General features: G+C 40.8%; 5 protein-coding genes, 1 long non-coding RNA gene and 1 pseudogene across 16 annotated transcripts; 2 read left to right on the top strand and 5 right to left on the bottom strand.

Annotated features, from left to right (window-relative positions):
* Window positions 1-29,044: 29,044 nt before the first annotated feature.
* Window positions 29,045-63,558, bottom strand: LOC101387105 (cytochrome P450 3A12-like; annotated as a pseudogene).
* A 42,693-nt stretch (window positions 63,559-106,251) lies between these two features.
* Window positions 106,252-116,624, bottom strand: LOC106803951 (cytochrome P450 3A12-like; the record flags this gene model as incomplete). Its single annotated transcript, XM_087449239.1, has 4 exons — window positions 106,252-106,787; window positions 111,150-111,314; window positions 113,604-113,828; window positions 116,409-116,624. Coding segments are annotated over 4 exons (702 nt in total), but the record flags the coding sequence as incomplete, so codon positions are not given.
* On the bottom strand, window positions 111,174-215,191 carry ZSCAN25 (zinc finger and SCAN domain containing 25). 5 transcript variants are annotated; one of them, XR_015548617.1, is made up of 10 exons: window positions 214,438-215,191; window positions 214,202-214,321; window positions 213,599-214,015; window positions 211,957-212,158; window positions 211,263-211,354; window positions 209,878-210,004; window positions 204,534-205,973; window positions 193,425-194,532; window positions 192,754-192,979; window positions 111,195-111,312 (listed from the first exon to the last, which is right to left on the bottom strand). XR_015548617.1 is itself a non-coding variant. In XM_087417594.1 (7 exons), exons 3-7 carry the CDS (start codon window positions 213,983-213,985, stop codon window positions 205,141-205,143), a joined length of 1,641 nt encoding a protein of 546 aa, XP_087273720.1. In that variant the 5' UTR covers window positions 213,986-214,015; window positions 214,202-214,321; window positions 214,438-215,191; the 3' UTR covers window positions 203,043-205,140. The 5 variants fall into 5 exon arrangements, 2 of the variants coding, with proteins under 2 accessions (XP_087273720.1, XP_014652576.2); XR_015548616.1 differs by lacking the exon at window positions 192,754-192,979 and having other exon boundaries at window positions 111,174-111,312; XR_015548618.1 differs by lacking the exons at window positions 192,754-192,979; window positions 193,425-194,532 and having other exon boundaries at window positions 111,268-111,312.
* Window positions 190,305-191,249, top strand: LOC106803950 (putative olfactory receptor 1F12P). Its single transcript, XM_014797072.1, has one exon. The coding sequence runs from the start codon at window positions 190,305-190,307 to the stop codon at window positions 191,247-191,249; it is 945 nt and encodes a 314-aa protein (XP_014652558.1).
* Window positions 215,192-222,870: 7,679 nt separating the features above from the next.
* Window positions 222,871-235,379, bottom strand: TMEM225B (transmembrane protein 225B). The gene is given in 6 exon segments (XM_087417614.1): window positions 222,871-223,043; window positions 232,511-232,576; window positions 232,579-232,647; window positions 233,436-233,570; window positions 235,173-235,313; window positions 235,316-235,379. Coding segments are annotated over 6 exon segments (648 nt in total).
* A 4,066-nt stretch (window positions 235,380-239,445) lies between these two features.
* Window positions 239,446-266,747, top strand: LOC147913663 (uncharacterized). The gene is made up of 3 exons (XR_015548621.1): window positions 239,446-239,693; window positions 251,026-251,209; window positions 266,646-266,747. It is a non-coding gene; the product is annotated as an uncharacterized LOC147913663 (long non-coding RNA).
* A 114-nt stretch (window positions 266,748-266,861) lies between these two features.
* On the bottom strand, window positions 266,862-280,559 carry ZNF655 (zinc finger protein 655). 7 transcript variants are annotated; one of them, XM_087417589.1, is made up of 6 exons: window positions 280,469-280,559; window positions 279,331-279,493; window positions 278,052-278,137; window positions 277,528-277,654; window positions 271,423-271,527; window positions 266,862-270,903 (listed from the first exon to the last, which is right to left on the bottom strand). In XM_087417589.1, exons 2-6 carry the CDS (start codon window positions 279,464-279,466, stop codon window positions 269,507-269,509), a joined length of 1,851 nt encoding a protein of 616 aa, XP_087273715.1. In that variant the 5' UTR covers window positions 279,467-279,493; window positions 280,469-280,559; the 3' UTR covers window positions 266,862-269,506. The 7 variants fall into 7 exon arrangements, with proteins under 7 accessions (XP_087273715.1, XP_087273717.1, XP_087273716.1 ...); XM_087417591.1 differs by having other exon boundaries at window positions 279,331-279,473; window positions 280,469-280,525; XM_087417590.1 differs by lacking the exon at window positions 280,469-280,559 and adding an exon at window positions 280,250-280,382.
* Window positions 280,560-288,358: the final 7,799 nt, after the last annotated feature.

Here is a 288,358-nt window from a genome sequence, read left to right as displayed (position 1 = left end):
AAAATAGACTTTAAAACAAAAACTGTAAAACGAGACAAAGAAGGGCATTACATAATGATCAAGGGAACAATCCAACAAGAGGATATAACACTTGTAAATATCTACGCACTCCAATGTAGGTGCACCTAAATATATAAAGCAATTATTAACAGACATAAAAACAGAAATAGACAGTAACACAATAATAGTAGGGGACTTTAACACTCCACTTACACCAACGGATAGATCATCCAAACAGAAGATCAATAAGGAAACATTGGCCTTAAACGACACACTAGAACAGATGGACCTAGTAGATATATACAGAGCATTCCATCCAAAAACCGAAGAATACACGTTCTTTTCAAATGCACATGGAACATTCTCCAGGATTGATCACATATTAGGCCACAAAACAAGTCTCCATAAATTTAAGAAGATTGAAATAATACCAAGCATCTTTTCTGACCACAATGGTATGAAACTAGAAATCAACTATAGGAAGAAAATCAGAAAAGCCACAAATACATGGAGATTAAACAAAATGCTACTGAACAACGACTGGGTTGACGAAGAAATCAAAGAAGAAATCAAAAAATACCTGGAGACAAATGAAAATGAAAATACGACATGCCAGAATTTATGGGATACAGCAAAAGCGGTTCTAAGAGGGAAGTTTATAGCAATACAGGCCTATCTCAACAAACAAGAAAAATCTCAAATAAACAATCTAACAATGCACCTAAAGGAACTGGAAAAAGGCGAACAAACAAAGCCCAAAATCAGTAGAAGAAGGGAAATAATAAAAATCAGAGCAGAAATTAATGAAATAGAGACCAAAAAAACAATAGAAAAAATTAATAAAACCAAGAGCTGGTTCTTTGAAAAGATCAACAAAATAGACAAACCTTTAGCTAGACTCACCAAGAAAAAAAGAGAGAAGGCACAAATAAGTAAAATCAGAAATGAAAGAGGAGAGGTTACAACAGACACCTCAGAAATACAAAAGATTATAAGAGAATACTATGAAAAGCTATATGCCAACCAATGCGACAATCTGGAAGAAAAGGATAAATTCTTAGAATCATACAACCTTCCAAAACTGGATCAAGAAGAAGTAGAGAATTTGAATAGACCAATCACCAGTAAGGAGATCGAAACAGTAATCAAAAACCTCCCCAAAAATAAAAGTCCAGGACCAGACGGCTTCCCTGGTGAATTCTACCAAACATTCAAAGAAGACTTAATACCTATCCTTCTCAAACTCTTCCAAAAAATTGAGGAGAGGGGGAAGCTCCCTAACTCATTCTACGAAGCTGACATTACCCTGATACCAAAACCAGAAAAGGACAACACAAAAAAAGAAAATTACAGGCCAATATCACTGATGAACATCGATGCGAAAATCCTCAACAAAATACTAGCAAATCACATACAACAATACGTTAAAAAGATTATACACCATGATCAAGTGGGATTTATTCCAGGTATGCAGGGATGGTTTAACATTTGCAAATCAATCAACGTAATACACCACATTAATAAAACGAAGAACAAAAATCACATGATCATCTCAATAGATGCAGAGAAAGCATTTGACAAGATACAGCATCCATTTATGATAAAAACTCTGAATAAAATGGGTATAGAAGGAAAGTACCTCAACATAATAAAGACCATATATGAGAAACCCACAGCTAATATCATCCTTAATGGTGAAAAACTGAAAGCTATCCCTCTAAGAACAGGAACCAGACAAGGATGACCACTGTCACCACTCCTATTTAACATAGTATTGGAAGTCCTAGCCAGAGCAATCAGGCAAGAGAAAGAAATAAAAGGGATCCAAATTGGAAAGGAAGAAGTGAAACTGTCACTATTTGCAGATGACATGATTTTATATATAGAAAACCCTAAAGAATCCACCAGAAAACTTTTAGAAGTAATAAATGAATATGGTAAAGTTGCGGGATACAAAATCAACATACAAAAATCAGTTGCATTTCTGTACACTAACAATGAAGTAGCAGAAAGAGAAATTAAGAATACCATCCCATTTACAATTGCAACAAAAAGAATAAAATACCTAGGAATAAACTTAACCAAAGAGGTGAAAGATCTGTACACTGAAAACTATAAAACATTTCTGAAAGAAATTGAAGAAGACACAAAGAAATGGAAAGATATTCCGTGCTCTTGGATTGGAAGAATTAACACAGTTAAGATGTCCATACTTCCTAAAGCCATCTATAGATTCAATGCAATCCCTATCAAAGTTCCAACAACACTTTTCACAGAAATAGAACAAAGAATCCTAAAATTCATATGGAACAACAAAAGACCCCAAATAGCTAAAGGAATCCTGAGAAGAAAGAACAAAGCTGGAGGTATCACACTCCCTGATTTCAAAATATACTACAAAGCTATAGTAACCAAAACAGCATGGTACTGGCACAAAAACAGACACACAGATCAATGGAATAGAATCAAAAGCCCAGAAATAAACCCACACATCTATGGACAGCTAATCTTTGACAAAGGAGCCAAGAACATACAATGGGGAAAAGAAAGTCTCTTCAACAAATGGTGTTGGGAAAACTGGATAGCCATATGCAAAAAAATGAAAGTAGATCCTTACCTTACACCATACACAAAAATTAACTCCAAATGGATTAAAGACTTGAATGTAAGACCTGAAACTATGAAACTTCTAGAAGAAAACATAGGCAGTACGCTCTTCGACATCGGTCTTAGCAACATCTTTTCAAACACCACATCTGACCAGGCAAGAGAAACAATAGAAAAAATAAACAAATGGGACTACATCAAACTAAAAAGCTTCTGCACAGCAAAGGAAACCATCAACAAAACGAAAAGACAACCTAACAATTGGGAGAAGATATTTGCAAACCATACATCTGATAAGGGCTTAATCTCCAAAATATATAAAGAACTCATGCATCTCAACAACAAAAAAACTAACAACCCAATTAAAAAATGGGCAAACGACCTGAACAGACATTTCTCCAAAGAAGATATACAGGTGGCCAACAGACACATGAAAAGATGTTCAAAATCACTAACTATCAGGGAAATGCAAATCAAAACTACAATGAGATATCACCTCACGCCCGTTAGAATGGCTGTAATTAACAAGACAGGAAACAACATGTGTTGGAGAGGATGTGGAGAGAAGGGAACTCTCATACACTGCTGGTGGGAGTGCAAACTGGTGCAGCCGCTATGGAAAACAGTATGGAGATTCCTCAAAAAATCAAGGATAGAACTACCATATGATCCAGCTATTCCACTGTTGGGTATTTATCCAAAGAACTTGAAAACACCAATTTGCAAAGGTACATGCACCCCTGTGTTCATTGCAGCGTTATTCACAATAGCCAAGACTTGGAAGCAACCTAAGTGCCCATCAAGGGACGAATGGATAAAGAAGCTGTGGTATATATACACAATGGAATACTACTCAGCCATAAGAAACAACGAAATCCAGCCATTTGTGACAACATGGATGGACATTGAGGGTATAATGCAAAGTGAAATAAGTCAGAGGGAGAAGGTCAAATACCGTATGATTTCCTTCATTAAGTAGTAGATAATAACAACAATAAACAAACACATAGGGACAGAGATTGGATTGGTGGTTACCAGAGGGGAAGGGGGGAGGGAGGAGGGTGAAAGGGATAATTCGGTACATGTGTGTGGTGATGGGTTGTAATTAGTATTTGGGTGGTGAACATGAGAACATGATGTAATCTATGCAGAAATAGAAGTACAATGATGTACACCTGAAATTTTTACAATGTTATAAACCAATGTTACTGCAATAAACAAAAAATTAAAAAAAAAATAACATAAAATAATTAGATAAGAAACCTGCCAGATTGGATGGTATCAGCTGCACCAGTGACCACGCCTCCAAAACAAAACAAAATCCGCTGCTCCTCTCCTCTCTCACTGAGCTCCCCTACTTCAAGTCCCTCCAAATTCCTGATCTAAAATTAAGCGAGTGAAGATGAGTAAACTTTTGAGATAATTTAAAATGCTAATGGCCATTCAAGGAAACCTCTGTTTCAGATAAGTCCACTTAAGGGTCACTCTTAAAAGAGAGGATTCAAAACCTATCACAAACAATGGAATGCATTCTTTGATTAATCTGCAGAAGTTTATAAAAGAGAAAATGACTTCAAAACAGCTCTAAAAAGGATCCTTACAGCACAAACAAAAGACATTTTAGTAGAAGTCTTTGGCTATCTGGCAGGTCCATGTGCCAGGGAAAAATTTGGATCCAACTATTCTTTTGAGTTTTGTGCCTGAGACATGGCTAAAATTTTAAATATCTCTATATGTGTCTATCTGTATGTATATGTTTATGTCAGCCTCTCTCTACATATATATACCTATATTTCTCTGCCTACGGATGGTAAAATTTCTAAAGGAGCTCTATTTAATTGGCTTGAAGTAAGTGCTTATATAAATTATTTCTAAATGTAATAGAAACTAGCCAAGATGTCTTTCAAATTCACGTGATATAAAAATGATCTTTGGTAAATAAAAGCTTATTTAAGTTTGCTGGTTTAATTTTAAAAAGCATGTCTTCAGAGTTATCAATATTGAATATAATGCAACATACAACTTCTTCTACCTGGGTTTATTGGTCAGATGGGCTCCTGCTGTTTCTATTGTGGAATCTGTCAGCAGGGAAAATAACTTGGGATGATGGTTAACTATTTAATGTCTAATCCAAACATAATTGTTAACAACAAGTGTTTAAATAGATCCAAATAAGATAAAAGCTTATACTAAGTTGAACTAAATAACGGATATTCATTAAATATCTAAATCATTTCTGGATAGGATGGTATACTGAGACATTGATTACTAAACATAATTTTGCCTAGTTTTGGCTTTCTAATATTGTTTTACAAACTGTATTTCAGTCTATCAATATACATGTTTTGTGCCACATTGAAAAGTTTTCTATGAAGAGAAATATGCTTCTGAAAATTATGAAATGTGTTTGTGGCTTTGCTAACCTACTACATGATGCTAATATATGATAGAGAGGTCATAATTGCCTGCTTCCTAGTTTTCACTGGAAAGCAAAGATTACACATAATTTTTTTAAAAGTTGGAACAAGAGCTGAAAATACAAAAGGGATCAAAGAGAAAATTTCAGAACACTTAGAGTAATAAATGTAAATTAACTCTATGCAAACTGGATGCATTGATGCTGAGAGAGTGTAGACAAAGAGGCACAAGCCCCTTTGAAAGATAAGAAACAGTGGAACTCTCATGGAAGCTTTCTCCTACTATGGAAGGATTTACTGTAACTTCTTAGTTTTGAAACTATGGTCACAGACCATTGATAAAGTATGAGTAACATATATTTCAATACAAAGTGTACATGGCAGCTACATTTATCAATATAGATAAATGGATAATATATATCTTCTATTTTATCTACAATGTATAGATAAATTTATTATAAAATTTATATATTTAAATAAAAGAAAATAATTTCATAAAATGCAAAATAGAACACACGTATGACATACACTGAAAATAGGAAACAAATGTCAGTTTATTAAATTTTTATTTCAATTACATGATTTTACATAGACAGCTATATGCTGGACGATAATATACACTATATTTCTTGCTATGGAGTAATCCATCATGTTGGAAAGCCACTGCTCTTATACTCCAGTAAACTGAACAACAGAAGGGTCTCTGTGGCCAGATGGGAAGACTAACAAAGGACGACCACCATTTCTGTCCTGCACACACAATGACGGCTCGTCAAGGCCAGGCTGTAATCACTCTCTCACAGGCTCAAACTCTTTCGCCTTGTCTTTTCAGATTTACAGCCAAGAAACAATCTTTGTTTAAGAGAACTTCCCCCATTTCTCATATCTACTTGCAGAGCTAAACTTGCTGGTGGTGGCTTCCCAGATATTTATAGCTCTGCCATCAGTTTAGAAGTTGTTGTTCCATCTTTCAAATCTTTATTCTGCTTACTCAACTCAGAGCAACCTTCTTTAACAATAACGTGGGGATATAGTTGCCTCTGCATGTTCTAGCATTCCTGGTTTCACAGAGCAATGTTAGGATGAACCTACAGACACAAGTGAATCTCACACTGTAATTTCCAAAAAGCATATAATTTATTTTAACTATGTCAGGTAGAAGGAGTTTATATTCATTTAATGTAATGCAAAGGCACTTATGCTATCCTCTAAGAGTAAAATCTGTAGTTATTCTCTAAAAACTGCATTACATCCTTTCTTTTCTAGACAAACCTTGTAAGTTTTAAAATTCAGAAAATGTCTGTATATGAAAAGTAGACAATAGTATATGTGTTTTCAGTAAGAAAGTATAAAGAATAAAAATATTTTTCTTGTTTCATTAAGAAAGATCAATTTGTCCTCAAGCACTAGAAAAAAAAAGAAAAGAAGGCATGGGACAAATTCTGAATGTAAGAAACAAGTGAAAAAAGATTTGTGGAAATGAAACCCTGAGGAAAGAGTTTTGTGCATGGTCAAGCTGGCTAAGATTAAAATGAATTTATTTAAAAATAAATTTTAATAGCAAAAGAACACGGGTACAAAATTAAAATTTGGTTTTTCTCTCCATTAAAGGACAAAGTCTTCTCAGATTATTGGTCTGCTCTTAGTAAGAAATTGTAAAGAAAGTTTCTTCACCTTTAATGTAATCTGCCTAGGAAACAAAGATTCTGTGTTTTGTCTTTATCAAGTCTTGGATGAATTAAAAAAGCTAACTTTTGCTCGGAACTATGTAACTTACTGTGTTTCCCTTTAAAATCTCCTTGTCACTTTGGTTAAGTGCATAATTAAGTATTGTTTCATAAAACCCTGTAATGCTTTTTGATCAAATGAATTAAAACCATTTTGATAATTTAACAAACTACTCCCCGTGTTTAAATCCTGGGTAAAATCTTTCTTTTGACTTAAAAACAAATTTTGAGAGTTTCTAATGGGCCCTGGGACTTCTCAAAGAATTTGTTCTCTCTATAAAGAGAGAGAGATTAAACTAATTAAACTTATTTGGTATGTTAAATTACGTTATGTTATGTCTTTATATGTTATAAAGGTTCTAGAAATTATGTAAAATTCCTAAAAATCTAATATGTTCCAGTATAAAATGTTGTCCGTCATCTAAATTGAGGCTCACACTGAATGTCAGGAAAGTGCCCTTAGCTGACTTTCATGCAAAGGCAACAACAAAAAAATCTATAAAGGAAATGACATATGTGGATGAAGTCCATTCTACTTCACTTGCAAAAAAAATAAATAAATAAATTGACCCCTCATTGCCAGATTTTGCCATCCTGTTGTCCTTGTAACACAGCAACAGTCTGCTCCTGAATCAGAGAAATTAATATGGGTGAACAGTGGCTGTAAATTAAACAAACAGTTGGGGCTGTGGGAACTTAATCAAACAGTCAGGGCTATGGAAAACCCAAGACAGCTGCTTGGTTATTCCTGGCTCCCTGGCAAACCCCATTTTTTGTTTTTACATTGTTTCAGCCACCATGGTACTTTAAGAAAAACTCTTTCTGTCCCCAGAGGCCTCAGAACTCCTCCCTCTGGGTCCTTTGAACACCTAAAGCTGGATGTCATGCAAATGCTACTTAGTATGGGTTTTCATTATGTTCCTGTAATTGTATGTATGTTTTCCAGATGGGTTAAAGCCCTCCCTTGTCACAAAGCCGATATAATCTCACAATGTCAAAGAAATTATTAGAAAACATATTTCCCACTTGAAGTATACCTTCCACAGTCTCCAGTGATTGAGGCACCCATACCACTGGGCAAATCATATGAACCTTAATGAAAATCTTTTAAACTTCTGCTACTTCTAAACTTCTTGGTTCCTATCATCCACAATCATCAGGCAAAGTTAAGAAAACTAATGGAAAAAATGGATTCAAGCAAAAAAATATTAAATTACATGGGATTACATGAACTGAGGAGGATGCTCTAATGTTTTGTTTTTCCAGATTTACAGAAATCTTTTCTCTTCAGCCAACTATGACTTATAGCAATTTGTAAGCAAAACTGTGGCATTTATCTTTTTCTCCCTACCTGATCTCTCCAAAATTTGGAAACTCTTGATAAGTGAGTAGTCTTATTTTCATGGCCATATAGGTATTTGCATAAGTTCAATAAAAATCTGTTCTCTTTTCAGCAGGACACAGTTGGAAACACTGATTACATTACCAAGGCTTTGACTAGAATGTCATATGTGAGAAAAACATACACAGACTCAGATACGACCAAACAGCTTTGAGGAACAAGTATTGACTTTATGAAGTAAATAAAACCATTTAAAAATATTGGCCTGGTATCTTTCTTACAGGGTTCCCCCAACAAGCCTACCAGATGAGTAAAGAAGATTACCTCCCCAGCGGTTGCAAGAACCTCAGGATATTGTTGGAACCTCGAAAAGAGAGGAATTCACCCAAATCTGTAGGTATTGCAGGCAGAGTCTGATGACAAGTCCTTGGCTTGGCTTTCCTGGCCTTGAGAGGCTCTTGAAGGCCAATCTAAGATTTCTTACAAAAAGTTCCAGCAAGCATATTTAAAAGAGCCCATATAATCAATTGCTATTCTTGTACAGCTATCAATTGCTGATAAGTACAGCTATCAATTGCTGTACTTATGTAAATAAGTGGACCAAGTTTATTAAAACTAGACTTATTTTACAAACCAATGAGTCTTAATTTGACTATCTTTGGTAAAAATGAGGGTGATTTCAGAGAAAAAAATTATGTTTCACTAAAAACTATAATATACATTTGTGGATATAAGATTCTAGTTCTGTTAATTGTCTTTGAGGTTTTATTTCCCATCTGTAAACTGGACTTGATCCTGAATTCTTCTAGTCTCCTCAAATATCTGGTACAGATATCTGATATCTGGTGTCTCTAAACTAATGTTTCCAATTTTTTCCAACCTTTTCATTTCCTTTCATTCATTCAGGCAATCTTCATGCCTGTTGCTGTATAAGCCATTCAAAAAGTTTACCTGAATACCCAATGACATTATCAAAGACATTTTGAACTACAAAAGATGCTTCAATCCTGACATCTAGAAATCTTCTTGATTGTCCATTACCTGGGCTCAAAAATTAATTTATAATTTGCTTCAAACCACTAACATTGCTTTTCTTTTTATTTCATCAGATTTCACTTGAGGCTCCTACCCCTAACACTGATTGTTTTACAGGTCTCTTCTCCTGGATTCCCCAGGGATAGAGGTCCATTATGGCAGGGATTCTAAAATTTGGGCTGTCTATTTTGCTAACATATGTGGTCATCTATGTAATTATGAAATATGGACTTAAGTGTTGTTCCAAAGTCACTGATCAGGGTACCAAAATATTAGTCATACAAAGCATTCCTCACTCTCCCCACCTGGTACCCAAAACATTTTAAAATAAAGGTAGAACAATTTCATTCCTCTCGCCCTGATCTTCACCCTTTCACAGCAGGAAGTAGCTAGAGCAGTCTTCGTCCCCATTTTCCAAGATTGAGAAATGATCATAAGACAACAGGATTTAAACCAATAATGAAGCAATTAAAATTTTCCCTGGATTAGGGTAAAACTGTGCCTCATACTCAGAAAGTTGACATAGGAAACAAAGTAACCAAAGTTTCTGAACTTGTTTTGCAAAACAATGAGAAGACCGCTGATAAGAGAGCAGCTTGCTGACAGTGCCTGCCGCCCTGACTAAACAGTGCGCAGCATTGTCTCAACGCCACCCCAACCCACGTGAAGCTGGGTCAAGCCTCCATGTATGTTCAGCCCAAGCTGTCCTCTGATGCCTCCTGTGTGGGGCTGGATGGAATCCCAACAGCCGAGGAGGCACTTGGGCATCGAGAGACCTAAATACTCCCCAAACTAATCAAAGGTTTCAACCTGCTGAACCTACAATCAAGAGGGGGAAACAATAAAAGAAAGAGATAAGAATGAGGCCAGAGTCAACGTCACGGTTACTATGACCACCTCAAGGGAGAACTATGGGCAGAAATAGAAAATTACATTTAACCTTGGCTATCACGCAATGGCCAGAGAACAATGCAGTAGTTTCTCCCTGCAGTTAGGACATTTAGAAAGCCCCAGAGACAAGATATAGTGTAGCTGAGAAGGGGAACCAATCAGAACTGGACTCAGCCTGATCCTTGCAAACCCTCCACTTTTTACCGTTGAAAACTAGCCACCCAAAGACTGAGGGGGGTTCACCTACCTAATTGTGGGTTGAGGTGTACTGCGCCTGCTTGCAAAAATTTTAATAAAGCTTCTCCTTTCTTTTAAATTTATCTTTGCCCTGTAAAGCTGCTCCTCTTAGTTAACAGGCCATATCACAATTTCTATACCCATTCGTCCAATGATTTGCGTTGTTTCCACCTTTTGACTATTGCAATCTGTGTTGCCATGAACATGAAGATACATGTATTTGTTTGTGAAACTGTTTTCACTTCTCTTAGGTATATTCCCAGGAGTGTAACTGCTGGGTCATATGGTAATTCTATGATTAACTTTTTGGGGAACTGTCAATGATTTTCCACAGTGGATGTCCCATTTTACATTCCTACAAGCAATCTCTAAGCATTCCAATTTCTCCACATTCTCACCAACACTTGCTATTTTCTTCTTCTTCTCCTTTTTAATAACCATCTTAGTGGTTGTGGATTAGTATAATGTCTGAGATTTTGACTTTGTGCAACCACAATGGGTAAGAATCTGTAAGAACATGCCAGAGATAGAGAGAGACAAGGAAAGGGTGTGGCTGGGAACCTGGCCCAGGGGACCCCTGAGCTCTCTATGGACTCCAGGGACATCTGTGCTCTCTGTTGTATAGACAGCAGGCAGGTACAGATCCATAGAATGTGACTAATATGCAGGCCCTGTGTGAGTTTTATAAACAGTCTCAGCCTCAGTTGCTTAATCCATAAAATGAACATTATAAATTACGTCTTTCCTTGTCAAAGGAGCCTAGGTCAGACCAGACCCTGGAACATGATCTTCAGAGGCTTGGGGCCTAGAGCTCCAAGTCTGGCTCCTGGTGGCTTTGACTGAAGAGAACATGTGATGTTGCGCAGCCAGATAACTGACCCTCAGTAGGCCCTCCAAAAATGTTCGCCCAATATGAACTCATGAACTGTTCAACTAGTGGCTGAGAGAGAACATGAGTTATAGAGTAACCACAAATTGTGTAATGTTTTTTTAGCAAGAAGAGGAGATGTGAGTTTAAGATTTAGTTGAATAAGTAACTAAAAGGCTGGAACTTTGCTGTGTGGACTGTTTACCTTTCTCTTTCTTACTGATTGTGTTTAAATGGCTCTTTTTACCACCTACTTTGTAGGAGCCACTGAGGTCACAAATATTTAGAGACTTAATTTCCTGGATTCTAATTGGGGCTGGTGGCACATGTTCACCTGTGTGAGCATGAGGCCCAGAGTAAGACCACCATGCCCTCCTTTACCCAACCCTGTAGGATCTCAAAGACCCCCTTGGTTGAAATCCCTCCTACTCTCCTCCTCATAGACTGGGGCAGAATCTGTTTCTACACAGTTCCCAAAGTTAAGTGAGTGCAGGCAGAGAAAAGGCAAATGTCAAAGAAACCATAAAAAGGAATAGAGAGAACTCATTCCCACCTTACACAACAGTGTGTTTATAAAATTTGGCCAGAACCTCCAGACAGGGCCAGGACTAGAGCAATCAGAGTGAGACTTTCCACTTGAGTGTGAAGTTGCCAAAAATCTCAGTAATCATGATAAATTATACTCTAACCAATAGTTTTAAAAATCAATATTAATGCAAAACAATCAGGAGGAACAACATATCAAAATTTTAAATAAATACAGGATCAGTAGGTTATTTTCACTTACACACTAGGATTCACCCAGCTAATGACACACATGCTGCAATGTTTAGGAGCAAAGTGTTATCATTCTGCAACATACACCAAAATCCGTCAAAAGTAAAATGGGTCAATGGATGGATAGATGGGTGCATAGATAGGTGATAAAGCATAAAGCAAAATACTAATTGTCCAATGTAGGTGGTGGGTACACGGTTGTAACTAAACAATTTCTTCCACCTTTTTGTTCAAATTTTCTGTATTCAAAAAATTGTCGTTATAAAAAATTTTGGAAGCAATAACTAGCAATATCTTTTAAGAGCTTAAACATCTTTCAAACTTTCCCCTTCTTTTCACTCCCCCTTCACCCTGCCCTAGTCAGACGCTCATCATCTCTGACCTCAACAATAACCACAGCCTCCTGGCTGATCTCCTTTCCGAGGGCCACCTTTGCACATCTGATCGGGGTGCTCCAGAATTTGAACCCTCCCTCAGTCCCATACTGTCTGTGACTCCTACAGGAGAGAGGCGACCACACCCAGCAGGGTTCCCAGCGCCCCTCTTCAACCTCATACTGCATCAGACTGGAGTCCATGCAGGGCCCTGCACACCCTGTGCTCTGCACCTTTGCTCAGACTGCTCTGCTTGTCTTAATCTCCCCTGAACCCCTACTCAACTTTAAGATTCCTTCAGAAACCTAAACATGGTGGATTCAACACATGCATTTACCTCTGAAGCCACCAGAAGACACAGTAAAATACACTAAAAGGCTTTCTTTAAACTCCTAAATCCACCGGGACAAAACCAACCAGAGAGGAGACAAGAGCAACCAAATGCTTAAACCTAGGAAGTAGATGGAGCCAAGAGTCATCACAAGGTCTTCATGACAGACTTCTGTCTAGACATTTTCCTTACTCCTCAGAATAACCGTATGCAGTAGGTGCTCTTATTATCACCCCATTTTGCAAATGAGCAAACTGAGGCAGAGAGAGGTTAAGTCACTTAGACAAGTCCACATGGTCACAGAGCCAGGATGTCAATGCAGACTTTGGCACAAAGTCTATGCCACCGATCACTTTATCTCTGCCATGAAAGCTCACTCACTTGGCAGAGCAGAGAGAGCTGAAGCTGAAGCCTGCAGCACTGCAGAGACCAGAAGCAAGAAGAAACAGGTGGCAAAGGCCCAGAAAGACTCAGGAACTTAATCAACCACGTATGTCTGAAATCAGAAGGCGTTAAGTGAGGCTGAAAAGAGAGGATTGTTCAAAGCCTGGATAAGAAAGAGTTAGACTTGCAGATTCTCTCCTGCGCTGCATTGAATAGTGTTCCCTCCAAAATTCAAGTCCACCAGCAATCTCAGAATGTGGTCCTACTTGGAAATAGGGACTTTGCAGATGTAATTTGTTAAGACGTGGTCACACTGGAGTGTGGGCCCTAATTCAATGACTGGTGTCCTTATAAGAAGAGACACAGAGACACACAGAGGGAAGGCAACTGTGTAAAGATAGAGGCAGAGACTGGACTGATGCTGCCATAAGCCAAGGAACACCAAGGACTGCTGGTAACCACCAGAAGCTTGGAAGAGGCATGGAGCAGATTCTCCCCAGAAACTCCAATAGGAACCAACTCTGCCAACACCTTCATCTCTATCTTCTGGCCTCCAGAACAGTGAGGCAATAAATTTCTGTGGTTTTAAGACACTCTGTCTGTGGTACTTTATTATGTTATGGCCACATCATCTACCCAGCAGAAGGCTGGGGGACAATTCTCTGCACTTGTGGAACTGGACATACTCTGGACTTGAGGACCCCTGGGAGAGAGGAGGACTGGATGTTGGACTGAAAGCAGAAGAAACCATGAGATGTCCATCAACCTCCACCTTCTGGGCAGAAAACCAGAGAATTCCTCCTTGGGAAGCTGAGTAGTCCAAATGATTTGCAGATCATGATATTTAGGGGGACTCCAGCCAGGTGGCTCTATGCTGAAGCCCACCATTGACAAATCCAACACACTCTCAAGTATAAGCAGAATGCAAGGACTAGCCTGCATTCAAGGGAAAGATCAAAACAAACAGAGATAGGAGGTCAAAGGAACAGTAGCAATGTGGGAGGAGGAAGGGAGCTTCAAAAACAGTCACAGCATCCTGAGAGCTGTGCTCACATGAAAACAGAGCAGAGAGCAGAAAGGAACTCTCAGAAATAAAATTATATATATATATACGTATATATATATATATATATATATACGTATATATATATATATCACAGAAGATGTAATATCCTATAAAAAGGTAGGAAGATGATGTTAAGTAATCCATGCCAAAAGAAAAATTAAGAAACCGAAAATGGGAAAGGAAAAATAAGAAAATTAGACAATCATTCCAGGAGTTCCATCATCTGACCAATAGGGATTTCAGAACAGAGAACAGAAGACAATGACAGAAGTAATTCAAGAAAATTTCCGACAACCAAACTTCAATACACTGCATCGTCCAATATGGCAGTACCCTAGCTACATGATACTAGTTAAATTTAAATATAAATTAATTAAAATTAGATAACATCAGAAATGCAATTCTTTAGCCAAATCAGCCACATTTCTGAAAGCTACAAGAAGATGCCTCTCCCAAAACCAGGAGAAAACCAAAAAGGAAAAACCCACAGGATTCGGAAAATGTAATTCAGTGATGCAGGGAAGCAAGAGGAATGCCAGGGAGGAAAGACCTGCAGATGCCACCAGAGCAAGCGGCCTGGACTGAAGCAAAGAACATGCCGGGGAGGGCTTGAACTTCCAGAGAGCAGAGTCACCCTTCTGGTGGAAAATGGATGATTGGGAATAGAAAACTCCTTAAATTACAAAGTGCATTACAGACTCCAAAAGAAATGAGAAGTTGTCAACAACAAAAGCACAAGTGTACAAGTGTGCATGGCTCAACTGTGAATAATAAGTACTTAAGTCATGTTGATGCAGATGTTGAATAGGAATCTAATTCCTATCCCTGTTTTGTGAAGGCGGGAAGTGGTTGTGAGGCAAGGAGGAGAATCAGAAACATAAACTGTCCTCTCCCAGAGCAATCAAGAAACAATAGTATAAGCATGTCATTAATGACACATCAATGAACACCAGAAGAAACTACTAAGCAGGTTGAAAGTGGATTCTGGAGGAAAAAATCAGAGTGGGAAACAGGTTAGGCAAGGCGCTCCTAATTTTGTTATTAACCTTCTAGGACTATTCGATGTTATAAAGCACATACATCTATAAATTTCATTTTTTTAAATAAGTTTTTTAAAACCCCAGACAGGTTCACCTCCTCCCAACCCACTTTGGGGACAAGTGCTCCGTCTCTGTGCTCCCACAGCACTGAGGCTGACCTCCTGCCATACTGAATCGGTCTATTCATGGGTCTGACTTTTCCCCAGAAAACTGGATGTCTCATGCCTGACCCAGACTGGGGTCCAGGAAATGTCTTTGGATTAAAATGGAATACCAGACAAGAACCTTCATGCTGACCTCCCAGGGGTACTTCGGGTTTGGAGGAACCTCGTGATAGCAGGTATAGGGAAATCCCCACATGACAGAAAGACGAGTGGTTCCAGTGGGAGTCCACATGGTGTTTCCAATACAGGTTTCACAAACCGCCATGAGATATTTGTACTGAAGGCCTACTATGTGCTCAGCAGCATGTCCCTTTGGGCCTTAACCACCTATCACTTCCTGTCTGTCCCTCAGTGAGCCAAGCACATGCCAGTGGGCACAGAGCATTCCCAGTCCCTGAAGCACAGGAAGCCTTCAGCATGGAAACTCTGCAGGCATATGTGAGGGCACCAAAGTATCTACTCCAATACATGCAAAACTGAATGTTAGTTTTCCTTCCCCTTTCTCCTTTTGGCCTGAAGCATATATCCCCAAAGCTCTCAGGAGAATGAAATTCATAGATAAGAGGTTGAAAAACTTGATACAAGTAAAATTGTTTTCATTTCTCCACCGGCACATGCCTGCCAAGAGAGCTTAGGAAGACTTGCTTGTCCAACTGGATGAGACTAAGGGTCTTTCTCTGCTCAGCCTTACCTCTTGACCTGCCGACTGCTGATATTGTGCTCACCTCCTGTTCCAGAGCCTTCTACAAGCCACTGCCGAGGGCCTGCAGCTCTCTCCACTAAGCCCAGCACAGTCCTGTAAGGCAAAGTCCATGCAGGGAGACGACACACAGAATTGCTGGGTTGGAACAGAGGACATGTCTAGAGGGATGAAAGATGGAACAAGTAGGAACGGTGCAGCAGCTGGAGTGAGCAGTTCAAGGTCAGCCAGAAGGTCAAGTCAGACCTTCTGGATCAGCTCTTTTCAAGCAGGAACCACCTCTGGAGGTGGAAATAGATGTCAGAAGATGATGCTACCAAGTGGACAAGCCCAGGACTCCCACCAGCTTCACCCAGAACAGCTTTGTAAATTAAGGCTAAGCATTGCTTCTATGAATATGGTCAAGGGGCACAGAGGGTCTCTGAGTCACAGAGTGACCTATGGACGGGGGTATTGGAGAAGGCAGGGAGTGGAAAGCAGGAAACAGCCAGATCAGACCAGACATGAGATTATGGAGGAAACGAAGGGACAACTGGAACAGTCTTGTTGGGAGGATGTCATCACGGGAGTTTTAACCCCAGTGTCCTGCTCCAATCTGTCATTCACTCACTTGACCATGGGCAAGACCCTTCCACTCTCAGCTCTCCGTCTGTCACAGGGGAGGTTGTACTCTAGTGCCCAGGTACTAGGATTCCATGAGCTAAGTTCAAAATGTCCAAAGTTGCAGAAATAGAGAGAGGAGAAGGCAGAGGTGGTGGCTGAGATCAGTAGCCAGATGGAATATGTTGCAACTCAAATCAAGTCACCAACAATGACACATATCTCATGTTTTCCTGCAGCGCTCCCTCGCTGGCATAATCCTTGTTGAATATTAAACAATGGCCTCAACTAGGCACATGAACTTTAGGAAGTTCACCTATAATCAGACTAGTTCAGGCAGGTTGAGAATATGAACTCAGCTCACCCCAGGAACACACTAGTATGGGACAACTCTAGTGCCTGCCTCTAAAAGTCAAGATTTCTTTGACAGTTTCAATACTCACAGAATGTAGCCATTGAAGCAGAACTGAAAAGGCAGTTACTTGCCTGCCCAGGCATTATGACCACCAAAGAAAAGGCTGTAGGTAAGCTGACTGAAACATAACAGGTTCATACCCATTAAATTATCTGAGGCAATTTGTCAATAAAATCCAATGCTGGGAAAATTACTTTAGCAATGACAGAAGCCAGAATATTTCAAATACCTCTCAGAAAGGAGGCAAGGACTGTGTACCATTCCCTTAGGGCTCTGATAGCCTCGTTGAAATGGATTATCCTTTTATTCTTTTTTTGTTTATGCTACTGAATAACTCAAAACCACATAAAAATATTTAGTTCTCTGGAAAGGTAAATATATAGACAAATACAAAAACCTGTATTATCGTAATTTTAGTTTGTAACTCCACTTTTTATTCTGTTATAGGTTTTAAAAGAGAAAAGCATAGGGGCCAGCCGGGTGGTGCAAGCGGTTAAGTGCGCATGCTCCTCCGCTGCGGCAGCCTGGAGTTCGCCGGTTCGAATCCCGGCGCGCACCAATGCACCACTTGTCAAGCCATGCTGTGGCGACGTCCCATATAAAGTGGGGGAAGATGGGCATGGATGTTAGCCCTGGGCCAGTCTTCCTCAGCAAAAAGAGGAGGATTGGCAGATGTTAGCTCAGGGCTGATCTTCCTCACCAAAAAAATAAAATAAAATAAAATACAAAATCATAAAAACAACTATAAATCTCTATTAGTGGGTACACACTATAGGAAGATGTTATTTATGACATCAATAACATAAAGTGGGGGGTGTGGAGCTGTAAAAAACTAGAGTTCTTTTATGCAACAAAAGTTAGCTTGAACTAGATTGTTATAACTTTAGGACGTTTGATGCAATTGCCATGGTAACCACAAAGAGAATCTCTATAGAATATGGACAATGGTAAGTGGGAAGGGAATCAAAACATGTCACTACAAAACACCCACAAAAGACAAAGGTAGGCAATAAGGGAGGAACTGAGGGGCAAACCACTGTAAGACATAGAGAAGACATAAAAATGGTAATAGCAAGTCCTTCTTTACCTCTAACTACTTTAAATATAAACATAAATGGATTAAATGACCCAATCAAAAGACATAGATTGTGAGATTGGGTAAAACAAATAGAATGCAACTATGTTGTGTCTACGGGAGATTTGCTTCAGATCTAATGACATGCTGGTTGAAAGTGAAAGGATGGAAAAAGTTACCCATGCAAATGAAAACCAATAGGGAGCAGGGGTAGCAAAACTAATATCAGACAAAATAGACTTTAGTTCACTCCCCACTGCCACTGCCCTAGTCAGACCCTCACCATCTCTGACCTCGGCAGTAACCACAGCCTTTTTGCTAATCACCTATCAGAAGGCCACCTTTGCACATCTAATCAGCGGCCTCCCAGGTGAGACCCCTCCCATGGTCAGGCTCTGCCTGTGCCTTATCCGGGGAGAGGTGACCACCCCAGCTGAGTTCCCAGCCTCCATCCTCAACCTCATGCTGCCTCAGACTGGACTCTTTACGGGTCCCTGCACACACTGTTCTAGCTCACACCTCCACACCTTTGCCCAGGGTGCTCTGCCTGCCTTATTCTCTCCTGGATGCCCCCTCCACTTTAACATTCCTTCAGAGACTTAAACAAGGTGAGTGAACATGCGCATTTGCTTCGAAAGCCTCCTGAACTCCCAGTAAGAATGCAGTAAAGGGCTTTCTTAAAAGGCCTTTTAAAAAATCCCCAAGGACAAAGACAACCAGAGAATGGACAAGAGCCACCAAACGTTTGAACCCAGCAAGTAGATGTAGCCAAGAGTCACCACAAGCTCTTCATGCCAGACACATTTCTAAGCACTGTCCTTAGTCTTCGGAATAACTGTATGCAGGAAGTTCTCTTATCATCACCCTCTTTTTACAGGAACAGGGAGGTTAAGTCACATGGACAAGGTCACAGGGCCACAGAGCCGGGAGGTAAACCCAGACTCTGGCCCCAGAGTCTATACCTGTGACCACTGCATTTCTGCCATGAAAGGGCACTCACCTGGAAAAGCAGAGCAAACTGAAGCTGAAGCTTGAGCACTGAGGAGACCAGAAACAACCAGAACCAGGCTGCTAAAAGCCAATGAGACTCAGGAACTGAACTGACCATGTTCATTTGAAATCGGAAGTTGTAAGTGAGGCTGAAAACAGAATATTGTTTAAAGTCTGTATAAGAAAGAGTTAGACTTCCAGATTCCCTCCTGTGCTGGGTTTAATAGTGTTCCTTCCAAAATTTATCTGCACCAGTGACCTCCAAACTCTATTTGGAAATAGAGTTTTTGAAGATGTAATTTGTTAAGATGAAGTCATACTGGAGTCGAGGACCCCTAAATCAATGGCTGGTGTCCTTATAGGAAGAGACACAGAGACACACAGAGGGAAGGCAGCTGGCTGAAGATGGAGGCAGAGATTGAAGTGACACTGCCACAAGCCAAGGGACACCAAGGATTGCTGGTAACCACCAGAAGCTTGGGAGAGGCATGGAGAACATTCTCCTCAGAAACCCTAGTAGGAGACCACCCTGCTGACAACAATCATCTTCGACTTCTGGCCTCCAGAAAAATGAGAGAATAAATTTCTGTTGTTTTAAGCCACCCAGTTTGTGGTACCGTGTTATAAATACTTCTCCAACCCTGCAGAAAACTGGGGGACTATTTTATGCACGTGTTAGACTGGACAGACTTGTGCTTGGGGAGCCCTGGCAGAGAGGAGAACAAGATGCTGGACTGAAAGCAGGAAAAAGGATGAGATTTCCACCACCCTCTGCTACCTGGTCAGCAGGCCAGACTTTCACTTCCTGGGCAGAAAACCAGAGAATTCCTCCTTGGGAAGCTGCTCAGTCCAAAGGATCTACAATCCTACTATTTAAGAGATCTCTGGCCTGAAGGTGGTTCTGCACTGAAGCCCACCATTGACAAATGCCACACACTCTCAGATACAAGCAGATGGGCAAGGACCAGCTGGCACTCAAAGGAAAGACCAAACAGACTAAGGAGCTCAGAGAAAGAGAAGGAATGTGGGAGGAGAAAGGGAGCTTTGAAAACATCACAACAGCCTGAGAGCTGTGCTCACGTGAATTCAGAGCAGAGAGCAACAACGAACTCTTGGGAGTAAAATAATATAACAGAAGGTATAACATTCTGTAGAAAGGTAGGAAGGTGATGTTAAGTAATTCACTCCAAAAGAAAAATAAGAGATGGAAAATGGGAGAGAACTAATAACAGAATTAGAGAATCATTCCAGGAGTTCCATCATCTGACCAAGAGGGGTTTCAGAACAGAGAACAGAAAAATGACAGAAATAATTCAGGATAATTTCCCAGAACCAAAGGCCAATGCACTGCATTGTCCAATATGGTAGCCCCTAGACAAAAGTGGCTAGTTAAATTTGTGTATAAATTTATTAAATCAGATAAAATAAGAACTGCAATGTCCCGGTCACACCAGCCATGATTCAAGTGCTCAACAGCCTCATGTGGTGGTGGCCACCATACTGGACAACGCAGACATAGAGCATTTGCATCCTCGAAGAAAGGTTGATTGGACAACTCTGACCTAGAATAATGGATGAACGCAGATCAACCAAGACACATGGTCATGAAATTTCAGAACACAAGGGACAAAAGACCCCAAAAGCTTCCAGAAAGGTTGGGGGGAGCAAGAAACAGATCACATACAAAGGATTAAAATCAGAAGGGCATTAAACTTCTGAAGAATACTAAAATCAAGAGTCTATGTCTTCAAATTCAGAAAAAAAACTCTATCCCGCCTAGAATTCTACGTCCAAACTATCAATCAAGTCTAGGATAGAACAGAGAATTATTCAGACATGTAAGTTGTTAAAAAAAAAAATTTACTCCTGCACATCAATCCTCAGAAAGGTACCACAAGATTCCCTCTACGAAAATGAGAGAGAAAACTAAGAGACAGCTACAGGATTGGGGAACAGGCAATTCAGTGCAGCAGAGATGCAAGGGGAATGCCAGAATCTATGGCTCTGCAGAAGCCACAGGAGCAAGCAGCTTGGCCTGAAGCAAGGAGAGAGCCTCACAAGGGCTTCAACTTGGAGAGCAGAGTTACCTTTCTTCCAGAAAATGGATGCTAGGGACAGAGAAAACTCATCAAATCATAAAAAGGAACTATTGATTCCAAGGAAAATGAAAACTGTCAAGAACAGAAATGAAAACATAAAAGTGGGTGTGGCTCACCTGTGAATAATAGGCACTTAAGTCATAATGAAGCAGACACCAAATAGGAGTCCCATTCTCATCCCTGTTTTGGTAAGGCAGGAAATGAGTGTAAGCCAAGGGGCATATCAGGAACCTAAACTCTCAACTTCCAGAGTAATCAAGAAACAGTAGTGAATAACGCTGCAATGAACACAGGCGTGCGTGTATCTTTACGCATTGGTGTTTTCAAGTTCTTTGGATAAATACCCAGCAGTGGAATAGCTGAATCATATGGTAGTTCTATCATTAATTTTTTTAAGAATGTCCATACTGTTTTCCATAGTGGCTGCACCAGTTTGCACTCCCCCCAGCAGTGTGTGAGAGTTCCCTTCTCTCCACATCCTCTCCAACACAATAGCCAAGACTTGGAAGCAACCTAAGTGCCCATCAAGGGACGAATTGATAAAGAAGATGTGGTATATATACACAATGGAATACTACTAAGCCATAAGAAACGATGAAATCCAGCCATTTGTGACAACATGGATGGACATTGAGGGTATCATGCAAAGTGAAATAAGTCAGAGGGAGAAGGTCAAATACCGTATGATTTCCCTCATTAAGTAGTAGATAATAACAACAACAAACAAACACATAGAGACAGAGATTGGATTGGTGGTTACCAGAGGGGAAGGGGGGAGGGAGGAGAGCGAAAGGGATAATTCGGCACAAGTGTGTGGTGATGGGTTGTAGTTAGTATTTGGGTGGTGAACATGATGTAATCTATGCAGAAATAGAAGTATAATGATGTACACCTGAAATTTTTACCATGTTATAAACTAATGTTACTGCAATAAACAAAAAATTTAAAAAATAAATAAATAAACAACAACAAAAAAAGAAACAGTAGTATAGAGGCCGGCCCAGTGGCACAAGTGGTTAAGTGCGCGCGCTCCGCTGCAGCGGCCCGGGGTTCGCAGGTTCGGATCCCAGGTGCGCACCGACACACCACTTGTCAAGCCATGCTGTGGCGGCGTCCCGTATAAAATAGAGGAAGATGGGCATGGATGTTAGCTCAGGGCCAGTGTTCCTCAGAAAAAATAAGAGGAGGATTGGCATCAGATGTTAGCTCAGGGCTGATCTTCCTCATAAAAAAAAAGAAAAAAGAAACAGTAGTATAAGCATGTCATTTACCGACAAAGCAATAAACACCAGAGGAAACTACTAAACAGGTGGAAAGTAGATTCTGGAGGGAAAAATCAGAGTGGAGACCAGGTAGAGGAAGGTGCCCCTAGTTTTCTTATAAACCTCATAGGACTGTTCAACTTAATAAAGCACGTACATCTATAAATTTGACTATTTAAAATAAATTTTTAAAGCCCCAGATCAGGTGTCACCTCCTCCCAACCCCTCTGGGGACAAGTACTTCTCTGTGTCCCAAAGCACCAGAGATGACCTCCAGCCACAGCGAATCGGTCTGTTCATGGGTCTGATGTTTTCCCACCAAACTGTGTGCATCTCGCGCCCACCCAGAGCGGTGCTCAGGAAATGTCTGTGGGTAGAACCAAGAGACTGGACAAGGACCTCCCTGCTGACCTCCCCGGGGTGTTTGAGGTTCAGATAAACCTCCTGATAGCAGGTGTTGGGAAATACCCAAGTGCCATAGGACGAGCGGTGCCAGTGGAGTCCAATGGTGTTTCCAATACATGTTTAACAAACAGCCATGAGATAATTTACTGAAGTCCTATTACATGCATGGTAGTGTTCTAGGCCCTGAGAGGACACCAGTGGGGCCAACATTAGCCTCAAGGCCACCCCTGCCCTTTGGGGGCCTCCTGGGCTCCATCCCAGCAGCGGGACTAAGGAGGTTGTTTGGAAATAGCACCACATAATGGTTAAGGCCACAGGTCTGGAGGCCTCCACCTTTTCCAGCTCCCCACCTTGGGCAAGACACTAACCGTAAGACACTAAGACCTAGATATTCCATCACTGCCATTTCTCTGCCAGAGACAGAGTCATAACCCCACAAAAATAGAGAATACAGTAAAGTGGGTTTGAGAGAAAGCCCACCAATGCACCAATGTGCCCATAGAATGGGAGCAGCAGGGTGAGCCCAAGAAAGGGACAATGCAGGGGGTGGGGCAGATGTCAGGGCAGGACACAAGTCCAGAATAAAAATAGCAAAGCGTGTTTACAGGAAAACCCATTCTTTCACTTCACAGTGCAGCATCACAAGTCGAGGGTGGGGGAAGAACTGAAACCTCACTCAGTATCCTCAGGAATCCAGTGACTGAGTCATTCAGCAAATTGACTCTCCAGCAAATTGATCTGTGACAAATAGAGCTGCTTCCATCACTTCTGCAGCTCAGGGTATGAATCTTAATAACAACAGCCAGCACTCTTTCTGGTTCACTATGTGCCTGGAATCATTCTCAGAGTCTCAACTGTATTAACTTTCTTAAGCCTCCCAGTCACCCCAGAACTAGGTGCTGTTATCATCACTGCTTCAAAGAAGAGGAAACTGAGGCTCACCAAAGTTAAATAAGTAGGTCCTCCTGCTTGTAAATGGCAGAGCTGGTTAATGAATCCAGGGAAAGACTGCCTTCTCAACCACAATGCTCTATTGGCAGCAGTAATCTTTACCCTTCCATCAGGACAATGGCTGGGACCCTACCCCTTCATGTGTGTGTACACACCCTTGTAAACAAACACACACACATTGCCACTAACTCCCTCCCTTGCCCAGAAAGTTCAGCTGACAGTAACGTCCCTGGACAGTCTTCAGAGTTCTCTGCTGCAGCCACCCAAGATGAGTCGCAGCTCCTCTGACTCTGTATTAGTTACTGTTTGCTCTGTAACGAATTACCCTAAATCTTAGCAACTTAAAACAACACTTTTATTAGCTCAGATTCTGTGGATGAGGAATTCAGAAGTGACTTCGCTGAGTGGTTCCAGCTCAAAGTCTCTCATGAGGTTGCAGCCATGCTGTTGGCAGGGACTGCCATCATTTGAAAGCTGGACTGGGCTAAGTAATCTATTTCAAATGTAGCTCAGTCATGGGCCTGGAACATCAGGACTATTTGTTGTAGGAGGTCTCAGTTCCCTGTCATGTGGCCACTTTACTGTCCTCACAACATGGCAGCTGGCTTCCCCAGAGTGAGGGATCCCAGAGGGAACAAGGTGGAAGCATTTATGTCTCTTATGACTCAGCCTCAGAAGTCACACTCCATCACGTCCACAATATCCTAGTGGATCACAGGTCAGCCAAATTCGTGTGGGAGGAGAGCACACAAGGTTGTGAATGCCAGGAGAAAAGAATCAATGGGGGTGCTTTTGACAGCCTACAGCCACAATGTTGCCCTGCTGAAAGGTATGGTGGGAACACAAAGGCTTGGTGTCAAGCAGACCCAGCACATGATAAGTGCTCCATAAAGTCAGTACCCTGCCTTTCCCTTTTGTCCATGTGACTCCTAATGTAACCTGCTTAGACCTTGGCACTCTTTCCTCTGAGCTGACCCACTAACCCACTGCTGCTTCCAGTGATTCACAGTAACTTAAAGGTTCATTGCTTCCTCCAATCCCTCCATTCTCGTCGCTCTTCTTGGTCCTATACATATTACTCTACCTGAAGTAAAGGAAGGACATTCGAATTATCTGTTGTGGTATAACAGACAACCCAAAAAGAGTGAACAATAATGATCCTTTATTTTGTGCATGAATCTGGGGTTGACTGGACTCAATTGGGCAGCTCTTGCTTGGGGTCTCTCATGTGGTTGCAGACAGCCTGGATCTGGGTCATTACACAAGTTATCCTCACATGTCTGGGTTGGAAAGACTCAAACAGCTGGGGGCTGGAAGGTCTGGGTCTCCCTCAGTGATTTCTGTCTTTCTGGATAGAAACAAAGATGATTATGATGATAGTAGATAGCTAGGTAGGTAGATAGAGAGAGAGAGAGCGATAATAGATCGATACATACATATATAGAGAGAGAGATCAATATAGATAAATGGTAGGTAAATAGGAAAATATAGATACACAATTGAGAGCTATAGACAGATATACAGATAGATGATAGACAGAATGATATATACAGACTTACACTATGACACTTATAAGGACGTTTTGCATTTTCAAACCATATTCCATGAAGAGGACAATTCTTGGCCTAAAGATTGAAGGTGGAATTTCAGACATGCAAATGAAGGCCTACTAGATCCACAGCTCATCACCCACTCGGCAGAAGTTCTCAGCCAGTCTGTCCGAGGGGAGGAAGTGAATCCCTGAATAAACCAACATTTACTCTACAGTTCCCTGGTCCTGCATATCTTTGAGCCCTGAAGGGATAAACCTTTCTCATTCTATCTTTCCACATATCCTGGACACTTCACAGCCTGAACATGACCAGAGAGACTTGTCAGAACTCTGGGACCAGAAAAGCAACTCTAAGGGAGGGCAAGAGAGGACCCACATGAATGCAGTGGGGTGTTTTCCTTGAGTCACTTCAACGCATCTTCCACAAAGTTGCCTACAGTTAGTTGTTATGACAGACACTCCTAAAATGGGGATGTTTATATTATTCTTAAGGAAGTTATTGAACAGCATCAGCTGCGACACCAATGATTTCATACTTAAACCTTCATGTAAGATGGATGCAATCATTTTCTAAAATGGTAGATGAAGCTGGAGTTGATAACACTGGAACCCAGCCTTCAAAATCAATATTGGTTCCCTGAGGATTGAGGATAATATATCTATGAAAATAATAGCTGAAATTTATTAAGTGCTCACTTCCTGCCCCGTGGTCTGTGCCCTAAATAATTCACATACATCATCTGATTCCATCATCACTTGAGATAGGTGCTGTGTTATTCCCCTATTTTGGAGATAGGGACTCTAAGGCACTAAGTATAAGGCATGAAGGTATTAAGTAATTTGTTCAAGGTCATACTTGTAAGTGTATGTAGTGTAGGAGGGTACCAGATCCCTTCACTGGGTTGCACACCCATCCCTGGTTGCTGGGAGTATTGGCTGTTACTAGCTCACAACTGCCACATTCTCTGGAGAATCATCCTTGGCCAAACTAAGGCCACTTCACCTGGGAGTTTAAGCCCAAAGCCACTGATTGGTCTAGATTCAGCCCTGGACTGAGCTGGGATTCAACCCGAGAGCTCCAGCTTCAGAGCCCTCCACCTCTCAATCACTGTGTGGTGCTGCCTCCTGATATTAAAATAATACAAGTAAGACTAAGGTGAGAGAGTGGGAGAGCTGGACAAGCCAAAAGGTGACTTTATGGCTCTTCCCGTGCAAACATTCACAAACATACAGAAGAGTCTATTCAAACAACTGTTTTCCTGAACCACCTCAGAGTAAATTGCCAACCTGATACTGCATAACCCCTGGATGTCCTATGAAAAAGATGTTCTCCTACATTACCTCAATACGACCAAGTCAGGAAGTTTACACTGCTACATTACTGCTATCTAACTCTCACACCCCATTGAATCTCCCCATTTGTCCCAACAATGTCCTTTATAGCAGAAGAACCTAGCCTACGTGTTATGTTTAGATGACACGTCTCTTTAGTCTCTTTCGGTCTGGAACACTTCCTCGGTCTTTGACTTTCATGACCTTGACTCTTGAAGATTACAAACCAGTCAAGATGATGAGGGATAGAGTAATCCTCAGTTTGGGTTTTTCTGACTGTTGCAGGATTTCTTTCAGGTTTCCCTCCTTGGCAGGACTATCTCAGAGGTCACACTGAGTTCTTCTCACTGCGTCCTATCAGGTGACGCCCAATAAATTCACCGTTCCTGGTGATGCTGTCTCTCATCATTTGATTAAGGGAGTATCTGCCAGGTTTATCCACTGTGAAGCTACCCTTTGCCATTATATTTAATGGGTATTTTGAGCAGCATCACTTTGAAACTGTGTAAATATCTTCATCAAATAGCAATTTATCCATTTATATATATATATTTGTATGTACTCAGGTTTTCCCTTTATACAGTGGGTCATAATCTCTTACCACCCGTCTTTAATATGATGCTCAAATTGTCTCCTATTTGGTCAGTGGAAGCCCCTCAGGCTGGCTTCTGTGTCCTGTTGACAGGTAACCATCACTTTTATTCTCTTCCGTTCTAGCACAACAAGATGTTTCAGGCTCATCTTGTACTTTCCCAGTCCCAGCCCTGAAATCAGCCATTTCTCTAAGGAGCCCTGGTCCCTTTTAGCAAAAGATAGTACCTATAAGCCAAGAGCTGGGCATAAGGTGTGTCATTGCTATTAGGGTGTCACTGTTTCTAAGCATTATCAGTGGAGAGAAGAAGGGGCGATATATTTTTACATCTACACAAACGCACACACACACATCTATCTATAAATCATCGGCTATATGGAAAGCATGAATTTACACTGATACATTAAGTTCGAATCTCTGACTCCGCAGGGTTCATTCCAGTCCTATCCCTTTCTGAATCAGTGACTCCTTTCTCCAACAATGGGAAACCTGGCTTCCATCATCCTTAATACATTAACTTATCAAATCTCTCCCCCTTTATGTGGCCAATCCCCACTCCATCCCTTTCCACTCACGGATGTCCTCACCTGCTTGTATTCTGAACACTCTATTTACCCTCTGGCTGCTTTCCCAGGCTGCCCCTCTGCGGAGACCCCCGTCTCACCCTGCTTGTCTCCCACACCAATTCCAGGCTGCCCCTCCCTGTACATACTGTCCCCATCCTACTCTGCTCTGACTTGGAGCCACAGTGACTCCCATCTCTGTCCTTGACCCCCAATGCATGGCTGCCCACCTTGCTGTGCCCTACCTACTGGCTTTAGGACTAAATTATCCAGGGAGAAAAAAGGAGAGAAAGGGAGAGGAGGGGCAGAAAAGGAAAAGGAAGAACGTGTGCAGTTTCTGATACCAGCTGACACTGATGAAAGATAGCAGCCTTTCTGCTCAATCAATAGATCAACCAATCATTTTTTATTTGATCTTCATTGTGTTAAGACAGTTGGGAGTTGAGGATGAGTACAAAGAGGTATAAGAAAACGTTTCCTGCCTTTCAGAAATGTCAGGGGAGATGAGATGAAAAGATTAAATCAAAACTAATAATGTAATAATAAGTGCCTCAGTTGAGTGTTACAAAAAATATGTGCTCCAAAACAGGGATAATTAAGCTACGAATATACTTTCTAAGCAATGGGCAAAGTCACAGTGTGTCGACTCTCATCTATATTAATGTATCAGATGAGAGTTCTCAAAAAGGCCCACCCAACCAGTGATTGTGATGGTCAAATACATTTACTCACTGGCTCTCACTGATTCAAGTCACTAGAGTCCCCCTAATGTGCATGAAGGCATCAGATAATACTTTTGTAAAGAGATGTTTATTGACTTGCTCAGTATAATACTTCATAGAAGATTCAAAAAGAACATGTGATAGAAATGTCACTACTACAATCAGCTTGATAATTCTTGTTTTCATTAAAGTTTGTTGATACAATTGTTGAGAAACTTTTATTCTTGATCAGTGCTCAGGAAGAGCAGATGGTACTATCCGGGGTGGATGGAGTTTGTCCTGTGAGACCCAGATAAGCTGAGTCCACATATCCAGCACTTACTAGGCCCTTCCTTTATATTGAACCACATATAATACTCTACACAGACACTGAGATAGTATAATGAATGTAAGAATCCCTGGGCATCCATCAAGCGCAGGAGGTTAAGCCCATATTCATTCTGGGTTTTATTCACAAAGTAAATTGAGGGCTCCGGTGTTCTGGGATACAGCTTCCTTGAACAACAAATCGGAAGTCCTTAGAGAGTCAGGATTGATTCACGGTGCCATCTCTGGACTCAACCTTTAGAACAATGGGTTTTTGTGGTTGAAGAACTCCTTGCTGGCCTAGTTTCAGGGGGATCTGCAACAGTTAAACAAGCAAATAAGAACTGACTGATAAGCTCCCCCAACAACAGAAGCAAAGTAGATGAGATACATTAAGAGCAATAATACTTTTAAAACATATAAACTACTTTTAACATCGTATATCTTTGATTCCATATACTTAGTCTATAAGCTGTGTCAGACTAGACAATAAAGCTTTCATCCATCCATTCATTCAAAAAAATATCTATGCAGCCTCATTTTGGACAAGGCCAGAGACAAAATCATGTTGGCTTGTGTTACTTTTTGACTTCAATTTTAGGTAAAAAGAATGAACTATTAAAATTTAAACCAAATTCTTAGGTATTAATTTTGTGACATGAGCGTGCAGAAACCAATAACAGAGAAGAAGAGAGAATGGGCTCTGGACTAGATGGGGAAGGTTCCATGGAGGGGCTTGGGGATAGAACCTGGACTTGAAGGATGAGAACAGAACACGGAGGAGAGCAGGAAGAATATTCATAAACTCATTACTAGGATGGAAAAGGAGCCCAGTTTGACTGGCGCATGGCTCTTGGAATGTGAGATCAAATAGCCAGGATGTCCCTAGACTGTGGGAGTTCTTCACATTGGGCTTAAATCAGTGATTCTTAACTTTGGCTACACATGAGATACAACAGTGGTGCTTTTAAGCTCAACTCCTGTGAATTACTTTAGAATTTCTGAGATGACCTAGTCATCAGGATTTTTAAAGCTCCCCATTGATTTCATTATACAGAGGGTGGTTGAGAACTGCTGTCACAAAGCTTCTGTAAGTTCTGGTGAAGAAGAGCATCCTTCAAAGGTCAGGATGTGGTAATCTCAGCGTTCAAGGCTGTGCGCAATACTTCCCCTTCCTTCCCATGGACTTGAAATCGAATTTACAACTTCGCTTAAGTTCAAAGGACTCTTTATATTCATGTCATCCTGATTCAGTTGACTCTAGATGATCTTTATAATTGGGTCTATATAAGGCCACAGACTTAACAGTACAGAGCTGAAGGGCCCTAAGGTCAACAGATGGCTCCAAATAGGTTCTTTATTTGTAAATTATTCTTTGAATAGAACACATTCTTTCATATATAGAGAGAGAGACCGCCCAGTTAAAAAAGCTCCCAATAAGACATTATTTATGCACAACATTAACTGTCTGACCTGTGTTTCCTTACAAGGTTTGAAGGAGAAGTTCTGCAGCATTCTGATGACAGCAAATTTCATGTTCACGATAGCGAACCTCATGCCAATGCAGTTGCGAGGTCCAGTTCCAAAGGGCAGGTATAGATAAGGATTTATGCTGTCCTTGTTCTTCTCACTGAACCGGGTTCCACAATAGTAAATGAAAATGAGTTAATGAAACATAAAAACCACAAGAGCTAGGAGAGTGACGTCAGCATCATGGTGGAGTGAGCTGTTCCCTTTATCTCTCCCCTCAAAGTTACAACCAATCAGACATCCATTGATGAACAGAGGACTCCCTCCAAAGCACAACAGGGTGCATAAGAGGTCCACACATTTGTACATCTGAAGGTGGCAGACTGGAACCCCCAGAGGCATTGGAACTAGGGGAGCAGCCCCCTGCACCTCCCCCAGCAGCAGCAATCCAGGATGTGGATTCGCACACAGGTGCACGCAAATGCAGTCACTGCGAGTGGAGAAGAAACAGCAAGTGTCGTGGCTTGCATGACTGCGAGCAGAGCAGAAACAGCAGGCACAGTGGGAGCAGAGGAAGTGAGCACCGTGCCTGACACCACTGCAAGCAGATGTGACAGGAGCAAAACTAATAAGCATCCCTTCCTCTCTCCCAGGGGATCCAGCGTGCATGTCCCCATAACTCTTCTGGCAGTGGCCAGGTCTTTCCAACATTAGGCATACTATACATAACTCGGATTTTCCTGGCTGGAGTGGGGTACCTTGACCTGAGTTTTCAAAACACACCAGCTAGCACCAGAGAACAGAGGCTGCCTGAGTGAACAGCCAAAACAACCTCTCCCGGCTTAGCCCCTGATCCCCACACATGGTGGCAGGGCGGATCTGTGACCAGAAGTATCAGGAACCACAGCAGAACCCATGAAACAGCCCCCACTGGTGGCACCCCCAACACCAGCTCCACCAGCTGCAGGAGCTGCATACAAGTCCTCTGGACACCAGACCCGCAGCAGCAACAGCAATATCTGTGAACCCGACACCCCTGGCACCGATGCCACCAGCACCACCAGACAACCCAGGAGCAGCAGTGCAAGTGGCACACAGGACAGCAGCATCCGAGCATATAGAGAACCCATGGAGAGCCAGTGAAGGAACATGGGATCCAGGTGACCCTGGAAGTAACAGAAGTGCTTGCAGCCTGGTGACATGGGTGGTGACACCTAAGACAGCAGTGACATCCAAAGCAGCAAGGCACCAGCAACCTCAGAGGCAGAAGCGGCACAAGCAGGGCACTGACAACACCTCTAGCAGAGGCAGTGGAAGGAGGAAAGTGCAGGTTTTCAAATACAACCAGAAGCAGCTCAGAACCATAGTAACGAAAGCTGTATCCAAATAAGAAATGATATTACTACCACAAATGCACTGGCAGATGATCAATTCATCAAACACCATGAAGAACTACAGTAATATGGCACATCAGAAAGAGAATGACAACTCTCCAGAAACCAATCTTGAAGTCACAGAAGATTACCATATAGCTGACAGAGAATTCAAAAGAGCTGTCCTAAAGAAACTGAGTTACAAGAAAACTCAGAAAAACAGGTCAACAAGTTCAGAAATAAAATTAACCAACAGAAGGAGTACTTCACCAAAGAGATGGAAACTAAAAAAACAAACAGAACTTCTGGAGATAAAACACACAACTAATGAAATGCAAAGTAAAGAGAAATCACTAAAAATAGAGAAGACGATATGGAGGAGTGAATTAGTGAGCTCTAACATAGAAATCAGGAAATGATTTGGGTGGAAAAGGAGAGAGAACAAAGATTAATTTTTGGTGAGGAAGATCAGCCCTGAGCTAACATTTGTCGCCAATCCTCTTTTTGCTGAGGAAGACTGGCCCTGGGCTAACATCTGTGCCCATCTTCCTCCACTTAAATGGGATGCCAGCACAGTGTGGCTTGACAAGCAGTGCATCAAAGTATGCTCGGGATCCAATCCCCGGGCCACCACAGCAGAGCGCACGCACTTAACTGCTATGCCACCAGGCCAGCACCGTGAAGATTTTTTTTAAAAATGAATAAATTCTTCAAGAAATATCTGACTCACTTAGGAACAGTAACGTAAAGATAATAGGCACCACAAAGGAGAGGGAGAAAGGAGAAGAGAGCTTATTCAAAGAAATAATAACAGAAATTCCCAAACCTGGGAAAGGAATTGGACATGCAAGTACATAAAGCTAATAGAATTCTTAATTACATCAATCCAAAAAGACCTTCTCCAAGGCATATAATACTAAAACTGTCAAAAGACAATGACAAAAAAAAAATATTAAGAGCAGCAAGAGAGAAGAAACTAACCCACAAAGGAACTCCCATTAGATTTTCAGTGCATTTCTCAGCAGAAACCCTACAAGCTAGGAGAGAGTGGAATGATATATTCAACATACTGACAGACAAAATCTATCATCCAAGAATACTATATGCAGTGAAATTATCCTTCAGATATGATGAAGAAATAAAAGTTTTCCCAGACAAACAAAAGCTGAGGGAGTATATCTCCACTAGACCTGCCTTACAAGAAATGTTGAAAAGAGCCCTCCTACCTGAAACAAAAAAGCAAAAGGTTACAAAGCTTTGAGCAAGGTGATAAATAGACAGAATCAGAAAATTGCAACTCTACATCAGAGTACATTAGATAAACACTTAATTATAACATAAGGATAAAGGGAAAGAAAGCATCAAAAATAATTATAATCACTTCAATTTGGTCACAAACTCACAACACAAAAGAGAATAATTTGTGACAACAATAACCTAGATGGGAAAGAGGAAAAGGACAGAACTGGCATGGGCTAATGGAGATAAGAGGCTATCAGAAAAAAGACTACCCGATCTATGAGATCTTTTATACAAACCTCATGATAAACACAAAACAAAAAATCAGAGCACAGTGACAAATCATATGAAGAAAAAACTGAGAAAAACATCACAGAAAAACACCAAACTGAAATGGCAGACAGAAATAAAAAGAAACAATGGAAATATAGAACAAGCAGAAAACAAAAGATAAAATGGCAATATGAAGCCCTCATACATCAATAATCACTCTAAATGTAAATGGATTGAATTCACCAATCAAAAGACACAGAGTGGCTGGATAGATTAACAACCAAGACCCAACAATATGCTTCTTCCAGGAAACACATCTCAGCTCTAAAGACAAACATAGGCTCAGAGTGAAGGGATGGAAGATGATACTCCAAGCAAATGACCATCAAAAAAAGTGGGTGTAGCCATACTTACATCAGACAAAATAGACTTTAAGCCAAAAAAGATAACAAGAGACAAAGATGGGCATTATATAATGATAAATGGAACAAACCATCAAAAAGATATAACATTTCTTAAAATATATACACTTAAGATAGGAACACCGAAGTATATAAAGCAATTTTTAACAGACCTAATGGGAGAAATTGACAGCAACACAATATTAGTAGGGAACTTTGATACCCCACTTACATCAATGGATAGTTCATCCAAAGTCAAGAAGCAAATAGTGGCCTAAAATGAAACAATAGACCAGATGGACTTAATAGATATATAAAGAACATTCCATCCAAAAACAGTGGAAGACATATTCTTCTCATGCACACATGGAACATTCTCAAATTTAGACCATATGTGGGAAACAAAGCAAGCCTTAATAATTTAAGAAGACTAAAATCATATCCTGCATCTTTACGAACCACACTGCTATGAAACTGGAAATCAACTGTAAGAAAAAAGCTGAGGGGCTGGCCTGGTTGCGTAGCAGTTAACTGCATGCGCTCCACTACAGCGGCCCAGGGTTCGGATCCCGAGCGCGCACCAACGCACCACTTGTCAAGCCATGCTGTGGTGGTATCCCATATAAAGTGCAGGAAGATGGGCATGGATGTTAGCCCAGGGCCAGTCTTCCTCAGTAAAAAGAGGAGGATTGGTGACAGATGTTAGCTCAGGGCTGATCTTCCTCACAAAAAAAGAAAAAGAAAACAGCTGGGAAAGCCACAAGCATATGGAGAATAAACAACATGCTACTGAACAACTATTGGATCTATGAAGAAATCAAAGGAGAAATCAAGAAATCCCTAGAGAAAAATGAAAATGAAAACACAACATACCAAAAATTATAGGATGCAGTAAAAACAGTACAAAGAGGGAAGTTCATAGCAATACAGTCCTACCGGAAGAAACAAGAAAATTCTCAAATAAACAAGATTACACTATACCTAAAAGAACTAGAAAAAGAACAAACAAAACCAAAAGTCAGTAGAAGGAAGGACATAATAAAAATCAGAGCAGAAATAAATTAAATAGAGATTAAAAGCAACAGGAAAGTTCAATGAAACTAAGAACTGGTTCTTTGAAAAGATAAACAAAATTGACAAAACCTTAGCCAGACTCACTAAGAAAAAAAGAGAGAAGAGGCAAATAAATAAAATCAGAAGTGAAAAAGAGGAAATTACAACAAGGTCGGCCCCTTGGCATAGCGGTTAAGTGCGCACACTCCACTGCTGGCGGCCCTGGTTCAGATCCTGGGCCCACACTGACATACCGCTTGTCAGGCCATGCTGTGGCAGCATCCCACATAAATTGGAGGAAGATAGGCACAGATGTTAGCTCAGGGCCAGTCTTCCTCAGCAAAAAGAGAAGGATTGGCATAGATGTTAGCTCAGGGCTGATCTTCTTCACAAAAAAAAAAAAATTCACCAAAAAAAAAAAGAAATTACAACGGACACCACAGAAATACAAAGGATTATAGAGGACACTATGAAAAGCTATACGCCTGTAAATCGGATAACCTAGAAGAAATGGATAAATTCTTAGCATCACACAACCTTCCAAAACTGAATCAAGAATAAATAGAGAATCTGAATAGACCAATCACAAGTAAAGAGCTTGACACAGTAATCAAAAACCTCCCAAAAAACAAAACTCCAGGACCAGACGGCTTCTCTGAAGAATTCTACCAACACTCAAGGAACATTTAATACCTATCCTCTCAAACTCTTCCAAAAAAATTGAAGAGGACAGGATGCTTCCTAACTCATTTCACAAGGCCCCTGATATCAAAACCAGACAAGGACAACACAAAAAACAAAAATTACAGGCCAATATCACTGATGAACATAGATGCAAGGATCCTCAACAAAATATTAGCAAATTGAATACAATACATTAAAAGGATCATGAACCATGATCAAGTGGGATTTGTCCAAGGATGCAGGGATAGTTCAACATCCACAAATCAATCGATGTGATACACCACATTAACAAAATGGAGAATAAAAGTCACATGATCATCTCAATAGATGCAGAGAAAGCATTTGACAAGGTCCAACATCCATTTATGGTTAAAAAAAAAACTCTCAATAAAATGGGTATAGAAGGAAAATACCTCAACATAATAAAGACCGTACATGACAAACCTACAGCCAACTTCGTACTCAATGGTGAAAACCTGAAGGCTATTCCTCAGAGAATAGGAAAAAGACAAGGATACCTGCTCTCATCACACTTATTCAACATAGTACTGGATGTTTCAGCCAGACCAATTAGGCAAGAAAAATAAATAAAAGGGATCCAAATAAGAAAGGAAGAAGTAAAACTCTCACTATTTGCAGATCACATGATTCTACATATAGAAAACCCTAAAGAATCCACCCAAAGCTAATAGGAATAATCAATGAATACAGAAAAGTTGCAGAGTACAAAATCAACATACAAAAATCAGTTGTGTTTCTACACATTAATAACAAACTAGCAGAAAGAGAAATCAAGAACACATTCCCATATATAATTGCACAAAAAGAATAAAATGTCTAGGAATAAATTTAACCAAGGAGGTGAAATACTTATACACCGAAAACTATAAGACATTATTGAGAAAGGCCTCCCATTATTTAAATTGTTATTTTCCCTTCTCTTCCCTTCCTCTCCCCACCCTTCTCTCTCCCTCTCTGCCTCCTTCCCTCTCTCCCTCTCCCAATCCTTCTCCCTCTCCCTCTCCCTCTCTTCCTACCCTCCCCGACACACATAAAATAGCTTACATTAGATGATTCACAAGAGCATATGATGCTACTCTACTATAGTATAATCACTGATTTCTTTCTCTTTATGTTCCATCAGCTATAAATCCTTGAAGGTTAGAGCTATGCTTTATTTCATTTTATTCCTCAATATGTGATTACATGAAGAAAAATTGTGGATTTGGGGAAAGCGATAATGGCATTGTGGCTATGTACTTTTAAAGAGTCCTTATATTTTGGAGAACATTCTGGAATAATTTATACATGATATGCCATAAAATAACATGGGAATCAGGAGAAGGGTAGCAGAGGTGTGAGGATGATGCAGCTGACATGGGCTGATGGTTATTGGACAGGTGGTGGACCCATATAGATACATTAAAACTATTCCATAGACTTGTGTCTACAGGATATGCTTGTATATATGTCAAAACACATATACTTGTGAATATATCAAAAATTCTTCATAAGAGGCATTTTTTTAACATTTGGATTTCTAATTGCCTGGCCCAGTCCCTGACACACAGTAGGCACTTACTCTCTGTTTGATGACTGAATAAATCAAAGAAAAGTACAGTGAGCGCTCTCTGGTTTTATGCTTATGAAACTACAGGAGGGGAACTGCTGAGCTTGGAGGAACCACAGAGGTCCTCTGGTCCAGAAAACAGAGCACTCGGTCCACTCTTACTTATTCTTTCAACAAGTACTATGTGTAGACACTATGCCAGCATTAATGATGCTATGCCAACAAGACAAGTTCCTTGCCATCAGGGAGCTTACAGTCAGGAGCTAATAAAAGTCTAGATCTCAGCTAGTACCCTAGAAAGATCATTCCAAATTGTGCTCACCAATACAATAAATGCAAAAGCATCAACTCTTTACAGAGTTCAAGCTGTGCCCAAAGTCAGACCTTGGCTCTGAGTTCCCAGAAGAGCATGCTCAAGATCCCTCCCAGGAGGATGTCTCAGAGTCTAGACAGCAGAGGAATTCCCTTTGGAAGGGTCACCCAATACTGAGAGTGGAAGGGAGTTGGCACAGGACTGCAGCCACAGACAGCACTGGGGACCTGTGCTCACGTCTGTCCTCAATGAGGCTGCTCAAACCATCAGGATGAGAACCTCTCAGGTCATCACCTCACTCTCACAGTAACGCTAGAGGAAACAGCAGAAATGTTTTAAAACATGGAATTTGGGAATGTTGGTGGTAATTTAAAGATCTGAAGAGAATAGCATAGAAAAACATAAAGGAAAAATGAGCCTATATTCCCAAAATCAGATAGTGGTTCAGTAAATTATGACAAATACATGCAATTACACGCAAATATATATATTATTTACATATACATATAACACACACACGTATATATATAACATACATATATACATAGTAACATAGGATGTTGTTTATAGTTTACTGGTGAGAAAAGTAAGCACTTCAAAACCAAAGAAAATATAATACCATTCTAATTATTTTTGTTGTTTGTTTGCTGAGGAAGATTAGCCCTGAGCTATCATCTGAGCCAGTCTTCCTCCACTGTATACGTGGGTCGCCACCACAGCATGGCTGGTGAGTGGTGTAGGTTCACACCCAGGATGTGAACCTGCGAATCCAGGCCACTGAAGCACAGCACACTGAATTTAACCACTACACCATGGGGCCGGCCCACCATTCTAACTTTTTAAAATCTAAATATGCATAGAAAAATCTGCATAAAGATATGTATCACATTGTTAATGAGGCCTATCTTAAGGTGTTGACAATGTGGACAGCTATAATTTTCTTTTTTCTAGTCTACAGTTTGTAAAATTTTGACAACAACAATGACCACTCCTGTAATAAGAAAAAAAACTGCTGAAAATCAAAAGATGTATAAATAAATGATTGTATAATCACACATTTGTCATCTATACTGAGACGTCAAAATCTGCTCTAACCTGCCTTTATCAGGTTGGGTTTCCTTTCCCAGGGGCCCTGTACCTTTCAGGATGGAACTCCTCAGGCTCTGGCCAGAACTCTGAGGCTCGGTGAAGAGTAAATGTTGGCACGATCACCGCTGTTCCTTTGGGAATAAACACCCCATTGATTTCCACATCTTCTTACAGACTCTCCAAAGTCTAGTAGCAATAGGGAATAATCTGAGAGATTCATTCAACACCATGTCAAGATACTCCATCTGTACCAGAGCGTCGTAGGTGGGAAGTGCCTGGGAAGAAAGAAACAGGTTTTGATAAACTACGATTTGGGATCAACTTTTCACTCAGTCTCTGCAGTACTATTGAAATGTTAGGAGTATGAAAGAATAATTCATATTGATAAAGGACCTTAGCATTTATAGACATTTTAATATCTACCATGTTCTTTGACCTGCTCAATGGCCCATTGAGATGCACGGAGTAGCATGGACTCCCAGGACTATAGGAGACTGTTCGGACAATCCCCTAAATAGGGTCTGAAATCCCTCACACTACCATGTAGTGGATTTTCTTTCTCATGTGAACAAATGTGACTAATTGACTATGACTCCTATTCTTAAGTGAAATATGCCAAAGTCACTGCTTCCTCTCAAAAGAGAGGCCACACACCAGTAAAAAGGAAAGAGAATATAGAAAAGAACAAATCCCCTACTCAAAATAAAGTTTTTTAGTTGAAAAATCCTACTTGATAACTCTTTAGTTTATATATGTGTAATCTGGAGGGTAACCAAGTATTATAAAAAAAATCTCTATAGATAACTTGGGGATAAACTGGATCTTTTCTAAACCAAATATGACAAAAGAAAGGTAAGATTAGATGCTACCTCAGCACTGTCAATTTCATTTCTAGGGAGAGTTATAAAGAGGATACAAACCCCACTCTCAGCCCCACTCTCTTTTGCTGGAGGTCTCCTAGTTGCTGCTGCAGCATTTGACTGTAAGCTCTAAAGATCTAAACAAGCCACTCCAGCCATAGAGGCCTGGTCACTTCTCATCACAAAGAAATCCTGTTTTGCGAGAGATCCGAAAACTGTGTGGACAATACGTGGCTATCACCTGGCATTATATTAAAGAGGCAATATTGTAGAGGTTAAGAGTTTGGCTCTGGAGCCAGACACCCTGGATCATAGCTTGGCTTCTTCACCACTAGTTACATGACTAGTGTATGAAAGTATTTTCTCTCTCTGCAGCTCAGTTTTCTGATATGTTCCATGGACATAATTAGAGTTGACACTTCGTAAGACTGTTTGACAGAGACAGTCACTGCTTACCCAACATCCGTGAAGTCTCACACATTTCCCAGCCCAATGAACTTAGGGGAAATCAGCTTTGGCAATGATCTGTGAGCTGAAGTGATGTATGTCACTTCAAGGACAAAACATTTGAAAAGCCAGTGAGCAACACTCTAGTTCTTTACTCCCCAGCCCACAGGAAGGCCCTTGTTCCAGATAATAAGCTACAAGAAGGTGGAGCCTCATAGCCTGTATCCCTAGTAACTATGTGGAGCAGAGACTCCCACTCTCATCCTCCACTACCTCTACTTGGACATGTAAATGTCAGTTAGAAGTAAACTTTTGCTATGGAAAGCCACTGAAATTTGAGGGATAATCTGTTACTGAAGGTAAACCTAGTCTATCCTGACTAATATACAATTTTATGAAGATTAATTCATTTATAAATAGAAAGCATTTAGAAGAGACACATTTAGTAATAAGCAAATGTTAGCTACTCATGTTGCTATTGTCCTTGTAATTATTATTATAAAAAAGGGAGAACACAATGTTTAGCTAGTCTCTGTCTCTAAGTGACCTTTTCATTATATTGCAAACAAAAGAATCCCAATAGGAGCTTTACCAGAGAAAAAAGATAATCTCTAATGTGTGTAGGCCTTAAAATGTTTTCTTGCCTTATATCTGAAGGACCTAAGACTCAGAAAGGTCATAAGACTTGCCCAAATCACAGTCAAGACTCAGAGTCATGTCTTCCATTTCCTGTCTTATGCTCTTCCCTGTACACCAGCCTCTCCCAGTCTGCCAAGTTTACCGTGGGTAGTAGACTGCACTAGTGGTCCCAATTCCTCACCCCTTCCAATGTCCTTGCCCTTTGCCATCTAACTTTGTAGGGTCCTTCCATTCTACTCTGGGTTTGGCCATGTGGCTTGCTTTGGCCCAATGGAATGTTGGGTAAGTGTGATGTAAGTACAGTTTTGAAAGGCACCAGTATAACCGGGCTTCTTGCTCTTGCCCTCTGCCGTTGCCCTGAGAAGGGCACACCTAGGATGGTTTTCTGGAGCATGAGAGACGTGTGGAGCTGAGTCAGAGCAGCCAGCTTAGCCAAGGCCAGCCTAGATCAGTGAATAGCCAGACCAAAGCAAGTCTAGGCAATATCAACAGGGATAACTACCCGGACACTTGAGCAATGAAGGCTTATTGCTAGATGCCACTGAGGTTTTGTGATTTTTACCAGGCAATACTTGATAAAAAATAACAGATACGTCAGGGCCAGCACTTTTTTCCAAGATCTCATATTTACGGGTATAGCATACATTGCCTAGGTTTCTCCCTTTGTTTTTGTCTCCTTCCATTCATCTTAAATACAGTAGGCAAAAGAATTGATGTTTATGCATTTTGAAAAATCCTCCTAGGAAGTGATTAGGAGACATTCTTGCTCAGACTTCACGTGCTCCCTCTCACTCCAGGTATCATCCACTCACCTTATTTGGGAAAGTCGCATCAATCTCCTCCTGCAGCTTCTGCTGGACATCAGGGTGAGTGGCCAAAAGATACATAAGGAAGGAAAGAGAAGTGCTTGTGGTCTCATAGCCAGCAAAAATAAAGATAGTAGATTGGGCCACAAGCTCCAGATCAGACAGAGCTAAGAGAAAAGGAAAGACATTTTAGGTAAAGCATGTCAATATAAAACATCACAGTTTAGATGATGAGAAACCTAAATGAAACTCCAAAATCCCTAGGGAAAAAATAGAGAAGCAGTTCACAGTCAAACTGAGAGTGGTTTGCCCTCTGATGTCTATTTGAGAGAAGAGAAAAAGGCAAAAATTGTCTTAATTCAGTTTTTCCCGAGGTCTATACTATTCTTGGACATCTCCTCCTGGTTATGCCACCGACCTCACCAAGAGAGCTGGGTAATTTAAGAGATAGAATTTCTGTCTAACATGTACAGTGTTCAATATGTCCCATGGAGAATCACAAAAGTACTTTAGCTACAAGTAATGTGGAATAGCATACCGCCAGGAAAATCTTAAATTACTCTAGCTAAAATATAGATTGAAAATTTTTGAAAGTGTACAATACTAAGGCTTAATTGTAGAAAAACTTAAAGGATCTTTCCCCTAATATATTTAAGAGAATAATATTCGGCTACAGATAAACTCTCGCTACTCAAAATGTGGTCCATGGACCAGCAGCATCAGCAGCATCTAGGACTTCATTTGAAACGCAAATCTCAACCCCCACCCTAGAACTATCAAATCAGAATATGAACTTGCACAAGATGTAGTGGTTGGTGTACATGACCAAGCTTCAGAAGCCTGGATTGTGCCTTGAGTGGCATTAGATAATGGAAGACCTGAGGCACAAGTCTTCAAATGGAAGATCCCAGATATGTAAGGAAACTACAGAGACAGACAAAATGCTACAAGAGTGGTGATTGACCCTAGTCTAATCAGTGGCATTAAATAGCAGAAGAAAGAAAGGCATTGGCCAGCATCAAATGTAGAAAAATAGGGTCCAGTGAGAGTAACAGCAATGCTTATTCAATCGTGGCCTGAATGTCATCTTCCTTAGCATATGTGACCTTTCTTTGTCCTGCTTTAAGGCCAGCAAATAGCCATTGTGTTTCTAAGTTGGCCTCCATTTTTAATTTCTCCTGGAAGAAACTAAGCATAGTCACACTCTAATCTATTTGCTTGGGACTAGATGGGGACCTTTAGATATTTACAGCACTGAAATAACCGTGGTTGGTACCTGCCCCAACCATGTAATTCACAACTAAAACACTACAAAACGAGTGTAAGAAAGGTCTACAGAGTTCCCACTTCCCAATGATGACATCTGTGATGCTGTCATGGGTGAATTCAACTATCAAATGCTCCCCCTCAGTTAGCATGAATCTCATGATACTCAAAGTTTAGAGCTGTGATGTACAATATGGTAGACACATGAGGCTATTTAAGTTTAAATTTATATTACTTAAATTTAAATCCAATATAAGATTCAGGTTTTCAGTGGCACTGCCGACATGTCAAGTATTCAATAGCCACATGTGTCTAGTGCTTACTGTATTGAACAGGGCAGATAGAGAATATTTCCTTCATCACAGAGAGTTGTACTGGACCATACAGTTAGATAGATTAGATAGATAGATAGATAGATAGATAGATAGATAGATAGATAGATAGATAGATAGACAGATAGACAGATAGATAGATACATAGATAGATAGATAGATAGATACATAGATAGATAGATAATAGATACATAGATGATAGTTGGATAGATAGAAGTAGCCATAGATATAGATATAATTACAGTGGTGTGCTACATTCAGATCATCTCTACTCTCTAGGACCAATTGTCAAATATTTGGGAATTCTGTGAGATGGTTGTCAAACTATTGGTAGCTTGAAATTAACCATATGGAAGTATTCATGTCATGGAATTAAACTATGTATCAGAGCCTTTTTTAGAGAGAGATACAGAGCATGTTTACAACACTGGCTATGGGTAGATATAGAAATATTTATGTTTATCAGTTCTGTGTAAATATGTTTGATGTTCTTAGCTTTGTCCTCTGAGAGGATCTAGAAGCAAAGAAACGCTACTAGAAATGAGCAATCCTACATCCCAGTGTTGGGTTTCTAAATACCATTTCTCACTAAAAGGAACCAGAGCTCCTTGGAGAAATGGTGGACTCCAGGGCTCGTGGAGGGAAATAGAATAGAAACCTGGAATGTCTTCCATCAGAAAGCAAGGAAGTGCTCAGAAAATAATATGTGAACAGATACAGTGTAATCTGCATACTACAATGGTGGATATATATCATTATACATTTGTCAAAACCCATGGAAAATAGAACAGCAGGATTGAACACTAAAGTAAACTATGGACTTTGGGTGATAATGTGTCAAGGTAGGCTCACTGTTTGTGACAAATGTACCACTCTGGTAGGGATTTCTATAGTGGGAGAGTCTGTGTATAGTTGGGGGAAATGAGTATAAAGGAAATCTCTGCACCTTGCACTCAATATTGCTGTGAATCTAAAACTGCTCTAAATAAGTTTCAGGACAAAATAAAATTTAAAAAGGAAGAAGAGGGCTGGCCCCGTGGCTTCTCGGTTAAGTGAGTGCGCTCCGCTACTGGCGGCCCTGGTTCGGATCCCGGGCACGCACCAACGCACCACTTCTCCGGCCATGCTGAGGCCACGTCCCACATACAGCAACTAGAAGGATGTGCAGCTATGACACACAACTATCTACTGGGGCTTTGGGGGAAAAAAATAAATAAATAAAGTTATTAAAAAAAAAAAAGGAAGAAGAAAAATCAAAGGAGACAGGAGTCCATTTGAAAGGGCTTCCAGTGGACAAGCCTGAGAGAATTTGAGCATCAAAATAAAGAATGATATAAGAGAGGAAATTAGTAATATATGAGATCATATTGATATAAATATGTAAACAAATAAATAAATGAAAGAGAATGGAAAGCTCTCCTTACAATGGAACATCAACTCATAAATGTAGAAGAAATGACAGAATTGGAAAGTCATCATTTTGCAACTATCATAGGAATAATGGCTTCAATCTAAAATCACCAACGGATGATAAAACTAGTAGATGAAATTTGAAGAGGTACAGAATGTTTACCCAGTCTCGAAGGCTTTCCTCAGAAGTTACATATTAACACAAATGGAAAAAGAAAACTTGACACTAGATTAAGCTAGTAAACACAACTTTAAACAATTCTACAAGTTAAGGTCACAACACTGGGGCAATGTGCCTTCTGTGATGAAGCCTTGATGCAAATATCCAGGTGAAGGTTCTAATTCACTGGGTCTGGATGAGGGCTGAGAATTGACATGGAAACAAGCTACCCAGAGGTTCTGATGTAGGTGATCCACAGACCACTGACTGACTTTGGGGCATGAAATATTCATTCGTGGTTGCTCTTCAAGATTTGGGGAAAAAAATAAAATGTGCCTGTACCTTTCTAGAAAGTGCCTCTGGCTACCATTTACATATGAACATGTATCTTTCTTCAATTTGGCTTCAATTCCCATCTATCTGGAAAAACTTTTTGCAGGTTTTCAGAAGCATCCTCTTCCTCTGAGCTTCCCCACACTGGCCCTCTGACACACTCTTGGGTTACCTTTATGGGTGTCCAGTTCTTTGGAATTCTGGGAGTTAATCATCAGCTGAAGAAAATCCACGCGGTGCTGGAAGGAGATAGACACATTTCAATTAGACACTTACTTGTGAAGTCAGAAATAAACCAGGAGCACAGTACTTAACCTCTTTCCTGAGAATATGGCCCCTTTAAGTCCAGAAGTCTGACTACTGTTGCCTGAGTCATCAGTGAACAGAAACATCCAGCTACAAATCTTGAAGAGCAAGCTATTTCTCTAAGAGAAATCTAGCCATCATGTCCAACTGTTTTTTGGTCCACATTCTCTCTGATCTTTGGCTTCTCTAGCTTTTGAACACAGTTTCTAGATCAAAGAGCTGCCTGTTCCCTCTCCTGTCATGCCTGCTTGCTCAGGAAGAAGTCCCTGACTTCAATCTCTTTTTTTCTTCAGCCTTAATTGTTAATGAATGGTCACATAAATTAATCCTCTGATGTTTGCAGAGTTCATCAGCAGCTTTTCTCTGAACATCTTCAAATGCCCCACACTCCCAGAACTCTACACAATCTTCAGTAACCTACTGGTAGTACCCAGGCCTGTCTCCCTGACTGCAGACATCCTTGTGCTGGTGTCCAGACCTCATGAAGGCAAATCTTGGTTAGCTAGCTGCAGCCTCAATGCCAGAGAGGACTCCTGTCAACTACAGACTATGAGAGGGCACCAATTTAACACAGACTATACTCTACAGGTAGCCTAATGGGGGCTTCCATTGGGGAATGTGTAAAATAAGAGGCTTGGAATTGAAATGTTTCTTTGCCAATCTAAGATCTGGGGAAATTATAATGCCAGTAAAATAATTTTTAAATAGAACTGTTTATCCTTTGACAATTGATTGAAAGGAAGTAGTAAAGTTTTGGCTCAAGAATATTCATGCAGTGACATAGTAATTGTCACCCCTATTATTAAAATTTAAATATGGCTCTCTGACTCATTCTTATCTCCCTCCCCAACTTCCACCTTCTTTATTTCCCCAAAATGATAGAAGTCTCCTGCTCTAAATCCTAGTGATCTCTGTCACCCGAAAAAAATTACAATGAAGTGCACATATCATATGTACACAGCTCCATAAATTATGAAAGGTGAACACCCACATGTAACCACCACCAGATTTTACCTTTTCCTTATCTTTGAGGTGATTTTCTTTCATCCTTTTTACAGATTTTGTAAAAAAATCAGTAACACTTTTTGGAAATAGAGAGATATTTAACAGTTCAAAAACTGGGTGAAGAAATGGAAAGAGTGCTGTAGGGGAAGAAAAAAAAAAGAAAGCACAACAAAAATGTATAATTTACCTGGAGCAATTATAATTTCCTTTACCAATCAGAAGAATAAAAGACAACAGCCTTCTCAGCCAGGAGCCATTCCCTCTATCACCTTTGCTCAGACTTCCAAGCCAATGGCTGAGCAACAGTAAGTCCCCACATAGGGGCCATCGCTACAGCCGTGAGGTCAATGGCCCTCTGCATCTTTGGAGTGACCAAAAGAAAGGATTGCATTTCTTGACCTCTTAGCCTTTTACCCATTGGACCTGAGTCTCTTTGGATAAACCAGACCATAGTCTGCTGCTTAAATTAATTGTGCAGTTCAAGAAATACAACTCCAGATAGAAATAATACATGATGTCTTTTAACCCCAAGGAAATGAAATCAGAAATCAATAACAGAGGTGCATGTACCTTTGCAAATTGGTGTTTTCAAGTTCTTTGGATAAATACCCATTGCAGCCTTATTCACGATAGCCAAGACTTGGAAGCAACCTAAGTGCCCATCAAGGGACGAATGGATAAAAAAGCTGTGGTATATATACACAATGGAATACTACTCAGCCATAAGAAACGATGAAATCCAGCCATTTGTGACAACATGGACGGACATTGAGGGCATGATGCAAAGTGAAATAAGTCAGAGGGAGAAGGTCAAATACCGTATGATTTCCTTCATTAAGTAGTAGATAATAACAACAATAAACAAACACATAGGGACAGAGATTGGATTGGTGGTTGCCGGGGGGGAAGGGGGGAGGGAGGAGGGTGAAAGGGATAATTCGGTACATGTGTGTGGTGATGGGTTGTAATTAGTATTTTGGTGGTGAACATGATGTAATCTATGCAGAAATAGAAGTACAATGATGTACACCTGAAATTTTTACAATGTTATAAACCAATGTTACTGCAATAAACAAAAAATTTATAAAAAAAAAAAAAAGAAATCAATAACAGAAAGAAAATTGGGAAATTCACAAATATGTGGCAATGAAACAATACACTCCTAAACAACCAATGGGTCAAAGAAGACATTAAAGGTGCAATAGATATTACTCGGACATAAATGAAAATGAAGACACGATATACCAAATCTTACAGGATGTAGCAAAAGCAGTGCTCAGAGAAATTTATGGCTACAAATTTCCACATTTAAAAAGAACAAAGATCTCAAACCAATAACCTAACTTTCCACCTTAACATACTGAAAAAAGAAGAGCAAATAAAACCTAGAGCAAGCAGAAGGAAATAATAAAGACAAGAGCAGAAACTAATGAAATAGAGAATAAAAAACAATAGAGAAAATCAATGAAACCAAAAGCTGATTCTTTGAAAAGACCTTTAGCTAAACTGACCAACAAAAAAAAGAGAGAAGATTCAACTTACGAGCATCAGAAATAAAATAGAGGACATAACTACTGACATTAAAAAAATAAAAAGAGGGGGCTCGCCCCATGGCATGGTGGTTAAGTCCAGCATGATCTGCTTCAGTGGCCTGGGTTCGTGGGTTCAGATCCCGGGTGCACACCTGCACCACTCATCAGCCACACTGTGTTGTCAAATAACATATAAAGTGGAGGAAGGTTAGCACAGATGTTAGCTCAGGACTAATCTTCCTCAGCAAAAAATGGACTTTTGGTGGTGAGAACAATGCAGTCTATACAGAAGTTGAAATATAAGGATTTACACCTGAAATTTAAATAATTTTATAAACCAATGTGACCTCAAGTAAAGAAAAGACAATCTGAATAAACCTATAACAAGTAAAAAGGTTGAGTTAGTAATCAAGATCCTATCCACAAAGAAAAGTTCAGATCCAAATGGTTAATGGGAAATTCTACCAAATATTTAAAAAAGAATTAACACCAATTTTTCACAAACTCGTCCATAAAATAGAAGAGGAGGGAACACTTCCAAACTCATTCTACAAGGACAGTATCTCCCTGATACTAAACCCAGACAAAGACATCACAGGAAAAAAAAAAATTACAGACCAACATGTTTTATGAACATGATTACATAAATGCTCAAAAAATACTAGCAAACTGAATCCAGCAACATATAAAAAGAAGTAGACACCATAAACAATGGAGTTTATTCCAGGAATGCAAGGTTACATAATACACCATATCAATAGAATAAACAACAAAAACCACATGATCATCTCAATAGAGGGAGAAAAAGCATTTCACAAAACCCAACATCCTTTTGTGTTAAAAACTTTCAGCCAACTAAGAGTAGAAGGGAATTTCCTCAACCTGATATAGGGCATCTAAAATAAACCATAGCTAACATCACACTTAATAGTGAAAGACTGGATGCTCTCCTCTACTATTAAGAGCGAGACAAGGATGCCTCTCTCACCACTTCTATTCAGTACTAGAAGTTCTAGCCAGGGGAATTAGGCAAGAAAAAGAAATAAAAGGCATCCATATAGGAGATGAAGAAGTAAAACTATCTCTATTACCAGATAACATGATCTTGTATATAGAAAATCCTGAAGAACTATTCAACCATAAAAAGAAATGAAGCACTGATACATGCTACAACATGGATGAACCTTGAAAATATTACACCAAATAAAGAAAGCCAGCCACAAAAGACCACATATTGTATGATTCCATCTCTATGAAGTGTCCAAGCTAGGTAAATCTATAGAGACAAAAAGTAAATTAGTGGTTCCTTAGGACTAAGGGGAGGGGCGGGGTTGGTTAAAAGGTACAGGGTATCTGTGTTGACAAAAATGTTCTAACAATTGACTGTAGTGATCATTGAACATATATTTGAATGTAATAAAAATCTTTTTTTTTCAGTTTAAGTGAATTATAATTGACATACAGTACTGTACAAGTTTAAGAAGTACAGGATAATGACTTGATGTGCAGCACAAGTTTCATTAACATCCATCACCTCTTATAGTCACAAAAAAAAAAAATTCCCTTGTGATGGAACTATTAGGATCCACTCTCTAGTGACTTACAAATATACCGTACAGCAGTGTTAGCTACAGACAATATGTTGTACATTACATTCTCAGTACTTATTTATCTTATAATCAAAAATTTCTACCTTTTAACCACCTTCCTCCAATTCCCCCACTTCAACCCATGCCTCTGGTAACTATAAATCTGATTTATTTTCTCTAAGAGTTTGGTTCTTTGAATTTTTTTTTTAGTCCACATATAAGTGAGATCATCCAGTATTTGTCTTTCTCCGTCTAACTTATTTCACTTAGCATAATGCCCTCAAGGTCCATGCATATTGAGGCAATGGCAGGATTTCCATCATTTTTATGGGTGAATAGTATTCCATTGTACACTTATAACACATTTTCTTTCTCCATTCATCTGTAGATGGATACTTAGGATGTAAAAACCATTGAATTGTACATTGTAAATAGGTTAAATGTATGGTATTGGAATTATAAATCAATAAAGATGTTACAGAAAGAAAGAAGGAAAGAAGAAAAAAAAGAGGAAAGGAGGGTGGGAGAAGGAAAGAAGGAAGGAAGGAAGGAAGGAAAAGAAAAACAGTAGTCCACGTACTTATTGAGAGAATGAATGGATTGAGGAAATCAAATCTAAAGAGCTTCTTGGCATTTTCCACAAAGGGATCTTGTGGGTTGTTGAGGAAATCGATGTTCACTCCAAATGATATGCTGGTAATCACATCCATGCTGTAGGCCCCAAAGATGCTGAGTAGGAAAAAAAAAAGACATAGAAAATTAAAATCAGCACCTCTTTACTCTCCTTATCCAACACATGCAACAAGAAATGCATGTAATTCATATGCCCAGGCAACACATGTAAAGAGCCAACACCATCAGAACCTTCTGCTGGATCATCTGAAGAGTCTATGCTACCATCACACTCACTCATGAGGTGTTCATCAGGTTCCAATGATGCACTTGGCCTTGCGTTAGAGGTGATGGGGACACTAAGGCATGTTAGACCCTCTTCTGACCTGAAGGAGCTGAGTCATAGAGGGATAGAGACCCATAATCAGAAAAATGACAATAGTGTGCTTTGAGTATGGGCAAAAGTACCTATACGAGCACTGTGTTTCAGCAGGACAGAGGGTGGAATAACTAAATCACTCTAGTGGAGTCAATAAAGGTGACATTGATCTGGGTCTTGCCTCACCGCAGTATCTATGCTCAGAGCTGATTCCTCTTTAGCACATTACAGAACAGCAGCACCCCGTTCTGAGTTGCCAGGAATGTCATCCCTCCTTCTCTACACCCCTGCTAAGGCTCCTGAAAGACCCACTCTTCCTCAACTCCAGTGATCTCAGGTTGCCCTGAGGGCTGACTCATTTCTGTAAATATAAAAACTAAGAATGTTCCTAGTTAGAAAATAATAATAGAGCACTCCAACACCGATTTAGGTGATCCCATAGCTAAGTGATCATATGTACCCAGCGTTCCCAGGACAATCCAAGTTTACACTTGTTGTTCCTGCATAATTAAAAATATCCCACTTTAGACAACAGATGATATAGTTACCCTACCCATAGCCTGTACAGGGCCTTCTCTCTTAGAGACTGAAAGGAGAAGTGGTGGTAAGATTTAATATTTAGCATTTTGTTGATATCCTCAGCAAAATCATGAAGGGGTTTAAGTTGTTCCAAGTTCCACAGTGTAACTTTCCTGCCCCACCCGCTGCCTACCAATACGTACCAATGCCTTCCCCTCTACACGGAAAACTTTAGTACGATCATGTTTCTTCTTTCTAAGCTACGTATTCTTGAGTTCCACAATATCCAAGGGTAAAATTACGCAGATAAATGAATCCTGGCTCATGTACACAGGTGAAAAGACCCTTTCTCTCCTGACTGCCCTGCCTTTTTGGGTAAGCCACCTCTTCTTGGGTGGGCCATTGGAGTTGTAACACCACACGCCTACTTCTGTTTGGTCACTGGAGTAACTCAATAGTGGAAATTTTGGCTCCATGTCAGGCAGCTGGTGGGTCTCGTGGCAGAGCTCAGAATCCCAGCAGGCGCAGCCCTACATACTCTTTCAAGGTGATGGGCTTGCCTTTCTCTGCTGCCTTCCTCAGGTTACTCACCAACATGTCTGCATACTGGCCAATGATGGGGAACATCTAGACCCAAAACACAACACCACCCACAGTGAAATGCAGAGACCCGAGTCTTAGAAGGACCTGGCTTTAGCAAGCACGGAACAGTACGTGACATTTTATAATGAATCTTATAATGTCTCTTCTAGGACATAAAGAGAAAACATCATTTTCAAGAAGCTCATATTCAGCAAACTACTCCTTGAAAAGAGACTAGGATCTTATTTTCTACCTGGCCCCAGGTGCTATCCTTACGTTTCTAATTAAAAGTCCTGTTAATATCCTACCTCCTTGAGCTTTCCACTCGTGAAGGTTGGAGACAGCAACATTCGTATTCTCTTCCATTTTTCATCCTCAGACAGAGAGACGGCAGTTTTCATAAATCCCAGTGGACCAAAAGGCTAGACCCAAAGAAAAAGACATTCTGCCCTACATGAATTTTGGGAGTTTCAACAATTGTGGAAAATTCGTTAAATTGGCATCAAATATTCAACAAATATTTAAGGACTGTCTACTTAGTAGCAGACCTTATGATAGATGCTCAATAAACATTTAATCCAAATGCCTGGGTTCCTTTGAGGGTGGAGGAGACATCCAGCCAACTGATGTGGTTTCCAGCCTTTATATTCCAATCACAGGTTAAATGCAAATGACCCATGTGGTAGAGAAACTGTTCTTCCAGGGGAATAGATAGGAATAAGACCTAGTACGTCCTCCAGGGCTGTGCAGAGTAGAAAGGGATTGGTGACAGACAGCCAGACAGCCTTGGAAAATTGTATGTTGCCTCAGGCCCACTCTGTCTACATGTATCTACGGCAAAAGCAACTTGAAAAAGGGATGTCCTGATATGGTGACTTTTAAATAAATAGTAGTTAATACTTAAAAGACTAGTAATCTATTTGTTATTCTGAAGAAATTATACAATCACATGGGAATCCTTTTGCATTACATTTTTCCTCCAGGGATAGAAAGGAAAGAAAGAGATAATTCTATTTCTCAGCTTGAGACTGGCCTACCAATCCAACCTCCTTGAGACTTTCTTTCATCTTTAAAAACTATATTTTGTTTTAAAATGGATATCTCCAACACCATTTCATGATAAAAACTCAAAAACTAGGAAGAGAGGGAAACTTCCTCAACTTTGTAGGGAGCATCTACAAGAAAACCTACAGTCAACATCCCAGTAATGATGAAAGACGGGAGTGACTTCACTAAGCTGGCTGAGTAGGACTCCAGCCTCCATCACTCCTCAAGGAACATCAATTAGACAGCTATCCACAAGTGAAAAGAGGTCTAGGAGAGCTCAGGAGTCTACTTAAGATGCTTCAGCAACACAGTGGAGGAAAAAATCTGAGAATAACTGCAAAATGGGTAGGGAGAATAGTTTCATTTTGCCTGCATCATCCCATCCTCCACGCCAGCACTGCTCAACAGCTAGAGGGAACTCTCAACCTGAGAGACTGGGCTGGGACTAGGACAGCAGGGCAAGTGACCGGTTTCCCCAGCCTTTCAGGGCACTGCACTAATGAACTGCTTTGGTTTCACCCCATCCAGAGACTGGCATAGGTGACATATCTTAAGACAACTAGGAACAAAGAAGGGCAGGGACTGCCAGTAACAGCTGTGTGGTGGGAGTGTCCATGGTTCTCTGTGGCCTGCTCTGCAGAAGATTCCAGAAACTTCCACTGCTGAGGAAACCAACAGCCAGCATAGATGTTGCAGACACTCTGCAGATTTTGCAGCTGATAGCCCCACAGGTTTTTATAATCACAGACCCAACTTCCTCAGTCCTGCCCTGTCCCACTCCTCCCCTGCCACAGCTGCCCTAGCCAGTGCCATCAACAACTCCAGGAGTCCGTGGATCCATGTCAGCAGCCAGCCCGGACTCTGTGCCTGGTTAGGTGCATAACAACAGCCCAGGGCCCTGCAGCTGCTCAGGTGCTTGGAGCCAGCCCTGATTCCTGTCACTGGACTTCATTGCATGTGCCCAGAGCTAACCCCTGCAGCCGCCCACCTGCACACTGCCAGCCTCAACTCCAGTCACCAGCCCCCACTGCAGTGCATGTGCCTGCACTCAGCCCCCAGGGATGAGCATGTGCAAACCACCAACTGTGGCCACCACTGACGCCTGCCTCAGCACCTTGCTATTAGACCTGGAGGTGGAGCTAAAGACCTGAACAGCCGTTGCAGCCAATGTGGACACTCCACAGCTCTTGTTGCCAAGGATCGTGCAGTTGGTGATGTCGTGAACCCCAGCTGCATGAGCCAACCATGCCCCCCCGAATATAGAGCCACCACACACCCCCACACTTGGCACTCAGCACCACTAGACTGAGGGCCACAGCACACTACAAAGTGACCCAGCACACAAGCAAAGGTCTTTCCTTACTGAAGTTAGTCATAAGTCTGGAGAGGTGACTGCTTCTTCAATTGCACAGACACCATTGCAAGACCACAGCGATCACGAATAATCAGGGAGACATGACAGCAACAAAAGAACACAGCAAACTTCCAGTAACTGACTCCAAAGAGATGGAGATCCACAAATTGCCTGACAAAACATTTGAAATAATTGTTCTAAAGGAGCACAGAGAACTACAAGAGAACACAGATAAACAATTTAACAAAATCAGAAAAAAATTATAAAAACAAAATGACAAGTTCAACAAAGAGATATAAAAAAAAAGAAAAAGAAATTTTAAAGCTGAGAAATGCAAAGACTGAACTAAAATGTGACTGAGAGCTACAAGGGAACCCCCATACAGCTATCAGTGGATTTCTCAGCAGAAACCTTGAAGCCCAGGAGAGGCTGATTCAATATATTCAGGTGCTGAAAGAAAAAAACTACCAAACAAAAATACTTTACCTGGAAAAGTGATCCTTCAGAAATGAGGGAAAGATAAAGACATTTACAGACAAACAAAAGCAGAAAGAGTTCATCACCACTAGACCTGCCTTACAAGAAAGGCTAAAGGGAGTTCTTCAAGCTGAAAAGAAAGGACACTAACTAGTAACAGGAAATGATATGAAAGTATAAAACTCACTGGTAAATGTAAATATATAGTCAAATTCAGAATACAGTAATATTGTAAAGGTGGTGTGCAAATCACTTACAACTATAGTGTAAAGGTTAAAAGACAAAAGAATTAAAGATAACTATACTAAAATAATTTGTTAATGGATACACAATATAAAAAGATGTAAATTGTGACATCAAAAACATAAAATGCCAGTGGGGAGTAAAAGCATTGAGTTTTTGAGTGAGAATAAAGTTAAATTGTTATCAGTTTAAAATAAACTGTGATATCTACAAGGTGTTTTATAGAAGCCTCAGGGTAACCACAAAACAAAAACCTATAGTAGATACAGAAAAGATAAAGAAAGAGAATCAAAGCACACCACTATAGAAAATCATCAAATCACAAAGAAAACAGGAAGAAGAGAGGAAGGAGGAACAAACGATCTATGAAACACCAGAATAACAAAATGGCAATAATAGGTCCTTTCAATCAATAATTACTTTAAATATAAATGGATAGATGAATGCATAAAGAAAATGTGTGTGTGCATACGTATTATACACACACACACACACACACACAAACATACGATGGAGTATTATTCAGTCTTGAAAAAAGAAAGAAATCCTTCCATTTGTGACAACGTAGATGAACCTGGAGGACAACATGCTAAGAAAATTAAGTCATATGCAGAAGGACAAATAGCACATGATCTCACTCGTATGTGGAATCTACAAGAGAAAAGTCAAACTGATAGTAGCAGAGAGTAGAATGTTGGTTATCAGATGATAGGGAAGGGGAAATGGGAGGTGTTGTTCAAAGGATACAAACTTTCAGTTATGAGATAAATAAGTTCTGGTGACCTAATGTACAGCTTGGTGATTATGGTTAATAATACTGTATTGTATACTTGAAATTTGAAAAGAGTAGATCTTAAGTGTTCTTACCACACACACAAGGAAAGGTAACTATGGGAGGTGATGGGTATGTTAATTCGTTTGTGGTAATCATTTAACAATGTATTCTTATATCAAAATATCACATTTTACAGCTTAAATATATACATGTTTTATTTTTCCAAAATCAATTTAAAAAATTTTTAAATGGTGAAAGAATAAATTCTTCTTCCAAAGATAAGAAGCAAGGGGAAAATATCTACTGTCACCATTTTATTCAACATCATACTGGAAGTCCTAGCTAGTGCAGTAAGACAAGTAAAATAAATAAAAGGCATACAGATTGAAAGTGAAAACATAGAAGTGTCCCAATTTTCAGGTGATATAATTGTCAATGTAGAAAATCTCAAGGAATATAAAAAGAAAAACCTCTAGAACTAATGAGCTGAGCAAGGTTGTAGGATACAAGATCAACATACAAAAATCAACTACATTTCTATATAATAACAATGGATATGTGAAAACACATTAAAAACACAAATGCGTTTACAATCACGCCAAAAAATATGAAACACTTTACGTGCAAATCTAACAAAACATGTACAGGATCTCTATGCTGAGAACTGCAAAATGTTGATGAAAGGAATCAAAGAAAACCTAAATAACTAGAGACATTCTGTGTTCATGGATTGGAAGTCTTGACCTAGTAAAGACATAGATTTTCCCCAAATTGATCTGTAGATTACGACAATCTCAGCAATTTCTTTGTAAACGTGGATAAGCTTATTCTAAATTTGTATGGAAATGCAAAGGACCTAGAATAGCTAAAACAATTCTGAAAAAAAAATAAAGTGGGAGAAATCATTCTACATAATATTAAGATTTACTCTGTAGCTATAGCCATGAAGATTGTGTGGTACTGGTGGAGGGATAGACCCACAGATCAATGAACAGAGAATGAGAAATAGATCCACGCGCATAGGTCCAACTGTTTTTTGACAATAGTGCAAAAGCTATTCAATAGAGGAAAGACAGCCTTTCCACAAACAGTGCCAGAGCAATTAGACATCCATAGGCAAAAAAAAAAAAATGAAACTTGATCTAAACTTCACACCTTATACAAAAATTAACACAGAATGGATCATGGACTTAAATGTAAAACATAAAACTATATAATGTTTACGAAAGAAATAGGAGAAAATCTTTGGGACCTAGGGCTAGATGAAGAGTTTTCAGACTTGACAGCAGAAGTACAACCCATAATAGGAAAAATGGATAAATGGGCCTCATTAGAAGAAAAAATATTTGCTCTGCTAAAGACCCTGATAAGAGGAAAAGAAAAGCTACACCCCGTGACGATAAAAGAATAGTAAGAGGGACCCTTGTGGTGATGTAACAGTTCTGTATCTTGATTGTGGTGGTCGTTACACAAATCTACATACATGACAAATTTTCATAGAGCAACCCACACACACACACATACATAAACACACAAATGAGTGCACATAAAACTGATGAAATCTGAATCAGCTCACTGGACAATACCAATGTCAAGGTCCTGCTTTGATACTGTACTATAGCTACGCAAGTTATTACCACTGGAGGAAGCAGGATGAAGGGCACCTGACATGGCACCTCCCTGTACTTTTTTTTTTTTTTGGCAACTTCCTGTGAACCTATAATTATTTATAAATACAAACTTAATAAATAAAATTTTACATTAAAAGAAATGGATGCCTACCTGCCGGTTTGTGAAAACAAAATAACATTCTTTCACTAGTACTGTTTTGATCATGTCTGGATCTGTGATAGCCAACACAGGCCGTCTACCATCATAAACCCTGTTGGGAAAACAGAGCTGATTACATTGAACAAGCTGGATTCTACAGCTGGAGCCACACCTGAAAGTCCAGACTTTCATCCTGACGTTACAGAATCCATACATCATTTTTTCTATGTTTAAAATATTTCATTATAAAAAGAAATTTAGGTTAGTAAATAATTGAAGATAAGTAAATTGTCTAAGAACAAAACAATAATTAATTAGGAAAGTCCACCCACTCGGTCATGAAAAATTATAATTTTGAAGATCTATCAAAAACATGACAGATGCATATGACCTAATATTAGATGAAAACTGTAGACATACTGATCACAAATATGGAAAAATATGTCTACAGGCATAAAAAGATTTGGAATGCTCAAAAAGTGATAGTAGGTTTATGAATGATTTCACTGTCCTATTTCTAAAATTTCTAAAAGAGGCTCTGGACTGAGATTACCTTGCATACGGCGAGGGCATCATCATAACAACAAGTCTATCCAATGAAAGTTTCCAGAATACTCACCCCCACATTTTTCCATACTTTTTAAAACATTTATTGTCAAAATCCCAAAAACCCTGCAAGGAGAAACAAAATTAGATTACTAATCGAAATGTATTGAAATCTACCTAAAATTGGCACAGAAATTACTGGAATCCCATGAAATCAGTCTTATTGTCTTTCACTGGCAATGAGAGGGAGCTCTTATTCAGAGATGTCTTAGGGAAAAGAAGAGAAAATAGAGGAGATATCTGAAATGGAGCATTTAATTTTTAACATTTTACAAGTATAGTAGATACTAAATGACTTACCCATGTCTATGGATAGTAAGTAACTCCTTCTCTTCCTAAAGTATTTTCACTTGTGCCCAGGTTGTCTCTGAAATTAAATAACTCTCTGAATTATTAGCTCCAGGGACACGACAAAACTGAAGCTGAGGGAAAGTGAGCATGCCCTGCACACTCTTTCATCTCCTTGTTAAGCATCCTTTTCATTTATCTCATGAGCCCTCTCTAGAATTCTAGCAGAGTTAGGAGGTTTAAGACACCAGTGACCTCTTTTAGTCTAGCAGATTTAAATAAGTCTAAGGCATGTTTGTTGAGTGAGAAAGTGAGTGAGTGTGTGAATGATTGAATGACAAAGTGGACCTGCCTTCCAGTTTTCCAGCTCAACATAGAAAAGGTGGGGAGAAGCCACCACTCCACACAGGACAGAAAAAATTAAAACACTTGTTCTGAGTTTTCATTTCTATAACTTAAAAAAAATCTCCCCATCACTAAGTTTCAGTTGTGATGATTTGACTATGCAAAACAAGGCCCCATAAACTTGGATCTTGGGGTGCATCTACTAAGGAGCTGATCTGAGAAAATTAGAAAGGAAATTATTGCTTTTTAGGATGGAAAAATATATGAAAGTTCTTAGGCAATAGTTAGGCACTGAAGGCCTCAGTTGGGAGAACTGGGATCTAAGAAACAATCCTCAGGTCTGTGGGAATCTAGGCAAAGACCAGACTACATACAAGCTTCTGCCTGCTTGCAGTCTGGACGTGAACTTGAAACCTTCCACCCAGGGACCAGACCCTGGGAGAGGCATCAGAGCTGAGTTAACCACAATGGCCCCACTGAAACGCACAGTCCATGTGTCACCTAGTACATTCCACTCAGTTATACTAATTTTTAGTAACATTATGCCATAACCTCCCTTCTAGTGTTGTTGTAGAAGTGAGTCTGCATTTGTTTATAAAAAGTAGACAACTCAATTAGTGTTTAAATATCTGAAGTCCATTGACAACCACCATCTTGTCTCAGTATATGCACTCACTGCTCAGACTCACCCATAGGGCGCCTCCTCTGAAGGAAGAGAAGTAAAGCAGAAAGCTCTTGTTCCATCTCTCAAATCCCAAAAGATGTCACGGGTAGCAAAAGGGGGAATAAAGCAATGGGTATAACTGCAGGGGTTTAGCAGTTCTTGAGAGAATTCAAGTTTGTGCAAAATACCCAACGGTGAATACTGGGGCTGCCTAATAAACTGAAGATTAAAAACTACCCAGAAGGGGGCCCCAGAGGCCTAGTGGTTGAATTCAGTATGCTCCACTTCAGCAGCCGGGAATCAGTGCCCAGGTGCGGACATACACCACTTGTCTGTCAGTGGCCATGCTGTGGTGGTGACTCACACACAAAAGGAGGAAGATTGGTAATAGATGTCAGCTCAGGGAGAATATTCCTCAGCAAAAAAAAACAAAAACTACCCAGGAGGAAGGAGGGGAAAAAAAGCTATCTTATGCTACAAACAGGAAAGTCTGCCTCTTGTGTACACACTTAATGAGCTACTACTGGGAACTCCCTTCTTTATTTTCTCCTAATACTAAATGCGATTGTGCTTTCCTGGGAATCTGCACCTGGCAGAAAGAAAATCCTCTTCTCAATGCTCACGAGTTGGAATATCAAGTCCTGTGCTGAATTGGCCAGAGAGCTGGGCTGTCCAATAGAGGCAAAACCTGAGACTCCTAACAGCTGACAATAGACCCCTGGGGTAAACCTGGCCATGTGCTGGGTGGGGCCTATAACACCATTTCTGGAAAGAGGAAAAGCTCAAAAATTCCTCCTGAGCATGGGCATTGTTACTATGGAAATAAGCTGGGGTTTGCATTCATAAGAAGCAAAATAGGGGGCCTTCCTGGTTGCCTAGTAGTTAAACTCATATGCTCCACTTTGGTGGCCTGGGCTACATGGTTTTGGATACCAGGTGTGGACCTACACATTGCTCATCAAGCCATGCTGTGGCAGCGTCCCATATACAAAATGGAGGAGGACTGCCACAGATGTTAGCACAGTCACTGTTCCTCAAGCAAAAAGAGGAAGATTGGCAACAGTTGTTAGCTCAGGGCCAGTCTTCATCACCAACAACAAAAAAAAAGAAGCAAACCGGGAAGCTCAAACAACACTTACCTTATGGTAGCTCAGAATATGTCCCAAAAAAGGCAGAGGTGTCGGCCCAGGAATTCCCAGCTTCTTAAAAAGGCCATGAGTATAGGTCCCATACCTATAAAGTGAAAGAGAGATCCAGGTCACAGGGATTGTGGAATAGGTGCTGGGGCTGGCCAGTCCCTGACTCAGAACTGGAACACTGAAGAGAAGGAGGTAACGTGGAGGCGATAAATAACAGCAACTCCAACAGCAATAATTACATTCGCTCATGATCTCCTTTCGCACCTCCACTGTGAGACTCACAAAAAGTAACCATGAGTGGCTAAAAGCAGCTGAAGTCTCCATGGTCCCAATCCTAGAGTGAATACTTGACAACTGTTTCCAAACTTGAGGGCCCCTGAGATGTTCACGCTGGACTTCTCCCAGGGAATTCATTCATGTCCATTTAGTAGCTTGACTCTTCCATGATTTAGAGATTCTCATTCTAGGTAGAAAGGGGAAAAATTTTTTTCTGCTCTAATGAGATTTTCCATAACTACATCCACTCAACAACATAGAGTTACTGAGAGCCTACTGTGACATTGTTCTTACACTGTGCTCGAAGACTTTTGTGATTTTCCTTCCCCTATGCCCTGACCCCATTTTAGGATTTGGTCCTTCTTCAATCTGTCTTCATACAGGCCTCGGAGCAGCCAGGGTTCTTATTTCAATAGAGTGAAGACTGTGTTCAAGGCTTCCATTGGCCTCGTAGAAATGTGAGCATCTTTCAGTCTCGCCCAAGTCCGTGTTGTCAGGCAGTTTGGTTGACTTGAGCTAAAGATAAGGGTGATTGACCCATATGTTCCCCAATGACTAAAGAATCCATTTCCAGACCGTTCTTCCTCTCATGGCATCTGGTTCTCCAACCTGCGATACTCATCTGCTAAGCACGGTGCCAGGGAACACTCATTGTTCAAGATGGTCAGTCACAAAGCAGTTAGTTTACTGTTTCTGTGCATTAACTATCTCAGAAACCCATTAAGCTGGTGTTCCCTATGGCAGGCCTGCCTGCAACTAATCTCTCACGTATCATGTGTGGAATCCCACAACTGGAGGTTCTGGATCCTTGCAAGTCTTCCAACTCTAGTGTTACTGAGAGATGGCAGAATGGAGGAAGAAGACGGGGTGAGGGAAGAAGCTGCTGGCAACTATTTTAACCATGAAGTTGCTAGGCTTACAAGACTTGCTCTGGAGAGGCAAATTAGGAAAGTATTGCTGAAAAGTATGCAATGTATAGATGGTACAACATGCTCTACACGGGCTTTCAGCAAAAGGGTAGGGGGCCTTCCAAAGTTCAGGTATCCTCCTGTTGATAGAAAAAGATGCATAATGCAACATAAAATGAGTAATCATAAAATGTTCCAGAGAGTGGAATTAAGACTTTGTCTCTTCTTCTTTGGAGATTAGCCTTTAAGGCTGTACAGGTTTCAAATATTCTGTATAAATCCAGCAAATCTTATAATATGTGATAAAATAAACCCCAAAACATGGCATGAGAGGACCTGTGTTTGAAGCATCCAACAGAGGCACCTTGAGCAGGCCCAGCTGGGCACTGGGATCCTTCCTCCAGAACAGCTGATGGAAGCACGAGCACTAACTGACAGAAACAGGGGTGGTCTCGGTTAGTCCCACCCAGTTCCTTCCTTTGCCATGACAACCACGGGAAATCAATTAAACCAATTTCTGCTTCTGAACTTTCAATGTGTGACATGAACTCGCAGGTGAGGCCAAGCAATTGAGTGAATGTGTCAGCAACCCTGGCCCCCAAGGAAAGATCTAGTCTAGTGTCTAAACTCACATGGTTCCAGGTCAAGGCAGACGGTGGGCTGGGTGAATTCCTCAGTTTCTTTTCAGCTTCCCTCTTTTGGGTAGAGTAATGAGGCTTTTGGTACAAGTGAAGGTGAAAACAATAAAGCCAATCTTTTTTATTATGTTTACATTGTATTGGCATAAGGAGGCCATTGTCTACTCTACAGCTACTGACTCCTGTCTGCACCAGTGTCTCCAAGGCTATAGTGTTGTTCGTTCAGTGCTGACGCTATCTAGCGACAGTCCTGCTGCCAGACAGACCACACAAAGAGTGACTTAGATGGATGGTGTCCTTGTCTCTAGGCTTCAAGCAGGTGAGATGCTAACCCTGCTGCCCATGTGGGACCAGGACTGAGGACTATCTCTGCTCTGAGGGAAAAGGAATATTCTTCCTCTTCATCCTGACTCCTACCTGGATGCCTCTCATATCATCACTGGCTCACAGTCTCGCTTACTCACCTGCACTGAGAGATTAAAAGAACCTGCTGGGCAGGGATATTTTTAAAAAATGTATACAATCTACATCATAGAAGTATATATTTGTGCCATAGATTCATATTCCTCACTTTATTCCACAACGATGAGGTTATTTATGCACTTTTCTAGCCACAAATACTGAACCTACATCCCTCTTTTATCCTTCAAAAAGTAAATGCTGGAAATACTCTTATCTCAGTAAAAAATCTAGTGAAATAGAATGAAATTAAACCACATCAAGTAACTTTAAAATGTTATCATTCAGAAAATATGTTGTCAAAATACTCGCAATTACTAACATTTCTTTCAAAGAATTAAAACCAGATTTATATTTTCTATGTTTGTATCTGTGTTCATGATTTCCTATTCTCAGAAAGTGAGATGGAGACAGAGGTCAAATGTGACATGGAGGGGCCTTCCCTACCCACAGGTTGAAAATAAATCCTCTCCGAACCTGCACTATGATACCAGGATCCCACCATTGAAAGGAATTCCTCTGCTGGATGGTTTGATTCACCGTCCTGCACTGTAACTTACAGGGAAAAATATTTAAAATCCAAATTGGTTTTTGGGGCTCATACCTTTGCAGTCTGCTAGCAGATTTCATATCAAGGGGAGAAGAAATCTCTGTACTGATGCTAACCCTCCCAGAGACTGGAAGGAAAAGGTGAAAGGAAAGAATACAATTTCAAGATTTCAGCCAGGTTTCCTCTGCTCTAAAGATTCCTCATTTAGGGGTAAGTATTTCTGCATATTACAGGGTGAGGGAATTGAGTCTTAGGAGGGGCTACAAAGGGTTGGGGAACAGCAAAGAAGGAGGAGCTGACTCTGAGAAGAGGGGCAGAGCAGTTTCCAGCCTTAGCAAATTCTAGGTGCTCCAAGAGAATTGTGTACATGGTGCCCGGTGGTAGGAGGGAGGGAAGCAGGAACCACCTGACTGACACAGGGGTCAGTCCTTTACATGTCCTTTGTAGTAAACACAGAGCCTGGAAGGTGAAGATAATGAGACAAAAACCCAAGCCACTTCCTTCTGCCTCCAGGATCCCCAGAGCTTGGGAAGCGGGTGAGGACTCCACTGCCCGGGGGCCTGTTGGTTTTAAACAGCCTCTGCTGAATTCTGGTTGAAGAGTCTAGGTCCACACTGGTAGTCAATCAGAAGATCAGCCCCAGGAGCAAATAATGTCAATAAACCCTCCCAACTACAGAAATTTTGGGGGAGGGGGAGGGATGCTCCTTCAACGGATCTGGGTCAGATCAACGATAACCTCTCACGTGTTGCTAGCACCCAACGATTAAGCAACTTCCCTTTTGTTAACTCTTTAAATCTTCAAAACAAATAAGGGAAAGGGGGGCTGATTAGCACCCCAAGTCCACGGTTACAGAGGACACAAACCTGGACAGTTACTCACAGATAGAGGAGCACCAGGCTGGTAGCCAGGAGAACCCAGGTTTCTGTGGAAAAGCTTGGGGTCAGGTCCATGGCCACTTTCCTTCTGAGATTCTCTCCTCTGAGTTTTCCTTTCAGAAGTCAGTGCTACTGTTTGCAGACCTGTGGATACAGAGCTTCCCTTCCAGCCCAGTGGAGATTGAGTGAGGCTGGAAGGTTTATGTGCTGGGAAAGGGGGTGGTGCTGCAGCTGCAGCCAGTAGAAGGGCCACCTGTGCTCCACCTCCAGGTGCCCTCTCCCCCCTGATACTTGGCACAGCATCATGGACACTCCAGTTTGACCTCCTTTGAGTTCATATTCTGTGGGAAATCAATAAACAACTCGATCAGTGTTATCAGTAAGCCCAAAGGTTACAAAAACTCAGTAAAGCTACTGGCCTTCAATCTCTAACCTGTCCTTGACTCCATGGCTGCATGCACTCCAAAATATTTGAAATCCTTCAAACTGGCTAGGCCTACAGATCTTTACCCATGCACTTTCCTCTGCCCATAAATACACCTGTGCCCTGTGGAAGGCTCCTACTCATCCTTCAAAACCGAGCTCAGACAGAACCCCATCTGTTAGAGTCTTTCCTCACCAACCTCCTTGAATAGATATAACCACTTCTTCCTCTGGACTTCTTCTATCTCCCCCCAATTCTATTATTGTCCTCTCTGACCTCTAGCACCATTGTTGGTTTCCACACTTAGTTCCCTTATCAGATTGAGACCTTCTCAAGGGCACAATCAGGGTATTAGTCACTATGATGTCCCCAGTCCCTAGCAGAGTGCCTTATGCAGAGGTGGCATCCAGAAAGGTTACTGGAGTTGAGTTGGTAGAGGTGGAAATGCTGGGCCCCATGCGTGTCGTTTCCCTATGTCTCATTGGTGACCACACCATCTTCCTGTATAGTTAATACAACAGGAGGGCCCGGGTGTGCCTGGACCACCATCGCTTCACATTCAAGCTGATCCATCATATTCTGTTGACAAGAGGGCACCTGAGAGAGAGGCAGGATATGGCCAAGGTGGTGATAGCTGAACCAAATGGTATCAATTCATGCTGCTTCCAGTCCAGCCCCCCAGAGGGTCCTGCAGTAGACAGTCAGTAAGACAGATCCTTGACCAAAGACTGGCCCCCAATCTCTGGAAAGATCAATGTGCAAGAACAATGGGTGTGAACGGAGTGAAGAGGAGAAAGCAGCCTGGATGGCCGAGTGGACTCCAGCCACTTTAGCCACCAAAGATGTCACCACAGGCAGCACACAAGCAACCAGGACTCCAAAAAGATGACACAAGCCTTTACTCCAGGGAAAGGGATCAGAGCAGATGGCTTCCTGCTTTTTGACCAGTGGGGGAATTTCTAACTGGTGGCTAGGAGATGGTAAGAAGAAAGCCTATAGTAGCAGTCATTGTCACCTGTGAGCTCCCCACCACATACCTGATAGGAAAGATCTGAGGGCTGAGCATCCGGAAATTACACCAGCTCATTATCATGATTCTGACCCATGCTCTGTGTTTGCAGGCCTGAGAAACTGTGGGTTGTGTGGAAATCAAAACTCTAAACTCGACAGAAACAGAGACATTTAAGCTGTGTTTGTGCATTTCCTTCTCTCTTTACCCTTTCTCACCTTCAGCCCTTCTGCAGAAAGTGATAGTCTCCCCTCACCAACTCTTTCCAACTCTCTGACCTGAAAGTCCCCAGCACTGTCTGTCACTGGCCTGAGTAGGTCTCATTGGTAAACTAGCTCATGGCCTCCTTTAATTTACTTTATACCTTGTCATGCAACCTTAAATTCATACCGTGAGGGTTTGTCATCTATGGGTTAAGATTTTCTCAAGGAGGCACCTGGTAAAATCCATAGCTGCCACTGGTAAGTGTAATGCATGAATGCGTCTACTCATTCGTGCATTGATCCCAGGACAAGTGGGTGAACGTTATGTGTTGGTATCCTGAAGGCTGTGGGCTAGAAGCCATACAGTTCCCTTCTTCAGGAGCAACATCCCACTAAAGGGAGAGAGACACATAACTGTGCTCAGAACACGGATTACCACTGGAATCTCTGGCATAATAGAGCCCTACAGATAGGTAATTAAGGAAAGCAGTGGCTGCAAGCTGCAATACTAACAAAGGACAGATATGGGAAGCTGAAAGATGATCCCCAGGAAAAGTAAGGTAGAAAGTCCCAGGAATTCCAATATGTTTCTGTCCCATTTTTGTGCCTTCCCTTGGCACTGATAAAAAGGGCCATGCTACCACCCCAGTTTACAGATGTAGAAACTGAGGCTCAGTGACAGCAAATGGCTTCCCAACAGCAATTGATCACAACATAGTATAAATAAGATAATAGGAAGGGACACTGAAAAGGCTGCTGCTGCCCTGAAACACCAATATCCAGAGTTTGCCATTTCCTGGTAAGGGCCACTATGGGAACTAGTCAGACCCAAGGCTGGAAGAGCAAACTGGTTAAAATTATGGTTCCTATATCCATGGAGACCCTCACAATAGCTATCCCATGGATCTTCCAGAACAGGGATTCCACCTCATCTCAACAGGAACAAAGACAGATGCAAGTCAGGAGGATACTAAGGGCATTGTTGGGTAGGATCTCCCCTCTATGCTCCGAACCAGAGAATTACACAGAGTACATCCAAATAAGGAAAGACTAGAGTGTCATCTGATAACTATTGACAACTTACCACTCTCACCTAAGCACAAAGCCTTTCTTATTCTTCTTGGAAACAAAACCTCAAAGGAAACTAATATGCGTTCATCTTCCTCCAAAATGCATACTCAGCTACAACGATTTTGTAACTCAGCCGAATATGACCATCTACCTGCCGTAGTCACCCCAGGGCCTGGTCCAGCTGGTTGAGATCTATCCCAAGGGCGATAGGCTAGTCATTGCTTAGCACTAAAATGTAGCCAGTACCACGTGCTACCCAAAACAAATGGCCTTGTTCTGCAAGGGGAAATAACAGAAGGCGTGATCTCTGTGCCCCTTCATTCCACAGAAGGGAACACCTAACATGAAGAGACTCCCATACTAACAGCTGTGCTGCATGTGTGAAGGAAGACACTGTACATTGGAAGAACACCCCACACACCCTGTCTCTCATCTACTTGTTTGTGTACTAATGGGCTCATAATGTACTTTCAAAACTCTGTTCTAAATGCTTAGGGTACAAATATAAATAAGACCCAGACATTATTCAGGTTGAAGATAGAGACAAATTAACAGATAATTATAGTAGCATCAAGTTAAAATACTCACACATGTATAAGAAACACAATGTCCTCATCAACAGAGAATGGCTTATCTGCTTTCTCACTCTCCTTAGTAATCGGTCAACATTGAATCTCAAATAACATTCAGGGAAGCATTAGGCTCAGATATCAAGACAGGTGAAGGTGGTCAGGGACTCAGTGATACAAGGAGAACCATCAGTCTGATATTCCTGATCTTTTATATTCTTAGCCTAAGTGACTCCTCTTCGGGGAAGCCTGTCTTGACTTCCACTGGCCAAGAGAATTGCTCCTGGCATGGGGAGGCAGTGTTGCTCTGGAAGTATTTGTGCATTAGATTCCAATTTCTCAGGTCACAATCTAGAGTGTGCAAAACATGAAAGCAAGATTGAGTGTCTATAACTCAGCTCTCAAGCCCCCATTCTTCTCAGTGGGACACACCTTGATCTTGCCAACTCGGAGTAACCAAGTGGAATCTATGTTTTGACGACTGGGCCTCGATCTTGTTGGGAGAGTGGTGAGGAAAGTGGCAGGTCCATGGACATTCTCTCTCGCCATTGGAGGAGGGGGCACCTCTCCCCAGTGTCATTGTATGTTGGTTGGGCTCTACTCCTGCTGTGCTCAGGCTATGAGCCAAGCCTGAATATAAAAGAGTCAGGATCCTTGCCCTCATGAAGGCACAAGGGAAAGAGATACTAAACAAATAACCACACAAATAAATATTGAGTTATAAACCTGGACACATGCTATGATGTAGCAGTACTGGACACAGTGGACCCTTATTCTTTCCTTAAACTCTCTCCTCCGTGGAAAGATATGAAGATAACAGAATCAACAGGACTTGATGCATTGGAAGTATGGGAACTTGGGCATGCCAGGGCTTGTTTCCTCCTCTGTCTGTGAAAGAAATGGACCAGAATCAACCCAAGAGGATCTTATCCCAACCACAGGACTCCTTCATTGCCTGACTCTCTCAACTTCTGTATCTCTTGAGCATTTTGTAAAGCCTCCTTCCTCCTTCTTTATTCTCCTTATTGTCATATACCGTCCCCCAGGTCCCCCAGCACAGTCTGGAACCAAGTGCCCTGAGGGCAAGATGAAGAGCAAAGATGAAATAGCACAGACCTGGGAGAAGACAACCACCCATTTAGGCTCTGAGCTCTAAATTCTAGACTGGCTTCTCAACTGGGACTCCAGAGAAAGAGGCACAGCACACCACACACACACACACACACACACACACACACACACAGAGTAAGACCTAACCTCAGGCAATGAGAGTTAATATTTACTGTTCTGAGTACTTGGCCTACATGAGCTGATTCAGTCTACCCAACAATCCTACGTGATATGTGTTGTTATGATCCCTACTTTACAGGTGACCAAATGGAGGCACAGAAAGGTGAAGTGACCATCCAAGATCTCATCGCTAATTCCTAGCCAAGCTGAATTCAAATTTAAATTGTCTAGCCTTAGAGCCCAAGGTCTTAACTTTAACCAGACTCAACCTTGCCCGAGACCACACAGAATCACTATGGGGACTAGCACTAGAGCCCAGGGTGTCTGAGAGGGTAATGACCAGTGTTCTGCCCTAACACAGAGACAAGCTGAGACCCCCTAGCAAGCCTATCGATGAGGGCTGGGGTGACACAAGGGGATGTCCTTTCTGAACCACACACATTGCACCAGGTAGAAAGCCCCATTGCCTTGAAGTAGAAGCACTTCCATAGACTTTACAGTAAAGAAAAGAGGATGAAGACTTCCTCATGGGTACTCACTTGCTACTCCATCTAAAGTGTCTCAATCCTGATAAACTAACCGCTAATATGTCTACCACACTATGCAGTTTACAAAGCTCTTTCGTGTCTCTCTTAGCTGATTCTCAAGACAATTCTGTGAGATGAGCAGGTTTGGGATTATCCTAATTCCCACTTTACAAATGTGGAACAGAAATTCAGGGTGAGGAAGAGTCTTACCCAAGCAATTAAATAAGTCCAAGGCATGAAGTAGATCTTGTGATTCGCAGTTGTGCCAGCGGCATGCTTGCTTCAAGCTTCCTTCTGAAATAACTAGGCAGGTTGTGTCAGCCTCAGACCACATAAATGTTTCCTTCCACACTTCCCAGCACACTTCCACTGTAGTTGTAAAAATTCTAGAGATGGTTACCACCACAAAAACGACATGCACATCCTTCCACCCGTTACTAAATTACGTATTCACTGAACTCGAGGTAATAGCAGATAGGGGATGTTGCAAACAGTTCTGACATGTCGCAGGCAGAATCACTTGGGTTTCCAGGAAAGCAGAGAGTAAAAGATAATGAACCAAGTGATGAGTAGAAGGGGAATCAGAGAATGGAAGGCAAATTTCAGAAGACCATGTGGAAAGGAATTAATGAAACAGGAAACGTAAGATGAAGGAAAATATGAGTGTCACAGGATATGTTGCAAAAGCCTTGGCAGTCTCTCCTAATTGTTGCAGTAACCTCCTAACATGTTTGGCCTGACCCTCCACTGGCCTCATCCAGGGAATCTCCTACTCAGCCACTAGACACAGTCTGGTAAATATGGATCTTGTAACTTTCCTCCATTGTTCAAATCCCTCTAGCTACTCCCATCATCCCCAGGATAAAATCCAAACACCTCAGGGTAGGAATGCATGATCATTGCTCATCTGGCCACAGCTGGCTCTTCAGTCTTATCTGGGTTCACTTCCCCATGTGTACATGAGGTTTTGAGCAAATGGTGTGAGTCACCACTTTCTAAGCTCTCCAAATGAGACATGTCTATATCTCCTTGTGTTTGCACAGGATGTTCTCGTGCCTGGAATGGGCCCAAACCATTTTCCAACTGGAGAATTCCTAGGCATCCTCCAGGAGTCAGCCAGAGCATCAATCGTCTCCAAAAAGCCTTGTCCACTCTCCAGCAGGTAGGTGATTGGAAACATGCCACTTCTGCACATTCACAGTTTTTATGGAGGAACACATAGTGACTCTCAGCCCAGGATACTCCTTACAATCCATGTCCATGGGGAGCTTTAAAAAATATTGACGCTGGGCTCACCCAAAAATTTGAAGTAGGAGGAAAGAATCAGCACTAAAAAACAAAACAACAACAAAATTACAGACTTTCTCCTCCAGGCCATGCTAACATGCAGATGATAATCGCTGATGGAGATGAGGTACACATTCTGTGGATTTTCTCCTTAAGAGCTGGAAGTAGGAAGTTTGTCTTATTGATTTTGAATCTCCAGCCCAACACACTGCCTGGCACATCAGGGATACTTACTAAACGTTTGTTAAATATATAAACGACTTATTGAATGAATATATATCGAAGGTTAATAAGAGACAAGAATATAGCAAGGAACAGCCTGGAAATCCCAAATAAGAAACAGTAGCAAGCCAGACAGCGAACATCTCCAAAGTTAGTAACTAGCTAGTAAGCTACTAACCAAGGGAGATAAATTTGAGAAACAGTCAAGGAACGAGAACGATGACCAAGAAGGTTCTGACTGATTGCATGTAGCAGAACCCTCATAACTAAGTCACAGTAAAATTAATGCAAACACCACCTAGGGAAGCCAGTTTATTTACGGGGTTGTGTGCTCTAGAGGTGGGAAGAACAAAACAGTTTCCATGTGAAATAAACTTATCATCCCTGTGACTTGAGGGTCTCTGGAGACATCTGTTGTCACTGCTCCCCAGTGGACCAGACTCAAAGCAGGGGCTTGCAGAGAAGGTGGAGGGCATGGCTGGTTCCAATCCTGGCCACACATCAGAGAGAAGCCAGCAGTGCTCAATCCTTCTTAGGAGGCAAAGGCTTCTAGAGGCCATGAGTCTATTTTCATGAAATATTGATATTTATACATGTACATATTTATATATATTATATATATATATATATTTTTTTTTTTTTTTGCTGAGGAAGATTCACCCTGAGGTAATGGCTATAGCCAATCTTCCTCTTTTGGGGAGGAAGATTCGCCCTGAGCTAACATCTGTTACCAATCTTCCTCTTTTTTCTACGTGAGCCGCTGTCACTGTATGGCTGCTGACAGACAAGTGGTGTAGGCCCAAGCCCTGGAACCAAACTCAGGCCACCAAAGTGGAGATTGCCAAACTGAATGACTAGGCCAATGCAGCTGGCCCAAAATATTGATATTTTTAAATTTATCTTACCAAATATGAGATATACTACTAAACAAAATATATCACTATGACATATGACTTGGAATACAAAGTCACATCCACGAGTACACACGTCTGTGAGGAAAAAGGCATAATCAGTCACTTCTCAGTTGTTCAGTTAATATTTACTTGCTGCTTGTACATTCACTTTGTCAAATGCAAGCACTTACTATCAGTTAACTAGTAGCACATATTGGTAATCTTTTTAAATTTGTGGGATGAAGACCTAAACACAACAAAACTCATATCTATTAATTTGATTGTTGCTAAGAATTGTGAAAAACATTAGTTGAAATATTAGATCAAGAGGCTAGTCCCTAGGAAAACATAATTGGCCAAAACTAACCCAAGAATAAATTGAAAGCTAAATAGTCCAAAAACTTCTTTAAAAAATTAAGCAGAAGTCAAAACCTTCCCACAAAGAAAAGATCATATCCAGAGAGTTTTACGGTAAATGTCAGGGACAAATATGTCTTAGCCCGGTTTCCAAAAAGAGAGCCTAAGAGACAGGCGTTAGTGCCACTAATTTATTTGTGAACATGATCCCAAGTGAGCAAGAGTGAAGGAAAATGGGAATGAAGCATGGAAGGAAGGAGAACCTATATGAGGGTTCCTTATCAACCTGGCCAACGTTTGATATCAAAAGCAAGCAATCCTTTCCAGGACAGCGCAACCAAGGAAAGGAAGGGGAAGAAAGTGTCCACTGGCTTCCTTTTCCCATTGGTCAGATGTTCTTTCCCTGGAGCATTAACTTTCCAAAACTTTTGTATTACAAATCATTTAGTAAGTTGGGAGGCACTGTCAGGCTACACATACAAGAATTAAAGTGGAATCCATGCAAAGTTGGTCCCTGCTGTGGTGGCTGAAACCGAACAAGTGGCCAAAGAGCAGGAGAAGTAAATTAGTTATTAATGCTAGATAGCAAATTATCCCAAAATGTAACAACTTAAAACAACAAACATTTATTATGTCACAGTTTCTTGGGATAGGAACACAGGTGTGGCTTAGCTGGTTACCTCTGGCTCAAGCGCTCTCATGAGGTTACAGTCCTGGTGTCCAGCTGGGCTGCAGTCCCATCCAAAGTCTTGACTGGGGAAGGATCTACTTTCAATTCCACTTAGGTGGTCACTGGCAGGACTAAATTCTTCACTGGCCGGCCATTGGCCAGGTGCCTCCCTCAATTCTCCCTCCACCTGGGCCTCTCCATGGGGCAGCTCACAACATCATGGGGCAGCTGGCTTCCATCAGAGTGAGTGAGAGAGGACGCCCAAGAAGAAGCCACAGTCTTTTGTCTATGTGTGTGAGGGAGATTGGCCCTGAGCTAACATCTGTTGCCAATCTTCCTCTTTTTGCCTGAGGAAGATTGTCCCCTAGCCAACATCTGTGCCAATCCTCCTCCACTTTCTACGTGGGATGCCACCACAGCAAGCCCTGATGAGTGGTATGTAGGTCTGTGACCAGGATCCACAACCATGAACCCCAGGCCGATGAAGTGGAGTGGGCAAACTTAACCACTATGCCACCAGCCGGGCCTCAAATCCATGGTCTTTTATAACCTAATCTCAGACATGGCATCCCATCTCTTCTGCCATATTCTATTCATTCAAAGCACGTGATCCAGCCTACACCAAGGAGAGGGGATTACACAGGGACACAGCTACCAGGAGGCAGGGACTATTGACAGCAGTCTTAGAGGCTGTGACCACAGAGGTGAAGGCAAGAGAACCTGAAGTGTCACATAAAATCAATCCAGAGAATTGCAAAAGAACACATCATGCCTGGCTCATTCTATGAGGGCATATCAACTTCATCCAAATCAGATGAAAACAGGACAACAAAGGACTCAGGAACTGCAGCACAAAAAGCCTGAACAAATTAGTAGCAAACCAAATGCAGCAGTGATGATGCGCCACAGCCAAGGTGGATTTGAGCCTGGAACTCAAGGGTTGTTAACAGAGAAAATATATAAATATCAGTTATCATTTTAACTGATAAAAAGAAAAAAAGTGATATCATCTCAACAGTTTCAGAAAAAGCATTTGATAATATTTAACTCCCAATTATGATATAAAAAAGTCTTAAACTACTAGTAGTGGGTAATTTCCTCAATCTGATCAAAGTATCTACCAGAAAACTTAAGAAAACATCAATCTCCATAGTATAAAAGCATTATCCTCTTATACCTCCATTTTAATGTTTTACTATGTGCACATATACCCTTTTCAAAAACAATAACTTATTGTAACTAACTTTATTGTAAATAAAGAAATCCCATCAGTTAACTTAACTTTTGTATAAATGGAAAGAATGTTATTACTAGTTTTTATCAAGAATCCAGCTTGTGGATCGCAGGGTGCACAGTTTGAAAATCACTGAAAACATTAAATATTTTTCTCCCTTGTGAGGCTGCTTGCACTGACCAGCAAGAGGCAGGGGTTAAAGGAGAGGACAGCCATTCATTCAGCCGAGATCACCTAGGTTCACAGGCTGGAGTTCTTGACCTTTAGTTAGAACACCAGCTCCTATGATAATCAGATGGAAGTAATGAACCATCTCCCCAGAAAATAAACCCTCATCATTTCTGCACGCAGACCCAAGGGGTTCCCAAAGACACATGTCACCATGGTGCTTGCTAAGCCCAGTGACCTTCCCAGGGATCCAGGGCAGCCAAGTTCAGCCCACTGTGAACTCCAGCACAAGAGGCCCTGTTCTGACTCATCACACGGTGATCCCCAGAGCCATGGGGGTCTCTCTATCAGTGTGAATTTGGTCTTCCCTGTGCCCAGTGCTATGATGCCCCAAGGGGTAAAGTGTGAACAAGACAGTCACAAAGGGCGCTTATGCAGAGGACCCAGGTGGGGTGCTCCACTGTGAACAGACACCTCCAACGGCATCAGGAGCTTGGGGAAGGCAAGATGGTAAAATGGTAAAATTTCTAATGGAGCTCTATTTAAGTGGCTTGAAGTAAGCACTTACATAAATTATTTCTAAATGTAATAGAAACTAGCCAAGATGTCTTTCAAATTCACGTGATATAAAAATGATATTTGGAAATAAAAGCTTATTTAAGTTTGCTGGTTTAATAGAAATAGGCATATCTTCAGAGTTATCAATATTGAATATAATGCAAACATATGAGTTTTTCTACCTGGGTTTACTGGTCAGATGGGCTCATGCTGTTTCTATTGTGGAATCTGTCAGCAGGGAAAATGACTTGGGATGATGGTTAGCTATTTAATGTCTAATCCAAACATAATTGTTTAAAACAAATGTTTAAATAAATCTAAATAAGATAAAAGTTTATACTAAGTTGAACAAAATCATGGATGTTCATTAAATATCTAAATCATTTCTGGGTAGCATGGTATACTGAGACATTGATTGCTAAACATAATTTTGCGTAGTTGGGCTTTCTAATTTTTTTTACAAACAATATTTCAGTCTATCAATAGACATGTTTTGTGCCACATTGAATAGTTTTCTGTAAAGAGCAATTGCTTCTAGAAATTATGAAATGTTTTTATGGGTTTGCTAATCTACTACAGGATGCTAATATATGATAGACAGTTCACAATTGCCTGCTTCCTAGTTTTCACTGGAAAGCAAAGATTACAAATAATTTTTTTAAAAGTTGGAAAAGGAGCTGAAAATGCAAAAGGAATCAAAGAGAAAATATCAGAACATTTAGAGTAATAAACGTAAATTAACTCTATGCAAACTAGATGCATTGATGCTGAGAATGCAGACAAAGCAGCATGAGCCCCTTTGACGGTTAAGAAACAGTGAAACTCTCATGAGAGCTTTCTCCTACTATGGAAGGATTTACTGTAACTTCTCAGTTTTTAAACTATGGTCACAGACCATTGATAAGGTATGAGTCACATTTATGTCAATAGAAAATGTACTTGGCAGCTACATTTATCAATATAGATAAATGGATAATATATATCTTCTATTTTATCTACAATACTTAGATAAATTTATTATAAAATTTATGTTTAAATAAAAGAAAATAATTTCATAAAATGCAAAATAAAACACATGTATGACATATACTGAAAATAGGAAATATATGTCAGTTTATTAAATTTTTATTTCAATTACTTACATGATTTTACATAGATAGGTATATGCTGGACCATAATTTACACTATATTTCTTGCTATGGAGTAGTCCATCATGTTGGAAAGCCACTGCTCTGATACCACAGTAAACTGAACAACAGAGGGGTCTCTGTGGCCAGATGGGAAGACTAACAAAGGACGACCACCATTTCTGTCCTGCACACGCAATGACGGCTCGTCAAGGCCAGGCTGTAATCACTCTCTCACAGGCTCAAACTCTTTCGCCTTGTCTTTTCAGATTTACAGCCAAGAAACAATCTTTGTTTAAGAGAACTTCCCCCATTTCTTATATCTACTTGCAGAGCTAAACTTGCTGGTGGTGGCTTCCCAGATATTTATAGCTCTGCCATCAGTTTAGAAGTTGTTGTTCCATCTTTCAAATCTTTATTCTGCTTACTCAACTCAGAGCAACCTTCTTTAACAATAACGTGGGGATGTAGTTGCCTCTGCATGTTCTAGCATTCCTGGTTTCACAGAGCAATGTTAGGATGAACCTACAGACACAAGTGAATCTCACACTGTAATTTCCAAAAAGCATATAATTTATTTTAACTATGTCAGGTAGAAGGAGTTTATATTCATTTAATGTAATGCAAAGGCACTTATGCTATCCTCTAAGAGTAAAATCTGTAGTTATTCTCTAAAAACTGCATTACATCCTTTCTTTTCTAGTAAGTTTTAAAATTCAGAAAATGTCTGTATATGAAAAGTAGACAATAGTATATGTGTTTTCAGTAAGAAAGTATAAAGAATAAAAATATTTTTCTTGTTTCATTAAGAAAGATCAATTTGTCCTCAAGCACTAGAAAAAAAAAGAAAAGAAGGCATGGGACAAATTCTGAATGTAAGAAACAAGTGAAAAAAGATTTGTGGAAATGAAACCCTGAGGAAAGAGTTTTGTGCATGGTCAAGCTGGCTAAGATTAAAATGAATTTATTTAAAAATAAATTTTAATAGCAAAAGTACATGGGTACAAAATTAAAATTCGTTTTTCTCTCTACTAAAGGACAAAGTTGTCTCAGATTATTGGTCTGCTCTTAGTAAGAAATTGTAAAGAAAGTTTCTTCACCTTTAATATAATCTGCCTAGGAAACAAAGATTCTGTGTTTTGATATTATCAAGTCTTGGATGACTTAGAAAGGCTAGGTTTTCCTCAGAACTACATAGCTTTCTGTGTTTCCCTTTAAAATCTCCTTGTCACTTTGGTTAAATGGATAATTAACTATTGTTTCATAAAAACCTGTGATCCTTTTTGATCAAATGATTTAAAACCTTTTTGATATTTTTGACCAACTTCCCCCAGGGTTCAAATCCTGGGTAAATCTTTCTTTTGACTTAAATTTTGAGAGTTTCTAATGGGCCCTGGGGCTTCTCAAAGAATTTGTTCTCTCTATAGAGACATATTAAACTAATTAGACTTATTTGGTATGTTAAATTATAGTATGTTATGTCTTCATAAGTATATGTTATTAAGGTTCCAGAAATTATGTAAAATTCCTAAAAATCTAATATGTTCCAGTATAAAATGTTGTCTGTCATCAAAATTGAGGCTTACACTAAATCTCAGGAGGTGCCCAGCTGACTTTCATGCAAAGGTAACAGCAAAAAAACCCGTAAAGGTCGTGACACATGTGGATGAAGTCCATTCTGCTTCTCTTGCAAAAAAATAAAAAATAAATTGACCCCTCATTGCCAGATTTTGCCACCCTGATGTGCTTGTAACACAGCAACAGTCTGCTCCTGAATAGGAGAAATTAATATGGGTGAACAGTGGCTGTAAATTATACAAACAGTTGGGGCTGTGGGAACTTAAACAGTCAGGGCTATGGAAAACCCAACATGGCTGCTTGGTTATTCCCGGCTCCCTGGCTAACCCCATTTTTTGTCTTTGCATTGTTTCAGCCACCATGGTACTTTAAGAAAAACTCTTTCTGTCCCCAGAGACCTCAGAACTCCTCCCTGTGGGTCCTTTGAACCCCTGAAGCTGGATGTCATTCAAATGCTACTTAGTATGGGTTATCATCATGTTCCTATAATTGTATGTATGTTTTCCAGATGGGTTAAATCCCTCCCTTGCCACAACGCTGATAATCTCACAATGGCAAAGAAATTATTAGAAAATATGTTTCCCACTTGGGGTATACCCTCCACAGTCTCCAGTGATCGAGGCACCCACACCACTGGGTGAATCATATGAACCTTAATGAAAACCTTTTAAACTTGTTGGACTTTTAAACTTCTTGGTTCCTATCATCTGTAATCATCAGGCAAAGTTAAGACAACTAATGGAAAAACTGGATTCAAGCAAAAAAATATTAAATTACATGGGACTACATGAACTGAGGAAGATACTCTAATGTTTTGTTTTTCCAGATTTAAAGAAATCTTTTCTCTTCAGCCAACTACGACTTTTAGCAATTTGTAAGCAAAACCGGGGCATTTATCTTTTTTGCCCTACCTGATTCCTCCAAAATTATGGAAACTCTTGATAAGTGAGTAGTCTTATTTTCATGGCCATATAGGTATTTGCATAAGTTCAGTAAATCTAATATTTATTGATTTGATTTATTTATTGATTAAATAAATGTAAATCTGTTCTCCTTTTAGCAGGACACAGTTGGAAACACTGGTTACATTACCAAGGCTTTGACTGAAATGTCATATGTGAGAAAAACATACATACAGTCAGATACGACCAAACAGCTTTGAGGAAAAAGTTCGTTTACTTTATGAAGTAAATAAAGCCATTTAAAGATACCATTGGCTGGGTATTTTTCTTACAGGGTTACCAACGACACTGCAAGTGAATAAAGAACGTCCCTTCCGTGGCAGGTGCAAGAACCACAGGATATTTGGGGGACATTGAAAAGAGAGGAATTCACCCAAATCTGTAGGTATTGCAGGCAGAGTCTGATGACAAGTCCTTGGCTTGGCTTCCCTGGCCTCGAGTGGCTTTTAAAGTTCAATCCAAGATTCCTTATTAAAAGTTCCAGCAAGCAGATTTAAAAGAGCCTATGCAATCAATTGCTATTCTTGCTGTACTCATGTAAATAATTGGGCCAAGTTTATTAAAACTAGACTTATTTTACAAACCAATGAGTCTTAATTTGGCTATCTTTGGTAATATGAGTTTGATTTTAGAGAAAAAAATATTATGTTTCAGGAAAAGCTATAATATACATTTGTGGATATAAGATTCTAGTTTGTTAATTGTCTTTGAGGTTTTATTTCCCATCTGTAAACGGGACTGGATTCTGAATTCTTCTAGTTTCCTCAAATATCTGGTACAGATCTCTAAACTAATGTTTTCAATTTTTTCCTTCCTTTTCATTTGGGATCATTGAGAACTGAGACCACCTTTTTTTCCTGAGGCCCTGCAAACTGAAACTGGATGGCTTAGTACAAACTTAAGAGAGATCACCATGATGGCCCATGTTTAGACACTCTTCATGCCTGTTGCTGTATAAACCATTCAAAAAGTTTACCTTAACACTCCATGACATCATCAGAGACATTTCAAACTGCAAAAGATGCTTCAATCCTGACATCCAGAAATCTTCTGGATTTCTGGCCATTCCCTGGGCTCAAAAATTAATTTATAATTTTCTCCAACCATTAACCTTGCCTTTATTTTTGTTTCATCAGATTTCACTAGAGTTTCTAGGCCCTAATATTGACTGATTTTCAGGTCTCTTCTCCTGGATTTCCCAAGGACTGAGGTCAATTATGGATGGGATTCTAAAATTTGGGCTAACTATTTTGCTAATGTATGTGGTCATCTATGTAATTATAAAATATGGACTTAAGTGTTAAGTGATCAGAGTACTAAAATATTAGTCATACAAAGCATTCCTCACTCTCCCCAACTGGTACCGAAAATATTTTAAAATAAAGGTAGAACAATTTCATCCCTTTCACCCTGATCTTCACACTTTCACAGCAGGAAGTGGCTAGAACAGTCTTCATCCCCATTCTCCAAAACTGAGGAATGATCATGAGACAATGGGATTGAAACAGATAATGAAGCAATTAAAATTTTCCCTGGATTAGGGTAAAACTGTGCCTCATACTCAGAAGGTTGATGTGGGAAAAAAAGTAACCAAAGTTTCTGACCTTGTTTTGGAGAACAATAGGAGAACTGCTGACAAGACGGTGTGGGAGACCAAAAATTGGCCACCCTGAAATATGCCTCTTTTCCTTAATTATTTTCTCTGATGGACATTTAACCTCCCCCACTAACTGCCTAAAGGAATTTAACTCTGGGTATGGACAGACTGGCAGGGTCCTTGCTAAGCCCATTCTTTTCAAAGTTCTGTGTACCAAATATTTACATTTGTAAAGGTATCTCCCTCTCTGTATTGGGAAGAGGGGGGATGGCCTTATCTGTGAAAACTCTTATCAGTACGGAAGGAGAGGACTTAAATCTACATACTCTTGACTACTGTGATTTCTGTCTCTCTGGCCACATTCTCTATAGATGGCTCTGTAAAGAATTGTCTGACAAACATTTACATTTCCCTCTCCATGTGTATTGTCTTATTCCCCTCTGAAATCCCAAACCCTCCCACCCACAACGTCCTCCTTTGTCTTTAGCTGAAGATAGTATTTAAGATGAGAATCTCTGCCATTTTGTTGAGAAATTCAGTTTCCCATGTTTCTCCCATGTATACACGTTATTAAACCTGGTATTATTTTCTCCTGCTAACATGTCTTTTAATTATTTGGCCAGCCATAAGAACATTAAGGGAAAGAGCAGACGAGGATTCTCCCTCTTCCCCAACAATAGCAACTTGCTGACAGCGCCTGCCCCCCTGACTAAATATCATGCGGCGATGTCTGGATGCCACCCCACCACTGGCAATCCACATGATGCTGGGTCAAGCCACCACCTATGTTCAGCCCATGCTGCCCTCTGAAGCCTCCTATGTGGAACTGGATGGAACTATGGGAGATCAAAATTGGCCACCCTGAAATATATCTCTTTACCTTGATTATTTTCTCTGATGGACACTTGACCTCCCCCAAACTGCCTAAAGGAATTTAACTCCTGATGTAGACAGACTGGCAGAGTCCTAGCTAAGCCCATTCTTAACCAAGTTCTGTTTACCAAATATTTACATTTGTAAAGATATCTCCCTCTGTGTAGTGGGAAGAGGGGGGGATGATCTTATCTGTGAAAACTCTTATCAGGACAGAAGAAGAAGATTTAAATCTGCATACCCTTGATTACTGTAATTTCTGTCTCCCTTCGCTCTCCCTCCCCACCCCCAACATCCTCCTTTGTCTTTAGATGAAGATAGTATTTAAGACGAGAATCTCTGCTATTGGGTTGAGAAACTCAGTTTCCCTAGTTTCTCCCATGTATACATGTTATTAAACTTGGTATTGTTTCCTCCTGCTAACCTGTCTTTTTAATTATTTGGCCAGCCATAGGAACCTTAAGGGAAAAGGCGGAGGGGAATTCTCCCTCTTCACCAACAGTTTTGGTGCCCAACATGGGGCAAAAATTTCACTGGCTGGACACTGCTCACTCCTGGACTACTACAGCAGAGAGATCTTGGACCCTGACTAGAGCCAGCAGCAGGTGAAAGTTCTTACCATGTCAGTCTCCCGGATCTCTGCCTGCAGGGTCCAATGGAAGTGAGAGTGGTGAGTTTTCTCTTTCCAAATTTAGATTAACAGGAGAAAATATTGGTGAAGCTAGCTTCTTGGACTCAGCGACTCTAGGATGTGGTTGAGTACCCACTGGATAATTGATCCTTTTCCTCCAAAGAAATAGTCTTTGTCTCTGTCTCTCTTTTTGTCATTTAAGCAGGCATCTCTATAAGGCTGTCATCTGGGCTTTTGTCTTGTTCTATGTCCTGAGAACTTGGCTTTGTGACCGGTGAGAATATCGTCCTTGGTCTCCACCATGCGGAAGGTGCATTTACTGGGGTGCACCTTGGTGGCCAGTCAAATAGACTGGGGTTCCAAACTGTCTCTTTGTCCGGCTGTGCCTAGTTCTCAGGGGAGTTTGTCATAAAGGGCCCAGTCCATAAGGGCTTTTGTCGTCTTAACCTTTATTGCTTGTTAGTGCTGGAAAAATCCCATTCCAGTAGTGCCTGCCCGAAGTCACAGATTAGCAGGTCTGTGACTGGAGTTGTCCCACACTCTTGCGGGAGACCGGAGACACCGTTTTTAGTACACCATCCTTACCACCTGTGCAACAAAGGTCATTACTTTCTCTGAATATCTTTGGGAGTGAATTCTGTGGATCCTGGGGGCTACATCATCTGTGCCCTCACCAGGGATGCCTCTTGCGTCCATAGTTAAAGCTCGGGATGAGTCGCTGTCAAGATTAAGATCCTACTCGTCTATATGGCCATACAATGGATCGTTTAAATTGGAAAAACTTCTAAATTGGGGGAAAAAAATTTTTTGAGAGCTCTTACATAATTGTGTTATTGGTACCTAAGAAAAGGCCAGAAAAAAAGAAGTGAAAAATTTGACTAGCCTTAAGACCCTGACTCAGGTTGCAATTGAATTGAGAAAATATAAAAGTATAAGTGTTGATAAGATTATAAAAGTTGAAATGTTTGAGCTAATTTTATATAAAGAAGTTATATCAACTTTGCCTGAGTATGTTTTAAAATGTCTGACTGTGAATGTTTCCCTTGTCCAAAATTATAAGACCAAGACCTATTGATAAAAGTCCTAATGAAAACTATGTTTAGAGGTATAAGAGGTGATGAAATTCACATGAAATTTTGTAGAAAAACTGATGTTATTTCTATTACAAAACTGGTTAACAAAAATAATAACTTAAAAAGGATGGCTATCATACGGTATTTGACCTTCTCCCTCTGACTTATTTCACTTTGCATTATACCCTCAATGTCCATCCATGTTGTCACAAATGCCTGGATTTCATCGTTTCTTATGGCTGAGTAGTATTCCATTGTGTATATATACCACATCTTCTTCATCCATTCATCCCTTGATGGGCACTTAGGTTGCTTCCAAGTCTTGGCTATTGTGAATAACGCTGCAATGAACACAGGGGTGAATGTACCTTTACAAATTGGTGTTTTCAAGTTCTTTGGATAAATACCCAGCAGTGGAATAGCTGGATCATATGGTAGTTCTATCCTTCCTTCATTAAGTAGTAGATAATAACAACAATAAACAAACACAAAGGGACAGAGATTGGCTTGGTGGTTACCAGAGGGGAAGGGGGGAGGGAGGAGGGTGAAAGGGAGAATTCGGTACATGTGTGTGGTGATGGGTTGTAATTAGTATTTTGGGGGTGAACATGATGTAATCTATGCAGAAATAGAAGTATAATGATGTAGACCTGAAATTTTTACAATGTTATAAACCAACGTTACTGCAATAAACAAAAAATTAAAAAAAAAAAAGGATGGCTAATTTTATCTAATATCTTATGAAGTCTTGTAGGCAATCTAAATAATTATCGGGAACAAGTAACTAAATAGATGTGAAAAAGATGAATGTTGGGTGAACTTTTAACAATAATTATGTGTTATGGCGGTTACAGCTTCCAAACTCTTTTTGGTGACTTAAAATTTTAGAGTTTTGCTAAATTTTATGATAAAAATTCATTGAATATTTAGATCATTTCCAAATAAGATGTTAAACATTAATTGCTAAATATAGGTTTGTCTGCTTTTGGCTTCTTATTATAGGGAACTAAAAGGTGTTTTGGGTCTATTGGTAAACATGTCTTGTGTTTTATTAAAAGATTATACTATAAAATAATATTTCCAAAAATTATAAAGTGTTTTGTCAAGCCACAGAATACTAATGTAAAAGAAAGTTTATAATTGCTTACTTAGTTTTTACTTACAAATTAAGGTTTCTAAGGGTTAAAAGTTCTAATATGTGACTAAAGCTACTAGAAATTAATAAGGAAAATATGTTTGTATTCAAGGAAAGTAAGATATGTTTTTTAGAAAAGAAGGTATGAAAATTGGAAATATTTTGTTTGGTTGGTTAAGAAAGATAAATTTGTCCCAAAGTACTAGAAGGGAAAAAATGAGGGCATGGGACAAATTCTTAAGGTCAAAAGAAAGTTATAGAACGTTTGTGGAAGAAAAATTCTGGAAAAAGAGTTTTATGCATGGTCAACTTGGCTAAGATTAAAATAAATCCAATTAAATAAATGAGTTTTAATGTCAGAGTAAGCTAATGCAAAACTAAAATTTGGTCTTTCTCTTAAAAGGATAGTTTTCCTAAGTTTACCTAAAAGACAGAAAATCTTTGTTTTGTTAAAATAATTTCCTATGTTCAAAAGGACTGAGATCTCTCTATTAAGGTTTTTTTTTTACTATTTTAAGTCTCTGTCTGCCCTTGACTGTTTCATTTTTTTTCCAGATTTTTGTTTTTAATAATCTCGTAGAAAGATAGTTCTTTCTAAGCAAGACACAAAAGTCAGAAGCCGTAAATGAAAAGACCAGTACACTTGACTATTTCATTAAAAATATAAAATTTGTGTGTGAAAAACTCCATCACAAACAACAAGAAAAAGATAAATGCCAGAGTGGGGAAAATATTTGCAACACATATGACAGGTAGTGGGCTTAATTCCTTAATATATAAAAGCATCTACAAATCAAAAAGAAAAAGATCAACAACCAATAGAAAAGATGAGAAAAGTACATGAGCTTACAATTTACAAAAAAAAAGGAAACACAATTGCTTCAATATATTAAAAACTGCCCAACTCTACACCTAATACGAGAAATATAAACGAAAACTACACTGAGAAGTCATTTTTCTCTTAGCATATTGACATGACCCAAAAAGTCTGAAGAAGTCAGTCTTGGCAAGGTGAGGGCAGAAGGCCCTCGCATACATTGTGGCGCAGTGTAAATTTATAAAACTTCTACGGAAGGAAAGTTGGCACATCAACCAAAAATTTTAAATGCACAAATTATTTGTTCCATTAATTCTATTTTTAAGAATTTATATTTGCGTATCTGTTCACAGCTGTACATCCAAGGGATATTTGCTGCATTTCTGTAACAGCAAAATATTAGAAACAACCCCAATGTACAACAGGATACTATGCAACTGTTAAAAAGATTGAGGCAGCTCTACTTGTACTGATTTGGAGTGGTTTAGAAGATGTATTGTTTAGTTAAAAAAAAAAACAGGTCCAGAATAGTGTGTGCAATGGCTAATTTTATGTGTCAACTTGACTGGGCCATGGTGCCCCGATATTGGTAAAATATTATTCTGGATGTTTCTGTGATGGTATTTTTGGATGAGATTGACATTTATTTTTTTTTTTTCAGAGGAATGTTTTTTTATTTTTATTTTTTTTTTAATTTTTTGTTCATTGCAGTAACATTGGTTTATAACATTGTATAAATTACAGGTGTACATCATTATACTTCTATTTCTGCATAGATTACATCATGTTCACCACCCAAATACTAATTACAACCCATCACCACACACATGTGCCGAATTATCCATTTTGCCCTCCTCCTTCCCCCCTTCCCCTCTGGTAACGACCAATCCAATCTGTGTCTCTATGTGTTTGTTTATTGTTGTTATTATCTACTACTTAATGAAGGAAATCATACGGTATTTGACCTTCTCCCTCTGACTTATTTCACTTTGCATTATACCCTCAATGTCCATCCATGTTGTCACAAATGGCTGGATTTCATCGTTTCTTATGGCTGAGTAGTATTCCATTGTGTATATATACCACGTCTTCTTTATCCATTTGTCCCTTGATGGGCACTTAGGTTGCTTCCAAGTCTTGGCTATTGTGAATAACGCTGCAATGAACACAAGGGTGCATGTATTTTTATGCATTGGTGTTTTCAAGTTCTTTGGATAAATACCTAGCAGTGGAATAGCTGGATCATATGGTAGTCCTATGCTTGATTTTTTGAGGAATCTCCATACTGTTTTCCATAGTGGCTGCACCAGTTTGCACTCCCACCAGCAGTGCATGAGAATTCCCTTCTCTCCACATTCTCTCCAACACATGTTGTTTCCTGTCTTGTTAATTATAACCATTCTGACGGGCGTGAGGTGATATCTCATTGTAGTTTTGATTTGCATTTCCCTGATAGTTAATGATTTTAAACATCTTTTCATGTGTCTGTTGGCCATCTGTATATCTGCTTTAGAGAAATGTCTGTTCAAGTCTTTTGCCCATTTTTTAATTGGGTTGTTAGTTTTTTTGTTGTTGAGATGCATGAGTTCTTTATACATTTTGGAGATTAAGCCCTTATCAGATGTCTGGTTTACAAATATCTTCTCCCAATTGTTAGGTTGTCTTTTCATTTCGTTGATGGTTTCCTTTGCTGTGCAGAAGCTTTTTAGTTTGATGTAGTCCCATTTGTTTATTTTTTCTATTGTTTCTCCCACCCGGTCAGACATGGTGCTTGAAAATATGTTGCTAAGACCGATGTCGAAGAGCATACTGCCTATGTTTTCTTCTAGAAGTTTCATAGTTTCAGGTCTTACATTCAAGTCTTTAATCCATTTGGAGTTAATTTTTGTGTATGGTGTAAGGTAAGGGTCTACTTTCATTTTTTTGCATGTGGCTATCCAGTTTTCCCATCATCATTTGTTGAAGAGACTTTCTTCTCTCCATTATATGTTCTTGACACCTTTATCAAAGATTAGCTGTGCATAGATGTGTGGGTTTATTTCTGGGCTTTCGATTCTATTCCATTGAGCTGTGTGTCTGTTTTTGTACCAGTACCATGCTGTTTTGGTTACTATAGCTTTGTAGTATATTTTGAAATCAGGGAGTGTGATACCTCTAGCTTTGTTCTTTTTTCTCAGGATTCCTTTAGCTATTCGGGGTCTTTTGTTGTTCCATATAAATTTTAGGATTCTTTGTTCTATTTCTGTGAAAGATGTTGTTGGAACTTTGATAGGGATTGCAATGAATCTGTAGATTGCTTTAGGAAGTATGGACATCTTAACTATGGTAATTTTCACCTCTTTGGTTAAGTTTATTCCTAGATATTTTATTCTGTTTGTTGCAATTGTAAATGGGATGGTATTCTTAATTTCTCTTTCTGCTACTTCATTGTTAGTGTATAGAAATGCAACTGATTTTTGTATGTTGATTTTGTATCCTGCAACTTTACCATATTCGTTTATTACTTCTAAAAGTTTTCTGGTGGATTATTTAGGGTTTTATATAGAGAAAATCATGTCATCTGCAAATAGTGACAGTTTCACTTCTTCCTTTCCAATTTGGATCCCTTTTATTTCTTTTTCTTGACTGATTGCTCTGGCTAAGACTTCCAGTACTATGTAAAATATGAGTGGTGACAGTGGGCATCCTTGTCTGGTTCCTGTTCTTAGAGGGATAGCTTTCAGTTTTTCACCATTGAGGATGATATTAGCTGTAGGTTTCTCACATATGGCCTTTATTATGTTGAGGTGGTTTCCTTCTATACCCATTTTATTCAGAGTTTTTATCATAAATGGATGCTGTATCTTGTCAAATGCTTTCTCTGCATCTATTGAGATGATCATGTGATTTTTATTCTTCATTCTATTAATGTGGTGTATCACGTTGATTGATTTACGAATGTTGAACCATCCCTGCATACCTGGAATAAATCCCACTTGATCATGGTGTATAATCTTTTTAACGTATTGCTGTATGCGATTTGCTAGTATTTTGTTGAGGACTTTTGCAGCGATGTTCATCAGTTATATTGGCCTGTAATTTTCTTTTTTTGTGTTGTCCTTCTCTGGTTTTGGTATCAGGGTAATGTCAGCTTCGTAGAATAAGTTAGGGAGCTTCCCCTCCTCCTCAATTTTTTGGAAGAGTTTGAGAAGGATAGGTATTAAGTCTTTGAATGTTTGGTAGAATTCGCCAGGGAAGCCGTCTGGTCCTGGACTTTGATTTTTGGGGAGGTTTTTGATTACTGTTTCGATCTCCTTACTGGTGATTAGTCTATTCAAATTCTCTACTTCTTCTTGATCCAGTTTTAGAAGGTTGTATGATTCTAAGAATTTATCCATTTCTTCCGGATTGTTGAATTGGTTGGCATATATCTTTTCATAGTATTCTCTTATAATCTTTTGTATTTCTGAGGTGTCTGTTGTAATTTCTCCTCTTTCATTTCTGATTTTATTTATTTGTGCCTTCTCTCTTTTTTTCTTGGTGAATCTAGCTAAAGGTTTGTCAATTTTGTTTATCTTTTCAAAGAACCAGCTCTTGGTTTTATTAATTTTTTCTATTGTTTGTTTTGTCTCTATTTCCTTTATTTCTGCTCTGATTTTTATTATTTCCCTTCTTCTACTGATTTTGGGCTTTGTTTCTTCTTCTTTTTCCAGTTCCTTTACGTGCATTGTTAGATTGTTTATTTGAGATTTTTCTTGTTTGTTGAGATAGGCCTGTATTGCTATAAACTTCCCTCTTAGAACCGCTTTTGCTGTATCCCATAAATTCTGGCATGTCGTATTTTCATTTTCATTTGTCTCCAGGTATTTTTTAAATTCTTCTTTGATTTCTTAATTGACCCAGTCATTGTTCAGTAGCATTTTGTTTAATCTCCACGTATTTGTGGCTTTTCTGATTTTCTTCCTATAGTTGATTTCTAGTTTCATACCGTTGTGGTCAGAAAAGATGCTTGGTATTATTTCAATCTTCTTAAATTTATGGAGACTTGTTTTGTGGCCTAATATGTGATCAATCCTGGAGAATGTTCTATGTGCATTTGAAAAGAACATGTATTCTTCGGTTTTTGGATGGAATGCTCTGTATATATCTACTAGGTCCATCTGTTCTAGTGTGTCATTTAAGGCCAATGTTTCCTTATTGATCTTCTGTTTGGATGATCTATCCGTTGGTGTAAGTGGAGTGTTAAAGTCCCCTACTATTATTGTTTTACTGTCTATTTCTCTTTTTATGTCTGTTAATAATTGCTTTATATATTTAGGTGCACCTACATTGGGTGTGTAGATATTTACAAGTGTTATATCCTCTTGTTGGATTATTCCCTTGATCATTATGTAATGCCCTTCTTTGTCTCTTTTTACAGTTTTTGTTTCAAAGTCTATTTTGTCTGATATGACTACCACTAGCCCAGCTTTCTTTTCATTACCATTTGCGTGGAGTATCTTTTTCCAGCCCTTCACTTTCAGTTTGTTAGTGTCTTTAGGTCTGAAGTGTGTCTCTTGTATGCAGCATATATATGGGTCTTGTTGTTTTATCCAATCAGCCACCCTATGCCTTTTAATTGAATCATTTAGTCCATTGACGTTTAAAGTAGCTATTGATAAGTATGTACTTACTGCCATTTTTTATCTTTTTTTGTTTTCTCAGAGTTTTAGTAGTCCTTCTCATTTCCTTTCTCCTTCTATACAGAATTGATGGTCTCTTTAGTTTGACCTCTGTCTGAAAGCTGTACTCTTTAACTCCCCTCCTCCCTCCTTTTATGTTTTTGATATCATATCTAACCTCTTTTTTGTGCATTTGTATCCATTACGTTCTTATCATGGAAATAGATAATTTTTCCTACTTGTGTTCTTCTCTTTTCCCCTTAAATCAGTCCCTTTAACATTTCTTGTAGCACTGGTTTCTTGGTGACAAACTCCTTTAATTTTTGCTTGTCTGGGAAATTTTTGATCTATCCTTCCATTTTGAATGATAACCTTGCTGGGTAGAGTATTCTTGGCTGTAAGTTTTTCCTTTTAGCACTGTAAATATATCATGCCACTCTCTTCTAGCCTGTAAGGTTTCTGCTGAGAAGTCAGCTGATAGTTTATGGGGTTTCCTTTGTATGTAACTTCACTTTCTCTTGCGACTTTTAGGGTTCTCTCTTTATCTTTAATTGTGGACATTTTGATTATGATGTGTCTTGGTGTGGGCCTCTTTGGGTTTATCTCGTTTGGGGCTCTCTGTGCTTCCTGTACCTGGATGTCTGTTTCCTTCCTTAGGTTAGGGAAGTTTTCATCTATATTTTCTTGAAATAGCTTCTCTGCCCCTTTGTCTCGCTCTTCTCCTTCTTGGACACCTATAACACTGATGTTAGTGCACTTGATGTTGTCCCAGAGGTCCCTTAGACTGTCCTCACTCTTTTTAATTCTTTTCTCTTTTACCTGTTCAGCTTGGGTAATTTCTTCTAGTCTTTCGTCCAGCTCACAGATCCATTCTTCTGTATCCTCTACTCTGCTTTTGAGTCCTGCTAGTGAATTTTTCATTTCCAGTATTGTATTCTTCATTTCTGATTGGTTCTTTTCTATATCTTCCATTTCTTTGTTGACATTCTCACTGAGTTCATCTATTCTTCTCCCCAGATCAGTGAGCACCCTTAACACTCTTTGTTTGAACTCTCTTTCAGGTAGGTTGCTCATTTCTGTTTCACTTAGGTCGTTTTCTGGGGTTTTGTCCTGTTCCCTTACTTGGAGTGTATTCCTTTGCCTCCTCATTTTGCCTCTTTCCCTGTGCTTGTGTCTACGTATTAGGTAGGTCAGCTATGTCTCTTGCTCTTGGATAGGTGACCTTATATAAGTGATGCCTTAGGGGGTCTGCAGTGTGCTTCCCTCAGTTCTCAATGTTCCAGGGGTGACCCCTATGTGGGCTACGTGTGTCCTCCTGTTGTGGTCTGTTTGCTCTCCCTGTAGGTGCCCAGGGAGGCCGAGTTATGCTCCTGGCCAGCTATTGTAATGCTCAGCTGCTTATAGTTGTTGTGGGCCCTTCAGTCTCTTTATCATGTGGTTGGAGCCCCAGCACAGTTGGCTGCAAGTTCTAATACAACATTTGTGTTGCAGTATTCCTCTTAAGTGAGCAGGCCCCCAGCATGGCAGGTTGTTAGGCTCAGGGGCTTACAATTGCTATAAGCCTCCAGCCTTTAGGTCTCTTGTCAGCTCTCTGAGGATTGCAGCTGGGTGGGGCTGGCCTCAGGCACAGGAGCACCCAATTGTTTCAGGCTTTGGAAGGTGGGGCAAACCCCCTATGGTGGTCTTTGAGAAGCACAAGTCTTCTGCAGCTGACAAGCCCTGCTGCCCATAGGTCCACACACACAGTCAACATAGTCCTGCCCCGTGTGCGCACCCTGACCTCCTGAGGTGGACCCTGTCTCTCCACGGCTGGAGCCCCACACACTCCACCACCGCCCCACACTATCCACCTGCTCCTTGTGCACGCCCTGCCCCACTGAAGTGGGCTCAGTTGCCAGGCTGCAGAGAATCCAGTCACCAATCTATGCAGGCCCACAAGTTGCCTGAGGGCTTGTTGTTGGGTGGGGCCAGTCTCTAGGGTGGGCTGCCTGCCCTGGCTAAGCTGGATTAAATCAGTGCTCTAGTGGGTGGGGCAGACCCTGGGCTAGCAGGCCCCAGAGAGAACTCCAATGGCGTCTGTTTCAGCACAGCCCACGCCAGGCCACAACAATGGCTGCCACCAATGTCCCAGTCCCTAGAGGTCTCACCTCTCACCGAGATGCACTCAGGGCCTATCAGGTGAGTCTCTTTTCACCAAAGCACTGTGCACCTTTCTTTCTGGTGATTTTAGGTTGCTTTCTGAAACAGGTGAGTTTGCGCGTGGGCCCTTTAAGAGCCGGTTTTAATTTCTTTTTGAACCAGCTTTTCTGGGGGTACTCCCCAATGCTTTAGTAGCAGGCAATGTCAGATGTTATGCCACTCGTCTCAATTGTGCTGGGTCCACAAAATGCCCACAGCAGGGGCACTCCCCGGCTTAGGGCCCTGCGCCTCCAGGGAGGGCTGCGTACCTGTGGGCTGCTCCCAGGCGGCCGTGAGGCACTGCGGCTTGCAAAGGCGGCGTTTTTCCTCTCCAGAAGGGAGTTTCTACCTCTTCCACCTCAATTAGGACAGTCCTCTGCTGCAGGAGTTCCTCTTATCCAGTTTTCATTCTGTCTCAGGTGTAATTTTTCCACGAGTAGTTGTAAATTGGCTGTGTCTATGGAAGGAGGTGAGTTCAGAGTCTGCCTACGCCACCATCTTGACTTCTCTCCCTGCCCTTGACTGTTTCATAATGAACATTGTTTCATACTTAATCAAGTGTTTATGATAAACCTTCTTAAGTGGTATTAAGTGGGTGAAGGTTATTGATATAGGCATTTTGAAATCATATAACATTACTAAAATTCTGATCCATCCTGGTTATCAGTCATAATTCTGGTTATTATTATTTAAAGTGTTGTATGTCACAAAATTAACCAAATTTCTTTGTCAATTGCCATTTTTGGGTCTTGTTTACAGATAGTTATTTCTTTGCTCTAATGCTTTTACAAAAAATGTTTCATCTTCAAAGAAGTTCATGGAAAGAACTCTAACATTTACTCTGGAATACACGTTTCTGATAAACTTTCAGATCATAAAACTGAACTTGGACACAATTGGAAACCTTAGTTATATTACCAAAGCTTTGATTGGAATGTGACAAGACAGCTTCTGAGAGACAAAGATTGGACTGTATGGAATAAAGCCACGTGGAAGTATTCGCCTGGTACCTTAGGTTCACTGTTCCAAGCAGCATTTACTGGATAAGTTAGGAATGTCACTTATCTGGCAGGTTCAAGGAACCTCGAAATATTTAGGGGGAACCTCAAGAAGAGAGGAATTCACCCAAATCTAAATGTTTCTTACTAAATACTTGCTTGCTTGCTTCCACAATATATAAGGCCTAACTTTAAAAGCCCGCCTGCATCACCACTTTCTAAAATAAACTGGATTGATCTATTATCAGGACTAAGAAATGTGTTCAGTGAAGTGGAACAATCTACCAACTCAGCTTCTGGACTATGAAACTTCTTTAAGTTTCAAAAGCACTGTGAATCTTTTAGTTTCAAAGGCAGGACTGTGGGAGATCAAAATTGGCCACCCTGAAATATATCTCTTCACCTTGATTATTTTCTCTGACGGACACTTGACCTCCCCCAAACTGCCTAAAGGAATTTAACTCTAGTTATAGACAGATTGGCAGGGTCCTCGCTAAGCCCATTCTTAACCAAGTTCTGTTTACCAAATCTTTACATTTGTAAAGGTATCTCCCTCTGTGTAGTGGAAAGAGGGGGGAATGACCTTATCTGTGAAAACTCTTATGAGGACAGAAGAAGAAGACTTAAATCTGCATACCCTTGATTACTGTAATTTCTGTCTCCCTTCTGGCTCCCTCCCCACCCCCCACATCCTCCTTTGTCCTTAGGTGAAGATAGTATTTAAGATGAGAGTCTCTGCTATTGTGTTTAGAAACTCAGTTTCCCTGGTTTCTCCCATGTATACATGTTATTAAACTTGGTATTATTTTCTCCTGCTAACCTGTCTTTTAATTATTTGGCCAGCCAGAAGAACCTTAAGGGAAAGGGCGGAGGGGGATTCTCCCTCTTCCCCGACAGAACCCCAATAGCCAAGGAGGCACTCAGGCATCAAGGGACCTACATACTCCCTGAAATGATCAAAGGTGTCACCCTAGTGAACCTATGATAAGGAGGGGGAAACGATAAAAGTAAGCGATAAGAAGGAGGCCAGAGTCGATATGATGGTTACCATGACCGTCTCATGGATGCACTATGGGCAGAAATAAAAAACAACATTTTAATCTTGACTGTCTCCAGATGGCCAGAGAACAATGCAGTAGTAGTCTTTCCCTGCAGTTAGGACATTTAGAAAGCCCCAGACACAAGACACACTGTAGTTGGGAAGGACAACCAATCAGAACTGGACTCAGCCTTAGCCTTACAAACCCTCCACTTTTTGCCTTTAAAAACCAGCTCACCTATCTACTTGTGGGTTGAGGTGTACTTCCCCCAATTGCAAACCTTTTAAGCCTCTCTTTTCTTTAAAATTTATCTATGCCTTGTAAAGCTGCTCATTTTGGTTAACAGTCCATACCACAATTTCTATACCCTTTCATCCACTGATTTGTGTTCTTTCCACCTTTTCACTATTACGATTAGTGTTGCCATGAACATGAAGATACATGTATTTGTTTGTGAAACGGTTTTCACTTCTCTTCACTATAATCCCAGGAGGGGAACTGCTGGATCATATGGTAACTCTGTGATTAACTTTTTGAGGAACTGCCAAACGGTTTTCCACAGTGGCTGCACCATTTTAAATTCCCACCAGCAATCTCTGAGCGTTCCAATTTTTCCACATTCCCACCAACACTTGCTATTTTCTTCTTCTTCTTCTTTTCAATAGCCATCTTAGTGGTTATGAAGTGGTAAAATGTCTGGGATTTTGACTTTGTGCAACCACAATGGGTAAGAATTCGTAAGAATGTTACCACACAAAATTGGGGTTCTCTGCCCAATGCACATAAACGAGCCAATTGATTATGGGACCAGCCTTTGGGGGGAGAAATCAGCTTTTTAATCTGCAAGAGCAATCTCCAGGGAGACAGGGGGTGTGTGCCCTCAGATCTGTCTCCCCGATTCAGGATTTGGGACAAAATTTAAGAGGTTAGGGAGAACAGGTTGGCACACGGAAATGCTGGTGGGACAGGTTTTGATTGGTGGGCTTCGGGTATTTATGGTAAGGTTTTAAACATTTATGATGAGGTTCTAAACATCTATGATGAAATTGGGAAGGAATTTTAACACCGGATTTTCCTTAATGAGGGACCTCTCGCTTCTGATACTAGTCTGGCTTTCAAGTTCCGGTCAGGTCCCGGTCCTTGGGTTCTGTAGAAGGAGGCTCTTTGGTTCAGAGGTCGTTTCAGGTCACGATTTCTTCTTTTGTGCATGCTGGGGCTGTGAACTTTGCAGTTTTTCTGAAAGACAATCCTTAATCACTTTGTTGGTAAGAGATGGGGTCTGTTCAAACTGGCTCTAAATGGGCCTGGGGTTACAAGAACATGCCAGAGATAGAGAGGGACAAGGAAGGGGTGTGGCTGGGAACCTGGCCAGGTGGCCCCTGAGCTCTCTATTGACTCCAGGGACATCTGTGCTGTCTGTTGCATAGACAGCAGGCAGGTAGGGATCCACAGAATGTGACTGATGTGCAGAGTTTTATAAACACTCTCAGCCTCAGTTGCCTAATCTATAACATGAGAGTTAATAATTATGTCTTTCCTTCTCAAAGGAGCCTAGGTCAGACCAGACCCTGGACCACGATCTGCAGGGTCTTGGGGCCTTGATCTGCAAGTCTGGCACCTGGTGGCTCTGACTGAAGAGAACGTGTGATGTTGCCCAGCCAGATACCTGACCCTCGGCAGGCTGTCCAGAAATGTTCACCCAATATGAACTCATGAACTGTTCAGCTAGTGTCTGAGAGAGGACAAGAGTTATAGAGTAACCACAAATTGTGTAACTTTTTTTAGCAAGAAGAGGAGACATGAGTTTAAGTTTTAGTTGAATAAATGACTAAAAGATTGGGAGTCTGCTGTGTGGACTGTTTACCTTTTTCTTTCTTACTGATTGTATTTAAATGGATCTTTTTACCACCTACTGTGTAGGAACCACTGAGGTCACAAATGTTTAGAGACTTAATTTCCTGGATTCTGATTGGTGCTGGTGGTGCATGTCCAGCTGTGTGAGCACAAGGCCTAGAGTAAGAACAACATGTCTCCCCTTACCCACCCCTGTAGGATCTCAAAAGACCCCATCTCTTGTTTGAAATCCCTCCCACTCTCCTCCTCGTAGACTGGGGCACAATCTGTTTCTACACAGTTCCCAAAGTCGAGTGAGTGCAGGCAGAGAAAAGGCAGATGTCAAAGAAACCATGAAAAGGAATAGGGAGAACTCATTCCCACCTTACACAACAGTGTGTTTATAAAATTCAGTCAGAACCTCCAGACAGGGCCAGGACTAGAGCAATGAGAGTGAGGCACCCCACTTGAGTGTGAAATTGCCAAAAATCTCAGTAATCATGATAAATTATACTCTAACCAATAGTTTTAAAAAACAATATTAATGCAAAAAAATCTAGGAGGAACAAAATACCAAAATTTTAAATACAGATGGGATCAGTAGGTTATTTTCACTTACACACTAGGATTCATCCAGTTAACCACACACATGCTGCAATGTTTAGGAGCAAAGTCTTATCATTCTGCAACGTACACCAAAAGCAGTCAAAAGTAAAATGGGTCAATGGATGGATAGATGCGTGCATAGATAGGTGACAAAACATAGAGCACAATACTAATTCTTCAATCTAGGTGGTGGGTATATGGTTGTAACTAAACAATTATTTGCATCTTTTTGTTCAAATTTTCTGTATTCAAAAAATTGTCATTATAAAAAGTTTTGGAAGCAACAACTAGCAATATCTTTTAAGAGCTTAAACATCTTTCAAACGTTCCCCTTCTCCTCACTCCCCTTCACCCTGCCCTAGTCAGACCCTCATCATCTCTGACCTAGACAATAACCACAGCCTCCTGGCTGATCTCCTTTCCGAGGGCCACCTTTGCACATCTGATCAGGGTGCTCCTGAATTTGACTCCTCCCTCAGTCCCATACTGCCTGTGAGAGGTGATCACACTCAGTAGGGTTCCCAGCGCCCCTCCTCAACCTCTTACTGCATCAGACTGGAGTCCATGCAGGGACCTGCACACCCCGTGCTCTGCACCTTTGCTCAGACTGCTCCGCTTGCCCTAATCTTCCCCGAACGCCTACTCAACTTTAAGATTCCTTCAGAAACTTAAACATGGTGGATTCAACACATGCATTTACCTCTGAAGCCACTGGAAGTCACAGTAAAATGCACTAAAAGAATTTCTTTAAACTCATAAATCCACCAGGACAAAAGCAACCAGAGAGGAGACAAGAGCAACCAAATGTTTAAACCTAGGAAATAGACGGAGCCAAGAGTCATCACAAGGTCTTCATGACAGACATCTGTCTAGGCATTTTCCTTACTCCTCAGAATAAACGTATGCAGTAGGTGCTCTTATTATCACCCCATTTTACAAACGAGCAAACTGAGGCAGAGAGATGTTAAGTCACTTAGACAAGTCCACATGGTCACAGAGCCAGGATGTAAACTCAGACTTTGGCACAAAGTCTATGCCACTGATCACCTTATGTCTTCCATGAAAGCTCACTCACTTGGCAGAGCAGAGAGAGCTGAAGCTGAGGCCTGCAGCACTGCAGAGACCAGAAGCCAGCAGAACCAGGCTGTTGGAGCCCAACAAGACTCAGGAGCTGAACTAAACAGGAACATCGGAAATCAGAAGTTGTAAGTGAGGCTGAAAACAGAATATTGTTTAAAGTCTGTATAAGAGTTAGACTTCCACCAGATTCCCTCTTCACTGGGTTTAATAGTGTTCCCTCCAAAATTTATCTGCACAAGCAATCTCAGAATGTGGCCCTATTTGGAAATAGAGTTTTTGCAGATGTAATTAGTTAAGATGAACTCATACTGGAGTAGACAACCCCTAAATCAATGGCTAGCGCCCTTATAAGAAGAGACACAGAGACACACACAGAGGGAAGGCAGCTGCATGAAGACGGAGGCAGAGATTGGAGTGATGCTACCACAAGCCAAGGAACACCAAGGATTGCTGGTAACCACCAGAAGCTTGGAAAGGGCATGGAGCACATTCTCCTTCAGAGCCTCCAGTAGGAACCCACCCTGCTGAGAATATTCATCTGCGACTTCTGGCCTCCAGAACAATGAGAGAATAAATTTCTGTTGTTTTAAGTCATCCAGTTTGTGGTACCGTGTTATAAATACTTCTCCAACCCTGCAGAAGACTGGGGGACTATTTTATGCACGTGTTGAACTGGACAGACTTGCGCTTGGGGAGCCCTGGCAGAGAGGAGAACAAGATGCTGGACTGAAAGCAGGAAAAATGATGAGATTTCCACCACCCTCTGCCACCTGGTCAGCAGGCCAGACTTCCACTTCCTGGGCAGAAAACCAGAGAATTCCTCCTCGGAATTCTCCTTGGGAAGCTGCCCAGCCCAGAAGATCTACAGTCCTGATATTTAGAGGGTCTCCAGCCAGATGGCTCTACACCAAAGCCCACCATTGACAAATCCCCCACACTCTCAAATACAAGCAGATGGGCAAGGACTGGCTGGCACTCAAAGGAAAGACCAAACAGAGAAAGGAACTCAAAGAAATCGAAGGAACGTGGGAGGAGAAAGGGAGTTTCGAAAACATCACAGGAGACTGAGAGCTGTGCTCATCTGAAATCAGAGCAGAGAGGAAAAGGAAACTCTTGGAAATAAAAGATATAACAGAAGATGTAACATTCTGTAGAAAGGTAGGAAGGTGAAGTATAGTAATTCAATCCAAAAGAAAAATAAGAGATGGAAAATGGGAGATGACTTAAAAATTTTTTAAGTAATTAAAAATTATTTAAAATAATTTTAAATATAAAATTATTATATTTAATACAGACAAGTTTATTAAAATCAGATAAAATAAGAACTGCAATTTCCTGGTCACACCAGCCATGATTCAAGTGCTCAACAGCCTCATGTGGTGGTGGCCACCATACTGGACAACGCAGACATAGAGCATCCGCATCCTCAAAGAAGGATTGATTGGACAACTCTGACCTAGAATAATGGATGAACTCAGATCAACCAAGACATATGGTCATGATTTTTCAGAACAGAAGGGACAAAAAGAAGATCCCAAAAGTTTCAAAAAAAGTTGGGGGAGCAAGAAACAGGTCACACACAAGGGATCAGAAATCAGAAGGGCATTAAACTTCTCAACCACAATACTAAAATCAAGAGTCTATGTCTTCAAATTCAGAGAAAAAATTCTATCCCACCTAGAATTCTATGCCCAAACCATCAATCAAGTCTAGGATAGAAAAGAGAATTATTCAGACATGCAAGTTCTTAAAAAAAAAATTTACTCCTGCACATCATTCCTCAGAGTGGTACAAGAAGATGCCCTCTACCAAAATGAGGGAGAAAACCAAGAAAGAGGCAGCCGCCGGATCAGGGAAAAGGCCAATTCAGTGCAGCAGAGAGGTGAGGGGAATGCCCGAAACTTTGATTCTGCAGAAGCCACGGGAGCAAGCAACCTGGAGTGAAGCAAGGAGAGAGCCTCACACGGCCTTCAACTTGGAGAGCAGAGTTACACTTCTTGCCAAAAATGGATGATAGGGACAGAGAAAACTCATCAAATCATAAAAATTAAATATTGATTCCAAGAAAAACGAAAGCTTTCAAGAACAGAAATGAAAACATAAAAGTGGGCGTGGCTCACCTGTGAATAATAAGTAGTTGTCATGTTGATGCAAACACGAAATAGGAATCCAATTCCTATCCCTGTTTTGGGAAGACGGAAATGGGTATGAGCCAAAGGGGATATCAGGAACCTAAACTCTCACCTTCCAGAGCAATCAAGAAACAGTAGTATAAGCATGTCATTTACTGACAAAACAGTAAACACCAGAAGAAACTACTAAACAGGTTGAAAGTAGATTCTGGAGGGAAAAACCAGAGTGCAGGCCAGGTAGAGGAAGGTGTCCCTAGCTGTTTATAAACCTCATAGGACTGTTTGACTTTTCTAATCATGGACATCTATAAATTTGATTTTTTTAAATAAATTTTTTAAAGCCCTAGATCAGGTGTTACTTCCTCCCAACCTCCGCCGGGGACAAGTACTTCTTCTCTGTGTCCCAAAGCACCAGGGCTGACCTCCGGCCATATCCAATCAGTCTGTTCGTGGGTCTGATGTTTTCCCACCAAACTGTGTGCGTCTTGTACCCACCCAGAGTGGTGCTCAGGAAATGTCTGTGGGTACAAACAAAAGACTGAACAAGGACCTCCCTGCTGACCTCCCCGGGGTGTTTGAGGTTCAAATGAACCTCCTGATAGCAGGTGTTGGGAAATACCTGCTATAGGACATAGGACGCGTGGTGCCAGTGGGAGTCCACTGGTGTTTCCAATACATAGTTCACAAACAGCCATGGGATAATCTACTGAAGGCCTATTATGTGCTTGGCAGCATTCTAGGCCCTGAGAGGACGCCAGTGGGGCCAACATTAACCTCATGCTACCCCTGCCCTTTGTGGGCCTCCTGGGCTCCATCCCAGCAGGGGGACTAATGAGGTTGTTTGGAAACAGCACAGCATAATGGCTAAGGCCATAGGTCTAGAGGGCTCCAGCTTATCCAGCTCCCTCACCTTGGGCATGTCATTAACCTCTCTGTGCCTCAGTTCCCTCAGAGGGCTGTCAGGGGGATTAAAAGAAAAATCTGTAAAATTAAAGCCTTGTGCTCAAACACTGAGACTCCTTCCAACTCCTTGCTTCTTTCATTTCATCTTTGTTCATCAGTCAACTGTGTTATGATACCAACTGCAGAAATGAGAGGTACAGTGCTTTTGAAACTGCACACAGATGCTCAAAGGAAATGTAGCTTTTTACCTTTTCATAATTAAGATCATCATCCCCATGAGACCTGGGGTGGGATTGGGGAGGAAGAATTTCTTATTACTGGAAAACAACTTCTTGGTCTCACTTAGGTAACGAACTTTTTTAAGTTTGGTCTTTCTGATCCACCCCCTTCTTCCCCTGCTCTTCTTAGGATGAGGTTGGGATGTTTGGGGAATAATTTATGGGAATGGGAAAGTGGGCTGAGACCCTCCCCCTGCCCTAGGCCTTGCAAGTGACACCTGCTCTCTGCCCTGGTTCTGCAGACGGTCCTCGAGTATTCACTGCTGCATTCTTGACTCTATCAGGCCTGAGAGTCACCCCTTCTGACCTGGGCCCTTCTCACTGGCACCCGGGTCCCAGCCCCACCCTCCACCAGCCTTGATGAGAGTGCACATGCACTGCTGTGTGTCCCCTTAGCCCTCCTGTGACAGCCACCTGCAGGCCCACAGGCTCTCTCCTCAGGTCCTGTTATAGGCTGATTTGTCCCCTCCAACTTTATACATTGAAGTCCTAGACTCCAACATCTCAGAATGTGACTGTAGTTGGAAATAGGATCTTTAAAGAGGTAATTAAGATTAAATGAGGTCATATGGATAGGTCCTAATCCTATATGACTGGAATTCTTATAAGTAGAGGAGGTTAGGGCACAGACATGCACAGAGGGAAGACCCTGTGAAGAGCAGGGAGAAAATGGCCATGTGCAAGCCAATCAGAGAGACCTCAAAAGAAATCAACCGTGCTGACACCTAGATCTTGGGATTCCAGCCTCTAGAATTGTGAGAGAATAAATTTCTGTTCTTTAAGCTACCCAGTCTGTCATACTTGGCTATGGCAGCCCTAGCAAATTAATACAGATCCCTTCTCCATCCCTCATGCGCCAGAGCACAGGGTATCCAGGGGCACACTGTGCAATAATTATGTTACTGTTTCTCCAATTAAATTATGAGATCCTCCTGAAGGAACTTCAGTTTATTCATTTCTATATTCCTGGGGACTAAGAGTGCTATAGCTTAATGGTGATGTGGAATTAATACATAAATGAAGGAATCGTTTCCATATTGCACAACTACCTTCAAATTCTAGGAAGATGGAGAGGGCACAGGTCACATAACTCTGTAAATAGACCAATTAATTAACCATTAGTACCAGTTCTCATGGCATAACACCAAGGTCATGGGTGCAATGATGTAAGCCACTTGCAAGTCACCGGTTTAGGGAGGGTCAAGCATTGGGCAAATATGGCTAGGCCCATGGGACCATTGACACCTGCAGCAGCTGGTTTTAAGCCCAGTGCCTGCTTCTGGCACTTCCCCTGAAATCAATTCAAGGTAAGTCAATTCACCAAAACCATAACACATTAAGACGTAGGATATTCTGTCATTGTGATTTCTCTGCCAGAGACAGCGATATAAGTCCACAGAGAGAATACAATAGAGTGGGTTTAAGGGAAAACCCACCAATGCACCAATGTTCCCATAGAATGGGGGCAGCAGGGTACACCCAAGAAAGGGACAATGCAGGGGGTGGGGCAGATGTCAGGGCAGGACATAAGTCCCAAATAAAAGTAGGAAAATATGTTTACAAGAATACCCACTTCTTCACCCCACAGTGCAGCATCACAGGTCGAGGGTGGAGGAAGACCTGAAACCTCACAAAGTGTCCTCAGGAATCCAGTGACTGAGTCGTTCAGCAAATTGACTCTCCAGCAAATTGATCTGTGACAAATAGAGCTGCTTCCATCACTTCTGCAGCTCAGGGTATGAATCTTAATAACAATGGCCAGCACTCTTTCTGGTTCACCACATGCCTGGAATCATTCTCAGAGTCTCAATTGTATTAACTTTCTTAATCCTCCCAATTACCCCATGAAATAGGTGCTCTTATCATTGCTGCTTCAAAGAAGAGGAAACTGAGGCTCACCAAGGTTAAATAACTAGGTGCCCCTGCTTGTAAGTGGCAGAGCTGGTTAATGAATCCAGGGAGAGCCTGCCTTCTCAACAACTACATTCTATCGGCAGCAGTAATCTTTCAGGACAACTTCTGGGACCCCACCTGACCTGCCTTCACATGTGTGTATACACACACCTTTACACACACACATGCACATACACCACTAACACTAACTCCTTCTTTTGCCCAGAAAGTGTAACTGACAGTCACTTCCCTGGACAGTCTTCAGAGTTCTCTGCTGCAACCACCCAAGATGATGTCTCAGCTCCTCTGTCTCTGTGTTAGTTACTGTTTGCTCTGTAACAAATTACTCTAAAACTTAGTGACTTAACAACAACAATTTTACTATCTTAGAATCTGTGGATGAGGAATTCAGAAGTGACTTCACTGAGTAGTTCCAGCTCAGAGTCTCTCATGAGATTGCAGCCACATTGTTGCCAGAGACTGCCATCATTTGAAAGCTGGACTGGGCTAAATAATCTATTCCAAATGTAGCTCAGTCATGGGCCTGGAACGTCAGGACTAATTGTGGTAGGAGGTGTCAGTTTCTTGCCATGTGGCTACTTGAGTGTCCTCACAACATGGCAGCTGGCTTCCCCCAGAGTGAGTGATCCCAGAGGGAACAAGGTGGAAGCATCTATGTCTCTTATGACTCAGCCTCAGAAGTCACACTCCATCACGTCCACAATATCCTAGTGGATCACAGGTCAGCCCAATGCATGTGGGAGGAGAGCACACAAGGGTGTGAATGCCAGGAGGAGAGAATCACTGGGGGTACTTTGAACAGTCTACAGCCACAATGTTGCCCTACTGTAAGGTATGGTAAGAACACAAAGGCTTGGTGTCAAGGAGACCCAACACATGATAAGTACTCAATAAAGTCAGTACTCTGCCTTTCCCTTTTGTCCATGTGATTCCTAATGTCACTTGCTTAGACCTTGGCACTCCTTCCTCTGAGCTGACCCACCACCCCACTGCTGCTTCCAGTGATTCATGGTAACTTAAAGGTTCATTGCTTCCTCCAGTTTCCCTCAGTTCTCATCTCTCTTCTGGGTCCTATACATCTTACTCTACCTGAAGTGAAAGAGAGATGTTTCAGTTATCTATTGTGGTGGGGACAATAATGATCTTTTACTTTGCTCCTGAATCTGGGGTTGACTGGGCTCAGCTGGGCAGCTCTTGCTTGGGGTCTCTCATGTGGTTGTAGACAGGCTGGATGTGGGATCGTCCTGAAGGTTCTCCTCACATGTATGAGTTGGAAAGACTCAAACAGCTAGGGGCTGGAACGCCTGGGCCGCCTCAGACATTTCTGTCTTTCTAGATAGATAAAACAGATGATAATAGATACATAGATGGATAGATATTGATAGATAAATGGAGTAGATGATAGATAAATAGGTAGATAGATATAGATTCATATAGATGTAGATAGATGGATGATGATAGATGGATAAATAGATAGATGACAGATAAAAAGATATATACATACATACAGGCTTACACTGTTACACTGACAAGGAATTTTTCCACCTTCAAACAAGATCCCACGGAAAGGATAATTCTTGGCCTAAAAAAGTGAATATGGAAGTTCACACACGAAACTGAGGGCCTTCGAGTCCTGTGGATAATCACTCACTCTGCAGAAGTTCTCAGCCAGTCTGTCCAGGAAAGGAAGTGAATCCTTGAATTAACCAACATCGACCCGACAATTTCCTGTTCCTGCCTATCTTAGAGCCCTGAAGGGCTAAACGTGTCTCATCCTAGCTTTTCATGTATCCTGGACACCACACAGCCTGGAGGCGACCAGAGAGACTTGTCAGAACTCTGGGGCCTGATAAGCAATTTTAATCAAGGGCAGGAGAGGGCCCACATGAACACAATAGGAGTATTTCCCTTCAATCACTGCAGTGCATCCCCCAAGGTTGCCCAGGCCTAGTTGTGATGACAAAGTCACTCCTAGAATGGGACATTTATATTTCCATGGAATCTTGTTTGAAGATGGAAAAATTCCTCATAAATGTAACAGTGTTAATTCTGTGTGTATGTGTATATCTTTCTATCCATATCAATATTGTTCTCAGGGAAATTATTGAACAGCATTAGCTGTGACACCAATGATTTCATACTTAAACCTCCGTGAGAGATGTATGCAATTATTTTCTAAACTGGTAGATGAAGCTGGGGTTGATAAGGCTGGACCCCAAACTTCAAAACCAATATTGGCCTCCTGAGGACTGAGGATAATATATCTATGAAAATAATAGCTGACATTTATTAAATGTTCACTTCCTGCCCCGTGGTCTACATCCTAAATACTTCACACACCTCATCAGATTCCATCATCACTTGAGTTAGGTGCTGTGTTATTCCCCTATTTTGCAGATGAGGACTCTGAGACACTAAGTCTAAGGCATGAAGGTATTAAGTTAACTTGTTCAAGTTCGCACTTGTAAGTGTATGTAGTGTAGGAGGGTTCCAGATCCCTTTCCCTGGGCTGCACATCCATCCCCAGTTGCTGGGAGTATTGGCTGTTACTAGCTCACAGATGCTCCATTCTCTGGAGAATCACCCTTGGTCAAACTAAAGCCAACTTACCTGGTAGTTTCACCATTTGCCCAAAACCACTGACTGGTCCAGACTCAACCCTGGACTGAGCTGGGATTCAACCCAAGAACTCCAGCTTCAGAGCCCCCCATCTCTCAATCACAGTGTGGTGCTGCCTCCTGATACTAAAATAACACAAATAAGACTAAGGTGAGAGAGAAGGAGAGCCGGATAAGCCCAAAGGTGCCTTTGTGGCTCTCCCCCCACAAACAACCACAAACTTACAGAAAAGTCTGTTCAAAGAACTATTTTCCTGAACCACCTCAGAGTAAATTGCTGACCAGATACTCATAACCGCCTCTATTTCCTACAAAAAAGATGTTCTCCTACACTACCACAAAATGACCTTCAAGGTCAGGAAGTTAACTCTGCTAGATTACTGCCATGTAACCCTCACACCCCATTGAATCCGCTGAGTTGTCTCAACAATGTCCTTTATAGCAGAAGAACCCAGCCCATGTGTTATGTTTAGATGATACCTCTCTTTAGTGTCCTTCAGTCTGGAACACTTCCTCAGTCTTTGACTTTCATGACCTTGACTCTTTTGAAGATTACAAACCAGTTACAAATGGAGAGGAGTAGAATATTCGTCAGTTTGGGTTTGTCTGACTATTGCAGGATTTCTTTCAGGTTTCCTTCCTTGGCAGGACTATCTCAGGGGTCACACTGAGTTCTTCTCACTGTGTCCCATCAGGTGACGCTCAAGCAATTCACTCTGTTCCTGGGGATGCTCTCTCTCATCACTTGTTGAAGGGGGTGTCTGCCAAGTTTCTCTACAGTGAAGCTACCCTTTCTCCTTGTAATTAATGGGTATTTTGAGTAGCAGCACTTTGAATCTGTGTCAATATCTTCATCAAATTGCAATTTATCCATTTATTTATATATATCTGTATGTACTCGTATTTTCCTATTTTATTCAATGGGCTATAATCTTACTATCATTTTTTATTATGATGCTCAAATTGTCCTTGATTGGTCAGCGGAAGCCCTTCAGGCTGGTTCCTGTGTCATGTTGACATGTCCCAATCACTGTTTAGTATTCTCTTGCTTTCTAGCACAAGAAGATGTTCCAGGCTCAGCTTGTACTTTCCCAGTCCCAGCCCTGGAATCAGCCATTTCTCTAAAGAGCCCTGGTTCCTTTTAGTGGAAAATTATATTTATAAGCCAAGATTGGGGCACCAGCTGTGCTCATTGCTATTAGGGTGTCACTGTTTCTAAGCGCTATCAGTGGAGAGAAGTAGGGAAGATATGTTTTTATATCTATACACACACACACACACACACACACACCTATCAACCATATACTATATAGAAAGCATGAATTTACACTGACACATTAAGTTCCAATCTCTGACTCTGCAGGGTTCATTATGGTTTTCTCCCTTTCCAAATCAGTGACTCCCTTCTCCAAAAGTGAGAAACTTGGCACCCATCATCCTTAATATATCTATTTATTTTATCAATCCCCTTCATATGGCCAATCCCTACTCCATCCCTTTCCTCTCAGGGATGCCCTCCTCACTTCAGTAATCCACACCCTATTTGGGCTCTGGCTGCTCTCACCAGCCCCCCCCCCGCGTGGACCCCCTTCTCACCTGCTTGGGCTCCCACACCAGGTCCCCCCTCTGCTAGGCCGCCCCTCCATGTGACACCCTCCCCACCTTACTTCGACTCTGATTTGGAGCCACTGTGACTCCCTTCTGACCCTACAACCCAGTGTGTGGCTGCCCACCTTGCTATGCCCCACCTACTGAATTTAGGCCTAAATTATCCAGGAAGGGAAAAGGAGGGAAAGGAAGAGGAAGAGAGGAAATGGTAAGGAAGAGGCAGAAAAGGAAAAGGAAAAACCTATGCATTTCTGATACCAACTGAAACTGATGAATGCTTTTAGCCTTTCTGCACAATCAATTTACCAATCAATCTTTTTCCATTTGATCTTCATTGTGTTAAGACAGTTGGGAGTTGAGGATGGAGTACAAAGAGGTATAAGAAAACATGTTTCCTGCCTTTCAGAAACATCAGGAGACACGAAATGAAAACATTAAATCAAAACTAATATTATAATAAGAGCCTCAGTTGAGTGTTACAAAAAATATATGCTCCAAAAATGTAGAATTAAACTATGAATGTACTTTCTAAGCAACGGGCAAAGTCACAGTGGATTAACTCTCACATATCTTAATATATCAAGTGGGAGTTCTGAAAAATGCCCCACCCAACCAGTGATTGTGATGGTCAAAAGCATTTAGGCACTGGCTCTCACTGATTCAGTTCTATAGAGTCCCACTAATGTGCAAGAAGGCATCAAATAATAATTTTGTAAACAGATGTTTATTGACCTGCTCAATATAATATTTCATAGAATATTCAAAATGAACATGTGATATAAATGTCTCTACCATACTCAACACAATAATTCTTGTTTTCATTAAAATTTGCTGATAAAATCATCGAGAAACTTTTATTCTTGATTAGTGCTCAGGAAGAGTAGATGGTACTAACTGGGGTGGATGGAGATCGTCCTGTGAGAACAAGATAAGCTGAGTTCACATATCTTGCACTTACTTAGTCCCCTCCCTTATATCACACAACATATGATTCTCTATGTAGACACTGAGAAAGCTCAAGGAATGTAACAATCCATAGGAATCCATCAAGTGCAGTCAGTTAAGCCCATCTTCATTCTGGGTTTTATTCACAAAGTAAACTGAGGTCTCTGGTGTGCTGGGATACAGCTTCCTCGAACAACAAAATGGAAGTCCTTAGGGAGAGTCAGGCTCCACTCACGGTCCCATCTCTGGATTCAACCTTTAGAACAATGGGTTTCTGTGGTTGAATAAGTCCTTGAGGGCCTAATTTCAGGGGGATCTGCAACAGTTAAACAAGAATATGAGAACTGACTAATAAAGTTCCACCAACAACAGAAGTAGACAAGACACATTAAGGACAATAATGTTTTACAAACATATAAACTACTTTTAGCATCATATAACTTTGATTCTTTATACTTAGTCTGTAAGCTATGTCAGACTGGATAGTGAAAGCTTTCATCCATCCATTCATTAAAGAGAGGACCGTTCTGGACCAGGCCAGAGACAAAATATCTACAGAGCACCATTCTGGACTAGGCTAGAAACAAAATCATGGTGGCTTGTGGTTTTTTTTTTTCCTCTGAGGAAGATTGGCCCTGAGCTAAAATCTGTTGCCAGTCTTCCTCTTTTTGCTTGAGGAAGATTGTCCCTGAGCTAACATCCCTGCCAATCTTCCTCTACTTTGTATGTGGGACACCACCACAGCATGGCTTGATGAGTGGTGTATAGGTCCACACCCAGGATCCAAACCCACAAACCCCAGGCCGCTGCAGTGGAGCAGGCAAAGTCAACCACTACACCACCGGGCCAGCGTGTTCCTTTTTGAATTAAGTTTTAAGTAAAAAGAATGAACTTTTAAAATTTAAAACCCTCAAAATTCTCAGGCATTATGGCAAACTATTTTGAAAAGCCATATAGAGTTAATTTTGTGCATGCTGACACTTGCAAGGTAACCCAAGTGGGTATTACACATTTTAATTGTATGGGCCATCTTCAACTTCTAAAGAGTTTAGTCACCTCTCCCAGTGGAACCCATCCAGTTTCATGATGAGAAAAGTTCATTGTGAATATTATTCCTGTTTTCTAACATCTCTTGGCTCCCATATGTAGTGCAAATGGTGACCTTCTGACCTAGAAGTCTTTTGTTTTGGTTTTTTTTTTTTTGAGAAAATATGTATATTAAACCCATTCAATTTTATTATTTGTTTCATTATTCCATTTAGGTTCTGCACCAGTCATTTGAAATAGCAACCTCTATATTGTCAAAAGTTTAATGCAAAACACTTATGGTTTCACTCTTTCCACCTTACTTAAGGTCTGTAAATAAAGGATTCATCCCAAGGTTTAATCTCTTATGGAGACTTCTTTGAAGACCAAAAAAGCCTAAGTGTTGCAATGGAATATGCCATCCATAAAAATGTATTTTTTTATACGTTTATTTCTAAAAAGATCACTAAAGAGATCTATCCAGCAGATAAAAGAAAATATTCAGTTCAATAACAACCCATGAGAAGAGAGCCTAGGTCCTTGTAGAATTTGAAGTTATGTACACATTGGTTTTCTAATTTTATTTAATTATTTTATTGAGATCATATTGGCTTATAATACTGTGTAATTTCAGTGTACGTTATTATATATCAATTTCTGTATAGAATGTGCATCATGCTCACCAGCAACAGTCTAGTTTTTATCCGTCACCATACATATGTGCCTCTTTATCCCTTTTCCCTATCCTCTACCCCCTTCCCCTCTGGTAACCACTAATCTGTTCTCTTTATCCATGTGTTTGTTTATCTTCCACATATGAGTGAAATCATACGGTGTTTGTCCTTCTCTGTCTGGCTTATTTCACTTAGCATATTACCCTCAAGGTCCATCCATGTTGTTGCAAATGGCACAATTTTGTCTTTTTTTACAGCTGAGTAGAATTCCATTGTATACATATACCACATCTTTATCCACTCATCCATTGATAAGCACTTGTGTTGCTTCTATGTGTTGGCTATAGTGAATAATGCTGCAATGAACATATGGATGCATAAATATCTTTGAATTGCTGATTTCATGCTCTTTGGATAAATACCCAGTAGTGGGATAGCTGGATCATAAGGTGTTTCTATTTTTAATTTTTTGAGAAATCCCCATACTTTTTTCCATAGTGGCTACACCAGTTTGCATTCCCACCAGCAGTGTATAGGGATTCCCTTTTCTCCACATCCTCTCCAACACTGGCTATTTTTTGTCTTGTTAATTACAGCCATTCTGACGGGTATAAGGTGATATCTCATTGTAGTTTTGATTTGCATTTCCCTAAGAATTACTGATGTTGAACATATTTTTATATGCCTGTTGGCCATCTGTATATCTTCTTTGGGAAAATGTCTGCTCATATCCTCTGCCCATTTTTTTTATTGAGTTGTTCGTTATTTTGTTGTTGAGTTGTATGAGTTCTTCATATATTTCGGAAATTAACCCCTTGTCAGATATATGATTACACCTACAGTGTTTTGACTGATAGTTTTAGCCCCATTCTCACCCAGCCACTCCTTCAGTGTTGGGGGAGCCACCAGCAGATTAATCTTCAGGACTCAGTTGACTGAAGGGCAAGCAAATTGCCATGGAAGGTGAGAAGCACCAGCCTGTGGATGACTAGGAGCTGGCAGAGAGTGTCTGCCCCATCCCACGTGTGCAAGAGACCTGCTTTCTCTCAGGACTGAGTCCCCTGTTTACACACTTACAGGATTGCCACACAGCTGCCCTAAAGCCACAAATAAGATGGAAACCATCTCTATCCTCCTCTCTCCTACAGAAACCCCAGTTAAGGAGAGAAGCTGCAAATTTAATGCACAAGTCCTAGAAATAATCCTTATTTTAGGGCCTTGTTTGATATGAATCAACGACAACCATTTTTTAAGTTCTTCAGAGGAGCGAGTCCAGATCTTTCTATAAATGTAAAACCTTGTTATTTTATAATTTCAAATGGCATACATATATTTCCCCCGCAGATAAACACACACACACAACAGGCACAAACAAAAATTTCATTTGTTAAATTTTTAAAGTTAAAATTGTTCAAAATTTGTATCCAAGAGCTCTAAATCAACTGCAAATCACTCCTTAAGCATTTACTAGATGACTGCAAGGCACCATTGGGAGTTTATGAAGGGAATAAATGAGGTGCTAGAGTTAAAAAACATTCTTAGGTACAAAGAAAACATAGAGAACCACACTGGATGATTTAATAACACAATATTAAGTTAGGTGGTCCAACCAATGATACCAGCCTGCAGTAACCAGTAACAGAGCAGAGGACAGAATGGGCTCTGAACTGGATGACGGACGCTCCATGGAGGGGCTCGGGGATAGAACAAGGACTTGAAGGATGAGAACAGAATGGGGGGTAGAGCAGGAAGAATTTTTATAGGGTTATTATTAGGATGTAAAAGGAGTCCAGCTTGACTGGAGCAGGGCTCTTGGAAGGTGAGGCCAAATATCCAGGATGGCCCTGGACTGTGGAAATCCTTCACATCTGGCAGAAATGCTTAAATCAGTGATTCTCAACCTTGGCTGCACATGAGAATCCATGGGGTGCTGTTAAGCCACCAATCTCAGTGAATTATTTTAGAATTTCTGAGATGACCTATGCATCAGGACTTTTGTGTATGAGAGGAAGATTAGCCCTGAGCTAACATCTGTTGTCAATCCTCCTCTTATTGCTGAGGAAGATTGGCCCTGGGCTAACATCTGTGCCCATGGTTTGATAAGCAGTGCGTTTAAGTCCACACCCGGAATCAGCAACTGTGACCCCAGGCCACTGGAACGGAGCGCACAAACTTAACGATTATGCCGCCAAGCCAGCCCCTATCGTTGGGTCTTTATAAAGTCACAGACTTAGCAGTCCGGAGCTGACAGGTCCTACAAGTCACAGATGGCGCCAAATAGATTCTCTGGCCAACAGAACAAATTATTCTTTGAATAAAACACATTCTTATCTATGTACAAATACACAAATACATATACTCCTCGATTTAAAAAAAAAATTCCCAATAAATTAAAAACAGAAATACCATATGATCCAGCTATTCCACTACTGGGTATTTATCCAAAGAACAGGAAATCAACAATCCAAAGAGATTTATGCACCCCTATGTTCATTGCAGCATTATTCACAATAGCCAAGACATGGAAGCAACCCAAGTGCCCATCAACGGATGAACGGACAAAGAAGATGTGTGAATACCACTCAGCCATAAAAAGGACAAAATCGTGCCATTTGCAACAACATGGATGGACCTTGAGGGCATTACGCTAAGTGAAATAAGTCAGACAGAGAAAGACAAATGCCGTATGATTTCACTCATATGTGGAAGATAAACAAACATATAGATAAGGAAAACAGATTGGTGATTACCAGAGAAGAAGGGGGTGGGCTGAGGGAAAAAGGGATAAAGGGGCACATATGTATGGTGATGGATATAAACTAGACCATTGGTGGTGAACATGATGTAGTCTGTACAGAAACTAAATATAATAATGTACATCTGAAATTTACACAATGTTATAAGCCAATATGACCCCAATAAAATAATTTTTAAAGTCTTAATAAAACATTATCTATGCAGAAAGTTCACTGTCTGACCTGTGTTTCTTTACAAGGTTTGAAGGAGAAGTTCTGCAGCATTCTGATGACAGCAAGTTTCATGTTCATGATAGCAAACCTCATGCCAATGCAGTTTCGGGGTCCAGTTCCAAAGAGCAGGTATAGATAAGGATTTATGCTGTCCTTGTTCTCCTTACTGAACCTGGATCCAGAAGAGAACAAGTTAATGAAATATGAAAACCACAAGAGCTGTAGGTTTGTGGTTCTCACTTAGAGTCCTCAACCAGTAGTACACAGGATACTTCTGTGGGCTAGTCATTGACATCCTGCTACAGGCATTTGCTGTGAGAATTGTAAGCGACAGATCCTTTCCATTCCCCTTACCCCATAGGAGATTTCAGTCTTGTTCAGGAGATAAAATGAATGCTGTTTAAGAGAAAATTTATCTTTAAACATGAAAACTACATTCAGGGTGATGACATATTCACACTCTGAAAGGCAAGGCAAGTAAGAAATGAGAGTGATTGAAGGAAAAGTAGGTTCCTGCTTCCACACACCCTGGTGTTGGTCATGTGCTCATGGAAAGAAGAAAGCAGGAGAAATGCCTCCCACTATTTAAATTGTTATTTTCTCTTCTCTTCCCTTCCTCCCCTGCCCTCTGCTCCCCTTCTCTCTCTCTCTCTCTCTCTCTCTCTCTGTCACCTTCTCCACCCCCCCTCCCCCCGCCATAGAAGAGCTTAGATTAGATGATTTTCATGGGCATATAATGCTACTCTACTATAGTATAATCACTGATTTCCTTCTCTATCTGTTCCACCAGCTATAAATTCCTTGAAAGTTAGACCTACGTTTTATTCAATTCGATTCCTCAATATGTGATTACCCGAACAAAAATCATGGATTTGGGGAAAGTGAATGGTATTGTGGTTATGTACTTTTTAAAGAGTCCTTATATTTTGGAGAACATTCTTGGATAGTTATATACAATATGCCTTAAAACAATATGGGAATCAGGATAAAGGTAGCAGTGGTGTGAGGATGATACAGCTGACATGGGTTGGTGGTTGTGGGCAGGTGGACACATATAGATACATCAAAGGTATTACACAGACTTGTGTCTATAGAATATGCTTGTATATATGTCAAAACACACATAGTTGTGTATATATCAAAAATTTTCATAATAGGCATTTTTTTAACATTTGTATTTCTCACTGCCTGGCCCAGTCCCTGACACACAGTAAGCGTTTACTATCTGTTTGATGACTGAATGAATCAAAGAGAAGTACAGTGAGTGGTCTCTGGTTTTATGTCTGTGAAGCTGTAGGAAGGGGAACTGCTGACCTTTGAGGAACCACAGAGGTCCTCTGGTCCAGAAAATGGAGGACTTTATCAACTCTGACTTTCTTCAACAAGTACTACGTGTAGATGCTATGCCAGCACTAGGGACACCATGGCCAACAAGACAAGGTCCCTGCCATCAGGGAGCTTCTAGTTGGGAGCTAATAAAAGTCTAGATCTCAGCTAGTGCCCTAAAAAGTTCATTCCAAATTTTGCTCACCAATAAAATAAATGTGAAAGCATCAGCTCTTTCCAGAGTTCAGCTGTGAGCAAAGTTAGATCTTGGTTAAGAGTTCCCAGAAGAGCATGCTCAAGGAGGATGTCTCAGACATCTAGAGAGCACATGACTTCACTTTGGAAGGGTCGCCAAACACTGAGAGTAGAAGGGAGCTGGCAAAGGACTGCAGCCATAGACAGCACTGGGGGTCCTGTGCTCACCTCCATTCTCAGTGAGGCTGCTTAAACCATCAGAGGGAGGACCTCTAGGTCATTACCTGAATCTTAACAATAATGCTAGAGGAAACAGCACCAATGTTTAAAAAAACAGAATGTGGGAACGTTGGTGGTAAATTCAGAGAGCTGAAGAGAACAGCACAGAAAAACATAAAGGAAAAATGAGCCTATATTCCCCAAATCAGATAGTAGTTCAGTAAATTATGGCAAATGCATGCAATCACACACACATATATATATATATTTATAGTATATAGATAGAAAGACATATATAGATATAGATATAAAAACATATATATACATATATATAGTAACATAGGATATTGTTTATAGTTTACTGGTAAATAAAGTAAGCAATTCAAAACCAAATAAAATATAATACTATTCAAATTTTTTAAAATCTATAAATGCAGAGAAATATGTCCATAAGGACCTATAGCACATTGTTAATGAGGCTTATTTTAAGGTATTGGGACTGTGGGCAGCTATAATTTTCTTTTTTCTAGTACACAGTTTGTAAAATTTTGACAACAAACAATGATCACTCTTGTAAAAAGAAAAACAACTGCTAAAAATAAAAAGATGTACAAATGAATGATTGTAAAATCACATGTTTGTCATCTATACGAAGAGATATCAGCATATGCTCCCACCAGCCTGGATCATAGTAGGTTCTCTTTCCCAGGGGACCCTGTCCCTTTTAGGATGGAACTCCTCAGGCTCTGGCCAGAACTCTGAGGCTTGGGGAAGAGCAAAAGTTGGAACCATCACCACTGTTCCTTTGGGAATGAACACCCTACTGATTTCCATATTTTTCTTATAGACCCTCTCAATTCTACCAGCAATTGGGAATAGTCTGAGAGATTCCTTCAACACCATATCAAGATACTCCATCTGTACCAGGGTATCATAGGTGGGAGGTGCCTGGGAAGAAAGCAACAGATTTTAATAAATTGAGATTTGGGATCAACTTTCCACTCAGTCTCTGTAGTACTATTGAAATGTTAGGAGTACAAAAGAATAATTTATTTTGGTAAAGGACTTTAGCATTTACAGACATTTTAATATCTATCATGTCCTTTGACCTGCTCAGTGACCCATTGAGATGCATGGAGTAGCATGCACTCCCAGGACTATAGGAGACAATTGGGACAATCCCTCAACAGGGTCTGAAATCCCTCACACTACCATGTAGTGGATTTTCTTTCTCATGTGAACAAATGTGACTAATAGACTATGGCATTTACTCTTCAGTGATATATGCCAAAGTCACTGTTTCCTCTCAAAAGAGAGGCCATAACATCTGTACCAAGGAAGGAGAATGTGTAAAAGAGCAAATCCACTATTCAACATAAAGTTTTTTAGTTGAAAATTCCTAGTTGCTAACTCTTTGGTTTATATAATATATAATTTGGACAGATACACTGTATTATATTAAAAACTCTACAAGTAATTTGGGGAGAAACTAGTTCCTTTCTAAACCAAATAAGACAAAAGAATGTTAAGATTGGATGCTACCTGGGCACACGATTTCATTTCTAGGGAAAGTTATAAAAAGGATCAGAATTCCACCCTCAGCCCCATCCTATGTTGCTGGAACAGTTTCCTAGTTGTCGCTTCAGGATTTGAATGTAAGCTCTGAAGATCTAAGCAAGCCACTGCAGTCCCAGGGGGTCAGATCTCTATACCCCACAAAGAAATCCAGTTTTGGCAGAGATCAGAAAAAAGTGTGTACAATATGTGGCTATGACCTGGTATTATATTGAAGAGGCAATATTGTAGAGGTAAACAGTCTGTCTCAGGAGCCAAATATCCTGGATCATAGCTTGGCTTCTTCACCGCTAGTTACATGACTAGTTTATGGAAGTTATTTCATCTCTCTGTAGCTCAGTTTTCTGATATGTTCCATGGAGATAATTTGAGTTGACACTTCATGGGGCTGTTGGACAGAGACACTCACTGCTTAGCCAACATCCTTGTAGTCTCCACATTTCCCAGCCCAATGAACTTAAGGGAAATCAGCTTTGGCGACGGGCTGTGAGCTGAGGTGATGTATGTCACTTCAGGGACAAAACATTTGAAAAGCCAGTGAGCAATACTCTAGCTCTTTATTCCCCAGCCAACGGGAAGGCCTCATGTTCCAGACAATCAGCTAGAAGAAGGTGGAGCCTCATAGCCTGTATCCCTAGTAACTATGTGGAGCAGAGACTCCCACTCTCATCCTCCACTACATCCACTTGGACATATATGTCAGAATCTATGCAGAAATAGAAGTATAACGATGTACACCTGAAATTTATACAATGTGATAAACCAATGTTACTGCAATAAACAAAATTAAAAAAAAAAAGAAGTAAACCTTCGCTATGTAAAGCTATGGAGATTTTAGGGATAATCTGTTACTGAAGCTAAACCTAGCCTATCCTAACATAGAATTTTATGAAGATTAATTCATTTATAAATAGAAAGCATTTAAAAGAGTCATATTTAGAAATGAGCAAATATTAGCTTCTTAAGTTGTTATTGTCTTTGTAATTATTCTTATAAAAAAGGGAGAACACAATGTTTAGCTAGTCTCTGTCTCCAAGTGAACTTTTCATCATATTTCAAACAGAAGAATCTCAATATGGGCTTTACCAGAGAAAAGAGAGAATCTTTAATTTAGGTCGGTCCTGAAATGTTTTCTTACCTTACATCTGAAGGACCTAAGACTCAGAAAGATCATAAGAATTGTCCAAAACCACAGTCAGGACTCAGTCATGTCTTCCATTTCCTACCCTATGCTCTTTCCTGTACACCAGGCTCTCCTAGTCTTCAAAGTTTACCCAGGGTAGTAGACTGCACTAATGGTCCCAACTCTCCACCCCTTTCTGTGTCCATGTCCTTTGCCATCTAACTTTGTGGTGCCCTCCCACTCTGACTCTGGGGTTAGCTTGGTGGCTTCCTTTAAACTAACGGAATGTTGGCTAAGTGAGATGCAAGCACAGTTTTGAAAGGCACCCATGTGACTGAGCTTCCTGCTCTTGGCCTCTGCCATTGCCCTGAGAAGAGTACACTCAGGCTGGTTTTCTGGAAAATGAGAGACGTGTAGAGCATGTGTGGAGCTGAGTCAGCCCACCCAGCTTAGCCAAGGCTAGCCTAGATCAGCCAACAGCCTGACCAAAACAAGTCCAGCCAATGTCAACAGAGATAACTACCCAGACACTTGAAAAGCAAATGCTTATTGTTAGGTACCACTGAGGTTTTGTGATTTTTACTTGGCATAATTGCAGGAACAGATAACTGACACACCAGAGCCAGCACTTTTTTCAAAGATCTTATATTTCCGTGAGTAGCTATACATTACTCATGTCTTTCCCTCTGATTTTGTCTCTTTAGATCTTTCCTAAATAGTGCAGGTGAAAGAACTGATGCTTATGCTTTTTGCAAAAATACTCCTAGGAAGTGGTGAGGAGACATTCTTGCTAAGACTTCACCCTCCCTCTCCAGGTATCATCCATTCACCTTATTGGGGAAAGTCGCATCAATATCCTCCTGCAGCTTCTGCTGGACATCACAGTGAATGGCCAAAATATATATAAGGAAGGAAAGAGAACTGCTAGTGGTCTTGTAGCCAGCAAAAATAAAGATAATAGATTGAGCCACGAACTCCAGATCAGACAGAGCTAAAAGGAGAGGAAAGACATTGTAGGTAAACCAGTCAATGTTAAACAGCACAGTTTAGATGATGAGAAATCCAAATGAAACTCCAAATCCCTAGGGAAAAATAGAAAAGCAGTACATAGTCAAACTGGGAGGGGTATGCCCTCTGATGTCTATCTGGCAGAGCCAGAAAAAGGCAAAAATTGTCTTAATCCAGTTTTTCCCGAGGTCTACACTATTCTTGACCGTCTCCTCTTGATTATGCCACCGTCCCCACCAACACAGCTGGGTAATTTAAGAGAGAATGTTTCCATCTAAGATATATAGTGTTATCAGTATGTCCCTTGAAGAATTCTAAAAGTACTTTAGCTATAAGTAATGTGGAATAGCATTACCCCCAGGAAAAAACTTAAATTATTCTAGCTAAAATATAGTTTGAAATTTTTCAAAAGAGGATGCAATACTAAGACTTAATTGTAGAGAAAAATTAAAGGATCTTTCCTCTAAACATGTTTGAGGGAATTTAAGAGAATAATATTGGACTAGAGATAAACTCTTGCTACTCAAAGTGTGGTCCATGGACCAGCATCAACAGCATCTAGGAGCTCTTTAGAAATGCAGAATCTTAACCCCCACCCTAGAACTATCTAATCAAATCTGAACTTTCACAAGATGTGGTAGTTTGTGTGCACAACCTAGCTTGAGAAGTATGGATTGTGCCTTGAGAGGCATCAGGTAATGGAAGACCTGGGGTACAAGTCTTCAAATGGAAGATCTCAGATATGTACAGGAACTACAGAGAAAGACAAAATGCTAGAAGAGTGGTGATTGACCACTAATCAGTGGCATTAAAATAGCAGAAGACAGACTGTGTCAATAGAGGGCATTGGCCAGCATGAATCATAGAAAAATAGGATCCATTGAGTAGAACAGCAATGCTTATTCAATCATGGCCTGAATGTCATCTTCTAGCACATGCTGCCTCTCTTTGTCTACTTTATGCTCAGCAAACAGCCCTTATCTTTATAAGTTGGCCTCCCTTTTGACCTTCTCCTGAAAGACACTATGCATGTCCAGGCTCTAATTTATTTGATTGGGACTACATTAGGACATTTAGATACTTATAGCACTGAAATGAACGTGGTTAGTACCTGCTCCAACCATGTAATTCACAAATGAAATACTACAAAATGAGTCTAAGAAAGGTATACACAGTTCTGATTTCCCAATGGTGATTTGTGTGATGACCTTGTGGGAATACAACTATCAAATTCTTTCCCCTGGTTAGCATGAACCTCATGATACTCAAAGTTTAGAGCAGTGCTTTCCAACATGGAAAATTTAAATTACTTAAATTTAAATACAATTTCAGATTCAGTTCTTCAGTGGCACCAGCCACATGTCAAGTGTTCAATAGCCATACGTGTCTCATGGTTACTGCATTGAACAGTATGGATAAAGAGTATTTCCTTCACCACAGAAAGTTGTATTGGACCATGTAGTTAGACAGGTAGGTAGGTAGGTAGGTAGGTAGGTAGATAGATAGACAGATAGAAGTAGACATAGATATAGATATATTTATAGTGGCATGCTAGACTCAGATCATCCCCGCTCTCTAGAACCAAGTGTTAAATATTTGAGAATTCTGAGAGATGGCTGTCAAACCACTGGTAGCTTGAAATTAACCATATGGGAGTATTCATGTCATGGAAATAAACTATAAATCAGGGCCTTGGTTTAGAGAGAGAGAGAGAGAGACAGAGTGTGTCTACATTACTGGTTATAGGTAGATATAGAAACATTTATATTTATCTGTTCTGTGTAAATATAATTGATGTTCTCAGCTTTGTCCACAGAGAGGATCTAGAAGCAAAGAAACCCTAGTAGCAGTGAGAACTCCTAGATCCCAGATTTTGGTTTCTAAATACCATTTCTCACTAAAAGGAACCAGAGCTCCTTTGAGAAATGGTTGATTCCATGGCTGGTCAGGGGAAACAGAAGAGAAACCTGGGATGTCTTCCCTCAGAAAGAAAGGAAGTGCTCAGAAAATAATATGTGAAAAGATACAGGATACTCTGTATACTATAATGGTAGCTATACATCATTATACATTTTTCAAAACCCATAGAACGTACAACACCAAAAGTAAATCCTAAAGTAAACTACGGGCTTTGGGTGATAATGTGTCAATGTAGGTTCATTGATTGTGACAAATGTACCACTATAGTTAAGGATTTTTATAGTGGGGGAGGCTTGTGTAGGTGGGGGAAAAGCATACATGGGAAATGTCTGTACCTTGCACTCAATATTGCTGTGAACCTAAAACTGCTCTAAATAAGTCTACTGAAAAAGTAAATTAAAAAATGGAAGAAGAAAAATAAAAGGACACAGGAGCCCACTTGAAAGGGCTTCCAGAGGACAATGCTGAGAGAATTTGAGCATCAAAATAAAGAATGATATAAGAGAGTAAATTAGTAATTTATCAGATCACATAAATTTAAATTGAAATACAATTTCAGCCTGTATTATATAAATAAATATATAAATAATGAGGGAGAATGGAAACCTCTCCTTACAATGAAAGCTCTCCTTCTCATAAATGTAGAAGAAATTATGGAATTAGAGAGTCATCATTTTGCAACTAACGTAGTAAAAATGGTTTCAGTCAAAAACCACCAATGGATTGAAGTCAGCCTCATGGCAGAGTGAGCTTTCCCATAAACTCTCCCCAGATAAGATATAACAAAAATGACATTCACATACCAACAAAGGACGTTCACACAACACAAAAGGATGTCTGAGAGACCCACACAGCCACACATCTGAGAGTGGACATGGAGCCCCCAGAGGAAGTGAGGAGAGGTAAGAAGAAATCCTCCCCCTCCCCTATCCATCAGCGACTCCAGGTCTTGCGGCTCCCAGAGAGGCAGGGAGGGGTGGTCTTCTGCAGGAAAACTGTTGCTCTCCAAGTTCTCTCACAGCCTGTGGGAAATTCCCATATGGTGGAGTCTGAACTGCTACAGGCGTGCTGTCAACATCTGAGCACCCCAGGAGAGCAGATAGTGAGGGAAGAACAAGAAGCCCCCTGGAATCCGGCAGGCGAAAGAGAGAGCCCCTCCCCTCCATACACCCACCGCTTCAGCTCAGCTGGTCAGCCAGAGTGCTTGCGGATCACAATGGGATCAGAATACACAGCCCTTGATCCCCACCCAGTGGCGACAGGTGGAAACTGCAACCAGATATTTTAGGATGAGGAAAAACAAGGCAACTTCTGCAGGCATAATGCAAAAATATATTAAATCTCCAGACCAGAAGGAAAATGACAAGCACCCAGAAATCCACTCTGAAGGCATAGAAATTTATACACTAAATGACAGAGAATTCAAAATAGCTATCATAAAAAAGCTCAAGGAATTACAAGAAAACACAGATAAACAATTCAACGATATCAGGAATTTCTTCACAAAAGAGATTGAAACCATAAAGAAAAACCAATCAATATTGTTGGAGATGAAAAACACAATGGAGGAGATAAAGGAAAATCTAGAATCTTTAAAGAATAGAGCTGATAATACGGAGGAAAGAATTAGCATTATAGAGGATAGGAATACAGATATGCTCCAGATGGAGGAGGAGAGAGAACTAAGACTAAAAAGAAATGAAGAAATTCTCTGAGAAATATCCGACTCAATTAGGAAATTACATAAGGATTATAGGTATCCCTGAGGGAGAAGAGAGGGAAAAAGGAACAGAGAGCTTATTCAAGAAAATAATAGCTGAGAACTTCCCAAATCTGGGGAAGGTGTTGGAAATACCAGTAAATGAAGCCAACAGATCACCTAAATATGTCAATAGGAAAAGGCCCTCTCCAAGTCATATAGCAGTAAAGCTGGCAAACGTCAATGACAAAGAAACAATATTAGGGGCAGCTAGACAAAAACAAAAAATAACGTACAAAGGAATTCCCATCAGGCTGTCAGCAGATTTCTCACAGAAACTTTACAGGTTAGGAGAGACTGGAATGATATATTCAAAATTCTGAAGGCAAAAACTTTCAGCCAAGAATACTCTATCCAGTGAATATATCCCTCAAATATGATGGAGAAATAATAACTTTCCCAGATAAACAAAAGCTAAGGGAGTTCATGTCCAGAAGACCCCTACTGCAAGAAATGCTCAAGAAGGCCCTCATGACTGAAAAAAAAAAAAAGAGAGAGAGAGAAAGGGGATACAAAGCTTCGAGAAGGAGAAATATAGAGCAAAATCAGAAAAATAGTGGCCCTCTATCAAAATAGGTTAGCAAACACTTAAATACCAAAATCAAAGATCAAGGGAAGGAAAACACCAAAAATTAATATAACCTCATCACTTTAAACACACACTCACAACACAAGATTGAATAAGTTGTGACAATAATAACTTAGAAAGGGAAGAGAAAAGGGATTGAATCGAATTAGTCTAAAGAAATAAGAAGTCATCAGATAATGGACTATCTCATCCACAAGACTTTTTATACAAACCTCAAGGTAACCAGTAAACAAATAATCAGAACAGAATCACATATGACAAATAAAGAGAAAACTAAAAGAGTCATAATACAGAACTACTAAACTGAATTGGTAGTCCAAAACACATGGGACGAGAAACAAAGGAAAAGCAAAAGAACTGGAAAATAAGCAATAAAATAGCAACATTAAGCCCTCATATATCAATAATCACTCTAAATGTAAATGGATTGAAATCTCCAATCAAAAGACAGAGTGGTAGGATGGATTAAAAAGCAAGACCCAACAATATGTTGCCTCCAGGAAACACAACTCAGCTCTAAAAACAAACACAGGATCAGAGTGAAAGGATGGAATACAATACTCCAAGCTAATGGCAAACAAAAGAAAGCAGGTGTTGCCATACTTATATCAGACAAAGCTGACTTCAAGATAAAACAGCTAATGAGAGACAAAGAGGGGCATATATAATGATAAAAGGGACACTCCACCAAGAAGTCATATCATTTATAAATATATATGCACCCAACACAGGAGCACCAAAGTACATAAAGCAACTATTAACAAACCTAAAAGGAGATATTAACAACAACACAATAATAGTAGGGGATCTTAATACCCCACTTACATCAATGGATAGATCATCCAGACAAAAAGTCAATAAGGAAATAGTGGACTTAAATGAAAAACTAGACGAGATGGACTTAATAGACATATACAGAGCACTCCATCCAAAAATAGCAGACTACACATTCTTCTCAAGCATGCATGGAACATTCTCAAGGATAGACCATATGTTGGGAAATTAGACAAGCCTCTGTAAATTTAAGAAGATTGATCATAACAAGGATCTTTTCCGACCATAATGTTATGAGACTAGAAATCAATTATAAGAAAATAACTGGGACAGTGACAAAGATGTGGAGATTAAACAACATGCAACTGAACCAAAAATGGATCATCAATGAAATTAAAGGAGAAATCAAAAAATATCTGGAGACAAATAAAAATGAATATACCAACTCATATGGGATGCAGCAAAAGTGGTCCTGAGAGGGAAACTCATAGCAATACAGGCCCACCTTAACAAACAAGAAAAATACCAAATAAGCAACCTTAAACTACGCCTAACAGAACTAGAAAAATAAGAATAAACAAAGCCCAAAGTCAGCAGAAGGAGAGAAATAATAAAAATTAGAGCAGAAATAAACGAAATTGAAACCAAAAGGCAGTAGAAAGGATCAATGAAAAGAAGAGTTAGTTCTTTGAGAAGATAAACAAAATTGACAAACTCTTAGCCAGACTCATTCAGAAAAAAAGAGAGAAGCCTCAAATTAATAAAATTAGAAATGGAAGAGGAGAAATTACAACGGATACCACAGAAACGCAAAGGATTATAAGAGAATATTATGAAATATTATATGCCAACAAATTAGACAATCTAGAAGAAATGGATAAATTCTTAGACTCATACAACCTCCCAAAACTGAATCAAGAAGAAATAGAGAATCTGAATAGACCAATCACAAGTAAAGAGATTGAAAGAGTAATCAAAAACCTCCCAAAAAATACAAGTCCAGAACCAGATGGCTTCTCTGGACAATTTTACCAAACATTCCAAGAAGATTTAATACCTATACTTCTCAAACTATTCCAAAAAGTAGCAGAAGATAGAACACTCCTTAACACATTCTATGAGGCCAACATCACCCTGATACCAAAGCCAGACAAGGACAACACAAAGAAGGAAAACTACCAGCTGATATTTCTGATGGACATAGACACAAAAATCCTCAACAAAATGTTGGCAAACAGAATACATCAATATGTTAAAAAGATCATACACCATGACCAAGTGGGATTTATACCAGGGATGCAGGGATGGTTCAACATCCACAAATCAATCAATGTGATACACCACATTAACAAAATGATGAATAAAAACCACATGATCATCTCAGTAGATGCAGAGAAGGCATTTGATAAGATCTAAATCAATTTATGATAAAAACTATCAACAAAATGGGTATAGAAGGAAGGCACCTCAACATAAAGGCCACATATGACAAACCCACAGCCAACATCATACTCAACAGGGAAAGTCTGAAAGCCATTCCTCTGAGAACAACAAGACAAGGGTGCCCACTCTTGCCACTTTTATTCAACACAGTACTGGAGGTTTTGGCCAGAGCAATTAGGCAAGAAAAAGGAATAAAAGGAATCCAAATAGGCAACAAAGAAGTGAAACTCTCACTATCTGCAGGTGACATGATTTTAGATATAGAAAACCCTAAATAATCCATTGGAAGACTATTAGAAATAATCAACAAATACAGCAAAGTTTCAGGGTTCAAACTCAACTTACAAAAATCAGTTTCATTTCTGTATGCTAATAACAAACTAACATAAAGAGAACTCAAAAAGATAATTCCATTTACAATCACAACAAAAAGAATAAAATATCTAGGAATAAATTTAACCAAGGAAGTGAAAGACCCATACAATGAAAACCATAAGACATTACTGAAAGAAATTGATGATGACATAAAGAAATGGAAAGACATCCCATGCACATGGATTGGAAGAATAAACATAGTTAAAATGTCTATATTACCTAAAGCAATCTACAGATTCAATGCAATCCCAATGACATTCTTCACAGAAATAGAACAAAGAATACTAAAATTCATATGGGGCAACAAAAGACCCCAAATAGCAAAAACAATCCTGAGAAAAAAGAGCAAAGCTGGAGGCATCAAAATCCCTGACTTCAAAACATACTACAAAGCAATAGTAATCAAAACAGCATGGTACTGCTACAAAAACAGACACACAGATCAATGGAACAGAATTGAAAGCCCAGAAATAAAACCACACATCTATGGACAGCTAATCTTCGACAAAGGAGCTAAGAACATACAATGGAGAAAGGAAAGTCTCTTCAATAAATGGTGATGGGAAAACTGGAAAGCCACATGCAAAAGAATGAAAGTAGACCATCTTCTTTTGCCATACACAAAAATTATCTCAAAATGGATCAAAGACCTGAAGGTGAGACCTGAAACTATAAAACTCCTGGAAGAAAATATAGGCAGTACACTATTTGACATCGGTCATAAAGGGATCTTTTTGGATTCCATGTCTACTCGGATAAGGGAAACAAAATTAAAAATAAACAAGTGGGACTTCCTCAGATTAAAGAGCCTCTACAATGCAAATGAAACCAGGATCAAAATGAACAGACAACCCACCAGCTGGGAGAAAATATTTGCAAATCATATATCCAACAAGGGGTTAATCTCCATAATATATAAAGAACTCACACAACTGAACAACAAAAAAGCAAACAAAATGGGCAGAGGATATGAACAGATAATTTCCCAAGGAAGATATACAGATGGCCAATAGGCATATGAAAATATGTTCAACATCACTAATCATCATGGAAATGCAAATCAAAACTACACTATCACCTTACACCTGTTAGAATGGCTATAATCACCAACACACAAAAAAAAAACAAATGTTGGAGAGGATGTGGAGAAACGGGAACACTCACTCACTGCTGGGAATGCAAACTGGTGCAGCGTCTATGGAAAATGGTATGGAGATTCCTCAAAAAATTGAAAATAGAAATACCTTATTATCCAGCTATCCCACTACTGGGTATCTATCCAACGAACCTGAAATCAACCATCCAAAGAGGCTTATGCACCCCTATGTTCATTGCAGCATTATTCACTATAGCCAAGAAGTGGAAGCAACCCAAGTATCCTCGTCTGATGAATTGATAAAGAAGATGTGGTATATATGTTCAATGAAATACTATTCAGCCATAAAAAGACAAAATTGTCCCATTTGCAACAACATGGATGGACCTGGAGGGTATTATGTTAATCAAAATAAGCCAGAGAGAGAAAGACAAACACTGCATGATTTCACTCATATGTGGAAGATAAACTAATACACGGACAGAGAGAACTGTTTGGTGGTTACCAGGGTCAAGGGGGTTGGGGGGGTGGGCACAAGGGGTGAAAGGAGGCATTTATATGGTGAGTGACAAACAATAATGTACAACTAAAATTTCACAATGTTATAAACTATTAAGACATCAATAAAAAAAGAAATGGGCTTTAAAAAAATGTCGAAAGTATTAAAAAGAACTATAGCTACAATAATTTGTTAATGGATACACAATATAAAAAGATGTAGGGGCTGGCCCAGTGGCGTAGCAGTTAAGTTCATGCACTCCGCTTCAGTGGCCCAGAGTTCCTCAGTACAGATCCTGGGTGCAGACCTAGTACTGCTGATCAAGCCATGCTGAGGTGGCGTCCCACATAGAGCAACAAGAAGGATGTACAACTATGACATACAACTATCTACTGGAGCTTTGGGGAGAAAAAAGGAAAAAAAGAGGAAGATCAGCAAAAGATGATAGCTCAGGGCCAATCTTCCTAAAAAAACAAAAAACTTTAAAAAAAAAAGATGTAAATTGTGACACAAAAACATAAAATGTAGGGAAGGAGAGAGTAAAAGGGTAGAGTTTTTGTATCGATCTGTCTACAGTTTTTCTGCTGAGAAAGAAGCTAAGTTGTTAGCAGCTTAAAATAGACTGTTATAACTATAAGATGTTTTATGTAAGCCTCATGGTAACCACAAAGCAAAAACCTATAGTAGATGCACAAAAGATAAAAAGACAGGAATCAAAGCACACCACTATAGCAAATCATCAAATCACAAAGGAAGACAGCAAGAGAGAGAGAAAGGAACAAAGGATCTATGAAACACCCAAAAAAGTTAACAAAATGGCAATAAGTCCTTACCTATTAATAATTACTTCAAATGTAGATGGATTATATTCTCCAATCAAAAGAAATAGAGGCTGAATGGATTAAAATATAAAAACCCAATTATATGCTGCCTACAAGAGATTCATTTCCCCTAAGGACACTCATAGGCTAAAAGTAAAGGGATGGAAAAAGATATTTCGTGTAAATGGAAACCAAAAAAGAGCAAGGGTAGCTATACTTATATCAGACAAAATAGAATTTGTCAAAAACTGTAATAATAGACAAAGAAGGGAATTATATAATGATAAAGGGGTCAATTCATCAAGAGGATATACAATTGCAACTATAGATGCACCCAACATCAGAGCACCTAAATATATTAAGTAAATACTAACAAACCTGAAAGCATAAATAAACAGCAATGCAATAATAGAAGAGAACTTCAATAGTCCACTTTCAACAAAGGATAGGTCATCCAAACAGAAAATCAATAGGGAAATATTGGACTTGAATTAAACTTTATCAAATGGACCAAACAGACATACACATTCCACCCAACAGCAGTAGAATAGACATTCTTCTCAAGGGCACATGGAACATTCTCCAGGATAGATCATATGTTAGATCACAAAACAAATCTCACCCAATTTAAGAAGACTGAAGTCAATGAGGCATCTTTTACAACCACAATGGTGTGAAAGTAGAAAACAATAATAGGAAGAAACCTGGAAAACCCTCATCTATGTGGAAATTAAACAACTCATTCCTGATCATTAATGGGTCAAAGGAAGAAATCATAAAAAAATACCTTGAGACAAATGTAAATAGAAACACAACATGGGATGCAGCAAAAGCAGTTATCAAAGGGAAGATTATAGCAATAAATGGCTACATTCAGAAAGAAGAGGAGCTTCCAGGACACTGAACACATGGCGATTTGGGACGAGTGACACCTGGAGAGGGCATGGAAGCTCTGAACACTTCCCACATACCTTGCCCTATGCATCATTTCCATCTGGCTGTTCCTGCATTATAGCAGTTTGTAAAAAGCTGGGGATCTAAGAGCGACATCAGTAAAGTGGTGGAGTGGGCTGATCCCTTTGTCTCTCTCCCCCTGAATTACAACTGAACTGACATTCATTGACCAATGGAGGATACCCACACAGCACAACAGGACAGCTGAGAGACCCATATAGCTATACGTCTGAAGGTGGATGGACAGGGTCCCCAGGAAGCAATGGTGATATGTGAGCACTCCCCTACCCTCCCTTGGCAGCAGCAAACCAGGTTATGGGTCCTCTCACAGTGGCTGGTGCTACTCTAACAGGAGGTAGGGACAGCCCAGACTGCGGGCAAATGCTATCCCAGCCCACAGGAGCACCCACCATTCCGCAGCAACCCCAACAGTGGGAACACACCTCAGTGTAACTGTAAGAAGAGGCGGAGACAGACCATGCACATGTGCGAACAATATCCTAGCCTCTGGGAGAGCCCACCATGCCACCACAGCCCAAATGAGGGGGCCTGGCTCAGACTCCACCACCAAGCCCCGTCCACCAAGCACAGCAGCCAGCGGGACTGTAAGTGGAGGTGGAGGCAGCCCATCATGCACACAAATGCTATCCCAGCCTGTGGGAGTACCCACCATACTCGCACAACTTCTAGCAGAGGGAATGGGGTCAGAAACACAGCTCCTGCTTCCCCCCAGTGGTACTAGGTGGAAACTACAACCTGATACTACCACAAAAGCTCTGGTAAAGGATTAGTTCATCAGACTCCACAAAAAACTACAGTAACAATTGAAAGCAGAAGGAAAATGACAAGTGTCCAGAAACCAAACCTGAAGCTACAGAAATCTATAATCTAAATGACAGAGAATTCAAAATAGGTGGCATAAAGAAACTCAATGAGTTAGAAGAAAACTCGGAAAGACAGTTCAATGAGCTCAGTAAGAATAAAATTAATGAGTAGAAAGAATACTTCACCAAAGAGATTTAAACTATAAACGAAAACCAAACAGAAATTCTGGATATGAAGAACACAATTAATGAGATAAAAAAATAATCTAGAATCCTTAAAATATAGAGCTGACATTATGGAGGACAAAATTAGTGATTTCAAAGATAGAAATATAGAAATCCTTCAAGTGGAGGAGGAGAGAGAACTAAGATTTTTTAAAAATGAAGGAATTCTTCGAAAAGTACCCAACTCAATTAGGAAAAGCAACACAAGGATTATAGGTATTCCAGAGGGAGATGAGGGATAAAGGAAAAGAGAGCTTGTTCAAAGAAATAGTAGCTGAGAACTTCGCAAACCTGGGGAAGGAACTGGACTTACAAATACATGAAGGCAATAGAATTCCTAATTACACCAATGCAAAAAGACCTTCTCCAATGTATATAAATAGAAACACTGGCAAAAGTCAACCACAAAGAAAAAATATTAAGGGCAGCAACACAGAAGAAAATAATCTACAAAGGAACCCCTATCTGGCTTTCATCGGATTTCTCAGCAGAAACCTTACAGGCGAGGAGAGAATGGAATGATATATTCAAAATACTGAAAGACAAAAACTTTCAGCCAAGAATACCCTATCCAGAAAAACTATCTGCCAGATACAATGGAGAAATATAAGCTTTCCCAGATAAACAAAAGCTGAGGGAGTTCATCACCACTAGACCTCCCTTACAAGAAATGATAAAGGAAGCCCTTATACCTGAAACAAAAAGGGAAAGGTCCACAAAGCTTTGAGCAAGGAGATAAATAGACAAAATCAGAAATCTGCAGCTCTCTATCACAACAGGTTAGCAAACACTTAATTATAACATAAAAGATAAAGGGAAAGAAAGCATCAAAAATAAACATAAACACTTCAATTTAGTAACAAACTCACAGCACAAAACAGAATAATTTGTGACAACAACAACTCAGAGGGGGAAGAGGAGAGGGATGGAACCCGCTTAGGCTAATAGGGATAAGAAGCTAACAGAAAAAGGACTATCTCATCTATGAGAGCCTTTATACAAACCTTATGGTAACCACTAAACACAAAGCAGAGCAGAGCCACAAACCATTAATACTGAGAAAACCGCCACAGAAAACCAACAAACTGAAATGGCAGTCGGAAATACAAGGGAAGAGAAACAATGGAAATATAGAACAACTGGAAAACAAGAGATAAAATGGCAGTATTAAGCCCTCGTATATCAATAATCCTCTAAATGTAAATTGATTGAATTCTCCAATCAAAAGACACAGAGAGGCAGGATGGATTAAAAGCAAGACCTAACAATATGCTGACTCCAGGAAACACATCTCAGCTCTAAAGACAAACATAGGCTCAGAGTGAAGGGATGGATGACGATATGCCAAGAAAATGGCAAACAAAAGAAAGCAAGTGTTGCCATACTTATATCAGACAAAGCAGACTTCAAGATAAAAAAGATAATGGGAGACAAAGAGCAGCAGTATATAATGACAAAAGGGACTTTCCATCAAGATGACATAATATTTATGAATATACATGCCCCTAACAGACATAAAGGGAGAAATTAACAGCAACACATAGTGAGGGGACCTCATCACCCCACTTACATCAATGGATAGGTCATCCAGACAGAAAGTCAACAAGGAAATAGTGGTTTTAAATGAAACACTTGATCATGTGGACTTAATAGATATATACAGATCATTCCATCCCAAAACAGCAGAATACACATTCTTCTCAAGTGCACATGGAACATTCTCAAAGATAGACCATATGTTGCGAAATAAGGCAAGCCTCAATAAATTTAAGAAGACTAAAATGATATAAGGCATCTTTTCTGACCACAACACTATGAAACTAGAAATCAACAATAAGAAGAAAGCTGGGAAAGTCACAATTATGTGGAAACTAAATGACATGCTACTGAACAACCATTGGATCAATGAAGAGATCAAAAGAGAAATCAAAAAATAACTGGAGACAAATGAAAATGAAAATACAACATACCAACTCTCATAGGATGCAGTAAAAATGGTTATAAGAGGGAAATTCATAGCAATACAGACCCAGCTCAACAAATAAGAAAAATCTCAAATAAGTAATCTTAAACTATACCTAACAGAACAAGAAAAAGAAGAACAAACAAAGCCCAAAGTCAGCAGAAGGAGTGAAATAATAAAAATCAGAGCAGAAATAAATGAAATAGAGACTAAAAAATACAGTAGAAAGGAACAATAAAACTAAGAACTGGTTCTGTGAGAAGATAAACAAAACTGTAACACCCTTAGCCAGTCTCACTATGAAAAAAAGAGAGAAGGCCAAATAAATAAAATTAGAAATGAAAGACGAGAAATTACAACAGACATTGCAGAAATACAAAGGATTATAAGAGAATACTATGAAAATCTATATGCCAACAAATTGGATAACCTAGAAGAAATAGATGAATTCTTACACTCATACAACCCTCCAAAACTGAATCAAGAAGAAATAGAGAATCTGAATAGACCAATCACAAGAGATTGAAACAGTAATCAAAAACCTCCCAAAAAACAAAAGTCCAGGACCAGAAGTCTTCTCTGGAGAATTCTACCAAATATTCAAAGAACATTTAATACCTATCCTTCTCAAACTATTCCAAAAAATTGAAGAAGATAGGATGCATCCTTACTCATTCTTTGAGGCCAAACATTACCCTGATACCAAAGCCAGACAAAGACAACACAAAGAAGGAAAATTACAGGCCTATATTGCTGATGAACATAGACGCAAAAATCCTCAACAAAATATTGGCAAACCGAATACAGCAATACATTAAAAGGGTCATACACCATGATCAAGTGAGATTTATACCAGGGATACAAGGATGGTTCAACATCCACAAATCAATCAATGTCATACACCACCTTAACAAAATGAGGAATAAAAATCACAAGATCATCTCAATAGATGCAGAGAAAGCATTTAACAAGATCCAACATCCACTTATGATTAAAACTGTCAATAAAATGGGTATAGGGCCAGCCCTGATGGCCTGGTGGTTAAAGCTTACTGCACTCCGCTTCAGCAGCCTGGGTTCGATTCCCAGGCACAGAACCACTCCACTCATCTGTCAGTAGCCATGCTGTGGCAGCAGTTCACGTAGAAGAACTAGAAGAAATTACAACTAGAATATACAACTATGTACTAGGGCTTTGGGGAGGGAAAAAAAGAGAGAGAGGAAGATCACCAACAGATGTTAGCTCAGGCAAAATTTTTTTAAAAAATAGGTATAGAAGGAAAATACCTCAACATAATAAAGGCCATACATGACAAACCCACAGCCAACATCATACTTAACGGTGAAAAACTAAAAGCCATTCCTCTGAGACCAGGAATAAGACAAGGGTGTCCACTCTAGCCAATCCAATTCAACATAGTACTGGAGGTTTTGGCCCCAGAAATTAGGGAAGAAAAAGAAATAAAAGTATCCATTTGGAAAGGAAGAAGTGAAACTCTCGCTGTTTGTGGATGACATGATTATATATATAGAAAACTCTAAAGAATCCATCAGAAAACTATTAGAAGTAATCAACCACCACAGCAAAGTTGCAGGGTACAAATCAATTTACAAAAATCAGTTGCATTTCTATACATTAATAATGAACTACCAGAAAGAGAAGTCAAGAATACAATTCCATTTACAATTGCAACAAAAAGAATAAAACATCTAGGGATAAATTTAACCAAAGAGGTGAAAGACCTATACACTAAAAACTGTAAGACATTATTGAAAGAAATTGAATAAGATATAAAGAAATGGAAAGATATTCCATGCCTATGGATTGGAAGAATAAACATAGTTCAAATGTCCATATTATCTAAAGCAATCTACAGATTCAATGCAATCCCAATGACATTCTTCACGGAAATAGGACAAAGAATCCTAAAATTTACACAGAACAACAAAAGACCCCTAATAGCAAAAGCAATCCTGAGAAAAAAGAACAAAGCTGGAGGCATCACAATCCCTAACTTCAACATATACTACAAAGCTATAGTAATCAAAACAGCATGGTACTGGCAGAAAAACAGACACACAGATCAATGGAACAGAATTGAAAACCCTGATATAAAACCACACATCCATGGATAGGTAATCTTCAACAAAGGAGCCAAGAACATACAATGGAGAAAGGAATTCCCTTTATCCAATGGTGCTTGGAAAACTGGACAGCCACATGCAAAAGAATGAAAGTAGACTGTTATCTTACACCATACACAAAAATTAACTCAAAATGGATTAAGGATTTGAATGTAATACCTGAAACCATAAAACTCCTAGAAGAAAATATAGGCAGTACACTCTTTGACATCAGTCTTAGCAGCATCTTCTTGAATACCATGTCTATTCAGGCAAAATAAACAAAAGCAAAAAAACAAAAATAGGACTATGTCAGACTAAAAAGCTTCTGCAAGGAAAAGGAAACCAGCAACAAAATGAAAAGACAACCCACCAACTGGGAGAAAGTACTTGCAAATCATATATCTGACAAGCAGTCAATTTCCAAAATATATAAAGAATTTATACAACTCAACAACACAAAAACAAACAACCGGATCAAAAAATGGGCAGAGGATATGAACAGACATTTTTCCAAAGAAGATATACAATGGCCAATGGGCACATGAAAAGATCTTCAACATCACTAATTATTAGGGCAATGCAAATCAAAACTACAATGAGATATCACGTTACACCTGTCAGAATGGATATAATTACCAAGACAAAAAATAACAAATGTTGGAGAGGATGTGGAGAAAAGGGAACCCTCGTACACTGCTGGTGGGAATGCAAACTGGTGCAGCCACTATGGAAAACTGTACGGAGATTTCTCAAAAAATTAAAAATAGAAATACCTTATGATCCAGCTATCTCACTACTTGGTATTTATCCAAAGAACTTGAAATCAACAATTCAAAGAGATTTATGCACCTCTATGTTCATTGTGGCATTATTCACAATAGCCAAGATGTGGAAGCAACCCAAGTGCCCATCAACTGATGAATGGATAAAGAAGATGTATGTATAGAAATGGAATACTACTAGGCCATAAAAAAAAGACAAAATCATCCCATTTGCAACAACATGGATGGATCTTGAGGGTATGATGTTACACAAAATAAGCCAGTCAGAGAAAGACATACACTGCATGATTTCACTCATATGTGGAAGATAAACAAACACATGGATAAAGAGAAAAGATTAGTGGTTACCAGAGGGGAAAGGGGTGGGGGTGGGAAAAAGGGGTAAAGGAGCATATACATATGGTCACAGGTAAAAATTAGATTATTGGTGGTGAGAACGATGCAGTCTATACAGAAACTGATAAATAATAATGTACACCTGAAATTACAATTTTATAAACCATTATGACCTCATTAAAATAATTTTTTAAAAAAAGAAAGAAGAAATATCATAAATAAACAACGTAATGTTACACTTCAAGTCCTAGAAAAACAATAACAAATTAAGCCCAAAGTTAGAAAGAAGGAAATAACAAAAATCAGAGCAGAAACAAATGAAGCAGAGACAAAAAGAATAGTAGAGAAAAATCAACAGAACTAAGAGCTGGTTTTTTGAAAAGATAAATAAAATTGACAAATCTTTAGCAAGACTAAAAAAAAAGAAAGAAGTCTCAAAAAAATAAAATGAGAAATGGAAGAGGAGTCATTACAACTGATACCACAGCAATGCAAAGGTTCATAAGAGACTACTATGAACAATTACACACCAACAAATTGGATAACTTAGAAGAAATGGATACATTCCTGGAAACATATAGCCTACCAAGTGTGAATCAAAAAGAAATAGAAAATCTGAATAGACCTATAACTAGTAAGGTGATTGAATCAGTACTCAAAAATCTCTCAACAAAGAAAAGTCCAGGACCAAATGGCTTCACTGGTGAACTCTACCAAACATTTAAGGAGGAATTAATGCCAATCTTCAAACTCTTCCAAAAAATTCAAGAGGTGTGAACACTTCCAAACTCATTTTACAAAGCCAGCATTACCCTGATATCAAAGCCAGACAAGGACGCTATATGAAAAGAAAATTGCAGGCCAACATCCCTGATGAACACAGATGCAAAAATTCTCAACAAAATACTATCAAACCAAACTCAACAGCACATTAAAAGGATTATACACCACGATCCAGGTGGGATTTATCTCTGGAATACAAAGATGTTTCACCATATGCAAATCAATCAATGTGATACACCACATTGACAGAATGAAGGGGAAAAAATCACTTGATCCTCTCAATAGATGAGAAAAAGCATTTGACAAAAGTCAACATACTTTCATGGTAAAAACTCTCAACAAATTAGGTATAGAAGGAATGTACCTCAACATAATAAAAACTATATATGACAAGCCCACAGCTAACATTATACTCAACAGTGAAAAGCTGAAAGCTTTTCCTCTAAGACCTGGAATAAGGCAACAATGCCCACTTTCACCACTTCTATTCAACATTATACTGAAAGTACTAGCCAGAGCAATTAGGCAAGAAAAATAAACAAAAGACATCCAAATTGGAAAGGAAGAAATAAAATTATCTCTGTTCACAGACAAACGGATCTTATATGTTGTAAACTCTAAATATACCACAAAAACATATTAGAACTTATTAGTTCTATTAATAAATTAATAGAACAAATTATTAACCAATTCAGCAAAACTTCAGGATACAAAATCAACATACAAAAATCAGTTATGTTTCTATACATTAACAATGAATAGTCAGAAGAGGAAATTAAGACAACAATTCCATTTGCAATAGCATCAAAAAGAATAAAATACTTAGGAATAAACTTAACAAAGGAGGCAAAAGACTTGTACACTGAAAACTACAAAAAGTTGCTGAAAGAAATTAAAGACACCAATAAATGGAAAGATATCCCATGTTCATGAGTTGTAAGATTATTGTTGAGATGTCAATACTACTCAAAGAAATCTAAAGATGTAATGCAGTTTCTATCAAATTCCAAATGGCATTTTTTTTTCAGAAATGAAAAATCCATCCTAAAATTCATATGGAATCTCAAGGCACCCTGAATAGCCAAAAAATCTTGAAAAAGAACAAAGTTGGAGGTCTCACACTTCTTGATTTCAAAACTTACTACAAAGCTACAGTAATCAAAACAGTGTGGTACTGACATAAAGACAGAGAGATAGACCAATGGAACAGAATAGAGAGCCCAGAAATAAGCCCTCATATACGTAGTCAAATGACTTTTGACAAGGGTGCCAAGATCCTTCAATAAGGAAAGAACAGTCTTTTCAACAAATGGTGCTAGGAAAACTGGATATTCACATGCAAAAGAATGAAGTGGGAACCTTACCTTATACCACATACAAAAATTCACTAAAAATGGATCAAAGACCTAAATGTAAGAGGTAAAACTATAAAACTCTTAGAAGAAAACACAGGGGAAAAGTTTCTTGACATTGTATTTGGCGATGATTTCTTGGATATGACACCAAAAGCACAGGAAACAAAAGGAAAAATAGATAATCTGAACATCAAAATTAAAAGTTCTGAGTGACGTCAGCATCATGGCGGAGTGAGCTTTCCCGTGAATTCTTCCCCCACAAGATACAACAAAAGCAACAGCCACAGACCAACAACGGAATCCCAGACAGTGAAAACCTAGAGCGGAGGGATCCACACTGCCGCACATCTGAGAGCGGAACGTGCTGGGTCCCTGGAGGAAGTGGGGAGAGGTAAGGAGAACTCCGCTCCCTCCCCATCAGATCAGCGATCCTGGTCCGCGCGGCTCCCAGAGAGCGGGGAGGGGCGACCCTCGGCGGGAAAACTGTAGCTCTTCGGGCTCTCTCAGCCAGTGGGAAACTCCCGCACAGAGGACTCAGAGGAGCCACAGGGCTACCATCAACATCTGAGCACCCCAGAGAGCGGATAAAGAGGGGCAAACGAGAAGCCTCCCACGTCAGAGACCCAGAGGGCAAAAGAGAGAGCTCCCCCCTCCCCGCAACCCGGAGTCTGCAGCTCGACCAGACCTAGCGATCCGAGGCAGACCTGAACAAACTGGACTGGACCCGTGGATCGCAGCGGGAAAAAAAAAAAAAAAAAAAACTGCGGATCGCAGCAGAAAAACTGGGGCAGAGCGCAGGGGGCTTAGACTACACAGCCCTTTACCACCAGACAGTGGCGGCAGGTGGAAATTGCAACCAGAGACTTCCAGGATGAGGAAAATCAAAACCAACACAGGAACCACAATGCAAAAATATATGAAATCACCAGACCAGAAACAAAATGACAAGCACCCAGAAATCAACCCCGAAGACACAGAAATCCATAAACTAAATGACAGAGATTTCAAAATAGCTATCATAAAAACACTCAATGAAATACGAGACAACACAAACAATTCAATGAGATTAGGAGTTTCTTCACAAAAGAGATTGAAATCATAAAGAAAAACCAATCAGTGCTGATGGAGATGAAGAACACAATGGAGGAGATAAAGGAGAATCTGGAATCTTTAAAGAACAGAGCTGACAATATGGAGGAAAGAATTAGTACTTTAGAGGATAGGAATACAGATATACTCCAGATGGAAGAAGAGAGAGAACTAAGACTAAAAAGAAATGAAGAAAGACTCCGAGAAATATCTGACTCTATTAGAAAATGTAACATAAGAATTATAGGTATTCCTGAGGGAGAGGAGAGGGAAAGAGGAAGAGAGAGCCTATTCAAGGAAATAATAGCTGAAGATTTCCCAAATCTGGAGAAGGACCAGGAAATACCAGTAAGCGAAGCCAACAGGACACCTATATATATTAACAGACAAAGGCCTTCACCACGACACCTAGTGGTAAGGCTAGCCAGGGTCAACGACAAAGAAACCATATTAAGGGCAGCTAGACAAAAACAAAAAATAACGTACAAAGGAACTCCCATCACGCTCTCAGCGGATTTCTCAACAGAAACTTTTCAGGCTAGAAGAGACTGGAATGATATATTCAAAATACTAAAAGACAAAAACTTTCAGCCAAGAATACTCTATCCAGCAAAAATATCCTTCAAATATGATGGAGAAATAGTAACTCTCCCAGATAAACAAAAGCTAAGGGAGTTCATGGCCACGAGACCCCCACTACAAGAAATACTCCAGAAGGCCCTCAGGCATGAAAAAAAGAAGAGAAAGGGAACAGAAAGCTTGGAGGAAGGAGAAAAGTAGGTAGACAAAATCAGAGAAATAGTAGATCTTTACCGGAATAGGTTAGCAACCACTTAAATACTAAACTCAAAGATCAAAGGAAGAAATTCACCAAAAATAAATTTAACCTCATCACTGTAAACACACAGCCACAACACAAGATAGAATAAGGTATAACAAGAGCAACTTAGAAGGGGAAGAGGAAAGTGACTGAAATGACTTAGTATAAGGAAATAGGAGGCTATCAGATAATGGACTATCTCATACACAAGATTTTTTGCCCAAACCTCAAGGTAAACACTAAACAAATAATCAAAGCAAAACCACATATGATAAACAAAGACAAAACTAGAAGAATCATAAGACAGAACAACCAAACTGAATTGGCAGTCCAAAACAAATGGGACAAGAAACAAAGGAAATGCAAAAGAACCAGAAAATAAGTGACAAAACAGCAACATTCAGCCCTCATATTTCAATAATTACCCTAAATGTAAATGGATTGAACTCTCCAATCAAAAGATACAGAGTGGCAGGATGGATTAAAAAGCAAGACCCAACAATATGCTGCCTTCTGGAAACACATCTTAGCACTAAAGACAAGCACAGGCTCAGAGTGAAAGGATGGAAGACAATACTCCAAGCTAATGGCAAACAAAAGAAAGCAGGTGTTGCCATACTCATATCAGACAAAGTAGACTTCAAGATAAAACAGGTTAAGAAAGACAAAGAAGGGAAATATATAATGATAAAAGGGACACTCCATCAAGAAGACATATCACTTATAAATATATATGCACCCAACATAGGAGCACCAATGTACATAAAACAACTATTAACAAACCTAAAAGGAGAAATCAACAACAACACAATAATAGTAGGGGATCTTAACACCCCACTTACAGCAATGGATAGATCATCCAGACAAAAAGTTAATAAAGAAATATTAGACTTAAATGAAAAACTAGACGAGATGGACCTAGTAGACATATACAGAGCACTCCACCCAAAAACAGCTGACTACACATTCTTCTCAAGCGCGCATGGAACATTCTCTAGGATAGACCATATGTTGGGAAACAAAGCAAGCCTCAATAAATTTAAGAAGATTGAAATCATAACAAGCATCTTTTCAGACCATAAGGCTATGAAACTGGAAATGAACCAGGAAAAAAAAACTGGGAAAGTGACAAAAATGTGGAGATTAAACAACATGCTACTGAAGAACCAATGGATCATTGATGAAATTAAAGGAGAAATCAAAAACTATCTGGAAACAAACGAAAATGATAACATGCCATATCAAACCATATGGGATGCAGCAAAAGCGGTCCTGAGAGGGAAACTCATAGCGATACGAGCCCACCTTAACAAACAAGAAAAAGTCCTAATAGGCAACCTTAAATTACACCTAACAGAACTAGAAAAAGAAGAACAAACAAAGCCCAAAGCCAGCAGAAGGAGAGAAATAATAAAAATCAGAGCAGAAATAAATGATATTGAGACCAAAAAAACAGTAGAAAGGATTAATGAAACAAAGAGTTGGTTCTTCGAGAAGATAAACAAAATAGACAAACCATTAGCCAGGCTTACTAAGAAAAAAAGAGAAAAAGCTCAAGTAAATAAAATTAGAAATGAAAGAGGAGAAATTACAACGGATACCATGGAAATACAGAGGATTATAAGACAATACTATGAGAAATTATATGCCAACAAATTGGACAATCTAGAAGAAATGGATAAATTCTTAGACTTATACAACCTCCCAAAATTGAACCAAGAAGAAATGGAGAATCTGAATAGACCAATAACAAGTAAAGAGATTGAAATAGTAATCAAAAACCTCCCAAAAAATAAAAGTCCAGGACCAGATGGCTTCTCCAGTGAATTTTACCAAACATTCAAAGAAGATTTAATACCCATCCTCCTCAAACTATTCCAAAAAATAGAGGAAGATGGAACACTTCCTGAATCATTCTATGAGGCCAACATCACCCTGATACCAAAACCAGACAAAGACAATACAAAGAAAGAAAATTACAGGCCAATATCACTGATGAACATTGATACAAAAATCCTCAACAAAATATTGGCAAACCGAATACAACAATATATTAAAAAGATCATACACCATGATCAAGTGGGATTTATACCAGAGACGCAGGGATGGTTCAACATCCGCAAATCAATCAACATGATACATCACATCAACAAAACAAAGAATAAAAACCACATGATCGTCTCAATAGATGCAGAGAAGGCATTTGACAAGATACAACATCCATTTATGATAAAAACTCTCAATAAAATGGGAATAGAAGGAAAGTACCTCAACATAATAAAGGCCATATATGACAAAACCACAGCTAACATCATACTCAACGGGGAAAGACTGAAAGCCATTCCTCTGAGAACAGGAACGAGGCAGGGCTGCCCACTCTCACCACTCCTGTTCAACATAGTACTGGAGGTTTTGGCCAGAGCAATTAGGCAAGAAAAAGGAATAAAAGGAATCCAAATAGGTAACGAAGAAGTGAAACTCTCACTATTTGCAGATGACATGATTGTATATATAGAAAACCCTAAAGAATCTGTTGGAAAACTGTTAGAAATAATCAACAACTACAGCAAAGTTGCAGGGTACAAAATCAATATACAAAAATCAGTTGCATTTCTATATGCTAATAATGAACTAACAGAAAGAGAGCTCAAAAAGATAATACCATTTACAATTGCATCAAAAAGAATAAAATACCTAGGAATAAATCTTACCAAGGAGGTGAAGGACCTATACAATGAGAACTACAAGACATTATTGAGGGAAATCCACGATGACATAAAGAAATGGAAAGATATCCCATGCACGTGGATTGGAAGAATAAACATAGTTAAAATGTCTATATTACCTAAAGCAATCTACAGATTCAATGCAATCCCAATCAGAATCCCAATGACATTCTTCACGGAAATAGAAAAAAGAATACTAAAATTTATATGGGGCAACAAAAGACCCCGAATAGCTAAAGAAATCCTAAAGAAAAAGAACAAAGCAGGAGGCATCACAATTCCTGACTTCAAAACATACTACAAAGCAATAGTAATCAAAACAGCATGGTACTGGTACAAAAACAGACACACAGATAAATGGAACAGAATTGAAAGCCCAGAAACAAAACCACACATATACGGACAGCTAATTTTCGACAAAGGTGCTAAGAACATGCAATGGAGAAAGGAAAGTCTCTTCAATAAATGGTGTTGGGAAAAGTGGACAGCCACATGCAAAAGAATGAAAGTGGACCATGTGCTATCGCCATTCACAAAAATTAACTCAAAATGGATCAAAGACCTGAAGGTGAGACCTGAAACTATAAAATTCATAGAAGAAAATATAGGCAACACACTATTTGACATTGGTTTTAAAGGAATCTTTTCGGATGACATGCCTACCCAGACTAGGGAAACTAAAGAAAAAATAAACAAGTGGGACTTTCTCAGACTAAAGAGCTTTTATAAGACAAATGAAACCAGAATCAAGATGAACAGACAACCAACCAGCTGGGAGAGAATATTTGCAAAACATACATCTGACAAGGGGTTGATCTCAATAATATATAAAGCACTCACACAACTGAACAACAAAAAAACAAACAACCCGATCAAAAAATGGGCAGAGGAAATGAACAGACACTTCTGCAAGGAAGATATACAGATGGCCAATAGGCACATGAAAAGATGCTCAACATCACTAATCATCAGGGAAATGCAAATCAAAACAACACTAAGATACCACCTCACGCCCGTTAGAATGGCTATAATCACCAAGACAAAAAACAACAAATGTTGGAGAGGATGTGGAGAAACAGGAACCCTCATACACAGCTGGTGGGAATGCAAATTGGTGTAGCCTCTATGGAAAATGGTATGGAGATTCCTCAAAGAATTAAAAATAGAGATGCCCTATGATCCAGCCATCCCACTACTGGGAATCTAGCCAACGCACCTGAAATCAACAATCCAAAGAGGCTTATGCACCCCTATGTTCATTGCAGCATTATTCACCATAGCCAAGAAGTGGAAGCAACCTAAGTGTCCCTCGACTGACGATTGGATTAAGAAAATGTGGTATATATATACAATGGAATACTACTCAGCCATAAAAAAAGACAAAATCGTCCCATTTGCAACAACATGGATGGGCCTGGAGCGTATTATGTTAAGTGAAATAAGCCAGAAAGAGAAAGACAAACACTGCATGATCTCACTCATATGTGGAATATAAACCAACACATGGACAGAGAAAACTGGACTGTGGTTACCAGGGCAGTGGGGTGGGGGTGGGCACAAGGGGTGAAGGGAGTCAAATATGTGGTGATGGACAAACAAAAATGTACAACCCAAAATTTCACAATGTTAGAAACCATTAAAACATCAATAAAAAAAAAAATTAAAAAAATTAAAAGTTCTGTGCATCAAAGGAAACAATCAATAGAGAAAAAAGCAACCTATAGAATGGGAGAAACTATTTACAGATCATATACCTGATAAGGGGTTAGTATCCAGAATATATAAAGAACTCCTAAAAGTTAAAAATTTAAAAAAAGAACTGATTAAAAGATTGGCAAAAGGAGAGTGACGTCAGCATCATGGCGAAGTGAGCTTTCCCGTAAACTCTTCCCCTGACAAGAAACAACAAAAGGAACAGTCACAGACCAACAATGGACTCCTAGACAGCGAAAAGCAAGATCGGAAAGATCCACACTGCTGCACATCTGAGAGAGGAACGTGCTGGGCCCCCGGAGGAAGTGGGGAGAGGTAAGGAGAACTCCTCTCCCTCCCCATCAGATCAGCAATCCTGGTCCGCGTGGCTCCCAGAGAGGGGGGAGGGGCGGCCCTCTTCGGGGAAACGGTAGCTCTTCGGGCTCTCTGAGCCAGTGGGAAAATCCCATACAGAGGACTCAGAACAGCCACAGGGCTACCATCAACATCTGAGCACCCCAGGAGAGCAGATAACGAGGGGCGAGCAAGAAGCCCCCCGCGCCAGGGACCCAGCGGGCAAAAGAGAAAGTCCCCTCACTCTCCGCATGCCAGACACTGAAGCTCAGCTGACCAGACCAGACCAGACCAAGCGGCCAGCGGATTGCAGTGAACAGCCGGGGCAGAGCACGGGGGCTCAGATTATACAGCCCTTAACCCCCACACGGTGGCGGTGGGTGGAAATTACAACCAGATATTTCCAGGATGAGGAAAAATAAAGCCAATACAGGAACCACAATGCAAAGGTACATGAAATCACCAGACCAGAAGAAAAATGACAAGCACCAGAAACCAACCCTGAAGACACAGAAATCTATAACATAAACAACAGAGATTTCAAAATAGCTATCATAAAAAAAACTCAACAAAATACGAGATAACACAGACAAACAATTCAATGAGATTAGGAGTTTCTTCACAAAAGAGATTGAAATCATAAAGAAAACCAATCAGTACTGATGGAGATGAAGAACACAATGGAGGAGATAAAGGAGAATGTGGAATCTTTAAAGAACAGAGCTGACAATATGGAGGAAAGAATTAGCATTATAGAGGATAGGAATACAGATATGCTCCAGAAGGAAGAGGAGAGAGAACTAAGACTAAAAAGAAATGAAGAAAGTCTCCGAGAAATATCTGACTCTATTAGGAAATGTAACATAAGAATTATAGGTATTCCTGAGGGAGAAGAGAGGGAAAGAGGAACAGAGAGCCTATTCAAGGAAATAATTAGCTGAGAACTTCCCAAATCTGGGAAGGAGCAGGAAATACTAGACCAGTAAGGGAAGCCAAGAAGTCACCTAAATACGTCAACAGGCAAAGGTCCACTCCATGACATGTAGTGGTAAGGCTGGCTAAAGTTAATGACAGAGAAACAACATTAAGTGTAGCTAGACAAAAACAAAAAATAACGTACAAAGGAACTCCCATCAGGCTCTCAGCGGATTTCTCAACAGAAACTTTACAGGCTAGGAGAGACTGGAATGATATATTCAAAATACTGAAAGACAAAAACTTTCAGCCAAGAATACTCTATCCAGCAAAAATTTCTTTCAAATATGATGGAGAAATAGTAACTTTCCCAGATAAATAAAAGCTAAGGGAGTTCATGGCCACGAGACCCCCACTACAAGAAATACTCAAGAAGGCCCTCAGACCTGAAAAAGAGAAAAGAAAGGGAATACAAAGCTTGGAGCAAGGAGAAAAATAGGTAGACAAAATCATAAAAATAGTAGATCTTTACCGGAATTGGTTAGCAACCACTTAAATACCAAAATCAAAGATCAAAGGAAGGAATTCACCAAAAATAAATATAACCTTATCACTGAAAACACACATCCACAACACAAGATAGAATAAGGTATAAGAAGAATGACTTAGAAGGGGAAGAGGAAAGTAATTGAATTGACTTAGTATCAGGAAATAAGAGGCCATCAGATAATGAAATATCTCATACACAAGATTTTTTATACAAACCTCAAGGTAACCACTAAACAAATAATCAAAACAAAATCACATATGATAAACAAAGAGCAAACAAGAAGAGTCATAAGACAGAACAACCAAACTGAATTGGCAGTCCAAAACAAATGGGACAAGAAACAAAGGAATTGCAAAAGAATGGAAAATAAGTGACAAAACAGCAACATTAAGCCCTCATATATCAATAATTACCCTAAATATAAATGGATTGAACTCTCCAATCAAAAGATACAGAGTGGCAGGATGGATTAAAAACAAGACCCAACAATATGCTGCCTCCAGGAAAAACATCTCAGCTCTAAAGACAAGCACAGGCTCAGAGTGAAAGGATGGAAAACAATACTCCAAGCTAATGGCAAACAAAAGAAAGCAAGTATTGCCATACTCATATCAGATAAAGCAGACTTCAAGATAAAACAGGTTAAGAGAGACAAAGAAGGGAAGTATATAATGATAAAAGGGACACTCCAGGGCTGGCCCCGTGGCTTGGCGGTTAAGTGCACGTGCTCCGCTACTGGCGGCCCAGGTTCGGATCCCAGGCACGCAGCGATGCACCACTTCTCCGGCCATGCTGAGGCCACATCCCACATACAGCAACTAGAAGGATGTGCAACTATTACATACAACTATCTACTGGGGCTTTGGGGAAAAAGAGGAGGAGGATTGGCAATAGATATTAGCTCAGAGCCAGTCTTCCTCAGCAAAAAGAGGAGGATTAGCATGGATATTAGCTCAGGGCTGATCTTCCTCACAGAAAAAAAAAAAAGGACACTCCACCAAGAAGATTTATCACTTATAAATATATGAGCACCCAACATAGGAGCACCAAAGTAGTACATGAGGCAACTATTAACAAACCTAAAAGGAGACATTAACAACAACACAATAATAGTAGGGGATCTTAATACCCCACTTACATCAATGGATAGATCATCCACACAAAAAGTCAATAAAGAAATAGTGGACTTAAATGAAAAACTGGATGAGATGGACCTAGTAGACATATACAGAGCACTCCATCGAAAAACATCTGACTACACATTCTTCTCAAGCGCACGTGGAACATTCTCAAGGATAGACCATATGTTGGGAAACAAAGCAAGCCTCAATAAATTTAGGAAGACTGAAATCATAACAAGCATCTTTTCACACCATAACGCTATGAAACTGGAAATCAACCAGGAAAAAAAAAACTTGGAAAGTGACAATAATGTGGAGATTTAACCACATGCTATTGAACAACCAATGGATCATTGATGAAATTAAAAGAGAAATCAAAACTATCTGGAAACAAATGAAAATATGCCATACCAAATCATATGGGATGCAGCAAAAGTGGTCCTGAGAGGGAAACTCATAGCAATACAAGCCCACCTTAACAAACAAGAAAAAACCCACCCAAATAAGCAACCTTAAATTACACCTAACAGAACTAGAAAAAGAAGAACAAACAAAGCCCAAAGTCAGCAGAAGGAGAGAAATAATAAAAATCAGAGCAGAAATAAATGAAATTGAGACCAAAAAAAACAGTAGAAAGGATTAATGAAACAAAGAGTTGGTTCTTTGAGAAGATAAACAAAATTGACAAACCCTTAGCCAGACTTACTAAGAAAAAAAGAGAAAAGGCTCAAGTGAATAAAATTAGAAATGAAAGAGGAGAAATTACAACGGATACCACGGAAATACAAAGGACTATAAGAGAATACTATGAGAAATTATATGCCAACAAATTGCACAATCTAGAAGAAATGGATAAATTCTTAGACTTATACAACCTCCCAAAACTGAACCAAGAAGAAACGGAGAATCTGAATAGACCAATCACAAGTAAAGAGATTGAAATAGTAATCAAAAACCTCCCAAAAAATAAAAGTCCAGGACCAGATGGCTTCTCCAGTGAATTTTACCAAACATTCAAAGAAGATTTAATACCCATCCTTCTCAAACTATTCCAAAAAATAGAGGAAGATGGAACACTTCCTAATTCATTCTACAAGGCCAACATCACCCTGATACCAAAGCCAGACAAAGACAATACAAAGAAGGAAAATTAAAGGCCAATATCGCTGATGAACATAGATGCAAAATTCCTCAACAAAATATTGGCAAACCGAATACAGCAATACATTAAAAGATCATACACCATGATCAAGTGGGATTTATACTAGGACACAGGGATGGCTCAACATCCGCAAATCAATCAACGTGATACACCACATCAACAAAACAAAGAATAAAAACCACATGGTCATCTCAATAGACGCAGAGAAGGCATTTGACAAGATACAACATCCTTTTATGACAAAAACTCTCCACAAAATGGATATAGAAGGAAAGTACCTCAACATAATAAAGGCTATTTATGACAAAGCCACAGCCATCATCATACTCAATGGGAAAAGACTGAAAGCCATTCCTCTGAGAACAGGAATGGGGCAGGGCTGCCCACTTTCACCACTCCTATTCAACATAGTACTGGAGGTTTTGGCCAGAGCAATTAGGCAAGAAAAAGGAATAAAAGGAATCCAAATAGGCAATGAAGAAGTGAAACTCTCACTATTTGCAGATGACATGATTTTACATATAGAAAACCCTAAAGAATCCGTTGGAAAACTATTAGAAATAATCAACAACTACAGAGAAGTCACAGGGTACAAAATCAATCTACAATAATCAGTTGCATTTCTGTATGCTAATAACGAACTAATAGAAAGAGAGCTCAAAAGATAATACCATTTACAATTGCATCAAAAAGAATAAAATATCTAGGAATAAACCTTACCAAGGAGGTGAAAGACCTATACAATGAAAACTACAAGACATTATTGAAAGAAATCGATGATGACATAAAGAAATGGAAAGACATCCCATGCACATGGATTGGAAGAATAAACATAGTTAAAATGTCTGTATTACCTAAAGCAATCTACAGATTCAATGCAATCCCAATCAGAATCCCAATGACATTCTTCATGGAAATAGAAGAAAGAATACTAAAATTCATATGGGGCAACAAAAGACCCCAAATAGCTAAAGCAATCCTAAGAAAAAAGAACAAAGCTGGAGGCATCACAATCCCTGACTTCAAAACATACTACAAAGCAATAGTAATCAAAACAGCATGGTACTGCTACAAAAACAGACACACAGATCAATGGAACAGAATTGAAAGCCCAGAAATAAAACCACACATATACGGACAGCTAATTTTTGACAAAGGAGCTAAGAACATACAATGGAGAAAGGAAAGTCTCTTCAATAAGTGGTGTTGGGAAAACTGCACGGCCACAAAGGAATGAAAGTAGACCATCTGCTATCGCCATTCACAAAAATTAACTCAAAATGGATCAAAGACCTGAAGGTGAGACCTGAAACTATAAAATTCATAGAAGAAAATATAGGCAACACACTATTTGACATTGGTCATAAAGGAATCTTTTCGGATGACATGCCTACCCAGACTAGGGAAACTAAAGAAAAATAAACAAGTGGGACTTTCTCAGACTAAAGAGCTTTTATAAGACAAATGAAACCAGAATCAAGATGAACAGACAACCCACCAGCTGGGAAAGAATATTTGCAAAACATATATCTGACAAGGGGTTAATCTCAATAATATATAAAGAACTCACACAACTGAGCAACAAAAACAAACAACCCGATCAAAAAATGGGCAGAGGAAATGAACAGACACTTCTCCAAAGAAGATATACAGACGGCCAATAGACACATGAAAAGATGTTTAACATCACTAATCATCAGGGAAATGCAAATCAAAACAACACTAAGATATCACCTCACGCCCGTTAGAATGGCTATAATCACCAAGACAAAAAACAACAAATGTTGGAGAGGATGTGGAGAAACAGGAACCCTCATACACAGCTGGTGGGAATGCAAATTGGTGCAGCCTCTATGGAAAATGGTATGGAGATTCCTCAAAGAATTAAAAATAGAGATGCCCTATGATCCAGCCATCCCACTACTGGGAATCTATCCAATGCACCTGAAATCAACAATCCAAAGAGGCTTATGCACCCCTATGTTCATTGCAGCATTATTCACCATAGCCAAGAAGTGGAAGCAACCTAAGTGTCCCTCGACTGACGATTGGATTAAGAAAATGTGGTATATATATACAATGGAATACTACTCAGCCATAAAAAGACAAAATCGTCCCATTTGCAACAACATGGATGGGCCTGGAGCGTATTATGTTAAGTGAAATAAGCCAGAAAGAGAAAGACAAACACTGCATGATCTCACTCATATGTGGAATATAAACCAACACATGGACAGAGAAAACTGGACTGTGGTTACCAGGGCAGTGGGGGTGGGGGGTGGGCACAAGGGGTGAAGGGAGTCATATATGTGGTGATGGACAAACAAAAATGTACAACCCAAAATTTCACAATGTTAGAAACCATTAAAACATCAATAAAAAAAATAAATTAAAAAAAAATTAAAAGTTCTGTGCATCAAAGGAAACAATCAATAGAGAAAAAAAAGCAACCTATAGAATGGGAGAAACTATTTACAGATCATATACCTGATAAGGGGTTAGTATCCAGAATATATAAAGAACTCCTAAAAGTTAAAAATTTAAAAAAAGAACTGATTAAAAGATTGGCAAAAGGAGAAGGACGCCAGCATCATGGCGAAGTGAGCTTTCCGTAAACTCTTCCCTGACAAGAAACAACAAAAGGAACAGTCACAGACCAACAATGGACTCCTAGACAGCGAAAAGCAAGATCGGAAAGATCCACACTGCTGCACATCTGAGAGAGGAACGTGCTGGGCCCCCGGAGGAAGTGGGGAGAGGTAAGGAGAACTCCTCTCCCTCCCCATCAGATCAGCAATCCCGGTCCTCGTGGCTCCCAGAGAGGGGAGGGGCGGCCCTCTTCGGGGAAACGGTAGCTCTTCGGGCTCTCTGAGCCAGTGGGAAAATCCCATACAGAGGACTCAGAACAGCCACAGGGCTACCATCAACATCTGAGCACCCCAGGAGAGCAGATAACGAGGGGCGAGCAAGAAGCCCCCGCGCCAGGGACCCAGCGGGCAAAAGAGAAAGTCCCCTCACTCTCCGCATGCCAGACACTGAAGCTCAGCTGACCAGACCAGACCAGACCAAGCGGCCAGCGGATTGCAGTGAACAGCCGGGCAGAGCACGGGGCTCAGATTATACAGCCCTTAACCCCACACGGTGGCGGTGGGTGGAAATTACAACCAGATATTTCCAGGATGAGGAAAAATAAAGCCAATACAGGAACCACAATGCAAAGGTACATGAAATCACCAGACCAGAAGAAAATGACAAGCACCAGAAACCAACCCTGAAGACACAGAAATCTATAACATAAACAACAGAGATTTCAAAATAGCTATCATAAAAAAAACTCAACAAAATACGAGATAACACAGACAAACAATTCAATGAGATTAGGAGTTTCTTCACAAAAGAGATTGAAATCATAAAGAAAAACCAATCAGTACTGATGGAGATGAAGAACACAATGGAGGAGATAAAGGAGAATGTGGAATCTTTAAAGAACAGAGCTGACAATATGGAGGAAAGAATTAGCATTATAGAGGATAGGAATACAGATATGCTCCAGAAGGAAGAGGAGAGAGAACTAAGACTAAAAAGAAATGAAGAAAGTCTCCGAGAAATATCTGACTCTATTAGGAAATGTAACATAAGAATTATAGGTATTCCTGAGGGAGAAGAGAGGGAAAGAGGAACAGAGAGCCTATTCAAGGAAATAATTAGCTGAGAACTTCCCAAATCTGGGAAGGAGCAGGAAATACTAGACCAGTAAGGGAAGCCAAGAAGTCACCTAAATCCGCCAACAGGCAAAGGTCCACTCCATGACATGTAGTGGTAAGGCTGGCTAAAGTTAATGACAGAGAAACAACATTAAGTGTAGCTAGACAAAAACAAAAATAACGCATAAAGGAACTCCCATCAGGCTCTCAGCGGATTTCTCAACAGAAACTTTACAGGCTAGGAGAGACTGGAATGATATATTCAAAATACTGAAAGACAAAACTTTCAGCCAAGAATACTCTATCCAGCAAAAATTTCTTTCAAATATGATGGAGAAATAGTAACTTTCCCAGATAAATAAAAGCTAAGGGAGTTCATGGCCACGAGACCCCCACTACAAGAAATACTCAAGAAGGCCCTCAGACCTGAAAAAGAGAAAAGAAAGGGAATACAAAGCTTGGAGCAAGGAGAAAAATAGGGAGACAAAATCATAAAAAGAGTAGATCTTTACCGGAATTGGTTAGCAACCACTTAAATACCAAAATCAAAGATCAAAGGAAGGAATTCACCAAAAATAAATATAACCTTATCACTGAAAACACACATCCACAACACAAGATAGAATAAGGTATAAGAAGAATGACTTAGAAGGGGAAGAGGAAAGTAATTGAATTGACTTAGTATCAGGAAATAAGAGGCCATCAGATAATGAAATATCTCATACACAAGATTTTTTATACAAACCTCAAGGTAACCACTAAACAAATAATCAAAACAAAATCACATATGATAAACAAAGAGCAAACAAGAAGAGTCATAAGACAGAACAACCAAACTGAATTGGCAGTCCAAAACAAATGGGACAAGAAACAAAGGAATTGCAAAAGAATGGAAAATAAGTGACAAAACAGCAACATTAAGCCCTCATATATCAATAATTACCCTAAATATAAATGGATTGAACTCTCCAATCAAAAGATACAGAGTGGCAGGATGGATTAAAAACAAGACCCAACAATATGCTGCCTCCAGGAAAACATCTCAGCTCTAAAGACAAGCACAGGCTCAGAGTGAAAGGATGGAAAACAATACTCCAAGCTAATGGCAAACAAAAGAAAGCAAGTATTGCCATACTCATATCAGATAAAGCAGACTTCAAGATAAAACAGGTTAAGAGAGACAAAGAAGGGAAATATATAATGATAAAAGGGACACTCCAGGGCTGGCCCCGTGGCTTGGCGGGTAAGTGCACGTGCTTCGCTACTGGCGGCCCAGGTTCGGATCCCAGCCACGCAGCGATGCCCCACTCCTCCGGCCATGGTGAGGCCACACCCCACATACAGCAACTAGAAGGATGTGCAACTATTACATACAACTATCTACTGGGGCTTTGGGGAAAAGAGGAGGAGGATTGGCAATAGATATTAGCTCAGAGCCAGTCTTCCTCAGCAAAAAGAGGAGGATTAGCATGGATATTAGCTCAGGGCTGATCTTCCTCACAGAAAAAAAAAAAGGACACTCCACCAAGAAGATTTATCACTTATAAATATATGAGCACCCAACATAGGAGCACCAAAGTAGTACATGAGGCAACTATTAACAAACCTAAAAGGAGACATTAACAACAACACAATAATAGTAGGGGATCTTAATACCCCACTTACATCAATGGATAGATCATCCACACAAAAAGTCAATAAAGAAATAGTGGACTTAAATGAAACCTGGATGAGATGGACCTAGTAGACATATACAGAGCACTCCATCGAAAAACATCTGAGTACACATTCTTCTCAAGCGCACGTGGAACATTCTCAAGGATAGACCATATGTTGGGAAACAAAGCAAACCTCAATAAATTTAGGAAGACTGAAATCACAACAAGCATCTTTTTCACACCATAACGCTATGAAACTGGAAATCAACCAGGAAAAAAAACTTGGAAAGTGACAATAATGTGGAGATTTAACCACATGCTATTGAACAACCAATGGATCATTGATGAAATTAAAAGAGAAATCAAAAACTATCTGGAAACAAATGAAAATATGCCATACCAAATCATATGGGATGCAGCAAAAGTGGTCCTGAGAGGGAAACTCATAGCAATACAAGCCCACCTTAACAAACAAGAAAAAGCCCAAATAAGCAACCTCATATTACACCTAACAGAACTAGAAAAAGAATAACAAACAAAGCCCAAAGTCAGCAGAAGGAGAGAAATAATAAAAATCAGAGCAAAAATAAAAGAAATTGAGACCAAAAAAACAGTAGAAATGATTAATGAAACAAAGAGTTGGTTCTTTGAGAAGATGAACAAAATTGACAAACCCTTAGCCAGACTTACTAAGATAAAAAGAGAAAAGGCTCAAGTGAATAAAATTAGAAATGAAAGAGGAGAAATTACAACGGATACCACGGAAATACAAAGGACTATAAGAGAATACTATGAGAAATTATATGCCAACAAATTGCACAATCTAGAAGAAATGGATAAATTCTTAGACTTATACAACCTCCCAAAACTGAACCAAGAAGAAACGGAGAATCTGAATAGACCAATCACAAGTAAAGAGATTGAAATAGTAATCAAAAACCTCCCAAAAAATAAAAGTCCAGGACCAGATGGCTTCTCCAGTGAATTTTACCAAACATTCAAAGAAGATTTAATACCCATCCTTCTCAAACTATTCCAAAAAATAGAGGAAGATGGAACACTTCCTAATTCATTCTACAAGGCCAACATCACCCTGATACCAAAGCCAGACAAAGACAATACAAAGAAGGAAAATTAAAGGCCAATATCGCTGATGAACATAGATGCAAAATTCCTCAACAAAATATTGGCAAACCGAATACAGCAATACATTAAAAAGATCATACACCATGATCAAGTGGGATTTATACCAGGGACACAGGGATGGCTCAACATCCGCAAATCAATCAACGTGATACACCACATCAACAAAACAAAGAATAAAAACCACATGGTCATCTCAATAGACGCAGAGAAGGCATTTGACAAGATACAACATCCTTTTATGACAAAAACTCTCCACAAAATGGATATAGAAGGAAAGTACCTCAACATAATAAAGGCTATTTATGACAAAGCCACAGCCATCATCATACTCAATGGGAAAAGACTGAAAGCCATTCCTCTGAGAACAGGAATGGGGCAGGGCTGCCCACTTTCACCACTCCTATTCAACATAGTACTGGAGGTTTTGGCCAGAGCAATTAGGCAAGAAAAAGGAATAAAAGGAATCCAAATAGGCAATGAAGAAGTGAAACTCTCACTATTTGCAGATGACATGATTTTACATATAGAAAACCCTAAAGAATCCGTTGGAAAACTATTAGAAATAATCAACAACTACAGAGAAGTCACAGGGTACAAAATCAATCTACAATAATCAGTTGCATTTCTGTATGCTAATAACGAACTAATAGAAAGAGAGCTCAAAAAGATAATACCATTTACAATTGCATCAAAAAGAATAAAATATCTAGGAATAAACCTTACCAAGGAGGTGAAAGACCTATACAATGAAAACTACAAGACATTATTGAAAGAAATCGATGATGACATAAAGAAATGGAAAGACATCCCATGCACATGGATTGGAAGAATAAACATAGTTAAAATGTCTGTATTACCTAAAGCAATCTACAGATTCAATGCAATCCCAATCAGAATCCCAATGACATTCTTCATGGAAATAGAAGAAAGAATACTAAAATTCATATGGGGCAACAAAAGACCCCAAATAGCTAAAGCAATCCTAAGAAAAAAGAACAAAGCTGGAGGCATCACAATCCCTGACTTCAAAACATACTACAAAGCAATAGTAATCAAAACAGCATGGTACTGCTACAAAAACAGACACACAGATCAATGGAACAGAATTGAAAGCCCAGAAATAAAACCACACATATACGGACAGCTAATTTTTGACAAAGGAGCTAAGAACATACAATGGAGAAAGGAAAGTCTCTTCAATAAGTGGTGTTGGGAAAACTGCACGGCCACAAAGGAATGAAAGTAGACCATCTGCTATCGCCATTCACAAAAATTAACTCAAAATGGATCAAAGACCTGAAGGTGAGACCTGAAACTATAAAATTCATAGAAGAAAATATAGGCAACACACTATTTGACATTGGTCATAAAGGAATCTTTTCGGATGACATGCCTACCCAGACTAGGGAAACTAAAGAAAAAATAAACAAGTGGGACTTTCTCAGACTAAAGAGCTTTTATAAGACAAATGAAACCAGAATCAAGATGAACAGACAACCCACCAGCTGGGAAAGAATATTTGCAAAACATATATCTGACAAGGGGTTAATCTCAATAATATATAAAGAACTCACACAACTGAACAACAAAAAACAAACAACCCGATCAAAAATGGGCAGAGGAAATGAACAGACACTTCTCCAAAGAAGATATACAGACGGCCAATAGACACATGAAAAGATGTTTAACATCACTAATCATCAGGGAAATGCAAATCAAAACAACACTAAGATATCACCTCACGCCCGTTAGAATGGCTATAATCACCAAGACAAAAAACAACAAATGTTGGAGAGGATGTGGAGAAACAGGAACCCTCATACACAGCTGGTGGGAATGCAAATTGGTGCAGCCTCTATGGAAAATGGTATGGAGATTCCTCAAAGAATTAAAAATAGAGATGCCCTATGATCCAGCCATCCCACTACTGGGAATCTATCCAATGCACCTGAAATCAACAATCCAAAGAGGCTTATGCACCCCTATGTTCATTGCAGCATTATTCACCATAGCCAAGAAGTGGAAGCAACCTAAGTGTCCCTCGACTGACGATTGGATTAAGAAAATGTGGTATATATATACAATGGAATACTACTCAGCCATAAAAAAAGACAAAATCGTCCCATTTGCAACAACATGGATGGGCCTGGAGCGTATTATGTTAAGTGAAATAAGCCAGAAAGAGAAAGACAAACACTGCATGATCTCACTCATATGTGGAATATAAACCAACACATGGACAGAGAAAACTGGACTGTGGTTACCAGGGCGGGGGGGGTGGGGGTGGGCACAAGGGGTGAAGGGAGTCATATATGTGGTGATGGACAAACAAAAATGTACAACCCAAAATTTCACAATGTTAGAAACCATTAAAACATCAATAAAAAATAAATTAAAAAAATTAAAAGTTCTGTGCATCAAAGGAAACAATCAATAGAGAAAAAATCGCACCCTATACAAAGGGAGAAACTATTTACAGATCATATACCTGATAAGGGGTTAGTATCCAGAATATATAAAGAACTCCTAAAAGTTAAAAATTTAAAAAAAGAACTGATTAAAAGATTGGCAAAAGGAGAGTGACGTCAGCATCATGGCGAAGTGAGCTTTCCGTAAACTCTTCCCCTGACAAGAAACAACAAAAGGAACAGTCACAGACCAACAATGGACTCCTAGACAGCGAAAAGCAAGATCGGAAAGATCCACACTGCTGCACATCTGAGAGAGGAACGTGCTGGGCCCCCGGAGGAAGTGGGGAGAGGTAAGGAGAACTCCTCTCCCTCCCCATCAGATCAGCAATCCTGGTCCGCGTGGCTCCCAGAGAGGGGGGAGGGGCGGCCCTCTTCGGGGAAACGGTAGCTCTTCGGGCTCTCTGAGCCAGTGGGAAAATCCCATACAGAGGACTCAGAACAGCCACAGGGCTACCATCAACATCTGAGCACCCCAGGAGAGCAGATAACGAGGGGCGAGCAAGAAGCCCCCCGCGCCAGGGACCCAGCGGGCAAAAGAGAAAGTCCCTCACTCTCCGCATGCCAGACACTGAAGCTCAGCTGACCAGACCAGACCAGACCAAGCGGCCAGCGGATTGCAGTGAACAGCCGGGGCAGAGCACGGGGGCTCAGATTATACAGCCCTTAACCCCCACACGGTGGCGGTGGGTGGAAATTACAACCAGATATTTCCAGGATGAGGAAAAATAAAGCCAATACAGGAACCACAATGCAAAGGTACATGAAATCACCAGACCAGAAGAAAATGACAAGCACCAGAAACCAACCCTGAAGACACAGAAATCTATAACATAAACAACAGAGATTTCAAAATAGCTATCATAAAAAAACTCAACAAAATACGAGATAACACAGACAAACAATTCAATGAGATTAGGAGTTTCTTCACAAAAGAGATTGAAATCATAAAGAAAACCAATCAGTACTGATGGAGATGAAGAACACAATGGAGGAGATAAAGGAGAATGTGGAATCTTTAAAGAACAGAGCTGACAATATGGAGGAAAGAATTAGCATTATAGAGGATAGGAATACAGATATGCTCCAGAAGGAAGAGGAGAGAGAACTAAGACTAAAAAGAAATGAAGAAAGTCTCCGAGAAATATCTGACTCTATTAGGAAATGTAACATAAGAATTATAGGTATTCCTGAGGGAGAAGAGAGGGAAAGAGGAACAGAGAGCCTATTCAAGGAAATAATTAGCTGAGAACTTCCCAAATCTGGGAAGGAGCAGGAAATACTAGACCAGTAAGGGAAGCCAAGAAGTCACCTAAATACGTCAACAGGCAAAGGTCCACTCCATGACATGTAGTGGTAAGGCTGGCTAAAGTTAATGACAGAGAAACAACATTAAGTGTAGCTAGACAAAAACAAAAAATAACGCATAAAGGAACTCCCATCAGGCTCTCAGCGGATTTCTCAACAGAAACTTTACAGGCTAGGAGAGACTGGAATGATATATTCAAAATACTGAAAGACAAAAACTTTCAGCCAAGAATACTCTATCCAGCAAAAATTTCTTTCAAATATGATGGAGAAATAGTAACTTTCCCAGATAAATAAAAGCTAAGGGAGTTCATGGCCACGAGACCCCCACTACAAGAAATACTCAAGAAGGCCCTCAGACCTGAAAAAGAGAAAAGAAAGGGAATACAAAGCTTGGAGCAAGGAGAAAAATAGGTAGACAAAATCATAAAAATAGTAGATCTTTACCGGAATTGGTTAGCAACCACTTAAATACCAAAATCAAAGATCAAAGGAAGGAATTCACCAAAAATAAATATAACCTTATCACTGAAAACACACATCCACAACACAAGATAGAATAAGGTATAAGAAGAATGACTTAGAAGGGGAAGAGGAAAGTAATTGAATTGACTTAGTATCAGGAAATAAGAGGCCATCAGATAATGAAATATCTCATACACAAGATTTTTTATACAAACCTCAAGGTAACCACTAAACAAATAATCAAAACAAAATCACATATGATAAACAAAGAGCAAACAAGAAGAGTCATAAGACAGAACAACCAAACTGAATTGGCAGTCCAAAACAAATGGGACAAGAAACAAAGGAATTGCAAAAGAATGGAAAATAAGTGACAAAACAGCAACATTAAGCCCTCATATATCAATAATTACCCTAAATATAAATGGATTGAACTCTCCAATCAAAAGATACAGAGTGGCAGGATGGATTAAAAACAAGACCCAACAATATGCTGCCTCCAGGAAAAACATCTCAGCTCTAAAGACAAGCACAGGCTCAGAGTGAAAGGATGGAAAACAATACTCCAAGCTAATGGCAAACAAAAGAAAGCAAGTATTGCCATACTCATATCAGATAAAGCAGACTTCAAGATAAAACAGGTTAAGAGAGACAAAGAAGGGAAATATATAATGATAAAAGGGACACTCCAGGGCTGTCCCGTGGCTTGGCGGTTAAGTGCACGTGCTCCGCTACTGGCGGCCCAGGTTCGGATCCCAGGCACGCAGCGATGCACCACTTCTCCGGCCATGCTGAGGCCACATCCCACATACAGCAACTAGAAGGATGTGCAACTATTACATACAACTATCTACTGGGGCTTTGGGGAAAAAGAGGAGGAGGATTGGCAATAGATATTAGCTCAGAGCCAGTCTTCCTCAGCAAAAAGAGGAGGATTAGCATGGATATTAGCTCAGGGCTGATCTTCCTCACAGAAAAAAAAAGGACACTCCACCAAGAAGATTTATCACTTATAAATATATGAGCACCCAACATAGGAGCACCAAAGTAGTACATGAGGCAACTATTAACAAACCTAAAAGGAGACATTAACAACAACACAATAATAGTAGGGAATCTTAATACCCCACTTACATCAATGGATAGATCATCCACACAAAAAGTCAATAAAGAAATAGTGGACTTAAATGAAAAACTGGATGAGATGGACCTAGTAGACATATACAGAGCACTCCATCGAAAAACATCTGACTACACATTCTTCTCAAGCGCACGTGGAACATTCTCAAGGATAGACCATATGTTGGGAAACAAAGCAAGCCTCAATAAATTTAGGAAGACTGAAATCATAACAAGCATCTTTTCACACCATAACGCTATGAAACTGGAAATCAACCAGGAAAAAAAAAACTTGGAAAGTGACAATAATGTGGAGATTTAACCACATGCTATTGAACAACCAATGGATCATTGATGAAATTAAAAGAGAAATCAAAAACTATCTGGAAACAAATGAAAATATGCCATACCAAATCATATGGGATGCAGCAAAAGTGGTCCTGAGAGGGAAACTCATAGCAATACAAGCCCACCTTAACAAACAAGAAAAAACCCACCCAAATAAGCAACCTTAAATTACACCTAACAGAACTAGAAAAAGAAGAACAAACAAAGCCCAAAGTCAGCAGAAGGAGAGAAATAATAAAAATCAGAGCAGAAATAAATGAAATTGAGACCAAAAAAACAGTAGAAAGGATTAATGAAACAAAGAGTTGGTTCTTTGAGAAGATAAACAAAATTGACAAACCCTTAGCCAGACTTACTAAGAAAAAAAGAGAAAAGGCTCAAGTGAATAAAATTAGAAATGAAAGAGGAGAAATTACAACGGATACCACGGAAATACAAAGGACTATAAGAGAATACTATGAGAAATTATATGCCAACAAATTGCACAATCTAGAAGAAATGGATAAATTCTTAGACTTATACAACCTCCCAAAACTGAACCAAGAAGAAACGGAGAATCTGAATAGACCAATCACAAGTAAAGAGATTGAAATAGTAATCAAAAACCTCCCAAAAAATAAAAGTCCAGGACCAGATGGCTTCTCCAGTGAATTTTACCAAACATTCAAAGAAGATTTAATACCCATCCTTCTCAAACTATTCCAAAAATAGAGGAAGATGGAACACTTCCTAATTCATTCTACAAGGCCAACATCACCCTGATACCAAAGCCAGACAAAGACAATACAAAGAAGGAAAATTAAAGGCCAATATCGCTGATGAACATAGATGCAAAATTCCTCAACAAAATATTGGCAAACCGAATACAGCAATACATTAAAAAGATCATACACCATGATCAAGTGGGATTTATACCAGGGACACAGGGATGGCTCAACATCCGCAAATCAATCAACGTGATACACCACATCAACAAAACAAAGAATAAAAACCACATGGTCATCTCAATAGACGCAGAGAAGGCATTTGACAAGATACAACATCCTTTTTATGACAAAAACTCTCCACAAAATGGATATAGAAGGAAAGTACCTCAACATAATAAAGGCTATTTATGACAAAGCCACAGCCATCATCATACTCAATGGGAAAAGACTGAAAGCCATTCCTCTGAGAACAGGAATGGGGCAGGGCTGCCCACTTTCACCACTCCTATTCAACATAGTACTGGAGGTTTTGGCCAGAGCAATTAGGCAAGAAAAAGGAATAAAAGGAATCCAAATAGGCAATGAAGAAGTGAAACTCTCACTATTTGCAGATGACATGATTTTACATATAGAAAACCCTAAAGAATCCGTTGGAAAACTATTAGAAATAATCAACAACTACAGAGAAGTCACAGGGTACAAAATCAATCTACAATAATCAGTTGCATTTCTGTATGCTAATAACGAACTAATAGAAAGAGAGCTCAAAAAGATAATACCATTTACAATTGCATCAAAAGAATAAAATATCTAGGAATAAACCTTACCAAGGAGGTGAAAGACCTATACAATGAAAACTACAAGACATTATTGAAAGAAATCGATGATGACATAAAGAAATGGAAAGACATCCCATGCACATGGATTGGAAGAATAAACATAGTTAAAATGTCTGTATTACCTAAAGCAATCTACAGATTCAATGCAATCCCAATCAGAATCCCAATGACATTCTTCATGGAAATAGAAGAAAGAATACTAAAATTCATATGGGGCAACAAAAGACCCCAAATAGCTAAAGCAATCCTAAGAAAAAAGAACAAAGCTGGAGGCATCACAATCCCTGACTTCAAAACATACTACAAAGCAATAGTAATCAAAACAGCATGGTACTGCTACAAAAACAGACACACAGATCAATGGAACAGAATTGAAAGCCCAGAAATAAAACCACACATATACGGACAGCTAATTTTTGACAAAGGAGCTAAGAACATACAATGGAGAAAGGAAAGTCTCTTCAATAAGTGGTGTTGGGAAAACTGCACGGCCACAAAGGAATGAAAGTAGACCATCTGCTATCGCCATTCACAAAAATTAACTCAAAATGGATCAAAGACCTGAAGGTGAGACCTGAAACTATAAAATTCATAGAAGAAAATATAGGCAACACACTATTTGACATTGGTCATAAAGGAATCTTTTCGGATGACATGCCTACCCAGACTAGGGAAACTAAAGAAAAAATAAACAAGTGGGACTTTCTCAGACTAAAGGGCTTTTATAAGACAAATGAAACCAGAATCAAGATGAACAGACAACCCACCAGCTGGGAAAGAATATTTGCAAAACATATATCTGACAAGGGGTTAATCTCAATAATATATAAAGAACTCACACAACTGAACAACAAAAAAACAAACAACCCGATCAAAAAATGGGCAGAGGAAATGAACAGACACTTCTCCAAAGAAGATATACAGACGGCCAATAGACACATGAAAAGATGTTTAACATCACTAATCATCAGGGAAATGCAAATCAAAACAACACTAAGATATCACCTCACGCCCGTTAGAATGGCTATAATCACCAAGACAAAAAACAACAAATGTTGGAGAGGATGTGGAGAAACAGGAACCCTCATACACAGCTGGTGGGAATGCAAATTGGTGCAGCCTCTATGGAAAATGGTATGGAGATTCCTCAAAGAATTAAAAATAGAGATGCCCTATGATCCAGCCATCCCACTACTGGGAATCTATCCAATGCACCTGAAATCAACAATCCAAAGAGGCTTATGCACCCCTATGTTCATTGCAGCATTATTCACCATAGCCAAGAAGTGGAAGCAACCTAAGTGTCCCTCGACTGACGATTGGATTAAGAAAATGTGGTATATATATACAATGGAATACTACTCAGCCATAAAAAAGACAAAATCGTCCCATTTGCAACAACATGGATGGGCCTGGAGCGTATTATGTTAAGTGAAATAAGCCAGAAAGAGAAAGACAAACACTGCATGATCTCACTCATATGTGGAATATAAACCAACACATGGACAGAGAAAACTGGACTGTGGTTACCAGGGCAGTGGGGGTGGGGTGGGCACAAGGGGTGAAGGGAGTCATATATGTGGTGATGGACAAACAAAAATGTACAACCCAAAATTTCACAATGTTAGAAACCATTAAAACATCAATAAAAAAAATAAATTAAAAAAAAATTAAAAGTTCTGTGCATCAAAGGAAACAATCAATAGAGAAAAAAAAGCAACCTATAGAATGGGAGAAACTATTTACAGATCATATACCTGATAAGGGGTTAGTATCCAGAATATATAAAGAACTCCTAAAAGTTAAAAATTTAAAAAAAGAACTGATTAAAAGATTGGCAAAAGGAGAGTGACGTCAGCATCATGGCGAAGTGAGCTTTCCCGTAAACTCTTCCCCTGACAAGAAACAACAAAAGGAACAGTCACAGACCAACAATGGACTCCTAGACAGCGAAAAGCAAGATCGGAAAGATCCACACTGCTGCACATCTGAGAGAGGAACGTGCTGGGCCCCCGGAGGAAGTGGGGAGAGGTAAGGAGAACTCCTCTCCCTCCCCATCAGATCAGCAATCCTGGTCCGCGTGGCTCCCAGAGAGGGGGGAGGGGCGGCCCTCTTCGGGAAAGCTTGGTAGCTCTTCGGGCTCTCTGAGCCAGTGGGAAAATCCCATACAGAGGACTCAGAACAGCCACAGGGCTACCATCAACATCTGAGCACCCCAGGAGAGCAGATAACGAGGGGCGAGCAAGAAGCCCCAGCGCCAGGGACCCAGCGGGCAAAGAGAAAGTCCCTCACTCTCCATGCCAGACACTGAAGCTCAGCTGACCAGACCAGACCAGACCAAGCGGCCAGCGGATTGCAGTGAACAGCCGGGCAGAGCACGGGGCTCAGATTATACAGCCCTTAACCCCCACACGGTGGCGGTGGGTGGAAATTACAACCAGATATTTCCAGGATGAGGAAAAATAAAGCCAATACAGGAACCACAATGCAAAGGTACATGAAATCACCAGACCAGAAGAAAAATGACAAGCACCAGAAACCAACCCTGAAGACACAGAAATCTATAACATAAACAACAGAGATTTCAAAATAGCTATCATAAAAAAAACTCAACAAAATACGAGATAACACAGACAAACAATTCAATGAGATTAGGAGTTTCTTCACAAAAGAGATTGAAATCATAAAGAAAAACCAATCAGTACTGATGGAGATGAAGAACACAATGGAGGAGATAAAGGAGAATGTGGAATCTTTAAAGAACAGAGCTGACAATATGGAGGAAAGAATTAGCATTATAGAGGATAGGAATACAGATATGCTCCAGAAGGAAGAGGAGAGAGAACTAAGACTAAAAAGAAATGAAGAAAGTCTCCGAGAAATATCTGACTCTATTAGGAAATGTAACATAAGAATTATAGGTATTCCTGAGGGAGAAGAGAGGGAAAGAGGAACAGAGAGCCTATTCAAGGAAATAATTAGCTGAGAACTTCCCAAATCTGGGAAGGAGCAGGAAATACTAGACCAGTAAGGGAAGCCAAGAAGTCACCTAAATACGTCAACAGGCAAAGGTCCACTCCATGACATGTAGTGGTAAGGCTGGCTAAAGTTAATGACAGAGAAACAACATTAAGTGTAGCTAGACAAAAACAAAAAATAACGTACAAAGGAACTCCCATCAGGCTCTCAGCGGATTTCTCAACAGAAACTTTACAGGCTAGGAGAGACTGGAATGATATATTCAAAATACTGAAAGACAAAAACTTTCAGCCAAGAATACTCTATCCAGCAAAAATTTCTTTCAAATATGATGGAGAAATAGTAACTTTCCCAGATAAATAAAAGCTAAGGGAGTTCATGGCCACGAGACCCCCACTACAAGAAATACTCAAGAAGGCCCTCAGACCTGAAAAAGAGAAAAGAAAGGGAATACAAAGCTTGGAGCAAGGAGAAAAATAGGTAGACAAAATCATAAAAATAGTAGATCTTTACCGGAATTGGTTAGCAACCACTTAAATACCAAAATCAAAGATCAAAGGAAGGAATTCACCAAAAATAAATATAACCTTATCACTGAAAACACACATCCACAACACAAGATAGAATAAGGTATAAGAAGAATGACTTAGAAGGGGAAGAGGAAAGTAATTGAATTGACTTAGTATCAGGAAATAAGAGGCCATCAGATAATGAAATATCTCATACACAAGATTTTTTATACAAACCTCAAGGTAACCACTAAACAAATAATCAAAACAAAATCACATATGATAAACAAAGAGCAAACAAGAAGAGTCATAAGACAGAACAACCAAACTGAATTGGCAGTCCAAAACAAATGGGACAAGAAACAAAGGAATTGCAAAAGAATGGAAAATAAGTGACAAAACAGCAACATTAAGCCCTCATATATCAATAATTACCCTAAATATAAATGGATTGAACTCTCCAATCAAAAGATACAGAGTGGCAGGATGGATTAAAAAACAAGACCCAACAATATGCTGCCTCCAGGAAAAACATCTCAGCTCTAAAGACAAGCACAGGCTCAGAGTGAAAGGATGGAAAACAATACTCCAAGCTAATGGCAAACAAAAGAAAGCAAGTATTGCCATACTCATATCAGATAAAGCAGACTTCAAGATAAAACAGGTTAAGAGAGACAAAGAAGGGAAATATATAATGATAAAAGGGACACTCCAGGGCTGGCCCCGTGGCTTGGCGGTTAAGTGCACGTGCTCCGCTACTGGCGGCCCAGGTTCGGATCCCAGGCACGCAGCGATGCACCACTTCTCCGGCCATGCTGAGGCCACATCCCACATACAGCAACTAGAAGGATGTGCAACTATTACATACAACTATCTACTGGGGCTTTGGGGAAAAAGAGGAGGAGGATTGGCAATAGATATTAGCTCAGAGCCAGTCTTCCTCAGCAAAAAGAGGAGGATTAGCATGGATATTAGCTCAGGGCTGATCTTCCTCACAGAAAAAAAAAAAGGACACTCCACCAAGAAGATTTATCACTTATAAATATATGAGCACCCAACATAGGAGCACCAAAGTAGTACATGAGGCAACTATTAACAAACCTAAAAGGAGACATTAACAACAACACAATAATAGTAGGGGATCTTAATACCCCACTTACATCAATGGATAGATCATCCACACAAAAAGTCAATAAAGAAATAGTGGACTTAAATGAAAAACTGGATGAGATGGACCTAGTAGACATATACAGAGCACTCCATCGAAAAACATCTGACTACACATTCTTCTCAAGCGCACGTGGAACATTCTCAAGGATAGACCATATGTTGGGAAACAAAGCAAGCCTCAATAAATTTAGGAAGACTGAAATCATAACAAGCATCTTTTCACACCATAACGCTATGAAACTGGAAATCAACCAGGAAAAAAAAAAACTTGGAAAGTGACAATAATGTGGAGATTTAACCACATGCTATTGAACAACCAATGGATCATTGATGAAATTAAAAGAGAAATCAAAAACTATCTGGAAACAAATGAAAATATGCCATACCAAATCATATGGGATGCAGCAAAAGTGGTCCTGAGAGGGAAACTCATAGCAATACAAGCCCACCTTAACAAACAAGAAAAAACCCACCCAAATAAGCAACCTTAAATTACACCTAACAGAACTAGAAAAAGAAGAACAAACAAAGCCCAAAGTCAGCAGAAGGAGAGAAATAATAAAAATCAGAGCAGAAATAAATGAAATTGAGACCAAAAAAACAGTAGAAAGGATTAATGAAACAAAGAGTTGGTTCTTTGAGAAGATAAACAAAATTGACAAACCCTTAGCCAGACTTACTAAGAAAAAAGAGAAAAGGCTCAAGTGAATAAAATTAGAAATGAAAGAGGAGAAATTACAACGGATACCACGGAAATACAAAGGACTATAAGAGAATACTATGAGAAATTATATGCCAACAAATTGCACAATCTAGAAGAAATGGATAAATTCTTAGACTTATACAATCTCCCAAAACTGAACCAAGAAGAAACGGAGAATCTGAATAGACCAATCACAAGTAAAGAGATTGAAATAGTAATCAAAAACCTCCCAAAAAATAAAAGTCCAGGACCAGATGGCTTCTCCAGTGAATTTTACCAAACATTCAAAGAAGATTTAATACCCATCCTTCTCAAACTATTCCAAAAAATAGAGGAAGATGGAACACTTCCTAATTCATTCTACAAGGCCAACATCACCCTGATACCAAAGCCAGACAAAGACAATACAAAGAAGGAAAATTAAAGGCCAATATCGCTGATGAACATAGATGCAAAATTCCTCAACAAAATATTGGCAAACCGAATACAGCAATACATTAAAAAGATCATACACCATGATCAAGTGGGATTTATACCAGGGACACAGGGATGGCTCAACATCCGCAAATCCATCAACGTGATACACCACATCAACAAAACAAAGAATAAAAACCACATGGTCATCTCAATAGACGCAGAGAAGGCATTTGACAAGATACAACATCCTTTTATGACAAAAACTCTCCACAAAATGGATATAGAAGGAAAGTACCTCAACATAATAAAGGCTATTTATGACAAAGCCACAGCCATCATCATACTCAATGGGAAAAGACTGAAAGCCATTCCTCTGAGAACAGGAATGGGGCAGGGCTGCCCACTTTCACCACTCCTATTCAACATAGTACTGGAGGTTTTGGCCAGAGCAATTAGGCAAGAAAAAGGAATAAAAGGAATCCAAATAGGCAATGAAGAAGTGAAACTCTCACTATTTGCAGATGACATGATTTTACATATAGAAAACCCTAAAGAATCCGTTGGAAAACTATTAGAAATAATCAACAACTACAGAGAAGTCACAGGGTACAAAATCAATCTACAATAATCAGTTGCATTTCTGTATGCTAATAACGAACTAATAGAAAGAGAGCTCAAAAGATAATACCATTTACAATTGCATCAAAAGAATAAAATATCTAGGAATAAACCTTACCAAGGAAGTGAAAGACCTATACAATGAAAACTACAAGACATTATTGAAAGAAATCGATGATGACATAAAGAAATGGAAAGACATCCCATGCACATGGATTGGAAGAATAAACATAGTTAAAATGTCTGTATTACCTAAAGCAATCTACAGATTCAATGCAATCCCAATCAGAATCCCAATGACATTCTTCATGGAAATAGAAGAAAGAATACTAAAATTCATATGGGGCAACAAAGACCCCAAATAGCTAAAGCAATCCTAAGAAACAAGACAAAACCTGGAGGCATCACAATCCCTGACTTCAAAACATACTACAAAGCAATAGTAATCAAAACAGCATGGTACTGCTACAAAAACAGACACACAGATCAATGGAACAGAATTGAAAGCCCAGAAATAAAACCACACATATACGGACAGCTAATTTTTGACAAAGGAGCTAAGAACATACAATGGAGAAAGGAAAGTCTCTTCAATAAGTGGTGTTGGGAAAACTGCACGACCACAAAGTAATGAAAGTAGACCATCTGCTATCGCCATTCACAAAAATTAACTCAAAATGGATCAAAGACCTGAAGGTGAGACCTGAAACTATAAAATTCATAGAAGAAAATATAGGCAACACACTATTTGACATTGGTCATAAAGGAATCTTTTCGGATGACATGCCTACCCAGACTAGAAACTAAAGAAAAAATAAACAAGTGGGACTTTCTCAGACTAAAGAGCTTTTATAAGACAAATGAAACCAGAATCAAGATGAACAGACAACCCACCAGCTGGGAAAGAATATTTGCAAAACATATATCTGACAAGGGGTTAATCTCAATAATATATAAAGAACTCACACAACTGAACAACAAAAAAACAAACAACCCGATCAAAAAATGGGCAGAGGAAATGAACAGACACTTCTCCAAAGAAGATATACAGACGGCCAATAGACACATGAAAAGATGTTTAACATCACTAATCATCAGGAAATGCAAATCAAAACAACACTAAGATATCACCTCACGCCCGTTAGAATGGCTATAATCACCAAGACAAAAAACAACAAATGTTGGAGAGGATGTGGAGAAACAGGAACCCTCATACACAGCTGGTGGGAATGCAAATTGGTGCAGCCTCTATGGAAAATGGTATGGAGATTCCTCAAAGAATTAAAAATAGAGATGCCCTATGATCCAGCCATCCCACTACTGGGAATCTATCCAATGCACCTGAAATCAACAATCCAAAGAGGCTTATGCACCCCTATGTTCATTGCAGCATTATTCACCATAGCCAAGAAGTGGAAGCAACCTAAGTGTCCCTCGACTGACGATTGGATTAAGAAAATGTGGTATATATATACAATGGAATACTACTCAGCCATAAAAAAAGACAAAATCGTCCCATTTGCAACAACATGGATGGGCCTGGAGCGTATTATGTTAAGTGAAATAAGCCAGAAAGAGAAAGACAAACACTGCATGATCTCACTCATATGTGGAATATAAACCAACACATGGACAGAGAAAACTGGACTGTGGTTACCAGGGCAGTGGGGGTGGGGGGTGGGCACAAGGGGTGAAGGGAGTCATATATGTGGTGATGGACAAACAAAAATGTACAACCCAAAATTTCACAATGTTAGAAACCATTAAAACATCAATAAAAAAAATAAATTAAAAAAAAATTAAAAGTTCTGTGCATCAAAGGAAACAATCAATAGAGAAAAAAAAGCAACCTATAGAATGGGAGAAACTATTTACAGATCATATACCTGATAAGGGGTTAGTATCCAGAATATATAAAGAACTCCTAAAAGTTAAAAATTTAAAAAAAGAACTGATTAAAAGATTGGCAAAAGGAGAGTGACGTCAGCATCATGGCGAAGTGAGCTTTCCCGTAAACTCTTCCCCTGACAAGAAACAACAAAAGGAACAGTCACAGACCAACAATGGACTCCTAGACAGCGAAAAGCAAGATCGGAAAGATCCACACTGCTGCACATCTGAGAGAGGAACGTGCTGGGCCCCCGGAGGAAGTGGGGAGAGGTAAGGAGAACTCCTCTCCCTCCCCATCAGATCAGCAATCCTGGTCCGCGTGGCTCCCAGAGAGGGGGGAGGGGCGGCCCTCTTCGGGGAAACGGTAGCTCTTCGGGCTCTCTGAGCCAGTGGGAAAATCCCATACAGAGGACTCAGAACAGCCACAGGGCTACCATCAACATCTGAGCACCCCAGGAGAGCAGATAACGAGGGGCGAGCAAGAAGCCCCCCGCGCCAGGGACCCAGCGGGCAAAAGAGAAAGTCCCCTCACTCTCCGCATGCCAGACACTGAAGCTCAGCTGACCAGACCAGACCAGACCAAGCGGCCAGCGGATTGCAGTGAACAGCCGGGGCAGAGCACGGGGGCTCAGATTATACAGCCCTTAACCCCCACACGGTGGCGGTGGGTGGAAATTACAACCAGATATTTCCAGGATGAGGAAAAATAAAGCCAATACAGGAACCACAATGCAAAGGTACATGAAATCACCAGACCAGAAGAAAAATGACAAGCACCAGAAACCAACCCTGAAGACACAGAAATCTATAACATAAACAACAGAGATTTCAAAATAGCTATCATAAAAAAAACTCAACAAAATACGAGATAACACAGACAAACAATTCAATGAGATTAGGAGTTTCTTCACAAAAGAGATTGAAATCATAAAGAAAAACCAATCAGTACTGATGGAGATGAAGAACACAATGGAGGAGATAAAGGAGAATGTGGAATCTTTAAAGAACAGAGCTGACAATATGGAGGAAAGAATTAGCATTATAGAGGATAGGAATACAGATATGCTCCAGAAGGAAGAGGAGAGAGAACTAAGACTAAAAGAAATGAAGAAAGTCTCCGAGAAATATCTGACTCTATTAGGAAATGTAACATAAGAATTATAGGTATTCCTGAGGGAGAAGAGAGGGAAAGAGGAACAGAGAGCCTATTCAAGGAAATAATTAGCTGAGAACTTCCCAAATCTGGGAAGGAGCAGGAAATACTAGACCAGTAAGGGAAGCCAAGAAGTCACCTAAATACGTCAACAGGCAAAGGTCCACTCCATGACATGTAGTGGTAAGGCTGGCTAAAGTTAATGACAGAGAAACAACATTAAGTGTAGCTAGACAAAAACAAAAAATAACGTACAAAGGAACTCCCATCAGGCTCTCAGCGGATTTCTCAACAGAAACTTTACAGGCTAGGAGAGACTGGAATGATATATTCAAAATACTGAAAGACAAAAACTTTCAGCCAAGAATACTCTATCCAGCAAAAATTTCTTTCAAATATGATGGAGAAATAGTAACTTTCCCAGATAAATAAAAGCTAAGGAGTTCATGGCCACGAGACCCCCACTACAAGAAATACTCAAGAAGGCCCTCAGACCTGAAAAAGAGAAAAGAAAGGGAATACAAAGCTTGGAGCAAGGAGAAAAATAGGTAGACAAAATCATAAAAATAGTAGATCTTTACCGGAATTGGTTAGCAACCACTTAAATACCAAAATCAAAGATCAAAGGAAGGAATTCACCAAAAATAAATATAACCTTATCACTGAAAACACACATCCACAACACAAGATAGAATAAGGTATAAGAAGAATGACTTAGAAGGGGAAGAGGAAAGTAATTGAATTGACTTAGTATCAGGAAATAAGAGGCCATCAGATAATGAAATATCTCATACACAAGATTTTTTATACAAACCTCAAGGTAACCACTAAACAAATAATCAAAACAAAATCACATATGATAAACAAAGAGCAAACAAGAAGAGTCATAAGACAGAACAACCAAACTGAATTGGCAGTCCAAAACAAATGGGACAAGAAACAAAGGAATTGCAAAAGAATGGAAAATAAGTGACAAAACAGCAACATTAAGCCCTCATATATCAATAATTACCCTAAATATAAATGGATTGAACTCTCCAATCAAAAGATACAGAGTGGCAGGATGGATTAAAAAACAAGACCCAACAATATGCTGCCTCCAGGAAAAACATCTCAGCTCTAAAGACAAGCACAGGCTCAGAGTGAAAGGATGGAAAACAATACTCCAAGCTAATGGCAAACAAAAGAAAGCAAGTATTGCCATACTCATATCAGATAAAGCAGACTTCAAGATAAAACAGGTTAAGAGAGACAAAGAAGGGAAATATATAATGATAAAAGGGACACTCCAGGGCTGGCCCCGTGGCTTGGCGGTTAAGTGCCCGTGCTCCGCTACTGGCGGCCCAGGTTCGGATCCCAGGCACGCAGCGATGCACCACTTCTCCGGCCATGCTGAGGCCACATCCCACATACAGCAACTAGAAGGATGTGCAACTATTACATACAACTATCTACTGGGGCTTTGGGGAAAAAGAGGAGGAGGATTGGCAATAGATATTAGCTCAGAGCCAGTCTTCCTCAGCAAAAAGAGGAGGATTAGCATGGATATTAGCTCAGGGCTGATCTTCCTCACAGAAAAAAAAAAAAGGACACTCCACCAAGAAGATTTATCACTTATAAATATATGAGCACCCAACATAGGAGCACCAAAGTACATGAGGCAACTATTAACAAACCTAAAAGGAGACATTAACAACAACACAATAATAGTAGGGGATCTTAATACCCCACTTACATCAATGGATAGATCATCCACACAAAAAGTCAATAAAGAAATAGTGGACTTAAATGAAAAACTGGATGAGATGGACCTAGTAGACATATACAGAGCACTCCATCGAAAAACATCTGACTACACATTCTTCTCAAGCGCACGTGGAACATTCTCAAGGATAGACCATATGTTGGGAAACAAAGCAAGCCTCAATAAATTTAGGAAGACTGAAATCATAACAAGCATCTTTTCACACCATAACGCTATGAAACTGGAAATCAACCAGGAAAAAAAAAACTTGGAAAGTGACAATAATGTGGAGATTTAACCACATGCTATTGAACAACCAATGGATCATTGATGAAATTAAAAGAGAAATCAAAAACTATCTGGAAACAAATGAAAATATGCCATACCAAATCATATGGGATGCAGCAAAAGTGGTCCTGAGAGGGAAACTCATAGCAATACAAGCCCACCTTAACAAACAAGAAAAAACCCACCCAAATAAGCAACCTTAAATTACACCTAACAGAACTAGAAAAAGAAGAACAAACAAAGCCCAAAGTCAGCAGAAGGAGAGAAATAATAAAAATCAGAGCAGAAATAAATGAAATTGAGACCAAAAAAAACAGTAGAAAGGATTAATGAAACAAAGAGTTGGTTCTTTGAGAAGATAAACAAAATTGACAAACCCTTAGCCAGACTTACTAAGAAAAAAGAGAAAAGGCTCAAGTAAATAAAATTAGAAATGAAAGAGGAGAAATTACAACGGATACCACGGAAATACAAAGGACTATAAGAGAATACTATGAGAAATTATATGCCAACAAATTGCACAATCTAGAAGAAATGGATAAATTCTTAGACTTATACAACCTCCCAAAACTGAACCAAGAAGAAACGGAGAATCTGAATAGACCAATCACAAGTAAAGAGATTGAAATAGTAATCAAAAACCTCCCAAAAAATAAAAGTCCAGGACCAGATGGCTTCTCCAGTGAATTTTACCAAACATTCAAAGAAGATTTAATACCCATCCTTCTCAAACTATTCCAAAAATAGAGGAAGATGGAACACTTCCTAATTCATTCTACAAGGCCAACATCACCCTGATACCAAAGCCAGACAAAGACAATACAAAGAAGGAAAATTAAAGGCCAATATCGCTGATGAACATAGATGCAAAATTCCTCAACAAAATATTGGCAAACCGAATACAGCAATACATTAAAAAGATCATACACCATGATCAAGTGGGATTTATACCAGGGACACAGGGATGGCTCAACATCCGCCAAATCAATCAACGTGATACACCACATCAACAAAACAAAGAATAAAAACCACATGGTCATCTCAATAGACGCAGAAGGCATTTGACAAGATACAACATCCTTTTATGACAAAAACTCTCCACAAAATGGATATAGAAGGAAAGTACCTCAACATAATAAAGGCTATTTATGACAAAGCCACAGCCATCATCATACTCAATGGGAAAAGACTGAAAGCCATTCCTCTGAGAACAGGAATGGGGCAGGGCTGCCCACTTTCACCACTCCTATTCAACATAGTACTGGAGGTTTTGGCCAGAGCAATTAGGCAAGAAAAAGGAATAAAAGGAATCCAAATAGGCAATGAAGAAGTGAAACTCTCACTATTTGCAGATGACATGATTTTACATATAGAAAACCCTAAAGAATCCGTTGGAAAACTATTAGAAATAATCAACAACTACAGAGAAGTCACAGGGTACAAAATCAATCTACAATAATCAGTTGCATTTCTGTATGCTAATAACGAACTAATAGAAAGAGAGCTCAAAAGATAATACCATTTACAATTGCATCAAAAGACTAAAATATCTAGGAATAAACCTTACCAAGGAGGTGAAAGACCTATACAATGAAAACTACAAGACATTATTGAAAGAAATCGATGATGACATAAAGAAATGGAAAGACATCCCATGCACATGGATTGGAAGAATAAACATAGTTAAAATGTCTGTATTACCTAAAGCAATCTACAGATTCAATGCAATCCCAATCAGAATCCCAATGACATTCTTCATGGAAATAGAAGAAAGAATACTAAAATTCATATGGGGCAACAAAAGACCCCAAATAGCTAAAGCAATCCTAAGAAAAAAGAACAAAGCTGGAGGCATCACAATCCCTGACTTCAAAACATACTACAAAGCAATAGTAATCAAAACAGCATGGTACTGCTACAAAAACAGACACACAGATCAATGGAACAGAATTGAAAGCCCAGAAATAAAACCACACATATACGGACAGCTAATTTTTGACAAAGGAGCTAAGAACATACAATGGAGAAAGGAAAGTCTCTTCAATAAGTGGTGTTGGGAAAACTGCACGGCCACAAAGGAATGAAAGTAGACCATCTGCTATCGCCATTCACAAAAATTAACTCAAAATGGATCAAAGACCTGAAGGTGAGACCTGAAACTATAAAATTCATAGAAGAAAATATAGGCAACACACTATTTGACATTGGTCATAAAGGAATCTTTTCGGATGACATGCCTACCCAGACTAGGGAAACTAAAGAAAAAATAAACAAGTGGGACTTTCTCAGACTAAAGAGCTTTTATAAGACAAATGAAACCAGAATCAAGATGAACAGACAACCCACCAGCTGGGAAAGAATATTTGCAAAACATATATCTGACAAGGGGTTAATCTCAATAATATATAAAGAACTCACACAACTGAACAACAAAAAAAACAAACAACCCGATCAAAAATGGGCAGAGGAAATGAACAGACACTTCTCCAAAGAAGATATACAGACGGCCAATAGACACATGAAAAGATGTTTAACATCACTAATCATCAGGGAAATGCAAATCAAAACAACACTAAGATATCACCTCACGCCCGTTAGAATGGCTATAATCACCAAGACAAAAAACAACAAATGTTGGAGAGGATGTGGAGAAACAGGAACCCTCATACACAGCTGGTGGGAATGCAAATTGGTGCAGCCTCTATGGAAAATGGTATGGAGATTCCTCAAAGAATTAAAAATAGAGATGCCCTATGATCCAGCCATCCCACTACTGGGAATCTATCCAATGCACCTGAAATCAACAATCCAAAGAGGCTTATGCACCCCTATGTTCATTGCAGCATTATTCACCATAGCCAAGAAGTGGAAGCAACCTAAGTGTCCCTCGACTGACGATTGGATTAAGAAAATGTGGTATATATATACAATGGAATACTACTCAGCCATAAAAAAAGACAAAATCGTCCCATTTGCAACAACATGGATGGGCCTGGAGCGTATTATGTTAAGTGAAATAAGCCAGAAAGAGAAAGACAAACACTGCATGATCTCACTCATATGTGGAATATAAACCAACACATGGACAGAGAAAACTGGACTGTGGTTACCAGGGCAGTGGGGGGGGGGGGTGGTGTGGGCACAAGGGGTGAAGGGAGTCATATATGTGGTGATGGACAAACAAAAATGTACAACCCAAAATTTCACAATGTTAGAAACCATTAAAACATCAATAAAAAAAATAAATTAAAAAAAAATTAAAAGTTCTGTGCATCAAAGGAAACAATCAATAGAGAAAAAAAAGCAACCTATAGAATGGGAGAAACTATTTACAGATCATATACCTGATAAGGGGTTAGTATCCAGAATATATAAAGAACTCCTAAAAGTTAAAAATTTAAAAAAAGAACTGATTAAAAGATTGGCAAAAGGAGAGTGACGTCAGCATCATGGCGAAGTGAGCTTTCCGTAAACTCTTCCCCTGACAAGAAACAACAAAAGGAACAGTCACAGACCAACAATGGACTCCTAGACAGCGAAAAGCAAGATCGGAAAGATCCACACTGCTGCACATCTGAGAGAGGAACGTGCTGGGCCCCCGGAGGAAGTGGGGAGAGGTAAGGAGAACTCCTCTCCCTCCCCATCAGATCAGCAATCCTGGTCCGCGTGGCTCCCAGAGAGGGGGGAGGGGCGGCCCTCTTCGGGGAAACGGTAGCTCTTCGGGCTCTCTGAGCCAGTGGGAAAATCCCATACAGAGGACTCAGAACAGCCACAGGGCTACCATCAACATCTGAGCACCCCAGGAGAGCAGATAACGAGGGGCGAGCGAGAAGCCCCAGCGCCAGGGACCCAGCGGGCAAAAGAGAAAGTCCCCTCACTCTCCGCATGCCAGACACTGAAGCTCAGCTGACCAGACCAGACCAGACCAAGCGGCCAGCGGATTGCAGTGAACAGCCGGGGCAGAGCACGGGGGCTCAGATTATACAGCCCTTAACCCCCACACGGTGGCGGTGGGTGGAAATTACAACCAGATATTTCCAGGATGAGGAAAAATAAAGCCAATACAGGAACCACAATGCAAAGGTACATGAAATCACCAGACCAGAAGAAAAATGACAAGCACCAGAAACCAACCCTGAAGACACAGAAATCTATAACATAAACAACAGAGATTTCAAAATAGCTATCATAAAAAAAACTCAACAAAATACGAGATAACACAGACAAACAATTCAATGAGATTAGGAGTTTCTTCACAAAAGAGATTGAAATCATAAAGAAAAACCAATCAGTACTGATGGAGATGAAGAACACAATGGAGGAGATAAAGGAGAATGTGGAATCTTTAAAGAACAGAGCTGACAATATGGAGGAAAGAATTAGCATTATAGAGGATAGGAATACAGATATGCTCCAGAAGGAAGAGGAGAGAGAACTAAGACTAAAAAGAAATGAAGAAAGTCTCCGAGAAATATCTGACTCTATTAGGAAATGTAACATAAGAATTATAGGTATTCCTGAGGGAGAAGAGAGGGAAAGAGGAACAGAGAGCCTATTCAAGGAAATAATTAGCTGAGAACTTCCCAAATCTGGGAAGGAGCAGGAAATACTAGACCAGTAAGGGAAGCCAAGAAGTCACCTAAATACGTCAACAGGCAAAGGTCCACTCCATGACATGTAGTGGTAAGGCTGGCTAAAGTTAATGACAGAGAAACAACATTAAGTGTAGCTAGACAAAAACAAAAAATAACGCATTACAAAGGAACTCCCATCAGGCTCTCAGCGGATTTCTCAACAGAAACTTTACAGGCTAGGAGAGACTGGAATGATATATTCAAAATACTGAAAGACAAAAACTTTCAGCCAAGAATACTCTATCCAGCAAAAATTTCTTTCAAATATGATGGAGAAATAGTAACTTTTCCAGATAAATAAAAGCTAAGGAGTTCATGGCCACGAGACCCCACTACAAGAAATACTCAAGAAGGCCCTCAGACCTGAAAAAGAGAAAAGAAAGGGAATACAAAGCTTGGAGCAAGGAGAAAAATAGGTAGACAAAATCATAAAAATAGTAGATCTTTACCGGAATTGGTTAGCAACCACTTAAATACCAAAATCAAAGATCAAAGGAAGGAATTCACCAAAAATAAATATAACCTTATCACTGAAAACACACATCCACAACACAAGATAGAATAAGGTATAAGAAGAATGACTTAGAAGGGGAAGAGGAAAGTAATTGAATTGACTTAGTATCAGGAAATAAGAGGCCATCAGATAATGAAATATCTCATACACAAGATTTTTATACAAACCTCAAGGTAACCACTAAACAAATAATCAAAACAAAATCACATATGATAAACAAAGAGCAAACAAGAAGAGTCATAAGACAGAACAACCAAACTGAATTGGCAGTCCAAAACAAATGGGACAAGAAACAAAGGAATTGCAAAAGAATGGAAAATAAGTGACAAAACAGCAACATTAAGCCCTCATATATCAATAATTACCCTAAATATAAATGGATTGAACTCTCCAATCAAAAGATACAGAGTGGCAGGATGGATTAAAAACAAGACCCAACAATATCCTCCCTCCAGGAAAAACATCTCAGCTCTAAAGACAAGCACAGGCTCAGAGTGAAAGGATGGAAAACAATACTCCAAGCTAATGGCAAACAAAGAAAGCAAGTATTGCCATACTCATATCAGATAAAGCAGACTTCAAGATAAAACAGGTTAAGAGAGACAAAGAAGGGAAATATATAATGATAAAAGGGACACTCCAGGGCTGGCCCCGTGGCTTGGCGGTTAAGTGCACGTGCTCCGCTACTGGCGGCCCAGGTTCGGATCCCAGGCACGCAGCGATGCACCACTTCTCCGGCCATGCTGAGGCCACATCCCACATACAGCAACTAGAAGGATGTGCAACTATTACATACAACTATCTACTGGGGCTTTGGGGAAAAAGAGGAGGAGGATTGGCAATAGATATTAGCTCAGAGCCAGTCTTCCTCAGCAAAAAGAGGAGGATTAGCATGGATATTAGCTCAGGGCTGATCTTCCTCACAGAAAAAAAAAAAGGACACTCCACCAAGAAGATTTATCACTTATAAATATATGAGCACCCAACATAGGAGCACCAAAGTACATGAGGCAACTATTAACAAACCTAAAAGGAGACATTAACAACAACACAATAATAGTAGGGGATCTTAATACCCCACTTACATCAATGGATAGATCATCCACACAAAAAGTCAATAAAGAAATAGTGGACTTAAATGAAAAACTGGATGAGATGGACCTAGTAGACATATACAGAGCACTCCATCGAAAAACATCTGACTACACATTCTTCTCAAGCGCACGTGGAACATTCTCAAGGATAGACCATATGTTGGGAAACAAAGCAAGCCTCAATAAATTTAGGAAGACTGAAATCATAACAAGCATCTTTTCACACCATAACGCTATGAAACTGGAAATCAACCAGGAAAAAAAAAACTTGGAAAGTGACAATAATGTGGAGATTTAACCACATGCTATTGAACAACCAATGGATCATTGATGAAATTAAAAGAGAAATCAAAAACTATCTGGAAACAAATGAAAATATGCCATACCAAATCATATGGGATGCAGCAAAAGTGGTCCTGAGAGGGAAACTCATAGCAATACAAGCCCACCTTAACAAACAAGAAAAAACCCACCCAAATAAGCAACCTTAAATTACACCTAACAGAACTAGAAAAAGAAGAACAAACAAAGCCCAAAGTCAGCAGAAGGAGAGATATAATAAAAATTAGATCAGAAATAAATGAAATTGAGACCAAAAAAACAGTAGAAAGGATTAATGAAACAAAGAGCTGGTTCTTTGAGAAGATAAACAAAATTGACAAATCCTTAGCCAGACTTACTAAGAAAAAAGAGAAAAGGCTGAAATAAATAAAATTAGAAATGAAAGAGGAGAAATTACAACGGATACCACGGAAATACAAAGGACTATAAGAGAATACTATGAGAAATTATATGCCAACAAATTGCACAATCTAGAAGAAATGGATAAATTCTTAGACTTATACAACCTCCCAAAACTGAACCAAGAAGAAACGGAGAATCTGAATAGACCAATCACAAGTAAAGAGATTGAAATAGTAATCAAAAACCTCCCAAAAAATAAAAGTCCAGGACCAGATGGCTTCTCCAGTGAATTTTACCAAACATTCAAAGAAGATTTAATACCCATCCTTCTCAAACTATTCCAAAAAATAGAGGAAGATGGAACACTTCCTAATTCATTCTACAAGGCCAACATCACCCTGATACCAAAGCCAGACAAAGACAATACAAAGAAGGAAAATTAAAGGCCAATATCGCTGATGAACATAGATGCAAAATTCCTCAACAAAATATTGGCAAACCGAATACAGCAATACATTAAAAAGATCATACACCATGATCAAGTGGGATTTATACCAGGGACACAGGGATGGCTCAACATCCGCAAATCAATCAACGTGATACACCACATCAACAAAACAAAGAATAAAAACCACATGGTCATCTCAATAGACGCAGAGAAGGCATTTGACAAGATACAACATCCTTTTATGACAAAAACTCTCCACAAAATGGATATAGAAGGAAAGTACCTCAACATAATAAAGGCTATTTATGACAAAGCCACAGCCATCATCATACTCAATGGGAAAAGACTGAAAGCCATTCCTCTGAGAACAGGAATGGGGCAGGGCTGCCCACTTTCACCACTCCTATTCAACATAGTACTGGAGGTTTTGGCCAGAGCAATTAGGCAAGAAAAAGGAATAAAAGGAATCCAAATAGGCAATGAAGAAGTGAAACTCTCACTATTTGCAGATGACATGATTTTACATATAGAAAACCCTAAAGAATCCGTTGGAAAACTATTAGAAATAATCAACAACTACAGAGAAGTCACAGGGTACAAAATCAATCTACAATAATCAGTTGCATTTCTGTATGCTAATAACGAACTAATAGAAAGAGAGCTCAAAAGATAATACCATTTACAATTGCATCAAAAGAATAAAATATCTAGGAATAAACCTTACCAAGGAGGTGAAAGACCTATACAATGAAAACTACAAGACATTATTGAAAGAAATCGATGATGACATAAAGAAATGGAAAGACATCCCATGCACATGGATTGGAAGAATAAACATAGTTAAAATGTCTGTATTACCTAAAGCAATCTACAGATTCAATGCAATCCCAATCAGAATCCCAATGACATTCTTCATGGAAATAGAAGAAAGAATACTAAAATTCATATGGGGCAACAAAAGACCCCAAATAGCTAAAGCAATCCTAAGAAAAAAGAACAAAGCTGGAGGCATCACAATCCCTGACTTCAAAACATACTACAAAGCAATAGTAATCAAAACAGCATGGTACTGCTACAAAAACAGACACACAGATCAATGGAACAGAATTGAAAGCCCAGAAATAAAACCACACATATACGGACAGCTAATTTTTGACAAAGGAGCTAAGAACATACAATGGAGAAAGGAAAGTCTCTTCAATAAGTGGTGTTGGGAAAACTGCACGGCCACAAAGGAATGAAAGTAGACCATCTGCTATCGCCATTCACAAAAATTAACTCAAAATGGATCAAAGACCTGAAGGTGAGACCTGAAACTATAAAATTCATAGAAGAAAATATAGGCAACACACTATTTGACATTGGTCATAAAGGAATCTTTTCGGATGACATGCCTACCCAGACTAGGGAAACTAAAGAAAAAATAAACAAGTGGGACTTTCTCAGACTAAAGAGCTTTTATAAGACAAATGAAACCAGAATCAAGATGAACAGACAACCCACCAGCTGGGAAAGAATATTTGCAAAACATATATCTGACAAGGGGTTAATCTCAATAATATATAAAGAACTCACACAACTGAACAACAAAAAAACAAACAACCCGATCAAAAAATGGGCAGAGGAAATGAACAGACACTTCTCCAAAGAAGATATACAGACGGCCAATAGACACATGAAAAGATGTTTAACATCACTAATCATCAGGGAAATGCAAATCAAAACAACACTAAGATATCACCTCACGCCCGTTAGAATGGCTATAATCACCAAGACAAAAAACAACAAATGTTGGAGAGGATGTGGAGAAACAGGAACCCTCATACACAGCTGGTGGGAATGCAAACTGGTGCAGCCTCTATAGAAAACGGTATGGAGATTCCTCAAAGAATTAAAAATAGAGATGCCCTATGATCCAGCCATCCCACTACTGGGAATCTATCCAACGCACCTGAAATCAACAATCCAAAGAGGCTTATGTACCCCTATGTTCATTGCAGCATTATTCACTATAGCCAAGAAGTGGAAGCAACCGAAATGTCCCTCGACTGATGACTGGATCAAGAAGATGTGGTATATATATATACAATGGAATACTACTCAGCCATAAAAAAAGACAAAATCGTCCCATTTGCAACAACATGGATGGGCCTGGAGGGTATTATGTTAAGCGAAATAAGCCAGAAAGAGAAAGACAAACACTGTATGATCTCACTCACATGTGGAATATAAACCAACACATGGACAGAGAAAACTGTATTGTGGTTACCAGGGGCATTGGGAGTAGGGGGTGGGCACAAGGGGTGAAGGGAGACATATATACGGTGATGGACAAACAAAAATGTACAATCCAAAATTTCACAATGTTATAAACTATTAAAACATCAATACAAAAAAGATTGGCAAAGGACTTGAATAAACACTTCTTCAAAGATATACAAATGGCCAACAAACACATGCAAAAATGTTCAATATCACTAATCATTAGGGAAATGCAAATCAAAACCACAATGAGATACCACCTCACATCCACTAGGATGGCTACTATCAAAAAAAAAACATATAACAGTACCACCTCCCTCCCAGTTGTATAAAATAATTACAAAGGTTTTAATTATCATGATTAAGAGGGCCCTACATGAAGGCAATTCCACCGTCAGAGTAGACTGTCTGCCCTGATGAAATGTTTATCCACTCATGTTCTGCATCACTGGGACAGAAATTAAAAATAAAATTATTCAAACAAAGAAGGAAGGAACAAACAGAAACCAGAAATAGCAATTAGGGAGAAATCTCAGAAATCTGGCATCACATCTCTCAAGACCTACCACTAAATTCATGCCCTTTGAACTTGTACTGGTACACTGAGTTTCCTGTGGCAGGACAAAGGTTTAGTCCCTTGTGCATATGTAGAGGCATCCAAGCCATAGCTCCCCTACCATCCTCTCATATTCTCACTGACACTGAAGTCTGTGACTCCCCCAATGTGTCACATGTATTTTATATTTATTGATGTTCCCTTTCCACATCCATTTCTTTGTGTCTAATAAACTTTAATAAGTGTAAAAAAAAACAGAAAATAAGTGTTGGCAGGGAAGTGAAGAAACTGGAAACTTCGTGCACTGTTGGTGGGAATGAAAAATGGTGCATCTGCTATGGAAAACAGTAAGGAGATTCCTCAAAAAATTAAAAATAGAACTACCACATGATCCAGAAATTCCACACAGGGGTATATACCCAAAAGAATTGAAAGCAGGATCTTGAAGAGATATATGTACACCCACGTTCATAGCAACATTATTCACAATAGCCAAAAGACAGAAGCAACACAAGTGGTCATCAACAGTCAAACAGATAAACAAAATGTGCTATATCTATACAATGGAATATTATCCAGCCTTGAAAAGGAAGGAAATCCTGACACATGCTGCAATGTTGATAGACCTTAAGGACATTATGCTAAGTGAAATAAGCCAGTCACAAAAGGATAAATTCTCTATGATTCCACTTATATGAGGTACCTAGAACAGGCAAATTCAAAGAGACAGAAAGTAGAATGGTGGTTGCAAGGGGCTGGTGAGAGGGAGGAATGGGGAGTTATTATTTAATGGGTACAATGTTTCAGTTTGGAAAGATAAAAAGAGTTCTGGAAATTAGTTGCACAAAATATGAATGTACTTAACCGAACTATACACTTAAAAACAGTTAAGATGGTAAATTTGATGTTATGTGCATTTCATCATAATTCTTTAAAAATGACCATCAACATGAACATTGGAGTTCTGATTTGATTGAATGAACAAGATGAATTCCCCAGACTGAAGATAAAAATTAAGAAAATGTTATGACTTCCCCTGCAGACAAAAGTGACAAATTGAACCACTGAAAGCAATAACTTTGTTTTTGAGAAAAACCCGAAGGAGATGATGTGCTGGAGCCCAGGAGAATTGGACCCAGCCAGACCCCAGGCAATTACTGCACATTCATTTTTAACAATGCCATTGGGTATTGCTCCCTAGAGGCCAAGAGGAGCCCTACAAATAATCTAAGTGTGAGGCCCACATACCTCTTCTTGGCCCAAGAATCAGGGAACGGAGCCCTGCTCTCTCAGCCTCCTTGCTCACTGGGCCTTCCATCCACAGACTTGCTCTTCATCTTGCTTTCCACGGGGCCCAGGGTTGAGTCTCTGGCTCTAGGCTGCTTGTGAGTTGTCATCCCTCCTTAGTGAAGAAGAGCAACTCAGGAGGAGGCAGCTTCCTCAGGCGGGGTTGGCAGAAATCAGACCAACTAGACAGGTCAGTGCCAATGTGGCGGCAGGAGACACACCTCTCTCAATCCCCCAAAATGTATAAGCCTCAAGACATCTCCTGCTCCTCCATCTATCAAAGAAAGGCAGAACCAGAGACATGTAGGGGACCTTGGAAACCATTTAGGGATCCAACCACATCACTTTACAGAGAAGAAAGCAGAGTACAGAATTCCTCAAAATCACACAGGATTAGATTCCTGGACAGTCTCTCTCAGCCCCTGCCCTCATTCCCCACTATGGAAGTCTATCAAGTAATTCCAACCCCTTCTAATGCTTATCCTTGGCAGAGACATCTGAAAATGTTTGCTGGTGCTAAGACAGGCTCAGAAAGAAAGCAGGTGACTACCTACGATGGCCTAATTTTCACATCACACTGAATGTAAGCAACTTAGCAGGGAAAAAACTAGTGGAAATTAAACTTCAAACTGTTCCCATTACTCTCCAAATTAACATCTTATTTTTGGTGGCAGATATACAAACAGTCTGGCGTAGATGGCTTCCATACGTACATGCTATCTTATGTTCTGCTTCCAAATTCTATATCATGGACAAACATCCAGAAATCGACATATTCTTTCATTTTTTTTAATAAGTTTTGCCTGTTTTTTGTTTTGTTTTGTTTTTTTGCTGGGAAAGATTCGCCCTGAGCTAACATCTGTTGCCAGTCTTCCTCTTTTGTTTTTTCCTTCCCAAAGCCTCAATACATGGTTGTGTATTCTAGTTGTAGGTGCTTCTAGTTCTTCTATGTGAGGCACCACCAAAGCATGGCTACTGACAGACAAGTGGTGTGGTTCCGCACCCAGGAACTGAACCTGGGCCACCGAAGCAGAGCATGCCTAACTTGAACCTCTAGGCCATCAGGGCTGGCTCTCTTTCATTTTTAATATCTGTATAGTATTCTACTGCAATGATACATCATAGTTGCAAAGCTATTCTAATATTTTGAACATTTGGTTGTTTCAAATTTTTTTTAAATTTAGGAATAACGTTTCAACAAATATCTTTGAACAAATTATCTTCTTTTCCCATATGATTTGTTTCCTACTGTACCATCTCAAAAGTAAAATTCCCACATTTATATAAATTTACTTAATCTCTGTAAACTTCTGTAAGTTAGATAATAGTACCTATCCATAGAATTTGGGGTGGAATTAAAAAGCTAACATTTAAGTACTTAATACAGCACCTGCTATAGAGTACATATTTATTAATTTATTATTAATAATAACATCTATACTCTTACTCGGAAAGCATGATAATCTAAATATGTTTAAACCTTTCAATTAGAATCCATTTATATCTTATATATTCATTTACTTTATCCATTATAATTTTCTTTGAACTAATATTTTGTTTTCCAAGTTGAATTAAAATCCAAATATTCAACTTCATCATTAGTGGGAATGAAATCACCTTTTCCATTGCTTTTTTTTTTTTTGGATGGTTATTTATTGTTGATATATCAGTAAGCAATTTACTGATTTTTGTGTGATATTATAGCCTGAAACTCTGCTAAACTAACTTTATTTTTAGCAATGACTTCATTTCTTTTAATAGATATTTTGCAAAAGGTTATATTTTTATTTCTTTTTTTCTTTTCAGATAGCCATCACCAGCTCATCTAGTGAACTATCAAATAAGGAATGATAACAGAGAACACCCCTATCTTGTTCTTCTTTTTAGGGAAAAAGTTTAAGTCTTCAATAAACATGATGTTGACTCTTGTTTTTAAATACACAGTCTATCATATTAAGAAAAAAACACTCCTAATGTTTTCAGTTTTAATCTATAAGGTGATGATAAATTTATCTGGATGCTTTACCTGGATCTAGTTACATTATTTTGATATTTTGTTTGTGATAAACCAGGTTAATGGATTTTCATGAGTTTAACAGCTAATTCTTTTAACATGTTTTCTTACTTTGCAGATATTTTATTTGGGGTACTTGTATCTATGTCTACAAACAAAATTGGTCTAAAATATTCCTTTCATTGTCTTTGTTTAGTTTGGGTTTAAAATCATATTTGCCTCTAAAATTTCAAAAATAATACTATTAATGTTAATAGCCAAGTTCACAGGGTGCTGACTATGTGCAATGGGCTATTCTACACACGTTATAGGTATTTTCTCATTCAATCCTTACAACAATCCCTTTAAGCAGACATTACTCTATCCATTTTACAGATTGTTAATATGCCACAATTTTCTATATTTTTTTATTTTTTTATTACTGAATGAATTACTGGTTCTTAAAAAGTCAGAAGATTTTCTTCACCGGAATCAGATGCCCTTTTAGAAATTATTTAATAACTTCATATTTCTTTCTCTATTAGTATTGTATTCATGTTCTCTAATTCCTTTTGCATCTTTGGGGTTATTTTATACATTTGTAAGTAGCCATCTATTTTTATTTGATAAGATGTATTAGCCTATAAGTGAAAATAATATTCAACTTAAATATGAATCTTTTGTACTAGCTAAGTATATTTTCCAAATCCTGACTTCATTTTAATTTTCATTCTCATTTGTTTATCAAAATAGATATTGTTTATCAATTCTTTTTCAAAGAATCAGTTATCAGATTTCTACTTAAACTAATTAGTTTTCTTTTTCTACGTGGCTTGTTTCTATTTTTAGTTTTATTATTTATATTTGGCCAGCATCTTTAATTTGTCGTTTCCCCTTCTAAATTATTTAAGCAGAGTCAATTACCGCTCAATTATTGGAGAAAATTAAACATAAAGACCCCAAAGTCAAAGACAAGCGTTTTCTCCACCCCTTGGGCTTTCACAAAATAGGTCCAGTGTTCAAGCCGACACAAACCCCAGAGGTTCAGTGTCACCAGAGAGAGATGCAGAACTGCTGTTGAAGTCAGAAAACAAGGTCAGTTGTGTGCCAGCTGCCCAAGGAGCAGGACAGAAATCAGACCTGAATGAACAGGTGTCTGAGTCCAGGTACATAGAGGTTAGCGCAGTGTTGTCAGCGGTGTTGAGCCTGTACCTACAGGGGTCTGAAAGTTGGCATTAGGTAGTTTACAGAAATGGAGACAAATAGCATCAAATAGCATGGTGAGAACACAGTTCCCTTGTGAGTTCTCTCTCAACCCCTCTCACTACCTATCAGAGAAATACTCAGATTGGTGCTATTTCCCTAACTCCTCTGTACAACTTTACATTCTCCTTTTTTAACCAAGAAAAATATGTTTCAGACTCAGAACTCTCTGCAGGTAATGGTATCCAGCTAAAATTCAATAAGTGATACTGCTTTCTTATGTATCATGATGTACAAATTTTAAAATGTATTTCACTAACAAAATTAGTTGAATTAAATAACAGTATTAAGGAAACAATAGGGCAGGTGATACGTAAATATGACTGATGTTTGGGAGACATTAGGCTGATACCAGAGGAAGGAGAACTGTCTCCAAGGTCTTGCCCAACCTCAAAGATACAAGTCCAGAAAGAGGAACATTAAGAACGGCTATCCACTTGTTCAACAACAACAGCAAAAAAGCACTGAGTGTCTCCTATAATCCAGGCATGATTCTAGAAACTGGGAATACAGTAATACATAAAGTCCCTGCTCTCATGAACTTATATTCTAGAGAAATAGAACTATAGGTGATAGGTAGGTAGGTAGGTAGGTAGGTAGGTAGATAGATAGATAGATAGATAGATAGATAGACAGACAGACAGACAGATAGTTAGATAGTTACATAGATACATAGTTGTTCCCACTGCTGAGTAGATAGATGAAAGATAAATGGTGCTGAGAATAAAAACAAAGCAAAATAAGGGGAAGACAGAGACAGAGGTACTGGTTAGGGAAGCCCTGAACAGAGACAACATTTGGGCAGAAATCAGAATGAAGTCAAGGACTGAAGGAAGAGAATTCCAGACAGAGGGATAACAAGTGCAAAAGCCCTGAGGAAGGAACATCCTTGGTATGTCCAGGAACAGTGAGGAGGCCATTGTGGTCTGCCTACTGAAAGTGAGGGGCAACACAAGAAAGTGAGATCAGGGAGAGGGCAGAGGTCTGAGTCATGCATAACTTTGTAGGATTTGGTAAGGACCTTGGGTTTTGTTCCGAGTGAGATGAGTAGCCATTGGAGGATTTTTGAGCCAAGAAGTAACATGACCTGACTTGCATTTCTTTTTTTTGTTTTAATTTTTTGTTTATTGCAGTAACATTGGTTTATAACATTGTATAAATTTCAGGTGTACATCATTATACTTCTATTTTTGCATAGATTACATCATGTTCACCACCCAAATACTAATTACAACCCATCACCACACACATGTGGCTAATTATCACTTTCGCCCTCCTCCCTCCCTTCTCCTCTGGTAACCACCAATCCAATCTCTGTCTCTACGTATTTGTTTATTGTTGTTATTATCTACTACTTAATGAAGGAAATCATACGGTATTAGAACTTGCAGCCAACTGACTTACATTTCTTAACGTTCACCCTGGTTGCTATGTAGAAACAGACTGTTGAGGGAAGGGCAAGGATAGAAACAGGAAGCCCAGTTAAAAGACTACTACAATAATCTTGATGAAAATCATGATTGTTGGGGCCATGAAGGTGCAGTGGACACAGAGAGCAAGTGGTCCCATTCTGGATATATTTCAAAGGTAGACATGACAGGATTTGTCAATGTACTGGGTGATGGCAGGAAGAAAAAGAGGAGTTAAGGATGATGCCAAGGTTTTGGGTTGGGCAATCAGAAGAATAAGACGGTGATGACTGAGGAAGCAGCAGGTTTGAGGAGGGGAAAATATGCCACCCAGTTTGGCAAAAGTTAAGCTTGAGATGCCTGTTAGACATCCAAATGGATACGGGGAGCAGGCAGTTGGACATAAATAAGCTTGAAGTTCAAGGCAAAAAGCTGGAGATAGAAATTGAGATGTTTTCAGCATTTGGATGATATTTAAAGATTTGGGACTAATGAGACCACTTAAGGAATGAGTGTAAACAGAGAAGAGATGGGGCTTGACGGGGCATCCCAATAGCTGGAGGTTAGAAGAATGAGGAGAAATGGGAAAAGGACACCGAGAGCAAGTAAGCAGTGAGGCAGGAGAGGTGCCAAACAAAACTGTTCCAAAACCAAGTGAAGAACGTGTGTGAAGAAGGAGGGAGTGCCCAACTGTGCCAACCCCGGCTCTTTGGGTTTAGTAAGATGGAGCCTGAGAACTAACCTCAGACGTGGCAATGGCAGCCCTGACAAGGGAAGCTTCATGGATTGGTGGGGAAGCCTGCAAAGGGGGTTTCATGAGAGAATGGGAAGAGGGGAAGTGGAGAATGAGTACTGACCACAGTTTGTGGAAAGGAGGGGTAGAGAAATGAGCTGACAGCTAGAGAGGAAAGTGAGTCAAGGGTGGAATTTTAAAACTGGGAGATGTCTGCATGCTGACAAGAATGAGCCAGAAGCTAGGGGAAAGAATCCTTTCAGTTTTTAGATTCTCTTAGCTTTGGTGTTCTTAAAATAGGAGTACTTGGGAAGAGTATTTGCCTAACAAGTGGGAAGTAGTAACAAGAAAATTTTCTTCTCCCATATCTCTGGGGAAGTGGGAGGATGGGAAGGAAAAGAGAGGATGGAGTCAGCCTGGTTTGAAAGGAGTATTAGTCAAGGAAGGGACAGAGCTTCTGTCACTAAACACACCGCCACTCCCGCTCACATGCGTCTGTCAGTCTCAGAATCTGTGCTGCCACACAAGTCCTCTCTCCCGCTAAAGGCATCCTCTCCCACCACATCCCTGCCCCATCCAGCCTGCTCTGCTTTCTCCAGTCCCAATCCTGGTCACTCAGGACTCTCTGATGCATGTACACAGAAGCCCCAAGTTAAAGTTTATCCAGTAGCACTTCTTCAGTCTTTCTGAGAAAATCAAATCAGTGAAATTGAAAGAGCACTGCTTCGAAACCAGACTGACCTGGAATCCAATTCTGATGTCTTTGGGGGAAATTATTCAAACCCTCTCAGCCTTAGCTTACTCATCTATAAAACAAGGATATCAATGCCTTAAATAGGTTGTTGTGAGGATCAAATTGAATACATGCACATGCCTAGCCCTGTATAGGACACACAGCAGGAGCTCAATAAATGCCAGCTCTCTAGTCTAAGGGCTGTTTCCCATGTGAAGATTTTATATTCAACTAGAAGCTTCTTGGGAAGGAGAACAATGTCCTTTACTGTTTTCTTATTTCTCACATCACCCAGGAAAGAGCTCTTTTAATCAGGACTGATCAAATGAGATCTCAACCACGTTAAATATGCTTCCCTTCATTTTTACTTTTCACCAGATTTCTCTCCTCTTAGGCTCCTGTGTTTCTATTTCAGTTTGTTCTTTACCCAAAGATTCCTGCCTTTGGATCACCAAATACTTGAATCCTTAAAAACATCACATCAGTAAAACATTAATTCAAAATGAACCATTTGTTTTCCATACTAAGGCATAGCTCTTAACACAGGCCAAGAACTCAACTGGTACCTGCTGCACAGCTGAAATCTCCATCCCTGCTCTACTCCGCCCAATTGCACTGGTCAGTTCCTTTGCTCCAAGCAGGCCCTCCCTCAACAAAATTGTGGCATGGGCCAAGTCAGATTCTCAAGACCATTTCCCACATTTTGTTCCCTGCCCAGTTCCCAGGTGGCCATAAACCCACTCCTAGAGCTCTTCCAGACTGATTCCCCCCTCACCAATCAGCACACTAACTCAGTTCCTTCTTTCTCCCCTCCCTCTTTATGATTTACATTCTCATAGGACCCAAATCCCAACTCACTATGTCTTGTGAAGCAGTGAAACATAATTTATATTATATCTAATGAAACTTCAGCTGAGCTTGCACTGAACTATTATGAACTCCAACTTAGTGGGGCCCCCATGTTGCTCTGCTGCCAACTATGTTACTTTGGGCAATGTTACACCTGTAGATTCTCTTCGTTATCTGCAGGTGCAACTCTTACCCTCCAGAAGTGAGTCTCTTCCTGGGTAAGCCCAGACAGAAGAGCTGGCTGAGCTGTCCCAGTCAGCAGGCTCTTCTGTCCAGGCTTGCTCTGACCTACTCCATCCCATAGCCTCATCACCAGGACCAAGGTGGCCCAAAGTTGGTGATGAGCAGCAGCCAGAGCACCCTGAGCCCTGGGCTCTAGGTGGGTAGGGGAGCAAGGGGAGATAAAATATTGGAGGGGAAGGAGGTTTGTGGGGAAGGAGGGTATTTACAAATACTACCCTCTGGTTCTACATGTGTGCCATTGTGGTTCCAGAACTCTGTATAGAAAGGGCCTTCAGGTGCCAATCTTACTGGGAGTAGGAGAAAACTACATTTCTATAGCTCTTTACTTAATACTGAGACAAGATCAGTTGCTCATAGCAAAGAATGAGAGTATGATGGAAATTTGGGGGGCTAAGACACGCTAAGCAACACACTCATTGTTGCCCCGACCGAGTACCCAGCCATGTCACAAGGATTCTCCTTAGAGGGATGGCAGACGGGGTTTTGTGGGGTTCAGGATCAGCAACATTTTGAAATAATTAAAACCCTGACTTTGGGGTCTGTTGGGGCCACAGGATTCCCTGGTTGAAGCTTTTCCTTTGGCAGGCAGAGAGCCTTCTTTTGGGTTTGTACCAAATGAACACAAAGATGTGAGTTGAGGGATTGTATGAGGGAAGGAGAGAGGCACGGGCACCTCTACCCTCTCTATAGCCTGTGCTTGGTCTGGATCTTCCAGCAGAACCAGTCAAACATGGAGAGAGGAAACCACACGAGCGCCTCCGAGTTCATCCTCCTAGGGCTCTCCAGCCGGCCAGAGGGGCAGGAGCTGATCTTCAGGCTCTTCCTCGTCATGTACCTGGTTGGGGCAGCAGGGAACTTGCTCATCATCCTGGCCGTTGGCTCAGACTCCCATCTCCACACGCCCATGTACTTCTTCCTCAGCAGCCTTTCCCTGGTGGATCTCTGCTTCATCTCCACCACAGTCCCCAAGATGCTTGTGAACATCCAGACACAGACTCAGTCCATTTCCTATGGTGGCTGCCTAGCCCAGATCTACTTTTGCATTTTGCTTGCCAACATGGACAACTTCCTCCTGGCAGCAATGGCTTATGACCACTATGTGGCCATCTGCCACCCCCTGCACTACTCCACCACGATGAGTCTGCAAATCTCTGCCCTGATGCTGGGAAGCTCCTGGCTCATTGCCAACTTCCACTCCCTGCTACACACCCTCCTCATGGCTCGGCTGGAGTTCTGTGCCAGCAACGTCATCCCTTACTTCTTTCGTGACCTTGTTCCCCTGCTCCAGCTCTCCTGTTCCAACACCCACCTCAACCAGCTCATGATTCTGCTGGTCGGGGGCTTGATCGTCCTCATCCCCTTTCTCAGCATTCTTATCTCCTACATCCACATCGTGTCTGCTGTGCGCAGGGTCCCATCTGCCCGGGGCAAACAAAAGGCCTTTTCCACCTGTGGGTCCCACCTCACTGTAGTCATCCTCTTCTATGGGACCATCACTGGGGTCTACCTGAGTCCCTCATCTTCCCGCTCAGCAGACAGGAATTCACTGGCTTCAGTGATGTATATGGTGGTCACCCCCATGCTGAACCCCTTCATCTACTGCCTGAGGAACAAGGACATGAACGGAGCTCTGTGGAAACTGCTCAGTGTGAAGGCTTTATCCTGTGGGTTATGACAGCAGAGTTCCCCCTCAGGGTCTGGAAAGAGGATGAACCCCAGGGACAGGCTCCACAGAGAGGCAAGAGGAACACAGACCTCATTGTCCTGGGTTGTCACCATGGCCAGAGAATCTCCTCATTTCTCCATAAGTAATTTGCAAGACTGAAATTTCTTGGCCCCTGTAGACTGCCCAGACTACTGAGAGGGGAATAAACTCTCCCCTAAAGACAGAACCACGTAAACAGATACAAATAAGCTTTATCTGAAGATCTTCTGGAGAGGGTTGAAAAGGCTGTACGTTCAACGTTAAAAAAGGTGAACTCATAGGAGTCTGTGAAATGTGCTGACAGCCTATGCCAAAGGGATGTTCCCTGAGAGCCCCCACTCACCCCACAGTTCCTCAAATCCTTAACCCTCATGTATCTCAATTTGCAAACTCTGCTGCACCCCACTTCCTCAACCACCATCCCCACATTCTTGGTTGAACATAGCTCTGGGGACAGGTTGACAGTCCTCCTTGAAGCTGTCCCACTCTTCGCTTTGGATCCTGCTGGGTAGAGTTCCATAGCTCTAGCTACTTGTATCAGAATGCCTGTAGTGTCTGTCTCAGCTGAGCACCTAAGTAGGCCCCACACTGTCCCGCTTATATGGTTATTTTTTTCTTAGGAAAGAGAGGTCTGCCACCCACAGGATAAAGAGATAAGAGAGGCTAGACTTAGAGCTGGTTCTCTGTGTATGAAGAACATAAAGGGAATGGGCCATCATAATCCTTATGAATGTGCTTCTCTACAAGGTGACCTGGAGAAGGAGATAAAGGGGAAAGGCCTCATAAAAATGAGTTTATGGCTGGAGAAGTTGTCTGTGGCTTCTTGTCCAGTAGGGTAACATCTGAGCTGCAAGGAGTGTGGTAGAGCTGAAAAGAGCACCACACAGAAAGTCGTAACAACTGGCATCTAGTCCTGGCCCCTCCAATTACCAGCCATTTGACTCCAGTCCATCTGAAATTCACCATTCTACTCAACACACTGTGCTTTTTTAGCCCCTACTCATGCTGTTCCAGCAGGCCCATCTTGTCCATTTCTATCAAAATTCTAGTTGTCCTTCAAGGCTCAGATAAAATACCATGCCTTTCATGAAGCTACCTCGTCTCCCCAGGCAAAAGGAAGTATTTTCTCTCCTCTGGAACTCCATATAATTCACATTCCATTACAACCCTTTTCATACTCTGCTTTGCATGATCATGTTCACCTCAACTCTACCCCAAACAGGATTGTTGGGTCCTTTTTAAATTTTATAAAAGGTCCTGGTCATCTTAATAAACTCAACCACAGAAGACTCTATCACGTTGCCTGGTTTAAAATAATGACTCAATAAAATTATGCTGCTATGGATGATGACAATGGTGACGAGGACAATGAGGAAAACACTGCAGAAAGAACACTTATGGCCTTTCTCCCCATGATTTTGCCTTAACCAATACCTTTTATGTCTCCCCAACCCCTCCAAGGAAAAAGAGTTACCAATCAGTTGGTCCGACCCCAAGGAGTTCACTGGTCCATATTTTATGAAGGGCAGTGTGCCCTAAAGGATCAGCATCCAGGATGAAGCTCCCTTCCTTCCACCTGGCCCCTGAGTAGTCCTCTTCTATCCATGTGTCTGCATGGAGTCCCCACTTGGAGTCCAGTCATCCCTCTCTCTCTCTCCACACGATGGCTGAGCACACAGGTCCTCAATTCAGATTTGGGGCTGAGAAAGGAAAGCAAGGTAGGCCTAAGCTATTTTCCAGCTCACCTTTTACCAGTGAGCCCATGGTGGAGGTTACTGGGTGTAACTCAGATACTAACCAAACAGTACTTTGGCTCAAAGTTTGCTATTGTTCCTTGAGCATATTGTTTCCTTGAGAGCCCTCAGAAGTCAGGAAGATTGGCAGGGCTGGATTTAGGCTTCCCTGGGTCTCTGACACAAAACCACAATAAAAGCAACAAAATCTCACCCCGAACATGTAAAAACGATGTGAAGAAAAGTTGATGTCAATATAGAAAAGAGGTCTTCCTTTAGTATGCATTTGCTATAATGGTGAATAACACAATGGTTTGGCTCCAAGGTAAAAAAAAAAAAAAAAAAAAAATTGAACAAGGGGAAAAAAAAAAGAGGGGCAGCAATGAATAAATATGCAAGACCGTCAACTTACCTTGCTCATCGATGGGTTGTGAGGAGGCTTTCTGGCTCTGAGGCGTCTCTTCCAAGGAAAGGCATAGGTTCGTCTCACGGCAAACACCTTTTCAGACGGGCTCCAGTGCTGGCCTGGAGGCTGCTTGCTGAGGGGTAAATGGGCAGGAATGTTCTCTTCCTCATCCTGCACGCAGGTCAACTACAAAAAGCTCAGAAGCCCAGCCATCCTTACAGACCTGGCAGCACAAACTCAATTCTGTGAACATACCAGAATGTTTGTTTCTGTTTAACAAATAAAGTGTGTAAGAAGAAAAAAAGGAGGAAAATAGTTCCATCATCCACATTTTTAAAATAGCATTATTAAGGACCACTAGTAAGAAAGCGGAAGTATCTTCAAGAATAATAAACATCTTCTACGTGGCACTTTCCAAGTCCTATAACATTTTCACTCCAATACTTTCCCTGTCACAATGGATGCCTTCTCCACACAGAAGGCAACCGGTACACCCATTTAACAAATACAATTTGAGCTCAAGTGACAACTATGTACCAGGTACCGTTCTAGGCACTGCGGATGAATCAGCAAACAAAACAAAGTTCCTGCTTTCATGCAGCTGCTGCTCCAGGGCAGGAGGAAGGAGAGCAGAAAAAGAGAACAAATACACATATAATATGTCAAAGAGCTATAAGTGCTATAAAGAAAAATAAATCCAGGTCAGGGACTAGAGATGGGTAGGGCTGCGCTTCAGTCACCTATTGCTGCATAACAAACCACCCAAACTAGTGGCTTAAAATAACAGCAGTCATTTCTCTCTCATACTTCTGGGGGAGACTGGGCTGAGTAAGGCAACTCTCTCTCAGGGTCTCTCACGTGGTTGTAGTCAAACGGGCTCAAGCTGGAGTCGTCTTGAAGGATTCCTCACTCACACGTCTGACAGTTGATGCCGGCTCTCAGCTGACCACAAGTGGGACTGTTGCTGCAACACCTCTGTGTGGCCTGTTGATGTGATGTGGGCTTCCTCACAGCATGGCAAGCATCCCAAGTACCACCTTTTATGACCCAGCCTCAGAAGTGACACAGCATCACTGCCTTCATGTTTCATTTGTTAGAAACGAGTCACTAAATCCTGACAATATTCAAGAAGAGAAGAATTAGACTGCATCTCTTGATGGGAAGAGCATCAAAGAATATGCACACATGTTTTTAAAACATCGCAGGTAGTTAGGGAAGGTCTCTCAAAACAGAAACTCACATGAATAGAGAGATAAAACTGTGTGAAGGTCCTGAGAAATCAGGTTTTAGGCAAAGAGAACAATAAGAGCACAGCCCGAAGTGGGAGCATTCTTGGCATGTTGGCCAACATGGAAGAACTGTTAGCTAAGTAAGGACTTTGGCTTTTACTCCAAGAAGGGAAGCCTTTGGAAAGTTCTGAATAGAGAAGTGAAATAATCTTATTTATATTTTTAAAAAATAATCTGGTTCTTATATGGTGAAGAGACTATGGAGAGGAAAGTACAGAAGCAGGGAGATTAATTAAAAGGCTACTAAAATAGTCCAAGACAGAAGATGGTGGCTCAGATCTGAAAGTGCTGGAGGTAGTAGCAGCTGCCAGACTCTGTGTTTTGAAAGTAGAGCCAACAGGATTTGCTGATGGTTTGTATGTGGGGAATGAGAGAGAGGGCTCTGAGCTTTTTGGCCTAAGGAACTGGGGGGATGGAGGATCCATTCACTAAGATGAGGAAGAAATAGGTTTGGAAACTGGAGAGAGAACAAAGAGTTTGGTTTTGTATGTGATAAGTTTGAGATGATGCCTACATGAACTTCAGGTAGGTACTTGTTTACATGAGTTAGAATTCAAGGGAGAGATTCACAACCCACTGGAATCTGCCTTCTTCCCACTATGCCTCTGAAATTGCTCTCACCAACGTCACCAATGATTCTCCAAGTTGATAAAGACAATGCACATTTCTCAGTCTTTTTTTTAATTGTGGTAAAATATATTTAACATAAATTTACCATTTTAACCATTTAAAGTGTGTAGTTCAGTGGCATGAAGTACTTTCACGTTGTGGTGCAACCATCACCACCATCCCTCCATAGAATTCTTCATTTTGCAAAACTGAAACTTCGTACTCATTAAAGAACTCCCCATTTCTTCTGCTCCCAGCTCCTGGCAATCACCATTCTACTTTCTGTCTCTATGAATTTGACTACCCTAGGGACCTCTTATGAGTGGAACCACACAGTACTTGTCCTTTTATTTCACTTGGCACAATGTCTTCAAATTTCATCCATGTGGCAGCATGTGTCAAAATTTCCTTCCTTTTAAAGGCTGAATAATATTCGTGTGGATGGACCACATTTTCTTTATCCGTTCATCCATTGATGGACACTTGGACTGCTTCGACCTCTTGACTATTGTGAATAATGCTATGAACATAGGTGTACAAATACCTCTTTTAGTCCCTGCTTTCAATTCTTTGGGGTATATACCCAGAAGTGAAATTGCTGGGTCATATGGTAATTCTATTTTTAATTTTGGGGGAACTACCATACTGTTTTCCACAGCAGCTTTACCCTTTTATATTCCCACCAACAGTGCACAAGGGTTCCAATTTCTCTACATCCAAGCTAAGAGAGAAAAAACCAACTGAAATCTCTACTAAAGGTCTTCAGTAGAAATCTGCATGTCTTCGCTATCTATCTCTAGTTTAGGGTTATACTAATTCCTTTTTTCTATTTTGCCGCTACATTCACTAAAGTGGGAAAGGAAAATGAAATGCAAGAATATAATACATATTGAGTAAGGATCCAATGTTAAGATTTGGTGTCAGTGTTTTCCAGATGAATTGAGTGATTCTGACCATGATAGGTCCATAAATGTTGTAGCAGAGGAATGGATCTCCCCTTAGCTGACTCCTAGAGTCAGCTCCATGTAAACGTAATAGGGTAGGTGGGACAATGGAACATTTTGGATGGGAGGGTGGCTGGGAAATAGATATTAAAACTGAGAAAAGATACAGTGAAGTGAGGAAGGGACAATTATTTTTGCCATCTCTGCCTAATAAAGGACACATGCCCTTCATGATGGCCTCTCCGAACACAAAGTGACAGTGGAATCAACAAATGGTCCTGCACTCACTCTTGCCCTCCCAGATGTCCTCCCCGTTATGTTCATTTCCCTTCAACAAATCAGGACATTCCTTTACTTTAGTCAAGCACAAAACAATTACATCTTAAGATATTTTACTAAGAAGCCAAGGTAAAAGAAGAGAAAACAACACCTCATTCAACAGAAAGCAAAAGGCAAGATTTTCTTTTCTTGAATAGAGATTCCCAACTATCTAGAATCTAGTCTAGTCTGCTGTCGAGCCCAGCTTCTGAATTGGGACTGATTCTCGTCAGTCACGGAAGCTGTGCTGTTTCCCAAACTCTCCTGTATTATTCCAATAGTCTCCCCATCGATGCCCTCAACATCCTCTGAATTCGCCTCTATAGTTATGCAGAACAAAGAGCTATCAGTTTACTTAAAAAGATATTGTTAAAGGGTAGGTTTACGGACACAGATTTCACAACAACTTACAGATAGGATTCTATTAAAGAGTTCCTATTGAATCCTCTGCAACACTCACCTCTCCCACCTCTGTCTCACCTGCTTTCCTGTGCTCCCCACGCTCAGCCCAGCACCTAGTCACAGATAAGCACAACCTCATCTATATCAGAATTCAAGCATTTTTCATAGAGCTGCACTTCTGGGATGCCCAAAGGAAAGAGCTACATCTGCCTCCCCCGTTATGAGGACATGAAAGTGGAGTAGAGCAATGACAACCACGAAAATTAGGGAGATGACACCAGGCAGAGAAGGAGGCCTTAGGTAACTACTGCAAAAGGCACGGATTCATTGAAGAAATCTTTATTAAGCAGCTTTATTAAGCTGGGCATTGTGCTGAGTGCTGAGACATAGCAGTGAATGGATTTCTGACCAAAAGAAAAATTCGGAGTCTTTTTCTAGTGAGTGATCAGGATATAACTATGCTGTGTCGTTGAAGAGATTCATGTGTTACGGCTCCCAGCTGAAAGTAGTAAAATAGCATTTTGCTACGAAGATCATGCCTGGCTGCTCATCTGTAGGGCCGTCTCCTATCTGCATTGGGCTGGTGGGGGAGACTTCAGGATCTGTTCACAGTGTTCCACACGGTAGAGCAATCGTTCTCGAAATTTATGTGCATTATTATCACCTGAGGAGTTGGATAAAATGAAGATTCCTAGGTCCCAGTGGAAAACTGCTCCATCCCCAAATACATTTTAAACCAGTTCCCCAGGTGATTTTGATGTAAGTGGTCTTCAGATATTAGGGAATCTCTGTTGAAATGCATTGTTAAAAGATAAACTGAAGCACATTAAAAATTTTAAGAGTTTATTTGAACGAAAACTGATTCCAGCACCAAACCAGAAAAACTGGAAGTGGTGCTCCACCCCCAGGAGGTAGAGTGCAAGACATTTATAGAGAGGACATGGAGGCAAAGCAAGGGGGTTATCTGGCTATAGCTTAAGCTTGCCTCCTATGGGAAAGCCTAGTTGGCTGTTTGTGATTGGCTGTCCTTAGGTTTCAATTTCTTAACCTTGAGGCATTTACAGACTTAGGTTTTGGTTTGCTTACATAGGCTTCCAAGGCATTAGAACCACCTCAGTCTAATGGTCTCCCTGTCTAATTAATTAACAGCATGAAGGACAAAACCTTCATGGAATATCCTAATGATAGTTTTCACCGTGATCACTAAGTATGACTAAGGGACTTACCAACTCCACCGCTAGCAAACCTGTAAATACACGTCAGCACGCTGACAGAGCTGGTTTTACTAAGTGTTGAGTACCACCCAGAGGCAGCAATATCTTCTACAGTATCATGGAAAGCAAGGGACAGTTCTAAGACAATGGATCTCGATTACATCTTTTGAGTCAAGTGCCATTATTCTAAGAATAAATGACCTCTAGGGTCAACCCCCCCCCACCCCGTCTAGTTACCTGCCCTACTGCTCCCCTGAGTTTCCTGAAATATAAAGTACTTCAATGCAAGGTGTGATCAGAGCCAGGTGGGATTTACCAGAGAGGTATCTGAGGCCCCTTCAGAGTAGGGGAGGGCAGTGGGGAACAGTGAGGACACTGGAATGTTATGGGTCTCTGGGTGTTACAGCTCCTGCTCATCTAACAGTATGTGAAGATACTGGGTGTGGGCTGGAGCTGAGCTCCTGTGAGGTTTCCTAGGGCCTGGTGTTGGGAGAGCTTCCAGACATAGACCCACAGTCACTGGGTGGTACATAAACTCTATCACACACTAGAGGTGTCGAGCTAATGCTTTCTAGGTGCCTAATTCCCAGCATATCAGCTGAATTTAAAGAAACAAAAAACTGGGCTTTCAACCCTGACCTGCTGTCTACACACCAGTACCCAAAATCTAATAACTCTGTTATTTCACATCCAACAATTCTAAAATTAGATTAACTTTTCCCTTTTAACTCACTGCTGCTCAAACCAGTTACTGCTCTGGATTTTATTTATTTGACCATCAGTTTTGCCCTGTTGTAGAAGTCTGTCTTGAGCACCAAGTAAATTACAAACTGTGAAATAATTCCAAAACACTGTGAGACTGAATGCCCACATGAATATCCGCATATGCGCATTAACCAGCACATAAATTAATTACCAAAGATGCTCACTGACGCAACGGCCTAAGACCAGGAGTTTTCAGAAAAATGGTATCTAATCTGGAGTAGGAGGTGTAACATGGGTGAAAGTACCTGTAGAGGCCACAAAGCCGTAAGCAAATGCTCAGTCCAAAGGCCAGTGAGTTCAAAGTATTCTGTGAGGACATCACACAAAACCAAGACCAATGATGAAGAGAGACACTGAACATGGGACTTTCCATAAAGAAAGGAAGCTGACAGCACCTGAGGTCCTCCTTCAGTCACCACGTGAACGAGCTTCGGCCAACCATGCTCATGGTGAAAACAGGACGGGAATGAATCTGCAGCTCTTGTGCAAGACAAGGTGTGACGAAATCGGTACTAATGAGATATTAGTTACATGCTGCATGGCTCTCCAGCTCCACCTCAGGGCAATCATCATCTGACAAGGACTTGGAACCCTTTTCCTCCCACATAATAACTAGTAAATCCTGTCGATTCTTTTATATATATATATTTTTTAAATTTTTATATGAAAATAATTTCAAGCTTACAGAAAAGCTGCAATAAGAATAGTGCAAAATACCTGTACATCCTTTACCCTGATTCACTTAACATTTCTCCCAGACATGGAGTTAGTATGACACTGAAATAGCTTCTGGAGGTTGGAATCAAGAAGGCAAATACGGACTTCTACCACCTCTTCTCCTCAGTCTCTATTTAAAAGTTAATCTACCACCTGCTCTAGAGACTGTGTTTTTTTAACTAGGAAGGGAAAACATATGAAGCAGGCTCTTGGGTTTGCTGCATTTCCTGGTCTCTCACCACTTAGATGATGGAGCTGTGGCTAGTGCAAGTGACAGCGATGGCAGCCCTTTTACTGGAACCTATTTGCTCTTCCAGAAAACCAAATTGCTTCTCCTAAGTCCCCCTGCTTTCCAAGGCACAACACCTGCATTACCCAACCCTTTCCATCCTCACTCTCCCGGCACTTTAAACCCCCAGCGGCAAACACAAGGAAGAATATTGCCTACCATCCCCATGTGGTAACAAAGTTTTACTGAAATTTTTTATAGAAACGTGTCAATCCTGGAGATGGGTTGGACAACTCTCTAGAGGTATGTCCTTCACTGACATAACTAAGAAAGAAAAAGGCAAGAAAAGAATACAAAATTTTAGGAAGCCCAAGTGAATTTCTTTGGCTTGTAGAATTTCTAAGTGAATTCCATGTAGCTGCAATTGGCGGCACAACAGCTAGAGGTGACTGCCAGATGAGGAGAGCCATAGGGGCAACTTGCTGTGTGTTCTTTCCTCCTAAGGCACCCTCATGAGAGCCTTCTAGCTACTAAAAAAGGTAGAAATTGAGGCCTTTCATTTATTCAAATATTTACTGTCTACTGTGTGCCTTGAAGACCATATTGTAGAGGAGAAAAAAAGGTTGAAACAGGCTGCACTGAGCTTAGTGGCCCCCACTAGGCACATACATTTACTGAGAAAGGTGAATCTAGGCCCAAGCAAAAGCTCACTGTGATGCAGAGGCTTCCTGGCAGGTGCCTGCCTGAAAGGAAGCCAAGGCAAAGAGCCAGGCTGCCTGCATAGGAACCACCTGGGTTGCTTGTTCTAGATTTGCAGGACCCTATCCTGAGATTCTACTTCAACAGCTGTTGGCTCTGCTTGGCAATACTACATTCAACCCAAGTGATCTCTAGTAAAATTCCTTTGTTTTCTAGAAATGAGGCTGGGGCTTTAAGGTTAGGGGGAATTCCAGTCCTTTCTTTCAATAGCTAAACCATCTAACTCGCTTTAGCTGTTTCCTGAATGCTAAACGCAAGTGGTTCTCAGCTGGGGTCAATTTTGCCCCCCAGGGGACATTTGGCAACGTCTGGAAACATCTTTAGTTGTCACAATCTGGAGATGCTACTGGCATCTAGTAGGCTGAGGCCAGGGATGCTGCTAAAGCTCCCATAATGCACTAAACAGCCAGGACAGCCTCCAAAACAAAGAATCATCTGGCACAAATGTCAATAGCGCTGAAGTTGAAAAACTCTGGCAGAGTTTACAAGAGCAAGTAGACTCTAGAGGAACGTGTTCTGCCAGTTACTTTCCTGTCTCAGAAGTGGGTCAAGACAACTTGCGTTGCAGGGTGGAGAGGGATGGGACTTGAAACCGGCTTATTTTTTTAAGAAACAAAGGTTCTTCTACTTGCCCCTAGGCTAGGATAAAACAGGTATTTAAAGTATTTAAGCATAGTTAATCAGCCTGCAGACAACATACATTTTAAGAAGCAATGTTTTAAGGCAGTAACTCCCCAGGACAGACTTTGGGCAAAAAGTTACCTAGTTCTGTGATCACCGAGGGGATAAAAAGGAGTTTCTCTTACAAAGATCATACCCCTGGGAGCGGCACCCTTCCTCATCACAGCAGCATGGCACACGCAGCCAGGCCCTGACAGCGCATAACGTCACCCCTGCGTGAGGGAACTGCGACACCAGATCAAACACAGTGCAGGCTGCATATAAGGTGACCAAATGTCCCTCTTTGCCCTGGAGTTCCAGTTTACATCACTGTCCTGACATAATTAATAGCACTTTCCTTCACTCTCAAAAGGGGCAGGAAATGTACGAGATGAGCTTGTTAACATCTTGTCATCCCAGAAAGCAAAGAAGCTATCAAAGATGATTAGGGCTGTGTCAAAAGGAAACAGGAGCCAAGGTGAAGAGGCTCCCACTGGCAAAAAGTAGGAAGTATCTGAGCATCAATAAGAATAATAATTGCAGTGGACTGGTTTAAATCCATGAATGCATTTTGATTTAAAAAAAATAAATGATCACTTTTAAAGGAAGCAAAGCAACCAGATCACTGTGAAAACAGGTAAAGAGAAGGAAGAATCAAGCATTTCCTTTCCTCTATGAACTATATCTAAGAGTAACCTAATAGTTAATGAGAAAAATTTATTACAGAAACATTCCAGCTAATAAATGAAGAGTCATTTATAGAATTAATGAAATAAATGGATCTAGGCTCCTAACATCATATAATGAGAAACAACCAGACATGCCACCTCTATAAGGTCTTCTTGCCAAAATGTGAAATATGAATCTGGTCATACCTCTAAGACCTATGTTTTTAGTTAATACAGATGGGAGAGAACTATATTAAATAACGCCATGGGTAAGCAAACAACAAAATTCAGAATGTAAGAAACTCTACAGGATAAATAATCCAGTTGTGTCAATGAATGAAACTCAAGGGGAAAAAAGGATAGGAACCATAGATTATTAGACTTAACACAGCAACCAATTACAATTTATGGATCTTACTTGGATCTTAAAGAAGCTTTTAATAAATTATGTGGTTTTTTTAAAAAAACATTAATTGGGAATGAAGGAATTGTTACTTTTTAGGTATAATAGTGTTGTGGTTATTTTTTTAAAGAGTCCTTACCCTTCAGAGGTACACTCTGAAATACTTATAAATAACAACATTTGGGATTTGTTTGAATATACTTCAGAGCGGAAGGAAGATGGGGAAGAGGTGGAGGTAGAGACGAAACAAGATTGGCTATGAGTTTATAATGGTTAAAGTTGAATGATGAATATACAAGGATTCATTTATATGGTTTGAAATTTTCTGTTATAAAAAATTTCTAAATAGAAAAACAGAAAATAAAATATTTGACATCTGAATAGATATCAAAAATAAGGCTACTATAATTCCATGGGAAAAACCCTCTTTTGATGCTTTTTGGAGGCATCATCCGTAAGCTTTGGTCTCAAAGCAGACAGGGGAGCCCAAAAGGGAAAGATTTCTACCCGGCTCCTACTGAAGCTTCTCTCAAGAGATTCCAACTGGCTGAAAACCCAGAGGCCTGTTTGGCTAAGCCTATGACCAAAGAGAATCTACAATTTATTCAGGTAAACAGAAGGACCACTGATGAGCAACTCTCAGCCCATGGTGGCCCCATGCTTCCCACTCTAGCTTTAGAATACAGACCTCTTAGAGAAGGCCAAATTCAGGCCAGGTCAGACCCCGTGTCCTACAGATTAGAAGCCAGAGGCTTAGCAAAAGCCTTCCCTTGGGTTTGGCTGTCAGGTGGCTGTAAGCCTTGCCTGGCTTGTCTGGGAAATGGGAAAAAAAAAGAACCGATTTTGCATCTGGACCTCGACATTGGTGAGAAGTAGCGCAGCCCTGGTTAGTGAAGCCTCATGGGGAGAGCTGAGAGGCCAGGAGATCACTTGCTAAATCAAAATTAAACACCATGGCTATCTGCCAAGAAATGGGTGATAAAATAATGTGTTTCAAAGCAGACTGAGTAATGCAACTGTGTTAACATCATTACCATTTATCTTATTTAAAATGAAAATGAAAAAAAAAAGTCCCAGTAAAAGAACATGACATTGAGGCACCATGAGACAAATCACATCTTGCAATTATAGTACACTCTCAAAAGACTAACTCATAGTACAGTCAAAAACCTAACTTACTCAGCAGTCGGCATTCAGAGGCATAGCATAACCACACTGCAGTGCAGCCCATGCTGGTTATGCAGTTTCCAGAATTTCAAACAGTTAAAACACCCTTGAGTGATGGCAAAATAACATAAGAAAGCTGAAACAGTTACAAATACTACATCTTCTCAAAGAAATGTATTTTTTTTAATGTCTATAGACATCTTTATTTTTCCTAAATTGGCACTCATGCAAAACAGGCTGCCACCATCTCATCATCTCCAGCTGACGTTCAGGACCCCAAGCACCTCTCGGATGGCAAGGACCTAGATGCACTGAGGACACACATCATTCAGTAACAAGAGGTAGGTGGCAAACACATTTCAGGGCAAGAAGCTGCCTAGACCGAGGCACAGGCTCAGATCCCAGGTCCAGCGGGTTCATGGGAGCATCCCCCGGGCTCCAGCTGGGGTGGTTCTGAAGATCAAACACATTCACTAAAATGTAAGCTCCACGAGGTCAGGGGCTGTCCTCGTTTTACCCACTGATGTACCTCAAGCACCTAGGGGAGTTCCTGGCACACCATCAGGCCTCAATGAATATCTGCAGAATGAGTCAAGTGAGAATACAGAGAAAAGCATTTTATATACTGTAAAGTGCCATCAAACGTAGGATATTAATACCAGTTCATCTTTCAGACTCATTTAATTATATCTTTATACAGAACTGAATGTTTTTTAAAATACTCTGTTTATTCAGTGATCAATAGCAAAATATTAATTTCCTAATAGATGTGGGGACAGCTGTTATAGTACAAAGAATAATGGGATAGGAAAACTTGACAAATGAGGGAAGAATGCTAGAGACAAGGGGGCTACAAATAAAGTAAAGCAAACGAGGCTGCCTGAGCGAGCCCCACGGGGAGGGAAGATCCAGCGCCCGAGGAGGCGGGCAGAACGAGCGAGCACGAAGATACCCTGTCGCACGGCACTCACCACAGATGTGACCTGGAATGACTTTCAGTTGTCAAGGGTTTCGTGTGCGTCCAATGCTGTAGCACAAGCTCTGGGAAACCAGGCCTCGTCTGTCTTGCTCACCAGTGCACTCCCAGACCAGGCGTATAGTAGGTGTTCAATAAATACTTGTTAAATGGAAGAGTCGGAGGAGGAAGGGAGATAGAGTTCAAGCTGCCAACGTGGGACCAAACTTTGCCTTGATTCCCAGACTTGTGAGGAGGCAGATATGAACGTCCAGGTTGAGGAGGAAAACCTCAACCTGAACTGAAACTCGGGATATCGTTTCCCCAAAAGACGGTAAGAAAAATTGTTAGCACCATTTGGATAAGAGACGTGAGGAGCTGTGCTCTCTGGAAACTCAGAATATACCAGGCCTTGCCCTTTTCCTGTTTGAGAATGAGTGGAAAGAAGATGGGTCGAAGTGCCTTTCTGCACCCCATCATTCCTCAATGCGCCCCCAAAGCACTTCAGTGAATAAAGATGAATGCATTCTCCAACGAGGTCTCCCTCCACTTAGGGGTCCTGGAAGGTCCCACCTTCTCCACACCTTCCATTAGCAAAAAAGGAGCATTTCTGCAGGGCGTCCTTACTGCAGCAGAGCCTCCTGGCGATGCTGAGTTTTCTGATGCCGATTAAGGATGGACCTCTGGTTGAAGCTCCTCCCACAGGCAGGGCAGTGGTAGGGCTTCTCTCCGGTGTGGATCCTCTGGTGTCTGACCAGCCGCTCCCCTTTACTGAACCGTTTCCCACACACCTGGCACCCATACGGCTTCTCCCCGGTGTGGGCTCGCCGGTGCACGGCCAGGTTGGCGTTCCTGCTGAAGCTTTTGCCACACTCGCAGGTGTAGGGCTTTTCCCCAGTGTGAGTTCTCCGATGCACCTGAAGATGCTGTCTCCGGCTGAAGCTTTTCCAGCATTCACCACATTTGTAGGGCTTCTCCCCCGTGTGACTCCTCTGGTGGACCTCGAGGTGGTGCCTCTGACTGAAGGTCTTCCAGCACTCGCTGCACACATAGGGTCTCTTTCCCAGGTGGGTTCTCTGGTGCTTCATGAGGTACTCTCTCAGAGTGAACCCTTTCCCACACTCAACGCAGCCATAGGATTTCTCTTCTTCGTGGGTGCGCTGGTGTCTGACAAGATTTGAGCTCCGACTGAAGCCTTTTCCACACTCGGGGCACTGAAAAGGCTTCCAGAAGGAGCTGTGCGTCTTGAGGTCATCAGGCAGGGGTATGACGCCATGCTGGGGAGGAGGAGGCCCTGGCACGTTTCCCACAGAGCTACCGGGCTCCTGCTCACAGATTCTTCCAAGCTCAGGGCTCTGGAGAGCGGCTTCCCCAAACCTCTCTGACGTCACCCGAGCAAGCGCCCCCTTGAGGTCTGCCTGCTGGGTTTTTTCCTCCTTTTCCTTGCTCCCAATGCCTACAGGACAAAGGAGACACAAACTGATTCTGTAGCAGCTACAAAAGTAAATTTATGTTAGAACTTCGCTTCTAAAGGTATCCCATTAACAATTCCTTCTTTTTCCCTTTGACCAACAACCTCAATACGTTTCACTTTCTTGGACTCTAAAACCAGACATTCCTTTACTTTGTTCCATCTCTGTTACTGACTGTGTCCCTTCCCAAATTCATGGGTTGAAGCTCTAAGCCCCAGTGTGATGCTATTACTAGGTGGCGCCTTTGGGAACTAATTAGGTGAGATCATGAAGGTGGAGCCCCCATGATGGGATTAGTGTCCTTGTAACAAGAAGAGTGGAAACCAAAGCTCACTCTGTACCACACAAAGCGGTCATGTTAGCATGATCCCTCATGATGAAATTAATGCCCTTATAAAAAGAGGAAGAGACACGAGATCTCTCTCTCTCTCTCTGCCATGTGAGGACATAGCAAAAAGGTGTCAGCTGCAAGCCAGGAAGACGGTCCTCACTAGAAAATGAATCTGCCAGCAACTCGATCCTCCAGAACTGTGAGAAATAAACGTCTGTTGTTTAAGCCACCCAGTGTATGGTATTTTGTTATAGCAGCCCGAGCTAAGACAATCTCTACACATTTTTACAGAACAGTCTGCCAAATTGTAATGCCCTCTGGTTTCACTTTCTACTACTTCAGACTTTTTTTTCCTTCGAGATATAACTCCATGATTTCCTCTAAGAAACAGGCCCTGATTATTCTCTTAGCCTGGGTCCTTCAGCACATATGTACTCAATTAGCACTTAACTTATTCATATGTGACCTTGTTGTAAATGCTACTTCACATCCATCACGATGTTTTGCCTTCCCCAGTGATTACAAACCTGTTCCCCAATGGTGAACCACTTGCAGTTCTCCACGTTCTTAATACACTTGCTCCACTGGCTGTCCCTGCTCAGGCTGCTCTCTCCACCTAACCAGGTTTTATTAATCTGGGTCTCCTGAGAGCCTGGCCCAGGACTGACTCAGGGAAGATGCTTAATGACTACTAGATCGATGAACAAACAGTCTGTCACTGACGTTCTCGTACCCAAGTGCCTCTATGTTAGCATATTTATTATACTGAAATGCCCGTGTTTTTATAGAGAAATGTCCCAACTTGACCCTTCTAAAAGTCCTTCCTATGATCCCTCTCATACTCTAAGTTAACAGAACAATTATTTATAGCAGTACAAGAGGAAGGGGAGGAGACAAAAAGAGGAGAAAATGGAGCAAAGAAGCCAAGGGAGGAAAAAAGCGGGAAATGACAAGTGGTACTTAAAGGGGGAAGGAGTCCTTTTCAGGCAAAACCGTTAAAAGATAAAAAGAAAATGGACAACACGTCTCCCGATTTGATAAAATACGAACGACACGATATCACCTCAGATGTATTCTTCTGTTTTATAAACTTCTTATGAAAGTATAAGTGTACAAAACATAAATGTAGAGTTCAAAGAATTTTCATAATGAACACAACCATGTAAACAACACCCAGCTCAAGAAACAACATTACCACCACGTAGAAATCCCTCTCCCATCCCCTCCAGTGACTATATCCCACCCCAGGGGAACATGCTATCCAGACTTTTATTACCATAAAGTATTGTTGCCTGTTCTTGAACTTTATGTAATTGATTCCTGCACTGTTTCTGGCTTCTTCTGCTCAATATTATGCTTGTGAGACTCACCTCTATCATGGTGTGTAGCTATAGTTACACTCCACTCTTTTTCATTGGTGTATAGTATTACACTGAAAGAATATATTACAATCTATTTATTAATTTACTGATAATCCTTTGGATAGTTTCCAGTTTTGAGGTGTTATGAATGGTAAAATTAAAACCAAATGCAATGCATGAAACTTAACTGGACCCTGGGGAAATGAGAATATGTGCTAGATATTACATATTATGTAATTTATTTTCTCAGGCCCAATCCTACACAGCTGTCAACGCAAAAGCTGAAATTACATGGGAATGAATCTCAGGAAGACCTGAAGGTTGAGACGGCTAGTGGATAGTGAGCTTGGGAACGGACCTTTACCTCACCCAGCCTCAGCATAAACGCTTAGGGCAATGCTTGGGCTGTTTTGCAACAATGAGTGGGTAAGAGGACAAACATAGAGCCAGAGTCTCTAGAACAGTCAGAAATGACCAGAAGGGTGTAAAAACCCTCTGGGAATGGGAGGGAAGAATCCTTCCCCCACATAGTAGCGTTACTGGCAGAGGTACATCCCTGAGGGGGATTAAGGTGCTAGGACGCTGGTACCTCCAGCGGGGGCACACTACACAAGCTGCTATGCTGTGCAGTTATCTCTGAGGGTCTCCACATCCTTTGCCATTACAGAAATCTTGCATCTCTTTGTCATGGTGTGACACCCTTGTACCGGACCCAGGTCTCCTAAGCCCCCTCCTCTAGCACCCCCTACACTACTCTGTAATGACCATTATTACACACACTCGGGCTCTTTATAAGCACTGTAGAGGCAAGCGCCTTTATTTTTAACTAATAGTGACTAGTAAAGTGTTGGCCACATGGTAAGTGCCAAATAAATATTTTTGGGTGAATAAATGAATGAATGTTGACTGATAAATCATTTGACTGATAAATAACATGATAAATATCAACATGATAAATACCATGTTGACTGACAAATAAATTCCTGATAAAGAAATCACTTAATAATATTTATACAACTGTTAAAAGTATCTAACACTACCATGTTTGCCAAATTTAGATTTCTTATCTCATTTAATCCACACAATGCCATAAGACAGTGTTCTATGAATATCCCCACTTTACAACTGAGGAAACCGAGATCTGAAAAGTCAGTCAAGTGAGATGCCCAGGGTCACAGTTAGGAAGTGGTGGAGCCAAGATGGGTTGTCTCACGTCCTGAAGGAAGTACGATGATACTCTCACTCAGCCCTCAATACCGAGATGAGAAAAGACCAGCTGGGGTCAGTGCAGATGGGTGGTCAGCACACAACTCACAAAGAAGTTATGAAAGGAAGAGAAGTAGAGGGAACAAAAAAGCAGGCCACTCCCAGCCACGTTTCGGTTCCTCTCCTCACTGTTCTCCCCATTCAACCCAGAGATTTCCACACTGCTCTTCACTCTGTCAGTCCCCAAGCCCCTGCAGAGCCCCGCCGGCTCTCCCAACAGGGCCCTCACCTTGCGCTTCCCATGGCTCACTCTGCCCTCCTCCTCTTCTCTCTTGTTGTTCCTCCTCTGAGCTCCTTTCACGTGTGTAATGGCCTCGTCCTCCCAGCTCTGACCACAGGTAAAACCTGGCCACCACTTGAGACAGGCCCAGGCAAGGCTCTGCTTGCTCTGTGACACAGGCCCGCTCTGACCTCTCCCGTTTCTAAAACCCTACTGTGCATCCTCGTGCCCTCCTCTACACACACACTGCATGCTCCGAGGGTTCCATGTATGTTAGTTGTGCCCCAACACAAAGCTACTAACACAGGGCCCATACACAGAAAGCACTCAATAAGTACCTGCTGAATGAAGGAGATCAGAGGATCCATCTTTTGCTGCTTCTCTTGCTCTCAAGCCCTTGATACCCTTCAATCATGTACACAGAGTAGGTGTTCAAGGAACTAATGACTGACCTGTCTCATTACAACCAGAATAACTACCTCATGCTTTCTTGCCCCCATGGCTGCTCCTCTCCTGACACAGGAAAGCACCTAGCCAGCTCCTTACACCCCTGGTCCATGCTCTTCCCTTGAACCCGTTTACTCATCAGCCAAGAAATCTCCCTCCTTTGTCAATAGCACCAGGCTCTGAAATCTGGGGCAGGGGAAGAACCCTGATCTTAGCTTTCAAAACCCCTCACTTTCTTACCTGTGGGATAGAAACAGTCTTACCTGGAGGTGAGACCCCGCAGTCCTGAGGTTCCACGTATTCCCCAAAGCAGTCTATCTGGGCTGGGGTCACGTGCCTCCACTCCTCCTCGGGGAAGGCCAGGGCCATATCCTTAAATGGCCCCAACCCCTGAAACAACAGGAGATTGCTATGGATAAAGAAATAATCCCAAAACCTAAACGCAGGAGAGACCAAAGGGGACAACACTCTAGGGAAGAAGAGCAAGAAGACAGAAGGAACCGGGTCCCTAGACGGCCTTGGGAGCAGAAGCGCCTACCCTTCGATGGTTTAATGACAGAAAAGTAACAGACTTGTTTGAGCCACTGTATTTTTGAGTCTCTGCTGCAGCCGCTTAGCTTGTGCCCTAATAACCAAGCATCAAATTTCCACTCTGCAATCACCGCCACTCAATCCTCAAGCTTGAGCGAGCTTGGGAGCTGCTATTTACCCCTCATCTAGAACTGATTTCCCTCAGAAATAAGTAAACATTTGGGCAAGCTCTGTCTTGAGAACACGGCCTTGTTAAAAATAAATGTGTTGCCCTTCACAACACCATGACAAAGACCATTATGGTAGAAGGAGAGGGTCTGACCAAATTAAAACTCACTGCTGTCACTCTTCATGTCCTCCAAACCACGTCCTTGGAAAACAGGATAGCAAATGATACAGGCATCAGACCTTGCCCAATACTGCTTTAGCCAGATCAGACTTGACTTGCTTCTTTTCTTCTGCCAAATGACATCTTTCCTTCTCCAAGGAACACTTCACTTTAAGCCTCATCGTCCCCTTCAGAAAGGTGCCATGTTGGAAATGCCCCACCTCCACCTCCCTGGTAATGCTCAGCATCCCATGCAGGTAGCAAGAGCGCCCCATGTGTGCTCTGCGTACTCCCATTCGTGTCAGGCTAACAAGTGCAAACAAGGCCAAAACTCCTGGTGGAGCCAGAGTCAATGCCAGAGAGACCACTCTGCTCAGCACTCCTGGAGCCCCCATGAGTCAGCTCCATTCCTGCTGATGTTGGGGGAGGACGGGGCCCAGAAGAAGTATCCACAAAGGGTTACTGATCTCCTGGCCAACCACCACAGCCTAGATCATACCTATGGGGTTTCTGTCAATAACGTCTTCCTCCTCACAATTAAGAGTCATACTGAGTCATTCAAAAAAAAAAAGTCAAAAAGCAATAGAAACAAGTGAATTGAGCCTTACGCCTGGCATAAGGCTCAATTCAAATTAACAACTGAGGATGGTAAAGTGGAGAAAACGAAGTTGTCATGCCCATCAGACAAGAAAGGTAAAATAATTCAACTTTGTGCAGAGAAATCTTGGGGAAGGTGAACCTCATTCAAAGCAACGTCATGATCCCCGGAAGTGCAGAGGCACGGCTCACCTGGGATCCAGCTGTAAGGAACCCAGCTGCCATCTCTTGGTCTCTGGTGTTCACTGTGGGAAGGCCAGGACCAGACTGAAGAATTGGGAAAGCTGAGCAGGGAAAGAAAAAAGCATGAGAAGGATTAGTGCTGTCTTGCAGTTAGGGCGTTCAAAGGTGTCCACTGCCTGACACACAGAACGCCAGGAACCATAAGGAGACACCAGACACACAGGGCTGTGGGTGTACCCTACCCTCAGCTGGCAAGATGGTCCCCACTCAGTATCCCCTGTCCCTTGAGGGCTATTCACGCTCCCTGGTAACACTCTGGGAATAACCCTCTTTGAGAGTCAATAATAATAAACTCACATATCACTTATAGGGATATGGTGTGTCTGCCCACTTACAAAATATCCCTACGTGTCAGCTGCATATTTCCTGGCAGTTTCTAGAAGGGATGTGAGGGAAAGGAGAAGAGAAGAAATATGAGAGTATGATCTCAGATATCCCCTGCAGAAATCAGAGAGTCAAGGTATAGAAAACAATTTCACTTCATCTGTTTCCTGCTGAAGTCAAGGAAGTAGCCAGGAAAACTCAGAATTATACCTCGCAGGTAACTTAGTTTATCAATTGCTGGGTTTGAAAAGGAAAAGGGAAGGGGGAGGGCACAAAGCACCATCTTCTGTGCCTTACTTCCTTACTGTTTGAATCTTACCCTGCTCCTGGAAGGCCCGCGTCCCATCTCCAGGATCCTGACTGAGCTGCTCCTCGGTGCCTTGGTTGAGGCCTTGAACTCCTTCCCCATGGGGCATCCCCCACTCGGGCTTGACCTCCACTGGCCCCAGGTGGACACCTGTTTCCCAAGGGCCTCTGCAGAGTGCTGTCTCCTCTTGTTCTCCTTGCACGTGGCATGCAACCTAAGAACAGTCCCCAACACCTATTAGAATAAGGACTGGGTAAAGCTGTTATGAAGGGAGTTGAATTAAAACCTAAAAAGAAAGCCAAGAAAAGAATCATTCCAGCTGCAGGAGAGCGGAAGGATGAGCCAGCTCAGCACTTCCCCAGGACATCAGCGAGAAGGTGAAAAGAAAGCTCAACTCCCTTTATCAGGCTCTGCGCAGCTTTTCTGTGTCCATGCCATTTCACAAGAGTGCCCTCTGCCTGCCTCGCTACTGATCAAATTCCACCATGAATAACATCACAGAAAGCCTAAATATTGTTTTGTTGAGAACTTTAGCCCAGGGCCGGTCCCGTGGCTTAGCGGTTGGGTGCGCGTGCTCTGCTGCTGGCGGCCCGGGGTTCAGATCCCGAGCACGCACCGACGCACCGCTTCTCTGGCCATCCTCAGGCCACGTCCCACATACAGCAACTAGAAGGATGTGCAACTATGACATACAACTATCCACTGGGGCTTTGGGGAAAAAATAAAATAAAATAAACTTCATTTAAAAAAAAAAAAAAAAAAGAACTTTAGCCCAATATGCTCAACACCAGAAAAAAAATTCCCCATTAACAGATGCTGAAAGTAAAAAACACAAAGCCTAGACTCTGCAGTGAATTAGCTAGTGAGAAAAAGTTGCTCTAAAAATAGCAAGGAAAATCAGGACAACTCAATCTGAGACACTCACTAAAATAGACCCATCCTGTCTACTTTTAAGCTTCTGAGTTGGGAGGAAAAAAAAAACTCTCTTAGGATTACAAAGGAAGTCAGAGTAACTGCAGTGGGAAAAGGAGGATAAACTAAAGCAAGACCATTACTTGCAAGCAAAACAGTAACATTCAGTCCTGCTCTTTTCTTTCCCAGCCTACAATCAGGTGACTGTACCAAAGAGTGACAGAGACATGGCCAGAGTCCCAAGGAAGCATCTGAGGTGCACTTACTTGGTGTCACCAGAACACCACCACAGAATCTCTACATGAGCCATGTGAGCTGACATCCCAGACATGGAAACAACACAGTTACAGACAACTCCTCTTGGTAAGGATATTCACCAAGTGGAATCCCTGCATTCCCATATGCATCTCTGCCCAAAGAGGAATGGGTCTATGAGGGACTGTGAAATCAATCACAACTGCCTTCTTTGGGCCTGAGGCTCACAACGGACATACAGCCAGGCCTCTGCCCTGATGACCAAAAAGGAAGCTAACGGCCCTTCCACAGGCCCTGCATCTTCCCAGGGAATGGCTTTTCTTGCTAAAAACTCCACTGCCCTCCAAAATGTACCTCAGGGAGTCTGGGACCAGAGGAGGCAGATTCTATGCCCCATCTACTCCCACTGCTTCCTCAAACCTTTCAATATCTAAATCTCCCCTTCCCACACCAACAAAACAAGACCCGGGAACCCCTTCTCACCCACCGCCTTGGCCTCCAACGCTCTCTCTGTGAAATCCTCCACCAGGGCCACCAGGGCTTTGCCACTCTCCAGGCCATGCTCCCGAATCCAGGCGTAGAACTCGCGGGGCAGGATGGTCAGGAACTGCTCCAGCACCAGCAGCTCCAGGATCTGCTCCTTGGTGTGCAGCTCGGGCCTCAGCCACCGACGACAGAGCTCCTGGAGTTCCCTGAGGGCTTCCTGGGGACCAGCTGCCTCCTGGTAGCGGAACTGCCGAAACCTCAGACGGAAAGTCTCAGGACTAGGGTCCTCCCTTCCCCTGCCCCATGGCAACTCCTTCTCCAGTTTTACCACAGGAACACCCATCTGCTGCTGAGGCTCTTCCGCCATCCCTGGACGCTCTTTAAGCATCTTCACACTCCCTCCCAGAGGACTGAGGGTCTGTTGGGAAGACCAGACAGACAACGATGACAGCATAAGTGAGACACTTAGGAAAGGTCAGTCCATCCCAGTTCTGTCTCTCCATCAATGAATATTCTGCTGAAGAACATGGTAATTACTTTCTACGAGGCATTTTCAAAAGACTGAACATACATCCTGAAAATCACGTCAAGGGATGGCACTTACGGTGGTCCGAGCAGGAGATGACAGCAGCTTAGATCAGGGTGGTGGCAAAGCAGCAAAGTCAAGACATCTTTTGGAGGTAAAACCAATTACTGGTGGCTTGCATGTGACGGTGTGCTCAACCTAAAGAAAACAACAGAGCAACACAGACACCTTATTACAACTGATGGGTAGACTTCGAACTTGTGGAGGCTTTACAATTTAGAAAGCATGTGAACATACTCTCATTTAACACTTACAACAATTCTGTATGGTGGGGACTACTCTCCCTACTTTTCAGATGAAGAAACTGAAGACATAAGAGGGTACATTGCTGGCCGAGGTCGGCCTCCCAAAACATATGGTATAGATGAGAAACGTGGGAAGTCAAAAAGATACAAAGGTTAAGGTAGGTGCAAGTACTCGTGAGAAAGAGGCTTGTACTAGACTGGAGGAGGAGTACTATTTAATTCCATGATGGGGGGCGGGCACCTAGTCTGAGGAGACCGACTTGGAAGTCCAGGGGTTGAGGGGCTCCGCTTTCACAAGGGGAAGATACTCTAAATGGAGCAGAGAAGGAGCAGCTGGCAGAAGGCACGCCTGAACTTCTGCTTAATATTCTATCGCATGTCTGTGTATTTATCTACCTTTCCTAAACCTATTTCACACCTTCAGTCTATTCATCTTCTCTGCTGCATCAATTGAGATTTCTCTTTCATGACTTTCCAGCTACTGCATTTATTCATTCCACTACTGCGTTTATAGCACTGTAGCGCAAACGTTTACCAATGTGTCTCCGACTACCAGGTTCCCTGAAGGCAAGAAAGGGCCTCAATCATTTTTCATCCCTGGCACTGGACAAATACAAGGCGTCCCATAGCTAGTCTTAAAGGAGTGTCCTACGCCTCGCTCTAAAATGACTACTTTCACTTTTCAGAGCGTTCCGCTTTGGTTCAAGGTCTCGGGTTCGTGGACACCCCCGCGTTAAGCCAACCCCGGCCGGGCGGGATCGGCCTCGCTCCCACCTAAGCCGAGGCGGCGCGGACCCCCGCGCCCGACCCGCGAGGCCTCGGTGCGGCGGGAGGCAGCTCCCGGGACATGCGAGCCCGCAGCAGCACCACAGCTCGGCCCCCTGGCCCGTCCGCCTCCACCCCGCCGCCCCGTGCGGCCCAACCGCCCTCTCACCCGCGGCCCCGCACCCGCTCCCGGCTGGCCGGCGCCCTCGGCGGACCGGAAGTGGGCTGCGGAGGCTGTCAGGCGCGTAAGGAAGGGGTCCCTTCCGTTTCCCCTCTAGGACTCTCGGAGGTCGGTGCGTCTCGATGGTCGCTCGCCCCCTGTGGCTAACGCTTCCCGTCCGGGCTGTCCGGCCGTCAGGCACCTCTGCGCCTCCTTGCCTTTGCACCTGCCTTCCCTCCTTGGGAAGAACCCTCCAGACATACTGCCGGACACAGCGCCTCCTTCAGGGGGCTTTGGAGTCCAGTCGGTCAACACGTGTTTATTCCACGCCTGCGGTGCTTCATGCGAGCCGTAGGGGCCGGGGGTGGCGGAGGGAAGCACCGAGTATTCTAAGTTCACATAAGAGAGGCCTTGACCCCAGGTAGTGAGGGGAGGCTAAAGGAAGGTTGGCACAGATGTTAGCTCAGGGCTAATCTTCCTCAAGCGAAAAAAAAAGAGGAAGATTGGTAACAGATGTTAGCTCAGGGTGACTCTTGCTCACCAAAAAAAAAAAAAAAAACACCATACTTCGGCTTGCCATGGAGAAGAACAGAGAAGAGGCAGAAGGAGATTGCGTCAGATCAGAGGTTTCCAGGTCAGCCTTGGCAAGGAGAAAGGGGCTTCTCTGAATTGAGAAGAAAAGAATCAAAGATGGGTGATGGTGTAGGTCAGGGCTCAGCAAACTTTCACCATGAAGGGCCAGATAGTAACCATCCTAGGCTTTGCCCCACACTTAGTCTGTCACATACTCTTCTTCATTTTTACAATCGTTTAAAAATGTAAAACCATTTGTAGCTCACAGCCAGGGCTGGATTTGACACGAGGGCTGTAGTTTGCTCACCCCTGAAGTAGATTATTTTAAAATTATTCTAGAAAGGAGTTTAAGCAGTTCATTCTTGGCCTCTTATCTCAGTGATGTTATCTGCTGAGAGTACAGAGGACAAGGAGGCTTGGAGCTTAAATAATGGAGTAAAAATTGAAATGTCTGTTGTGAGGAATGATGTAGAAAAAATTTGTAGGGTGAATGAAAAGATTGTCAAGCAACACAACACCCGAGTGAGATTGCAAACAAAACAAAACAAGTGAGAATCAATACACACAGTTATTTTTGCAATCTGGGGGCAGATCTGCAGAAAACAAACAGCTGGATTAATCCAATACTGAGGATTATGAGAGAATGCGAAGGGGGGAGGGAATGAGGGCCCTGGTGGCAGAAGGTTGTATTGAGTGACCACGGAGTCCAAGCTGAGCAGAAAGAAGGGATGGAAGCCAACAAGGAGACCTGAGGAATCAGAGGTTAGGATGACGCCATGAAGCAGGTTTCAGGAATTTTTCCAGAAATGTTACAGGCAAACTAAGAATAAAATGCATATCCTTTTTGTTTTCCAAAAGTAGAACCATGCTATATTCTGTTCTGCACTTTGCTTTTATACACTAAACAATATATCTTTCCATATTTACATATAGTGATCTACCTCATTCAAAGCTGCACAGAATTCCACTACATGTATTTCCCACGATTTATGAAGCTTACTAGTGGACATTTAGGTTGTTTCCAGCATTAGGATTTACCAGAAATCTGGGATGAACATTGTTATGCATAATTCTTTGTGCACTTTCTGCAAATAAATCTAAAGGATGAATTCCTGTACATGGAATTGCTGGGTCTAAAAGTTATATGTATTTGGAATTTTGTCAGCTATTGCCAAATTATCCTGCAAAGAGCCTGCACCAATTTCCACTCCCACAAACAGTGGGGGATAATGTTCATTTACCCACAATCTCATCAACACTGGATGTTGTCATCAAACTTCTTCATCTTTGCCAATCTGATAAATGAAATAAATAGTGCCCCCATTTTTATTTGCAAGTCTTCATTATGAGTAAACTCAACTGTTATTCCTACCTTCATTGGCTACTTTTACTTGTATTTCTTTTCCTATGAGTGGGCTATTTTTATCCTTTCCTCTGTTTCTTTTGGGTTGTTTATCTCTTTTTTATTTATATATGAGTTTTCTGGGTGTTAAGGAAATTAGCTCTTGTTCAAAGGTTTAGAAATATTTTCCTATTTGTATTTGTCTTTCTTAATGGCACTTAGTGCATTGCAAAAGACTATATGTTTTACATATTCAAATTCATCTTTCCTTTTTTTAAAAAGTCTTCTGTGTTTTGTGCCTTCCATACTCCAAGATGGTTTTTTAAATCCCCCATATGCCCTTCCAATACATTTATGGGTTTATTTTTAAGTTTAAATCTTAGTTCTGTCTGAAATGCATTCTGGTCAAAGAAAGAAAATAGAAATCCAGTCTTTTTGGTTTTTTTCCTAATGGCCAGCAAGTTTTCCTCAACACCATTGATTGAAGTCTCAATAATCCTTACTGATTTAAAGGGCCAATTTTATCCAATATTATATTTCTATCTAAAGTTGGCTCTATGTTTGGACTCTATTTTATTCTGTAATCTATCTGTATCATGTGTCAGGACCTGCCAAATTGTTTTAATTACTGCAGTTTTATAATATGCTTTTGTGAACTTAAAAGGCAAATTTACCAATTATTTTACCCCCCAAAATGACAGTAAATATTTATTCAGGAATAGCCAAAAGAACCGCGATTCGGGATGTGCATGCTATGGCAAACCATAGGCAAATCCAGAAAACAAAAGAGGGAAGCTGCTTTTATAGAGAAAAATGGAGAGTAGGGAGGGGCTGTTCCAAACAAAAATGCATTGGGGGAAAGTAACAGTTCAGGGCAGCAACAACTTCTCATTGGCTGAGCTGCAGTGTTTCTTGTTGGCTGGGCTGTTGCCTGGTGGGGAGAGAAATCTTCCTTCAGTAGTAAAGTACTTGTACTTCCAGTGGAAGATGCCCGCACCTGTCTCTTCCTGTTTGGTCTAATTGATGATGTGTGATAGGGCTTGAGAGCTCTCCCTACAGGCCTTCTCGACTCCAATTTAGTTCAAGTTTCATTTAGTTGGTTTCCACACTTTCAGATCTGGAAAAGCTTTTGTATATCACTGACCCTTCTTTCCTATGGTTTAAAGAAGAGATTTTTGAAGAAAAATTAAGAACAGTAGTCTGAAAACTGCAAAAGAAACCAGCAAATTCTGACCTCATGCTCCTGGCAGTGAAAGACGAGAATATAACCAAGGGACTGCTAGGTAAAAGGAATTGTCAAAAAGAAGACAAGAAGGTTAGCAAATGAAGGCATTTTTTTTCTACCAAAGAACATGGTACTGAATGAATCGAGAGTATTGTGAGGGCCTGAGAAAAAAAGAAGGGGGAAAGGGAGAAAGGGAGGGAGAAAGGGATAGACGGGTAGAGGGAGAGAGGAAGAAAATTATCTGACAAAAGACAAGAGATGAGGGTATGAGATGAAACACAGAAACAGAGAGCAGAGGAGGGCAGGGAGGTTGTCATTACCACAGAGAGGAAACCAGAGAAGAGGCAGCCGAGTTTACTTAAAAGTTAAAAACTTAAAAGCCTGTGCTGAACATCAGAGGGCCAGGCCAGGAGTAAATATTTCACCTCTCTGGTTCTTTAATCAGAAAATGGGCAGAATTATATCTGGCCTGTCTTTAGCAAACACAGTAAAATGGCAGCTGTGAAAGTTGTTTTAACATTAACTATAGAAATGGAGGTTATAGGAGTTCAAAGTGCTGGTGTGGACAGTTTTGAATATTTGAATTACATTACCCAATTTAATTTTAATTGAATTTAATATGAATTTTTTATTTAATATGAATTTTTGAAAAGGTAACACATTTACACAATTCAAGTCAAAAGGATATAAAAAGTTACACACAGAATTATTGTTCCTACCTCTGCCCACTCCACCACCCCATTCCCTAATCTACCTTCATCTCTAAAGATTTGTTGGGTTTATTTTACAGCCTTCAAGTGTTTATTTATTTGCAAATACTAATATTCATATGTTTTCCCCTATCTTCTCCCCTTTTCTTACACAAAAGGAAGTACGCTAGATACCTTGCTTTTTATCGTGTGATATGTCCTAGAAAATGTTCCATCAGTACGGAGAGATCTTTCTCATTTTTTTAATTTGTGTGGATATAACATAATTTATTTAACATGTCCCCTATTGATGGACATTTGACTTGATCCTAATCATTTATTACTACAAATGCTGCAGCAATTAATAACCCTGCACCTCTGTCATTTTTGAATATGTGTGCAGGTGTATCTGTTGGATAAATTCTTAAATTGAGAATGCTGAGTTAAAGCATTAACGCTACTGTAGTTTTGTAGATATTGCCAGATTCCCCTCAATAGGGGTTATATCATTTTACACTTCCATCTGCAACATATAACAGTGCCTGTTTTCCCACACCTTAGTCAACAGAATGGGCTGCATCAAACTTTTGACTTTTGCAGATCTCATAGGGAGAAATGGCATTTTGGTAGTTTTCTCCATTTTTCAAAAATTTTGCATTTCTTTTCTTCTAATTTCTTTAACATATTAACAATAGTTTAATAATAGTTATTTTAAAGTTTGTGTTTGCTAACCCTAAATTTGGATCAGCATTGCAACTGCTTCTATTGGTTTTTTTTTCTCTGGTCAGTCACATTTTTGCATGTCTAGTAATTTTGCATTGTATGCCAGTATTTGTGCATAAAGGAAGTAAGCAGGCTCCAGGCCTTCCATGATGGGGCAGTACTTTGTTCTAAAGTAAGTGTCTATTACAGTGAAAAACAAAGAACTTCCCCTTCATAGAAGGGGTTGACCATCTTGTATCAATTTTCCCAAGTAAATGTTATTCTTTTTTGATGAGTTCCTTTTCAATAGAAAGGAACTTTATTTCAGTAAAGTTCTCTCTAATTTTAGTTTTAAATATTTATTCTGTTCCTATATTTCTGTTTTCTGCCTCAGGGACTCCAATTTTACATATGTTGGCTCTCCTTTACCTGTCTTTTATAGCTTTCACTCTCTCCTATGCTTTTCATTTCTTTATTTAATTTTCTTCACATTTGTTATTCTTATCCTTTATACCTCTTACTGTTCTGGTATCTATTCTCTCTGGTGCTTCTTGTAATTTAGTCTTCATTTATGACTTTTTCTGGTTATTTCTTGAATTCTATCAGTTTCCATTTTATATCCTCCTGTTTTCTGGCCCTCACCTTCTGTGGTCAGGAAGTTTCTTCTCTAAGTTCCTATAATTCTGATTTGTGGGATTGTTTTTCCTAGATGCAATTGCTTCATTAAGTTTTTAAATTTATCTTGGAGTGTTGGATTATAATTTTCCTCTACATTGTGGCAACCCTTTTCTGGTGAGTTTTCTTCATATCCAGACTTTTGCTTCTCTTTCTGCTTTTTGTTATACCTTTGTATCAATATTGCTGTTTTACTCTTCTACTTGAATGAGTTTGGCTTTCCTGGACCAGCTACTTGCAGGAGGATACTGTGGAAGGGGAGTCAGGTAAGCAGAGCAATCCCAGTTTCTCAGTGTGAGGGCTCTTTCTTCCATTGCTCCATTGAGGGATACTTTAATATACAGTTCCCCATGTAGCCAGGATTCCTCGGATTCTTATATCCTAACTTGGTTCAGAAGGCTTGTACTACCACATACTTACTTCCATTCTCCACTAGTCAATTCTATCAAGTGATGCTATCATCTGACTTCCAAGTTGATCTCTCTTTTACAAGTGGTGCTTTCTTAAATCTTTCCCTTTTTAGGCTTCCATGCACTTTCTATGCCTTCTCTGCCTCTCCAAAACACATGCCCCACCACGTTTCTTCTCTATCCTATTCATAGCCATTCCCTCTCAGGGTGGGTCCTTCTCAGACATCTGAAGGTTAATATTTGCTAATGACTTTTGGCATTTGCCACCACTATATATTCTCTGACCCACCCCACTGTGCCCACCATGTTAATCTCCCAGTTGTGGCTTCCCATACTGGTTCTGCGGGTTTAGGGTGGTTTGGGCCACAATTACATATTTTAGAGTTTGAAGATTTTCTCTATCCCTAGTTTCACTGACAACTACAGTTCCTATATAGTTTTTTTTTTTTTTAGGAGGAAAAGTGAGAAGACTGGAACTAAGCTGTCACCATATTCCCATAAGAAACTCCCAAGACATCTTTTGAAGAGAATATAATAAGAAACTAAAAACAATCTAACTAAAACACCTATTGGCTGTTTTTCAAGTGTATCTGTCTTAGTTTCTCTGCTTGGGTGTGAGCCTCTGGAGAACAGGAACTGATTCTGATACCTCTGTGTACCCCCAGGATGCACTGCACAAGGTCAACCTTTAATGAACACTGTTTAACAGTCACAACAGAACCCGCTTGGCTCTAGCCATGTCCATCACATCTCCTCTCCAGAAAGACATACACAGCTCCCCGTACTTGTTTCTGAAGTTGCACTGCTTAAGTTATAAGAGCTTTTTCCACATACATGTTCTTTAGATAGAGATGTGGGAAGGCATTGTTACTGGGTATCATTGAGAGGAAGAGTGGATATGAAGCCCACAGAGGGCTTGGATCACTGTTCTAGCCTCCCCACTGCCCCAAAGCATTCGTACTTCCCAGCTACACTCATCCCAGCTGGGAGGCTGAGTGCTCCCCAGTCTGTAAGCACCATCAGGGCTGCGAAGGGGGCCACTTTAGAGGTGCACCCAGGAGGCCTCCGGCTCTGGTAAAAGGATGGCATGCCAATATACTGATTGGCTAACTTGCCTATACTTTCCTCAGAGGCATAAACTCATTAGGCTCAGACTTTCAGACCTAGGAGCTCAATCTTAGGGAAGCTTTCACCTTTAACCACTCCAACCCTTCCCTCCGACACATACTTGAGAAAAGTTTCCTGTACTGAGTCACTCTTTTGTCTAGGGACATCCCTTTTTTTTTTTTTTTAAGATTTTATTTATTTATTTTTCCCCCCAAAGCCCCAGTAGATAGTTGTATGTCATAGCTGCACATCCTTCTAGTTGCTGTATGTGGGACGCGGCCTCAGCATGGCCGGAGAAGCGGTGCACGCCCAGGATCCGAACCCGGGCCGCCAGCAGCGGAGCGCGCGCACTCAACCGCTAAGCCACAGGGCTGGCCTGGGACATCCCTTTTTAATGTCACTAACTCAAACACCTTCTGTTGTGGTTATATTCTGTTCAGTTTTTGTTTTACAAAAGCTCGCTTCACTTGATCATTTTGTGATATTCCTACTTCCCCTCCTGCCCTATAGGCTGTTTTTTTTTGAGGTATGGATTAAGAGAAAATATTCCTTCTTTTATTGAAAACACCTGCAAAAATAAATCACTCAGGAAGCTCAGAAGAATTCAAAACACTTTTATCGAATTTCAAATACACGCAAGATAGAATCACTGTAAGTATGAAGAAGTGGAGGGTTGATCTGACCCTGAAGAAGCTCCTGAGAAGCAGCAGAGACTGGTGGAGAAGGGGGAGCCATACACCCACACACGTGCACTCACACAGCTTGACAAAGGGTAGATGACAGACTATCCTGGACTAGATAATTGTTTCTTACTTCAGCAAAGTGTCCTTTTGTATTGAGTGCAGTTATCCTCCCAAACTCTCCGGATTCACCAGGTGCAGGATCCCTTCAGTCTCCTCAATACTCTGGGAAATGGACAACAAATGGCAGCCAAGGCAGGCTGATGCTTGAAAGAGGCAGATGGCACCTAGGTAAAAGCAAAAGTTTGAGTCAGGTTAGACAGTGTTGAGCTCCATGCCCCGGAGGTCAGGAACTCTCTCCTCTACTGTGACTCCCTCTGAGCTGTACCTGCCCTCTCTAGTTCTCCCCGCCAACCTAGAGTATTACAGAGACAGAAGGGAAAACAGAATGCATCAAAAGACTAGGCACACAAATAGATGGGTAAAGTCACAGAACCATGGCCAGTGCTGGAAGGCATCTTAGCAATTGTCTAACCATTAATAGGTAATAAAACAAGGTTTAAGAGAGAAACGTCAGACACAACACCCAGGCCTCTTGATGCCCAACTCAAGATCCTCTGCAAGTAAAAGAAAGGAAAAAGAAGGTCAATGTTCATAAGAAATAATGGAGATATCTTGAGTGAATAATAAATGCTGTATTAAGCTTAAGGCTAAGATAAAGGACAACTTCTATTATCAGCATTATAGCAGACTAGATACTCTCCCACTAAAAACTACAAAAATTCTAAATAAAATATTTCTTTAGAAACATTTTTAAATGCATTGCCAAGCTGGCATCAGAGTAACATAATCTCAAACCCAAAACCATGGTGAAAACAGGAATCTAAAGAGTTAAGCAAGCACACAATTAGCCTTCACCTTGGAGATATACACTCAACCCAGGTGACCCTGAGTTGCCATTCTGTTGGCCTTTTGGGGCACAGAAAATAGGAGAAAAGGCCCAGGCCCTGACAAGATGGAGAATTTAGTAGAGTCTGTCACGTGAAGCTGAAACTTCAAAGTTACCTGTAGTAACTCAGTACCTGTACTGAGAATTCATAAACACAGGCTAGCTGTTATGTGGGTCTAAAGCTAAATTCACAATACCTATGTACTTTGTGATCCTAGGCTAGTTGTGCACCCAAGCACCAGGCAGAAGCAAAAGCAAATCCCTCTCTTCTTTAACTGACATTATTTGTTTATAACATTATGTAAGTTTCATGTGTACAACATTATAATTTGATTTCTATATACACTACAGCATGCCCACCACCAAAAGCTAGTTTCCATCCATCACCATACAATTGACCCCCTTTACTCATTTCATCCTCCCCCCACCCCCTTCACTTCTGGTAAACACTGATCTGTTCTCCATATTTATGTGTTTGTTGTTGTTGTTTTTATCTCCAATTACAAATGAAATCATATGGTATTTGACTTTCTCCATCTGATTTATTTCACTTAGCATAGTACCCTCAAGGTTCATCCATGTTGTCTCAAATGGCACGATTTTGTCTTTCGTTATGGCTGAGTAGTATTCCATTGTATATATATACCACATCTTCTTTATCCATTTATCTGTCAATAGACACTTAGGTTGTTTCCATATCTTGTTTACTGTAAATAATGCTGCAGTGAACATAGGGGTGTATATACTTTTTTCATTAGTGTTTTTGTATTCTTCAGATAAGTACCCAGAAGTAGAATAGCTGAATCATGGTAGTTCTAGTCTTAATTTTGGAGGAATCTCCATACTGTTTTCCATAGTGGCTGCACCAATTTGCATTCCAACCAGCAGGGTATGAGGGTTTCCCTTTCCTCCACTTCCTCTCCAACACTTGCTATTTCCTATCTTTTTGATGATAGCCATTCTAACAGGCGTGAGGTAATATCTCATTGTGGGTTTGATTTGTATTTCCCTAATAATTAGTGATGTTGAACATCTGTTCACGTGCCTGTTGGCCATCTGTATGTCTTCTTTGGAAAAATGTCTATTCCAATCCTCTGCCCATGTTTTTTTTTAAGAAAGATTTTTTTTTTTGAGGAAGATTAGCCTTGAGCTAACATCTGTTGCCAATCTTCCTCCTTTTTTGCTTTCTTCTCCCCAAAGCCCCAGTAGATAGTTGTATGCCATAGTTGTGCATCCTTCTAGTTGCTCTATATGGGACGCCGCCTCAGCATGGCCTGATGAGTGGTGTGCAGGTCTGCGTCCAGGATCCAAACCAGCGAACCCCAGCCACCGAAGCAGAGCGTACAGACCTAACTGCTACACCACCGGGCCGGCCCCATCTGCCCATTTTTTAATCAAGTTGTTTGCTTTTTTGTTGTTGAGTTGTATCAGTTCTTTATATACTTTACTTATTAACCCCTTATCAGATATATGATTTGCAAATATCTTCTCCCATTGGGTAGGTTATCTTTTCACTTTGTTGATGGTTTCCTTTGCCAAGCAGAAGCTTTTTAGTTTGCTGTAGTCCCATTTGTTTATTTTTGCTTTTGTTTCTCTTGCCTGAGGAGACCTATCCAAAAAGATACTGCTAAGAACAATGTCAAAGAGCATACTGTTTATGTTTTCTTCTAGGAGTTTTATGGTTTCAGGTCTTACATTCAAATCTTTAATTCATTTTGAGAGAATTTCTGTGTAAGATAGTGGTCTAATTTCATTCTTTTGCATGTGGATGACCAGTTTTTCCCAACACCATTTATTGAAGAGACTTTCCTTTCTCCATTGTATGTTCCTGGCTCCTTTGTCGTAAATTAGTTGTCCATGTATGTGTGGGTTTATTTCTGGGTTCTCAGTTCTGTTCCATTGATCTGTGTGTCTGTTTTTCCACCAATACCATGCTGTTTTGATTACTATAGCTTTGTAGTATAATTTGAATTCAGGGAATGTGATTCCTCCAGCTTTGTTCTTTTTTCCTCAGGATTTCTTTGGCTATTAGTGGTCTTTTGTGGTTCCAGTCGAATTTTAGGTTTTTTTTTGTTCTATTTCTGTGAAAAAATTTTGATAGGGATTTTGATAGGGATTGCATTGAATCTGTAGATTGTTTTAGGTAATATGGACATTTGAACAATGTTAATTCTTCCAATCCATATGCACAGAATATCTTTCCATTTCTTTGTGTCTTCTTCAATTTCTTTCAACAATGTCTTATAGTTTTCAGTGTACAGTTCTTTCACCTCCTTGCTTAAATTTATTCCTAGGTATTTTATTCTTTTTGTTGCCATTGTAAATGGGATTGTTTTCTTAATTTCTCTTTCTGCTAGTTTTGTTAGTGTATAGAAACACAACAGATTTTTGTATATTGATTTTCTACCCTGCAACTTTACTATATTTGTTCACTATTTCTCATAGTTTTTTGGTAGTCTTTAGAGTTTTCTACATATAAGTTCATATCATCCACAAATAGTGACAGTTTTACTTCTTTCTCTCCAATTTGGATGCCTATTTCTTTTTCTTGCCTAATTGCTCTGGCTAGGACTTCCAGTACTATGTGGAACAAGAGTGGTGAGAGTGGGCATCCTTGTCTTGTTCCTGATCTTAGAGGAATAGCTTTCAGTTTCTCACCACTGAGTATGATGTTAGCTGTAGGTTTATCATATATATATCAACATATCATATATATATATCATATACCAACATTTATTATGTTGAAGTATATTCCCTCTACACCCATTTTTTTGGGAGTTTTTAACATAGATGAATGTTGAATCTTGTCAAATGCTTTTTCTTTATTGAGATAATCATGATTTTTATTCTTCATTCTGTTAATGTGGTGTATCACGTTGATTGATTTGCAGATGATTAACAATACTTGCATCCCTGGAATAAATTCCACTTGATAGTGATGTATGATCCTTTTAATATATTGTTATATTCAATTTGCTAATATTTTGTTGAGGATTTTTGCATCTATTTCATCAGAGATATTGGCTTGTAATTTTCTTTTTCTTGTGTTGCCCTTGTCTACTATTGGTATCAGGGTAATGTTGGCCTTGAAAAGTGAGTTAAGTGCCCCCTCGTTTTCAGTTTTTTAGCAAAGTTTGAGAAAAATAGGTGTTAAATCTTCTTTGAATGTTTGGTATAATTTACCAATGGAGCCATCTGGTCCTGGACTTTTGTTTTTTGGGAGGTTTTTGATTTGTGTTTCAATTTCTTTACTAGTGATTGGTCTATTCAGATTTCTATTTCATCGTGATTCAGTCTTGGAATGTTGTATGATTCTAAAAATTTATCTATTTCTTCTAGGTTGTCCAATTTGTTGGTGTATAACTGTTCATAGTAGTCTCTTATACTCCTTTGTATTTCTGTGGTATCAGTTGTAACTTCTCCTCTTTCATTTCTGATTTTATTTATTTGAGCCTTCTCTCTTTTTTCTTAGTAAGTCTAGCTAAAGGCTTGTCAATTTGATTTATCTTTTCAAAGAACCAGCTCTTAGTTTCATTGATTCTTTCTATTGTCTTTTTTGTTGTTGTTGTTGTTTTTGCTGAGGAAGATTCACCCTGAGCTAATATCTGTTGCCAATCTCCCTCTTTTTTTTTTTTATGTGAGCCATAGCATGGCCAGTGACAGAAGAGTGGTGTGGTTCTGTGGCCAGGAACCAACTCTGGGCTGCCAAAACAGAGCACACCGCACTTTAACCACTAGACCATTGCGGCTGGCCCTCTACTGTCTTTTTAGTCTCTATTTCATTTATTTCCACTCTGATTTTTATTATTTCCTTCCTTCTACTGATTTGGGGCTTTGTTTGTTCTTCTTTTTCTAGGTCCTTTAGGTGTAATGTTAGATAGTTTATTTGAGATTTTTCTTATTTCTTGAGGTAGGTCTGTATTGCTACAAATTTCCCTCTTAGAACTGCTTTTGCTGCATCCAAAAGATTTTGGTATGTCATATTTTCATTTTTGTTTGTCTTCAGGTTTTTTTGATGTCTCTTTGGATTTCTTCATTGACCCAACAGTTGTTTAGTAGCATGTTGCTTAGTCTTCACATATTTGTGATTTTTCCAGCTTTCTTCTTGTAGTTTTAGTTTCATACTATGGTGGTTGGAAAAGATGCCTGATATAATTTCCATCTTCTTAAATTTATTGAGACTTGTTTTGTGTCCCAAATATGGTCTATCCTTGAGAATACTCCATGTGCACTTGAGAAGAATGAGTATTCTGTTGCTTTTGGATGGAATATTCTGTATATATATATCTATTAAGTCCATCTGGCCTAATGTTTCATTTAAGGCCAATGCTTCCTTGTTGACTTTCTGTCTGGATGATGTATCCACTGATGTAAGTGGGGTGTTAAGGTCCCCTACTATTATCGTGTTGCTGTCAATTTCTCCCTTGAAGTCTGTTAATAATTGCTTTAAATATTTTGGTGCTCCTATGTTAGGTGCATATATATTAATACAGTCATGTGTTCCATAATGGCATTTTGGTCAACAATAAACCACATATACGACGGTATCCCATAAGATTAGTACCATATATAGCCTAGGTGTGTAATAGGCTAAACCATCTAGGTTTGTGTAAGTATCTCTCCCACACCCTGGTGTGCTGGGTAGAGGAGTCCTTTGTTGGATCACAGGCACTGCCTCCACTGTTCCCCCAGTTCCACCTCCTTTATGTGTTCCAGTCCACCCACGTTCTGATGTACAGATATGTAGATCTCTCCCACACCCTGGTGTGCTGGGCAGAGGAGTCCTTTGTTGAGTTATGGATATTTTACTAGTTGTAGATTGAAGGGGAGAGACAAAGGCAGCTCTCACGTCGCCATGATGCTGACATCAGTCTCCCAAATCCTTTTCTCAGGAAAATTTATATACAGGCCTCAAAAAATTTCCACCAAGATAATTCCAAGGAAAATGAATTCACAGTCAAAAAACACAAAACATACCAAGAAACGAGACACCACAAGCAAAAGCCTACAGATGAAGCAGCTGACACACTCAGACCTGCAAACAATTCAGTTGTTAAACTTATAAGACCAGAATATAAAGTATGTTTAACGTTATAATGAAAATGTATTTAGAGAATAGATTAAAAATATAAGTAAGAATAAAGAGAATATAAAATATGACAAGATTTAGGGGAAAATACAACTTCTAGTTATGAAAATAGATTCAATGAAATAGAAAATGGATAGGTTAATTAGCAGATCAGACACAGCTAAAAAGTGAATGGATGAAATTGAAGATACATCTATGTAAGTTATTCAGAATGCAGCCCAGAAAGACAAAGAGGTGGAAAATATGAAAGAGAAATTAAAAGACATCCAGGATAGAGTAATAAGGTCTAACAGATGTCTTCCTGGAGTCCCACAAAGGAAAAAAGAAAAAGAATGAAAAGGTGGAGAAGATAAAAATGTTCTAGAAATTCTGAAAGACACCACTCCCCAGATTCAGTTCACACAACAAACCATAACACAAATATCCATACCCTTCAAAATACCAAAGAAAGTCTGAGAGAAAAGAAAGATTGCCTCAAAAAGAGTGATATTTTTACAGAGCCAACTTAACAACAACAATGTAGCTGGGAAAATAATAGAATAATATCTTGAATGCTGAGAGAACAACTGTCAACTTAAAAATGTGTGTTCAGGGCCGGCCCCATGGCTTAGCAGTTAAGTGCACGCGCTCCGCTGCTGGCGGCCCAGGTTCGATCCCGGGCGCACACCGACACACTGCTTCTCCCGCCATGCTGAGGCCGAGTCCCACATAGAGCAGCTGGAGGGATGTGCAGCGACGACATACAACTATCTACTGGGGCTTTGGGGGAAAAAATAAATAAATAAAATTATAAAAAAGAAAAAGTGTGTTCAGCAAAACTAACTTTAATGAACAAAAATGAAAGAAAGATAATTTCATACGAACAAGATATGAGAGATTGTATCTCTATTTGACCCTCATTAAAAAGCATTAAAAGGACATATTTCAGGCAGAAGGATAATGATCTAAGACAGAAAGTCTGAGAAGGTTTGAGAAGCAACTAAATTGGTAAATATATAGTAAATTTATTTGAACTGCATAAAATAATAATGCCAAATGTATAGAATTTTTCTACAAAACCGGAAGAAACTAAAACATTGGGCAAAATAGCATATAAATTGGGGAGGGAGGTCCTTGTATTATTTATGAAGAGAATAAATACAATGATTAACTTTCAACTTTGTTAAGAAAGCATGTTAAAATGTCAAGAGTAACAACTACACAAATGAAAATAAACCACATAACTTCCTAACTAAAGAGGGGGGAAATGTAGTGAGAATTATATACATAAAATTCAATCAATCCAAAGCAAGGTAAGAGAGGTTGGGGGTTAGGGAGCAGAAAAAACTGAAAGCACAAATTAAGGTGGTAGGAAAAATTCAAATATATCAAGAGTCACAATATATGTAAGTCAACTAAATGCTCCAGTTAAAAGACAAAGATTATAAGACTGGATGAAAGAAAACAATCATAAGCTATTCATAAGAGTTGTGCAAAACATGAAGACAGAGAAAGGTTTAAAGTAAAATATTAAAAGATATAACAGGTAATTACTAACGTAAAGAATGTAGAAGTAGCTATAGTAATAGCAGATAAAACAGATTCTACGACAAAAAGCATTACTAGAAATAAAGAGGATCACAGCATAATGATAAAAATTCAATTCACTAGTAAAATATAACAATTCTAAATCAAGATTTAAACAATATAATAAACAAGCTTGATCTAATGTTTATAGATAAAAGTTTGCATTGAACATGAAACATAAAAATGGACCTCAAACTAGGCTATAAAGCAAGTCTCAATAAATCTCAAAATATTAGGATTATATAGACCATGATCTCTCATCAAATTGAAATTAAGTTAAAATCATTATCACAAAGATACCATAAAAATTCTATGCTTAGAAATTTAAAAGTATACTATAAAATAATTCATGGATCAAAGAAGAAATCATAAGGGAAATCAGAAAATATTTGAAATAGAACAATAACAAAAATATTACACATCAAAATGGGAGATGCAAATAAAGCAATCTTTTGAGGGTAAGTAAAGCTTTAAATGCCTGCTTAGAAAAGAAGAAATAATTGATGAGCTTAGATCTTGATTTAAGTTGGAAAAGGAATAGCAGAATAAATGCAAAAAAGTAGTAGGGAGGGAAGTTCAAAATAAGAAGCAAAAATTAATTAAATATAAAATAAACATAAAATATGAAAGTTCTAGAAAGCTAAAAGCTGGTTCTTTGAAAAGACTAAAAAAATGATAAACCTCTGACAAAATTGGTTACAAAAAAGAGAAAATTCAGTATGAAAAAAGTACATACCTATAGATGCAGCACAAATTTAAAAATATAAAAGGAAAATATTTTGAGTAAATTTGTCAATAAATTTTAAAACTTTGATAAAATGTATAAATTTATAGAAATATATAAATTACTAAAACTGACTCAAGAAGACATAAAAATACCTTAATAGTCCTATAATCATTAAAGAAACTGAATCAGGAGCTTAAAATTCTCCCACAGAGAAATACTGTGATCCTTCTACAGGCAAGCTTAGTTATACAATTAAATACTTAAGGTGATAAAAATGAATAAAGCTTAGTTCCTCATACTAACATGGAGGAATCTCAAGGTTATAATGTTGATCAAATATAGCAAGTTCCAGAAGAAGAAATACAGTATGATTATATTTATATAAAATTTTTAAGCATGCAAAACTAAATAATACATTGTTTAAGGATATATATGTGTGTAGTAAATATGATTAGCATAAATTTCAGAATAGTTGGTCCTTGAAGGTAGACAAGAGGACGAAATCAGGAAAAGCCACATGGTTGAGGGGGAAAACTCCAAAGATACTTAATGTTCTATCATATTTCATTAATTTTGACAAGCGAATTTTTTTCACATTTTAACATCTCTGAAATGAGGATGTGCCTTACAGGAATTATACTTGACATCAATTCTTCTCTCTTAGTTGTACATAAAATAAGGACATAACTTACAAACAATGGATTTGATGAAATATGGCTAGTTCTTAAACTATATGGTGGAAATATCGGTGTACAGTTTGTTTTTAATTACTTGTATTTTACAGATATGTTATAAATATTTTTATATATTCAATGTATTCAATTGTATATATTCAATAATAAAATCAAGTTAAAATAGATTATGATCATGGGTCAGGTTGATACAGTGGGAAAGGGATTAGGAGTAGGGAGAAAATTAGATAAGATTAAGAGCTTAGATGGTCATGGTATGTAAAAAGAGGTAGATGAGGAACAAGATCAGAGATTTTAAGATAAAGATAGCCATAGGAACAGAAAGCCTTAGGAACCAGGATGGTGTAGGGGAGAGCATGAGAATGTAGAAGTTTGCTTCTAAAGTCAAGGCAGATAAGAATGAGAAGGACGAGGATGGGGGACAAGGTTGAGGCTCTAAAGCAGTGCTGTTCAGTAGAAGTTACTGCAACGATGGAAATTTCTACACAGTATCTGCACCATCCAATACGGTAGCCACTAGACACATAATGATGTGGTCATGGAACATTTGAAATGTGGCTAGGATGACTGAGGAACTGAATTTCTAACTTTATTTCATTTTAATTAATTAAAGTTAAATAGCCACAAGTAGCTAGTGGCTACAGTTTTGCACAGCACACCTCTAGAGCGTCCACGGTTCCTGAATCCAGACTGAGGGCAGGGAGAGGGGAGAGCAGCCCCAGGACACTCACCAGCCACTATGAGCAGAAAGATGTCAAAGCCCAGGATGTATTAAGGCCACTGCACGGAGAACTGGGGGTGCTGGGCTTCACCCTCAGATTCTGGATCTCCAGGGCATGCAGCAACAAGACCAGGAAAGCACAGGCCCCTGCAGGGTCACAGGGAGGGCACTCTTGCTCTCCTCCCGTGGCTCTCACCTTCGCTCCAACCTTCCTTGGACTTAATCAGACAGAGCTGTGTGGCCCACAGCCTGTGTGGCTCCTGCATGGAGGCTCCTTTCTCCTGCCTGCACCCCTTGCCCTCTTGGAGCCACCACACAAGCCTGTCTCGCCCTCCTTCCCAACTTATCTCAAAGCCCATGTGCCTCACCTCCCAGGGGCTGCATAATCAGAAATCCCTTTCCTGGGTACCCTCTGTGTTCGTGCCCTGGGCTGACTCCAGGTGGGCCCTCTGGGTGGGACACTGTGATGAAACTCAACCTGATTTTCCCACACTGAGTGTTCCACCTCCTCCATCTGATGGGAGCCTCCCAGCGTAGGCCCTTGGTCACTTGTCAAAGCCATAAGGTTCCAAAGGGCAGACATGGTCTCTTCCATTCATTCATCCAAGAAACATTTATATTTCATTTATATTATATATTTCAATTATATTATAATTCTGTGCTAGATTCTATGACAATCGCTGGGATAGAGATTATGGTAAAAAGACGCCCAGACAAATGACCCCAAGCCAACGTGGTAAGGGCTGTGCCAGCTGGAGGTGCAGAATACTGAGAAGCCCCAAAGGAGAGGGATGGTAAATCCTGAGGGGCAGGCGTCGGGGTGGGCTACTTCACAGAGAAGGCAGCAGAGGAGAGCAGCCCTAAAAATTCTTTCCCTCCTGACATCTCAGACAGGCTACCCCGCTCCCTGCCTGGTGCAGGGACCCCTCCCCAGCTGGTGAAGGCCAACACAAAGTTGTGCTTCTGGGTCCTTGGAAACAGCTGAGCCACAAAGGACCACATGCTGAAGGTGGTGAGGAAAGACAGGACGACTGCAGACAGCAGGAAAAAGTGGCCAAGGATGATGTAAACTGCAGGGGAGAGAGAGCGGGCTGGCGCTGGGCACCCTGACCCACAAGGGCAGAGCCCCGCAGAGCCCGGGCAGGGATGGCCCCCAGAGCTCCACCACCCTCGGGTCCCACAGCCTGGCCTGAGACCAAGGCTCTGACCCTGACACTTTGCCTCCAGGAATGTTCTGGGCCCACCATTTTGTTCCCAATGACAGGAAATAAATTTAAAAAAAATTGGATGGACAATTTCAGACACTGGAATCATTATTCTCAACAAATATTATTATGTAAATCCGGTTGTATCAAATCATGTGGGGAAACCATGTAGCTATCATCCATTTGGGAAAAACAGTGGTTTTAATAAACAACAGAAAATGAAACTCTCATGATAAAAATTGTTGCCCGTGGAAATGTGAAGGATCGCATCGGTATTGGTTACACTGAAATAAGTCACCAGTGGAAAATCAGAACTCGGTGAGGTCAAGATGTTCTGAACTCTGCGGGAAACCCCCACACTCCTATATAATTATCCTGGTGAAAAGAATGAAACAGATAGACCCAAAATAGCAGAGCCAGAGTCTTGAAGACAGAGTGATTTATTCTCCTACTGTGGTATGATTCAGACCCATGTTAAAATGAGTTTGTGTACCCTCCCGAGCATACAGAGATGGACAGCTGGGGGTGGGACAAAGAGACAAATGTGTGTTGAAGACCAAGATATTCTAGAATCTACCCTTGGGTTAAACCAGTGGTTCTCAGCTGGGGGTGATATTTGGCAATGCCAAGAGGTAATTTTGGTTGTCACAACTAAGGGAAGGGGGGTCATCTAGTGGGTAGAAGAGGGCAGAGGTGCTATTAGCCATCCTGCAAGAAACAGGAGAGCCCCACAACAAAGATTATCCAGCCCAAAATGTCAGTAGTGCCAAGGTTGAGGAACCCTGGATTAAAGAGCTCACAAAAGTCTGGCCCATCTTCCCCCAAGTGGCCTCTCCTCTCCTATTACCAGGAGATAGCGCCTAAGTCTCCCAGGGTTACCTCTTTTCCAAGACAGACAACCTCATTACCCGTCTGATTTCCTTGTAAAACATTGTCCCGAGAGCCAGCACCTTCACAGTCCACTGAACTCGTACATTTGTGCATATTCCCTTGCAAATGTGATACCCAGGCCTGAGCACATTATCTGCAGAGCTGCCACCCACAGTTGGACAGGTGTGTGGCCGAGGGAACAAGTGGGGGCTGAAATCCAGCCTGCACTCTGCTAATCAGGAGCTGTGCCCACCCAAAAGGGTGCTGTCTATATGGGCTAAGGGCAGCCCTGAGAGGTGGTGGAGGCTCCAGAGTAGGGCAGGACCCCTCCCCCATCCTAGGTGGAGCCACTCCTACCCCAGAAATAAACTGTGTTGCTGACACACGTGCTCCTGACTCCAATGGGCAGCCTGACATTATTAACCTCCTCCCAGCTGCCTACTTTCCTCTACCACAAGAGAGTGGAGGCTCAGAGAAAATGCCCTTACGGGCTTCTTAAATTCTGTCCTCTCTGCCCCAACCAGTCCTCTGTCACCCCCCAGACCCCATGCTGGCCCCATGTCCCTCTTCCTAGTCCCCGCCTCCATCCCTCCTTACTAGATAAGTGTCGAGGCTTCCAGCATTTGATAGCAAGGCAGTTCTCAAACAGGCCACTGAAAAACACTTCATGGGACTCCTCGTTCACCAGCCACACCCAAAAGGGGAAGACAAAGACCACCAGTATTAGCAGGTAGCCAGGGAGGTGAAGGCCAGGGCTGTGGCCCATGTGAATCCCTTCATGTCCTTGTCCTCTAAAGTCAGCATCACCCGTGCAAGGGAAAGTGAGAGCAAGAGGCAGGGCACCTACTCCCAATTCTCACGCAGCACAGGGTCAGGGAGACGATGCCTGCAGAAATGTTAGCATATATGTGAGGCTCGGTAAGTGGTGATTTCTTTGCCTCGATAAACTTTGCAGCCTTCAGACCTCTTCAGTGGACCTAAAAACGCATAAAACATTTTCTGCCGCTAACTCAGTGGATGATCTTGGGCATGTGGGGTGCCTTCTCTGAGCTCCAATATCCAGCTCTGTAAACTGAGGAGGTTGGACTAGGCCATCCCCAAGACCTCTCCCAGCTCTAAAGTTTTAACCACTCAATTCTGTTAACACACACTCACTGGCCACAGAAGGACCTCTCCACCGCCCTCTGTCACAGTCAGCTGTTTGCCTTTTGAGATTTCAGAACGAGGACCAGGGGGAGATATTAAGACCAGGGTCTGAAGTGCCTTTACTCAGTGGCTGGCATCCTTACCTCAAGACCCGGGGTTTAGATGGACAGGGGTCCACCTAGCTGAAAGGAGCCCTCCGCTGAAAAATGAGCAGATCATGCGCACACAGAAAGTTTTACAAATAGTTTTAGAGTTCACAGAGCCTCCTGAAGCCCTAGGTGCCCTCTAGGCCCAAAGGCCAAGGCCCTCAGTTAAGGATCCCTCGTATCTTCTCCTTCACCACCATCTGTCATTAAGATGTCTTCTTTTGAGTGAGCACTTGCGATGTGGAAGGTAAGTGCTGGTTGAACTTGGCTTTAGAAGCCCTGGACTGCTGTCCCAGCTTTATCACTTGTTAGCTGTGTAACCTTGGGGAACTTGCTAAAACTCTCAGGAGCTTGGGTCCCCCATGTGGGAAAGGGAAGATGTAACACCTGCCCAGTGAGGTCAGTAGGAGGGACAAATGAAATCACGCACACCGAGCCCTTCACAGGGCTTGGGGCTCAGGTGCTTGGTTAAAGTTGGGGGGTGCAGGGGCAGAGTTCTCCTAAAATTCAAATATCCCTGTGGGAAAAGAGGCTAGTGGCCATTCACAACCTAAGATCACATTTGTTCAATAGTCTGCTTTCCTCTCTGCCTTTGCAAGCGTGGCAGCCCTGAGGAATGAGTTTTCCTGACGTGGAGAGGAGCGAGTGGGGGAAGGAGAGGAGGTGAATGGGAGCCTGGGGTGCTGCAGGGAGGGAAGGCCTGGTCGGGAGGTGTCCAGATGGCACTGTGATGACCCTGGCCACCTGGTGGTGCAGGAGGGGGGCATCAAGAGGTGAGAGACATGACAAGGGAGATGAGGGGCACTCCAAGACAACAGCCCTTCTTTTCAAGTCATGCTCAAAGCCAGGCCAGGAGACTCCTGCCTAAGCAGGGCCGTGGCTAGCAGCACCAAGGTTTCAAGATGTGCATGGTGAATGCAGAAGACAAGGTCCTCAGAGCAAGGGCGCCTCTCTCTCCTCTCTGCATCCTGTGCAAACACCTGTGCTCAGTGCCCAGGCACCCAGGTCTCTCCATGACCCCGATGCAGACCCCGCTCACTGCAGCTGGGGGCAAGGAGTGTGTCTTTGAGAACTACTGACCACTGAAGCAGAATAAGCTAACGGCAGAGGGCAGAGGTGTGGGTGCCCTCCTGTACCTCCCACCCAGATATGCTGTTTATAAATGGGTAAACAACTTTCCTCTTTGAATGCCGTCAGAGTGCTTTGGAAATGTTCTGATGTGCTTTCTCCTCCTTTCTGTCATTCACTAGTTTCTATTCTTCCCACCTGAAAAATTTTATCCTTCCCTCTCTCTAAAGCTCCCCTTTCAATCTTCCATCCACTCTCCAGGCCGTACTGACGAGCCACCTGAACTTCAAGACCTCAGTTTCCTTTGCTCTCAAATGATGAAGTCTGTTGAACCAGAGAGCGTTGAGCAGTCCTAGCACTAAGACTCTCCAGCTAGGTGTCATGGCTACATCTTGACCCTCGTCCTCTGGATGGGATGGAGTACCCTGGACATTTTCATTTGATGGTCTGAACCCCTTCCTGTCCCCCCGCCAAACCTCAACTCGTCTAAAACTGACCTTAATGTCTTCCCAATTTCAATCATTCTCTATCACTCAAACTCTAGCCCAGAGCTCATGCTGGCTTCGCCCTTTCTCCCACTTGCATCTCATCAGCCTTCCTCATCTTCTCAGTTTTCCTTTCATAAAGTTCCCCAAGCACCCACCCTTCCTGCCCCCACCCCCGCCATGTCTCCCTCTGCTCCTGGAACACTGCAGTCACCCCCAAGCACCTCCAGCCTCCATGGCTGGGTTCCATCCCTGCGGGTGCCCTCTCTGCTCCTCTAAGCCTTTTAAATCCCACCTCTCCTGCAAAGCTCAGCTTGGTCCTGTCTACTCCATGCAGCCCTTCCAGCCACCAGCCATCATCCACTCTCTCCACAAAAATTAATTATGCACTTCCTGGACGCCTCATGCCCAGCTTATGCCAATGGAGGGGATTCAGGGATGGAAAAAAACAGGAATTCCAGGCTCTTGGTAACTACTGGGGAGAGAGACACATAAACACGTCACACAGTACGATCTTTTCCACTCCCCTGCCTGGGGTTACTGCGGGGCCAGGCATACCCCAGTGCACCACCACCTGTCTGTCCCCCGGGGCCTGGCTGCTCTCCAGTGAGGAGCACTGGCTTGGCCTTTCCCCAGGGATAGGCCAGGGTCCTGCATGCAACAGTCCTTAGTGCTGGTACTGGACAACTGTGCCCCAGGGATATGCAATTTTGGGACACATTGATATAGGCTAGACTCAAAGGACCATAGACATGTTAATATCAAGGGGGATTTGTAGATCCCCTTGTACTGATGAAGAAACAGAGCTGAAGAGAAGGATCACTCCTCCAGGATCCCACAGTCAGTCAGAGCAGAGACAGGGACCAGAATCCTGCATGGCTGCCCCTCCCACCTCACCGGCTGCCCATGGCCAGCAGTTCAGTCTGCTGATTCCCAAATTTGGAATTCAGTGGAACGGGTGAATTTTTTCTAATAGGTATGTTCATTTGCATGTGTGAGAAAGGGAGAGCGAATGGAGGAACATAGGATTGCCAACTTTTTGTTTTGTCAAAGGCATTCAAAACAAAACAAAAACAACCATCATCTACTATCACCCATTGTTTTATTTTTTTTATTTTATCTTTTTCCCCCTTTTATTTTTTTCCCCCAAAGCCCCAATAGATAGTTGTATATCATAGCCGTACATCCTTCTAGTTGCTGTATGTGGGACGCGGCCTCAGCATGGCCGGAGAAGCAGTGCGTCGGTGCGCATCCGGGATTTGAACCTGGGCCGCCAGCAGCGAAGCGCGTGCACTTAACCGCTAAGCCACGGCGCCTGTCCCCATGCCCATTGTTTTAATTATTATTTTAAGAAGGACCATGACACTGGAAAGTAGAAGAGTTGCAGACTCGTGGAGCCTGGACCTGCATCTGTGAACCACAGGCTTGGGTGGAGCTTCCTCACTCCGGGGCCCCTCCGAGCTGAGCCACCCTGGAGCAGCCTAAGTGCAGCCCTGTCACCTGCCCAGGCACTGCGCACCCCTGGGACAGCTGGCAACTATGCTGCGCAATGGAAGAGGCGGGCGACATGAAGTGCATCCCGGGTTGGAATGGGAAAGAGACCCGCGGGGCACCGTCTGGGACGCGGGGAGCCTCACTCCCCACTTCCCCCGCCAGGAATTGGTGGCTCCTCGGGCTGCAAACTGACCTAGATTTGGTCAGAGGTTCCTTCCCGCTGACAACCCTCCTTGGCCCTTCCGTGACCCCAAAGCCACAGTGACAGTTTCCAGACCCAGAGATGGGCCAGCCTCTGGCCATCCGCCCCCACACTCCGCCCCGCCGGTCCCAACGGCTCCTTGGCAATGTTTGGCCTTGGGAGGTAGGGGCTTCTCCACGCCCTCTCTCTCTGGACCGGTGGAGCCACCTCCGCTCGTTCTCCCACGGGTCTCCCCTCCCTCCGCCGGGTCTCCAGGCGGCCCCCGGACCCCCATCCGCCCCTTCGGCCCGCGGTCCCTCCAGAGCTTCCGCTGGCGCCGGGGACCGGCGCGGGGAGGCTCCGTCTCCCGGCACGGCCCAGCGAGCCCGCGGGCCCGCGGAGGAGGGCGGGCACTCACCGCTCTGCACGGCCGCCCCGCCGCTCACCGGGCCCTCGGTGCGCGAACCCGGCCTCGGGGTTGTAGGCGGCCCGGGCCTCGCTCAGCGGTGCGCGGAACGGCGTGGGGGTGGAGCAATCCGGGGTTGGCCGGATCTGAATTCGAATTCCAGCTCTGCCATTACCAGCAGGGTGACCTTGGGTAAGTTACTTTTCTTTCCTGGGTGTTAGTTTTCTCATCTGTGAAACGGGAATAATAATCTTAACTCCTCCTGTTGGGTAGCTGAACAGGAGAAATGCCTGGAAAAGATATCTCGATTGACCATGCACAGAGATAGCGCTACACAAACCGGGGCTGGAAGAAGCCCGAGTCCCTCTGACTCCTCAGGACCCTGCCAGTTCACTCCCCGCCCCCAAGATCCTCGCTCCCAGGCTCTCCCCATCCCTTGTCCCTTGCATACGCTCCTATCTCCCTCAGGCCTCCCTCCCATTCATTTTCCCTCCTGTAATAAAGTTGTCTGCCCCTCCCACCACCCGGGCTGGTTTTAAACTCTTTAAATTTTAAAGAGAGGGGCACTCCATGGAGGCAGGATTGGCTTCTGGCTGTGGGCATCGGGTTGGGGGGCTGGTTCTGGTGGCAAGAGCAGCCACACTTGGAGCTGGATAAGGCACCAGCCCCCCTTGCTCTGAGTCTATGCTCGCCAAGGAAATGCATTTATAACTCATAAGATTTTAAAAAGTCAGAACCATGGCTGGCACCTCCCCACTAGCTGGTACATATTCAAAGACAACAGGAAGGGATGAGAGAGCATGGACCACTAATTTATCAAGTCATCTATTGTGAGAGGCACATGACAGGCCTTGTGCTATTCAGATTCTATCTGTCATAAAGTTCAGAACCCAATTTGTAAGCACTCAGGCAACAGAGGGCCTTGATTGGCTTAGCTGGAGCAGGGCAGAGGCACAGCTGGTGAGGGCTGGAGCCATGCCAGGAAGACCCCTGGAGAGCTCCTCTCTGCCCTGATCTCAGCTTTGATCTCCTCCACCCCATAGGCTTTCATTCTCCAGGTGGCAGGGGACATAGTCAACTTCCAGACTCATATCCTCACATTCCCTCACACTAGGGAAAAAGAATGTTTTTCTCACCCTATTCCTACCCCTACTTGGCTCAAAATTTCCCAGGGAAGCATTCTGATTGGCTCAGCTTGACTCATATGATTATTCTACTTGGCGAAAGAGGATGAGTCAGCTGTGCCCCACAGCAGTAGGGCAGGTAGGGTCATCTAAGAAGCCAGCAATTTGGACCACATGTCTGGAGCAGGGTAGGGAGAACTTTCTTAAAGGAAGGGGGATAGTGTTCTCAGAAGAAGGGAGAAATTATGGCAGACCATGACAGCATTTTCATAGGTGCTCATATAATAGTTTTAAATGTCATTACATAGCAAATCCAAATGACAGGCATTATTATCCCCACATTGCAGATGAAGAAACAGTCTCAGGTAAAGAACCTGCCCAAACGATCATGGATGTTTGCTAAAAACATCAGGCTGTAGAGGAATAGATTCTCCACATGGTGCTGGAGTTTATCATCCTTGCAAATTACTTACTAATTGCAAAAGAAAAACATGTCTTGACACAGGAAAGATCTGGCAGTCACTACCTTAAACAGGTGAACAAACAGCACTACTTAGAGTGGAATGATCTGACATCCTCTGCCTCCTGAGGTGACACAGTGTGAAGGAGACATCACCTGTGAGGTATTCTTGCCAAAAATGTTTAATCAAGTCTCTAAACCTCATTCCACTTTAGAGGAAACACAGGGACTTGAGAAGGAAGTTAAATATCACCACAAGAAAACAGAAATAAATTCTGTGGAAAATTCTAATGGATAGCTGTTCTTGACTCGTCCAAAAGTCAAGGCCAGTCCTCGACAAGAGGGAAGTCAAGATGGCGGCGTAGGCAGACTCTGAACTACCTCCTCCCGCAGACACAGCCAATTTACAACTACTTGTGGAAAAATTACCCCTGAGACAGAACTGAAAACTGGATAAGTGGAACTCCTGCAACAACGGACAATACTAACTGAGGTAGAAGAGGCAGAAACTCCCTTCTGGAGAGAAAAACGCCGCCTTAACAAGCCGCCAGCGTCATGGCCACCCGGGAGCAGCCCACAAGTACGCAGCCCTCCCTGGAGGCGCGGGGCCCTGAACCGGGGAGCGCCCCCACTGTGGGCATTTTGTGGACCCAGCACAATTGAGGCGAGTGGCATAATATCTGACTTTGCCTGCTACTAAAACATGGGGGAGTACCCCCAGAAAAGCTGGTTCACAAAGAAATTAAAACTGGCTCTTAAAGGGCCTACGTGCAAACTCACCCGTTTGAGAAAGCAACCTAAAATCACCAGAAACAAAGGTGCACAGTGCTTTGGTGAAAAGAGACTCACCTAATAGGTCCTGAGTACATCTTGGTGAGAGGTGAGACCTCTCCAGGGACTGGGACATTGGCGGTGGCCATTGTTGTGGCCTGGTGTAGGCATGCTAACACAGACGCCATTGGAGTTCTCACTGAGGCCTGCTAGCCCAGGGTCTACCCCACACTCTAGAGCACCGATTTAATCCAGCTCAGCCAGGGCAGGCAGCCCACCCTAGAGACTGGCCCCACCCAATAACAAGCCCTCAGGCAACTTGTGGGCCTGCATAGATTGGTGACTGGATTCTCTGCAGCCTGGCAACTGAGCCGACCTCAGTGGGGCAGGGCTTGCACAAGGAGCCAGTGGAGAGTGTGGGGCGATGGTGGAGTGTGTGGGGCTCCTGCCGTGGCGAGACTGGGTCCGCTTCGGGAGGTCGGGGCGCGCACACAGGGCAGGACTGTGTTGACTGTGTGTGTGGACCTGTGGGCGGCAGGACTTGTCACCTGCAGAAGACTTGTGCTTCTCAAAGACCCACATAGGGGGTTTGCCCCACCTTCCAAAGCCTGAAACAATTGGGTGCTCCTATGCCTGAGGCCAGCCTCACCCAGCTGCAATCCTCAGAGAGCTGACAAGAGACATAAAGCCTGGAGGCTTATAGCAATTGTAAGGCCCTGAGCCTAACAACCTACCACACTGGGGGCCTACTCATGTAAAAGAAATACTGCAACACAAATGTGGTGTTAGAACTTGCAGCCAACTGTGCTGGGGCTCCCCACACCTGATAAAGAGACTGAAGGGCCCACAACAACTACAAGCAGCTGAGCATTACAACAGCTGGCCAGGAGCATAACTCGGCCTCCCTGGGTGCCTACAGGGAGAGCAAACAGGCCACAACAGAAGGACACACGTAGCCCACATAGGGGTCACCCCTGGAACATTGAGAACTGAGGGACGCACACTGGAATCCTCCTAATGCATCACTTACATAAGGTCACCTATCCAAGAGCAGGAGACGTAGTTGACCTACCTAACACGTAGACACAAGCACAGGGAAAGAGGCAAAATGAGGAGGCAAAGGAATACATTCCAAGTAAGGGAACAGGACAAAACCCCAGAAAAGGAACTAAGTGAAACAGAAATGAGCAACCCACCCGACAGAGAGTTCAAACTAAGAGTGTTAAGGCTGCTCACTGATCTGGGGAGAAGAATAGATGAACTCAGTGAGAATGTCAACAAAGAAACGGAAGATATAAAAAAGAACCAATCAGAAATGAAGAATACAATACTGGAAATGAAAAATTCACTAGAAGGACTCAAAAGCAGAGTAGAGGATACAGAAGAATGGATCTGTGAGCTGGACGAAAGACTAGAAGAAATTACCCAAGCTGAACAGGTAAAAGAGAAAAGAATTAAAAAGAGTGAGGACAGTCTAAGGGACCTCTGGGACAACATCAAGTGCACTAACATCCGTGTTATAGGTGTCCCGGAAGGAGAAGAGCGACACAAAGGGGCAGAGAATCTATTTCAAGAAATAATAGATGAAAACTTCCCTAACCTAAGGAAGGAAACAGACATCCAGGTACAGGAAGCACAGAGAGCCCCAAACAAGATAAACCCAAAGAGGCCCACACCAAGACACATCATAATCAAAATGTCCACAATTAAAGATAAAGAGAGAATCCTAAAAGCCGCAAGAGAAAGTCAAGTTACATACAAAGGAAAGCCCATAAGGCTATCAGCTGACTTCTCAGCAGAAACCTTACAGGCTAGAAGAGAGTGGCATGATATATTTAAAGTGCTAAAAGGAAAAACTTACAGCCAAGAATACTCTACCCAGCAAGGTTATCATTCAAAATGGAAGGAGAGATCAAAAATTTCCCAGACAAGCAAAAATTAAAGGAGTTTGTTACCAAGAAACCAGTGCTACAAGAAATGTTAAAGGGACTGATTTAAGGGGAAAAGAGAAGACCACAAATAGGAAAAATTATCTATTTCCATGATAAGAGGGTAATGGATACAAATGCACAAAAAAGAGGTTAGATATGATATCAAAAACATAAAAGGAGGGAGGAGGGGAGTTAAAGAGTACAGCTTTCAGACAGAGGTCAAACTAAAGAAACCATCAATTCTGTATAGAAGGAGAAAGGAACAGAGAAGGACTACTAAAACACTGAGAAAAAAAAGTTAAAAATGGCAGTAAGTACATACTTATCAATAGCTACTTTAAACATCAATGGACTAAATGATTCAATTAAAAGGCATAGGGTGGCTGATTGGATAAAACAACAAGACCCATATATATGCTGCATACAAGAGACACACTTCAGACCTAAAGACACTCACAAACTGAAAGTGAAGGGATGGAAAAAGATACTCCATGCAAATGGCAATGAAAAGAAAGCTGGGGTAGCAGTACTCATATCAGACAAAATAGACTTTAAAACAACAACTGTAAAAAGAGACAAAGAAGGGCATTACATAATGATCAAGGGAACAATCCAAAAAGAGGATATAACACTTGTAAATATCTACGCGCCCAATGTAGGTGCACCTAGATATATAAAGCAATTATTAACAGACATAAAAACAGAAATAGACAGTAACACAATAATAGTAGGGGACTTGAACACTGCACTTACACCAATGGATAGATCATCCAAACAGAAGATCAATAAGGAAACATCGGCCTGAAATGACACACTAGAACAGATGGACCTAGTAGATATATACAGAGCATTCCATCCAAAAACCGAAGAATACATGTTCTTTTCAAATGCACATGGAACATTCTCCAGGATTGATCACATATTAGGCCACAAAACAAGTCTCCATAAATTTAAGAAGATTGAAATAATACCAAGCATCTCTTCTGACCATAACGGTATGAAACTAGAAATCAACTATAGGAAGAAAATCAGAAAAGCCACAAATACATGGAGATTAAACAAAATGCTACTGAACAATGACTGGGTCAATGAAGAAATCAAAGAAGAAATCAAAAAATACCTGGAGACAAATGAAAATGAAAATACAACATGCCAGAATTTATGGGATACAGCAAAAGCGGTTCTAAGAGGGAAGTTTATAGCGATACAGGCCTATCTCAACAAACAAGAAAAATCTCAAATAAACAATCTAACAGTGCACCTGAAGGAACTGGAAAAAGAAGAACAAACAAAGCCCAAAATCAGCAGAAGAAGGGAAATAATAAAAATCAGAGCAGAAATAAAGGAAATAGAGACCAAAAAAACAATAGAAAAAATTAATAAAACCAAGAGCTGGTTCTTTGAAAAGATCAACAAAATTGACAAACCTTTAGCTAGATTCACCAAGAAAAAAAGAGAGAAGGCACAAATAAGTAAAATCAGAAATGAAAGAGCAGAAATTACAACAGACACCTCAGAAATACAAAAGATTATAAGAGAATACTATGAAAAGCTATATGCCAACCAATTCGACAATCTGGAAGAAACGGATAAATTCTTAGAATCATACAACCTTCCAAAACTGGATCAAGAAGAAGTAGAGAATTTGAATAGACCAATCACTGGTAAGGAGATCAAAACAGTAATCAAAAACCTCCCCAAAAATAAAAGTCCAGGGCCAGACGGCTTCCCTGGTGAATTCTACCAAACATTCAAAGAAGACTTAATACCTATCCTTCTCAAACTCTTCCAAAAAATTGAGGAGGCGGGGAAGCGCCCTAACTCATTCTACAAAGCTGACATTACCCTGACACCAAAACCAGACAAGGACAACACAAAAAAGGAAAATTACAGGGCAATATCACTGATGAACATCGATGCAAAAATCCTCAACAAAACACTAGCAAATCGCATACAACAATACGTTAAAAGGATTATACACCATGATCAAGTGGGATTTATTCCAGGGATGCAGGGATGGTTTAACATTCACAAATCAATCAACGTGATACACCACATTAATAAAATGAAGAATAAAAATCACATGATCATCTCAATAGATGCAGAGAAAGCATTTGACAAGATACAGCATCCATTTATGATAAAAACTCTGAATAAAATGGGGATAGAAGGAAAGTACCTCAACATAATAAAGACCATATATGAGAAATCCACAGCTAATATCATCCTCAATGGTGAAAAACTGAAAGCTATCCCTCTAAGAACAGGAACCAGACAAGGATGCCCACTGTCACCACTCCTATTTAACATAGTACTGGAAGTCCTAGCCACAGCAATCAGGCAAGAGAAAGAAATAAAAGGGATCCAAATTGGAAAGGAAGAAGTGAAACTGTCACTATTTGCAGATGACATGATTTTATATATAGAAAACACTAAAGAATCCACCAGAAAACTTTTAGAAGTAATAAACAAATATGGTAAAGTTGCGGGATACAAAATCAACATACAAAAATCAGTTGCATTTCTATACACTAACAATGAAGTAGCAGAAAGAGAAATTAAGAATACCATTCCATTTATGATTGCAACAAAAAGAATAAAATATCTAGGAATAAATTTAACCAAAGAGGTGAAAGAGCTGTACACGGAAAACTATAAAACATTGCTGAAAGAAATTGAAGAAGACACAAAGAAATGGAAAGATATTCTGTGCTCTTGGATTGGAAGAATTAACATAGTTAAGATGTCCATACTTCCTAAAGCAATCTATAGATTCAATGCAATCCCTATCAAAGTTCCAACAACATCTTTCACAGAAATAGAACAAAGAATCCTAAAATTTATATGGAACAACAAAAGACCCCGAATAGCTAAAGGAATCCTGAGAAAAAAGAACAAAGCTGGAGGTATCACACTCCCTGATTTCAAAATATACTACAAAGCTATAGTAACCAAAACAGCATGGTACTGGCACAAAAAGAGACACACATATCAATGGAATAGAATCAAAAGCCCAGAAATAAACCCACACATCTATGGACAGCTAATCTTTGAAAAAGGAGCCAAGAACATACAATGGAGAAAAGAAAGTCTCTTCAACAAATGGTGTTGGGAAAACTGGATAGCCACATACAAAAAAATGAAAGTAGACCCTTACCTTACACCATACACAAAAATTAACTCCAAATGGATTAAAGACTTGAATGTAAGACCTGAAACTGTGAAACTTCTAGAAGAAAACATAGGCAGTACGCTCTTCAACATTGGTCTTAGCAACATATTTTCAAGCACCATGTCTGACCGGGCAAGTGAAACAATAGAAAAAATAAACAAATGGGACTACATCAAACTAAAAAGCTTCTGCACAGCAAAGGAAACCATCAACAAAGCGAAAAGACAGCCTAACAATTGGGAGAAGACATTTGCTAACCATACATCTGATAAGGGCTTAATCTCCAAAATATATAAAGAACTCATGCATCTCAACAACAAAAAATCTAACAACCCAATTAAAAAATGGGCAAAAGACCTGAACAGACATTTCTCCAAAGAAGATATACAGATGGCCAACAGACACATGAAAAGATGTTCAAAATCCTTAACTATCAGGGAAATGCAAATCAAAACTACAACGAGATATCACCTCACGCCTGTCAGAATGGCTATAATTAACAAGACAGGAAACAACATGTGTTGGAGAGGATGTGGAGAGAAGGGAACTCTCATACACTGCTGGTGGGAGTGCAAACTGGTACAGTCACTATGGAAAACAGTATGGAGATTCCTCAAAAAATCAAGGATAGAACTACCATATGATCCAGCTATTCCACTGCTGGGTGTTTATCCAAAGAACTTGAAAACACAAGTGCATAAAGATACACGCACCCCTATGTTCATTGCAGCGTTATTCACAATAGCCAACACTTGGAAGCAACCTAAGTGCCCATCAAGGGACGAATGGATAAAGAAGATGTGGTATATATACACAATGGAATACTACTCAGCCATAAGAAACGATGAAATCCAGCCATTTGTGACAACATGGATGGACATTGAGAGTATTATGCAAAGTGAAATATGTCAGAGGGAGAAGGTCAAATACCGTATGATTTCCTTCATTAAGTAGTAGATAATAACAACAATAAACAAACACATAGGGACAGAGATTGGATTGGTGGTTACCAGAGGGGAAGGGGGGAGGGAGGAGGGTGAAAGGGAGAATTCGGTACATGTGTGTGGTGATGGGTTGTAATTAGTATTTTGGTGGTGAACATGATGTAGTCCATGCAGAAATAGAAGTACAATGATGTACACCTGAAATTTTTACAATGTTATAAACCAATGTTACTGCAATAAACAAAAAATTAAAAAAAAAATAGAATGATTTCCAGATTTAAAAAAAAAAAAAATAGAATAATTACGACAATACGCTATAATAAAAGTTTCCATAGATCTTAGGAAAAAAAAAATTAAAATAAAATAAAAAAGAAAAAAAAATAAATAAATAAACCAATGTTACTGCAATAAACAAAAAATTAAAAAATAAAAAAAATAAAACAAAAGTCAAGGCCATAAAAAAAAAAGGTGGAGAAACTGTTCTAGATTAGAAGAAACTAAAGAGACATAAAGCCAAATGCAATGTGACCCTTGATTTTTTTCTGATGTGAAATAGAGCAGCTATAAAACACATTCTTGGGGCAAGTGGGAAAAATTTGAATATGGACTGCATTTTAGATGGTATTATCGAATTAAATTCTTTTTCTTAGGTGTGTTAATCGTATTGCACTATGTAGGAGAATAACCTTACTCTTAGGAGAAGCATGCCATAGTACTCAAGGGTGAAGGTTATATATGAGCTTACTTTCAAATGATTCAGAAAATATGTAGGTAGATAGAAAGCAAATATGAACAAATGTTAATAATTATTCATCTAAGTGGAGGACATATAGAGTGTTCATTATACTATTCTTTCAACTTTTCTATATATTGAAATCTTTCAGATAAAAAGTTGGAAACAATAAAAAGAGAACTTGTCTAAGAACACACACACACAGCTGGAACTTAAACTCAGGCCTATCATTCAGCCACCCACTATCTGAGTGCTTTCTCTGATGACAGATAGGATGCTAGGGGCACACAGGCCCTGCCCTCCTGGAGCTTGCACTCTAGCACAGAAGACAGACAACTGAATAAACCATTTTTTAAAGAATGTGTTCAGTGCAGGAAGGAAGTGTAGCCTGCTGTGGGAATCGCAGAGGGAGAACAATGCAGTCCAAGGGAAGACCTGCCAAGGAGGCGCCATTCAGACAGAATCTTATTCCTGAAAGGGAATCACATCGTGCAGAGGTCTTCACCTGCTTTACGGCAACAAACACTGTACATCAAGTGCACAAACAGGCACACATGCACACACATGGAATGTCAGTCTCACTCACCTTTGTTATGTGCAATGCACACAAATGTCTTCTATTCTATTCTAGTCCTTCCTACTTTTCTCTTTTACCCTTAGTGCTGGTTGCAACTCACTACAATAAATTTTATGACCCACTAGTGGTTTTTTACCTACATTTGAAAGTACTGCATTCTAGGACCCAGTGAAATTCAAAATGACTGGGAGAAGAGTGGCCACAGAGGGCTGGGGAAATCAGTGGGCAGAGCTGGGATGTGAGGGTCTTGTAGGATTTCATCCTGAGGGCTGTGAGGGCCTTTGGTGGGATTAAAACAGTCACATTTGAGTGCCAGTGCCAAAACTCACCTCCCTCCTCCTATCTCCCCCTTTGCCCAAAGACTCCTTTACCTCTTCAACCAGAGCCCAGAAAGTGCCTCTCACCTGGTGGGGCTGAAGGCTGTGTACAGGTATGGCTAGAGACTGCCAGGCCAGCCCCTCCTAGGACTGGAAATTTTAGAATGTGTGCATAAGTTTAGGTTATAGCCTCCTCTGGAAGCATTTTCGTATTTTTCCAGGTCTAGAGTAGAGGGACAGGCAAGAAAAGAGAGAACTGCCTGCTGGAAAAGGGGGTGGAGTGCCCCTGAGCTGGGGCTGGAGTCTAGAGTTCTGACTTCCTTCAGGCTCTGTGTGTCCTTGGTCCAGAGCTCCAAAGGGAAAACCCAAGTGGCCCAAACTATACTTTTACTGCATAACAGAACTAGGAAATGAGCAGGCCCCTGCTCCCACCAGTGTCAGCTACTGCCCTCAGGGAATCCACTCAATAGCTGGCTCCACCCCCAATGCAAGGGCTCCCTCCCACCACTCCTGCCATCTAGTCAAGGACATCCTCTCTCTCCTTTCACACAGGCCCTTGATGCTCTCCATACTCCCAGCCCAGCCCTCTTGCTAGCCTTCAATGACTAAGCCACCAGATCGTATGTGGTCTCTTTGTGTCCTTCTCTCAGCACCTGTGAAGAGTTGATATCCTCTATTGTATAGATTCTCAACCTTGGTTGCACATTAGAATTACCTGGGAATTTACAAAATCCCAATATCTAGGCCATACCCCACAGCAAATACATAGAATCTCAGAGACTGGCATGGCTGCATCAGTACTTCGAAAGTTCCCCAGGTGATTCCAATGTGCAACCTAATTGGGAATTCCTGCTTCACTGTGTCTTGTTGCAGCCAGGAACCATGAGGGGGACAGGGGGATGGGGTCACTATGGGTTCAGGTGACCAACCATCCTGGTATGCACAGGACTAAGCATTTTCTTGGATGTGAGACTTTCAATGCTAAGACTGAGAAAGTCCTGGCAAACTGGGGTGAGCTGGTCACCCTCGTGTTCACCTGACTGAGTTCTAAGAGCTCAGTGAACTAGTCTGTCCACTAGTAATACTTGTGCCCGAAGAACCAGAGCCCCACTTTAGTGCTTTGGGTACTGCTAGACAAACTCTTTCTCCCCTTTCTTGGCCTCTGCCCTTGGGGCCTGGCATGTGGCCCTGCACACTTACCTTGTCCTGGGCTGCCCTTCCCTGCAATGCTTCTCTGCCGGTAAGAACACTGCCCAGCCTTCACACCCAGCTTGTCAAACCCTGTCTCATCCCTGAAGCTTCTCAGACCCTACAGAAGGAAAGGGCCCTTTCTGTGGTATAAGGAGGGGGGAGGGGCTTGAGGAGGGTCACATGCCAAATGGAGTAAGTGGGCACAGTAGCTCAGAGCTCAGACATCACCTCACAGAGTGTAAGTCCATACTCAGGACATCCAGAGAGCAACGTGACCCTTATTAATGTCAGTAATCACCTATAGGGATGGTGGAGGAAGGAAGGTGGAGGAGTGCAGAGAGGAGAGTTGAGACAAACAAGACGACTTTGGTTTCCAGTAAACAGACTCATCCCACAGCCATCCACTGAACACCTACTGTGTGTACAGCACCAGACCAGGCACAGAGGCCACAGGAGAGAGGCAACTTTCAGTTTCAAGAGCCCATGATGTAAGTATAATTTTCACTGATTTTTTTAGATAATCACAAATCCAGACTAACTGGAGGAAAAATAATCTGTTTTTTTCAGATCAAAAATAAGCATTTACAGGGCCGGCCCCATGGCATAGTGGTTAAGTCTGGCACGCTCCACCTCAGTGGCCCAGGTTCGCAGGTGCAGATCCCAGGTGCAGACCTACACCACTCATCAAGCCATGCTATGGCAGCGACCCACACACAAAAGAGAGGAAGATTGGCACAGATGTTAGCTCAGGGCTAATATTCCTCAAGCAAAAAAAAGAGGAAGATTGGCAACAGATGTTAGCTCAGAGCAAATCTTCCTCACCAAAAAAAGAATTAAAAAAGCATTTACAACAAAATAGGTACTTCTCTCAGATACCTAGAATAAATCTAACAACATACTACCTAGTAGAGGTACTTTTGGAACTTCTTTTAGTGATTAAAATATTCATGGTAAATGGGTGCTCAAAAGTTTTCTTTTTTTTAATCTTATCAATCAATTAGGTATCACACTATTCAACTGCTTTGCAAAATTTTTCCTCGACAATCACATGGTAGTGAAGCTCTGCCTCAGGTTATGATGGAGTTTTTGTTATAGTGGAGTTTGAACAGTAGCTTTTTCTGATAAGAAATCTTGAAAATTATTATTGAGGTTCTTTTTTAAAAAATAGCCAGAAGTTAACAACTTCTTTCTACCTAAACTTGAAATAAATGTGTATTTGTCATAAGGATAGTAAGCATGTGTCTCACTAGGATTCAGTCTGAGAAGCAGGGCCGGGAGGAGATACACACACACACACACACGCACGTGCACGCACACACACACACACACACACCCCTGGCCCAGCGAGGGCAAAGGAGGATCCAGGGGAAAATAGAGCAGTTGCAGGCCCAGCTGCTGCTTCAGGCCAGTGAGGTGAGTCAGATCAGCAACAACGCGTGTGAGCTACAAAACAGCTGCTTGTATTCTGCCTCCAAATCTCCCAAGAATCTCCTTGTAGCCCACTGGAACTGAAACATACCAGGAAGGGAATTCTGGCAAATGCAGTTCAGTCTACCCAAGTCGACACATAAAGCCATGATTTGTCATGCTGAGAAATTATTTGGCTTACAAAATCTGCCCATTTATTAAGTGCATTTATGTCATATAAAACAAAAAAAGATTCAGTAGTCTGCAGGACACTGAGGAGCGAAATATTGGCCCAAGAAGACCCAAGAGACACTTCCATCTACAGTTACAACAAACAGGACAGATGGCAGAAGGAAAGCTATTGGGTTCAAAGGTCATCCTACAGCTTTCCTGATCTATGAGTCTGAATCCAGAATTCCCTGATTGTTTCTTCCCTAGAATGGACCTAACTCATTCCATTTTCAGAGAATGACTATGGAGATTTGAAAAGCAAAGCACAGAATCCCCCCCCCTTTTTTTTTTTTTTGTGAGGAAGATCATCCCTGAGTTAACATCCATGCCAATCCTCCTCTTTTTGCTGAGGAAGACCGGCTCTGAGCTAACATCTATTGCCAATCCTTCTCCTTTTTTTCCCTTTTTCTCCCCAAAGCCCCAGTAGATAGCTGCATGTGATAGCTGCACATCCTTCTAGTTGCTGTATGTGGGACACCACCTCAGCATAGCCAGACAAGCAGTGCATCGGTGCACGCCCGAGATCCGAACCTGGGCCGTCAGTAGTGGAGCACACACACTTAACCACTAAGCCACAGGGCCGGCCCCCAGAATCTGCCTTTGATGTAGATCCTCAGTATCAAATGAAAGAAGTGCTAAAGGTGCCACTTCAGTCATCACCTCTGCAGTGCTGCATCATGCCCCTTTCGTGTAGACTCTCTGACACACAGCGAGGCCTTCCCCGTAGCTATCATTCCCCCAAAGTGAACCTGCTGATGTTGAATAAGGCAGGAACTCTGTCTAAAGGTTTTCATACACTGAACACAGCCATGAGATTTGTCCACCATGTGGACTTTCAGGTCTTAATAAGAGTTGAACTAGGAATGACGGCCATCCACACTTACTATACCCAAAGGGTTTCTCCCCAGCGCAAGTTCTCTGGTGTTCAGGAAGAGCTGAGGTCTGACCAAAGGCTTTACCACCTTCATTTCATTCATGGCTTCTCCCTTATATGGATTCCCCGATGATTAATAAGGGATGAACTATACTTGAAGGTTTTCCCACATTCTTTACGTTCAGAGGGTTTGACTCCACTGTGAGTTTTCTGATGCTGAATAAGGTGGGAGTTCCGACTAAAGGCCTTCCCACATTCACTACATTCATAGGGTCTCTCTCCAGTGTGAATTCTATGATGTTTAATAAGGAATGAACTCCTACTAAAAGATTTCCCACACTCATTACAGTCATAAGGAGCCTCCCCTGTATGGACTCTCTGATGCTCAATAAGGTGCGAGTTACGACTGTAAGTTTTCCCACAGTCATTGCATTCATATGGTCTCTCTTTGGTGTGAACTCGCTGATGATCTATTAGATTCTAGCTCTGGCTGAAGGCCTTCCCACATGCAGTACATTCACAGGGTTTTTCCTGAGTGTGGATTCTCTGATGTCGAATAAGACTTGAGCTCCCACCAAAAGCTTTTCCACATTCATTACACTTATAAGGCATCTCTCCTGTATGAATTATCTGATGCTGGATGAGGTGTGAGCTGTGCCGGAAGGTCTTCCTACACTCACTACATTCATAGGGTTTCTCTTCAGTATGTATTCTTTGATGCTGCATAAGGTTTGAACTATGTCCAAAGGCTTTTCCACATTCATGACACTCATAAGGTTTCTCTTGTGTGTGGATTTTTTCATGCTGAGTAAGGTAAGAGTTCCGCTTGAATAATTTTCCACATATGTTACACATTGGAGATTTCTCTTCAATAAGAGTTTGTGGCTGTTGGATAAGGTTTGCGATATTACTGAAGTTTCGTCCGTATTCATAGGCTCCCTCACATTTGTTTTGTTCACATTCATCTCCTTCATGTAGTCGTATCCCTACTTCAAGAGTTTTCTGCTTTATAATTAAATGATCCTCAGTCTAGGTCTCACCATCTGACGAAAAATATAAAAAAGGTAAATGTAACAAGAAAAACTCCTGGGGGAAAACAGGATGATCAAAGAATTCCAAAAGTATTTCATTCAAAAAAGTATGAAAAATGGCCTTGCCATATAGGGAAAAGATCAATACAAGTTGAGCAGATTTTGAGAAAGTGGTGGGGAAGCTAAAGTTAGGATTTATATATGAAGGAGCTAACCAGATATATTGGGATTAGCAGAAAAGGAAAGCAGAGTTTGAGGGAAGTGGGATTATCTCAGAATGCAGGAAGGGTGATGTTGGGTGCTATGTGTGGGAGGGGCAGAAACTGAACAGGATAAGTAAAAGAAGAGAACCTCACCCCAGAGGTTCTGTCTACATGGTACCCTGGCCACATGGATTGTCTCTGCTGTAACAGGGAAGACTCCTTCACATGATCAGACACCAATACCTTCCTCACTCCTGTGGAGAGTCTCTCTCCTACACACAGATGCTCACATGCTCACTCATGAACACAGACACACTCATACCTCACATGTACCTTTATAAATAGTGCAAATTGGGAGGTTCTGATAAAGAAGGGGAGAGGGAAGAATAAAAGGAAAAGTTGTTTAAAATTTGAAGCATGGGGTAGAGAGAAATATTTCCAAATCTATTTCAACTCTCAGAGAATACATAAAAACAAATTCTGTACCCCAGCTGCGTCTAAGGGAAACATGATAGAAAAACATCTGTTTACATTAACACATTTCTCCTCTCTAAGTTGTACTTACTAGATATGGCTTACTGAAGCTAGAGGGGTTATTTTGCAGTGATGTTATAGAAAGTAGGCCCTCTGCTTAGAGGGAGCTTTCCGGAAGAAGGGGGTGCTGAGGAATACCCAATACATCATTTCCATCAGCAGTGAAAACCTGATATGTGCACAGCCCTGATTCTATTAGGAAATAGTCATTGCTTTTAAGGAATTTAATAATTATTTGTGATATCATCACAAAACCATATTTACGCTTGTTCTCCACCTCCAGATATGCCCTCATCTTCTGAACGTTCAATTTGGATATTGGGCGGTTTTTTTACAAATTTTTTTTCTTGTGACGAGAACTTTTAAGATCTACTCTCTTAGCAACTTTCAAATATATAACATAGTATTGTTAACTATAGTTTCCATGCTATACATTACAGCCCCAGGCTTATTTATTTTAGAACTGGAAATTTGTACCTTTTGACCAACTTCACCCATTTTACCCACCCTCCACCCCTCACCTCTGGCAACCACCAATCTGTTCTCTGTATCCATGAGTTCAGTTTTGGTTTTGTTTTTTTTTAGATTCCACATATAAGTGAGATCACACAGTACCTCTCTTTGTGTGTTTATTTCACTTAGCTTAATGCCCTCAAGGTCCATCCATGTTGTTGCACATGGCAGGATTTCCTTCTCTTGTATGGCTGGATAATATTCCATTGCATATATATACCACATTTTCTTTATCCATTCATCCATCAATGGACACTTAGGTTATTTCCATTGTAAATAATGCTGCAATGAACACAGGGGTGCAGATATCTTTTCAAGATAGTGATTTCAGGGCCAGCCCCGTGGCTTAGCGGTTAAGTGCACGCGCTCCGATGCTGGCGGCCGGGGTTCGGATCCCAGGCGCGCACCGACGCACCGCTTCTCAGGCCATGCTGAGGCCATGTCCCGTGTACAGCAGCTAGAAGGATGTGCAACTATGACATACAACTATCTACTGGGGCTTTGGGGGAAAAATAAATTTAAAAAAATTAAAAATAAATGTTTAAAAAAGATAGTGATTTCATTTCCTTTGGATAAATACCCAGAAGCAGGATTGCTGGATCATATGGTACCTCTATTTTTAATTTTTTGAGGAATCTCCATACTGTCTTCCAATTGGCTACACCAGTTTACATTCCCATCAACAGTGCACAAGCATTCCCTTTTCTCCACATCCTTGCCAAAACTTGTTATTTCTTATCTTTTTTATGATAGCCATTCTAACAGGTATGAGTGGATTACTGGTTTAATGTTTTTACATCCCCTTACACATATGTTTACCTCACGTGTCAGACAGATTCCAAGTTCCTGGAGAGCAGGGACTAGGTCTAACAAGTTAGGTACTTAAAGACTGATAAAGACATCAATCAGGTCTAAATGCTAGCTGGGCAGGCCATTCTTTTTAGCAAGATACCATAATGAACTCAAGTCACCCACTGATGCCTAGAACAGCACAATCCAACAGAACTTTCTGTGGTTATGGAAATGGTCCACATCTGCGCTATCCAACACAGTAGCCAATACCACATGTGGCTACTGAACACTTGAAATGTGGCTAGTGCAACTGAGGAGTTGAACTTCTAATTGTATTTAATTTTAATTAATCTCAATTTAGTTAGCCACTTGTGGCTAGTGCCTCCCCTATTGGACAGCACAACTCTAGAGCTTTCTAAATCTGCCAAATCTGTCCCACAGGGCTTGGAGCACTTAAACTTAGAAGCCCTTCAAAACTGGATTGATTAAATAAGATGAAACACCAGAAAGAGAAGATGACAAATAGAGTCTCCATCAGCTCATCAACAAGTGAGAGAGCAGTAACCTGGGCATGCCTCCATAGGACTTGGATTTGGAATTCTTCATAAAGCAGTAGATTTGCCTTCTGTACTTGGCTTAGGCAAATATTAAAATGAGGGTTTCTTCTATATCTCCCTGGCCTGGCCCCTACCTGTCTTTCCAGCCTCCTTCTGATCTTCTCCCCTACAAAGCCTCTTCTGCTATCTGTTGAACCACTCTATTCATTCCCTCCCACAATATGTGAAGGCTTAGATGTTCTAGAAGATGTGCCTTTTATCTGGCCCACTGCCAGAGATTTAACAGCCTGCCCGACAAATTCAAGAATGTAAATCCTACTGCTCTCAGGCCTGTTTAGTATCACCTTCTCCATGAAGCTGAAGGTGATCCTTCTATAGCTCTTGAAATACTTATCATCTTTAAGAGTCCTATGAAACTTCATTCATTCATTCACATTTATTCAGTACATTTTACTGAGCACCAACAACATGCCAGGTACAGTTCCAGGCTGTAAGATACATCAGTGAGCAAAACAGACAAAAACCTGCCCTCAAAGACCTTTCATTTTAGGAGGGGAGATGGATAATAAACTATGTTAATACATACTATTAGAAGCTGATAAAAGTGCTATAGAAGAAAAAAGCAAGGAACAAGGATTAGAGTGCCCAGGGGAGGGAGTGGGCAGAAGGGTTGCAATTTTAAATACTATGGTCAAAGAAGGATGAAGAAAATGGTATTTAAGCAAAGACTTGAAGGAGATAAGGGTATCTGGGGAAGAGCATTACACACAGAAGAACTAGCAAGTGCCAAGGCCTTGGGTGTTCAAGGAGGCAAGTATTACTGGAGCAGAATGAGCAAGGGGAAGAGTAGTAAGACGTGAGGTCAGAGACACAAAAAGGGGATCAGAGAACGTAGGATTCTGTAGGCTATTACAAGAGGTCTGCTTGTACTGAGTGAGATGGGAAGCCACTGGAGGGTTTTGACCAGAAGACAAGATCTGACATTTTAACAGGATCACGCTGGCTGTTCTTGGTTACAGACTGTAGGAAGGCAACGGTAGAGGCAGGACAACCAGCCGGGAGGCTATTGCAATAATCCAGGTGAGAGATGATGGAGACTTGGACCAAGATGGTGGCAGAGGAGGTAGTAAGAAGTACTTGGATTCTGAAAAAAATGTTGATGGTTGCGTCTCCTGAAGGATACAGATATGAATATGAGAGAAACAAAGGTTTCTCTCCGGCTTGAGTAGCTGGAGGGATTGTGTTCCTATCTACTGAGATGGGGGATATTTGCAAACCAGCTACAGCATCTCCAATAATCTAGAAAGACATTTCCACATGGCTCTCATACCAGTCTCTTGAGATCAACATGTCCCAAACCTGCTCCTCCTTCTGTTGTATGAGTATTTGGTATAACATTCTTGCAACTTTCCTGTAGCTTTAACATTTTTCAAAATAAAAAGTGGGGGGGGGGAACGACAACTATCAGTGAGTCCCTTCTCCACCCCAACACATATGCACTCAGTAAACAAGTACTATTGCCTCTACTACAACATATGTTTGATATTGTCCCTGCCTTCCTGTTATCACTGTTAATGTCCTAAAGTCAGATCCTAATCACCTCTCACCTCACTAAACAAATCAGATTCTCTTCCTTAATATAGAATGCTCAGCTGCTAGCCTCCTGTTAAGGAAAGCTAACATACCTCAGTATCTGCCAAACAAAATCTGAACTCTTTGGCCTGCGTTCACTGTCCACAATCTTACTCCACTCCCCCTTTACAGTCTCATCCTCTTTCACATCTTCTCCATGGTCCAGTTAATCTGAACTGTTTCCTGACCATTTATATCCCCAGGCATTTCCTTCTTCCTCCACCTCGAACAGCCTCCCTTCCAACTTCACCTATCAAAATCCTATTCACCCTTCAAGGTCCAGCTCAAAGGCTGAAACCTTTCCTTCCTGAAACCTAACCCTGCTCCAATCTCCAGCTGGAAAGGATCTGTTTCCTTTGAATCTCTAAGGCATACAGTTCCTGCCTCCCTCATGGCACTTTACCGCATTGTCTTCGGGCCTCTCCTAAGAAATATTTTTAGTTGTGTGTGTGCGTTCTCTTCAATTTATATTGAAAGCATCTCTAGAGTAAACGATGTCTTCCATTTCTTTTTCTCCAACTCCAGTACTACATAAACAACTCTGCATACATTAGGTGCTTTAAAATGCTCCTGATTATTTCCCAGCAACCCATTAAAAGCAAGTTCTACTCCATCAATAGAAGAATCTATAAATCACTAAGGGTCCCAAATAAACCACTTATAAAAAGTCTTCAGGGCTGAGACTCAAATAGAATTCAGAGAGGTATATCTCCTCATGGGTCTGAGCCACTTACAGAAAAAATATCAAACACTTGGATCCAAACTCTGGTAGATGGCAGGACCCCCTGGAATGCCTCAGCAGACAGGGGCCAGTCTGAGACACAGCTGGAGAAGCCCAAGAAGAGAGCAGCTGCCTTCTAAATAACAGGCAAATAAAATGTGTCCCTGTAGATGAAGGTTTAAAAAAAAAGTTTCTTGACTGATCTGCTTCTAATTTAAACAGAGGAGGAAATCTATGCAGTTCTTCAAGTAGTTTAACCACAAAGCTGTGTGATCCCAAGTACATTTACTTCTAATAGCAGAAGAAATGAGCAATGCTGCCTGTACTGGGTCAAATAGTATCCCCAAAATTCATGTCCTCCTGGAAAATCAGAATGTGACCTTATTTGGAAATAGGATCTTTGCAGAGGAAATTAGTTAAGGTGAGATCATAAAGGATTAGGGTGGGCCCTACGTTCAATGACTGGTATCTTTAAGAGAAAAAAGAGAGGAAGATTCAGACACAGAAAGACACAGGGAAGAAGGCTATGTAATAATGGAGGCAGAGACTGGAGTGATGCAGCTACAAGGCAAGGAGCACCAAGGGTTGCTGGGAGCCACCAGAAGCTAGGAATAGTCAAAGAAGGATTCTGCCCTAGAGCCTTCAGAGGAAGCTTGGCCCTCTTGGACTGTGAGAGAATACAGTTGTTTTAAGCCATGCAGTTGTGGTAATTTGTTACAGCAGCCCTAGGAAACTAATAGACTTCCTATTTGAGCTAACCAATCAACAAACATATGTACTACCTACTATGTGCAAGATACTGGTAGAGGTATTCAAATAGTGCTTCAAAGCACAATTAGGAATGATAACCCCTACCTCAGTGAATTGGGGATGGCATCCTCAAAGAATGACATTGAGCTGAGTCTTGAACTTTGATCAAGATCAACAAGGTAAAGAGTATTCCAGACAAAAATCATAGCATATGCTAAGGCTCAGAAACATAAAAGGGAATACTAAGTTTCAGGAATAGTGAAAAAAGATTCAGTGTGACTGAAATGTATGCTCTGCATAGGCAGGAAGCAGGAGACATGGCAGAAAAATAGAGTAGAGCCAGATAATGAAGAGATATATAAGCCACACTCAGGATTTTGGGCTTCATTCTACAGGCAGAGAAGAATATGACCAACTTTGTTTCCAGGGAAGTTCATCTGGCAGCAGTAGGGAGGACAGCCCAGAGTGGGGGAAATGACCCACTCTGGGGGATATGTCAGAATGGGGATATGTCAACAATCCAAGAAAAATGTAACGGGCCTAAACTGAGGAAGTGGCAGTGACAGGCAACAGAATCAGGCCTTTCTGAAGAAAAACTGATAGGATTTGGTGGACTGAATATGGAGGAAAGGAGACTAGTAGAGGATGACTCCAGGTTTTCTAGCTTGGGAAAACCAGTTGCTAAAATTAACCAAGGTGTTCATTAGAAGGTAGGGAGGTGGGGGATGGCAGAAAAGGATGAGCTCAGAAGTGCACCTATGAACACCTAGTATTCAGGAGTCAGCTGGAAACAAGAGAAGCGTACAGTAGTAACTAAAGGCATCGAAGGAGATAGGATCACCCACAGGAGTAAGAAGAGAAGAGGGCTGAGAACAGTCTTGGGGAAAATCAACGTTTAAGAAACAGGTGGAGAAACAGGAATGGGAAAGGCCATGAGAAGGCAAGAGGCAGACCAGGAGAAAATGGTGCTTCCAAAATCAAAGAACAAGAGTTGCAAGGAAGAATGATCACATCAACAAAAAAATACTAGGGAGTCAAAAAAATTAGGGGTGAAAAAATGTGTCCAATGGATTCGTTAGTTAAGCCACTGGCAACTTGGATATAATCAGTTTTGATGGAGCAGAAGCAGTAACCTGCATTGAGAAGTGAATGGCGATTACAAAGACAATAGCAACTGGTGATGATTTTTTTTTAAAGAGGTATGACAGTGAAGAGAACAAAGACGATTGTACTCACTTCCCCCTGATGATCCATTAGCCACCAAGTCCTGCAGGTTTTCATGTGAATGTCTCTTACATCTGTTAGTTTCCTTCCTCACAGCACCTAGTCTGTTTCAGAAGCTTCATGGAGGAAGCTGTCCTGCACTCAGTCTCCAAGCATGGGACGCTGGAATGTGTGGGTTTGGATAGGCAGGGAATGGAAGGGACAGCAATGCATGTGAGAAAAAGGACACATAGGCACAACAGTGGGTAGTGCAAAGTGTCTTTGGCATTACCTTGTGCAGACACACCAGTCTTGCTGGGTTTGTCCTGGGGAACACTGAGGTAAGACTTTAAAGTTGGGTTGAGGCCACACTGCAGAGGACCCTGAGTGCCAGGTATGGAATATGGACTGAATTGCAGTGGGCACTGTGAACTAATGAATAAATGAGTATTTTAGGAAAGTGAATATAGGCATCTGGCCTCTTAGAAAGACTAGCGTCAGGGAGCCTATGGTAAGGATCTATCTCCTCTCATCTAAAACCTGATTCCTTTCTTACTCGAAATTCTTTCAAGGCCAAACTCATGACTTTCTAAGGCTTCCAGGGCGAATACGCAGTCCATAGGGATCTCCTCTTATGAACTGCTACATTGTTTATTGTCCTGTAGCCTCTCATAGTTAAGTATTCCAACTCAACTCTAAGTTTGTGGGTGAGTAAGGGTTAGGTTTTCTTTCAACTTAATCTCAGCACCTCATAATAATAACTCAATAAATCTTGCTGAGTTAAAAATTAGCCTGAAAACATGATTAGAAGGCTAACTATGTAAAAGAAAATCCCCCCAAACATAAGCCATCTCAATGTCCATGATGTGGATTATCTAAACCTTTGTCCCCAATTAAATAATCCAAAGTCCATTTTTTTTAATGGCCAAACATACACCAGATAATAGTGGGATGACAGATTGAAATAAAAATGTTGATATTTATAGTTTAACCTCATTTCCCATCAGCAGGTGGCTGGCTTGTCCATGGTACTCCACAGGCAAGCCACCCTCTTGGAGTTTATACTTGGGTGGAAAATGTACCTTCCCTAAAGATGAAGGAGAGTTTCGGTGAAGTAAGGGGAGGAGCCCACTCTTTTCCTGGTACTTAGGGTATATGGGACACACTTTGCTGGGTTCATTCATTCATTGATTCACACAACATTTACTGAGCTTCTCCACAGGGCAGCAAGTTAGCAGGTGCTGGAACAACAGATCCTCAAGACTGTGTGCTGTGATAGTGCTGCTGCAGGTTTGCTCTGCACAGTCAGAGAGGAAACATTAGCTGTAGGCTTTATTTACATGTAATAGAGCTTCAGGTGAAAAAAAAATAATCAGTAGTCTTGCACCAGGACAATGCTAAGCGTAACATTAATCGTGTCCATCTGTTCTGGGGCTGCAGTTGGAAGGACAAAGTTAGACAAAGATAACCCAGCTAGGTCAACACCTCACCCTTGTTCTTTCGAGGCTCCTGCTAGGGGGATGGACACAGGGACTCCGAGGACATCTGCTCAGGCAGCTTCTCCATGGGCTGGGTCCAATCCCCGGTGCTGCGCCAAAGCCAAGATCTTCTCTAAAAGTTGTTCAGAACACGGCCCAAGGGACAGGCAGATACTTGAGGAAAGGATGGGAGAAGCGGACAGATATAGGGAAACGGTAGGTGAAGCTTTCCCAAGAGAAGCTCCCAACCCAGGAGAAGGTCCGAGCTTCATTCTCCTTCCAGGCAGGCGGGGCCCCACCGCGGGGAGCGGCCAGGCGGGCAGCACCGGAGGGCGGCCTGTGGCCCCGGCGCCCGGCCCGGTCACCCAGCAGGTTCCTGCGTCCCTACTCCACCCCCATGGGAGTGCCGTCGGCCCGAGTCGTCCGCTGCAGTCCGGGCTTCGCAACGCGGCGGCGCGGTCCCTCAACCCTCTCCCCACTCTACCCCCCGGGGTGGCCGAGCCTCGACACTCACTCATTCAGCCCGCTCGGCGCGCTCCGCAGGGTGGGCGGCCCCGGCCTCCATGGGGACGGCTGGAACCTCGGGTCCTCGGCGTGCACTTCCGGGTCCCTTTGGGCAGCTCGGAGGTCTAATTTTGATCGCGAGTTCTCTAGGGGCCGTTAAGGAGCTAGGTCCGGAGAGGCGTGGAGGTAGCGGGCCTCCTTCGTTGTTTGTCCTTCCCCAAGAAGGGATGGAGGGAAGATAGAACAGATTTCTCTATTTGCCCTTCATAGTCTAAGTGGACCTGAGACCTAAATTGGTTGTTTCCTTCTTCCTCATCCCACTGCCCCATGAGCACCCCTTTTGCCTCCTCCGCTCGACTCCTGCCTTTTTTACCACCCATTCCCACCTCTCTTCTTCATGATCGCAGGCCAGGCTGACCCTGCTGAGCCAGAACTCGTTATCTATGCCCTCAGTCCAGCCAGTCCTCCTCTCCCTGTGTCGCTTCAACCTAGCCCCTCCCAGTTTTGCCTGGAGTATATAAAGAAGCAGAAGGAACATATTGGTACCAATGGGCTGAAAGAGGAAGAAAAAGCCTTAGAGATGGGGTCAAGATCCAAACACCCTACTGCGCCTGGAGTACAGGCTTGCTAGAGGCATATTTGATTTGTTGATGCAGGAAAAACGGTTAAAGAAATGAGTTGTTCATGATAAGGGAAATTTGCTGCTAAACTCAGAAATAACAGCTATTAAGTGCTCCAATTTTGGAGCACTTAAATTGACATTATCTCATTAATCCTCACAAGAATCCTATGAAGTTGGTACTTTTTACTATCTTACATGCCAGAAGCTGCATAGTTAGTAAACAACTACAGGCAGCATTGGAACCCTGGTCCGTTCAAACCAGCGCCTGGCATCTAATCTCACCCAGTAAAGATAATGGAGGAACACTGGGTGGAGATTTGTAATATAAGCAACTGCAGAAAAGAAAAAAGACAGACGCTTGTAATTGTGCCCAAGTTGTAAATTTAAAACATGAATGAAATACAAATATAAGGGGCTAGCCATTTTCTAAAAGTGAAGAGAGTGGATGGGATGCGTCAGCAAAATAAAAAATCCCAGTATGTATTTTCTTGATTCATACAGGGCACCATCTGTTTGAAATCATTCTTACCGTCTTGGATTAAACATTGGTTCCCTTCATGCACTTGTATTTTGAAGGGAGTGTAAGGTGTGATGCCATATGATACAAATGTTAGAAAACAAGACAGATGTCACAGTTTGCTGACTCCAGTAGGGAATGCCTGTCAGGAGGCAGTTCCTACCACAGCCCAGGATGCCTGATTTCTCTAGTTATATTTAAGTTCTCCAATCCCAGGGTATCCCTCCCTGGACAACGCTAGTCCTGCACTGCTAAATGCTTGCTCATTAATTCCCCCTTCTTTAGATTTTATGCTAAACACCTCTCTTCTATTTTTACTTTTGTTTTTTTTTTTTTTTTGAGGAAGATTGGCTGAGTTAACATCTGTTGCCAATCTTCCTGTTTTTCTTTTTTCTCCCCAAAGCCCCAGTACATAGTTGCATATCCTAGTTGTAGGTCCTTCTAGTTCCTCTATGTGGGACGCCACCTCAGCATGGCTTGATGAGTAATGAGTAGGTCTGCACTCAGGATCCAAACCAGTGAACTCCGGGCTGCCTAAGTGGAATGCGCGAACTTACCTGCTAGGCCACCAGGCCAGCCCCCTTTACTGGTTTTTATATTAGTACTTATAACTTTCAGGCACTTACTATGACCAGTACCTTTTACATTATCTCATTTAATTTTCATGCTATTATTAACCATATTGTATAGACAAGAAAACTAGAGAGGCTAAGCAAAATTTCCACAGTCACACAGCACAGTAAACAGCAAAGTTGAAACATAGGTATGTCTAATTCCAAAGTCATTGCTTTGACAACTGCTCTGTTTTAGTCTTCTTTACTCAATGGATGGTTTACCTTATTTGATTAGGTTAACTGTTCCATTGGCTAGTGCTGAATATCATGGTGCCTGCCAATTGTATTACTCAGTGAACGAATGAAAGAATAGATGAGGTTACATTTTTAGATGTGGGAATTCCATGGTGCCTTGCTGACATGCCGGGGCCTCCTTTGAACTTCATTCTTCAACTCCCTCAATTACCCACAAACTATTTCTTAGAGTGAGGCATTTCTCCATAGAGCTCATTTATTACCTTGAAAATGCCATACTCTCAGGGCCAGCCCTGTGGCACAAGCGGTTAAGTGCGAGTGCTCTGCTTCAACGGCCCGGGGTTGGCAGGTTCGGATCTCTGGTGCGCACTGACACACTGCTTGTCAAGCCATGCTGTGGTGGCGTCCCATGTAAAGTGGAGGAAGATGGGCATGGACGCTGGCTCAGGACCAATCTTCCTCAGCACACACACACAAAAAGAGGATTGGCATCGGAAGTTAACTCAGGGCTAATCTTCTCACAAAAAAAAAAAAAAGAGGAAAATGCCATACTCTCTCATCTGTAGGCCTTCTAACATGCTCTTTTGCCCAAAATACACTCCCTGCTCCTCTTGCAGTATTCCCCATCTCTCCAGTCTCTGTCCACTCTTTGGCTCAAGCCAAAAACCTAGGAATCAAACTTGATTTTCCCATTACCAGCTTTGCTCCACTACAATATAGCCAGAGGTAATAGTAAATCTTGGTAAGGATACATGTCCATCAGCAAGCTCTAGTTAGCAGAGCTAACTCATTTTGGGCACTGAGAAATGGAAATGTAAATCTACTGATGGGAGTGGCGGTGTCTCGGCAGGAAGTAGAAATTTGGGGACTTGACCTGTGGCCTGTAATTGTCAAAACTGTTTAAGCCTGTTTCAAGGAAGGTCCTCTGACTAGCTCCCAAAAGATACTGGGATAATTTTTCCTAGTATCCCAGAGAGCTCTGGGAGCACTTACAATCAGCTGCAAACTGATAATAGTGAATCACTGGGGCTATAACAGGGAATGAAGAGCTATCACAGAAAACTTCTCTGGGCTCTGGGATGTGTCTAATACCAACATCATGATGATGGAAAGCTTTGGAGTCAAATAGACCTGACTTTGAGCCATTAACTTGCTGTGTGACCCTAACAGGTTCTTGAACCTCTCAACACCTCAGTTCCTCTGTAAACCGGAGCTAGTTCCCTTGCAGAGTTGTTGAGGATTAAGTTTGAATATATACATACAGGTACACGTAGGTAGGTGGACAGATAAAAGATAGATAAAATTAGGTGTCCTGTAACTATTAGATTTCTTCTCTTCCCTCTCCAATCTTCAAGACTAAAAAGACCAAGAACACAAATTCATATTATATTAGACCAATTAAATATAAGCAAGCTTAAGTTAGTTGCCCTCAAGGATTATTTTGGTTTCTCATTTTTAACAGTTTTATTTCTTTTATTAAAAAGACACATTCTGCCTAGTTCTACTGAAACCTCAAACTATTGCCTCTTATTTTATGTGCCAACAGCATCCCAATCGAACAACCCTTTAAATCTTAAACATTCGGACTTTGCTGCAGAGGTCTGCGGAAGAGCAAGCTTTGTATCAGTACGAAGGAGAGTGATCCACTCGTTGTGAAGCAGGTTTCTGGAAGGAACTCAGTTGCAGCCAAGAAGGTGATTCCCAGATTCCAAAGTGCGTCTGGCTGAGGCCTTCAGATTTTATTTGAAACAGATTCTCAGAGTATCAAACACACCTTTATTCAAGTGGAAGTACAAAAGCACATTCCTAAAACCAAATGCATACATGTGATTTTTACATATCTGTTATTTAGGGATTACTTAATCCTGTTCATAATCACTGGAGGTGACTATTGGTCTCTATATGTAAAAGTATACACATTCACAGATAGGAAAAATAAACATGCACTTTTTCATTTCCTTTTACATTTAAATCAATTCATTTAGATCCCTACCTTGCCCTGATGAGATCCTATGCTTGCTGATGGCTAAGAGGTAAAATATAGTGGTAGAACTATCCTAGAGGTTAGCCATTAGAGGCTTATACAGTGATCAATAAATTTTTACATTTGTTGAGGATCTCTAGTAAATATTATAACATCTGAACTATGAAGGCCTCAATTGCTGGAATGACAACTAGAATTTTAAATAACACTTGTCTTATTCACAAAATTATGAAGCTTAAGATGGAAAAATATAATAAAATGCTTTGACATCATCTACAGAACCATGAACTCTTGCTAGGGGTTATGATGGTGACCCTGAACTCTAAAGCCAACATTTGTGATCACCTTTATCAATCAAAAAAACCATGTTCTTTTATATGGCCTGTAGACTCTAGTAAAATACACACACAAAAATGTGATGATGAACACATAATTGTACACAAAGCCCCCACACTTTAAATACTGTCTGGATTGATGAGAAGAGACTGGGGGCAGAACTCCAAACAGGTAAAGAAGCAACTGTAGTGGTTAAAACTTTACCAGAAACCAACCTGCCACTCTCTTGAAATATGCTCTCTAGAGATATTCACAAGAACAGCAATATCTTTGTTGGAAGGCTGCATTTCCTTATGAAGCTCTCTTATTTTTCGGTATATTTTCTTTATGTTTTACCCTATCAAAAGCAGACCTGAGCATTTTGCTGGCCTTCAATGAAAGGACAGGCATACCTCATTTTATTGTGCTGCACAGCTACTGTGTTTTTTTACAAGACCCTCCAGCAGCAAACAGATTATGATTCACTGAAGGCTCAGATGATGGTTAGCATTTTTAGCAATAAAGTATTTTTAATTAATGTATATACATTGTTTTTTTAGACATAATGCTATTATGGCACACTTATGAGACTACAGTGTAGTGTAAACATAACTTTTATATGCCCTGGGAAACCAAAAAATTCATGTGACTTGTTTCATTGTGATTGATATTTGCTTTATTGCAGTGGTCTGGTACCAAACCCAAATGCCTCTGAGGTATGCCTGTACACAAAATTCTAAATTTAGACATGCAGAATAGGTGCTGAATGAATATAGCTAGGCCACCAGGAGTCTTGTTGGCTCCCTGATGTCTTTATCATCTCTTTTAGAGGGCTGTGGATGCACAAGCAGCTAAGAACTTGGGTGTCACTTGAAAATGTTTAGCTGCCTGCCATAAACTCAGGGGATACAGAATCCTTCATACTCATGAATGGATGGGATGTGGAAATCCAGTTCTTTTAAAGGAAGATGCTTCACTTCAGGAGACACCAGAACAGCAACATCAAGTAGGGATGGCATACCTGCTGGTGAAAAGCTTAAAACTAGGAAACCATCATTTGAAGGTGCTTAAAAGAATGCAGAAATCAACAGGAATCCAAGTGTCGTGGCTGGAAAGGAACAGAAGTAAGGTCCTCAGAAAAGAGCGGGCCTAAGAGTCTGTTTTGGAGAGAACTTGGGCTGAGAACAGCAGGAAAAAGCTAAATGAGCTACTTTCCAGAAGTTGATATGTTTTAACAACGGTGTATTAACAGTATCTTAGGGAAGCTGTGAACAATAAGAACCAATTTCAGGAAAAATAAAAATGCTTATAGGCCATATTAAAATAAAAATAGCTTAAATGAGTTCCATAAATAAAGTACACATACCTACTTACAACACCTATTATATTAAATAAAAGAATGCCATGAAAAACAAAACTGCATTCACCACGCCACTCCTCAGACTAGATTCTTCTGCAATGACAAAGATTGGGACTATATAGTAACGATTTCATATACAGATAATCAACAATTTTCTAATATTCTGACTTTGAGTAAAGCCTGAAATATGGCAGTAATTTTTCCATTTGCATTATATAAGATTCTCATTTGGTGCGGATATTCTGATGATGAAAAAGACTTGAACTCCAACTGAAAGACTGATCACATTTACTATACTCAAATGACTTCTCTTGGGTATGGATTCTTTGATGTTGAACAAGGATTGGAATATGACTGAATCTTCCCACATACATACACATTCATTACATTCATAGGCTTTCTGCATGGAACGAATTTGATGCTAAACAAGGCTGTTCCTTTGACTGAAGGCTTTCTCACATTCATTACAGTGATGGAATTTTATTCCAGTATGAATTCTCCAATGGTGACTAAGGTATGAAAATAGCATGAAGAATTTACCACATTCAATATATTTGTAGGTTTTCTCATTGGTATAGGATTGCAGGTGCTGATTAAGAGTTTAACACTGACTAATAGCTTTCCTACACTAGTCATATTCAGAAGGTTTCTCGCTGGTATGGACTCTCTGATGCTGAATGAAGGTTGAGCTATGACTGAAAGCTTTATCACATTCTGTACATACATGACTTCTCTCTGCTGTGAACTCTTACATGTTGAATGAGGCCTGAACCTGACTAAATGTCTTCCCACGTTCATTACATTCATAAGGGTTCTCTTTGGTATGAATTCTTTGATGTTGAACAAGATGTGCTCTCTGACTGAGGTTCGTTTCCCATGCATCACAATCAAAGGCTTTTTCTCCGGTGAGGACTTCTTGTTGCAGGACAAGATCTGAGCTACAATTGAAACTTTCCTCATAATCATTACACTCATAGGATTTCTCCTTCCTATGAATTTTGTGATGCTGAATAAGGCATGAGGTTTGACTGAAAGCTTTTCCACACTCATTACATTCATGTGGTTTCTCTCCTGTGTGAATTCTTTGATGCTGAATAAGATGAGAATTCAATCTGAAGTCTTTTCCACATTCATTACATGTATACGGCTTTTCTCTGAGATGAACTCCTTGATGTTTAACAAAGGTCAATCCACATTCACTGTATTCATAGGATTTCTCTTCACAGTGGACCTTCTGATGTTCAACTAGGTATGAGGTATTATAGAAATCACTACCACATACAGTACACTTACAGGGCATCTCTCTGTGAATTCTCTGATGTTGAGTAAGGTGTACACTACGACTGAAGACTCTTTCACAATTGCTACATTTATAAGATTTTGCTCTAGTGTGAATCCTCCTATGCTTAATTATGTCCGAGCTCTGACTACAGGATTTATCAGATGCTTCACAGGATTTATCAGATGCTTCACATTTATAGGGTTTTTCTCTAGTGTGTATTCTTTTATGTCGACTAAGACTTGAGCTCTGACTGAATGATTTTTCACATTCTTTACATTTGTAGGGTTTCTCTCTAGTATGAATTCTCTGATGTCTAGAAAGGGCTGAGCTCTGATGGAAGATTTTCTCACATGCATCACATTTATAGGATTTCTCAGTGGTAGGACTACTCTCACATTTACTAAGGTGGGAGAGATCCATTAAGCTTTCCTTATATTCACTACTCTGAAAATCCTGTGTTAGATTTATTTGTTCATGTTTACCAGCAGCTGAATTCCGGTTGAGGCTCATGTTATACTTATCAATGTCATCAATATTCTGTATTCTAAGAACTCTCTGATCTATATCAAGGGTTGAGTCCAGACTGAAGCTTTTTTCAGGTTCATTACAGTCATTGTTCTTCTCACTGGTGAAGGTTTTCTTGCTGATTGTTATTTGCCTAAACTCTCTCTCCAGGAAGAGAAATTTCCTTAGGATTTCCTGAAGCCTTTCTAATCTGTCCTCAGGTTTATACACTTCTCTAGTCTCAGGAACTTGGGAAATATCCTTTTTGAGTCTTCCTACTCTCACTTTGTATGAATGTACTTCTTCCGAAATTTTCTGCTTAGGAATCAACAGCTTGTTCTCTTCTCTGGTCTCTCCATCTGATTCAATATATAAATAGAAAATGCACATGTAATCTGTACCCTGTGCTTAGAAAAAGAAAACTCAGAGAGAAGAAAACAAATAATCTAGTATCTCCCAGGGTAAGAGAAGTTTATTTACTCTGAAACACAAGCACAAAATCTCAACAGCATATGTAAGGGCACGAATATGAGCAGTGAGATAGAATCCAAATGGTTCAGGGTGTAGTAGAAACAGAGGGCATGCTCAGCAAAGTAAGAAGATAACCAATTAAGGTGTTTCAAAGGAGATAACAGGGAAACAGTTCAAAAGAATTATAGACGAGCAACTTGAATAGGGACCTAGCACAATTTGTGGGTGATAAGTGATTAAATAAATGCAAAGAGTTCATCAAAACTGAAGGGAAAAAGGAAAGAGCTCTCCATTCTGGGATACAGACAGAGCTTCCCATTCTGACTGCCAAAGCAGCTAGAACTTGGCTGGACAACCGGACTTTACTTCCCTACAATTTCCATCTGAATTGATTCTGCCTTACTCACCTGAGCAGTCATCTCTTAAGACTTCTCTATTCTTAGTTTCCAGATCAAAGACCTGTAGATCTTGTTCCAGCTGGGAGATTCCATCAGGCTTGGAAAATGGAAATCCTGCTCATAGAGAAGGAAACGGGATGTGGCAATTTATCCCCAGATACCACAATAGCCACTTTTTCTCTTAACTAATGGTTAATGGAGAGAGAAAGTAATTTCTTAGAAGACAATAGGAAGGCCTGGAGAGTGAGAAGGGCAAAGATTCTCTGCAAGGAGCTCATATTTGTGCTCCAGAAAGAGGTGTGTTAAGGGGCAAGTTGATGACTTTTGGGAGCAGAACTATTCATTTAAACATTACTCAGACAAGGGAATTTGTGCATGGGTGTGTACCTGTCTTCATGGGAATTATCATTATCACTCTTCATCTGTTGCCTATAGATCAATCCTTATATTAGACATGGTCTACAAGACCTGGTCAAAATGGAGGTCATCAAAATATAACTTTGCTAGACTGGAGAAAGGTGAATACTCAAAGCACCTGTTGTATAGTGAGCTAAACTGTAGCAACAGAATCAGTGAGGACGAAAAAATTTTCCAAGGACCAATCTCAAGAAACAATTCATTTCAGTGCACATGAGGAAACAAAGAATAATATGACACATCCTTACTCATTAGGAGTTTATACTCTTGTTTATTCAACAAACATTTATGGGGTGCCTCCTATATGCAAAGCAGGTAGGGAACAAAGAGCCCAAGCAGATAATGTCCATCCCCTCAAGGACCTTACATTCTAACTGCAGAGACAGATATAAACCACCATAATGATATAGTGAGGAAAGAGCATCTTCACATAAAATGGTCTTTCTCTGGCTTGCATAATGGACTGCTAGGATCTAAAAACTCTTTCAAAACAAAAGCAAGAGGTAGTCTGCTTCTGAGGGGGCAGAACTATTATAGTATCAGAGGGGCAGTTTTTATATGTGTTCAGAAAGCTTCCAGTACACAGACAAGGTCTAGCTCAAGCCCCTCATCTCCAAAGGCCTTTCTCTCTACTAACTGAATGTCTACAATATTATTTGTTCCTCTTATCCTGACATGTCACTACATAATGAAGTTTATAGATTTCTTTTAATTGGTTTCAGGTACTATCATCCCTACTTGATGCATAAACTCTTTGCTAGTAGGGACCATGTATCTTGTATCTTGCAGTTCTTTTGATTCATTTACTTCAGAGCTATTCATTGAGTGCCAATTTTGCACCCAAGTATCAACATATAACAGATAACCAATGTTTTTAAAAGGGCATTGGGCCTGGAAAATATGATAAACCAACATAATCCCTCTTGGGATTCCGTGTGAGTCTATAAGCACGGAGATCAGAACAGACATAAGAAAGGCATTTACTGTGTTTCTGAATTCCTGCTGGGCATTAACAGTCAATTCTCCTTTTGGACACTTACTTAGTTAAGGTTCTTCATGTCAAATGAAATAGTCTTGCAAGTTTAAAAAAAAGTTAACGTGGCATGAAGCAGCAACTACTCTGCTCAGAATTCTGGTGACATAATTTGCAACTTTCAACCTTCAGATATTTATTAAAGTGTTTCTAAGTATTTGATAATTGAAACAAATTTTGGTTATTTACTCTGTATCTATACTTAAATCACACAGGCACAACAAAAAAGATCATCTTCATGTGGGATGCTGGGTTTGATTTTAGACTTGTGTTTAAGGTAATGTAGGAAGGTATAAGAGAAAAAGCCTAGCAGATAGTTAGAGATACAAGACTGCAGTTTAGAAAAGAGAACAGAATTCCAGATATAGACTTAAAGTCACTTGTATCATCAGTATCAAAATATTAAGCTAAGGTTTACTAAGCATTTGGTAGGTACAAAGTACCATGCCAAGAGCTTTACAAGCTTTCACTCAATATTCACCATAACTTTATGAGGTAGGAATTATTACTGTACCCATTTTACAGACGGGAAAACTAAGATTCAGAGAGTTTAAGTAACTTGCCCAAGGTCATAATAACTGATGAAGCTAGGGCTCAAACCCAGATAGTCCTATTTCAGAACCTGGTTTACCTGGCTTTTAAATAATCTACTAGTAAAAAATAATGATTGTGAATGAAATCCATCCCTTCCTCCAAAATAGGTACAGAAAGAGAACAGAAGACCAACATTTTGACAATGGAGTAAAAGGTAAAAATAAGAAGAACAGAGAAATAGTGATTAGAATCAACAATACATGGACAGCCAGGATCCAACAGATTTGGAGTCATGGATGTTTTAATTAGAAAGGATCTAAAGATCACTTAGTGTCAAAGAAATGAAAAATCTCTCTATAATAAAGATCCAAATCCCTAGGCAATGGTCTGAGCAATATTCAATTTGAGGAATATCCCACTTTTTATAAAGAAATAATTTGAACACTCTCCTGAAATTTGTTTGTATTAAAAAATCTGGTCTATAGCTCATATCACTTTCTGTCCTTTCCAAAGAAATATTTAAGTGACTACCACAAGCCAGGTACTTATATACATAATCTAATTTAATCCTTGGCACTACCCAGAAAGGTAAACATTATTTTTCACGTTTTATAGATGAAGAAAATGAATGTCAGTTGAAATAATTTGCTCAATGTATCACAGCTGGTAAGTGGAACCCAAGTCTGACTCCACAGTTTATATTCTTTCCAGTCTATCACACTAAGGGTCACAGAAAGCATTAAGGCAGGTTTTCTTGCCTTTGGCCTGAATGCCTTTTTCCTAAATTTAAGCCAAAACTCTATGTTTTCAAAATATGCATTTGCTTTAAATTTTTCCTATCCAAAATTACTTAATTTTTTATTAAAACCTTTTAATTTTATTTAAACCTTGATAGTTTTCTAACTACATTTATTTTTTAACTTCATCTGGTGTTTAGAAATAACATTTAAAATTTACCTCATTATTTGGTTTGTTGCCTATACCAAAGTTGTGCTAAGATTTTAGCCACCTAGAAGCATCATGCCTTTTTTCCTGGTCCTTAATAAATAAACAGATAAAATCTCTCCTTAGCAACATCATCCTTGTGTAGATACCTATTACAACGGACTGTATCCCTAGACAATTTTACTTCGTCTTGAATGCATGTCCTTTCTGCTCCAAAACTGTACAACCTTATGCCTGTCTGTCCAATTTATCGTGGCTATTTTTAATTGTCATCAGAGTACAGAGCCATAAAAATGTAAAAAAAACACCATAGGCGGTTAGACTAATTGTCCTAAGGCATAAAGTAGTGAAAAAGATCCTGGGCTTCTGATTCCCAAGCCTACCTCTAATTCTGAGTGGATCACTTAACTTCTCTGAGCCTCAGTTTCCTCAGGTATAAAATAGAATAATACCTGCTCACCAGGTTATGGTAAGGATTAAACGAGATACATATAGTACCTAGTAACATATTGGCTGCTCAATAAATAGTAATTAGCTGTGGTAGCAAAAGATATTCTATAGAAAATCACTTTTGTCATGACATCAACTTCAAAAAGCAACAGATATGTACCAAACACTCCTGATTTATCAACTCACTTATCACCAACTAGAATTTTGATAAGCATGTTTCTAATGCTGTCATCTAATAGGGCACCTGCCACACTGCCCCATGTGAAATGTAATCCAGGCCTCTTTCCTGGTCTCAATCTCCAGCACCGTCACAGATAACTTCCCTTTGGGTATAACCCTCAAGCCAGTAATTCACTCATTGTCAACAGAATATGCTTCTTTTAGATTGGGTAATGAAAATTATGATTTTTTATCTACTTTTTTACTCTTTTACTCAGCTGTTCATATTCTGCGCATTTACTACTATACAGTGGAAGCACTTAACCAGAGGACCAAAGTTCTGATATCTGTGACAAATACAACTCAGAGCTACTGCCATGGGAAAAAGATGTAATTGGAAAGTGGGGCTGCTAAGTCAGAGACTGAACTATAAAGTCCTTATTTTACAACACTAAACATTAAGCTAAGTTAATTAAGTGTAGAAACTTAAATTTCAGCGGGAGTTTGCTGAACACGCAAATGTGAAAATGACTTTCTAAAGGCTGTAAAAATTAATTACTAAGAAGATGCTGCTGACTTGGTCACAAAAGCAAGTCGAGTAGGAGGATTTCTTGTATGCACCTGTGCCTGGTAGGTGTGAGTGTGCATGTGTGTCCTTTGTGTGTACAGAGATGACAGAGGAAATGGGATAAAATTCAGTCTAACAGCATGCTGTGCTATTAGGCTGATTAAACTGCTAAGAAGTTTCTTTACTCCAAAAAGTAGACAGGATAACTGTTGGAAATTATGTAATTATTAGATAAAATTAACAGTAGTTTACAATTACATATCACTTTACAGTTTACAAAGTTGTTAAATATACATTCAATTTGATACCCTGAAATAAAGAAATTAAACTCTTTTGCCCTCCCATTTCCCCTCCATCGAGGACAGAGCTAACGAAAACTTGATCAGGAAAGGTCATATAAATGCATCAATCTGTATAGCACCACAAAGAATAAAGGGGATGAAAGTAGGACCTTGGAGGGGGCCACAGGGACTCAGAAGGAGAAGACTAGAATGTTAAATATGAGGAAAGCCCAGGGGTCACAGGAGAAGTAGGCAACACAAGGGGCAGGTCATGTTCACTATAGAAAAGGAGTGGCGCACAGCATATGTTTCACATTCTAAAATAACATGAAAAGATCATAACTGAAGAGCTGGAGTTGAACTTGGTGGTTTCTCAGAACACAGGTAGGTGACTACCAACCATGGCTTCTGAATGAACTCAGAACTCAAGGTTCAAAGTGCATCTGGTTGCAATGGAGGGTTTCCTTGGCCCTTTAGAAATTTAACAAAGGTCATTTGAGGAGCTGCAATTTTACACAGTGGTGGCATCCTGAGCATCTATTCCATCAATCAAGTGTAAAATCTCACAATCGTGGAAAAGGAGTTTCCGAGCAGGGACGAGCAATATCGATGGGAAGCCGATACTTGGGCCATCTCTTGGAGATTCCTGCTGAAAGGACTGCAAGTGTTTCTCCAGAGAAAGCACTTGCCTGGGTATGACTCAGGGCCGGGCAGGAATTCACACTATGAATCCGGGAGGTGGGAAGGCGGAGAAGTATGCCTACAAAGATCAAAGAACCAGGAATGGAAAACACACTAAAAACCTTCCCAGTGGGCAGGCTGCCTCCCCACAGATAAGAAGACCTCTTTAATCTTGAGTGTAATCAAGGAGACAAAGCAACACCCTGGATGCCACCAGCATAGGCAAAGCAAAAAAAAAAGAGAGAAAAAAAAAGTGTGATTAAATCCATACATACGTAAAAAGAAAAGAGCAGAGATGGGCAAAAAAAAGAGGAAAAGGAGCAATGTTCACATCAAGTGGGCTGCCAACAACTCGAACTGATGCTTCTCTACAGCACTACAGTTCGCCTAATCTCAATGCCTACTGTCCCATCCAAATGACAAAGGGGAGACTGGGTTTAAGTCAGATTTCTGCTACTCCAGGTGAGGTTACTTAGCATGACCATCTGGGTAACTCACTGAAAAGTACTCGCAATGAGTCATGCCTTTAAACGAAGTCTCTCAAATTCTGCCTGCTTGGAGATGAATTTAGGGATCTTAAGAGGTGACAGATTATTCAACAAGAAGGATTTTAGCCTACCTTAAAAAAAGGCACTTCTTCTGAAGAAAATGGGACACTCTCAGATACAGGGGCACTGAACTACCAGACAGGAAAGCATCTGGTTGTGGGTTGGGAGGCCCCAGAGTCTCTCTCATAAAAAAGGAAAAGGTAGGGAAGATGAGGACTGAGGCAAAGCACAAGCAAGTTTCTCTTTTCAGACAGGCCACAGATGCCCCACAAAAGCAGGAAACATTAACTGAGGATAAGGAGTAGAATGTATCATCTTGAAACCCCCAAAGGAAACCCACTCCCAGGGGAGACGCCCTTAAAGATGGAGGATTTGGAGGCTCTAAGACCTGGAATCTGAGCCACACTCTACTTTCTCAGAGACCTGACACCTACTCAGAAACAAGGAAGTAAAGAAATCCTAACAGGTAAACTGAATAACAAGAAAGACAGTCCTTACCCAGTGAGACCACGTTCCCATAATTCTCTAACATCACTTCTCTGTAGAGATCCCTCTGAACAGGGTCCAGGCATCCCCATTCCTCTCGAGTAAGGTGCACAGCCACATCCTCGAATGTCACAAACTCCTGAAATAACACAGCCTGGCTGCTCTGGGGAATGAGGCCACTATAGCATCATGGCCAGACAATGAAGGAGATGATATAGAGAGGATTTCCAGTGTGTATTTATGTTGGGAAGAGGGAGAACAGATGAGAATCTAGGGAGTAAGTTCCATAAGTCTTTTAACAACTAATAAGTGCCCATCACAGCACCAGGAATAAAAAAGGAACAGTGTTTGCTGGTGGTGTTGGGGAGATGGGAAGGTGGTTTGTGTGAAGTCCAGGTTTCTGAAGAGGATCAGTTCCCAAACTGGGAACTTTTTTGAAAAAAATTCCAGGCAAGGATTATGGATGGGATGAGGGAAGGGCCACAATCAATCAGCAGCAATAGGCCCTGAGGAAAAGCAGAGGTTCCTCAGCTCACCTGGTACCTGGCTGTCAGGAGCGCAGCTGCCTGGTCTCCTGGGCTTCCCTCGTGGGGAAGAGCAGGCACCTGGGGAACAGGTGGAGCTGAGGGAGGAGAAAGGAGCCAAGAGTGAGAGCAGCCCTTCCCCAGGGCTCCCTTACAGAAGAGGGAGTCAGTGGGACCCTTCTGCACACCAACATTCCAGTAAAACCAATGAACACTTATCAGGTATTGAGTGTGTCTACTCTGCTCCTTCTCAGCACTTGGATGCTCTCCTTACACGTTTAGTCCCGTGATACAGGATTTTATTATGAAATTGCATAATCTCACTTCATCTCACATTTCACTTCATCCTCATGACGTGACATTCCTCTAACAGAAGGGTAAGTGCTACACCTGTTTTGCAGATGGGCAAAGCAAAGCATGAAGACTTGCAGTGACTTGTCTATCTAGCAGACTTCTGACCCTTCCCAGACACTGTTGTGTAAATTTCATCAAGCCTTTCTCTTGTGAATGGACACTGTCTCTGCAACCAGTATGTAGGCGTCCAAGAATAAGGAATGGTCATCTGTTTCCTCAAATCCTTTCCATACTCCCACAATGCCCCACAGCACTCTGCACCCTGTAGCACTCCGTCAGTGTTGCTGACACACAAGTTACTTCAGGAACTGCAGTTGGCCACAAATAACCTAAGACAAGGTTCTTACAACACAAGGGAAGTACAAGACAGATCAACCTATCTATATAGCATGTAAAAGTGTTACTGTATAGTTAATATGTGACATGTATACGTTCATACAGGCATTGTGCTCAACCAAGGAATTAAGTGGTTGTTTTCTGACTAAAATTAGATTAGTTACAAAACACTGCAGTTGTGATAGAATGGCAGGTGGCAAAGCACACAAGGTCACCAAGGAGGAAAGAAACTAAGTGAAGGGAACTTGGAGGGAGGAGGCCCTAAATCTAAGAGGAAGTGAAAATGAGGCAAGGATTGTGAGATGCGGCAAAAGCAGCATATCTTAGAAATTATTCTGGATGTGGTAACTGGGATGAAGTGAAGGTTGTATAAATGAAAAACAGCCAAAGCAGAGTGACTACCACTCTGAATATTTAAGAACAACAGGCTGTCCCTAACAGAGGGGCCCAGACCAAGCCTGAACTAGGTCACATCTCTCCCTCCCTTCCAGACCTCCCTCTAGGGGCCACCTTCTTACTGAAGTTCCTGGCCTCTCACACCAGGTCCAGAAGCCCCTCTACGCTCCCAATCTCCTGGATGTAAGTGCTGTCTCTGCCTTACCCCCAGTGAGTCCCTGTTCCATGTCGGTGTCCTGCACGAATAGAGGCTCTGGGGACAGATCCTCAGGCTGGGTCTCCAAAGACTGAAACTGGGCCCCTGGTGATCCTGCTGCTTCCTGGGCCGAAATTTCCTCCATGCCTGTTCTGGAGGACAATGACCATCACTGTGGGGTAAGATTAGGAGAAATTATTGCAGTAAAACAGCCCACCATTTTATACCCTCAGGACTTAGCAAAGTATCTTACACATTGTAGACACTCAAAAAAAAGATAGCTGATAATGATTAACCACCCACATTAAACAACAGAAAGAAAAAGGGATATTATTCAGTTTCAAATATTTAAGACCCAAATCATATGGTCCAAGTATGCAGATTTGTTTGAACTCTGCTAATTCAGAATTTGTGGTATTTCAAAAACAAAAACAAAAACCCAAGACAGTACAATTTAATAGTGTAAAGATTTCTGTGGAAAATTTAAAATATTTGGAATTACGAACTTCTTTCAAGGCTCAAATTCATACCCTGAGAAACACGCTAGTTATGATTCCTCATCATTTTTTAAAAAGCAGGCCCCTTAGGAATTACTTGGTAACACTGTCAGCCCACCCTGAATTACTGAAGGGGCTTGACTGACAGAACCCCACTTTGGGGAGAGACCTTCGCTACCCCAGACCAGGTGGGCAGGCCTTTTCTCAGAACCCTGACAGTAACCCGGGGAAGAGCCGCGATTCCAACAGATTTTCACTGGCGTCCTTCAAACCCAAGGACGCGACAGGGTTCCGTCCCCTTCCGCCACCCTCAGACAGGGCCCCGCGCCCGCTCCTCAGAGGCCGCGCCCGGCGCTGCCCTCCTCCCACTTTCCTGCGAGCTGACGACGCGGCCCCACAAGGGCGAGGCGGGCCACAGCGACCCAGCTCACCCCAGGGCACGGTCACCGGGTCCTCAGGCGGGGCCCTCAGTCCGTGGGGCGTCGGGGCGAAAGCGGGCTGAGGAGAAACAGGCCCGCACACCCCGGCCCCCGCGCGCTCCTGGGGACGGAAGCCGCCGTCGCCGGAGGCCGGGCGCCTCCTCCCGCTCCCGGGAGGCGAAGCAAGGCGCTGGCCCCACCGCGACCCCAGAACGGCTTCCGGGGACTCACCCGAGCGGAGGGGCGGGCCAGTCGGCCTTCCCGTCCCGGACACCCCCGCTCGCAGGGGCGCCCCAGCCTTTCAGGGGTCGCTCTAGACCGCTTGGAGGCCGGCGCTTCTCGGTGGTACTTCCGGAGGCGGAGTCTGACGGACGGGGGGCGGGCCCCGGATGAGGGCTGGGAGCTGCGGAAGCTCGTTTGCGTGGCTCTTCCACGTCGTTGTCCCGGCTTACGCCTCCTCGGTGATAAGCCCAGTGGGCGCCTCTGCAACCGGAAGAGCGATGATGACGGCGACAGCTCCGGACTTGGGAAAGCGCCCCTGCTGGCCCTTCCCTGGCGCCAGCCGACCCTCGAGACTGCCCGCGGGGTGGTGCCAGCCCAAGTGGGTGCGTGTCGGTGGTGACGGGGAATGGCAGACCTAGTGGTCCGACTTCCATGAGTCGGCCGGTCGGGAACTAGCGCAGGGGTACAGAATACACTGATTAAGGCGCTTCCGTGATATGAGGACCACAGGAAGTCGTGGGATCGGAATCTAAGGTTCTTGGGGCAAGGAGGGAACACTGAGCAAGTTGGAGTGGAAGAGAGAAACTGAGCGTGGAAGAGAGCTGCGTTCCTGGTGGGAAGAGTGGACTGTGCAGAAATGGGGCTAAAGCACGGAGCACAGGGACAGCAGGCGGAGCTAGAACAGGAGCTCCTAGGGCATTATGACCTCCGGGATCCTTACAGAATGTGATGTCTTGTGGTGGAACTAGATCTGCAAGGGACAGGCAAGTCTCTTAAAAAATCAAAAAAGTGATTTGGAAGGGACTTTAGATATTACTCCTTTGTTTAAGCTCGCGAATCAAATGTTAGCCTTTAATGACATTTGACATTCCAAATTAAATATAAAAAAAGTCAAAGTGTAGCATTCTGTATGCTTACTTAAACTACATCAGTCCCTTGGAGATTCTGATATGCCTTCTTTCTTTCTTTCTTTCCTCTTTGAGTATCATAGATGTAATGCAAATTCCTACTGTGACACAATCTCTCTAGTCTACAGTATCCCGGTCACAATGGAGTCAGCATCAGAGATAGAAAATGCACTGCTTAGTCCATCTCTTGCGGGACAGCTCCAGTTAGAAACTTCTTGTGTTGAATGGAAATATACCCCCTGGGGGTGTGTATCTCCTGTTTCTGTTGAGGTTCCTGGGACAACAGTTGACACATTACTTCCTCCTTTTCATAACAGCTCTCCTAAAGTCTAGGATGGCTATAGGTTTGGAGTTCTTGCCTGAGTTGCCATTTCCCCACAGGTTGTACTTATTACTAGAGTGGTGGGAAACCACTTCTGCCCCAGAGGTGAGCAGACTATGGCAGTGGTGCCTTTGTGTCTAAGTTTTAGCTGACTCAGGCAGTTTGCTCCAGGAGAGGACTACAGGAGGCACCCATTTAAGAGTACATGTCCCACCAATAGGCATCAGTCCCTAACAAAGTGGTGAGAAACAGTAGCTATTATTTTGCTTTTGAGCAAAGTTTTCTTTCAGTGGTTCTTCAGATGACACACATGGAAACAGTTAACCAACTCATAAAATTTGTGGCTTTTAGCTTAAAGTATTTGCTTTAAAGAAAATGTGTAAGCAGATATTCCCAAGGGATTGAGCACTTCGTTCATCTCTCCCATATGCCCACCATTGCACTAGGCGTGGATAGATACAAAAGAAGTAAAATATCACACCAGAATTGGTACATGCCCTGAATACGGGTTTGTCTTCCCTGACTGCTTTGCCTCCACCAGCACTATCATCTGAGGGCTTACAGGAGCCTTATCCATTGGACATACCTTAAACCAAGGAACCCATTTTATAGTCAAGGATGTGTGACAATGAGCTTGTAACCATAGAATTCATGGTGCTTACTCATCACCCAAAAGCAGCTAGCCTGATAGAACTGTGGGATGGCATATGGAAGACTCAGCAGAATTGCTGATACAAGATACAGCACCTTGCAAAGTTGGAGAGATGTCCTCCAGGATACAGTATATGTATTGAACCAGTAATGTACATATGTATGGTATTGTGTCTCCAATAGAAAGGCTACACGGGTACAGAAACCAAGGGATCAAAACAGGAGTGACCCTTATTACTATCATACCTGGGAACCCACTTGTGGAATTTATGCTTCCTATCTCCAAACCTAGAGTCTGCTGGGTTATGGTCCTGATTCTCCAGAAGAACATTTCTTCTAGGAGGTACATTAAGTGTCCCACTAAAGTGGAAACTGAGAATAACACCAGGCCCCTTTGAGTTCTTTGTGCCAGGAGATCAGTAGGCAAAGAATGGAGTTATTATAAAGGCCCCCACAGTCCCTGCCACACACACTACATAAGTACAAAAACCTATACCCAGCCAGCTGCATTCAATAACCTACCTTACTGGACCCTTTAGGCACTTTAATGAAGAAATGGGGTAGGCTAGAGAGGAGAAAGCTGGTTTAAACAAAGAAGAAAAATACGATGCAATGGTTCTTAGAGATGACTTGGAATGCTAGAAGGAAATATGAGGAAGTATCTGGAGGAAGAAGTTCTGGGAATATGATATCCTCAAGGAGGGTCATAGGTTAGCAGGCCAGCCAGTGATGAAGGAGCAAAGTGAATTACTGAAAAGAGTGTGGGAAGTAGAAAAACAATGGCAACCACAGCACGGTCAGCCCTCCATGGGAACGGAACATTCAGGGCTTGGAAGGTTATTCAGAATATCACCGTATCATTGGTAGCCTCTGTAACAGGTGGCAGTTCCTTTTGTGGGCTTTTCCATTGTGCTCAAACTTATCTTGGAACTTAGAGTCATGTCACAGTCATTCAAGGTCTCAGTTATGTTTTGTAGAAGGTGAGGTCTCTGGACCTACTCATCAAGTAATAGTAAAAGCCATAATTATTGTGATAGCACTTTGACAGCAAAAATGCCTCAAATTCAACTTTCTATAGTAGTTCCACTCTTGTTACTCTGAAAACTCCCTGGAAACATTCAGCTAGCTCAGAATCTTATAAGTATCTACTATTGGAAAGAATATCTCTTGCCCATAGATCAAGTATTTGAAAATACTGCCCATTCAAGTGCCAGTATGTAATCAGGGTCCCTAGAGAAGCAGCCACTTCCGTTTTATGAAACCATTCACCCTTGACTTCACTTTGATCTTCCTCTGTCTACATCTTTGTTTCAGTTCCTCTGCCACAGACACAATCACTAAGTATTGTTTGAAAATAACAGGAATTATTGTGATTACTGCCATCAATAAGAAAAATAGGAGAAATATAAGTATCTGAGGAGGACGGTATAAAGGGAAACTTAACCCCCTTTTCCCGGACGGGAAAAGCTGAGCTGAGGCAAGGGGTCCCCGAAGCCCAACTCTCCGATTGGAGAACAAGGACGCAAAGTCCTCCCGCGTTCCTAGAGAGGCCCCCGAAGCACAGCACAGACTCGGATGACGGTTGTGACGCACTTCCGGCTTCTGTGCCGCTTTCTCTGGGGCCTGCCTGGAAGTCCAGTGTCCCTCGATTCCTAGGGTCACCTCCCTTTTCTATCCCAGCACCCCAGACTTCTCCGGGGTTCACGGTGAGACGTGGGTCCGGCCGGGGAGGACGGGAGGGGACAGAGGTGGATGTGTACGGCTGTGTTCCACGATCCCTCTCGCCACGACCGCCCCCGGGTGGGGTGGAGGAGGGTCGGTATCTCTGTCCTTCGTCCCAGCCTCGGCCATAGGATGTGCGTCTCCTGGCAGAGACAGCCCTGGATCCACGTGGGAAGGGAATGACGTTTTGGTTCCGCACTGGGATAAGATGCCTCTGCGTGCCCCACCTGGGCCCCCTCGTCCTGGGTTTTCATCCCCAGGCGTGGCGGACAAAATCACCCTAATCTAATTTCTGTGCTCCCCGGTTGTCCTCATTTCCTTTCCTTCCAGTAAGGGCTTTTTTTCTGGGTTCCTAGGGACCCCGGGGTGTAAAATGAAGACCCTAGAGGCTACCAAGCTCCACGGGTTTGTTTTCGTTTCGTTTTGTTTTTAGCGAACAAGATTATTAAGCCTCATAAATTTTTGCATATCATCTGTTCATCCCTAAACCCAGCTCCATTAGTGGTTGTGATTAAAGAATGTTTGAAACCTAGTGAATAAAGTGATTTGGATGCAGTAGGAAAAGATTATATACCCTTCACTCTTTTCCTATCAGTCTCCGAACTTTCTGAAAGCTTTTTAAAGGAGTAATTTCGTACGTTAGGTGGATTTTTCAGTTGTGGGAGACAACTGTGCCTGACTTGGAGCAGTAAGTAGTAAAGGGAGTTTGTGGTGGTGTGGTGGAAAGTGCATTGGGCCATTAGGAAACCAGTTACCAGCGTTCTATCTGTTGCTGATTAACAGGATGATCTTGGACAAAACACCACCAAGTCTCAAATTTGTCCTAGGTAAAATAAACTGGATTATGTGAAAGGGCCCTTCTGACTTGGAAATTCATTGATAGAGTGAATTTAACTGAAAAAATCCAGCTAGGTCAAACCTAATGCCTCATCTCCATTTCCTGCAGTGCCACCGGTATACAGAAAGGTACTTTCCTTATTGAGAGAGGCTGTTAAGTGGCAGAAGACCAAAAAAAACACTTATACAGGCCAGTGCTAAACAGATAATATGCAATCAATAAATAAATTGTGGAGGATACATTGTAAGCAGATCAATGAAACAATACTATTTATTGGAGAAGTGGGTTGGTTACACAGTGTAATGAGAGACACGTGAGTAACTTACCCACAGACATGTAATTTACTTCTGTGTTTTAAACCTGTGCTGCTGTAATATTCCTCCCATTCTTATTCAGATGTCATAAATAACCTGACAGTTGCAATACAGTGAAATCTCTTAATTTATAAGTGCCATTCCAAGTATTGAAATACCAGGCCTATAATGAATTTGTTGAGCTTTCTACGAATGGGCAGAAAATGTTGACATTGTATTCATGCAAACAAATATTTTTTAAATGTTTACTGGTTGCAAGGAACTGTGTTAAGTGACTTAAGGGCAACAATGAAAGCAAGAGACAGTCTTTATTCTTGAGGAGTAGTCTAGTTGAGATAAGGCATGAAAGCATTAAAAATTAAATTTCAGGGTAAAAGCTATCAAAATATTATATACCAAACTGGTGATGGAGACAGTGAGTCTCTGAAGTCAAGAGATGACTGAGTGCTGGGATCATTCAAGAAATGTAAAATAAAACCCAGTCTTTCTGCTACTTGCCCAGAATATGAGCAGGAAAACACTGCAGAAGGGCCTGTGCAGGTCAGGGAGGAGTGACTACGCTCCCAACCTCAGCCCTGCACCTTTGAGTTTCACCTCCTTGGAGTCCCCATTTTAATTCATTCTGCCACTGTGAGGGAAGGCCTCTAGAAATGTTTTATTCCCCCTCCCCACCTTTAAAATTTTGACACAGATGTCAAAAACCAAGATTCCTTTTCCTCCATCTTTTTAAAATACCTGAGACAGAATGGAATTTTCAGAAGATATATCACTAAAATTGAGGGAGATGAGCAAAGAAAATATAATAGTTGGGAGATAAAGATAAGAACAGCAACACAAATGATGACAGAATATAAATGCTATAAGATGGGGACAAAAAAAGGGGGCTATCAGGAAAGGTTAAGTGGGCTTCAATAATTTTAGAATATAAATACAAGGTCTAGTTTTTTTGTGTGTCCCAGTGGATCATCTTGTAGACCCTACTTTGGTGACCACTTTTTAAAAGTGACCAGACCACTTTTTAGAGTGACTAGATGGCAGTGTAGCAGCATGCTTAGGACCCTGGGCTTCAGACTTAGGTTTGAGTACGGGCTCTACTACAGAAACTATATATTGTTAGACAAGTTGTTTAATCTTTTTCAGCTTCTATTTTTCATCTGTATAATAGGAATAATAATCATGTGTAGTTCATTAGGTTTCCATGGGTATTAAATGACCTATGTATGTAATGTACCAAATCTGCCTGGCACACAGGTACATAAATGACGGTTGTTCAGCATTTACCATGTCACACCATTGGATTTAGTAAATTGTCTTCATGAGTACTTGTATGAGGTGTTAGCAGCATAGCCATACAATGTTACTTTTTAATACTGCTATAAATTTTTTCTACCCTGCAGGGTAGCAAAAACTGATCTCATAAAACATGTAGGACAAAAGCCCTGCAAACAGACCCTATTTGGATCAAGTGAGCCGGTTCTTTGAACCTGAACAATGACTACTGAGTCAAAGGATACTACAGATTTGTGTCCCCAGGCTACGAGGGAGATGGAAGGCATAGTGATAGTGAAAGTGGAGGAGGTAGATGAAGAAGATGAGGAAGACCATTTTCAAAGGGAAAGACGTAACATAGAGTTATCACCACCATTTCTTAGTCGTTCCACAACTATGAATGAGAGAGCCTTATTATCATCATATTTAGTTGCATATCGAGTGGCAAAAGAGAAAATGGCTCACACAGCTGCTGAAAAAATTATTCTTCCAGCATGTATGGATATGGTACGTACAATTTTTGATGATAAATCAGCTGATAAATTAAGAACTATACCTCTTAGTGATAATACAATATCTCGTCGAATCTGTACTATTGCAAAACATTTAGAAGCAATGCTTATTACAAGGCTACAGTCTGGTATAGATTTTGCAATCCAACTGGATGAGAGCACTGATGTTGCAAGTTGCCCAGCACTCTTGGTTTATGTCAGATATGTGTGGCAAGATGATTTCATCGAGGATCTGTTGTGTTGTTTAAATTTAAATTCACATATAACTGGACTAGATTTATTTACTGAATTAGAAAAGTGCATTGTTGGTCAATATAAATTAAACTGGAAAAACTGTAAAGGAATTTCGAGTGATGGAGCAGCAAATATGACTGGAAGACATAGCAAAGTTATTGAAAAATTGTTAGAAGCAACCCATAACCATTCTCTTTGGAATCACTGTTTTATTCATCGAGAAGCTTTGGTATCCAAAGAAATTCCACCAAGTCTAATGAATGTATTGAAAAATGCAGTGAAAATCGTTAATTTTATTAAAGGAAGCTCATTGAACAGCCGTCTTCTTGAAATACTTTGTTCAGAGATTGGAGTTAACCATACCCACTTATTGTTTCATACAGAAGGTCGTTGGTTATCTCAAGGAAAAATATTGAGCCGAGTGTATGAACTTAGGAATGAGATTTACGTTTTTCTCATTGAAAAGCAATCTCATTTGGCAACTATTTTTGAAGATGACATTTGGGTAACAAAATTGGCATATTTAAGTGATATTTTTGGCATTCTCAATGAATTAAATTTGAAACTACAGGGAGAAAACGATATATTTCAATATCTTGAGCATATTCTAGGTTTCCAAAAGACATTATTGTTGTGGCAAACAAGACTTGAAAGTAATCGCCCTAGCCACTATATGTTCCCAACGTTGTTGCAACACATTGAAGAGAACATTATTAATGAAGACTGCTTGAAGGAAATAAAATTAGAAATATTATTGCATCTGACTTCTTTGTCTCAAACCTTTAATCATTACTTTCCAGAAGAGAAATTTGAATCATTGAAAGAAAATATTTGGATGAAAGATCCGTTTGCTTTTCAAACCCCAGAATCAATAATTGAGTTAAACTTGGTGCCTGAAGAAGAGAATGAATTATTGCAGCTCAGTTCATCATTCACACTGAAGAATTATCACAAGACGTTAAGTTTATCAGCATTTTGGATTAAGATTAAAGATGACTTTCCATTGCTAAGTAGAAAGAGTATATTGCTATTATTGCCATTCACAACTACCTATTTGTGTGAACTAGGATTTTCAATCTTGACACGATTAAAAACAAAGAAAAGAAATAGGCTCAATAGTGCACCTGAC

The sequence above is a fragment of the Ceratotherium simum genome, chromosome 26, assembly GCF_057802395.1.
Source record: "Ceratotherium simum simum isolate JZ-2026a chromosome 26, ASM5780239v1, whole genome shotgun sequence".
NCBI classification, from domain to species: domain Eukaryota; kingdom Metazoa; phylum Chordata; class Mammalia; order Perissodactyla; family Rhinocerotidae; genus Ceratotherium; species Ceratotherium simum.
The sequence above is the reverse complement of the archived record's forward strand: the minus strand, read 5'-3'. Positions and strand labels throughout refer to the sequence as shown.

Excerpts from the sequence above, each read along its gene's own strand:
- LOC106803950 (XM_014797072.1), top strand. The coding sequence starts at position 190,305 with ATGGAGAGAGGAAACCACACGAGCGCCTCCGAGTTCATCCTCCTAGGG.
- ZSCAN25 (XM_087417594.1), bottom strand. The coding sequence starts at position 213,985 with ATGCTTAAAGAGCGTCCAGGGATGGCGGAAGAGCCTCAGCAGCAGATG. Across the intron at positions 210,005-211,262 it reads TCCTTACAGCTGGATCCCAG|GGGTTGGGGCCATTTAAGGA; the intron begins GTGAGCCGTGCC and ends CTGTTGTTTCAG. Across the intron at positions 205,974-209,877 it reads CTGCGGGGTCTCACCTCCAG|GCATTGGGAGCAAGGAAAAG; the intron begins GTAAGACTGTTT and ends TTTGTCCTGTAG.
- ZNF655 (XM_087417589.1), bottom strand. The coding sequence starts at position 279,466 with ATGGAGGAAATTTCGGCCCAGGAAGCAGCAGGATCACCAGGGGCCCAG. Across the intron at positions 278,138-279,330 it reads GGAACAGGGACTCACTGGGG|CTCCACCTGTTCCCCAGGTG; the intron begins GTAAGGCAGAGA and ends CTCCTCCCTCAG. Across the intron at positions 277,655-278,051 it reads TCCTGACAGCCAGGTACCAG|GAGTTTGTGACATTCGAGGA; the intron begins GTGAGCTGAGGA and ends GTGTTATTTCAG.